At 42.7% G+C, this 270,192-nt stretch overlaps 4 protein-coding genes and 1 long non-coding RNA gene across 13 annotated transcripts; 3 read left to right on the forward strand and 2 right to left on the reverse strand.

Moving 5' to 3' along the window:
• The first annotated feature begins 60,777 nt into the window (after positions 1-60,777).
• On the forward strand, positions 60,778-65,169 carry LOC140070432 (uncharacterized). The gene is made up of 3 exons (XR_011848928.1): positions 60,778-60,868; positions 62,476-62,550; positions 64,903-65,169. It is a non-coding gene; the product is annotated as an uncharacterized lncRNA (long non-coding RNA).
• Positions 65,170-80,388: 15,219 nt separating this feature from the next.
• On the forward strand, positions 80,389-103,493 carry POC5 (POC5 centriolar protein). 7 transcript variants are annotated; one of them, XM_072138198.1, is made up of 13 exons: positions 80,390-80,599; positions 82,904-82,987; positions 85,336-85,480; positions 87,353-87,490; positions 87,922-88,118; positions 88,661-88,837; positions 96,629-96,733; positions 97,916-98,095; positions 99,302-99,464; positions 100,618-100,763; positions 101,128-101,241; positions 101,525-101,704; positions 102,969-103,493. In XM_072138198.1, exons 1-13 carry the CDS (start codon positions 80,507-80,509, stop codon positions 103,110-103,112), a joined length of 1,866 nt encoding a protein of 621 aa, XP_071994299.1. In that variant the 5' UTR covers positions 80,390-80,506; the 3' UTR covers positions 103,113-103,493. The 7 variants fall into 7 exon arrangements, with proteins under 7 accessions (XP_071994325.1, XP_071994299.1, XP_071994309.1 ...); XM_072138208.1 differs by having other exon boundaries at positions 80,391-80,599; positions 87,377-87,490; XM_072138250.1 differs by having other exon boundaries at positions 80,418-80,599; positions 85,401-85,480.
• Positions 103,494-108,668: 5,175 nt separating this feature from the next.
• ANKDD1B (ankyrin repeat and death domain containing 1B) lies at positions 108,669-143,166 on the reverse strand. Its single transcript, XM_072117085.1, has 15 exons — positions 142,728-143,166; positions 139,023-139,126; positions 137,246-137,344; positions 135,415-135,513; positions 134,619-134,723; positions 131,404-131,502; positions 128,984-129,082; positions 127,813-127,911; positions 126,353-126,451; positions 124,434-124,532; positions 122,444-122,542; positions 120,904-120,999; positions 119,333-119,525; positions 116,824-116,955; positions 108,669-109,643 (listed from the first exon to the last, which is right to left on the reverse strand). The coding sequence occupies exons 1-15, from the start codon at positions 142,888-142,890 to the stop codon at positions 109,585-109,587; spliced, it is 1,644 nt and encodes a 547-aa protein (XP_071973186.1). The 5' UTR covers positions 142,891-143,166; the 3' UTR covers positions 108,669-109,584.
• A 7,596-nt stretch (positions 143,167-150,762) lies between these two features.
• On the reverse strand, positions 150,763-202,482 carry POLK (DNA polymerase kappa). Of its 2 annotated transcripts, none has more exons than XM_072138261.1 (15): positions 202,338-202,482; positions 179,511-179,677; positions 174,755-174,874; positions 172,033-172,185; positions 170,999-171,130; positions 170,396-170,561; positions 168,787-169,017; positions 166,524-166,648; positions 165,377-165,543; positions 163,263-163,295; positions 161,723-161,819; positions 159,058-159,229; positions 156,615-157,520; positions 154,345-154,396; positions 150,763-152,006 (listed from the first exon to the last, which is right to left on the reverse strand). In XM_072138261.1, exons 2-15 carry the CDS (start codon positions 179,646-179,648, stop codon positions 151,922-151,924), a joined length of 2,577 nt encoding a protein of 858 aa, XP_071994362.1. In that variant the 5' UTR covers positions 179,649-179,677; positions 202,338-202,482; the 3' UTR covers positions 150,763-151,921. The 2 variants fall into 2 exon arrangements, with proteins under 2 accessions (XP_071994362.1, XP_071994370.1); XM_072138269.1 differs by lacking the exon at positions 202,338-202,482 and adding an exon at positions 201,969-202,102.
• Positions 202,483-205,565: 3,083 nt separating this feature from the next.
• CERT1 (ceramide transporter 1) lies at positions 205,566-255,496 on the forward strand. 2 transcript variants are annotated; one of them, XM_072138282.1, is made up of 18 exons: positions 205,566-205,898; positions 210,761-210,895; positions 222,148-222,264; positions 241,553-241,660; positions 241,933-242,071; positions 243,532-243,615; positions 243,810-243,967; positions 244,782-244,874; positions 245,217-245,300; positions 245,834-245,926; positions 246,760-246,816; positions 248,290-248,385; positions 248,464-248,596; positions 248,708-248,778; positions 249,222-249,350; positions 250,501-250,627; positions 251,188-251,325; positions 252,583-255,496. In XM_072138282.1, exons 1-17 carry the CDS (start codon positions 205,803-205,805, stop codon positions 251,313-251,315), a joined length of 1,848 nt encoding a protein of 615 aa, XP_071994383.1. In that variant the 5' UTR covers positions 205,566-205,802; the 3' UTR covers positions 251,316-251,325; positions 252,583-255,496. The 2 variants fall into 2 exon arrangements, with proteins under 2 accessions (XP_071994383.1, XP_071994392.1); XM_072138291.1 differs by lacking the exon at positions 246,760-246,816 and having other exon boundaries at positions 205,571-205,898.
• Positions 255,497-270,192: the final 14,696 nt, after the last annotated feature.

Raw genomic sequence — 270,192 nt, forward strand, 5'->3', positions numbered from 1 at the left:
AGGGCACATACCGCATAGGTAACTAAAATAGGGGCAGTGTTTAAAGGGGTTTTCCCATGAAAAACATTTTTTCACAAAGCATAAAATGGTAATAACTGTCTCCTTACTGACTGCTGGGACTCCTTGAAATCTTGAAATCCAGGATTCTTACATTATCTTTGTGAATGGATCAGTAATGCACATGTATGGACACCACTCAATACATTCAATGACCAGTACTATACACTTAGAACCAATAAAGTGAATTGAATGGTGGTCATGTATTCATGCTTCCACCCACAGGAGACTCAATGACCCTTGTTTTTATGATCCCCAGGGGTCCCATCAGTCAAAGCCAGGGTGATTAGACATTTATCCCATATGTCGTGGCTATAGGTTAGGTTTTGTTCAAGTGAAACACTTTTTGCAGGTTTTCCAACCTTTTTGGGAAAAAAAACTGTTCATCATCACATTTTATATGCTATAGTACTCCCGTGCCAATAGTTCTGTGATTCCTCACAGTGACTACATGTACATGCCACTAATAATGGCTGATAGAGGAGCATAGGAGCACAGGTATGGGAGCTGCAGAGCTGGTGAATGCTCGATTTGGGGGTAATTTTTATTTTTTAAATCCCTTTAAGATGTCTATGCTCCTAAGGGCAACCATATGCATATGTCTATCTATCTATCTTAACTACATTTTAGTTAAAAGTATATTTTATCGTTCGAATTTTATCGTTCCTATCCTAACCAGTGAGGTTTCCAGTGCTCAAACTTCCATTAATCAAAGACTTGCCAGCCGGTGGATAGGTAATAGGTTGAAAAACTAAATTCTTTGACATTGTCTCAATAATTGGGGTTTCTATTACTCGACTATATTTATTTAACACCAATATACCACTATGCTCTACAGCTGTTTGTTCCATTTCCTAATACATTTCCTGGTTCAAACAGAATTGGTAGTTAAACAGGCCTCCTCATCATGCAGTTCCCATTTTGAACTATAGTGAGACGAAGACAATAGCGAAAAATTGACCGCACCATTGTGAGGCTTGAAGCAAGATGTTTTCAGATGGAAGTGGACACTTAAAGACACATAGATAATGGGAGAGTTACAGAAAGACATAGCAGTCAAATCTCCTCAATAATGACCACTTTGTTATGAACAATGTCCTGCGGAACCAGATGTTGAATGTCAAACAACTTCAGGCACATTCAAGGAGAGGCGACTAGCATCAAGAGTAACATCAGGCCAATCAGAACAATCCAAAAAAAGTGTGTAGAGTGGCACCGTGTACAGAAAAAAGTTCGGGTGCAGATCTCCTCAAGGGGTCCGACACCACCCCCCATGTTCAAAAGCAGAACTCCAGAAATTCAGCCTATCAGAACTGTTTTCTTTAGCATGGTTTGCACGCCGGACTACTTGCCTGCACCAACATGCACAGGCATCGTCATCTTCCGTGAGCCAGGAAACATCTATGCAGGGTACAAGGGACCATTGGGCCTCAGTGCTGTTCTCTGAAGAAGGCTGATTCATGCTGCACAAATGTTGGAGACGTCAAGGAGAGCTCTGTGCATCAGCCACAGTTGTCACCTTTGGGGTTGTTACAATGCGGGCAGGTCAATAGAGAACTATTCAATACAGAACTGGCCTGCACTTGTGAATCATACATGTCTAGATAAGAGATCACGATCAAGATGCTCAGGCTTTGAAACACATACATCTTTTTATTGCATCTGCACTACTACCAGACTGTACACCTTCAATACCTTCAGAAGTGTCCTGAATGTGCCGGGCTTCCATGTTTGATTGTCGCTGTTGATATGTTGGCTCCAGATTGCTGCATGCATGGAGTATGGAAGCAGAAGAAAACTTTGGGTGATCCAATTTACCCCTATTTTATGAATATTTATAACTTGTGAAATGGTAAATTGTGACAAGCTCATACTGCTTGAATAATATTATTAATCCTGTCTCTTTGCCTCTGCAAGAACAATACCTAATTTTATCTTAATGGACAACAATTCATCACCTTCTATGGGGTGACATTGAAAGAATATGGGATCAGCTGAGGTTTGTACCTCTGTACCCCAGAACCTCAGTCACCTGAGGCTAATGACCTAGATATATAATGCAAAAGGCCACATACATACACATACATCTACATCTATAGCTATATATGTAGGCAGCATGTTATAGAGCAGGTGGAGCTGAGCAGATTGTAAATTCTATCCTATCTGCAGGGCTCATGTTATAGAACTGAAGGAGCTGAGCAGATTGTACATACTGTCCTATCTGCAGGCCTCATGTTGTAGAACTGAAGGTACTGAGCAGATAGAACACTATGTGCAATCTGTAGGTCACATGTTATTAAGCAGGAGGAGCTGAGCAGATTGAATACTTTTTTTAAAGGGAATTTTCAATCAGACATAATGGGGGTCATTTACTAAGGGCCCGATTCGCGTTTGCCCGACGTGTTACCCGAATATTTTAGATTTGCGCCGATTGTACCTGAATTGCCCCGGGATTTTGGCGCACACGATCGGATTGTGGCGCATCGGCGCTGGCATGCACGCAACAGAAATCGGGGGGGCGTGGCCGAACGAAAACCTGACGTATTCGGAAAAAACACCGCATTTAAAAACCGAAATTGTGTCGCTTGGGACGCGCTTACCTTCACCTGGTCCAGCTTGGTGTATTCCGGCGCGTTCAGTTGATTTTCAGCGCAGCAGCGCCACCTGGTGGACGGCGGAGGAACTACCTTCATAAATCCCGTCCGGACCCGAATCCTGTTCAGAGTACGCGCCGCTGGATCGCGAATGGGCCGGGTAAGTAAATCTGCCCCAATAATGCTTTTTTAAATCATTATTTCTTTACCCTTTTATTACTACACTGTACTATGCCCATGACATGCATGGATGAATAAAATTGTACAGAAAAGTATACATTGTTATACAAGATATTGCCAATATATATTGTATCCTTCAACATGTTGAAGTGATCCTTGCATATTGATAATAGTCATTTATTGTATTCTTAGTATTAGTATTTTAGGAATATCCATTGTGGATCGAAATGTTACACTAAATTGCTAGTAAAAGAAATAAAACTCTACATTGATTAAATATATTAAACAGAGTGGCAGATTTTTCTTAAATGATTGCTGATAGGATGGTATCCTGTCCGAGCACCTAATATATACCATATAGAGTGACGTGTATTTTTCCTTGCCTATGAGTGTATACATTTGTATATCAGTGTATTATGTGTGTTTTATGGCTGGACACAAACGCAGACAGTGATCCCTAGCATGTGCTCCACAATCTGTCCCTTTCTACTTATTGGGTCCCCCCTAAAGGGAGGCTAATAATTGGGCATCATTCCCCTTTCGATACCAGAGTATTACATAGCAGGGTACACTAATAGTTTGACCAGCAAGGAAAATGGCTGCACACTGACCTTAAATCAGAGTTCCCCAGGTGAAAGAGAGGCAGAACTCTGAAAGTGTGCAAGCCTTAACCATAACTGGTCCAGAGAAGAGGCGGCAGCTTTCCAGCTGTCCAGCAGTAGAGCGTAGTTCAGACTGAAAAGCCCAGAGAAATTCAGCAGAAGATGTGAGATGGCTGTAATAGTACCCCTCTTTTCTTGCAAGGTGCCACTGGACCCTAGTTAGGGCCACCAGGTTTGGAAGGGTTTTGGTGATGATAGATCCTGAGGAGATGCGGGGCATGAAGGTCTTTGCCAGAGACCAATGTACGCTACAAAGGGCCTTATCCCTTACAATGCACCAAGTACTGAACAGATTTCTGTACCCTGTGAGAATAAATGATGATGCATTATGGATACGAAGGGTAGGAGGTAACTGCAATCTAAAGGACACAGGATTGATAATCACAGTTATCACATATGGACTATCATTGCTATGGGCAAATTTCCCAGATGGAACCAGGTGCAGGTTCTTGGTAGATAAAAAACCTTCTCAGTCAGGACCAGAGGACCATCTTTTGTTAGCCTGTAGACGTTTTCTGTCCTGGGCTTTAACCAGATTCAAGAGTGTCGGGGCCCATACAAAGCTCAGTTGTTGGCATGTCGATTCAACAGAATGGTTTTGCGGGTCAGTGTCTTTACTAGATGAGTATATTACCAGGGATGGAGGAGACCCTCTGGTGAGCATCGAGGAACCTTTGACCTAGCACACACTATGCAAGCAGTAACAAATCTTTGAACATCACGTGACCAGTAAGGCCACCAATAGGACCTAGACAGTAGATACTTGGTTCCAGCAATGCAATTCCTGCAAGCACTGAGCACTGAGCAAATGTATTTCTTCAAGTTACACAAAGACGAAGATTAGGTGGAACAAATAATTTTCCATCAGGAACGTTTTCAGGAGCTGAACCCTGAGCACTAGAGATAGATGTGACAAAATCCTGATGAATGACAACAACAACAACACCGAGGGGGAAGATTTTCTCAGAAGCCACCTCTCGGCCATTGCTGGAAAAACTGCATCAGCAGGGCAGGACATCAGCCTTAAACTTTTTAGTGCCAGGATGATAAGTAATAACAAAATCAAAACAAGTTAAAAACAAAGCTCATCGAGCCTGCCTAGGAAATAATATCTTAGCATTATCCAGATTCAGCAGATTCTTATTGTCAGTAATTACTGTAATTTGGTGTTTGGCCCCTTCTAGGAAGTGTCTCCATTCATCGAACACCCATTTTATGGCCAGGAGTTCTCGGTTTACCACATCATAATTGGGAGGAAAACTTCCTTGAGAAAAAAGCCACATGGTATAGGTTGGTAAGGGAGTCAGGACCATGGAAAAATAGTTAGAAAAAATCATTGTAGGGCTTTCAAATTAGAGGGACATTCGAAGTTTTCAATAGCGGTGTCCCTGATTGGATCCCTAGAAAAGGACTCCGGAGTGATGATGTAACCCAGGAAGGATATTTTTTGGACTCCAAACTGACACTCAGACAGTTTATCAAATAATTGATTCAAACAGAGCCTAGCTAATACGTTTCTAACATGTTGAATGTGCCTGGCCCAAGCAGGAGAAAAAATAAGGATATCATCCAAATAAACAACGACAACATACTGACCCAATAAATCCCGGAACATATCATTAACAAAGTGTTGGAATAGAGCAGGAGCATTGCACAAACCAAATGGCATCACAAGATATTCAAAATGTCCCTCAGGAGTATTAAACGCAGTCTTCCATTCATCTCCCTCCCTGATCCAAATCATATTGTAGGCCCCAGGGAGATCAATCTTGGAGAACCAACAGTCTCCCATTATCCGATTGAACAAGTCGAGGGATCAACGGGAGAGGGTATTGGGTTTTTACAGTTATGTTATTGAGCTCACAATAGTCAATACGTGGTCTCAAAGGTTGGACATAAACACAGACAGTGAGCCCTAGCACTGAGCCCTGCAACTTGTCCCTTCCTACTTATTGGGTCCCCCCCTAAATAGAGGACAAGCAGACAGCAGTACGTAGAGCGTAGTTCAGACTGGCAACTGAAAAGCACCAAGAAATTCAGTGCCTTCTCAGTCCAACAGCAGAAGACACAGCTGCAATAGTGTTGATATATGAGTGTATAATGTGTGTATATAAGTGTATAACAGTATAATGTGTGTATAAAAGTGTATACATGTGTATAACAGTGTAACGTGGGTGTGTATATATATATATATATATATATATATATATATATATATATATGATATTTGTATATTAGTGTATACATATGTATAACAGTGTATACGAGCTTGTCTATATGAGCATATGCATGTATATAAGCCATCCCTCGGAGTTCCCGAAAGTGGATTGTCCGTCCGGAATGCACTCTGACGCAATTCACTCATTGGGGCAGATTTATCAAGCAGTCTGAAAGTCAGAATATTTCCAATTGCCCATGGCAACCAATCACAGCTCCCCTTTAAAATATTCATGAGCACTGGTGAAATGAAAGCTGAGCTGTGATTGGTTGCCATGGGCAACTGGAAATATTCTGACTTTCAGACTGCTTGATAAATCTGCCCCATTGTGTACCCAATACCACGCATGTCGCTCCCCAACCAGGTCTGCCAGAGTTCACCATCTTCTTCCCGGTGGATGTAAGTGCTTGGCTTGCGACACAATTTTGAAGTTAAATCCCACGGTTTGTCCGAATCTGTCGGATCGTCCGACGGCCCACCCCGATTTGTGTCTACAAAATCTGATTGCGTGCACCAAAAACCCCTTTTAAATCCGTGTCCCATCAGTGCAAAATGGAAATCGTCGGGATGTCCAACAAATGTGCAGTCGGTGGGGCCCTTAGTAAATAAGCCCCAATGTGTGTTGTATGAGTGCATAAATGTATGTTTATATGAGTATATGCAAGTGTGTATTAGAGCATATAAATGTGTCTGTATAAATGTGAAAAACACATAAAAAATAACATATATAAATGTATCACGTTGCTGTGAAACTTTAGGATAAGTTTGGAAGCTTGTTTAAAGGGGTTTTCAGCTACAGAATCTTAGATATTTCAGTAGGATAGGTAATCATTATGAGGCGGGTGTGATGTGACGCTGGGATAGACTGAAGCTGCCCATAGTATAATGGAGGCTTAGCGCTACTACAGGCTCCGGTCTTATGTGCCCTGTGTGTAGTGAAGCAGCTGCCAGTCCTGTTCTCACCTGACCGGCAGAGGTGCCATCACCTCTCCATCCATCTCATACTGATAATCTATACTGCAGAAAGGCTGGGTATTATTTTGTGGATGGAAAACTTCACTCCATTTTAAGATTTTTTAGCAACATGTACAAGTATAAGGGGGATTAGTAGGACAGCGACGTAGCAGGTACACATGTAATACATTTATGTACAGTGGCATATACCATACTCAAGGGGAATAGGGCCCATTCAGATTCTGCTATGGAGCCCATCCTCTACCTGTTCAGATTACCACATTATTCTTACCCGAGACTATGAGGTAGGTATTTTTATTTGAGGCAATTACAAGAAGCCTCTCAAAATCAACAATTTGCTAAGCTGTTTAAATATACATAAAACACATATCCAGTACGATTAATAATTATACAGAAAACAAATTCATTTTAGTACCAGGATTCTGATATTACCAGATCTTTCTATATGAAAATAACATAATTTTCCTTACACAGTCTCTGTCCTCTTGAAAAGGAAGAAAATTTGTCTGCATAAATGGGAGGCAATTTATGGCAGGTAGGCGCCGTAGAAAAATGTTTTTCTTTCTGCTCTTCAGAATAGTTTGCTTGGTCTTAGTACATGAGCAGAATGCATATAGTGGGAAAATGCCCTTGTTGTCTGAGTTTCAGGTTTTTATAAAGCTAGAGAACATAGACCAGATAGATGGATATGCAGTAATATCAGTAATCCCAGACATGATATAGTATATATCAATATAAAGTTAACAGTGACTAATATACTGTATTATATTAATTTGGGTGAGTGGCATCTTGCAAGCTATTTTTTGTGAGATGGTGGCAGGGCAATTGCTAAATCATTTCCTCTACTGGCTGGACCACAAAAAAGTTAGAAGTACCACTTCCCACCAGAGATATTTACTATACTATTTACTGTGCCTCCAGAAATTATTAAAATCTATACAGTACCTATGTCTGAATTGAAAACACAAATGTATACAGTGCCTACACCCAGGCCTGTAACTACAGCGGTAGCAGCCGTAGCAGCCGCTATGGGGCCAGCAGTGTCAGGGGGCCCCATCATCCGACCTGGCACAATAAAGAATGGAGGATGCGCACCATTATATCTATATTGTACTGCACATTGCCCAGCATACTATGTATATAACATACACTCACCGGCCACTTTATTAGGTACACAATGCTAGTAACGGGTTGGACCCCCTTTTGCCTTCAGAACTGCCTCAATTCTTCGTGGCATAGATTCAACAAGGTGCTGGAAGCATTCCTCAGAGATTTTGGTCCATATTGACATGATGGCATCACACAGTTGCCGCAGATTTGTCGGCTGCACATCCATGATGCGAATCTCCAGTTCCACCACATCCCAAAGATGCTCTATTGGATTGAGATCTGGTGACTGTGGAGGCCATGTGAGTACAGTGAACTCATTGTCATGTTCAAGAAACCAGTCTGAGATGATTCCAGCTTTATGACATGGCGCATTATCCTGCTGAAAGTAGCCATCAGATGTTGGGTACATTGTGGTCATAAAGGGATGGACATGGTCAGCAACAATACTCAGGTAGGCTGTGGCGTTGCAACAATGCTCAATTGGTACCAAGGGGCCCAAAGAGTGCCAAGAAAATATTCCCCACACCATGACACCACCACCACCAGCCTGAACCGTTGATACAAGGCAGGATGGATCCATGCTTTCATGTTGTTGATGGCAAATTCTGACCCTACCATCCGAATGTCGCAGCAGAAATCGAGACTCATCAGACCAGGCAACGTTTTTCCAATCTTCTACTGTCCAATTTTGATGAGCTTGTGCAAATTGTAGCCTCAGTTTCCTGTTCTTAGCTGAAAGGAGTGGCACCCGGTGTGGTCTTCTGCTGCTTTAGCCCATCTGCCACAAAGTTCGACGTACTGTGCGTTCAGAGATGCTCTTCTGCCTACCTTGGTTGTAACGGGTGGCGATTTGAGTCACTGTTGCCTTTCTATCAGCTCGAACCAGTCTGCCCATTCTCCTCTGACCTCTGGCATCAACAAGGCATTTCCGCCCACAGAACTGCCGCTCACTGGATGTTTTTTCTTTTTCGGACCATTCTCTGTAAACCCTAGAGATGGTTGTGCGTGAAAATCCCAGTAGATCAGCAGTTTCTGAAATACTCAGACCAGCCCTTCTGGCACCAACAACCATGCCACGTTCAAAGGCACTCAAATCACCTTTCTTCCCCATACTGATGCTCGGTTTGAACTGCAGGAGATTGTCTTGACCTTGTCTACATGTCTAAATGCAGTGAGTTGCCGCCATGTGATTGGCTGATTAGAAATTAAGTGTTAACGAGCAGTTGGAAAGGAATACCCCTTTAAATGTGGTATTCCCGTTGGACAATATATTCAAACCTGCAGAAATTGCTTGGATGAGAAACAATTTCAATTGTAATACAACCTCTTATATCAGAGATTCAGGGATCAGGGTTAACCGAAAAAATGCCTATATAGGGCATATACACATGCAGAGAGCACAGGAATAAAGGATCTCTTACATGAGACACTACAACAACAAACAGAACAAAAAATCAGATGCATAGGAACATATGATGCATATGCAGATAACACCCATAGGATTTTGAGTAGATGTTGGCCAATCCTTACATCAGATTTAACCAAAAAAATTGACAGACAATCCTTTAATTACCTTTCGAAGAGAGAGAAGAATTTGAAGAACAATTTGGTTCATAGCCATTTTACATCTTTGGACACTATCAACAAAACATGGTTAAAATTGGCTCAATTGACAATTAATGGCTCATATCCAGGTGGCACACGTTCCTTTAGCAAATTTTTAATCCCTGTAAAAAAAATTGTTCATGAATCCATATAATGGTTAAGAGTTTTTTATTTTAAATTTCTTTAATTGTACGAGTGAAGGTGTTGTGTGCGTAGCTCAATGCAGTTGTTCAAAAATCTACATGGGGAAAAATATTCAATTACATTGTAGAATTTCTGGACATGCCAATGATCACAAATAAAGACACCCCAATACCCCGCCACATAAGGCTACATCACAATAGGGACGGCAATGTCCTAAAATTTTGGGCAGTTAGGGCAAAGGTGAAAGGTGACATTAATCAGAAATCACAACAGTTGGAAATTAGACGGATTCACTATCTTAAGACTCTCAGTCCCATAGGCCTTAATAAAGGTTTCACTTTTGTTGTTTTTTTTATAATATACTAGTTTTAGCCCCCAGCATTGCCTAGAATAGTAAATAACAAGTAAAGTCCTCCTTAATAAGGAGGGGTGCAGCGCCCCCAAAGGTCCTGGCTTGATCCTCTTGTAGATAAATAAAGTAGAAAGCGGGCAGCACTCCATGGTTCCAATTTTAAAATAAAAGGTGAACTTTATTGAACAAGTGGCGTCATTTCAGTGTGTATAATCTGCCTCTGTCTGTCTCTCTGTATCTCTCTCTGTCTGTCTTTGTCGCTCTCTGTCTGTCTCTGCCTGTGTTTCTCTGCCTGTCTGTCTCTGTCTGTCTGTATCTCTCTGTCTGTCTCTCTGTCTGTGTCGCTCTATGTCTGTCTCTCTGTCTGTCTCTGTCTGTATCTCTCTGTCTGTCTCTCTCTGTCTGTCTCTCTGTCTCACTGTCTGTGTCGCTCTATGTCTGTCTCTATGTCTGTCTCTGTCTGTCTCTCTCTGTCTGTCTCTCCATATTAATGACCTGTGGCAAAATAAAAGCTGAGCCGTGATTGGTTGCTAACTGCCACAGCAGCCAGCAGACAATGGCTTCTGTATATGGTGGCTAATAAGTGTATTTTGGAAAACGCAGATTGAAAACCTAGTCTATGATGTTCCCTGATTCACAGGGAGCAGCTGTGTAGAATTTGGTGACTGTAAACTCGACGGTGCAGATTCCTTGAGTGGACTTACATACACAGACACTCAGCTTTATATATTAGATTTCCTTCTACATGTCCATCTGCCAAAGCCCTCATTTATTTACTGTCATTTATCTTGCCATAAATAACTAAAATTAACACAACTATGATAAGTTTGACAATTATCTGAACTAAAAATTTTAATTGTAACAGTACATTGTTATATAATTATAATAATTATAATTAAGTTATAGTTATACATTCTAATATATCAGCTGACTATAGTGGAGGCATCAGATGACAGCGCCTTCGATCAGCTAATTTAGGATCCTAAGGTAATGTAGATAATGTTTGTCTCTTATATACTTTCTATTGAAGTATCTACCAATACGCTAAAAATAGGCATTTATGCCACTAGCGTATTGGTCATGCAACCTTTTAAAGGGGTATTCCCACAAAGACAAGTTTCTGAAATATACTCCGGATAACAAAATAACACATTATCTAATTCAATGTTTTTAACAAAAATACAGCATTTTACAGATATAAGTCCAACCTGTCTCTATCAGTCCTGGTGTACACAAGGTCGGTTGCCCCTAGACACGACCCTATAACTTCTGACTTAGGGTCGGGGTAGCCATCATGGATTTCTGTGTGACAGCCGTGAAGTTGAGTTTCTCTCTCTCTGCTCCCTGCACTCTACTGATAACCAGACACTGACTTCCTGCCAGCAGCAGCATGAGGTGTGTAAAGCTACAGACAGATAAGTTCTTTATCAAGGGAGGCACAGTAGATCTTGTGTGTTGTGGAATAGCTGAGATGTAGCAGAGCTGTGTAAATGCGTGCAATGTGCATCTCATGGATCTCATCATCTCTGATCGCTCTCTTTTTATGTGTCAGATACTAGTACAATGTTCAGAATGTAAATAAAAGTGTATATAAACCTGTACCCTGATAATCTAATCACATTTTCAGCTCGCCGAACTAGATGGATCATGAAGTGTCTGCTTAGAGACCGCGCCCACACTCTGGAATCATACACTGACCATCACTGAGTGATAAGAGATAAAACATCAATAAAACTGAGTAAAATTGTGAAGTAAAGGGTTAAAAATATTCTTTATTTTGTTAACATCACTAGGGGATTGAAATTTGAGAATTTTCCTTCATGGGAAAACCCCTTTAATGATGAAGCCAGGTGACTGGCAAAACATTTCGGGGGCTAATTTAGTGTTTGTTTTAATAGCAGACTTTGCCTAGAGTATATTATCCTTGATCTAGACATTGATTAGGATTGATATTACAGCAATGTGCGAAACTTACCATAGACAGGGTACACCTACTGAGCACTGGAAATTTAGTGACTCTTTCAAAATATTGAATAACAAATAAACTAAAAAAAAGAACAATTGTAGTGAATATTGAACTGTTATAGATCTAAGTGTTTTAATAAGTGTCATTGAATATTTGATACATAGTAGCTTACATAGTAGTCTGAGCAGAAAACAGACTAGAACAAGTGTATGAAGTGTATGAATTAATAAAACGCTATTGAGCATGTAGTATATGGCAGCCAATAACAACCCGACCATGTACAGATTTCAAATGTGTTAATATACTAACATTTATTAGCCACAGACCTTAGTGTCATTATCAGTGAAGTCCTGTATCAGAATATAGGTGTACAATGGTTATTCCTTGGATTATCACCTTATAGGAATAATGATATTCAAAAAAATAGTGAGGCGTCTTATAGTTTTATTTTTGGTTTAGCACGTTCATATTAGTCTTAATAAAGTGTTAAAACTGAAGTTTTAGAAATGTCCAGATATGGGCTCTATTGACCACTGATGGTGTGTTTTTTTTGTAAATCAGATAGAGTTCTGGACCCAGAGCCTTGCAAGGAACTCCCTTAAATAAACTTCAGCAGGAGCTCATTGCAAGGTAGTCTAGGTTTCCAACCAATGGGCAACTCAGGTTGTAGGGAAGGATACAATAATGATTACGTTGCAAACTTTAAAGGGAACTTGTCAGCAAAAATTTACCTAAATCAACCACCACAAGTATGTTGTCAAGCAGCTGGCATACTTTCAAGATCATGTTGTTTAATGACCCAGGGTGGTGGCATCATCCAGAAAATCCACTTTGAAGTAAGATGGAAATTGGTTGTATAAAGGCAAAGAGGCAGAACTTTTAACACTGAAGTTAAAGGGGTTATCCGGGTTTAAAAATCTTTTTATGGCCGGGCTGGGGAGGGATAGTTAAACATAATAAACATGGACTTACCTCCTCCGGCGCCGCCGATGTCCCGCGCCGCAGTCACTTCGATCCGTGGGGCACGGAAGCCGCGCACAGGGAGCTTCCGGTCCGCGTTGTGGACGGCTCTTCCCATCCGTCCCTATCTCTCAGCGTTGTAAGCGCTGGGAGATGGTGCGCATGGGAGCATCCGGCCGGCCGGAAACTCTCTGTGCGCCAGTGTAATGAAACCGGCGCACGGAGAAGACGGGCCGCGGCACGGGACATCGGCATCACCGGAGGAGGTAAGTACATCTTTATTATGTTTAAATAGCCCTCCCCAGCCCGGCCATAAAAAAATGTTTAAACCCGGATAACCCCTTTAAAGGAAACCTACCACCACAAATCTACCTATAAAGGTAGATCGGGTGGTAGGTGAATCAATGGGACGTGAGGATAGCCCTTTTAAGGGCTAATCCTCACGTCCCCGCACTGTTTTATAAACTTTTATTACTTATATATGTTAATTTACTTATGCGGCTACCGGGGCGTGGAGTAGCCGCATCTGAGGTTACACGAGGCGGCTACTCCACGCCCCGGTAGCCACATTACCCCTCCTACTCACCATGTTCGGCGCGCAGCTGCTCGTAGCTGCGCGCCCTCGTCCGCCGATCCTGCCGTCTGCGCATGCGCAGAACAGCAGGCCCGCGCCTGCGCAGCCCCGGCTTCAGAGCAGTGATAAAAGTTTATAAAGTAATAAAAGTTTATAAAAGTTTATAAAACAGTGCGGGGACGTGAGGATTAGCCCTTAAAAGGGCTATCCTCACGTCCCATTGATTCACCTACCACCCGATCTACCTTTATAGGTAGATTTGTGGTGGTAGGTGCCCTTTAAGCTCTCTCTTCCTCAGAAAGCCCCCTCCGCTGTAATTGATGGTCCTGCATCCAGAGTCATCACTAACCGTATCTCTATGATGTCAATCACAGAGGAGGAGGCGTTCAGAGCTCCTTGCCTTGACCTAAGTGTTGAACTCTCCTTCTCCTTGACTATCTACAACTAATTTACAGCTCATTTCAAAGTTGATTTTCTGGATGATGTTACCACACTGGATCATGAAAGAAACAAAAACTAAATGGTGTTACGCTCCTTGTGAATATTTTGGTAGAGGTTTATTAGGTTAAATGCTGATGACAGGTTCCCTTTAAAGGACATCTACCACCAGGATAAAGAATTGTAAACCAAGCACACTGACATACTGGTGAGCGCCCTCTCTGGCAGGTTCTGCGTTTCTTTTCGCTTCTTCGGACCTTGTTTTTGCAATACAAATGTTTCACTAATTATGCAAATGGGCCTCAGGGGCTCCAGACACTATCAATGTCAATGGAGCTTGGAGCCCCGAAGGCCCATCTGCATAGTTTTTAAAACCTCTTTTTCTTAAAAACAAAGGCATACAAAGCTACAAAATGAGCAGCTTCTGCCAGAGGGGGAACACACCAGTATGTCAGTGTGCTTGGTTTACAATCCTTCATCCTGGTGGTAGATTTCCTTTAACCCTTTCCTTCAAGCAGATGTACAATACATGTGGGAGAGAATCTTGTTTTACAACTTCTTCCAAGGTATTCACAGCCTATCCAATGTATAGTTTCCCATCAAGGTAGTACGTGGAGCTATCTACGAAAAGCTCAGGATCTGAATTAGTTATTAGTGTCTGTCGCATTATCAAGCTCTTTATTTTCTATTTTAAATACATCCAGAATTATGTCAGCACTCTTTTCTGTTAGAAGTGCACAGGCTCTTTTGTTTGTATGATCTGAAGGTTACAGAAATGTAAGGTTTAATTTATTAACAATTAATGTTAATGATACTTCCTATATTTTCTCTATACAAAAATGTAATAAAATGATTTATGACACTTTATAAGGATTTAATAGTCAACAATCTAATGGGATATGGAATATGGAATCTCATGATAGTGACAAGCACATGTGCTGTGTTATAATGTGTGTTTAACCCGTGACAAACATTGTCAGGAAGTGTTTCCAGTTCCGCATTTACAGCATTTGATTTAACAGAACGTAGTAATTTGTGTGCCAACATTTTACAAATTAAATTGAGGACTACACAAGTCGTCAGGGTAATGAAGGGTGAAATTAATTTTTCATGTCTTGTAAAGAATGGCAATGTAGAGTCTTTCACTGCTATTCTTCTGAGACATCACTAAATATTAGGCGCTTTAAGTGTCAGTTCACACTTCAGTTTTCCCCTTTTCTTTGAAGATACTGGTATTTTTGGCAACAACAAAAGTGCATTCTGCAGCAATGTCTTTGTTGACAAAATTACTACATTTCACAATGCAAACCGGTCAGACCCTTTTATAAACAGATAGAATCCAAAAACATTGATTGGGATGAATATACAATACAATACAACTTTATTGATCCCCTGGGTAGGAAATTATTTTGTACATAGTTTTCTGGCGATTGTTACAGTTGAAGACAGTTATAATGATACAAATACATGAATACTACGAGAGGCTCGTTCTTACATGTTGCTAGTTCATTGGTTGCATACAAACATAGTCACAGGACGTTGCGATACAGCACAATACAGGTTACATGAACACATTACATATGGGGAAGCAGTTACTGTACAAAAATATACCAGTCACAATAACACATAGACGCAGACTAGACACACATGTGTAGGGGACATGAGGAGTACCGGTGCAGCGCAAACAGTGTTGTGGTGAACTAGTGGTGTACTGCTGCTGGTATTGGTTTGGCAGAAGAGACACAATCCGTAGCTCCACTTTTGCCAGGTACCGGCGCTTAAGCTGCCGGGTTGTGGCTGCCACTGGAGCTTTGGTGCAGTGTCCTCCTGACTTGCAGTAAGGCTCTGGTTGTGATCACTACTGGTGCTCTTAGCTGCCACGACCCGGTTCCGGTGCTCTGTTGCAACCAGATATGCAACATGGAGCCGCTGCTGCTGATCATCCGCTTAGTGGGGAGTGTTAGACCAAGTGGGTGCCGCAGGGTGAGTGGGGGCTGAGGGTCAAAAGCCGGAGCTAATGCACAGACAGCCACCTGCAGCAGCACCATCTTGGCAGTGCATCTTTTCCTTAATGCCACTAAAAGTACACAGGATTCAGAGGGGGAAGAGGCGATGGTGGAAAGAGGTAATGGTGCTTTTCAACATTTTGAAAGACAAGAATTAGACATGTTCTTACAGATTAAGTCCATTAGTTCCCTTCTGGTCCAATTCTGGTACACATAAAAATAGCTGTACAGACCAAGGTCAGGTATGACCTGTAGTCCGTTATTTATACAACTAGGACAAATTAGTAACAACTACCAGGTGTTAACCATTTCACGACCCGTGACGTAATAGCACGTCAGGGTCGGCCGCGGGTGAATGGAGATGGCTCACAGGCTGAGCCCGCTCCATAGCCGATAAGTCTTTGCTGCATATCACAGCAAAGATTACCAGTAACACCCGCGATCGGTGCTAGCACAGAAAATCCCCATATTCTGCCATACAGTAGTATGGCAGTATATGGTAGGATCAATTGGACAACCTAGGGTTAAAGTACTCTAGGAAAACTAAAAATTCAAATCACCCCCCTTTCCCTAGAACTGATATAAATATAAATTAACAGTGAAAATTACAAACACATTAGGTATCGCCGCATCCGAATATGCCCGATCTATCAAAATATAATAACGGTTTTTCACTGCATTTAACCCCGTAACTCCAAAGTCGAAAATGGCAATGGCAAATTTACCATTTTGAAAAATATTAAAAAATGAATAATAAGTGATCAAAAGGTCGTACAGTCCTAAAAATGGTAGCATTGAAAACTTTATCAGATGTTGCAAAAAATGACACCAGCCACAGCTCTGTACATACAAAAGTATGAAAAAGTTATTAGCGCCAGAAGATGGCAAAATTAAAAAAAAAACATTTTTAATTTTTGTGAATGTATGAAAACATTATAAAACCTATACAAATTTAGTATCCCTGTAATCGCACCGACCCAAAGAATAAAGTAGACATGTCATTTGGGGCGCACAGTGAAAGCTGCAAAATCCAAGCCCACAAGAAATCGGGGCAAATGCGTTTTTTCACCATTTCTTGGTCGTCGTCCCCCCCCAGTAACACAACACAACATTGGTGCTGGCATTCAAGTTTTTGTGCCACTTGTCCCACGATTTTAACAATAGTCATTGCTCCTTATGATGTCAGGGAGTATTATCATCAGAGTGTGACGATCGTCCACAAAATTCCGCTAGCGACTTGACCGGCACCGATCACAGGCATTAACTGCGGGGAGGCAGGGGAAGGTTGAGCAAACCCAGGGCACCCAAACCTGCAAAGTTGTGTAGGAACCCCAGTCAACACTAGTCACCAGCAATTTTGATCTGTAAGAGAATATAACATTTTCCTTCTTTTATGTAAATGATAGGATTCTATAATAAATTGTTGAAGGTCCATCAAGTTTAACCCATAATCCTACAGTGGTGATCTGACAGATGCTAATTGGCCTGAAAAACTTATTTCCCAACACTATAATTTGCAGTCAGAATAAATTCCTGAATCCAATCAAGAAAAATTTAGTTCATAGTTAATATGATGTTTTTACTTTCAATAATGGAAATGAATTCTCATGTCAGTGTTTTTACTGTAAGGAATCCCTGTTGGCTCTGTTTATTACTTTACAGAGCTAAATATCATCTGCAAGTATCATCTTCTCTGTGAACCACAAGCCCCTGATTTTTTTTCTTTCCTAGTCACCCAGGCCTACCATTTACACATTGGGGGTAATTTACTTACCCGGTCCTATCGCGATCCAGCGGCACGTTCTCCGACGAGGATTCGGGTCTTCCGGTGATTCACTAAGGTCGTGCGCCCGGTGTCCACCAGGTCCGTCGGAGTTCACCTTCTATTTCGTGGTGTATGTAAGCACGTGTCAAGCGACACAATTTTTTTTAAAATACCGCGTTTCTTCCGAATCTGTCGAGTTTTCCGACGCCCACGTCCCCCCAATTTCCGCCGCATGCAACCTGGCGCCAATGAGCCGAAATCCGATCGCGTGCGCCAGCCCTTAGTAAATGAGCCCCATTGAGTAAAATGTTTGGTACAAAAGGGATAAAAAGAACAAAATGCAGTGAAACAGCAAGAATGGAAATAACCTCCTTGGTGCCCCTAGATCCTTATATACAGAACAGAAATAAAGCATCTAAGCAAATGCTTCTAAGTAGTATAATAAAATAACAAAAAAGGATGAATACTTGTTAAGCCATAACAACATCATCAATAAGACAATAAAAATCCTAGTCCAATTGCCAGCTACACGTAGGTCTAACACACACACTAAATACAGGACCGGACTTGCTCCTTCATCTGCAGCCACCAAAAATAATTTACAATGTGTTTGTCCAAGTCATAAACAATCCCATAAGGCCATAAAAGGAGATAATTGGCCTTTTTTCCCTGTGATGTTTAGATGAAAGAAAATATTTTGACCTTGATATAAATTTTTATATATATCTTAGCCAATCTGGGACTAGCATGAAGATCAAGGTTACCTTCTAAGCCATCAAAGTAGTTGCATCAACTCATCTCCTACATCCCAGTAATCTACAGCACATTATTCTGCTTAAATCTAATTTGTAGAAGCTGCTAACTGTTCCATTAAAATCCCTAAGATAATTACATTTTAATGTACAAATGTTCCCAATGATATGGAAGCAACACAAAACACTATGTGGCTTTCTTATTTAGACACATCTTCATGCTAAAAGTAAGATACTCCACATTTTGTCCTCTGAACAGAACATTCATAGTGAGGATTCACAGAACATAAAAGTGAGAGCTGGTTACTTGCGCTACTTCTAGTTGTACGTGTGTTGCACCTCCTGCTCGCGTGATGTCAGGAAACACCTTTCAGACACTGGTAAGAATTATTGGAATATATCAGCAGTACGTCTTCTTTTTTTGGAGAGGAAATGTGCTCGGGGCGGCAGATGTCCTCGGACAGTCCGAGCCATTTTAGGGGAGGCACCAGGTGAATAATCATTCACCTTGCAGCTCACTATATTGTGACAGCCGCGGGCGCCACAGCGTGCTGGTCCGGTAGAAGGAAAACTAGGGGAATCCCAAACATTTTTTTTCCAATTTATGTTTCCCCCCCATATTGTTCTTTCTCCAGCCAGATACAACCAGCAGCAGCCTAGCAGTACCAGGGCAGGACGAGCCGATCTGATTGGCCCTTCCATGCCCAGCGAAACCAGCCTGCTGCCGCCCCAGGGCTGGACCATCAGTGTAGATGGTCTGTTCCTGCAGGTACCCCGCTTTTCCCGACACCCCTGGGTGCTAGCCTTTTCAAGCAAGCACTAAGCCCCAGCCTTAGTAGTGGTCGCCGTCTATAATATAGTGAATATTACCAAGTCCTCATGGTGATAAAAATAAATAAAAACTCCCCCACACCCCTGATTTAGCATTTTATTAGATGTTATAAAATCCTCTTGTAAAATAATCCAGAAGTGTCCAGGAGCCTGAAAAAGAATAAAAACACATTAATATGCATAACATAAATAAGTCAGTTATAATACTACTTACCAGTCCTTCCTCCTTGGAAGCAGCAAGAACCGGAACTTAAAGAGGACAAACCTTCGAGGAGCTGCTTACTAAAGTAAGCAGCTCCTAGCGCTACCCCAGATGTAACAATGTTAAATCGCTAGCTTTATCGCAACCTCCCGATGAAGCTAGCAAACACTGCAGTACATAGCCCTCCGAACACCGGACCAAGCTTACAGCGGTCTAGTGTATTCATGAGAGGATGGTCTGAGGAGGCCTGGCAGTCACCGCCGGCCTATGTGGGAGGGGTCGGTCCGGGGAGAAGTAAAAGAGAGGGGAGCATCTCGGATCACCCCCTCATGAATACCCTGAACCGCTGTACAGCTAAGCAGCTCCTAGAGGGATTTTTACGGGGGACAGGTCCTCTTTAAAAATGTACAATGCTGTCCCTGCTCTCTCTATTTTTATGTGCCAACTAGTGGCCAAATAGTTTAATTGGATCTAGATCTGTACAACCAAATATAGCAGAGTTTAAACTATTGTTGCAGTTGAATATTGTGGTATATATCAATTTTAATGCTTTTTTTTTTAAAATCATTTGTTTTTGCCACAAAGTTGCATGAAGGTGGTCCCGGCTGCTATGGGGGGCTACGTCATTTTAATTTTCACCTCAGGCAGCAAAAAGTCTACAATCGGCCCTGAATGTGCAGGTGTATTTTCGTATTAGTCCCTATAATATATTAAAGGATTAATACACATATGAATTCTCTGCTGAATATCTGCTAGGTAAAAGACGTCAAGCCAATAACACTGAGGGCCACAATGGTTGCCTTAAAGGGAGGGACCAATAGTACTTAAGACTTTACAAAGGTAGCGCTCTCCTATCAATCGTTCCTAATTTCTCTTTTGTTGCTTTATACCCAACCAACCATGACATGTAAGGACAGCATGTCAGCTTCATAAGCTAGCTCTAATACAGGTCCAGCCATGGCTGTTGTGGTCCTCCATCCAAAAAACTAAATCAGGTTATATATGCAGCAGGCCATGTGGCCACATAAAATCTGATGGTAAACCAGATTCAGCCCAACGACCTTCTGTATGACATGTGTGTGCTAGGGGTTTAAGTAAGTACAATGGTTGTAAGTGCATGTCATTTTGTAAGAGGTCTGGATTGGTCCATACATCTCTACATACATGGAGGTGTTTGCCGCTAACACTGATCGCAGTTGTTAAAAGTGTTTAAAGATAGATGAATCTATCTTGGATTTTAAAAGACATCTACCACCAGGATGAAGGAATGTAAACCAAGCACTCTGACATACTGGTGTGTGCCCCCCTGACAGGATATGCTCTTCTTTAAGCCTCTTATTCTCTGGTTTTTAAGAAAAAAAAGGCAAATTAAATGTAAAAAATTATGCAAATGAACCTGAGGGGTTCCAAGCTCCATTAATACCAATGGAGCCCAGAGCACTTCAGGCTTGTTTGCAAAATTTTAAAAGCCTTTTTGTATTCAGTATGTCAGTGTGCTTAGTTTACAATCCTTCATCCTGGTGGTAGATGTCCTTTAATGGTGCCTCGCATGATGTCAATCATTTGTTATGACAGCTGAGACCCTACCCGACCATGGTTTTCATAGCAGAATCTGTAATAGGAGTCATGGCCTAATACAGATCCAGTAAATTTCTGACATACTGAAATACTGTAGTATTGAAGGATATTGTATTAGTGATAACAACCCCTATGGTTCAATTACCCTAGGGCAGTGGTGGCAAACCTGTGGCACGGGTGCCAGGGTGGCAACTAGAGACCTCCCTGTGAGCACACAGGCTGTCTCCCAGGCATAGAGTTTGACAGACATGGTATCTTCTTTTAAAGTGACCCCTTTTTTGGCAGCCAGGGACTGTAGGAAAAGTAAGAAGATGTGGTCAGGGTTGGTTTGGAGTTATTAGAGAACTTGCTCCAGGCCACCACCATTCTTTCTGTTCAAGGGGCCCCACCTTTTGCCATGTTGACACTTTGGGAAAAGTTAGGGGTCTTTGGGTCACATTTTGGGCTCTGAATCTCAAAAAGGTTCACCATCACTGCCCTAATGGCCTAAATAAACATTAAAATTAAAAAGTTTTAATAAAAATTCAAAATGAATAGTAGAAAAAAGCCTACCATTTCAAATCACCCCCTTTCCCTAGAAGGAAATAAAAATAAATAAAACCTTCTATGACCTTTTAAAACCAATCTATGAAAATATAAAAATGATGATTCCCTGTGGTGAACCATGTAATTGAGAAAAATATCATAATGTCCAAATCAGCACTTTTTTGGCCATTTCACTGCACAAAAAAATTTGAATAAAAAGTTGTCAAAAGGTCATAGAGTCTGCAATTTGATAGCAATGAAAAGGTCAGCTTGTCCTATAAAAAATGACACCTTACACAGGTTTATACTCGTGTAAAAAAGCTAAAGGGGTTGTACGGTCGGAGACATTGCCAAGCACCTTTTAGATAGTGATAGTAGGGAGTTTTAGAAATAATGTAATATAAAGTTATAAGGTTACTAGGTGTTTATAGTCACTCATCTCCAGAGGAACGACAAGTTTACAGTCCCCAGCGCTGGCCGCGCATGCGTGGGAAACAGTGTGCGATCCACCGCGCACATGTGCTGCACACAGTGTAATTCTCCATACAGCCTACTTCCTTGTATGGACAGTGCCCACCTCCTCTATGATACAAGCCCACAGTACAAGCAGCCAATTGCTGCTGTGCTGTGAATTCTGTGCACAAGCACACTCTGGTTGGTGGGAGCAAAGCATCATGGGAATTGAAGTCCCAATGCATAGTGCGGCAGGCATCTTGCTTTATCAGTTCCTGCCTGCAGCAATAAAGAGGTAATTTTTTGTAAAATTACCACGACATATTAGTTGAAGTTATTGTATTTTTAGCTATAGGGGGTATTTTTATCACACCCATGAGTTTATTTTGGAGGTCCAAGGATCGTACAACCCCTTTAATGGCGTAAGAAAATGGTGAAACAACAAAAAAAATTGGACCAAACCTACATCAATTTGGTATCTACCTGATCTAACTGACCCAAAGAATAAAAGTGAAAGGTAGTTTGGATCTCACAGTGAAAGCGTTTTTGTGTCGCATTTGGACTATTTTTCAGCTTTATAGCGTGCAATATTAAATACCTGCAGATAAGAAGCCCTCATACAACTCTATTTATGGAAAAAAATGTTAAAAATTGTGGCTTTTGTTAAGTGGGGAGTGAAAACCGGAAACACAAAAACTACAAAGGGTTAAAGTGTTAAGGGGTTAATAATCTTTATGTTTTCTCACCTTTATGCTTTGATTAAAGGCCATTTATAGGTTCAAAACACATAAGCGGTGATGTTCAGATGACGGATTCTATTTGTCCATTCTGGATGAAAAATTGTAGTTGGATCCAGGTAGAACATGTAGAGACCGGGATCGGGTCAAAGCCAAGGAAGGTCGTAGTAGAGGTGAGTATTTACCCTAAAAAAGGGAGTATAAATCTAACAATTTCCTAATGCATCCTCCATAAATCAAATAGGCTGGACCATGGTCCCGGAGCATATCCAGTCATATTTCTAAAATAGATTCAATGCAGCCTTTAACCCTTTAATAACCCGGCCTGGAAAGGTGAAAAGGCTTTTATGACCAAAGATATTCAGCATATTGAAGGATATATAAGATGTATACACATTGACAAGCGGGGCAACTATGGTGATATTTTGTGTTTGTGTTGTTGGGTATATTTTTAATTTTTTTTCTTCATTTGGAAACTATTCATTTAGTCTTTTATCCATGTTGGTGTGGTTTTTGTACATATTATGCCCCACCTGAGGTCATCATAGACGACAGCAGCATATTTACACCTTATACTTTTTATATTCTTTATATTTTTTTTAGGTTTTCCAAAGTATGGAGGGCATCTATAAGAGCCCCAATTACATAATGAAAAAATAATGTTGGAAGAAGTCATCAGCAGAGATGTACAAGGTCTAATAAAACCTAGAAACTTTCCTAAACTTGTGTGACACCCACCCATCATGTGACCACCGGATCCAACAGAGGCAGCAAGAAGATGCAAATGATCCCCTTTGTATTATTAGCAAATAGTGTGATGGGTGGAGAAATAGGCTAAATTGAACATAGGGTAATAAAAACATATCACCCTTCTGTCCTTGGTCCCAAAACGCATCAACACAATAGTGGCTCCGCCTTGACTATTTCTATGGGATGCCCACTCTCCTATGTGAGAAGGACATGGGAAGCAAGACATTGCTAGGAATAGTGAGATTTTAGCCCTGGTGATTTGTGCAAATGCAACCATAATCTTTATCTGGGCTGTTAGTAGCAGCAGGACTGTGAAAATTAATTCATATTCCAAGATTGTAGATGGATTCAGGACACTCCGATGTGAGATCTCTTCTATGTACTTTTGTACAGCCCATCGCCCCTGAGTATCTGCTGTAGTATTCAAACAGAAGGAAGGAAATGTCCTGCAGTACTCTCAAGAGATCTGAATTGAAGCCTGCCAGAGCAGGAGGGACTCTCCTACAGTACACTCAAGAGATCTGAACATCCCAGTGGACCCTGTTTTAACATGTAAATTGGAATTTTAGCACATAAACCTGTTGAGCATTGAGAGTTTGGGATGTTTTATTTATTTTTTTGCATTCACATTTAATAGAGATTTATTGGTTACTTCTAAGGGTCTTCTATGTGGAATTAACACTTGCGTTTTCAAATGCATCACAAGAGTTACATTGCTGTCAACATGGTGTATGCAAAATACATGCATTAATGCAATGATAACACTTGTTTGTTAGCCTGATGTTAACATGGATGTTTAACATCGTGTTAACAAATGCATTTTGTAAACACCATGTTGTCAGCAATATAATTAGGCAAATTTCCTCTTCTCAGCTGTTATGATGTGTTTGAAAACACATGTGTTAATACCACGTGTGACCACAGCGTCATATGTCGCCATCTCCCTGGGGTGTGACTGGGGTAGTTAAAAAAGAAGGCCACAGCCTCAAATCCAAAATTGATAGTTGCAACTGCTAGGACAGGAAAAACTAGACATGTAACAAAGAAGAAAAAAAAACATGATCAGACATAAGGCGCAAAAAAGAGCTGCCAAATGTCTCAATTATACACCAAAGAAAAAAATTAAGATACATGTCCCCCATAGAAGTATGGATACACAGATCTCCAGGGCTAATACCCAATACTATCTGCAGCTTTAAATGGTCAAAACTACTGATAGGTTCCCTCTAACCACAGGCTCAAAAGTTTTCACTGCAGAATATTTCACAAAAATGTCTCTGTTCTGCTGCTTCATGGCCAATTTACAGTCCTGGCATCTCTGCAGTGTCTCTGGCTAAAATTGTATTATACATTCTCGTAATATCTGCTGGAGCTGTAAGACTAGATATGGCTTCTGTAGCAATGAGAGCAGTGAATCTGGCACTTCTCACTGTGTATAATCAGGTTACAGAAAGTCTGCAATGTTCTGTATTTTGGGTTTGGTAAATGGAGTAGTAAGTACACCATGGCCGCTGTTCTCAGTATCAGAAACTATGGGAGAGCAAGGTCAAATGAAGGTTAATTAGCTCCTTTGCATTAAGCAGATATATGGAGCTCCTGAAATACTTCCAGCGTATTAAAGTGAATGGCAGACCTGGCACAGATCACTGCATCGAGATGTACTAATCAATACTCAATCACAATGGGGAAAGAAAATTCACCAGAAAGACTTAATTAGGAGACTATGACGAAGGAAGGAAAACTGGGTCTGCAAAGCGGAACAAATTATTCCAGCAAACAAAATTAGAAGTACTTTGTTAAGAATCTCCCTAATGCTAATGGATTCCGAAACAGCGGAATGAACAACTCTAAAACAGATAGGAGGCGATGATGTAGGATCAGAAACAGAGGCAGCTCCAGATTATCCAGGAGAAAAAATTTGCAGACACTAGAAGGTCGTCAATTAAATTACATATTTTGCCTTAATGTATTATGTCGGTGGACGGTGCTTGGTTACCATGTGACGTCTGAGTCATCCAGAATTATAGATACGTAATGTAATTATTTTGCATTGCAATGAGATTCATTAGTAATTAAATTGCTGATTCAGTGGCGGCATCTGTACTACAACTGTAATGTTTTCATAGAATGTATCATAGAGTTTTTAATACAATATTTAGACCTTGTGAAACATTTTGCGGGCCGCAAGCTATGGTCCTGTCCTATATCTTGTGGTGAGAGCATTTGGCACGTTCCAGGTCCGGTGATGAATGGTTCCTCGTGGTGCATGCAGCATACCAGGAATGTGCCCAATAGAAGTCAATGGGGCCATGGGTTAGCCACTCTTTGTGCGGCTAGCTCCTGGCCAAAGCACACATATGTACCCATGAGGCCTTAGTAAGAAGACATTAAAAGGAATTCTATCATCAAAATTTATCATGACACTAACTCATAGATCAAGGTACCGTGACGGTGGGAATCTCCTTATATTTGTTATCCATGGCCTCTTTTTTTCTCAAATTAACTTTTAAAATTATGCTAATAAGAAAGGCACTGGTGGGTGCTGCCAGAGCCGCTCCATGCTGTAGCTTCAGAGGTTATTACACTGTGCAAGAGCAGTGTAGCAGCCTGTGAAGCTGCATTCCCCTAGAACCCTTCTGGCTCATTATCATCATTTTAAAAGTTGATTTGAGAAGGAAGGAGGCCATAGCTAACAAATATAAAAAGATTACCACAGTCACAGTGCCGGGATCTATGAGTAAATGTCCCTGATTTATCATGATGGATTTTAATAAAGTCGGCAGGAGGTCGGTCAGGTCAAAAATCCCACCAAAGCCAGTAATAGTGCCTTAAATAAGAGGAGAAATGTTCCTATGTGACTGAAACCAGCGACTTAGCAATAACCATTTGATTATGCAAATCAGCGTTCAAGTGCAATGGGGGTGGGTCAAATTTGCCTACAGAAAGCCATGACACAAGAATCTCAAAGCTAAAGGCACAGCATTGGACAGTCTTTCTAGAGGGGACCCAGAGCACTTGCAGCTACAGTATTTGTAGACAAATTCGGTAAATAAGGTCTGTCTGCCGGGCATATACATAAAAAATGATGTATCAACTTGCTGCCATACAGTCTGTGCTCCTATATTTCAAATAGTAGAGCACTAAATACTAGATATTTCTCCTTTAATCCTCTTATCTCCTTTCATCCTGTTCTTTTATTGCAAATAAAAACGTGAAATATATAAAGAGCTGGATCTCTGTGTCCTTGGAGCTCAGCCATGTCTCCTCTACAGTCCTGGATTTGGCTGAGAGACAACTGGTTGCAGCAGGCGACCACCCCGACTGCTTTGGCTGTATTCATTGTCATATACAATATTGTATACAGTACAGTGGCCAATATTTATTTTAGCACCAGTTTTCTTTCGGAATTTGCACTAGAAAGAACATGCAAACTGCTTGCACGTGTTTTTAAGAAGTGCACTATGCCCAATGTGCCACAAATTTTAGGCATTCCGGTGCTTAGTGGGAGTTTGCAACTCATTTATCATGCAGTGTCCAATAGAACTTTTTGGCAAGCTCAATGTTACAAAAAATGTGGCGCACGCTTCAATTCATGAATCTGGTGCACCCTGCACACTCTACAGGCAAACTGCACATAGTACAGACTGCACTACTTTTGATAAAAGTGGGCCAGTATATATTGACTTTGCACTTCAATCTGAAAACCCTAAATGGGAATGAGCTGCAGCAGGACCCTATAACTTGGGGAAGACACAATCACTCAAAAGAGGATGCAAAACTGACCCACACACTTCAGCCCCTACTTTCAGCTTATTGGCTTGGAGGCTAGGGGACAGGTTGATCTTATTTCGATTAGGAGATTGATGTATTAATCTCAGAAAACTTAATTAGAGAGGACCTGTCACCATACCTCCTAATATTTCTGGAAGGGAAAGAGGGACAAAATGGGGCACTCGATTCCCCCTAAGCCACACCCCAATCAAATGCTGGCCACACCCCAAATTTTTACCATAATATCATAATAATAATCAACGTCTCAATAATAAAAATAATATTTAATATATACGAACTCAGACCTCACAGCTCCACTTGCCCATAGAGTAACAAAGCCTCTACCCACTAGGCTATGGGCTTACTGATTTCTGTCAGTGGATCTTTGGTAACTAAGAGCTGTTACCTGTTACTGTTACACTGTGACACAGACTTAATGCCCTGGTATAGAGAGAGGGATCTTCTCAGAGATGGCAGGTGGAGCTGTGAGGTCTGAGTTTGAATCCCAGGCTGGGCAGAAATTTATTTAATTCATTAAAATAAGAGTTTGTGTCTGGGGAATCCCTAGGAGATGTAGTGACCATATATGGACAGATGGTGATGTCTCCCTGATGACATGGTCCCTGCTCTCCGCTAACCAGACACATCTCTCAAAAGGATTCCCTGCCCGATGTCTGTAGTAGCCATTTAGCACTATGAGTTCTGGCTTTGAAAATATTTACTATGCGGACACAGAGTCGGTACAACCCCAGCCAGTGCGGGACTTGGAGGGAATATCCGGGACTATCTCCCAGCTGCCCGTGACGCGGGGCAGGGGCAAAAAATTGGGACTGTCCCAGCAAATCTGGGACGCTTGGGAGCTGTGGTGTCACCCTAAAAAGCCACTCTAGATGCTGCTTACTAAAGTAAACAGCTCCTAGCGCTACCCCATTTGTAGCATTGATAAACTGCTAGCTTTATCAGAACCCTCCGATAAACCTAGCAGACACTGCAGGGCCATAGCATTGGAAGACCGGACCAAGCTCACATAGGCCATAGGCCGGCGATGACTTACTGGCTTCATGTGGCCTCCCCGGATTGCCCTCTCATGAATAGCTCACAGCAGTCTGGTGTTAAGAGGGTATGGCACTGCAGTGTTCGCTAGCTTTATCAGAGGATTCCGATAAAGGAAGCAGTTTAACACTGCTACATCTTTAGTAAGCAGCTCCTAGTGCTTTTTTTTAGGGTGACAGGTCCTATATGCTGTTACTCATGTCATATGACTAAAAGCGTGTAGATCGAAATGCGTTGGAGTTTTTTATTGTTTGCTAATGCTCAGACCTATGCATTGCTCTTTCCATTAAAGCCCTTAACTTTAGTGGTGACATGACATTAGAAGGCAAAAGTCCAGAGCTAAGATTACCAGTGGACCTGTTGGGGAATGGAATGAGTTCAATTGTGACTAACACTGCATAAATCAGTAGTATCAGTAAGTACAAGATACTATGAAAATATAAGCCCCGATGTGTCAGGTTCCCCTTTCTTACATGACCATAGGTACATTAGTACTAACCAGCACTACATAAAGGAGTTCCACGTTGAGTCTTAGCCAAACATATGTCCTTTATTGGATAAAATGCATGATACAGCATGAGGAGATGTGTTAGTCATAACATTGGTTATGAGCATGACTAAGACGCTCAGCGTCATAACACGTTAACCGTACTGTCTCCTCGTGTTGTATCATGCATTTTATCCAATAAAGGGCATATGTTTGGTTAAGACTCAACGTGGAACTCCTGTATGTAGTGCTGGTTCGTACTATTTTGGATATTGCTACCAGACGGCTGTGGATCGTTTCCCGTGCACAAGAAGGAGCTCATGAGTTGCGGTGCCGAATTAAGGTCCCATGGTGGGGTGAGCTGGCAGTTTTCTTGTCTACATTGTGTAGTTCAATATGTATATGCATCTTGGGTATTCTAATAGTATGGTATAAAGATCCTCCTCAGCAGGAAGTGGTTACGACCTAAAGAGGAAGTAGTTCTGTCCTTTATTGCCGACATATAACATTATATACAAACTACTTTGGGGAGGGGGACTTCAGTTAGTAAGGAGTGACTACATAGATGATTGGTTGTCTCATCATCACATGGTCATCGCAAAGTCACATAGCACTGTAGAATCATTTCCCCATAGTCCATATATGGCTGTGATAGTTCCGATCATGCACAGTGGATCTGTAACGTTGGTAGCAGAACTTCTCTGTAATTTCCAGGAACTGGCTGGGTACAAGACATCCATCTATTCCAGGAAGTGTGCTGCCAGTATAAGGCACATACTGGGGGACCATCCACAGGCAGGCACCATCTTAGTTCCAGCATTTAGCAAGCTTGCAAAATAAAAGTGTTATTTATAAATCACACAGTAATACTTCACATGTGTAATATCAGACCGGTGACTCTTTCTTCGCTTACGTTGACTCCTCTTTCCTTCCCTTCTAATCTGTTTTTTCATTTTGAAATCTATTTTGACTTCCATCTAGTTTGCGAAGTACAGTCACTAACTGAGCTGTCATATTACAGCTCTCTGGAAAAGCGGGGTGATTCACAGCAGCTAGGTCTTCACCCAGCAACAATCAGAGGATTGAAAATCCACACACGAAGACTGAAGAGATAAGATAAAATAATAGAAAGGAAAAAAGTGGCACTAACTTCTGCTGTCTTCCTGCTTGGAGAGTTTAGGCATAGGTTCTTACTTATTCAGTCATCAAAGCATTGGATCTTCAGTGGTGCAACAATCCCACAGCACAACCAGTATTCATGAAAACAGAAGGATCCACAAAAAATCTTTATTCTCGTGGCAACATCAGACTGCAACATCCCCCACCGGGGCCTAGCCCTTGAGGTGAGGCCTAGAGACAGCCGGGGCCCGCGGTACCGGAGTGGCTGGCGGTTGCGGCCTAAGCACGCTATTGTCACGGTGCTTGGTACGGGGAACCGGAGGGCTGTCCTACAGCCTGGCAGGTCTCCAGCAGGGTGGTGTTGGCAAGAAAAGATGAGGGAGCGGCTGCTATAGCGGATCTCCCTGGGGCAACCCCTTAATGTCCCGAGTGTGAGTCTCTGGGTGATGGACAGGGTGCCGGTGATGATGGTAGTTGTAGTAGCAGGGACCAGACGGAGACAGAAGTTGAAGAAAACAACTTACAGTTCGTTTATTGCAACCGGCAGGAACTGCAGAAAACGTGTCTTTAACAGGTGGAGTACTGGAGAGGTATTTGGAGGGAGCCACAGGATGTAGTTCACCAGCCTGGATGTGAGGGCAGGCTGGGAGGCAGCTGTGTCCTTAGAGGAGGCTTCAGCTCGGTCCTGGATCTCTTCAGGTATCACCCTTGAAGGTAGGAATGATACCCCTTTCCTCACTACACTACCTCTAGTCTTATCTTCCACTTCAGGCAGGGGCTAGGCTCTTCCTGCACTGGTCTGGTATGCTAGAGTCTCTGAGCTGCTGCTCAGCTAACTACTCTCTGCTTACGTCCTGCAGACCCAGAGGGCCTGACTAGGACCGGTCTCTCTCCTGAGAGAGATTTCTCTCTTTCCCCCTCGTGGGAGAGACTCCTCTAGAACATTCTGGGCTAGGGGGTTTTATTACCTCCCTTTGGTCAGGTGGTGGCTGCTCCTCCAATTACCTCTCAGTGCACAGTGACAGGATGTAACACAGACATTGGTCAATAGCATCTTGCATTATACAAAATACTTAACCTCTGCCTTGCCAGGCAGGATTAACCACTGCAATTTCCCCTTGATCCTATAAGGACCATGTAGTGTAATGTGATGTTACCTACAGGTGGGACGTATTCGCAAGCACTACCTCGCCATTGCATCGGCGAGGGTGTTGCATACCCCGGGGGCAATTGAAAGAGCCGCCCTCGGCTCGACTACAGATGTTTTGGGGCACAGAGGGGGCTAAGGGCACTTCTAGGAAGTGCAGGCTATGTGAGGTGTAGGGACAAACCGCCCATGGTCCTGGAGACAGGCACCTGGGTTGGTGTCGGACTAAGACAAAAATATGTAAGAGCTGTATGACAGTTGGTCGCTGACGCCATTAAACCGAACTGTACAGTAGGAAAGGTGTGGTGTCATGTCCTGTAATCCACTCCTTGCACCAAGGCCTGTATATTTGTTTGATCAACGCTTCTTCCCTGGCGGCAATTATATGGTGTCTATCTGCATTGCATGAGCATATGCGACACAAGTACCTCCTGACTGACAACCTTACCCATGTATGAGTGGCATCCAGGTGCTATCTGTGTAACACCCCCGGTCCCCTAAAGACCCGCAGTTTACGGACTACCCCCATGTGCAAACCTCAGTTTGAGGGATCAGGTAGCGGTCAGTGTTTTACATAAAAGACGGTCCGACACAGCCACACTACAACCTGAAAAGCCTATGAAAGGGTTAATGCATACTACTGGCATATATTGACAGTGTGCAAATATTTTTGTAAACTCACATTGGCTTAGCAGCCCAATGGGTACACATCTTATAACATTACAAACGTTACAGATAGATAGGCTACTCAGAGTAGCATGGTAGCAAATGTCTCTTTTCCTGCAAAGGAAAGGCATAAAAGTGCAAGCAGAATGTCCGTACCTAAAAAGGAAGGCATTAAGTGCAAAATGATAATAAATTACATTGCAACTTTTCCTGGAGGTTGGCAAAAGTCTCTCAGAAGGTCTCTACTGACAAAGTCCATCTTCTGGGTACAGCCCTTGATGTGGGGAAAAGTGCAATGAAGAAGCAAAGGGTCTCCTCTTTTTGTAGAGGGACAGAGTCCTTTGAAGAAACTCTCTGCTGTGGCAGAGGAAGGGGTGCTATCATAGCACAGGACAATATATAATCTCTTGACTGAGATAAATAAGGGTAAGAGTCTCAGGAAAGTCTCTGGCTCTATAGGGTAAGGCAGAAATAAATATACATATGTACACAGTACCTGAAGAAGGCTTTCAGCCCATCAGGGGTTAATCTTGCTGCTCAAGAGCAATGGCTGCAGGCATGGGAGCAGGAACTGCAGCATGGACATCATCAGCCTGGGTGAAGAAAGCAGTGTTGAGATCTGTCACCTGAAGACATCTGGTGGTAGACACTGGAACTGCTGACATGGAACACCCGGAAGCTGGAGCTGGAACAGCAGGGAGGTCACCTGCGGCGGCAGGCATCTCAGCAAAGGAAGGAGACAGGCACTTCTCTGGCTGACCTTCTGTAGCTGGGGGCGCTGTGGAGCGCATGATGATGACCGCAGGAGCTGTAACTTCTTCACTGCTGACAGCTGAAGGATTGTTGTTCCTGGACTGACATGTAGCTCTTGGGGGCGCTGTTGCGCTGGCGGTGGTGACCTCTGTAGCTGGCATGGCGTTCTCACCGGACAGCCTGGGCCTCTTAGCAGGTGGTCCTGGATACTCCGCAGGACGATCAGCAGCATTAGATAAGGGGTCAGGCCCCTTTAAGAGAGTCCCTTTTGTAGCCGGGCCTCCTATGGGGAGATGTTGGCCCTCTGCAGGGAGGCCGGACTGTACCCCAGCCGGGGCTAAGGGAGATATAGTAACAGTCACTGTGATGTAGGCCCTGGGGGCCATGGTACTCACATTTGCGGTGGTCCTCAGGTCCGTCATCGGAGGAGGCAGCCGCTGTGGAGAATCCGCCATTGGAGACTGCGTACGGGAGACAGCAGTAAGCGGTGCAGCAGAGGAAGGGGCCCGAGGCTCGTGGGCAAGCCATGCGACACTTGGTTCTTCATCGCGGAGGCTGTGCGGCATGTCGGCAGGACAGGAGACAACACGTGGAGAAATCCAAGATGGCCGATTAACCTCTCTGATGCTGGATGGCGGCTGCGCTGACTCTGAGGTACCTCGTGGGCTCTCACTGGCGTTGCAGCGCGGGAGAGTTTCGCACCAGAGGGCGGAGCTAGAGTCTTTCCCGCCAGGAGCTGTGGCGGGCTGAATTTTCTGCTGCGCCACAGCGCGCTGAGGCAGGATTCGCGCCATGCGCAGGGGGCGGAGCTTAGCGATGTCTCTGGGTTTCCCACCAGTGAAAGTTTTGGCGGGCTGGAATTACTTGCTGCGCCACAGTTTCTGAGGTAAAAATCTTCAGGCGCAGCAGCGCCGGATGTAGCAGAGCTGGTACAGTTCTTGCAGGGATTAACCTCTTGAGTGCTGGAGCGGCGCTCGACAGCACGTGGCAGCAGTATAACACAGTTCAATCCAGAAACACACAATTACTTGGGCCTAAACCCGGATGGCAGCAGGGTTAGGCAGCACAGTCTTTTTCTCTTTTAAAGTACAGTCTTTAGTGCCAGGATAAGGCACAGAAGTAAATATCCTGTGATTCGTGACGCCACTTGCAACATCCCCCACCGGGGCCTAGCCCTTGAGGTGAGGCCTAGAGACAGCCGGGGCCCGCGGTACCGGAGTGGCTGGCGGTTGCGGCCTAAGCACGCTATTGTCACGGTGCTTGGTACGGGGAACCGGAGGGCTGTCCTACAGCCTGGCAGGTCTCCAGCAGGGTGGTGTTGGCAAGAAATGATGAGGGAGCGGCTGCTATAGCGGATCTCCCTGGGGCAACCCCTTACTGTCCCGAGTGTGAGTCTCTGGGTGATGGACAGGGTGCCGGTGATGATGGTAGTTGTAGTAGCAGGGACCAGACGGAGACAGAAGTTGAAGAAAACAACTTACAGTTCGTTTATTGCAACCGGCAGGAACTGCAGAAAACGTGTCTTTAACAGGTGGAGTACTGGAGAGGTATTTGGAGGGAGCCACAGGATGTAGTTCACCAGCCTGGATGTGAGGGCAGGCTGGGAGGCAGCTGTGTCCTTAGAGGAGGCTTCAGCTCGGTCCTGGATCTCTTCAGGTATCACCCTTGAAGGTAGGAATGATACCCCTTTCCTCACTACACTACCTCTAGTCTTATCTTCCACTTCAGGCAGGGGCTAGGCTCTTCCTGCACTGGTCTGGTATGCTAGAGTCTCTGAGCTGCTGCTCAGCTAACTACTCTCTGCTTACGTCCTGCAGACCCAGAGGGCCTGACTAGGACCGGTCTCTCTCCTGAGAGAGATTTCTCTCTTTCCCCCTCGTGGGAGAGACTCCTCTAGAACATTCTGGGCTAGGGGGTTTTATTACCTCCCTTTGGTCAGGTGGTGGCTGCTCCTCCAATTACCTCTCAGTGCACAGTGACAGGATGTAACACAGACATTGGTCAATAGCATCTTGCATTATACAAAATACTTAACCTCTGCCTTGCCAGGCAGGATTAACCACTGCAATTTCCCCTTGATCCTATAAGGACCATGTAGTGTAATGTGATGTTACCTACAGGTGGGACGTATTCGCAAGCACTACCTCGCCATTGCATCGGCGAGGGTGTTGCAAGACATAAACACGGAAGCTGGGGTTGAAGAGATAAGAGTCGCTGGTGATGCTCAGACAAGTGCAATGATCATAGCTGCTTTAAAATGAAGATTATGGTGCAGATTTACTTACCCGGTCCTGTCGAGATCCTGCGGTGCATTGTCCGACGACGATTCGGGTCTGCCGCAATTCACTAACATCGTGCGCCAGAGATCCTGCATCCGTCGCTTCTGCACCGAGGTCCGCCGAGGTTCACCTGCTTCTTGACGGTGCTTGTAAGTGCTTGTCTTGCGACACAATTCTAAATGTTAAATCCTGCACGTAATCCGAATCAGTCGGGTTGTCCGACGGCCCGCCCCCCCATTTCTGTTGCGTGCAAGCCAGCGCCAATGCGCCAAAATCTGATCACGTGCACCAAAATCCCGGGGCAATTCGGCGCAAAACAGAAATTGTCGAGAAACCCGACGAAAATGCGTCCGGTGGACCCTTAGTAAATGAGCCCCTATATGTCACATCGTGATAAAAATTATTCTATTCCTCATATTTACAAACTGGACCAGCGATTTTGCTGAAAAGTTTTTTGAAACTTAAGGTAGATATCTTAATTTACTCCAGCACTTTCCTTCATTCAGGCAGCATTGAGAAGATTTAGTTGCTATAGACTTTTGGATAGGACCACGATGGCTTCGGTCATGTTCTACTTTTACTGTGGAAGTCGCTGAGCATTCATGGAGGGAAAATCTTTGCAGATATTACACCATTAGTCATGGCTATGATCAGATCGAAGGCCACAGTCATATCGACGTCATGATACCCAGGCAGCTAGGAACAACGTCTACGTTTTTCTGCAATCTTTTCAATGAAGTTCATCCATTAGCTGATTACACGCTTTCTAAATAACGTGCGGCCTTTCTTTTTCTGGGGATTAACCTCCTCACCACTGTAATGGTATTGCTGATACGATGAGTTGCAATTTCCAGCAAACCATTTTGCCAAAGTGATCTTCACAGGTTGGACATTTTCCAGTATAATAAAGGAGAATTTCGCTTTGATTAATTATATAACCGGTTTGTTTAACTCCCTCGCTGTAGAAAACTAGATGATCTGGATTTTTACATGCAAATTTTTATTTATGATTTATAAGACTTACCACTCTATAAAGACAACCCCTCCAAAACCCACACATAGGACATTCTCGATGTCTTTATACATGTTCCACCAATGCCTCTATCCATGGGACTAGAGCCAGCATTCATCTAAAAAAATACTTTTAATGATGTCCTCTGTTGCAGTCATGGAGGTGGAGAGTTGCAGTATACAGTCTGTATACCACACCTCCTCACTGACGCTGACACTGATAACCCAGCCCCTCATGAAAGAAAAAGACATGAGATTCTCGGTAAAACAATTCCTAAAGGCAGATTGAAGACTATTTCTCTTCACATAGCCAGGTCTCTGTCAGTCCCAAACCTTTATGAGGGGGTGGTTAATAATGTAGCAGTGCTGAGTCACATCCACTGTCTGTGTCTCTCACTTGCTCAATGTTTAAGCAAAGGGATTGTGTACAACTCCCTACTGCCCTGGCATGGGAAAGTAAAGGGAGCTATATAAGTCTGTAGTTGAATACTGGCAGACGGTCCCTAAGTACTAGTTTTGTCCCGGAAGCATGTTTGCAGCAGTGAGACCTGTCAATCAGGCACAGAGACCCAGTGCAGTGACATATCTGCATATGCATTGGACTCACGTCAGATAAGTTGCATATAAGTTTACAAACAGATTTTTTTTAACATTGTAGCCAAGGAAAGAAGCCATTACAATATTAAGGGCAATGTTTTTTAATTACAGTTTTTAATAAAGTATTTCTTTTTGGTGGACTAATTTGCATTGTAGCTTCTTTACCTGTTTGACACCAAAACATGACATAATGATAAAGATCTTGACAATAACATTAAAATTAGATGGAAATATCCTTAAAAAATTGTATAGTGTTGCTTTGCATAGAGCATCATGGTTCTCCATGCATCTGTGTCACAACAATTGCTACACCACTATACAGAGGTAACGAGGAAGAAAACAAAGGTGCCAAGAAGTTTGGACCAATGCAGAAAGATGAGAAGGCTCCCTACTCATATACTACATACAGATGTGACTAAAATTCTGCATCATAGGGGGAAAATGTTATGAAATAATTAACAATAACATATATACTAACGGCATAAAGCCCAGCTGTCCCAGATAGTGTGGGGCAGACTTAGATTTTAGGGTCTATCATACAGTCCCAGGCTATATTCTGCTTCCTCTTAATGCAAATGAGCTATATGATGTGGTGATACAGGGAGCCATCAGCTCCCTGCACCACCCTTGAGCCTCTGCTTCTGCTGTGAGTAGCAGAGGCCACCAGCTCTGATATGATGGTATCATCACATGGTCTCAACAGCCACAAATCAGAATACAGAAAAGAAAAGGAGAGTTGTAGGAGGAAATGGAAGGTCGATTACCGTATTTTTCGGACTATAAGGCGCGCAAAAAATCCTTTGATTTTCTCAGAAATCAAAGGTGCACCTTATAGTCCAGTGCGCCTTGTATATGAACCATACTTACAGACAACAGCTGCCTTGAACTGTGCACAGGTCTGCCACCTGCTGGTCATTCATCCTTACAATCAGGTGCGCCTTATAGTGCGCCTTACATATAACCTAGACGTTTTAGCAGGCATTTATTGATGGTGCGCCTTATACTCCGGTGCGCCTTATAGTCTGAAAAATACTGTATCTGTTTTTTTATTTTCTCTTTCAGAGCAAAAAAGGAAAGAATGGGGATTGGGGAGGCATTGTGCACATAAGTAATACAAATGTGACCATTAAAGATGTGTAGTGTAGGGGTGCTACAGAAAATGGGGCATTATACAGTGTGAGGGGTTTAGAAGGCGGCATTATACATTACTGAAACAATTATACTGTATGGGCAGTATTATACTTTGTCGGCACTATAGGTTGTGTTTAGGGCTACGGCAAGGGTAAGGCCTATGTACTTAGAATATTCTGTGGCCCTAGCCCACTACTTCTGCCCCTCTTTGGTGTTTTATCACATACGTCTTTTCTGTTTGTCATACATAGGCATCATATAAGTAAGTGAAAAAAGAGACACTTTTCAAGTAAAAATGAAAAGGTTTCTTACATTCACTTGTTTAATTGATATATGCAAAGTTTATCAAAAAGGTGGTTACAATTTCTCATAACGAAATCATGTTTTTATTAAAATCTGATCATCTGTGACCACACATCTAATGGATATTAACCCAAGATATATATTCAGATTTTTTTTTCCTGCTCAAGACTATGTTCCCATTTTCTAAAATTCCATACAGATGATTGGGACCGTTACAAAAATCTTTAACACGTAATTATTCTGTATTTAACAATTTTTGATAAACAAAGGTTTAGATTTCAGGGTTGGGTGCAGTTTAAGAAATTATGATTTTACACGATATCTAATGAGATAGAACAGGGAAGTTGGCGAAATAACCTATTACTGTGTATCCTAAACCTCCAGAGTAAGAGTCTCTGAAACGCACTGAAAGTTACTCATGAAAACCCATCTATAAGAAGGCAGAGCAGTGGTATGGATCACAGTGAATTTGCTGTTAATTATGTTAGTCCTGCAGGCAAAACCAGATTATCTAGCTAATGATGTGTTCAATGGTTTAATAAAAGAATTAAACAATTAAATGTAGGCTGTCAGGACTGCAGAAACTACCCAGCTCCTGACTATCAGCAAGGAGGAGGAACACTTACATAACCTGTACTCTATATAATCACCAAAAATCTTTACATACGCTTTACATGTTAATGTAAGTTCAAATAGGGGAATTAAATTCAAGCTATGTCTTACATGAGGATCTGTGGTAAGATCCAAGATTTATGCTTGCACTGCTGTCACACATGTGATGCAGATCTAGATGAGGATTAGCCCCATTTTCAAGCAATAACTTATCCAGGCAATTACAGGGGCATAACTAGGAGATGCAGGGCCCCATAGCAGACTTCTGAATGGGGCCCCCTTCTTGCTTTAAAATATGCATATTGCTCTCACATAGATACACACACATTGAAATACCTATATACAGAAACATACAGTTTTTCACTCTTACACACATATAGAGGATATGTACATCACATATACACACATACAGTGCTATATACAGGCTCACAGCATATATACACACATAGAGTGCTATATACAGACGTACAGCATATATACAAACATACAGTGCTATATACAGACGTAGAGCATATACACACATACAGTATATACACACCTTTCATCATATACATATACAGCATATATACACACACATATATATGTTATATAAATATCATAGTGTACAATGTGCAGAATGATATGTATATGATGGTGCACATCCTCCATTCTTTACGGTCAGGTCGGATGATGGGGCCCCCTGACACTGTGGGCCCCATAGCAGCTGCTATGGCTGCTACCACTGTAGTTATGCCCCTGCAGGCAAAATAATCAGCGAGGGGTATGAGCATTTTTAATTAATCACAAGAAAAAAAATCTGCATAGATTTTTCCATGAAATCAAGGAGTCCCTTCTTCCTGCTAGATGTTTGCTTTCACCTGGCAGCTGCTGGTATAGGAGTGGAAAAGTAGGGTAGTCAGACAAGCCGATGGAAGAAACCGAAAACAAATAGTGCTCATAGGGCAACCTCTTTTATGCCATAGAAATTTTACACCGGGGTCTTATTTTCCACTTCCAACTATTATTAAAAAGTCCTTTAAAAATATTGAAAAATGTTAAATCTTTTGAGGCATAACAGAGCCTCCTCCTCTTATGTATTGATTGCAAAAAGAGGCACTTTTAAGCCTTGAAACGTATAACATTTTATCAATATTTTGAAAGGAATTTTTAATAAAAGTTGGGAGTGGACTGTAATCTACCATGTGATTGGCAGCACAATAAAGAATTTTTTTTAACTGAATTTTTCACCCACAATAAGCAGAAGAAATGGCAGAGAGGTAATGTAGTAAAACACAGTACAGGTAGTCCCCGGGTTACGTACAAGATAGGGTCTGGAGGTTTGTTCTTAAGTTGAATTTGTATGTAAGTCGGAACTGTATATTTTATCATTGTAGATCCAGACAAAAAATTTTTGGCCCCAGTGACAATTGGAGTTTAAACAATTTTTGCTGCAATGGGACCAAGAATTATCAATAAAGCTTCATTACAGACACCTTACAGCTGATCATTGCAATCTGGGACTATAGTAAAGCATTCAGAAAGCTTCACCAGAAGTCAGAGGGGTCTGTCTGTAACTATGGGTTGTCTGTAAGTCGGGTGTCCTTAAGTAGGGGACCGCCTGTATACATGCTCATCCAGGGATTTGGATTTTGTACAGTTTTGTTCTTTTAGCTCATTAAAAACATCAGCAATTTTATGCAGGCGTAAAATTCTGGAGGAGGACTGGGAAGAGATTTTTTAAAAAAACAACCTGCACTCACCTCCTCCGTCGCTCCCATTGTGTCCTGTGCTGCCTCCTCACCGTGCACAGCTTATGGCTGTCCGAGAAGCCCATCCATCCCTATTCCCAGTGCTGTATCAGGCGCTGAGATATGGAGACGGGTGAGCATGGCCGTCCACCTCGGCCAACCAGAAGGTAACCTCAGCAGAGCTTCTGTGCCCCTGTAAACAAACACGGGCACAGACTGGCGAGAGTCCAGCACAGGACACTAGGAGCAACGCAGGTGAGTACAGGTATGTTTTTTTTTTTTTTTAATTCCTCCCCAGCCCACCTCCAAAATTTTAGAAACAATCAGACAACCCCTTTAACAGAATATTTAAGAGATTTTAAGCATAATCTAGCTCTCAGACTAGCCCTGAGAACAAGGAATGGACACTATCCTATGTAAAGGTCATCCATATCATAGTTATAGATTATTTATTTATTTAATATGCCTTAGCTAGCAACATGGCATAAGCTGGTACTGCTTGGTGTGTGCAGCCCTGGGTTGGTGAACGTGATAAAAAGGAAACTGCATGTGATGGTCTATTAGAGGTGAAAATCCAGATAGATTCCAAACTAATTGACTCCAATTCTCTACCACGTCTTACAAAAAGTTTCTTTATTCCATGCTGTCATTGTTAGTGACTGCCAATAGACCGGGCGGTTCAGCTAAAGTGGCCACAGTAGACCAATTACATTTACTTGGCTTTTCTTGCATGTCTGAATAGAAAGCTTTATTTCATCTATTTTAATTCATTTCACTGACTTTTTCTGTACCCAAAAATAAAATGCAAATCCACTCAACAAGTGGCTGAGATGAGAAATGAAAAACACTGCATGGGGCTTTGTATTCACACAAGGTGGGTAATTGCTCTATTAAACTTTTGCTAAATCTTCCAAGCGCAATCCTGTTATAGAGGAATTGAAAGGCAGATAGGTCTGTGACAAACACATTTCCTGGGGTATGATAAATGTGGTTTTTGAGCAAAGGTGAAGTAAGGATTTCTGTCATGTGACATCTTCACTTAGATACAAAGTATAAAGTTTGCATTGACCTTTTGAACACAAACTGCAAACATTTGCTTCTTAAAAACCCAATAACTCCTCTATAAGCTGTTCTGTGAGAACATTTTTAAAGAAAGATCACCAAAAACACCTATTCCACATATGGAAAAGGCAAAATACACCAGCTATGCCTACATTGGTTTAGGGCAGTGATGGCGAACCTTTTAGAGACAGAGTGCCCAAACTACAACCAAAATCCACTTATTTACTGTGAAGTGCCAACGTGACATTTTAACCAGTAACTTATTACTACGTGTTCTTCCACATCTTTTAATCGAATCAGCCCCTGAGGCCACCAATACAATTGAAACAAAGAAGGTCTCTCTGTAGAGGAAGATTGGTGGGTCCAGCAGGATGATCTCCAAAGATGACGCAGTTCTGTCAACACCACCTTACTTTCCCTGCCGTTCCAAACAGCCAATGAAGTGTCGCTTTTAAATAGCGCTGAGAGCGTCATCTCATAAGTTGCCTGGGACCGCAGGAAGATTTGGTCCTGTTTGGTGAACTCTGTCCTGTGGTGATGGCCAGAGTGCCCACAGAAAGGGCTCTGAATGCCACCTCTGGCACCCGTGCCATAGGTTCGCCACCACTGGTTTAGGGGTTAATAAGAACAACATTATAGGAAGGGCAAAAGACCATATATGCCCCATTGCCCTTCATACATTTCGTGTTATTATCCATGCAGAGGTGGGAATGAAAATCAACACTTGTACCTGTTACTTCTTGATGAACAATGGATCAAGCTTGTTAAAATACAACATACATAGGGGCACATTTACTTACCTGATCCACGGAGTTCACCGAAAGTGCATTGTCCCACGATAATGAACTGTGCCGCGATTCACTAAGATCGTGCGCCCGTTATCCTGCATGTGTCGCTTCCCGCTCAGGTCCGACAGAGTTCACCTTGTTCTTCCTGGTGCATGTAAGTGCATTGTCTTGGGACACAATTTGAAAGTTAAATCCCGCACTCAGTCTGAATCAGTCGGATCGTCCAGCAGTGCGGCCCCCGATTTGTAACGCATGGAAGCCAGCGCAGCTGCTCCAAAATCTGCTCGCGTGTGACACAATCCCAGCACAGACCACTGTTAAATACCTGTCAAAGCCATGTAAATCCCGAAAACGGTGCAAAGTACGACGAAAGTGCGATCCGCGACCTTTAGTAAATAAGCCCCAGAATGTTTTTTTCTACAACAGTCATACATTTATGGCTACCCACATACCTTATTTTAGTAACTGTTTACATTCCTCCTAAAACAATTATTCTAGACCCTCTTCATGGTCTAAATCAATGTTAATGTAATGGGGAAACTAGGTATAGAAAAAAACAGCTTATTCTGAACCTACCAATCTCACCCTACCTACTTACTCGAACCACCCTAGGTGGTGGCCCGAAAATTATTGATGGGCCCTCCCTATGCCAAAGTTCAAAACACAGAGACAAAGACAAAGTGAACCCAAACAGATAAATAAAGTACAAAATCACAAGACAGTAGAATAGTCTGATCAAGAGCCAAAGGTCAGGATTCCAGGAAAACAATGACCAGAGTTACTAGCAATGTATGAAGCTAACTGAGAGAAACTCTATAGCTAGCACCCTAGGGAGGGTGGACACGGCGTGGGCAGTTCAGAGCAGGTGAGTAGTATGAGAAGCAGTCAATTGCAACTGGTTAACTAATGATGAACCAGAGCTTATGCTGCAGGAAAGAGATGAGTATTGTAGTACACAGTGAGAGGTGTGTAACTTGCAGTAATATCCAGTGAACAACCCTCTGAATACGAGAATGGAGTAAAAACCACTGCGGTGCATATTTTCCTAAAGCTTATGTTACTTGACTATATTATAACTAACTGCTACATGTGACAATAAAAAAGTTAATGTTTTCCTTGAGGAGCTATGTCATTAATCTCAGGACAAAGAACAAGGTTGAAGGATTTACAATGCTTAAACTGTAAGACTTAAAAGAAGATCAAAGAGTTCTACAGCGGTTTCTGGCCCTCTGGTTTTTGGCCCACTTTGCAACTATAACATAGTTACACCAATGTAAAACTATGATATTATAATAGGACTTTGCCCCTTCTTTAGAAATTGCAATAATAATGTAAGTCTGGTATTATCAGACCAAATGGTATCTCCCCAACAGGGCTGATTGCTTAACGCCAAACATTTTTTGGTGGCATAGAAATTGGGGTAGCCTAACATTTTTTGTATTGGTAAGAACTCTAATACAGAGATCCAAAGTGCTCACTTATCTTTACATTTCAATCCCATCAATTTGTGTCTAAATATGGCTGCCACAAGTGGGAGCTAACTATACAAAGATTTATACAGCTACCATTGATTTCAATAGGAAATATGTATCCAATAAGTACCAGTTCAAGGATATTCATTGCTTTTCCTGAACTGCTCTGCATAGGCTTATGGTTATTATAAATGACTACTGTGATGTCCACTTATACTGTACTGTGCTATTATGACCACAGACTTCTGCATTACTGACCCCAGTGGGTCTTTGGTTAGTTTAAATCCTACAATAAATCAGATTTGGTTATTTCCTGCAGCTATTATCACCATGTTGTGTGTCTTTTATCAAAGCTGCTCTGGTCTTTATGGACTATTATTCTCCTAGGCAGCACATCCGCTTCCGTATACATGGCCTGGGTGATATTATATGTAATAATGTTTAGTGGGTCTATTATACTGATAAGAGACTATTGTATGACCAGCACAAACCAGCCATTAGATATTTGAAGTGACTTTTACATGGCGCATAGGATGATGCTGGATATTGTATGTGTAAGATAAATTGAGGTCATTACATGCCTTTTATACAGACATATGCATTGCCTTTGAAGCCACTCTTCTCATTTCCAAATATTAAGCCTTTGAATCCTAGACCTGAGATGCTCTATGTTAACTGTAATTATGGTCATTTATTCAACAGAAAAATGATAGACCTTACATTGTCCGTTCAGCAATGTAGAAATATCCCTATGTTATTAGAATTAAAATGGCCCCTAATCATGCACAGTTTGATACCTATGATATAAAGGTAATTTGGGTGCAATCAGGCAACATATCATTGTGGCTTTGTCAGCCTCCACTTATTCCACAAATTACTACTTTTCAAAAAGTCAAGCACTTATTATTTCTACTGTTATTCAAATTGAATACGACGCTCCCCACTGTGCCCCCGAGCAGCCGGGCTTATTCACCGCAGCCGTGTACAATACAAAAACATTTGCCGGCACTGAATAAGGACACTAGACAATGACGCTTGATAACTTTCCAGCCTGAACCTCTGCGAAATGTCACCATCAGCCCGCTGTATACTCAGGGACAATGCTCATCATTATACACTCCGTCAGATGTGTTTGCCGTACATCTAGTAGGACGCTGCCGCTTACACCTTTTATGCTGAACTTTAAAAAGTTTATTGCAAGATTTTTTTGTATGGGAAAGCAATACAAATACTTCTGCAGAGTCTACACATTATGCAAAGTGTGCGGCTCTGGAAAGAAAATATTACGGGATTTTATAACCAGTCTTACCTAATGGTGTAATTATAATTAAAGCGGGGAATAATAAAATAGAGAAATAAGTCATACTCAGCTATTAAATCTCCCTTCATTCTAGTCAGAGCTGTTACCAGAGCAAAAGCTGCGCCATGTGTATTATTTACTGGTCTGGCCATTTGGGTAAAAAACAAAACATGAGCCAAAGGGCTCAAGAGCCTGGGGATCGATAGAGTGGTCTGAACCCTCTTGAAGTGGTTGTTCATTATTATGAGTTATCCTCTATCCATAGGCTAAATGGCTGATCATGCCAGTCCCAGTGATAGGGCACATGTGCACATGAGCAGGGGTGTAACTAGGAGAGGAAGGGTCACATAGCAGATTTCTGAATGGGCCCCCCCTATACCACCCCAGAAAATATTATACATGTTTGTATATAGTCACACATTTATATACTCTTACACATATACACTACTTAAGGACACCCGACTTACATACAACTAATAGTTACTCCCCTTGAAGAAGCCTTCAGCGAAACACGTGTCGGGGTCGTACAGTGCATGTTTCCAATTGTGGTATGGTAATTATATCTCAGGCCCTACTACCTTTCTGTTTGCATATGTATATGTGCCGCTCATTGGTGTCTGTAGGCTTACCTACTTTGTATTACCTTTCTTTTCCATGTTAATTTTTGCCCTATTTCATTTTCCACATGCATTGTATTTTAGTTTTTAATTCTTTCCATTTTTGTGCCGATACATTTGTAAATTCGTTTGTGTTTAATAAAGACTATATTTTCCCTATATATAGTATTTGAATATGTTTTCTGAATGTGTTTTGACTTTTTAATATATGGTATCTAGAGTGGGGATAAGTGTACTGTACCAAGTGTATTGCCCAGATCCCCTTTCTCTACACTATATTTGTAATAACTAATAGTTACAGACAGATCCCTCTGACCTCAGGTGAAGCTCTCTGGATGCGTTACTATAGTCCCAGACTGTAATGATCAGCTGTAAGGTGTCTGTAATGAAGCTTTATTGGTAATCCTTGGTCCCATTACAGCAAAAAATGTTTAAACTCCAATTGTCACTGGGACCAAAATTCATGCTGTGTACTGTGGAGGATGTGCACTGTTATAGACATATTATGCTGTATAATGCAATCCTCCATTCTTTAGTGTGTTAGGTCGGATGCTGTGGCCCCCTGACACTCCAGGCCCCATAGCAGCTATGGGGCCTGGAGTAGCTATGGCTGCTACCACTGTTGTTACGCCAATGCAAATGAGCCTTGCTTATCTATTTAGCTACTTCCATCAGTGTCATAAACATTTAGTGAAGTGGCAGTGTATATGCTCAACTCCCACTCCATTCATTTGGGTTCCAACAGACCCCACACTCTCTTAATCCATGGGGATCCCACCCCTCAGACATAATCCATGTCTACAGTCATCCCTGTTGATCATTGTGTATTTGTCCTGCCTTACCACTGCAAGGTTATAAATAGCAATGGAAGGAGATCTATGAGGAGGGTGTAAATTTCTACATTTTCTTTTATTTAACCAAATGAAACATTCCTGCCAATGCAAAGGGTTAACAGGTGTTGCGAAGGCACATCCTCCTCCATACAAAGGGTTAATCGGTGAGAGTGAGCAACTCACTGAGGGCCTCCAGCATGGGATCATGGTAATGCAGCTGTAAGTCTCTGCCTGTGAAGCAATGTTAACCACGTTAACCAATCAGTGCTTATGTTAGTATTGTAATATCAGGATCAATATTGATCCCCTATGCTGCACACTCCCCAAGGAGTTTATATAAACCTTGGATGTGGAAAGTTCTGGTCTCTTTCCCTTCCAGGGAGAGCCCAGAGAGCGCTGAAGCACAGCACACCTGAGCAGCCATGAGGCCCTTGCAGACCTCCAGCACCACAAATCTCAACCTTGCTACTGAAGCAGCCAACCCTCCTCCAGCCTGAAGCCACCTTACCAGGCTGTGAGACCATCATCCTGAGGAATCAGATCCGACCAGCTATCTCCTTCCAGCTGCTGTTCGCTGTTCCAGTAAAGAACAGTAAGTTATTTTGCACCAACGTGCCTCCAAGTGATCCCTGAATTCGGCTGTTCACCATCACGGGCTCATCCATTCTCCATCATCAGGGATCCATATCTACAAATCGGGGATGCCCCAGGGAGAAACCTATTGTATCAGCCTCTCCCTCCATTTCCTTGCACACACCATCCGCTGGAGACCTGCTGGAGACCTGCCAGGCTGTGGACAAGGCCTCTGTTCCCGTATACCAAACACCATGACTATCATGTGCCTAAGGCCTCAACAGCCAGCCACTCAGGCTTCTTCCAGGCCCCAGTTGCCCCATTGCACGAATATTTTCAAAATTTTTACTGCCAAGGATATACACTCACCGGCCACTTTATTAGGTACACCATGATAATAACGGGTTGGACCCCCTTTTGCCTTCAGAACTGCCTCAATTCTTCGTGGCAACAAGGTGCTGGAAGCATTCCTCAGAGATTTTGGTCCATATTGACATGATGGCATCACACAGTTGCCACAGATTTGTCGGCTGCACATCCATGATGCGAATCTCCCGTTCCACCACATCCCAAAGACGCTCTATTGGATTGAGATCTGGTGACTGTGGAGGCCATTTGAGTACAGTGACCTCATTGTCATGTTCAAGAAACCAGTCTGAGATGATTCCAGCTTTATGACATGGCGCATTATCCTGCTGAAAGTAGCCATCAGATGTTGGGTACATTGTGGTCATAAAGGGATGGACATGGTCAGCAACAATACTCAGGTAGGCTGTGGCATTGCAACGATGCTCAATTGGTACCAAAGGGCCCAAAGAGTGCCAAGAAAATATTCCCCACACCATGACACCACCACCACCAGCCTGAACCGTTGATACAAGGCAGGATGGATCCATGCTTTCATGTTGTTGACGCCAAATTCTGACCCTACCATCCGAATGTCGCAGCAGAAATCGAGACTCATCAGTACAGGCAACGTTTTTCCAATCTTCTACTGTCCAATTTCGATGAGCTTGTGCAAATTGTAGCCTCAGTTTCCTGTTCTTAGCTGAAAGGAGTGGCACCCGGTGTGGTCTTCTGCTGCTGTAGCCCATCTGCCTCAAAGTTCGACGTACTGTGCGTTCAGAGATGCTCTTCTGCCTACCTTGGTTGTAACGGGTGGCGATTTGAGTCACTGTTGCCTTTCTATCAGCTCGAACCAGTCTGCCCATTCTCCTCTGACCTCTGGCATCAACAAGGAATTTCTGCCCACAGAACTGCCGCTCACTGGATGTTTTTTCTTTTTCAGACCATTCTCTGTAAACCCTAGAGATGGTTGTGTGTGAAAATCCCAGTAGATCAGCAGTTTCTGAAACTGCACCAACAACCATGCCAACAACCAGTTCTGGCACCAACAACCATGCCACGTTCAAAGGCACTCAAATCACCTTTCTTCCCCATACTGATGCTCGGTTTGAACTGCAGGAGATTGTCTTGACCATGTCTACATGTCTAAATGCACTGAGTTGCCGCCACGTGATTGGCTGATTAGAAATTAAATGTTAACGAGCAGTTGGACAGGTGTACCTAATAAAGTGGCCGATGAGTGTATGTATTACATCATGAACTAAACATTTTCTATAATCCATTTAGAACAAACTGAGCTACCAAAGAATCCCAGCCCATTCATTAAGTCGGTTTTATATCCCACCCATCTATCCAACTACTACCCTACCTTACATAATACAAATTACATAAAGCAAATTTTATAAAATCTCAGACAATCACACAAGTAGTCAGCAGTTATGCTGTAACGAACAGCCGCTTGTGGATCTACTGTGGTATCCAAACAACTTGGCTTTGGGCCACACACTACGTTCCTGTACCTCCCAGGTTTTCACTCTCTCACCCCTATACAGGGACTTTGCTGAGGATAGCAGCTGGCTCACTGGGCACAAAGACATTGGTGCATGACACTGAGGGATAAGCCAGGTGAATAGTCAGTTATTGTCTATAGTCAGTGCAGACGGCAAGGAAGCTGAATCCGATAACAGACAGAGGGTCAGTGCAGGCAGCACAGGTTCAGAAACAAGCAGAGATCAAGGAGTATAACAGATCAGGATTGTGGTCGGAGAACAGATCGGGAATCAAACACAGGAAATCCAAAGCAACATACAGTATCTTTCCCTCTAAATAATTTTCACTTTTGATTTCCTTTAATTTTAGAAGTGTGGATGATCCATATGTCACCATATCCTGACTAGAAGTAGGAAGAAATTCTTGAGACTTCCGATCTCATAAAAAAAACCCTTTTGGCAAAAAGTCATCGCCTTTCCATTCACCCTTTCTATTTTAAGATCTTCGTGCTATGCTAAATATACATCATTCAATGAGAATAATAATTAATGGCTAACAATGTGCTAGAGTCCTAATTGTAATTATCCGGTATTGTTTTATCGTACCAGAGACTTTAAGTGGATATTGGCTTTATTAGCGGTAATTGTCGCTGAAATGTAGCCATGTTTTAGATGCTAAATTAAGAGCTAGTAAATGAGGATAACATTACAGACACAAATTAAGTCACTGTAATTATGATCATTACTTTGGCGCAACTTTCTTACTGTTTGGAAAAAAAAGTCACATTACACTGCAGATAAGTATTATAGGACAGGCACTCCATGCTGGGTAACACTTTACAAATGATCTACAAAGAAAATTAAAGCAAACCAGGAGAAGGGAAGTAATTGCACTAAAGGAAAGTAGGAAATGGGAAGTAACTGAACTAAAGGAAATCAGTAGAAACAAAGTCAGTGCACTAAAGGAAAAAGGGAGAAAAAAGGTAAATGCAATGAAGGCAAGCTGAAAAGGGAAGAATATGTACTAAAGGAAACCAGGAGAAGGGAGCTATCTGTAATAAAGGAACGTGGGAGAAGGGAAGTAACTGAACTAAAGGAAATTGGGAGAAGGGAGGTAACTGCACTAAAGGAAAGATGGAAAAGGGAGGGAGGGAAGAAGGGAGAAGGGAACTAGAGGAAAGCAGGGAATGGAAGCAACTGTACTAAAGGAAAGTGGAAGAAGGAAAGTAACCGAACTAAAGGAAATTGGGAGTAACTGCACTAAAGGAAAGCAGGGAAGGGAAGCAACAGTACTAAAGGAAGACAGGAAAAGAGAAGTAACTGCACTAAAGGAAATCAGGAGAAGCTAAGTCAATGCACTAAAAGGAAAAGGTAGAAAAAAGGTAAATACAATGAAGGAAACCAGAAAAGGGAAGTAACTGCAGTAAAGGAAACCAGGAGAAGGGATCTATCTGTACTAAAGGGAAGCAGAAGAAGGAAAGTAACTGAACTAAAGAAAATTGGGAGGAGCTTGGTAACTGCATTAAAGGAAAGATGGAGAAAGGAGGTAAATAAATTAAAGGAAAGCAGGAGAAGGGAAGCAACTGTACTAAAGGACGGTAGGAGAAGGGAAGTAACTGCACTAGAGGAAAGCAGGGAAAGGAAGTAACTACACTAAAGGAAACCAGGAAAAGAGAAGTGACAGCACTAAAGGAAAGTGAGAGACAGGAAGACACTGGAGAGCAGGAGAGTGGAAGTAACTGCACTAAAGGAAAGCAGAAAAAGGGAAGGAACTCCACTAAAGAAAAGCAGGGAATAGGAAGTAACTTCCCTAAAGGAAATTTAGGAAAAGTAAGAAGCTTCCCTAAAAGAAAGTGTGAGAAATTAAATAACTGTACTAAAGGATGTCAGGAGAGGGAAGTAACTGTCCTAAGGGGAAGTAACTGCACTAAAGGAAAGTGGGAGAAGGGAAGCAACTGCACTGATGGGAAGCAAGAAAAGAGACTAAACTACACTACAGGAAAATAAGAATGGGGATGTAACCCACTTAAGGTAAGTGGGAAGGGAAGTAACTGTACTAAAATAAAGCAAGAGAAGTAACTACACTAAAGCACAATAGGAGATGGGAAAAAAATGCACTAAAGAAAAGCAGGAAAGTACAGGCGGTTCCCTACTTAAGAACAGCGACTTACAGACGACCCCTAGTTACAAACGGACCTCTGGATGTTGGTTATTTACTGTACTTTAACCTTAGGCTACAATAAACAGCTATAACAGTTAGTAAAGGCGTCTGCAATTAAGTTTTATTATTAATCCCGGTTCTTATGACAATCCAACATTTTTAAAATCCAATTGTCACAAAGACCAAAAAAAAAATTGTTACAATTATGAAATATACAGTTCCGACTTACATAGAAATTCAACTTAACTACAGAACCTATCTTGTACGTAACCTGGGGACTGCCTGTAATTGCAGTATAAAGATAGTTAGGAAAGGAAACTGTATTTTCACTTTTCAAATCCATTGTCCTGTTGGTCTCAATACACTATAACGCATAAATGAAGGAACAATATAACTTTAAAGGGGTTATCCGGGTTTAAATTTTTTTTTATGGCCGGGCTGGGGAGGGCTAGTTAAACATAATAAACATGGACTTACCCCCTCCGGCGCCGCCGATGTCCCGCGCCGCGGTCACTTCGATCCGTGCCCCTGTAAACAAACAGGGGCACGGAAGCAGCGCACAGGGAGCTTCCGGTCCGCGATGTGGACGGCTCCTCCCATGCGTCCCTATCTCTCAGCGTTGTAAGCGCTGGGAGATGGTGCGCATGGGAGCATCCGGACGACCGGAAGCTCCCTGTGCGCCGGTGTAATGAAACCGGCGCACAGAGAAGACCGGCCGCGGCGCGGGACATCGGCAGCACCGGAGGAGGTAAGTAGATGTTTATTATGTTTAAATAGCCCTCCCCAGCCCGGACATAAAAAATTTTTTAAACCCGGATAACCCCTTTAAGTTAATGCAGAATTAAAATATTTTCAATGCTCTGGAGAAGCTCCCGGACTCTAAAGCTAAATGTGTAACTGACTTTACCTATTGAACTGCAGCTGCTGCATAAATACCACTAAAATCACGTATAACTAGAAGTGTAACTACTATACTGGCATCCCTAGCACTCATAAGTACTACATGTCCCTGTAGTGTCCTATGCGAATGGAGCATTGATGCACATGACTTACCATGATTTTACTAAAAGGATATTCTTTTTTCTACTTTGTCATTTCATGGTTTTAATATTGCTACACGCCATTCATAAACCCTTCCAGTAAACCTATTCCAGATATCATGTAGATGCTATTGCTGCTGACTGTTACCCGTGACAACATTTTTGTCTTGGCTCAGGAAGGGGTTAATGTGTTGTCATTTTAACCTGAACTTATTCAGTATAAATAATATAATAATTCAGTATATTCCTGCCATACAGACTTGCTTAGCACAAGCCTCATCGGCCATTAGTTCTGAGCTGGCAATGTGCTCGGCACACACCAGGACTTTACATTAACATATTCTGAATATGTATGAATTATATTTGCTGAATCACATCTTCCTGCAGCAGGGTATCACAATATATGATCATATTAATAGTCACTGTATGCATTCCCGAGGACGGATGGTACTCTTTCTTGGGAACGATCAATGATCACAGGTTATATTTCAGAAGCTGGTGATTTTATTCATAGTGACAGGAGCTATTCATCATTTCCGCAGGTAGATTCTGCTCATGTGACTCACATCTAGAGGTTTAGATTTTCCTTCTACTAATAGATAGTTGGATTTCTCTTCTTCCTTCATGGTTCCTTTATAATTCCGCAATTAATAAAAGTAAACAATATAAAATTGTTTGTGGCAAGATTATTCGAGAGATGTTTAGACCAATCTTACCCTAAGTAATCATCAACAATTCTTTCTCAATTAAAGGAAATCTACCATTTGTTTTTAATACATTGTGAACCAAACATACCTTGAGAATGCTGCAGCTACACTGATGCAGAAACAAATCTTGTTCATCCCTGATCGGAGTGGTTTTACTAAAAAATGTATCAATTAATACATTTTAGGTCCTTGGGAAAGCTGGGTTGCATGCAGTTTGCTGTGCATAAACACATTACAAGGAGCTTCCTGATATGTCCAGACAGAACTAATAAACTTGGATGACTCATACACAGCAGCTGGAGGAGGGGGGGGGGCAGCGATTGATTACTTCTACCTGTCAGGGACATCACAGTGGGGCAGATTTATCAAGCTGTCTGAAAGTCAGAATATTTCTAGTTGCCCATGGCAACCAATCACAGCTCCCCTTTAAAATATTCAGGGATTAAACAAGATATGTTTCTGCATCAGTGTAGCTATAGCATTCTCAAGGTATGTTTGGTTCACAATGCATTTAAGCAAATGGTAGATTTCCTTTAATAACCGACAGTCAAGACTGTACTGTTGGGGTGCTGGTTGGTGGACCCCCAGCAATCTATTATTCATTTCTTATTCTATGGATTTATTATCAGAATTTGTAGCCCAGGATTCTGTTTTATCATGATTAACACCACAATTTTTTTTGTCTATGAATATGGTCACCGATAATACAAGCTGCCAACAGTGTTAAAAGTTACATTGAATACATTGAATAAAAACTAGAAAAATTAAGTACAAAATACACAAAACTAGAATGAACTGGCACAAGTGGCAGGAGGTCCCTGACTGCTAGGACTCTTGATCTATATGGGAGGCAAGAAGGAAACATTCAGAAGACAGTCACATGATAAGAGTTGTCTGACCTACTAGGTCAGTCAGTGACCACAGAACTGATCAGACACAGGCAGAAGTGTCATGTAGTAGCTTATAGGTGATGAACTTCCAGGCCCAAAGCTTCAGCGTCACTTCTCCCGTCCATCACTTCACTCGCTGCAGAATTTTTCCCCGAATGTCTTCCTCTCCATGCAGCACATCCCCACACTGTAAACCTAAAAATACCACAGTCACTAACAGTAAAGTATACCAGGATGACAGCTATGTCCCACACTTTGCTTCTAAGTAATATGTACCCCTCAAAACAAAACTCACAATATTAAAATATACACTAATTATAACTTACACACTGAATAAATATAATTTACACACTATTTAAAAAAAATGTCTACAATATTAAATAATGTGTACTGAATAATTAGCACCAAGTGGAGTGAAACCACAGGCTATAGCTAAAGATAAATAAAAAGTTACTTTCCCCCCCCCCCCCCCCTTCCAGAGCTCCTGTGGCCGCTGCTTCTCCTAGCTCTTTTGTCTGTGTTCTTGCAGGTATCTCTCCTTGTTATGAATAGCACCCTTATCTTAAATGATTTAGGTATGAAATTTACCGACCTGCTATATGCTCCTTCCTGCATCAGAGCAGCGACAGTGAAGAAGGCACAGCTGCTGCGGGAAAGGTAAGTAGCAGATTTTTATTACATTTTACAGAAAAAACTAAAGACGTAATGGAAACTGTGCTAGAAGCGCTTCCCCTTCCTACTTTGAGATTACAGGAAGTGCAGGGGGAGGGGGAGACTGAGATGTACTGCTGCACAGTGTAACAACAGGTTGTGAAGCTAGAGCAAAGAGGGCTTCTGTAACATTTCTATAACCCTTCAGGCTCATTAGTATAATTTTAAAAGTTGAGATTAGAAGGAAGGAGGCCATGGATAACAAATATAAGAATATCACCACAGTTACGGTGCCTGGACCTATGAGTAAGTGTCCCTGGTTTATCATGGTTTTGATGGTGGATTTCCTTTAAAGACTGTATTTTTAGAATACTGAAGGAATGGATGGAGTATCTTGCCCATATTTATTATTCAAAGACTGAAGCCTACACTGCAGACCCATCTGTCTTTTTATTATCTCTATAATAATCTGTCTCCACTTAGAAGTCCCAGGCAAAAATACACATAAAATTTTGAATAAGCAAAGAGACAGATATGTCCAAGTCTAGCAGCTATGCAACAATAGCTATGCCTATACAGCTGCCCCTGGCACGGCCCGAGATTCATCTCCCCAGTATTTATATTCGAGGGACATTAACCATAACTTTGTGGCGGATCATAAGAAAAAACAAGATTTCAAGGTTATCAGCAAAGCAGTTGGGAAGCTAAATATGTGATTCTAAAAGAAGCCATTAGACGCCGCATGATGTGGGTGCTCTAATGCTTAACACATCTTAGTCTACATTTCATGGGATCATATTAGTGACATCTCTAGCATGACCTTAGCAGAAAACATCAAAGTATCCATAAGCCGCAATCCCTCTTCTTTCAGCTAGATTCCATTCACGCGCCAGAGATAAAAGAGAATCCATAGGAAATATATTCCGGCCTCTATTTTCTGCGCCAATTCTGGTTAACATCATAAATCTATCTAAGTCATAGAAACCGCTTCTCATATGTGAAATTATATTACAGACGTGAGATGTGATGGATGCTGCCATAGTGCAGATAAGACTGAACCGGCGCTAAGCTGACACATTCTCGCTTAATCTTTTTTTTTTCTAAAAACCAGAATTCTGCTCCTTGATGTCTGTGAACATCTATCTGTATACGTTCTGGGAGCAGCCCCCGGCCTCATTACTGAGCTGGGAATATGAAGCTTTGACTAAAGAAGTAAATGATGCTATGGAACATGTCAGCAGGATGGATATTTGTGCAGACAGGCTGTACTGTTTACTGCCCAGGCTTGTTTTACTCATACATTAGATTAATGGAAAATCAAAGCGGACCTGTCAGACCACTGGCAGGCATGTGTAGTCATCAAATATCATTTTTAAAACATCTTTTATTAGGCCTCATGCAGATGGTTGTGTATAGTGGCCGTGAACGCGTTGCACAAATTGCATCCAGCTCACAGCCGCCATTATTGTTATCATTATTATGCACTATTATTACTATAATGCACATTGGGGCACATTTACTTACCCGGTCCCTCGGAGTTCCCGAAAGTGCATTGTCCGTCTGGAATTCACTCTGCTGCGATTCACTTAGATTGTGCTCCCGATTTCCTGCATGTGTCGCTTCCCCGCTCAGGTCCGCCGGAGTTCACCATCTTCCTCTCGGTGCATGTAAGTGCTTGGCTTGCGACACAGTTTTAAAGTTAAATCTCACAGTTTGTCCGAATCCGTGGGATCGTCCGACGGACCGCCCCCTGATTTGTGTCACATGAAAGCCAGCAAGATTGCGCCAAAACCCCTTTTAAATCCCTGTCCCAGCAGCGCAAAATGGAAATCTTCAGGATGTCTGCGGGGCCCTTAGTAAATGAGCGCCATTATGCGTTATGTGGTGAGCACACGGCAAATTTTAGAGCAGATCCTAGTCCTGGCCTGATTTGCTCGGCTCTTGTGGAGATGGGAGGGTTGAAGAGCGCCCACCAGAGGCAGATTTCTACTGCTGCTAGACAACATGAGTTGTTTTCCTCCATGTGCTCTCCATTTATGTAACTGATGGCACACTGACATATTTAAAGGCCTATTCCCACAAAGATAAGCATCTTAAATACAATATAACAATAAGATAACAAAATAACATATTCTCTAATTCACTGTTATTAACAAAAATACAGCATTTCACAGATATATTTCCACCCTGTCTCATCAGTCCTAGTGCTGTACACAATTTCAGCTGCCCCGGTTTCCGAACCATTACTTTCTGACTTTAGGGTTGGCAGACATCACATAGTGAGGTGAGCTACAAGCTACAGGCAGATAAGTTGTTTTTCCGGGTGAGGATGAGGGAGCCACATCAGATCTAACAGTGTGTTATGGCAGAGCAGAGATGTAGCAGAGCTAAGAATGTCATTGGGGTAAATGTAGTTTTTTGTCCTACTTAATCATTGCAATGTATCTTAAGTTTTTTTCCCTTTGTGATACATGTAATGTGTTGCCTGTTTAGTCTCACTTTTGCGACTTTTAATTGACCCATGAACATGAACAAGTTTCTCATGGATTCACTTGGAAAACTTAAAGCAGGTCCTAATATTGCCAGTGTTTGCAGACGAGGCCTTTCCATGAGTCTTAGGGAACATGAATAATTTGAATGCCATACAGGTGTCATCCATGTGCTGTCTGTATTTATAGACAATTATGCGACCCTTTAAGAAGTTGGAACATCATTTGCCAATGTTCCGTTTCTTGTTTTTTTTTTCCAGATCCGCAAAAAACAGATGACCTATGGATGACACATAGACCATTTTGTGGACATATTGCTAGGCAAAGGTTAACACACTGATGATACCAGGACAACAAAAGCAGACAATGGGGCTCATTTACTAAGGGTCCGTCGGACGCATTTTCATCGGGTTTCCCTACGATTTCCGTTTTGCGCTGAATTGCCCATGGATTTTGGTGCACGCGATTGGATTTTGGCGCACCGGCATCAGCTTGCACGCGACAGAAATTGGGGGAGAGGCCGTCGGACAACCCGACAGATTCGGACAATGCGCAGGATTTAACATTTAGAATTGTATCGCAAAACACGCACTTACAAGCACCGGAAAGAAGCAGGTGAACTCCAGCAGACCTCGGCGCAGAAGCGACAGATGCAGGAACTGGTACGCACGGTGCTAGTGAATCGGCCGGACCAGAATCCTCATAGGACAACGCACCGCGGGATCACGACAGGACCGGGTAAGTAAATCTACCCCATTGTTTGTTGCCTCGAAACAGCACACTTCTGTCTGAATGTATCTAGAAGCAGATCAAAGCAGCAATAAAGTGAACAGCAGAAAGGCAAGTACATAGAACACCAGAGTGGAAGACATCAAAAACCTTTAAAAACTAAAAATATTGTAAATCCATAATTTGTTTAGGGATGACCATACTCAATGGGGCACATTTACTTACCTGCCCCGTCGCGATCCCCGAGGTGCGTTATCCGACGAGGATTCGGATCTGCCGCGATTCACTAAGATCGTGCGTCCAATTTCCTGCATGTTTCGCTTCCCCGCTCAGGGCCACCGGAGTTCACCATCTTCTTCCCGGTGCATATAAGTGCATGGCTTGTGACACAATTTTGATGTTAAATCCCGCGCTTAGTCCAAATTAGTCAGGTTGTCCGACGGTCACGCCCCCCCGATTTGTATCGCATGAATGTGTGCGCCAAAAACCCCAGTTAAATGTGGCGCAAAATGAAAAAAGTCAGGAAACCCAAGGAAAAGCAGTCCGCGGACCCTTAGTAAGTGTGCCCCAATATTTAAACATTTAGGCTAACCCTGACACACTGAAAGAGAAATACATAAAACACATACTTGAGAAGACATGGATCTTTCATAAATTATTTTTATAGCAATATAGTTGTTTTACTACAGCCTCCTCTCTAAATCATGTAGTCTCAATGCCTTCCAGCAGATCTATTGAATGACCCAGGCTTCAGGAAGTAGAAGGATTCCTGCAGAGCAGCAACAGAACATGTGAAGTTTCCCTATTTACTAACTATTTACTAACGCGTTTTCCAGACGTGTTACCCGAATATTTCCGATTTGCGCCGTTCTTCCCTGTATTGCCCCGGGATTTTGGCGCACGCTATCGGATTGTGGCGCATCGGCGCCGGCATGCGCGCAACGGAAATCGGGGGGCGTGGCCGAACGAAAACCCGATGTATTCAGAAAAACCGCCGCATTTAAAAACGGAAAATGTGTCGCATAGCTTGCACTTACCTTCACTCAGCCGGCCTCGGTGTATTCCAGTGCGTTCCGATGCTCTTCTGTGCAGCAGCGCCACCTGGTGGACGGCGGAGGAACTGCCTTAGTGAATCCCGGCCGGATCCGAATCCACCGCAGAGAAGGCGCCGCTGGATTGCGAATGGGCCGGGTAAGTAAATCTGCCCCGTTGTTTCCTTTCAGCACTACTTAAATACCTACCCATACCCATGTAGTCAGTAAATGAAAGCATATTAGTTCTCATCCAGTTGGAAAAAGACGTTTCTATATTACCAAAGCTTCAATAGAAGTCAATATCCCGCCCTGAACTCAAGTCTCATCCGTATGGAAAATCCATCTGCCTACAGTGTTGAGGTTTTTGCACCTCATCAAAAAAGTGCAGGCTACTGCAGGCACAGGAAGACATCTCTAATGTAGAACCGGTGCAGCACAGTATTTGTTGGCGATTTCTCCTTGTTGAGACTGCTAGATGGTATGGTGAATTTTGTTGCCAAGACAATGCCCCAGTACAGGCAGTCCCCGGGTTAAATACAAGATAGGTTTCTTGGGATTGTGCTTAAAGGGAACCTACCACCCCGATTCTACCTATAAAGGTAGAACGGGTGGTAGGTGGATGAATGGGACGTGAGGATAGCCCTTTTTTGGGCTAATCCTCACGTCCCGGCTATCTTTTAGAAAAGTTTAATGTAGGCATATGCAAATTTTTTTATGTGGCTCCTGGGGCATGGAGTAGCCGGACATGAGGCTACTAGTAGCGGCTACTCCACGCCCCAGAAGCCACGTTACTCCGCTTACCATTTAATCTTCGGTGCGCAGCCTTCGTCCGAGTCCCCCGGCATCTGCGGCCTTCTGCGCATGCGCAGTAGCTCCGGCCTCAGAGCCAGGGCCGCACAGCCGAAGGCCTGCGTTTTTCACACTCACGTCCCATTCATCCACCTACCACTCGTTCTATCTTTATAGGTAGAATCGGGGTGGTAGGTGCCCTTTAAGTTTAATTTGAATGTAAGTCGGAACTGTATATTTTATAATTGTAGATCCAGACAAAGTTTTTTTGGATTTTCTAAATTTTTTGCTGTATTTGGACCAAGGATTATCAATAAAGCTTCATTACAGACACCTTACAGCTGATCATTGCAGTCTGGGACTAAAGTAACATCCAGTTATACTTTATAGCAAAGTTATACTTTAAAGCAAACATGTTACCAGGATTGTCATTTTTAGCTGGGGACAGGTCCCAATGGCCAATGCTATGTTGATTTTAAAAAATAAATTTTGAATCATTTCAGTACTTTGCAAAATTTAATTTCACATTTCCTGGCTTGTGGGGCTGCTGGATCAGTGTAGGGGAGAGGAGACTGAAGCACACAGAATGTTGCAGCTCTACCTACCCCCCCCACCTGGGAGTCATCACACATTGGTAATGTGAAATGAAGTTCTATAAAGTACTGAAAGCATTCAGAATGCTGACAAAGGATTTTTTAAAAATCAGCATAGTAGAGGAATTGGAACCCGTCATCAGCTAACAATGACATTCCTGGTGACATGTTTGCTTTAAAGATGAAATTTAAGTTTACGTTTTCTATGTATAAAATATTATATATCTATATCACATCCATAGCCAGCTCAGTGTCAATTTATTTGCAGGAATGTGATCCACAAAATCTCCCTTGAAGGACTAACTTTGATATTCACTCTCCATCAATCTGTCATGAGCAAAATTGGAGAAAGAGCCAAGTGCAGAAGCAGAGAGAGTCCCTCCACATCTATTACAAATCCCGGCACTGCAGGTCACAGGGGTCACAGATTGAAAATCACTTTTTTTTTTCTTAAAGCTGACATGCTTGACTGCGTTGCGATGTGTGACATTTGATTAATTAATAATGCGGTCTTATTACAAATACGTTTCAATTAGCATTTTATATTCCCTGGCTTTCCTACACTTCAGTCTCCGCTATTAAAATTTTATAATGAAGAATGTAGTTCCTGTTTAATCCCGTTACGATGAAGCGCGGTGTTAAAAGCTTTTACATGGTTGGTTAAACCCGACCTCTCTGATATTTCAATCCGAAAAAAAGGTGACACGCTGCAGTTTGCACTTTGCTCAGAAATGTTATATGGCATCTGACAATGACACTACATTAGCGTGAAGCTGAAATCATCCCCTTTTAACTAATCTTTCATTGACCCCCTGGCATTTACAGTAGGTTCCATAAAGCTCAGTTCAAACACAAACATGGAGGTCATGCCAGCAATATCCCAGAACTGGTAGAACAAAACTTGTAGTCATGTACAGCATTATAACAGCACAATATTATTTTACAAGCTGATGATATCATGGAGCCGCTGCCATTAATCATGGTTGGCGTCAAAGATGTAGCTTTTTGGATCTGATGCAAAATCGGTCCAAGGGTCCTGTATTAGTCATATTCCATTTATAATGATTCCATTTTCTTAGGTCATAGAGGATCCATTGAGCTCCATTAGACACAAGGCACAGATATAACGACAACCTTTGAAACAGCATTGTCTGGCATATCTATTATACGAGATACAAGAGAAGTTTGTGCAAATGTTGACTTTAAGACTGTAAGGTTATAATTGTAATAGAATATTCAAATATCAATTGCAATACAATACATAGAAAAACAAAGCTTAAAAGGGTGGCTGGACCATTGGTTTCCTAGCTGTTTTCATGGATAGCCAAGCAGTCTCTGTATTTTGATCTATAAAGCTACATACCCTGGGTCGGCTCCAGGTTTCAGTAGGCCACTGGGCGACAGAGCCTCGGTAGTCCCCTTTACAGTGAACTCACGTGGCGGCATTAAAAATTCTGAAAATAAACCAGTCTCCTGTTTCCTAAAATATTCTGTAGTTTATGATACAGCCCCCCCCCATGGTTCTTTTATATAAAGCCCCACCCCTTTAGGGGTTTCCCCCACACTTGCCCGGGTATGCCCAGTGCTGTTGCCGGCCCTGTACTGTTGCACATAATCTCCATGTTCTAGCCCATGATGTAAGGATACAGGGGGGAGAGTGGATTCCCAATGTATTTTTACAATGGAGCAATAGGGCATGTTCTACTGGAAACTTTGTCCTGTTTCTCTCCCCAGAAAACTGGAAGGGGAGTGAACATTGACAGTAGCCAGTGACTAGCTGTTGCCAATGTTCAGGGTGTTTCTCTGTTTTTAATTGGATAATTACATCACTGGGGACCACTCCTTGCATGAGGCCCACATAGGCTTTAATGGCCTCCCCTAAGTGTCTTCTCATCATTTGTTTCTCATAGAATGCAAACTTTTACTGGGCAGATGGAGGCAAAAAGCATGCCTCATTCTGCCATAATTCTGATTTAGGAAAACGGGTTCCTAACTCGTCTAAAGTAATACACAAATAATAAATAATAGTTATAGTAATAAATAAAAATAATTGTTGGAAATAGTGATGGTCACAGCTTTATTTAGGTCTTGAAATACAATATGTAAAATATGCAACTAACCCCCTTATGTCACCTCTACCTCCATCTACACATAATAGCCAATAGCCACACAATTTAGTCATCTTCATTGAGCCAATATTAAGAATACATTGGTTTTCATCAAAAATACCTGGCGCTCACTTATTTGCATTGGGATCACTGTTAATAACCCAAAACATTTTCCCTACATCAAACAAAATGTCTTATTACATTTTACTTTACTTTACTTTTATATCACAGATTGTCTTTCTAGTCTGACTTGTGGAGGACAAAGGACCCACCTTTGACATCCCTAATGTCACCAGACAACCCCTTTAACTGCACTAAGACTTTATTTTCCAGGTTACGAGCTTGAAGATAGTGAGAGAAATGGTTTGTTTCGATAGTTACAGAAAACATTTAGTTATAAATGTAATACAACATAACTAAAGTGAAGTCTTCTGTGGTCAAGGCCGGAGACTCTGATCTCCAGCGAGGCTTGTGATATCCTCTCCATGCTTCATGCTCCATGCTTACTATCTGCCTCGGGTTATCATTGCTCTTACACCAGTCTCTTCATAAGTGATTGTTACTGCACCTGGATCTTATCTGGTGATTATATCCTTATTATCTATTATGTTAAGGAATCGTTTTATATGTGGTAATATGTTCACCTTTATACTATTGTCAGAAAATGATCCCGACCGATCACCGCTTTACTAAATTGCATTGTTTTCTTAGCAGAAGCGTAATGAAATCATCATGCACGGCACGTCTTCATCTGTACAAGCAACGCAGCAAGGAGGAGCATTGTGACTTGTATGCTTCATTAAATAGATAAGCCTCTTATATCTCTGTGTTATGCACATGTGTCACACAGACACTAAAAGTGTGGGTGGGAGTCTCCGGGCCTCGAAAGCAAACGGCACTTGTAAATACATTATAAAAAGACAATAGTTTACACAAAGGGCCACTGTGGGAATGAAAGGAATCTCTATATGGATATTGCTAGGAATGTACAGAACCTGTTATTATAATTATAAGCGGAGAATAGTATTAATATGACATTTTGAGGTCTTTTCATTATTACACTGAAATTATTGCATTATTACATATTACAGCTCCCAAATCAAACCACTGGTAGAAGCACTTTGTTGGGCACTTAATAAGTTTGCAGGCATTTTTTTTGTTGTTTCCTAGAGATTTGCCATTTTAGAGAAAATGATACTTTTGTGATCCTGTAAATGAGATTATAGATGTTTCAGGGGAAAACCGCCGCATTTAAAAACCGAAAATGTGTCGCTTGGGAAGCGCTTACCTTCACCTGGTCCAGCTCGGTGTATTCCGGTGCGTTCAGATGATTTTCAGCGCAGCAGCGCCACCTGGTGGACGGCGGAGGAACTACCTTCATAAATCCCGTCCGGACACGAATCCTGTTCAGAGAACGCGCCGCTGGATCGCGAATGGGCCGGGTAAGTAAATCTGCCCCGTTGTGTTTATATTTTTAATGTGTTTATATGTTATAAAATAGTCTGTATTTGGAAGTCCATTATGACACAAGAAGGCCGCAGTAACATGTTGCATTTACATTGTGTAAATATTGCAGGCATTTATCATACCTTGTATGCCAATTTTCTGGTGTACATGGCATGAAAAATATCTCCCAAACTTACGCTGCATTTTTTTTTTAATGCGTGTGATGGGAAAGAGCAAAGGGTGGGGCTAAGGACAGGGTGGGGCAGGGACGCCTCGGCTAGCTTAATTTACTATTGCGTGCAAAGGAATAATGGAGTTTCTTGGTATATCTGATGAAATTTCTACAACTACTGTATGCACTGTGCTGATTGTTTGTAGTTTGCAGTAATTTTTGTAGAAAATGCTTCACAGCTTGGAGAGGAGACAAATCTGCAGTAGAATCAGCATTAAAGGACATTCTACCACCAGGATGAAGGAATGTAAACCAAGTACACTAACATACTGGTGTGTCTCCCCTATGGCAGAATCTGCACTTCATTTAGCTTCTTATGCCCTGTTTTTTTTTAAAAAAAAAAGGTTTTTAAAATTATACAAATGAAACTGAGGGGCTTGGGGTTCCATAGATGTTAATGGAGCCTGGAGCCCTCGAGGCTAATTTGCATAAATGTTTAAGCCTTTTTATCTTAAAAACAAGGGCATAAGATCCTAAAAGAAGAGCAGGTCCTGCCAGAGGAGGCACATACCAATATGTCAGTGTGCTTGGTTTACAATCCTTCATCCTGGTGGTAGATGTCCTTTAAATCTGCATATTTTGCTTGTAGACTCACTGCACATTCTTCTGGACTGTCCTGTGGATCAGGCGCAGATTAGTTCCCACCTTTACAAGGCACAAGAGCTTTATATACTCTATTGCAGTGATGGCGAACCTTTTGGAGACAAAGTGCCCAAACTACAACCAAAATCCACTTATTTACCATGAAGTGCCAACATGGCATTTGAAGCAGTAACTTATTGCTACTGCTTCCACATCTTTCAATCGTATCGGCCCCCTGAGGCAACCAATACAGTTGAAAGAAGGAGGACAAATTCAGACTCTCATTGTAGCTTCTCTGCAGGGTCTCTCAGCACCGTCTCACTTTTCCTGCAGTTCCAAACAGACAATGAAGTGTCCCTTTAAAATAGCGCTGAGAGCAGCAGCTCTTCCTGGGACTGCAGAAAGTTATGGTAGATTTGGTCCTATTTGCTGAATTCTGTCCTGGGCAATGGTCTGAGTGCCCACAGAAATGGCTCTGAGTGCCACCTCTGGCACCCGTGCCATAGGTTCGCCATCACTGCTCTATTGCTTTAAGTGGGATAAAACAGTCGTCGGCAGTCTTTGTTTTCTTCTCATCTACTAACATTATCACTGCAATATTTTCTACCTTCCCCAAGCTCAGAATAATTTCTGTTCCTTTCCTTTAGGCTACCTCGTAACTACCTATTGTATTTCATGTCATGGGAAATCCTGGCAGACATATTAAATGCTGTTTGAAGTTTGGAACAGCTTGTTTATTTTGTTAGTTTTTTTGCTATACTAAAGCTATTACTGTTGTGTTATGTGGAGGTTATTTCATTATTGTCTAGAGGTATAAGAGGATACATATTATAACTGCTCTCAGCCTCTCCTACCATATTTCTCTTCTGTCACAATTCCAGGGCTTCTCAAATGCATTAACGCAGCAGAAATGCAATGAGTGGTGTCTAATACTTATTCCTGGGATCCAGCAAGGAGAGAGGAAAAAAAAATCGGATTGCGGAGTATAAAACATTTCACCGTGGCAATCTGTGTAATATGCTATAAAAGACTTGGCCGAGTTTCAAAGAAGACATTAAGAAGATATACTTCATCTATACTTCAGTCAGGGCGAATGCTGGAAAGTGTCCAGGACTCGGAGCTGGGGTAATAATAATTATGATCTGAAGATTGCCACATTGCTACTAGGAGCAAGGTTAATTATTGTGTAGAAATAAACAATGCAAAATACTTGAAAAAAAAAGCGAAATCTGGGAGCGAATTTTAATATTGTCAATGTTTTATGACTTTTCTTTCTCTCATCCTATCTGGAGATCTGCTGTAGTTGTAAATTATGAGATAGCATCCTTTTCATCTGAGTAGCTTGCAGTAAAATCCATTATCTTCCTTTTGTTTGAATTCAGTTCACATCAGCTTCTCATGGACTATAAAGAGGTTCAATCTGTTCCAGAACAGTAATCACAATCCATTAAACTCCGTTCCCTGTAGCCTTTGTTCCCAGTTACATGTGATACTGTAATTCTGAACAAGCAGGCAAGAAACTGTAGGTTATAGCAAGCGCAGGGATCTGTACCTGTGTGCCTGCAGTGCGGTGCGAGACACGTAATAGCGTTTCATAGAATCATTATTAATTGCATATTACAGAAAAAAATTACACAGCAGATAACTGCACTGCATCAGTAGCATACTTATATCCAAAGCCATGATTATGGATACATAGGATGAATCCTCAATATAAAGATTTGTGGGAGTCCAGGATACGGCATACCCGTAGATGAGATGTTTTTACGGTGGCTTAGTGGTTAGCATTACAGCCTTGCAGCGCTGGGGACCTGGGTTCAAGTCCCAGGGTCAACATCTGCAAAGAGTTTGCATGGGTTTTCTCCGGGTCCTCCGGTTTCCTCCCACACTCCATATACTGGTAGGTTGTTTAGATTGTGATCCCCATTGAAGACAGGAACCGATTTGGCAAGCTCTGTGTTTATTATGATTATTATTAACAGATTATAATCAAAGAATGAGACAGGAGACAAACAGTGGCCAGACCTAATCATTACAGGTTGGCTCCCATTCAGATACATGGGATGTGATCTGCAGTAACCTGGTCTGACCACTAAAGTGAACACAGAGCTGTTTGCCTCCTGTTACATTCTCTGTTTACCAGCTGCGGAGAACTGCTGATTGGTGTGGGTCAAACATCCAGCAACCCCCCACAAATCTTGGTCATAGATTTTGTGTATATGTTATTAATAGTATTTTTAGCCAGAAAAATCCCTTTAATATTCACATACACCGTATTTTCATCATAAGAAGCAGTTATATTCTAATACTTAAGCTGTAATGGCTAAGATTCATTTATTTTATTATGCTATGAAATCGCCGGACTCGGGCCTACATTAGTCACATTCTTCAAGAAAAGAGCCATTCTTCACATCAACTGTATTCTATCTAAGGGCTTATTCACATGGCCGTCTGCGGGGACGTACATGCGGCCGCAAATTTGCGGCCGCATGTACGTCCCCATAGACGGCAATAGCGACACATGTCATGTGATAGATTGCCTCGTTATAATATTATAATTTATGTTTGCAAAACATTAGCTTGTACCCAATTGGATCAGCCAGTAAAGTGGTGAAGAAGTCGGGAAGAAAAAACTAAACATGGCAAAAACCATTATAGACTAGAATTACTTTAGGGGGGAAATATATTAACAAAAGTAAAACATTTTTTGATTGGAAAGGCTGGTTTATATGGATTAGCTATCAGTAAGTAAGGTTTTACACTGGCATCTCATGTATGACAAACATTGCAGACAATAACTTTTCCATAGCAACCAACCAAAAAAAGTGTCTATTTTCTTGGGAGATAAATAACAGCTGCAATTAATTTCCAAGACAAGGTACATTTGGATATTTCCATAGTCATAGAAAGATTTATAATTCTGAAGCCAAACATTTCATTTATTTATGACCTCCAGTACAGACAATATTTTAATTTGAGAATCTGAGCTTAATATCAAAAAATGAATTGTCTCTGAAAACCAAATCCACGGAATAAGAACCCACAGACATTCTGCGGGCATCTCCATGTTACATATATCACAAGTAACAAGCGCAGTCTACAAATGTCACTTCGCTGTCTGCGTTGATTGACTGCTTTCTTCTTTTCTGTGATCCGTTACAACTGATGATTCAGGCACAAGCTCATTTCATAAAGGAATATGTCTGTCACGTCTTAAGAGTCTAACTTTATGTTTCCAGGAAACACAGAAGGCTATTTATGGGATTTGTTTTAAAAAGTACAATAAAACCGCTTGTTATAGATCCCTTTTGTTAAGTCACCAATATACAATTGATAATGGACAGATTGTCAGGATTCGGGGTGCATGGATCCACTGGACCACCGCTGGAGGTGGTACTAGCCAACATCTGGGACGAGAGTCTAAGTGGCACCTGGTCTTCACCAGTGCCCGCCGCAAAGCAGGTTGTACTTGCTGCGGGGGACATTTATCAGATGCAATGTCAAGTTCAATCCGGGGTAAGAAATGGGAGGTCCAGGCAGATAGGAACAGGAACACGGGACATGTAACATGCACCTGCAGCGTTAAATAAAGGACAAGCTTTTTTGCACAAATACCTTTGTGGTCCTAATGAGTTCCGCAAACCGTTACTTTTCACTGCAAACAAATTAAATTAATCCATTTAGGATGTAGGCAGTTTGTACGTTAAAGGGGTTTTCCCACAAAGAAAAGTTAGGCCCTATCCAGGGGACCCCTCGTCGCTCCTTCAGATCAATGAAGCAGACGGCCGCGCATGACCATTCTGCTCCATTAATCGCCAAACACATACAAAGTAATTGGTGCATTTTGTATTTTTTTCTCAAATGTACCATTTTAGTGCCAAATTTGTTTTGCCCAACTCATGCCTCTGGGGGCAAACATGCCAAAAATCATTATGTGGGTTCTCCCAGGTACAGCCATGTATGTGGAAATAATCTACAGGCAGGGCAGGCAGCAGGGCTCAGAAGGGAAGGACCGAAATTTAACTGTTAGAGCTCCATTTTGGCTAGATTGGTTTCGGGGTGCTGTGTTAGCAGAGTCCCTGAGGTACCAGTTCAATAGAAACCCCTGAGATGTGACACCATTTTGGAAACTACACCTCTTAAAGACTTTATCTAGGGTTATAGTGAACACTTTAACCACCAAGATGCTGGCCCAAATGTAATACAAAGAGAATGGTGCAGAGTAAAAATTGCACTTTTCTCTCAGATCCGCCATTTTAGTGCAAATTGTATTTGCGCAACTAATGTAACTTTAGACAAACACAGCAAAAATCATTATGTGGGCAATATCCCATAAGTGTCAATAATCTACAGGCTGGGCACAGAGCAGGGCTCAGAATGGAAGGACTAAAATTTGGATCCATTCCACTGAATTGGTTTTGGGGTGCCCATATAATAGCAACCCCCCCCCCCAGGAGTGACATTTTGGAAACTACACCCCTCAAAGAATTTATCTATGGGTTGTAATGAGCATTTTACTCCCCCCCCCTCCCCCTACATTCCTAAATATAATACATAGTGAATGGTGCAGAGTAAAAATATGCCATTTTAGTGCCAAATGTATTTTGCCCAACTCATGCTAGTGGAAGCAAGCACCTCAAAAATCATTATGCAGTTCGGTAATACCCCACATGGCAGGGCTCAGAAGGAAGAACTGGCATTTGGAGCACAGATATTTTACATAATTTTTTGGCAGCATGAAGCAATGCCGTCAGGGAGCAGTACAGTAGAAACCCCTATTTTGGAAACTACACCCCTCAATTAATGGAAAAGGGATGTCATGAGCATTTTAACCCCACAGGTGGTGACCTAAAGATAATGCATAATGGATAGCTCATAGTAAAAAATAGCATTTTTCATCAATATAGCAATTTACTTCCAAATATCTTGTGACCAGCTCATGATCCTGGAGACAAACACCCCAAAATCATTATGGTTCTCCCTAGCACGGCAATGCCCCATATGTAGCAATAATCTACAGGCTGGGCACATGACAGGGCTCAGAAGGGAAGGTGCGGCATGTGGCATCATATAGCTATATATCCAGGGAAGTGTAATATATCCAAAAACAATTTTATACATAGTCCAGGTTTATAGGGGCATGTGTCGCATTGATAAATGTTGACCTTTTTATAACTTACCTTACACTTTTTTGAGTCCTTCCTTTGTCTGCCGTTTGAGAACTTCTCCTGGAAGGTGCTGCCCTGGTACAATATGTGTTGTGGCCTCACTTCCAGAAGTACTGGCACTCCCCCCTTCCTGGTCTCCAAAAAGCAAATGTTTAATTACCACTCTTGAAATTCCAGGAAAGTTCCCCTTTGGCCTGCACATTGATATAACATGTAAGAATTATATGGTGCTATTTGAATTCTTCCTGTACAGCTTCTTGTACCGTACCCTCGATTTCCTCGTGGCGTTGTATGGCTGAAGCACCTGGTCCGACAAGTCCACACCTCCTATGTACTGGTTATAATCCAGTATGCAGTCAGGTTTGGGGGTTTTTGTACTGGTACCTCGTACTGGGACATAGGGGCATGTGTGCCCATGCATTGTTGTTAATACAAGGACCTCTCTGTTAACACACAATACAGAGTCGCTGCATAGTGCTCGGCTCTCTTGCCTATTAAGTTTTTCCGAAAGCAGAGACTTCGGGAGACCGCCCTGATTTCTTCTTACAGTTCTGCATGCCTCAGTATTTCTGGAAGGCACATTAGTATAATAAATGTCCAGGTAGAGGGGATAGCCCTTGTACAGGAGTGGGTGCACTAAATCCCAAACTACTTTTTCAGTAATACCGAGGAAGGGGGGCATTCTGTGGGCACTATTCTGGAGTTCTCCCCTTTATTTTTTTTAAAAGATTTTATTTATGAATTTTCCATTTTTAAAATTCAACAATAACACCTTAAAACATTAGACTACGGCGCAGCGTAGTGATACTTGAGGATAGCAGGACAGCATAGTCAGATATTGCAATCGGTCAAATAGCATTCTAATATCAGAAATAGATGACCATATCAGTACATATACAGCATGTAAACGCCGCAGTTGGAACTTAATGAACAAACATTCAAGCACCCATTCATGCAGACATACAAAGACATAACACTAACTACACAACACTCCACCCTCTTCACCAGGGGTTCGAGCCAGACAAAAGGATACGTTTATGATATCTACTTTACACCGCAGTGTTAGAGTTCATGTTCCATCTAGACCAAATAAGTTCAAATTTTTGAGGGCATTGTCTATTATTGTATACCGAGTAATACATAGGGATAACCTTGTTGACCAGCGATATCCATTTCTGCAGGGGAGGGGGGTCACGATCCTTCCAGGACATAATCACCACCTTACGAGCATAGTACAGAACGAGTCTAAAGAAGATCCTGTCATAATGGCCACCAATGACCTCATTTATTATTCCCAAAAGGCAAACCTTGGGGTTAGCTATATGGGGAAAGCCAAAGTGATTGCTGAGGAATGTTAGCACTTCTGTCCAAAAGGCACTGACCCTGGGGCATGCCCACACACAATGTAAGAAAGAACCACAGGCTACCTGACATCTGAAGCAGTTATCATCCTGTCTAGCCCCCATACGATTAAGTCTTACCGGTGTGTAATAAATTCTGTGGAGGAATTTTGTTTGTACTAGGAAATCCCTTGCGCTCACCACTGAGTCAAAGTAGGAGTGCTCAACTTCCCCCCATTCCTCTTCTGAGAGGTCTGGGATATCCTCCCTCCAGCGCACATGAGCCCGATCAAATGGTCTAACTCCTTGTGCTTGCAGAACATTGTACACTTGTGTGAGAGTTTTTGATAGATCAGGGGTTCCTAGCAGAGTTTCCAGTTTAGTGAATTCTGTGGACAATGTAGTGGACCCAAACTGGGCCTTAAAGGCGTGTCTCAGTTGGGAGTAGTGGAAGGACGCCATGGGGGGTAGGGAAAATTTCTCTCTCAGTTCACGAAGGGAGAGTAGCTCAGAGTTTGAGGATAACAATTGGCCGATGAACTTGACACCTGCCGCCCCCCACATCGTCCACCCAGGCAAGGAGAGAAGGTGTGGGAACCAAGGGTTTAACCAGATGGGAGATCTGGGAGACACCGGAGGGGGAGAGGAGGGGCTGACTAGCGATTGAGCTCTTCGCCAGCATACAGCTACGGTACGCAAGGGAATTGGGATTAAGGCCGGGGATTTGTACCTATATAGAAGGTTCGTGAGCGCTTCATATGACCCCATCAGAGACCCAGCCAAAGCAGTGGCTGCATTCCCCCTATCTATGTCGATCCACCACTGTGCGTAGACAAGTTGGGATGCTAAATAGTAAAAGTATAGGTCAGGAGCCGCTAATCCACCTCGAGATCTAGGCGCCTGTAGCACGGCCAGACTGAACCGTGGGCTGGTTCCTTGCCAGTAGAATGTTCTTAAAATACTGTCTATACGTTTAAATATTAGTTTGGGGAGTAGCACCGGGCAGGAGTGAAGTAGATATAAGAATTTTGGTAGATAAATCATTTTAAAAATATTAATGCGACCATATAGGGATAAGGGTAATGTGGACCATGCTTGCAACCGTTTCTCTGTGTCTGTTATCAGGGGATCAATATTTAATGCAACATAATCCTGGACCCTACGAGACACCCTGACCCCAAGATATCTAAAGCTAGATACTACCTGCAGGGGGATAGATAGATTAAGACTGACATTTCCCGATAAGGGGAAGAGGACTGACTTATCCCAATTTACCCGTAGGCCTGAGATGGAACCAAATCTGTCAATTAGGGAAAGAAGGGACACCAGAGAGGCGCCAATGTCTCCAAGGTATACTAAGGTGTCGTCCGCGTATAGAGAAACTTTCTCCGTGATCGACCCTCTCACCAATCCAACTATATCATCGGAGAGGCGAATGGCTATAGCAAGGGGTTCAATGGCCAATGCAAAAAGTAACGGGGACAACGGGCAACCCTGCCTGGTGCCCCGGCCCATGGGGAAGGGGGCAGACACATTCAGGTTAGTTCTGACCCTGGCTTTCGGACCCTGATATAGAAGCTGGACAAGGGCCAGAAATCTGGGGCCTATTCTCATTTTAGCCAGTACGGCCCATAAATATGGCCATTCGACAGAGTCGAAGGCCTTGCAATTGTCAAGTGATAGAACAAAGCCAGGATCAGGAGAACCCACCGCTGCTTCTATGTTTAGGAACAATCTCTGAATATTAATATCCGTTCCCCTGCCGGGCATAAAGCCCGTCTGATCCGGGTGCACCAGTGACAAAATCACCTTATTTAGTCTTGTTGACAAGATTTTGGCCAGGATTTTTACATCGGTGTTAAGGAGAGAAATAGGTCGATAGGAGTCAGGGAGAGAAGGGTCTTTCCCGGGCTTCGGGAGGACTAATATTAAGGCTTCTCTCAGAGAGGGAGGCAACGAGCCATGCTCCAGGGCTGTGTTAAAAACATCAAGCAGCTTAGGGGCTAAAAATTCACATTTACTCCTATACCATTCTCCCCCCAACCCGTCTAAACCAGGTGTCTTACCTGATGGAAGAGACTGGATAGCTGACTCCACCTCCTCTGCTGAGATAGGGGAGTCTAATTCTAGTGATTGAGCAGGGGTTAAGCGCCACAGAGGAAGGTCATCCAAAAAGGCATCTATTTCAGCAGCCGTGGTAGATATGCTAGGACTGTACAGGGAAGAATAAAATTCTTTAAACACTTTATTTATGGAGGTAGGATCATGTACCAAGGCCCCATTCGCATCTGCTATAAAGGGGACCGACGCACACGGTCGTTCTGCCCTGGAGAGGTATGCAAGTAATTTACCATTTTTGTCCCCAAATTCAAAAACTGAGGCTTCAGAAGCCAAAAGGCGTTTACTAGAGCGTTCCTTGGCCAGAGCAAGATGTTCCCGCTGTACCTGCGCCCAAGCCCTCTTATTGTCCCCGCTGGGATTCTCTATGTATCTCTTTTCAGCAACCTGTAGTCTAGAGGTCAACCCTCTTTCTTTATCGCCCATGACCCTCCTATGCCCTGCCACCCCAGAGATGATCGCCCCCCTCGTAGAGGACTTGTATGCGTCCCATAGAAGCAATAGATCTGGATGGTTATGATGGGTTTCCCAAAATTCATTATGATCTGTCTGCATTTTCATCTGCACTGCAGGATTAGAAAGCCATGCAGGGTGCAGGCGCCAAATTCGGGAATCACAGGGAGGACCAATCAGTAGATTGAGAACCAAAGCGGAGTGGTCCGAGATACTACGGGGGCAGTGGAAGATAGAGTCAACCATGGGGAGCACGTCAGGAGAGCCTAATGCCAGGTCTATTCGAGAAAAGGTCCTATGCACTGAGGAGTAGAAGGTATACTCTTTCCCCAAAGGATATTTCCCCCTCCAGAGATCTATCAGGTTAAGGGACATAATCCATTCATTTAATCGAGTTGATGCTGGGTCTACACCACTAGTGCGATCCAGAGATGGATCGGGCACCGCATTAAAATCCCCTATACATATTAATGGACCCGGGGGCATGGGTACCAATTTATCTGTCAGTGCTTGTAGTGGACCAGTATCAAAAGGAGGAGGGACGTACACTGAAGCAATGTTGAAGGAGGACCCCCATAAGGAGCAATGCAGTATGACAAAGCGGCCAAAATGGTCGATGGCCACCTGTGACACCTCTATTGGGAGGGATTTAGATACAAGTATAGAGACTCCTCTTGCATACACTGAGTATGAGGAGTGGTAACCCCTAGCAACCCAGGCACGTTTCAGTGATAGAATTTTTTGTCCTGTAAGGTGTGTCTCCTGTATACAGACTATATGAGGAGACTGTTTTTTAATGGTATCCAAAATTATAGCTCTTTTAAATTTAGAATTTAGCCCTCTAACGTTCCAGCTTATTACCTTAATTGACGCCATAAGAGTAAGGAGGGATATGGATCTGGCTGGATAGTTGGAGAAATGGAACCTGCAAAGAGAGATGGAGGGGACATAGACACATACAACCAATCACACACACATTCACACAGCTTTACCACAAAAAACACATAATAAAGCATTAACATTAACATGAGTAAACCTGTATCCCAACTATACATTAGAGATAACCCCCTGTCTAACACTCTAACAATTGAAGTGCAGACCTATACCCTCGAACTATCTAACTACCAGGAACTATGGTCCCTAACTAGGATAAACCCAAAACTGCTTATCCCGGGAACCTGACCCCTATAGTAAGGGGATTAGGAAGTAAATGATGGATAGCACCGATCACTTAAATACAGTATAGAGGGAGCACCCCAATAATATACTAGAGGGGGTGTAGGCACCCATCTTGAAGTATTATATGACATAACCGCTTAGCTATATTAGCACTGGGACCCCAGTTATGACATGCAAGTTCTCTTGACTAAAAGAGAAGGACTTTGAGTACCTTCCAGCCCAAGGTCAGGGAGGAGGGGCCGCCCTAGCACTTCCAGGAGCCCTAGGGGCTGAGTCCACCCAGTGCATGGCTTCGGACGGGGAGGTGAAAAAACGGGTCCTCTGACCATCTATCACACGGAGACGTGCAGGGAAAAACATCGAGTATTTGTACCCCTTATCCCTAAGACGACTACGAACCTCATTGAAGTGGGTGCGCTGCTTCCTCACCGCAGCAGAAAAATCAGGGTAAAATGCTATTCTGTTATTACCCAAGAGAATCTCCCCTTTGCCTCTAACCGCACGCAGAATTGCGTCCCTATCCCTAAAGTGTAGCAGTCTAACTAGGAAAGGCCTGGGATTTCCCCCCGGAGGGCCAGGGCGGGTTGGGACTCTATGGGCCCTTTCTACCGTGAAAAACGGCGAGAAAGTCTCTGCAGGAAGCAAGTCCTTCATCCATTTTTCAAAAAAAGCGACCGGATCGGGACCCTCAGCTTTCTCGGGGAGACCAACAACTCTTATATTGTTGCGCCTTAAGCGGTTCTCAAAATCATCCGCCCTGTCTGCAGCGGCAGCCATCTGACGTTGTAAATCAGTAATCTGAACGGGCATTGGTCTCTGGACATCTTCAACATCAGAAATGCGGCGCTCCGTCTCGGTTATCCGCTCCTTGGCTTTATGGACGTCATGTCTCAGGATGACAAAGTCCTGACGGAGTTCATCAACTTTGTTAACTAGCTTAGATTGGCAGGAGTTAATGGCTGCTAACACCTCAGCAAATTTCTTGTCTAGCACCTCAGATGGATCCATAGGAATGTCCTCCGGGTCGTCAGGTTGCAATGGGCTCTGAGATCCATCAAACATGGAGGGTGAGGGACCAGGAGACCCTTGAGGAGAGCTAGGCTGAGCACGTGAAAACCTGCCCAGCTTCCTTGCCGCATTAGATTGTATTTGTGCTAAAACAGCTTGTGAGGTGGAGCACGCCTGGTTATCCAGAGGGTCCAGAGAATGGTACAGGGGGTCTCCAGGAACTGATTCGTCATCGGATGGCGGCGCAGAGGCTCCTGATGGCGCCTTACTTTGTTTAGCTGTTCTCCTCCTGTTGCCCATTTTACTATCTGTGTGAATTACAAGCATACAGCACCAGTAACCCAGTAAGCTTTCAAGGAGGGTTGAATTGAATCAGACAATCACTAAGGATTCACCAGGGTAGACGGCAGAAGGACTAAAACCGAGCTCTATGTAGTATAGTGGAAGTAGAAGTAACCCCTTCAGTGCCAGATAGCAATGTGAGCAGGGGGGGGGTCAGGAAAGTCACTTCTGCACTGACACGGGTGGGCTATGTCAGGAGAGGCTCTGTGGCCAGGGGAGCAGACAGGCAGCCTACCTCTCAGCCGCAGTTGCTCCGTGGAGACAGGACCCCGAGGCAGTGGTTCCTGGGCTGTCCCTCAGATTCTCTGACGGGGGCAGCGCCTGGAAGGCAGGAGTGGGAAGTGTGCCCTCTTCACTATGGCGCCGGCACACCACGTGCCGCACACCCCTCATCGCAGCGGCCGCCCTCAGTCTCTGTCCGGAGGACCGACTCCACGCCTGCCGCCGACACCGGGACCCGGGAGGAGGATTAATTGTGCAGGCAGCGCCCGGAGAGCAGGAGGAGGAGGCGCGCCAGATCTACAATGGCGCCGGCGCCCCACGTGCTGCGTGCGCCACACCACTGCGGCCTCCCTCGATCCCGAGCAGGGGGCCCGACACCTCACCAGATACCGGCACCCGGTCCCGGAACACAGCGGTGCAAGGCACCAACAGCGGCAGGTTCGGCTACACCGGCTCCTCGGCTTCAGTGGCGGCGCCCGGTCTCCGCTTCTGACCCTCCGACTCGGCTGGGGTTCCAAATGGCCGGCTCCACTCCGTCCTCCTAGTGCCAGGTAAGTCCGCGCCGGGTGTCCAGCTGATTATAATCACGGATGGCTATCCAAATATCAGGATGGAGGTCAGGATCCCGGGAGCTCGCCGGTATGCGTCCTCCTAGCTCGGCATTCGGCCACACTGAGTTCTCCCCTTTATATACCCTAAACTTGTATTTGTACCCAAATGTACTCTCACACACCTTATACAACTTCACACCATACCTTGACCTCTTATTGGGCAGGTACTGGCAGAAGTGAAATCTTTTAAATTGTACCAGTGACTTGCCTATGGACACATGTTTTCCGTCTGAATATCCGTGCACAAACTTGCCACTAAAATGGTCTAGGATGGACCTGACATTAGATAACCAATCATAGCTGGGGTCATCTCTGGGTGGGCACTGTGTCTTACCATAATGTGAAAATAGCTTCAAAGCCCATTCTACTTGTGGCCATGGGGAACATCGGGTGTAGAACAAAATGTCTGTGCTCCAATAGTCCCTGATTGTTGGCTTCTTTGCTAGCCCCATAATCAACACAATTGGAAAAACCTCTACGTGGAGGACAAATTGAAGCTGTCTACATACATTTATCGTCATTGCATATGGTGTTCCTCCATAGTATTGCACAATAGTATGGTGTACCTCCATCGAATCTAAACTGGCACTTACATACATATCCTGCACAGAAAACTGTCAGACATCAACCACAGTTTTTATGATCAAAAAGCATCAAAAGTTTTATTATGTTATAAAATACAAGACAAAAAATTGTTTGAACAAATACACTGTACTAGAGGGACACACAACAACATCAGGGTAGGGCTAGTGGAAACCGGAAGATTGCAGTCACAGAACCTAACATCACATGTCATGTCTATGCTACCTTTTTAACAACATATTCGTTACACCAAAGGTCTAATGCTAATAGGCATATGTAAATTGTCCCATCCAATGTTCTATACTTCAAATGGTGAATTCTTATGTTTCCTTTAATAAAGAATAAGTAACAATCACATTTATGGACAACATAGGAAGTGAAAAAAATCACAAGTAATGAGGTGTTTAGAGCATATCCTCCTTTGCTATATCATCCCATGCCTTTAAAGTGCCAAAAGTTATCAATGTTATTCCACAAAATAGTGGAAGACAATAGGGTACATTTACTTACCCGTCCACGGAGTTCACCAAAAGTGCACTGTCTGACGATCCTGCAAGTGTCGTTCCCCGTTCAGGTCCACCGGAGTTCACCTTCTTCTTCCTGGTGTATGTAAGTGCATTGTCTTGCAACACAATTTGAATCTTAAATCTTGAGCTTAGTCTGAATTAGTTGGAACGTCTGACAGCCGTCTCCCAATTTGCGTTGGATAAAAGCCAGCGCAGCTGCGCCCAAAAACTATGGCATGCGGTACACAACCCCCGCGCAGACACCTGTTAAATACCTGTCCAAATGACAAACAGTCCGGCGAAAGTGCGATCTGCAACCCTTAGTAAATAAGCCCCAATATGTTGGGGAAGATGAGCGGGGGCTCACAATAAGAGAGGGAGATGAGAGGAGGCAACAATATTAGGGAGACATGAGGAAGTCATAGTTCACTTTTAATAAGAGGTCCTGTCTAAACACATAACGCCATGTTCACATGATGCTCTTGAATTGCATTTCAAGCACATCTGGAGTTACTCCTCCCCACATGCATACACTTGTTTGTTATCCCTGCCTCAGGGTAAGGGACAGCTGACATCAATGGTGAAGGGAGGGGTTATAAATGAGCAGAAAGGATGGGGCTGAGAGCTGAGGAGTGATTGAGTAGCACAGACATGACAAGTGTTTGTTTTTTTTAAAATGCATCCAAACCAAATCCCCCTCCCCACGAATCAGCCCTGGATTCTGGCAGGATGTCAAGTAAGTTACATTTTATTGTAATGAAAATTCTTAGAGAAGGCACAAAGGTACCTATGCTATGCAGGTGTAATGGGCTTCGTGCAACCTGTCTTTAGTGAACATGAAGTCCTTGGTGACAGGTTCCCTTTAAATGAAACTCTGTAATATATAAATATAAATGAGAATATTTTGAACATTTTGACAGTGTTCTATTTGAAAAACAGACATTTTATGGCTTCTCATGTCAACATAGATGACAAGGTGATAACTCTGCAGCAACAACAACTGGCAGCAAAACAATAAGTGACCAAGACATCAATCTGTGATAAATAAAAGTGATGTATAATAACAATGGGAAAAGAAGCACATGAATTATTAATTTCATTCATTGCAATATCTAACTTTAAAAAATGAACCGATGACAAGCGATAGGCACAACCTTTTATTATCTAAATACACACAAGGGACTATTACATTTAAAATAAAATGTACAGATGTATGTACAAGTGCAAAGACCGCACCACTAAATGTTCCACACTGTGGCCCGAAATGTAAAAGTGCCACACTAAATGCCCCATAAGGTAATAGTACTACACACAGAACTATCTGAAAACATAGGGCCACATATAGTGCTCACTAAATTAAAGCGTAACTGTAAAGTTATAATGATTTTACAAAATTATTAAATGTGATTCCCCCTTTGAAAACAAACAAACAAGCAGCAGCTCCTTCCCTCCCATGAAACCGACTGATAAACTATAAACAAAGTACAGACTCCAGGGCTTGTCAGCTCATGGAGAGGAGGCAGCCATTGCAGCACTGAGGTAATCTGAGGGCTAAAGCAAAGAAACTGCTGCATAAAGGTAACAAAGATAATATGCAAAATTATTTTACATTCCAAGAGCTATCGATTTGTGGGGAAAAAAAACTTTTACAGTTACTCTTTAACCTTTTAGTAATGACCAGTCCACCAGGCCGTTACATATGCATTTATTGCGGATTTCTACTGCATTTTTTCTGTTTCTGTGTCAAATCCCAGAAAAATTCCAATAAAACATTTTTTTGCGGATTGGTTACATATTTTATTTGAAGTCCCCAACACACTGGATACATTGCCTGTCCGGGCTACTCAGCGTACAACTCTACGCCAGGCAGGGCACCTTAACCTGCGAGCTCTCTGTCATTAATGTTCCCTGACTATAGTAATTGTACAGGTGCAGCACAGGAACACCCCCATGCTGGCCCACTCTGGCGACGTCCACGCCCACTTTGCGTGGATGTGGCATCATGAGGTAAATAACCATAATTACTGGCTTTGGTTTTATTGCAGGACTTGTACGCCAGAAAACATACGTACAAGCCCTGATTAACCAACCCTATAGGCTTTCATGTAAAATAATGCACACAAAACAAACACTGTAAGGCCGTGGTCACACGAACCGCTAGGCGTCCATTCATAACACAACGCTAGCGCACCGGGGGCGGTCCTCAGCTGTCGGGCCGAGCACCTGCCACAACCCCCAAATACCCCACCCCCGTGCGCTAGCGTTGTGTTATGAACGGACGTCTAGCGGTACGCAGTACACGTGACCGCAGCCTTAGGGTGCATTCACACGTTCAGTTTTTCAGATGCAATTTTTGACGCCAAAAGCAGATGTGGATGAATACAGATGAGAACATATCATTGAGAGGTGCTGCTCCTTCTCTGTTTTCACGCCACTCCTGGTCTGGACATCAAAAACGGCGTGAAAAACTGAACGTGTGAACGCACCCAACGCACCAGAAAAGTGTCATGCTTCTTTTATTTTTCTTCACGTATGGGATACACATGGCTGGCAATGTCTGGGGACTGGGTGAGCTTTGCTCTACAATGAATATGATGTAGATAGTGACAGCATCGCAGCCTGCAGGGTGTTATTATGTACACACAGCTATGCGGGCCGTGAGCCTGTAAGTGCAGTGCACTGGATGATGCGCCTCGAGCCTGTGTGTTATTATATACAATGCAGTGCTAATATCTGCATCGTTATCGCCAGTTTTCTCCAATATTACGACATTGGCCGTAAAGCGTCACAATGCCTCTAAGCTCATTTCACTGCAGGCATCTGCCTAACCGTCTCCTTACTCCCAGCCAATCACGGCTCTTGTACTAGGCGTTCTTCACATCCGCCTGAGAGTCGGGCGGCGATAGGTGGAGTCCCCGTGACTGTTAGCAGGGAGCCGCAGGCTGTGGCAGGGTGTATGCTGTTACCATGGCGGCGCTTTACTTCCGCTCCTCGGTTTCCGGCCGTTACCTCCTCAGTGCAACAGCAGCTGTCAGCGCCAAGTTTGAAGGTGAGTGAGAGTTGTCAGTGGTGCAGCGCAGGTCGTGGCCTCCTTGTGTGGTTATATAGAGCAGCTCCCTGTGTTATGTGCAGTATATCTCTATATAAGGGTCTGATAACTCTCTGCCTATACAGATAAAGCTTTGGTTATTCAAAATTGCATGGTCAACTTTAACCCTTCCTCGCCTGCACAGATCAGATCCTATAGTCCAGGCAATAACATTGTCCATAAGTCACTTGTCCACTCAGCCAATCACTGGCCTCTGCGCTCATTTGCGATTCATGTGATTGGCTGAGAGGTCACTTAAATGATGGACATTGTCATTTACTGCTGGACTAGACCCGACCCTGCAGTGCTGGACCTGGATGTCCTATAGTAGGTGAGTAAGCTTACAGTCATTACATACTGTGCAGAATATCCCTTTAAACTGAACCTTGGACCTGCTAGGTGTATGAGTAATCCACAGGGGGCTCCACTGATCACAGTGCATGGCGTACGGGCTGTAAACACGGGAAATATAGGACGTGTCCTAACTTCCTGTGTACCGGGCGCACCGTATCGCTGCCGTCTATTTGGGGCGTATGTACTGCACAAGCTTGCATTCATACATACCCCCCCCCCCTGTGGTCGTGTGAATGCGACCTTAATCTCAATATTTATTTTAGTTTGGAATGAGCTTCAATTGCTAGTTTTCACTCAAAAAATCTAGGACGATCCAGCAATTTCCCAGTCTGTATAAAGGTGCTAAGGACCCTTCAGACTTGGAACTTCGCACCTTATGGTGGCATACAGTGCTTAACAAACCCATCCTATTTGCCATCCTACCCCTTTGTCATTCTTGTGCGATGCTCGTCTGGTCTTCTACTGTCCCCAATATTCTGGCATTGAGCAAACATTAAGGGAAACCTACTACTATGGATCTAACTGTTAAAGGGAACCGGTCACCAAAGACCACAATTTTACTAAAGACGGGTTGCAGAAGCCCATCAGACCTGCGGTGCAAATCTGCCTTTTCTAAGCATTTGCATTACAGTATAATTGTGTGTTATAACTTACCTCGTACACTGACAAAATCCCATTGGTTGGGCTTTGGTTTTCTATGCATTTCAAAAACTCCTCAGATCTTTGTGCTCCTGTACATCTCTTCCCACCCCAACGATGTCATCTCTCCTGGCTGTGACCTCTGTGAAGGAGGAGGAGCTGTACAGGAGCAAAAAGGTGGGGGCTGAGAGCTGGGGAGTGAGCAGCACAGACAAGTCACCTGTTGTTTTTTTGAAATGCATCCAAACCAAAGCCCAGCCCCTTTGACTACCCCAGGATTTTGTCAGGGTGCAAGGTAAATTATGACATACAATTATACTGTAATGCAAATGCTTGGAGAAAGCAGAGGCATTTTTGCACCACAGGTGTAGTAAGCATCTGCAACCTTTCTTTAGTGAAAATGAGGTCCCTGGTAACAGGTTCCCTTTAAGGTAGATCTGTTGGTAGGTGCATCTAATGGATGTAAGGATAGCCCTTTTTAGGGCTAATCCTTTAGTCCTCACAATCTTTTAGAAAGTTTAATGGCCTTGATATGCAAATTTTCTAACAAGGCTACTGGGGCGTGGAGTAGCCCGAGCTGAGGCTGCACAGCTCGGCTACTCCACGCCCCAGTAGCCTCTTTGATCCACCTACCCAGACATCCTCAACTCCTTGTAGCTGCGCACACTTGTCCGTGAAGCCGGAGTTCTGCGCACGCTCAGTAGCTCCAGCTTCGGAGCCGAGATTGCGCATGCGCAGAACTCCGGCTTCGTGGACGAGCGCGCTCAGCTCCTGGTAGCTGCGCACTGAAGATGTCTGGGTAGGAGGATTAAAGAGGTCATGTGATGTCACCCTGGTGCACACCTTGTTATATCCCTGATCATGTAATGTCACACAGGTGCACAGCTTGTTATATCACAGAGTAATCGGAGCTGTGTGGTATAACGAGCTGTATGACATTACATAACAAGGGATATAACAAGTCGTGCACCTGGGTGACAGCACATGACTATGTGCAGGTTTTATCAACACGATGGAGACGGGAAGCTTCCTATAGAATGGCAGCAAGCAGAGATACAGAAAGTATATAGGAAAATTGTATAACTTAGTAGGCTTTAGTGGGCGCAGAGCTGTCAACGTGACGTCACAGGTGAACTATTGTATACCAACGATGGTATATCGGCAGTATTTTCCCAGCCTATGCAGGTAACAGATATCTGGAACCAGTCTCCTCCTTCATCAGCATACTGCCTTGTATCACAGGAGTTGTTATGAGTTTGATGTTTTGTGCAGATGTCATCAGATGAGGAGAGCACCAGAAGCCCCGTCGTTCCTAAAGATTCAGATCACGGCAGCTCAGTGTCTTCAGATTTCCAGGTAATACGTTAGAAAATATTTGTTTTTCATTGATCATTTCCAGGTATGAGGAATAAAACACTCTCATTATATGTTGTAGAGCACAATATTTATCTGTCCAAGAACCACATTGTCAGACTGCACAACTACAGGGGATGCAGTAGTAACCAGCACCGTAGATGCGCCAACACCACAGTGCAACATTTGTATAATAACTAATAGACCCCCAGGGCATGCTGCAAATATAGTGAACATACAAACGATTATAATAATAATGGAAATCGTCTGAAGTAGATAAAAATAAATGAGACCTCACTAGGCGCTAATAATAGAAGAGACCCCCCAGATCAGATGTTTGTAATACCATGCTGCAGTGGAGATGTTTGAGCTTGTGTCAGGACCCAGTGTATTCAGTGCACCTGTGGTCCCCTCTTGTTCCGGGCGCTGCACTGTCCTTGGTCCTAATGGTGGCACATAAAGCAGCGTAGTGCTGGAGTGGACCTGGGAGTGGTGAGTACTTGTCAGTTCTACTCTCTGCTACACGCCCACCTGCACCAATGAGCGCTGCCATCATTGATGTCAGAGCCAGTTGGTATCTGCAGGCAGCAGGGTGTGTGCCACTTGCTGTGGCTCCCTATTATAGGGTCTATATAGTATTAAATAGGCCATTCTGGGATCAAAATATTTTTGCTCATGATCAGTAGATGGTATATAGAAATATACCTGATGTAAAGCAGCAAGAAGTGGGGATCAACATTAAGGGTCCCCCACGAATCCTAAAAGTATACAGGCTTAGTTCCTGCTGGAGCCACAGCGATCACATGGTCCAGGAAGTTCAGAGACTGACAAGTAATGACAACAGGAAGCCCCCTACCTCCCACCTTGTGTGACAGTACGTGACCTGTTTGGCTATTTTTGTTAGTTAAGCTAAGAAGGGAGAGGCTGCTTCCTGCTACTTGAGGCTGTGCAATGGGTCACAGTTTACCTGAAACCCTCCATATTTCCAAGACCACTTGGTCCCGTCAACAGTCATGTACTTTCAGCACACAATTGGTTATAATTGCTTTCATTTATATTTTAATTACACTGCTTACAGATTTTTTTTCCATTAGATATTCCCAGTGAGGATTAAATAGCACCAGGAATCTAGATGTTTCTGCGGATATCCTCCAGCAGATGATGGCACAGCACAGGCACTGCCACTGTAATGTACTGGTGCTATATTACCTGTATGTTCATGGTGGAGAAAGGAGTTAAAATGTTTTTTTTTTTGTCTACAAAAAGAAATCAAAACCTATTGATTATATTTGTCTGAAGTCAATAAGTGACTAAAATTGGTCACAGTATAGACTAAAACTCTGTACAGTGAATGTCACGTACAGCTGAAACCAGAGGTGTCTAATACACTATGAAAAAATACACATTTGAATGTTTTTCTCTCTATCTGACATGGAATCAGAATAAATCTTTTGTTTAAAGACAATTAGGATTGGCAAACTTCTATATATGTGCCAAATGCCAGAATAATGAGAAAGTATAGTCATAGTAACAGCATACAAAGTGTTAGGTATTGGCCCTGGAGATCTATATAACTGTACCTTTTGTGTGTGATATTAGTACCAGCAGTACTGTGAAAAATACATTTACAGGACATGATTGTAGCTGGACTTGGAGCTCTGGATTAGTCCCTGACACTCTTGTGTTTTTTGATGTCTGCATTCAAACTGCTCCACCGCCCAGCTCCCTTCTGCTGTGATATCTAACTAGAAGCCTGCTACATTATAGGGGAGTGGCTGTGTTATGTTCAGCGAAGAGATATACTAGTGCATGACAGTGCTTCAGGTCCAGCCACAATCCTGGAATATACATCCATTTCTTTCAGTCCTGCTGCTACTTAAAACTCACACACAGAAAGGTTACATGGATCTCCAGGGACCTAACATTCTCTGCAGCTTTGTATGTTCACAACTGCTAGTAGACACCTTTGAAGGAAATTGGGCCAGTGATTCTGAAGAACCTCTGGGTGGTTTTGTGTTTCTAGAGTCCTTGATTGATGTTCTTTTTGATTTTTACATTCAGGTTTCATTTGTAAAGAGTGAAAATTGTTGCGTCCGTGAAAGTGTTAAATGCTCAAACCTGAGGAACTCTATGACCTGTGTAGTGTTTCTATATGTTGTATATATACAGCTTCTGTGTTTTCATCTTTTTAGAAGGCGCTTTGCTTTACTTGTCTAATGTATATGAACATGTTCTTGATGGAAGGGGGAATCCTCCATTTGTGCTGAGCCTCTCGTCCTAGAACTGACATCCATCTCCCGGTTTCATTACACGGTTAAGCAGCTCCTATTATTCCGACTCTTTTGTGACAGGATGAATATGACGAGCTCCTCCGCTATGCTGTGGTAACTCCTAAGTTTGGGCCTCATTTCCTCAGGGAGCATCAACTGACTGCTGAGCAAACCACAAGTGACAGGTTTTCAAGTACCAGGGAAGCCGGGCAAGAGCAGATCCCAGGTAATATCCGTGTGCACAGCTGCAGGAACCCGCTTCTACACATAAATATCCGAGAGAATCTGGCCGCCTTATTTCTGCAAAATAATAAAAATGGAGTATTTTAAGTTCTGTGCAGATATTTAGCAAGTGATGAATCTTGGGAAACTTTAACTCTGAATACTAAACAACCATACATGGGGCTTCTGTTTAATAGATTTTCTAGAATTATAATAATGTACTGATCTTCCTGTATCAACATATTATAGTATATTCAGCTAAGTTGGGCCCAGTTCACACCTGTTGGACCTCTTTTTGCCTTCTGTCAGTCAAACAATAATAACTGAAGTCTAATGTTATCCATTAAAACTGGTTTGTGGATATTTTATAAGAAATCTACGGGCAAAATAAATCCTGAAAAGCCTGGAAACTTATTCATGGATTATTCTATTATTCTTCCTTCCTAGTAAAATCAGCTTTTATGCTAATGAGCCTTAAAGGAAACCTACCATTTCAAATGGTAGGTTTAAGCTGTAAACACCGAGCACCAGCTCAGGGTGAGCTGGTGAGCTGGGTGAGTTAGTTTTAACACTAACGAAACTAAGCACTGGCACCAGCTCACCCTGAGCTGGTGCTCGGTGTTTACAGCTTAAACCTACCATTTGAAATGGTAGGTTTCCTTTAAGGGCTCCTGGGAGTGCTACCAGAGCCCCTCTGTGCTGTAGCTTGACAGGCTGTTACACTGCCCGCCCCTCCCTTTTTCCCCTCAGCACCTACTCCCCTCCATTGGTCTAATCTCGCTGCAAAAGATGGAGTTTCAGCACACACTGGAAAGGAGTGAAGTGCCCCTTGCAAAGTGTAGCAGCCTGTGAATCTGCAGCAAAGAGTGGCTCTGGTAACGCCGTAATTTTAAAAAGATGATTTTAGTAGGAAGGGTGATAACAAATATAAGATTACGGGGCCTGGGTTTACGGGTTCTTGGTTTATCATGCAGGACTTTGGTAGATTTCCTTTAATGGATGAGTTAGACTTTGGACTTTTATTATCTTCAGTTGCTAAACTGATAAAAATGAAAGTCTAACTCATCCATCAATGCAGGTGTGAGCTGGACCTTAACTATAACCTTTTATTTTGATAAGAATATCCCACCAATTTTTAATCTGTGAATTTCCCTATGGCCTCGTGCACACCTGCATCATTATCTTCCATCACAAAAATGATAATGTTTCCATTAAAATGTCCTTTGTTGACAATGGGTTTTAATGGCTCTCATTATTTTCGCCATCAAGCTTCCGTTATTTCAGTTGGGAAAAAATTAGTCTTGCAGTTTCTGTTTCATTTTCAGCTCAGATTACAGAAGTTACACAATGCAGAACTGTTTTCTCCATCTGAAATAATGGAAACGGAACGGAATGGAAGTGGTGCAAACAGGCAACAATGGAAACCATTAGAAGTCCATGGACGTCTTCCTTTGTTATCATTTTCGTGACAAAGTTAATATCCTGGTGCCAAGCACAGGTGTGAACTGGAATCTATAATCCGATTTCCTGATTATTAACGCAGCGTGATTAGAAATGTAGGTTTGCTCCTGTACTTTAAGTGTAAAATCAACTTTATTTTATGAAGTGCAAAGGCTCCATGCTGTGGATGGCAGGGAGAAGTGCTCCAAGGGGTGAATAACAGCCCGAGCCCCTTTTAGCCTGGAGAGGCTCTGGTAAGGCAACCAGGAGGCTTTGCACTGCAGAGCTCCTAATCAACCTGTATTTCTAATCACGTTAAGGGTTAATAATAAGGAAATATAATGATGGATTTCCTTTAAATGAATGGAATTTGTCATGATTTGTGCTTTTGAGATTTTTTTAAAATAGTTTGTAAATCTTGTCTTAGCTGTTTAAGCCAATATTGAAATCTTTTTACTAGAGAGAAGACAATCTTCATTAGAAGACGATCCAAGAGGTTCAGACAGAGAAAGTCTAAGAGGAAATTCTCCGGCTGACATTGCGGACCAACATACACTGACAGAACACCATAGAGGTAATACTATTAGAAATGTGCAGAAGATAATAACTTGGTTTAGTGATCTCTGCATTATGAACATGTAGTATGGACATGGGCTATCCTTTGTTTCGGCTGCTAGCACATGACCCCATTTACTTCTAGGGGCTCATGTTCACGGCTTCCACCACCCCATGCGTGGGCCGCCTGCAAATTATACAGCAGTCCTTAATCCTGTTTGTGTTTGTGGCTCGGACAGTCTTTTTTTTTTTTTTTTTTTTTTCATAGTCGACGTTGCACACACCAATGACAATGGGACTGCAAAAACGGGACCTTTGCCTTGTTTCGCGGGTTTAGGACAGCACATGTTTGTATGCAGAAAGCCTAAAGCTGGCACATTTTATATGTACATGCCTAGTACTGCAATGGATGAAGTGATATTTAGACATTTTCGTCATTCATATTGGCAGAATCTCTGTTCCAGAGGACTCTTGCATCCGGCATGGAGGCCTTTTCTCCTGTTCATACAGATGAACTGTCTCTCCGAGGCTCATCCTCTTCTGCTAGATCCCAGGCAGAACAGATCCAAGTGACAGAGCTACCTGTCTCTTCTGAGAACATGCAGCAGGTTGAAGACTTGCTAGATGTATGGAGTGGAAACTTAAAGGTCAGTACTTTGATGACCTTTGGTGGTTCTATTATATGTGTGTATGGGCAACTTCATATCATTGATGTGAATTTGCATTGGGCTACTTTCACATTGCAGCGCTCTAGAGAGGAGGGGGGGGTTGAGTGCTGCTCTCCCCTTCCCTCTCCATAGGGACGCCTATAAACACTGAGAGCATGCTCTATCTTTTCCCCATACACTGTACGGTGCCACACATGGCACCACACAGCCGATGGGTGCCGTAGGCGTCTATTTGGACGTATATCGGCCGGATATATTTCACAACTACACCAGTGTGAAAGGGGCCTTAGTCTGTAATGACTGCACTGTTTACATAGCTTTTAATGTAAGAGCATAACTACAACTTTACTCTGTTGAAGCTATTTTTTATCTAGGTGTGTTAGCTTAGTACAGACTCATTTTCTAGTTTTGGGCATGTTTATCAAATGGAGTACAGTACCCTACTATTATATACTCCAAGAACCTTGTTTTTCTGCTTGCAATTGTAAAATGTACCTTATTTATTTATTTTTTGCTTTTAGACCAATGTTTTGGCCGAATTGGCCAAATGGAGACTGACAATAGTCGAGAAGCATCAGCTGGAGATGAAAAGGCAGAATGAAAAGCATACAGAGCATATTACTCACATGAGCAACCAGATAGACGGGCTGCAAGCTCTGATACACACCTATGAAACTTCCATACACAGAAAAGATGAGGTAATTCATAATATTATTTCATCTTTGTTATGAGATTTGTTTAAAGATATGTTTCCACAGGAACCAAACATGAATTTCACATCCTGTAAAAAAAAATTATATATAATATATATTTCAGAAAATTATCTATTTGCTGCAGATTGTTAGTGAATTTCATCACATTGAAATCTAGCTTAAAAATTTGTGTTTAACACCTTGCCGACCGAGGACGAACTATATCGTCCTCGCGCAGCAAGGGGTGTATGGAGAGAGCTCACGAGCTGAGCTCTCAACATACACCGCAGGTAACGGCTGTATAAAACGGCCAACACCCGCCTGTCACTGCTGCGGCACCTAACTTACCTTTACATGGGGGGCCCCCATCTTGGATGCCCGATCGCCGCCCCCTGGAATGTCATCGGAGGGCGGCGATCGGTTGCTATGGCAGCCTAGAGTCTCATTGAGACTCATAGGCTTGCCAGGTGAAATGATTCCTAATAGCCACCAGAGGGCAGGCTATTAAAAATCATTGTAAAATAGCTATATACTGCAATACAGTAGTGTTGCAGTATATAGTATTAGCAATCGGACCCTGCAGGGTTAAATTACCCTGGAGGATCTAAAATAATGGTAAAAAAAAAAATTAAAAAAAATATGAAAAAATAGTAAAAAAAAGTAAAAGTTTAAATCACCCCCTTTCCCTAGAACTGATATAAATATAAATAAACAGTAAAAATCATAAACACATTAGGTATCTTCGCGTCCCAAAATTCCAGATCTATCAAAGTATATTAGCGATTTTCCCAGGGTTTAACCCCGGAATGGAAATTGGCGCCCAAAGTCGAAAATGCCACTTTTTTGCCATTTTGAAAAATATAAAAAATTCTATAAAAAGTGATCAAAAGCCCATAGAGTCCTAAAAATAAAAGCATTAAAAAGTCGCAAAAAATGACACCATCCACAGCTCCGAGCACCGAAGTATGAAAAAGTTATTAGTGCCAGAACATGGCAAAATGAAGAATTTTTCTTTTTGTACAGAAGGTTTTGATTTTTTTAAATGTGTGAAAATATTATAAAACCTGTACAAATTTGGTATCCTCGTGATCGTACCGAACCAAAGAATAAAATAGACATGTGATTTGGGGCGCTCAGTGAAAGCTGTAAAATCCAAGCCCACAAGAAAATGGCGCAAATGCGTTTTTTCATCATTTTCACTGCATTCTGAATTTTTTTCCCGCTTCCCAGTATACGGCATGGAATAATAAATACCATCACTATGAAGTGCAATTTGTTACACAGAAAACAAGCCCAAATAGAGCTCTGTACATGGAAAAATAAAAAAGTTACAGATTTTTGAAGGTCGGGAGTGAAAAATGAAAATGTAAAAACGAAAAAGGGCCACGTCCCTAAGGGGTTAAACTACATGAATTCTACAATAAACGCCAGAACCAAAATAATTTTTTTACTGAACCAAGATGATTTCAACCGCACTTGTTGCCATGAAAATGCACAGCTTCTGTGCAATAGATAATTCCCGGAGATGGCTTGGGGGGGGGGGGGGGGATAGAAGGATTGACTTGTCTGATGTGTGACAAAGGGGAGGGGGATGGATGGATGGGGAGGGAAGAAGCAGGAGTGAGCAGTATTAGACTGAGCTGTCTTCTATGAGACACGGTGAAGGTTATAGCTGAGCTGCAGGACTTGGTGGAGCTTGGAGAGGAGGGGAAGTAGACTGTCTGAATCTTTGGGTGCAGTCACACATTGCGTTTCTATTGTGTTTCGAAACACAATTTAACTTTGTGTTTAGGTAAAGACAATGCTAACACAGTGCAATGAGGCAGATCTTGTCTCCAGAGCTGTTGAATTGCGTTTCTCTTTATAACTATAATAGGCAGAAAACACAAAATGTTAAAACGCAGACTTGCCTAATGTTGGATATTTTATTTGTATACAGTACACATCTAAACTGATATTATTGGAGAGACATACTTACATGGATGGAACAAGGGTGTGATGGCTTGCTGGTGTCTCATTTATCTTTGTCCTGACGTAGCACTGGTGATTAATGTCTTCACAATGTGATCCGTCTCTGGATGAGTACATTTGCAGTCAATGACTAGAACGTTCTCTTAGACAACTTCCTTTGTGTTCATGAAATATCTAGAAAATAAAAACCTGCTTAACGCCATCAGTATGTGATTCTCTCATACAAATGCAGGGAATCCTTTTGCTGAATTATTGCAAGTTTTGCTGAAAGTTTTATGGATAGTAATTTGCTTATGATCAGACGATGCAGCCCCCGTATTAGGATACATGGACCTGACCGTGGTGAGCTGCAAAGAGCAGTCGCCTGGTCCAATGCTAGCATCCAGTGTGTATGTGAGGTCCGTTCACACGTTGATGACGATGGAAATGCCATAGGACCTGCCCTCCGAGTTTTGCGGCTCGGGCATTTGGCTCATACACTGGTTTGTGTATAGAGCTATAGAGTGGGAAGAAATCGGGCTCAGACCCACAAGTGATAACCATTCTTGTGTAGACAGTGCAGTTGCTTTAGCTTTTAACATTTTAATAGAACATGGTGTACAAGCAAAAAGACAAAGTCCTTATCCATTACACTACTTGGGTTCTTGCGGTCACAAGTCTTATACTATTGCCTGAGCAAATATGGAAATGCACAAACACGTATACAAACTCTTTGCAAATGTTGACCATGGGACTTGAACCTAGGTCCCAAGCTGCATGGCTGTAACGCTAACCACTAAGCCTAACTCCTTAGTTTACAATTTTACTCACTTTTATTGCTGTTTTAGCTCCTATCCCTCAGTGATGGTCAGTGTAATATTCTATGGAGTGGGTGGGGACTCTCTGAGCAGACACTTCATGATCCCTCTGTGCCCTGAGATGCTGTGTGCTGACAATGTGCTTAGATTATCAGGCTACAGGTTTGTATACAGTGTCATTTAGGTTCTGAACATCTATTGTATCTGAGACTTAGAGAAAAAAAAAGGAGATGAGAACCATGAGATGCATACAACACAAAATTTCATTTTCAGCTCTGCTATCTCGGCAACAACATATGCTGTCACTTCTGCTGTGCCTCCCTCTACCTCCCCTAGATAAAGAACTTATCTGTCTGTAGCTTGTAGCTTTACTTTCCTCACACTGTTTGCAGGCAGGAAGTCTCTGTGTGAGTGTGAGCTCGTTTTGGAATGCAAGAGTGGGCGCTGAAGGCAGAGAACAGCTCATTGCAGCATTGGACAGGAGAACAATCTGACCCTAAAGTCACAAGATAAACGGTCGGATCCCGGGCAACCAAAATAGTGTACAACAGGGCTGATAGAGACAGGTTGGAATTATATCTGTGAAATTCTGTATTTTTGTTTATAGCAGTAAATTAGGGAATGTCTTATTTTGTTATCCTGAGTATATTTAGAATTCTTGTCTTTGTGGGAATACCCCCTTTGGAGGAAATCCAGGATGATAAATCAGGGGCACATACTCATAGATTCAGGCCCAGTGACTGTGGTAATCTTCTTCTATTTGTTATCCATAGCATAACTATAAAAGTTATCAATTTCTATAGTTATACTAATGAGTCTGAAAGGGCTTCTGGGGGTGTTACCACAGCCACTCTGTGCTGCAGCTTCACAGTCATAGTACCTGGATCTATGAGTTGGCGCCCCTGGTAGATTTGATGGTAGATTTTCTTTAATACTGACAATCTCAAGAGCCATACAGTGGCATCCATTCCTCGTGGTAGTTGAATACGGTGGTATGGAACGGTGAAGTCTGCTATGCCTTATGCTGGTAGTGGAAGACTGGTCAGGTTCAGCCTGTACATATAGAGTTTATTAAGTGTATTAGCTGTATTTTTGGATATAGTCATCAGTAGAAAATGTGCATTTCGCAGACCTCTCCTTTGTATGTTGCTGATCCCCTGCTATGAATGTGTCCTGCTCATTAGCTTAGTAATCTAATATTCAGCATCTGGTTTATATCACTGAGGATACATTTTACATGGATGGACAATGCCTGCCGTGCTTACTATAACATTTCAGCATTTGCGGTGTCGCTCATCTGCTTCCACGTTTTTTCCAATACAATTAAGAATATTTTAAGAAGAGCTGATAATTATTTCTTGTATTATATTATTATTCTTGTGTCATAATTATGATTTTTATTGAATATTAACATTTAAAAGTGCGTTACCCACCATCCCACGTTGTCACACCGTCATGCTACATGCGACACATTGGCGCTAGCTGTGCTGTGTTTTGCATATACTTGTAAACCACCTCACATGTCTCTTGATGTAATGATCATTTAATGTACTTGGATGTGGCTGATCACATACACACTAATGTGTGCTCTATGTAAAGATAAATCTGCATTTGCGTGCGGCTCCCGCTGGCTGCGTGGGAACACGAGCAACGTGCGCCGCGGCACAAGGACTACCGGGGTGATTGGTTGGCTGAGTCATGTTCCCGCAGCCTGTAATTATACCGTCGCTGTAGTCATTTCACAGTATTGTCGTTTTTTGGGTTTTTTTTTCGTTTTCCCAATCAGTCCCTCATAATTATAATTACTCAATAACCACAATGTAATGACGCTACTGATTAACTCCACTGCCGGCTGCCTCTGGAGTGGCCAGCCGTTCCCACAGCTTTAGGAAGGCAGGACTGCCACTTTGTTATGACGCTGGGGTGTTCTTTTAAAAGGGGTGCTATATACCTCTATGGGGGGCCGTGATCTAGACACAAATTATGCAGCCAGATCACAGCCCCTATTTTGGTAGAGTGCATGAGGCCTAAGCGTTTTTTTCCTTTAATATAGGCCCCTGGGGGTATAAAAATAACAAGGCACACTCACTTCCCTCTGGTGCTCCGATGCAGTGCAGCACCTTCCATCAATTCTGCTCTGTAGACTATCACCATGAACCTCTGTATACAAAGACTGACTGTGAATGGAGGCTCCTACACTACAAGGGAGATTTATTAGTCTTCTGCAAGAAATTGCTATTATTTTGGCGACTTTGCCAGCGGCTGTGCCCAGTCATACCCACATGGCTGAGTGGGTGGACGGGTACAAGGTGTTCCTGCCAGTGCACTTTTTAGAAATGTGCACCATTGAATGTTCACAGGTTTTGACTAGAAACTACTCCCGCCAGACCGGACCCGGTGTAGGTTTTCTGCCAGCGTAGCATGAGGTCTAAGTCTCCTGAAGGCATTATCGTGCCCAGGCAGTCTGTGCATCAAATACCCCAGCAAAACAAAGTTTGTTGGTGGCTTTCATGCTGATTTTCACAAGCACATAAAAGCAAAAGCTGTAGAAACATGACATTAATCTATTTTTTTGCATCGCACAATTTCCATACAATAACAAAACTATCACATTCACTTTAATGCTTCTGTATTTTTCACAGAAAAATCTGTAACATGCTCAGATATCATAACTTGTATTCTCTCTTTGTATAACTTCAGGTCCTAGGCTTCCATTAAAGGTTGTGTTCACCTTCAGAAAATAATTGTTTGTGTGCTGAAAAGTTGTACAATTTTCCAATATACTTTCTATATGAGTTCTTCATGGTGTTTTAGATCTCTGCTTGCTGTCAGTCTATAGGACTCTTCATTGTTTACTTCCAGTAGATCAAAACCAATCCCTGGTCAATTGATGTGACACAGAAAAGACAAACCATACACTAAGCTGTCTACTGCTGCTCAACGCCCAATTTTGGAAAACTATTTAATCCACAAAATCGTCAAATTTTGAGAAAAGTTTTTCTTGTGTCGGTAAACAAGATAAGAATAAGTCACCATCCAGTCCCCTCCGCTGTGCTTTTCCTTTCTTTTCCACCTGTATTCCAGATCCTCTGCGTTCCTTCTATTGAAAAGAATAGATTTACATAGCGTAGCCCATCCATATTTAATTTATTGTACTCCCATTTTAGCAGTTTAGAAATGGCATTTAAAGGGAACCTGTCACAAGGGACCTCATTTTTACTAAAGACAGGTTTCAAATGCCCATTAAACCTGCAGAATCCTGCACCTTGACAGAATCCTCTGTTTACTCCCATGTGACTTGTCTGTGCTGCAGACTCCTCAGCTCTGAGCCCCGACCTATGTGCGCCTGTACAGCTCCTCCCTCCTCCTTCACAGTGCTCACAGCCTGGTCAGCTGAAATCAGCAGGGGAGGGAGGAGGTGTACAGGAGAACAAAGGTGGGGGCTGAGAGCTGAGGAGTGAGGAACACAGACAAGTCACATGTTTTGTTTTTTTTAATGTATCCAATCCAAAGCCCAACCCCTGGGGCTACACAGAGGATTCTGAAAGGGTGCAGGGTAATGTTGTAATGTAAATTCTTAGAGAAAGCAGAAAGACGTATTTACAATAATGGGCTTCTGCAACCCGTCTTTAGTGAAAATGAGGTTCCTGGTGACAGGTTCCGCAGTTCCTGCTCCACCGCACGGCTATTCCACGCCCCAGTAGCCTCTCAAGTAAATTTGACATTATATATATATATATATATATATATATATATATATATATATATATATATATATATATATATATATATATATATATATATATATATATATATATATATATATATATAATTTGATTTTTAGAAATTTCTGGGCCACTTAAAGTTTAAAAAAAAAAGGACATGACTGCCATGTATTACAGGAACCTGCCACCTTTTAAAATCCCTTATCGCCTCCAAGGCTTCTTCCGGTGCATGTCTCGTTATTTTACCGAGAGTAATCAGAGCTGTGTGTTATAATGTGCCGTGCACCTGTGTGACATCACACTACCAGGAGAGGGAGGGAGAGACAGCAATCCAAATCCTGCACGTTAGTTCATATAGTTTGGTGCTCGCAGCCGGGGATTCTGGTACATGAATCTGTAGTCCGGGACATCAAATGGAGGGAGCCACAGCAGGCCAAGTTTTCCAAAGTATAAAGGCTTTATTTACATAAAAGGCATGCATGCATGCATGCTTGAGAAAGATTCATTGTTAATCGAAATGTTGCGTACTTTATGCCTTTTATGTAAATAAAGCCTTTATACTTTGGAAAACTTGGCGTGCTGTGGCTCCCTCCATTTGATCACACTACCAGGGGTATAATGTGCCGTGCACCAGTGTGACCTCACATGATCAGGGACCAGTTTTTATCCTCAGGAAGTAAATTGTGAAGCTTCTTGTTGAATTACAGCAAGCAGAGATCTAGAAAGCTGTGAGGAATTGATACAGAAAGTATATATTTCCTTACACAAACAAAATATCAATTATTTTGTGAAAGTGGACATCCCATGATGCTGTGCTGAATATGTAGTTGTGCTTTGCAGCTGCAGTTCTTGCGAGCAGGGTGTCACATCGCCCTGTAATTCTATGCCTCCTGCCTCCAGATATTCCGGCTTCCTGTGAGACTATGCTGTGATGGGGATTTTGTTGAATCTCATTGTGATCACAAAATTTAGCATATCAAAAAGAACAGGGGATGTTGCCACTGGGTAGATACATGAGGGAATAGAAAGGTTTAACATCAGGGTGTCCTAGTTTGGGAGTTTTGGATCACTTATAGATATTGTATCTTTTACTACTACATTTATTGTCCTCTTCATGGAGTAATAGATATCAATCTGACTGTGACACAAATGAGTTCAGACTTCCTTTATTCGTGCCAGTAATAAATCCTTTGTATGTAGTTCATGGTTTTGCTCCCTTATATATATGTGATTCATTCATATCTAGCAATCACATGTTTTATTAGAAACTCTGACATCACCAGATACGCTGTTCTTACCCCTAGGTGATTTCTAACCTGACCCGTGCTCTGGAGAAGCAGAAAGAAAAGACTGAACTGATGCGAACATTTTCCCACTGGCGACTTCAGCAGATGGAGGCCAGACAAGAGGTGAATGGTTCTAAGAATAGCGATGCTGTGTATGATGTGTGTAATGCTCACTGGTCCCGTTCTAAGCTTAGGATATAGGATAGATTGTAGGATTACTAGAAGTATTGCAATAATCTAAGGTAAGTAGGAAATAAAACGGCTGGGGAAGCAAAATGTCCAACATTGCCATAACAGATGGAGCTAGTGGTGGGGCACATGCTTTAGAGGCTAGCAGCCCAGACCATCCATTCCAGTATATAAGAAAGATAGACACTTCACAAAATCCAGTAGAACTGATTGGGTAACCTTATTAACCAGTTGTTAATAACCCAAAATATTCAGCTTCTCATTGGGGAAGCAGGGACCTCTTGTATCATTTATCACTATGTTGCACGGAGTCCGGCCCCTGACACTGCAGTTTGTGGTCACAGATTGACCACGGTCATCTGAAACCGCATAAGTGCCCATTATAATATAATAATAATAATCTTTATTTATATAGCGCCATCATATTCCGTAGCGCTTTACAAATCATAGGGGACATACACAAATATAATATTACACTACAGAGTACAAACCGTCATATGGAACAATATCAGTGAGGGCCCTGCTCACAAGAGCTTACAGTCTAGTAGGATGAGGAGGTGACACAAGAGCTTACAGTCTAGTAGGATGAGGGGGTGACACAAGAGCTTACAGTCTAGTAGGATGAGGGGATGACACAAGAGCTTACAGTCTAGTAGGATGAGGGGATGACACAAGAGCTTACAGTCTAGTAGGATGAGGGGGTGACACAAGAGCTTACAGTCTAGTAGGATGAGGGGGTGACACAAGAGCTTACAGTCTAGTAGGATGAGGGGATGACACAAGAGCTTACAGTCTAGTAGGATGAGGGGGTGACACAAGAGCTTACAGTCTAGTAGGATGAGGGGGTGACACAAGAGCTTACAGTCTAGTAGGATGAGGGGGTGACACAAGAGCTTACTGTCTATGAGGATTAGGGGGTGACACAAGAGCTTACATTCTAGTAGGATGAGGGGGTGACACAAGAGCTTACATTCTAGTAGGATGAGGGGGTGACACAAGAGCTTACAGTCTAGGAATAGATGGACCCAAGTACGTTAGGTTGGCTGATCCGACTCTATACATCATTTGGTGCAGTGCATGAGAATTGTTGTCCTACTCAGATATGTATGCTCTTAGGATTATGTGTGCAGTCTGGCTGACAAACATTACAGGAGATTGTTATTGAAAAACACATGGAGGACATGGCGTTCAGTAATGGAGTCTAACTGGAAGGACAAAGTGGAACGTGCGTGCCGGGCCAGGGCTGAAGACGTTTGTGTTGAGTTGTCACGCGATTATGAGTCTAAAGCTGTTCAGGTACATTTGTTCATGATCATGTTATTTTCTGTAAATGTAAAATCTGCAGTGTATGACATAACCAGCAAAGCAATACATTGGGGCAGATTTACTTACCCGGTCCGTTCGCAATCCAGCGGCGCATTCTCTGCGGTGGATTCGGGTCCGGCCGGGATTCACTAAGGTAGTTCCTCCGCCATCCACCAGGTGGCGCTGCTGCGCTGAAGTTCCCCGGAGGCGCGCTGGAATGCCCTGAAATTCACTGGCCTATACCTGGTGAAGGTAAGTGTAATTTTCGTGACACATTTTTTGTTTTAAATGTGGCGGTTTTTCCGAATCCGTCGGGTTTTCGTTCGCCCACGCCCCCGATTTCCGTCGCGCGCATGCCAGCGCCGATGCGCCACAATCCGATCGTGTGTGCCAAAATCCCGGGGCAATTCAGGGAAAATCGGCGCAAATTGGAAATATTAGGGTAACACGTCGGGAAAACACGAATCGGGCCCTTAGTAAATGACCCCCATTGTGTAAAAGTTTACAGAATTTGCACTATGATGTGTTGTAATTTTTATACTGTGAATTTTCACCCTAGGCCATGCATGTAAATTTTGCATAAAAATGTATCTGCAAGTTTGCAACAGATTTATTTTCTACTGCAATTTACATACATAATATATACATACTTACATCTCACACTCGACCCCCTCACTGGATGCCATCCGCATAGTGGAGCTGGATAGCAACAGTGAGCAGCCCTCAATATATTAAGGCACCCACACACCGTGCGTATTATGCACTTCACAGGGGAAAAGAGGGCACTGAGCTCATTTGATTTTGTCGCTTATAACACTGCATTTGTATTACATCGGTAGAATCTATAGGCAGACATCGGGGCCCTTCATTAGACCACACTCTGCCATACGATGTCATTTGCACCCCAATATTGGCACTGTGACAGAGGGAGCCCCCTTACTCTGAACCAACTTGGTTACCACAAAGAGGAACTTGGGCACCTAAAGGGTTAAACACTCCCAATCCGTTTTGCTGTTCCTGGTGCTAAACCAGTTGTGTACTCCCTGCTTTACGACTCTGTGAAGTGCCACCAAAAAGAAGGGCAACAAATCGGAAGAAGCCTCTTCAGTAGTCGCTATAAGGCAATGCAGCAGTCGGAAAGGGTTTTTTGGGTTATTTTTGCCATGACATTTACCAATTCTTTCCTTCTGTTTGCAGCTGAGCGGGGCTCTGGAAGAAGCTAGAGCAGAAATCTCAAGGCTACATGCAGAGAGGGGGCAGTTTGAGGGATCTATGAAAAAAGCATTCATGCGTGGCGTCTGTGCACTGAATATGGAGGCCATGTCCATGTTTCAAGGGCGAGAGAGTCGAGCAGAAAATGGTGGGTAACAAGTCTTTAATGGGAACCTGTCAGCAGACATTGACCTAATAAACCACTAGCAGTATGTTGTCAAGCAGCTGAACACCTTCCAGATGATGTTTCTTTCATGGCCTGGTGAGGTGATATCATCCAGAAAGATTTCCCAAAATCTGGTGCATGATACCCATCACAGCAGCGGAGGCGTTCTAAAGTGGAGAGATCTGGAGTACTAAACGCTCCGCTTCAATGACATTATGCAACCATTTTACATCTCACTTCAAACATTATTTTTTTGGATGATGCCACTGGGCCATGAAAGAAACATAGCAGAGACTCCTTGCATCATTTATCACGAGGATGTCAGTGAATTGGTTACTGTACAGTCCTTGGATCACAGACTGACCACACTAGTGTGAAGGGGCCCTTAAGTTATATTCACGCTACAGAAATACTGGGTTAAAATCCGCTGTCAGATATTTTGATGCAGATTTTGCCCCATATTCTGAGCTATTTTTTCCACATTTTTTCCCGAAGGTGTATGTGAACAAGACCTTAGGTCGGCAGCAGTGCTATGTCAGTGCTGCTGTTTGGCTGACAGACAGGGAGTCCTTGTATCATATTTTACTATGAGGCAAGGATTCGCATCCACGGCACTGTGCCCGGTCCATGAGAACCATCCATCACACAGTCCCATTTCCACAAACCAAGCACGTTCAGGTTCAGTCGGCCTTAGTCACATTGCAATTTTACTACAATTTCAGAACTAGAATTCAATGTGAGAACAGAAGCCCCGCAGCTTGAGAAACAGATTTGAGAATTAGCCATTGTGGTGCTGCAAGACCTGAATATATTAAGTTATGACTTGTGAATATGGGCATTTTTTTCCTATAATAATTAGAATAGCAGACTCTTATAACATTGATTTTTGTCTGTGTCTGTATAAAGTCACTTTGACCACTAGGTGGCACTGTAACACAGACAACTCGGTTATTGCCATCACCGACATGTTAGGTACACAGTAAGTGTATGCACAGGGCGATATGTAATAATCACAAGTCTGTGAGTAATATCTGATGAATATTCAGCTTTATCCTGTTCTCCTTTACACTGCATCATTTAATTTTTAATTCAGTTTTGCAATGCAGCGAAAACTTCAGTAATTGTATCTTGGCAGGGGATCATCCACCCAGGAGAGAAGACCCCGGCTACAGCCCCTCAGTGACATTTCAGCAGGTGCCAACCACTTCTGTTCCTATGAGCTCCTCGCAACACGATGTCCCCTCCTCCAGCCACGCTCATACCACCCCAGCAGAGCAGAATGTGAGTAGTATGGAATTACACTGTACATTATATACAAGGGAATAGCTGACAATGTGGTACTTTATACCTATTTTATATGGTACTGCTCAGTTCTCGGCTATCTCCAGCATGTCCTTAGAGAATGAATGGGGTGAAGAGGTCCATGCTTGACCTACCACTGTCTTCAGATGGACGATTGGGACCCCCTTTTTCTAACCAGTTTGGCCCTCAATCAGTATGTTATCCTCTAATGTAACAGCTGGATCTTGGGGTAGCCCCTTAGAGCTATACTGTTACCTACAGCACAGGCCACTAACTTCTGTATATGTTGGCCATAGATTAGTGTATTGTATTTTGACGACTCTTCAATATTCATCTCCTGTAGTTTCGACCACAGTTTGTTCCTTCGAACATTTCTGAATCCAGAGATGATGTGAGCATTCCTATGGTAATATCCGCTACCACCTCCGGATCCAGCATGGTATCTACACAGAAACTGGTAATCACACACTGATGATTTCAGTCTATGTATGTACTTTTCCACTTCAGTGGCCAAAACCGTAACTAACTTGATAAACGGTCATCAGGCTGTTCTCTTGCTGGCTTGTAAAACTACCTCCTCTTTATCAAATGTTTTCTTCTTTTTATGTATGGACTTTATGCTGGTCACCATAGTCCCCATGCTGCAGCCAGTATCGGCACTTCTTGGGTTTGCTGGTCACACCCACGTTTTCATGCCTCGTCCTTACCACGTGTGTAAATCTCCTCTCTTATATTTCTAGCCTATGAGTAGAGTTATAACATCAGGTCAGCAAAAGGCTGGAAAGACCATCACCGCCCGTGTTACAGCTCGCTCAGATCTGGCCCAGAAGATGGCCAGGGCTGGAGGAAGCCTCTCTTCTATGGGAGTTTCACCACCGATGAGTTCTATAGTAGTGGAAAAGCATCATCCGATTACTCAGGTAACTTCATACATCACATTCCCTGATGGAACCAATCCGTAAAGTATTCCAAGGCAGCAATGTCATGGTTGTCCTTAATCCTTAATGCTACCTTTCCCTGGTTCTTGCCACCTTTTGTATATTTGCATTTTACCAACTCCAGATCTTTACATCCCAATTCTGGCACAGTTGTTCTATTATGTTCTCGAGTAATCGGTGCTGTTACGTTTTGCTTTGAATATGTTAATGAGTTCGTAATGTCAAGTGGGTTTTTTTGAGCTGGAGCACACAGCTAGAATGTACAGAAATGATAGCTAAGGGATAGAAGAAAATTTCTAATTGGAATCCGTGGAGCTCTGGTACGCAAAGAGGTGGAGGTGGTGACAGGTTCCACTTAAAGGAAACCTACCACTTGCGATGGTGCTTCTAAGCCGCAAATACCGTGCACCAGCTCAGGGGGTGAGCTGGTGCCGGAGCATATCTTCCTTATGCTCTTAAACAGGTAAACGCTTTATTAATCCTTATATAGGAAGTAGCTTCACCACACCACACCACGGTACGCGCTCGGCGCACCATGCGCGTGACCACTTCCTATTCAGAAGCATGCACGATTGCGCGCATGGTGCGGCGAGCGTGTACCGCAGTGCGGTGCAGCTACTTCCTGTATAAAGATCTGTTTAAGAGCATAAGGAAGATATGCTCCGCCACCAGCTCACCCTTCTCTGCACCGTTCTGTACCCGGGGAAAAGATAGAACATATCCTATCTTTCCCAGTAATACGGCGTCGTGTTTCTCTATGGAGAAGGGCAGCGAGCAGCGCTCACACCCTCCTCCTCTCCCTGGCGCCGCCATGTGCCCACTGTGCTACAGTACGGCGGGCGGACGTTTGTGCGAATTTAGCCTTGGAGAATATTTCCATTGATGATTCAGCTCTCTGAGGAGATTAGACCATCCCGGGACTGTCTGTAAAGATTTGTATCGTTAGACAATTTATCAAGTTCCTTTATCTCTTGGCTGTGGATACAAGACAGAAAGCTTTTTTACACAGAGGGAAAGAAGGACACAGGAACAGATTTACTATTATCACCTGCACTAATTTATGCCATCTATTGGAAAGTTTAAGAATGTAGGTAGGTTTAGTAACAAGGAATTTAGTATAACAAACCTGTTATGAAAGTGGCCTTGTATGACGTTGGTATAGAATAGAGACAGTGCTACGTCTTATGTTTTTAACATATGTTATGTTTCTTGTCTTCACTATATGGATTGTCTCTTTATTTTACAGCAAACCATTTCTCAAGCCATTGCTGCAAAATACCCTCGTTCAGCATTGCACAGCGCCAGCTCCATGAGTGGCAGGGGGGCCGGGCAGGGCGCCAGAACATCCCACCTCCACTCTGGTGTTCATTCAATCAAAGTCGTTGAGTGACCGGAGGAAGTTCATGAGAAGGACACAACGTTTCATTCTGCAATATTCTTAATTCTGGATGTGGCTCCTCTACCTCTGAATGGGTGGTACCTATTACAGATAATTTCAGACATAAAGGAGTCGGCTTCCTCCTGATTGATGTGCCAGTGTCTTATACTTGTTTCTATTGAGTGCCTTATGTGTGTGCTGCGGGTTGTATAGTATTTATCAGGTCTAATTTATGAAGTCTTTCTATGAATATTTTTCTCTGGTGCTGAATGGGGCCCATATTGACCTTTTATGATGTCACATAAATGAAGTGTGTGGATGGTTTTATCTACAGCTGCTGGATATTTTTATATTTTACAATTTTGTAATAAAAAAAATTCTGTTTTTATTTTATTACGTGTCTCAATTAACAGGCGCGGAAACTAAAGGATAAATGATGGGAATGCAAGAATAAGTATTGTTCAAAATGAATATGGATAATCCCTCTAACCCGTGTAAAGAGAGCTTGTTTTCTACGCAACAAATTGTCCTTCCTGGTGACGTTATGTAGCCCCCTTTAAGAAGACTGCTAATATCCAAGTACAGGCATATGAAGCTCTATGTACAGATGGGAAATATTGTGTCAATTATTTTACACTGTGCCTTGTGTAATGCAGGTCATGTGACCAGAGTGACATCATCACAGGTCCTTTAGCCTTCTAACAATGGCACACTGTACACCATGTATGTGATCACATAAAATCACAGCAGCCTCCATGGAGGATGGAGAGGAGTAGAAGTCCATGGAGGCTGCTGTGACTTCATGTGGTCAGATATGTGCATGGGGTACAGTTTGCTATTGTCAAGAGGCTAAAGGACCTGAGATGTCACATGACATTAACTGAATAGTAAGGAGGCATAAGGCATGGGGAGGAGTTGATGGGAGGGGCCAGCTGAGCAGAACACCTCTGATGCCAGGTAATATAAGATAAAAGGTGATTTATGGTGATGTAAGCTAAATCATTTTTCGCTAAAAGAATAGTCAGTCAGTTATTAGAGCTCTATAGGAACCTGTCTCTGGCTGTATATGTGCAAATGTGGTGACGGGTTCCCTTTAAGGAGGCAGCTAGGCTTTTTTTTTTTTTTTTGAGAATCTGAAATGCTTCGCTTTATATGGTTATAGCTTTTGAACACTTTACACTTACCAAAGGGATTTTTTTCGTAACATTTTATTCTTCACGTTAGAGGTAAACTTTTTCTGATAAGTTTTTTTCTTTCTTTTCAAAATGATCTTTCTTCAGACCATTTTACAGATTACTGAGTATTAGCCGCGACCCCTAATTTTAACACCAAAAACTAGGAAAACCTATTGATCTGAGTATAAGCCTAGTATATAGCATGCCAACTCATGCCCACAGTATATAGACAGAAGCCCCTTGCTCCCAGTATATAAACAGCCAACTCGTGCCCCTAGTATACAGCCAGTCCTTTGTCTCTCGGTATATAGCTGCAGCCTCTTCTGAAATCACCCCCCATCCCAGTACATAGCCTGTAGCCCCTGCCCCCCCCCCCCAATATGTAACCCGTAGGAAAAACAAAATGTCTACTAGCCTTCTGACACCCCTCCCGCCAGGTCCTCTTCTTTCCATAGATGTCTAGCCTCGGCTCCGTGCCTCGCACGTTGTGTCGCAAGCAGCATGACTTCCACTGCTTGTTGACATAATGTATGCTGACGCACACACTAGAATGTCAGCCGACTTGGGGTTTTCAATACATTTTTTTTGTGCTGAAAAACTCGGCCTATACTTGAGTGTATATGGTAGTAGTTACTAAATAACATTTCCTGTATTTCTGCTTTATGTTTTGATAATTTTTAAAATGTCTGGATAATTTTGATGTCGAATGGCTTACAGATCGAACATCGGTTTTCCGTACTTTCCAGAAGATTTCAGAATTTACTTTTTTAGGGGTAAATATTGTTTGTAGTGAGATTTGAAATATAATATTAAATTTAACTACCGCATATACTCGTGTATAAGGTGAGTTTTTCAGCACAAAAAATTAGCTGAAAATCCTCACCTCGGCTTATACACAAGTCAATACAGAGCCCAGCACTTAAAAAAAAAAAAAAAAACTTTTATACTTTCCCTCTGGCTTCTGCGTCTATCTTATTCGGTCACAGCCTGCATGGCGCGGCCATGCTTTCTCCCGGCCGGCGCATAGTATGACGTCAGCAGCGTCCGTGCCCTGCAGGCTGTTACCGAAGAAAGAAGACAGGCGCGGAAGCCAGAAGAGGAGCCGCGCTGTGCATCGTGGCCGCCGGAGGGTGAGGTATATGTTTTGTTTGTTTTTTGGTTGGGCTGGCTGTATACTACAGGGGGCAGGCTGGCTATATACTAGGGGGGGGGGGGGGGGTCTGTAACCGATGCATTTCCCACCTCGGCTTATACTCAAGTCAATAGGTTTTCCCAGATTTTGGTGGCAAAATCAGGGGTCTCAGCTTATACTCGGGTTGGCTTAGACTTGAGTATATACAGTATATATCAGTGAACCTTTTAGAGATCGAGTGCCTGAACTACAACCAAAATCCACTTATTTACCAGGAAGTGCCAACATGGAATTTCAAGCAGAAACTTCTAACCAGTAACATTGCTACCAGTTCTTCTACATCATTTAATTGTATTGGCTATCCTAAGGCCACCAATACAGTTGAAAAGAGTGGGCAAATAAAATCAGACCATCATTGTAGCTTCTCTCCAGGAAGAATGGTGGGTCCAGCAGGAGGACCTGTACAGACAATGCAGTTCTGTCAACACCACCTCACTTTTCCCACTGTTTCAAACAGCCAATGAAATGTCGCTTTAAAATGGCGCTGAGAGCAGCATCCCTTAAGTTGCTTGGGACTGTAAGAAGATTTGGTGGATTTGGTCCTGTTTGGTGAAATTGGAGCGATTGGCTTGAGTGCCCACAGAAAGGGCTCTGAGTGCCACCTCTGGCACCAGTGCCATAGGTTCGCCACCACTGGTATACACTCTATACACTTTATTAGGTGCACCTGTCCAACTGCTTGTTAACACTTAATTTCTAAGCAGCCAATCACATGGCAGCAACTACATTTAGGCATGTAGACCTGGTCAAGACAATCTCCTGCAGTTCAAACCGAGCATCAGTATGGGGAAGAAAGGTGATTTGAGGGCCTTTGAACGTGGCATGGTTGTTGGTGCCAGAAGGGCTGGTCTGAGTATTTCAGAAACTGCTGATCTACTGGGATTTTCACACACAACCATCTCTAGGGTTTACAGAGAATGGTCCGAAAAAGAAAAAACATCCAGTGAGCGGCAGTTCTGTGGGCGGAAATACCTTGTTGATGCCTGAGGTCAGAGGAGAATGGGCAGACTGGTTCTAGCTCATAGAAAGGCAACAGTGACTCAAATCGCCACCCGTTACAACCAAGGTAGGCAGAAGAGCATCTCTGAATGCACAGTACATCGAACTTTTGAGGCAGCAGAAGACCACACCGGGTGCCACTCCTTTCAGCTAAGAACAGGAAACTGAGGCTACAATTTGCACAAGCTCAGACGCCACAGCCTACCTGAGTATTGTTGCTGACCATGTCCATCCCTTTATGAGCGCAATGTACCCTGTAACATCTGATGGCTACTTTCAGCAGGATAATGCGCCATGTCATAAAGCTGGAATCATCTGACTGGTTTCTTGAACATGACAATGAGTTCACTGGACTCAAATGGCCTCACAGTCACCAGATCTCAATCCAATAGAGCAGGGGTCGGGAACCTATGGCTCGCGAGCCAGATATGGCTCTTTTGATGGCCGCATCTGGCTCGCAGCCGGGGCTCCTATCCAGGGGCTTAACTACAGCTGCAGCAACTGCTAATATGCCTGCCAAGACCAGGCTGTTGTGCCCCCGGCTGTAGTTATGCCCCTGGATGTATTCGGCAGAGCAGCGCAGGGTCCGCGGGGTTAATTCGGGGGCGGCGCCTCCCTCTCCTTCCCTGCAGCAGTCTCCTCCGTGTGTGAGAGGGAGGGGAGGAGACTGTCTGCCTGCAGCCAATCCCGGGGCTGGATGTAGCAGCGCGGGAGATTCATACAGGAGACCAGAGAGCTGCACACTCCGGAGACATGAAGGAGAAGGAGTCAGCAGCCCGGAATCAGCCAGAGCTAAGTGCTCCCTCCCCCCAGTGTCTCCTCACACTCTGCCTTAACCCCTTGGTGTCCTGTGTGCAGGAGCAGCTAAGAAGCTCCTAAGTGTCCCTTACAGACCCATCTGCATCATCCCCTCATATCTTCCCCCACCACTGCATTTCTACATTAATGTGAGGTTATGCAGCAGCTTAGACACGTTGGCGTCTGTATAGGGATGTTCTGCAACAGTTGGCTCGTGTATGGGGATGTTCTGCATTGGTTGGCGTCTGTATAGGGAAGTTCTGCTGCGGTTGGCGTCTGTATAGGGAAGTTCTGCTGCGGTTGGCGTCTGTATAGGGAAGTTCTGCTGCGGTTGGCGTCTGTATAGGGATGTTCTGCATTGGTTGGCTAATGTATGGGGATGTTCTGTAGCGGTTGGCGTCTGTATAGGGATGTTCTGCATTGGTTGGCGTCTGTATAGGGATGTTCTGCTGCGGTTGGCGTCTGTATAGGGATGTTCTGCATTGGTTGGCGTCTGTATAGGGATGTTCTGTAGCGGTTGGCGTCTGTATAGGGATGTTCTGCAGCGGCTGTCGTCTGTGTGGGGATGTTCTGCAGCGGTTGGCGTCTGTATAGGGATGTTCTGCAGCGGTTGGCGTCTGTATGGGGATGTTCTGCATTGGTTGGCGTCTGTATGGGGATGTTCTGCATTGGTTGGCGTCTGTATGGGGATGTTCTGCATTGGTTGGCGTCTGTATGGGGATGTTCTGCAGCGGTTGGCGTCTGTATGGGGATGTTCTGCATTGGTTGGCGTCTGTATGGGGATGTTCTGCAGCGGTTGGCGTCTGTATGGGGATGTTCTGCAGCGGTTGGCTCATGTATAGGGACAAGCTCGAATGTAAATTATCTATTTTTTATTTTACAGGGAATTATCATTGTTTTGGTCCAGTGGGAGCTTAGTACGGGAGGGGGGGGGGGGGACACTCCTTGCTGTACTAATGACTGCTGGAGCCATTGTCCCTTTAAGCATATTGTACGGCTCTCGCAGAATTATATTTTAAAATATGTGGCGCTTATGGCTCTCTCAGCCAAAAAGGTTCCTGACCCCTGCAATAGAGCATCTTTGGGATGTGGTGGAACGGGAGATTCGCATCATGGATGTGCAGCCGACAAATCTGCGGCAACTGTGTGATGCCATCATGTCAATATGGACCAAAATCTCTGAGGAATGCTTCCAGCACCTTGTTGTATCTATGCCACGAAGAATTGAGGCAGTTCTGAAGGCAAAAGGGGGTCGAACCCGTTACTAGCATGGTGTACCAAATAAAGTGGCCGGTGAGTGTATATCGTCACCGGCCTTCGGATTCCATTCAAAGAGATAAAAAAAACACAATATAAAGGTACTGTAAATGTATAATTGTGCAGAATGTCATAAAAATAGTCACGTAAATGTTAATGGATTTAATAAGGTGCATTATATACATAAATAAGTACAAAAGGACAGATGCGGTGTAAAAGGGCGATCGGGGAGGCCTTAAAGGGTATTGTCTCAGGGATCCATGTCAAATGATACAATTTCTTTTCTTTCAGAAATGCATTGTTCTCTACTACACTTGGACCTTGGTATGATGGCTCTTGGCCACGCTTCTGCAGTTCAGCCCCAGCCAGTGTGACCTGAGGTATAGTAGTTCACTGCCAGGCCATGTGTCTTAGTAGATGCACACGGTAACTCAGCACGTGGTACAGAAAGATGCCCCCCAGACATTCTTGTGTATTACATGCAGATTCCACATTTCATCTGCAAAGAATTCGTCTATTTTCTTCGTTCACGCGTTTCGGTTGGATTGCTATGAGAAACGCAATACGACCGTAACAGGGAGGAGCTTGGCCCAGTCACACATGTGTTTCAACTAAAACAAATGTGATGTAAACAAAGCAAAACACGTGGTAGTTGTTGAAGCACATATGTAAATCCCCCATTCAGATTGGATTGCGTTTCTAAACACAATCGACTGTAACGTGAACGCAGTCCAAGGCCGGTGTTACACAAATCTGCAGGATTTACCAATCCAAATATGGAACTGCTGAACTGACATCCCGAGAGAAGTTCAGTGGTTTATGTTCAGATTGGTGTAAATCTAGAAGACACATGGAGGGAGATTGTCCAAAAAAAAAGCCGACCCATAGATTCCCCAGGTAACAAAGTATATGGCTTCCCACATCCACACAGGGCATAGCGTTCTATACATTAGGGAATATGTAAACAATATGTAAAATCTGCTGTTCCTTTTATCGTCCTCATCGTGTATAATGTCACAGGATGTCACTGATTTGAGACTTTACTTTGTAGCTTCATCCAGTATTAGGAAATGGTGCACTTCTTGGGCTCCACACCATCAGTGCTCTGTACCCGAAATTTTTCTGTAATGAAGGAAAACATTAAAGGGTTGAGCTAAAGACATTTAAGCTGCTCAAAGTAAGATATAACTACAAATAAAGGGAAGTACTCTTGCACAGTGTAACAGCCTGTGAAGCTGCAGTACGGAGTGCCTCTGGAAACACCCCCAGAAGTCTTCTGGCTTATTAGCTAATTATAAAAGGTGATCTTAGAAGGAAGAAGACCATGGATAACAAATATAAGAAGATTTTCACAGTATGAGTAATGGATCTAAGAGTAAGTGTCCCTGGTTTATCATGGATTTTGGTGAATGATTTCCTTTCATTCAGAATGAATATTTTCTACAATATATCAGCTGTTCGTATGTTATTCTGTGGACTCAGATTATTTTTTTTAAATACTTAGCTATTATCTTGTTCTTATTTTTTCTGTTTTACATTAAAAGAGTCTTTGATGTTGTACATGAACCTTTCAATAAGTTCCAAATAACCTTTCATCACAGTTTTTATAGTTTGCCCATAGAACTACATGAAAACCTGGGTGAGAATCCATTCCCCCGGTGGAGGCCGGAGCCTCTTAGTATAACCGGCGTGCAGTACGCTGGCAGGAGGAAAATAAAGTCTGATGCTCAATGCGCCAGTCTTAGAAACTTCCCTCATTGTGTACAGCCTGTACTATAGTCCACAGCTGCATTTACTGTTTTACTGATGATAGAAATCTGCAGAATTATTAATAGATCTGGTCTGTAATACAGTTCACGATGAGTGGACTCAAATTTCCCATTCGGGTTTTGGTGCCTCACTTGTGACTCGATTGCCAATCCAGCAAGTTGACGCTACTAGCCAGGGATCTGATTGGCCAGGCTATGGGCATCAATTTTCCAGATTGGCTGTTAGGCCGCCAATCCGGTAATATGTCTGAGAGGTACCGGAACCCTGAACCCCAAAGGAAACTTCCAGTCTGCTCAGTTGTATTCACTGTGTAATGCCAGGTATTCTTTCTATGTAGATTAGTTAGGAGGAACCTCTCATCATGACTGCTTTATTCTACCTTAGAAGACACTTATGATTCTTGGCTTTGGGCACATGTTCGGTATGAAGTCGATGCTGAGGAGCATAAATCTTCTGAAAAAGGTTTATTTGCTCCAAACTCGGTGGCCGATTCACTATATGGTTAAGTTCACATTTGCGGTGAACATTTCCTATAATAGAACAATAGATGGAAGGCAAGCTGAGGACAGATCCCTAACATGACCATGAGAACCAGACTATCACCGATTATGATGGGGTCCTGTCAGGTTTCTGTGATGTTGTCATTTTACTGGATGAAAAGGTGCAGCTTTCTTTGCTTAAAGGGCATCTACCACCAGGATGAAGGATGGTAAACCAAGTACACTGACATACTGGGTGTGCTCCCTCTGGCAGGATATGCTCTTCTTTAACCCCTTATCACCGACACTAGTTTTCAGCTCAATGACCAGACTCGATTTTTCAAATCTGACATGTCTCACGATAATTGGTTATAACTTCGGAACGCTTTAACATATCCTGGTGATTTTGAGAATGTTTTCTCGTGACACATTGTACTTCATGTTAGTTATAAAATTTAAGTGATAAGTTTTGCGTTTCGTTCTGAAAAAAAGTGAAAATTTGGCAAAAGTTTGTAAAAATTCTTCATTTTCCAAGTTTGAAATGTTCTGGTTTCCAGACAGGAAGTAAAACTACCCAAAAAGTTTGATAATTAACATTTACAGAATATCTGCTTTATGTTGGGATGATATTTTATGCTTCCGGTCATTTTTCTAGGATGTTATGAGGCGCAGAACTTTAGGTGCGATTTTTCTTATTTTCATGAAAATTGCCATAACTCACATTTTGAGGGACAACTCAGCTTCCAAGTGACTTTGAGAGGCCTAAATAATAGTAAAACCTCATAAATTACCCCACTATAGAAACTTCACCCCTCAACATATGTAAAACAACTTCTATTAAGTCCATTAACCCTTTAAGTGTTTCACATGGGTTAAAAAATATGGACCTGCGATTTAGAAACTATGGAATTTTTTTGGAAATACATTCATTTAGGCCAAAACTGACATTTTCAGAATAAATTAAATGATGAAACGCACTGCAACGCTTGATGCCCAATTCCTCCCGAGTGTACTGATACCACATATGTGGTGGTGACTGCTGTACGGGCGCACGGCCAAGTATAGAATGAATGGAGGCGCCATGTACAGCAGATTTGTATTGTCACATTGTACGACCTATAAATTTTTATTTTTTTTGGTAATGCGATCATATGAGGGCTTATTTTTTATGGGATGAGATACAATGTATAAATAATTTATTTTGGGAGTCTATAGCTTATTCATGAGATTTTATTAACTATTTCAAGTTAATTCCCCCCCCCTCCCCCCCCGCTCACCGTAACGTAAAAATAATATTTTATCTTTATTCTCTGGTTCACTACGATTGCGGTGATACCTCATTTATATAATTTTTCTTATTTTGCTCAATTTTCCTGAGCAAAACCAATATTGGAGAAAATCGCATTGTTTTTACTATTGACAACTTTTCAGGGCCATAACTTCTGTATTTTTCTGTTGTCAGATCTGGTCGAGGGCTTATTTTTTGCGAAAACAGTTGTTCTTTTCAGTCGTATCATATTAGGGAACGTAACTTTTTTTGATCACTTTTTAGAACATTTTTTGTGATGGTGTTTGATGAAAAATTGTATATTATGGGAAGTTTTTCGAGTTTTTTTTTTACGTAGTTCACCGAGCGGGTTCAATATTGATTTAGATTTATTGTACAGATTAATACGGACGCGGTGATACCAAATATGTACGTGTTTTGTGTTTTATATACTTTATTTGCATTTTATGTGTTACTGGGGAGATTATGGGACTTTTATTTTATTTATTTATTTAATTATATTATAAAAAGATTTAATTTTTTTTTTTACTTTTTTACATTTTCTACTTCTTGGCTTTTCTACTTCTTGGCTTGATCGCTTATTCAAGCCTTTACACTGCAATACACTTGTATTGCAGTGTATAGTGAAAGTAACTGAGCATGCTGCGCATGCTCAGTTACTTACAGCCGGGTCCTGCCAGGAAGGCAGGACCCGGTGAGAAGAGGAGCCGACAGCCCCGGGTCACTCGTCGGAACCCGGGGCAGCGGCAGGAGGGATCGGATCCCCCGGTAAGCACACCGGGGGGGTCCGATCCACGGGGGACACACTTGCACGCCGCGGTCATGCTTGACCGCGGCGTGCAAGGGGTTAAACACCCGGGATCGGAGTTTTTCCGATCCCGGGTGTTAGTGCCGGGTCTGGGCTGTGATATCACAGCCCGACACCGGCACCAGCGAGACCCGGTGTCCCGAAAACTTCTTCTGATGCGCCGCCGTAGAAAGGCGTCGCATCAGAAGAAGTACCCTTAATGACCGCCGTAAAAACCCGATAGGGCGGTCATTAATGGGTTAAACTTCCTATGCCATGGTTTTTAAGAAAAAAAGGCTTTAAAAGTATGCAAAATGAGCCTATGGCGCCTGGAGCCCCTCGGGCTCATTTGCATAATTTTAAAAGCCTTTTTTTTCCTAAAGAAAAAAAAGGGCATTAGAAGCTAAAAGAGGAGCAGATCCTGTCAGAGGGGGCACATACCAATATGTCAGTGTGCTTGGTTTACTATACTTCATCCTGGTGGTAGATTTCCTTTAACCTCTTAACGCTCAGCGTCCGATATATCGGACGCTGAGCTCAGTGACTTAGCGCTCAGCGTCCGATATATCGGACGCTGAGCCGATGCCGGTTCAGCTCAAGATTTGAGCCGAACCAGCATCAGGAAAGACGGGGTGCCGGCTGTGACTGATAGCCGGCACCCCAGTGTAACACCCGCGATCGGAGTTGACTCCGATCGCGGGTGATTAACCCGTTAAATGCCGCGGTCATCGCGATCGCGGCATCTAACATGCAATTGGGGTGTCTTTCCCCCATGATCCCCCCCCCGAATCATTTTCGGGGGGCACCGATCATTGCTACGGTATCACTGGGGTCCGATCTGGACCCCAGTGTTACCTGCAGGAACTGCCGGTAAGATGGCGTCTGTGACGTCATCTTACTGGCAGAGTGCCACCCTATGCAAGTGCATAGGCTGACACTGATAATGTCCTGCAATACATAAGTATTGCAGGGTATTATTATGAACAAGCAATCAGATGATTGCTTGTTCATTTCCCATGGTGGAAAAAGTGAAAAAGAAAAAAAAAAAATTATTCAATAAAAAAATAAAGTAATAAATCACCAAAAATGCCCAAAAGCCCCAAAACATATAAAGAGACATGTAACTAAAAAAAAAGTCTAAATCATAACACAAACCCCACATATATAGTATCACTGCGTCCGTAACAACCCGTAGAATAAAAATAAATAATTATTAAACCCGCACGATGAACGCCGTAAAAGAAAACTGTTATAAACCCTCCAAAAATTATGATTTTTACCTATACAATCCCACAAAAAATGCTATAAAAAGTGATCAAAAAAACATATGTACTCTAGAATGATACTGTTGCAAAGTACAACGTGTCCCGCAAAAAACAAGCCATTAACCAGCTCCGTAGCCAAAAACGTAACAATGTTATGCCACTTGGAAGATGGCAATACAAAAATGATAGATTTTTCCCCACAATAGGGTTTTATTTTACAAATTTAGTAAAACGCAAGAAAATATATTCGTGTCTGGTATCCCCGTTATCGTATCGACCCATAGAATGAAGATAACATGACTATTAGTCTATACGGTGAACACCACAAAAAAAAAAGTAAAAAAACCAGTAGAGAATTGATGCTTTTCTACTCCTGCTCTCAAAAAGAAGTTCCTAAATTTTCAACAATAGGTGATACCAACCCCAAAATGGTAACATTGGAAAAAGCATCTCATCCCGCAAAAAAAATGCCATCACATGACCCTAATAGCGCAAAAGCGAAAATTTTACAGCCTTCAAAAGAGGCCAATGAGGAAAGTAAAATCCTGGCAGCTGCAGGGCGCTCCTTCCCTTCTGCGCCTCACTGTGTGCCCATAAAACAAGTAACAGCCACATGTGGGGGGTCTCTGCACTCGGGAGAAATTGTAGAACAAATTGTATGGTGGGTTTTGTATTTTTATCTTTTGGAAATGTGTAAATTTTAGGGCTAAATGAACCTATAACCGGCACAATTTGACTATTCTAAATTTCGCCTCCATTTTGATGTAATTACTATGAAGATCTCAAGGGGTTAACAATCTTCGTAAAATCTGTTTCTGATAGCTTGAGGGGTGCAGATTTGAAATTGGGTTGGTTATATGGGGGGTTTTGATGCTAAATATGTAAATTTTCATTCAAAACTGTATTCATCCCCAAAATAGTCAATTCTGAAAATCCGGAAAAGCGATATTCGATTTGTAAGCCGCGTGACATCAAAATAAATTATCCAGACATTTCAAGAATGGTGAAAATGTAAAGTAGACAAATGGGAAATGTTATTCGGCAACTTATTTAGGTGGTACATCTATCTGCCTGAAAACGCAATGATTTCAAATTTCAAAAATGGCAAATTTTTCAGAAAATTCATCATATTTTCTTTTTTTTTGTAAATAAACGCAAAACTTATCAGCCAAAATTTACCACTAAAATGAAGTACAACATGTGGGGAAAAAACAATCTCAGAATCGTTTTGATAAGTAACAGAGTTCAAAAGTTATAACCATATAAAGCGACGCATGTCAGAATCCAAAAAATGGGACTGAGCCTTAAGCTGTAAAATGGCTGCGTCCTTAAGGGGTTAAACACATGGCCATTGTCGTTTTGTAAATAACAAAATGTGCAGTAAACACAGTGGCAAGGACGTGATTCGGAGCATCATAGTGATATACAGAGTTACTTAAAGACTATGATGCTCATAGTTCTGTCCTCAAGTCTCTCTGCGGTCTGTGTAATGCTGCTACTGCATAGTCAGCGGTTCATGGCCGTGTGTTTTAGCCCTTAGGCTCATACTAAGCATTGAAAGTGGAAAGGTTTTATTACCTTCCAGTATATTGTATGTTTAAATCCATATCCGTTCCTAAGTTTCACGCACTTACAACAATTGTATCCAGTCTAGGGAGTCCTCGAGGCAGTCATGACTTCACACTGATGGATTCAATTTACACTGACGATTGTAGCAAACCCTCAGGACAGGAGAGATTTGTGCTGCCGATTCTGGCTGATAGCTGCAGACTATTCCATTGGAATGGGGCGTTCCATTGGAATGGGGGGTTGGGGAGTATGAAAACCCCATGCACAAAAAACTATACACAAGTACAAAGTCATTTCAAAAAATGTCTTGGTATTGTTAAAACCTGCAGAGATTCTTGTTAAATGATGTATTTCCAGGGATCCAGGCCTGGAGTCAGCTTTATAACCTTCTGATTTCTTATACTATATTTTAACCTTTCACTAGGAAGAGTAATGGGCTTTAAATACACTACTTAAAAGAAATCCACCATCAAAATCCATCCTGATAAACCAGGGACACTTACTCATAGATCCAGGCACCGTGACTGTGCTAATTTTCTTATATTTGTTATCTGTGGCCTCCTTCCTTCTAAAATCAACTTTTACAATTATGCTATTGAGCTAGGACGGTTCTCAATTGTGTTTCCAGTGCCCCTCAGTCCTGTGGCTTCACAGGCCGTTACTTGGTGGGGGAGCACTTCCCCCTCCCATTGTGTGTGATTACAGTAGAGGAAGGGGGAAGTTCTTATGGAACGGGGTGAGGGCGAGGCAGTATGGAGGGGGTTCTGGTAAAGCCCGTCAAGCCCCTTCAAGCTCATTGTCATAATTTTAAAAGTTGATATTGAGAAGGAAGGAGGCCGCAGTCAAGGTGCCTGGATCGATGAGTAAGTGTCCCTGGTTTATCATACTTGATTTTGATGGTAGATTTTCTTTTAAATAGCAAGCAGGAGCAGATTTTGGATATTAATGGGGTCAGATCTGTCGGCTTATAATTACTTATTCCAGTAGACTCTTAATTGGCTTTGGGTGTTTATGTGGAGCGGCAGCGTGTTGTCAGCCAAGCGTGACGCCTGGAAATCTGTAACTATTTTAGATGAAAATGGGTTTTGGAACAATTAATTGTAAATCAGAAGGAGGTGGAACCTTCATAGTGATATGTCATTACCCGCCATCTGTAGATGCCCCATCTCCACCAGTTGCTCGTATAAAGACTTAATTGGGTTTTCCTTTTTCAGTAAGCTGCCATGTAGCCATATGAGTAACATCCGGTGCCCGTGCTCCTTGTAGCTAAATTTATCTGTTATGCAAAGAAAAAGAAATATTTATTACATCAGTTTAACTGATTTTAGGATCTGTAAGGTAAGAACATTGTAAAAAAGACTAACTTAACAATCACTTCTAAATGCTATGGACACCTTTGTGCCAGAAAATGAATAAAAGCCTCTAAAACTAGATTCCTGCTGTAAAATAGGATGAACCTTACTTTTTTTCAGGGAGATTTTCTAGTCCTGCATTGATAAATAATCATTTCCAAAATTACAGCTTCTTCTACATTCAGAGTCTTGGCTATGGTATGGAGGTGATGCACAGGCGGTCTCCTACTTAAGAACACCCGTCTTACAGAGGACCACTGGATTTTGGTCATTTAGCCCTGAGCTACAATAAACATCTATAACAGTTATCAGGTGTCTGTAATGAAGCTTTATTGTTCATTCTGGTTCTTATGACAATCCAACATTTTTAAAAATCCAATTGTCACAGAGATAAAAAAATAAAAAACTTCTGAAGCTACAATTATAAAAAAATACAGTTCCAAATTCAACTTAAGAACAAACATACAGAACCTATCCTGTACGTAACCCAGGGACTGTCTGTATGATCAAACCTATTTGAGCCTTATTTGCTCCATTTAAACTGCTTAACTACTATGCCAATAAATATCCATTTTAAATATTTTTAGGAGATTCTGCCTTCTCCTCTGTGTTATTCCCACATTCAAAGACCAAGAGGGATATTTATCACAAGAATGTGAGGCAGGATTTTGTCTTCTAAATCTACCCCTTTGTCTTTTATCTAAAGACAATACTATACATTTGAAGGAGAGTATTACACATGAAGGGCAAGAGATTGAGCTGTATCACACTGAGCCGTCTGCTGTGAGATGGGAAGGGGCGTGGCTGAGCTTCAGGGCTTCACAGAGCTTGTAATTGAGGCTTGAGCTCTAAATCTTAGGGGGTTTTCACATTGGCATTGGTGCTCAGCTTCCGTTGCTCATCAGTTGTGTGTTTTGTCTCCGTGATGTTGAAGGTTTAACATTGCTTTGAAAAAAAACATTACACCTGTTATTTCAGCCTCAGCAGTGAAAAAAACGGATGTTTCATCCTTTTTTTTTTCTTTGCAGACCTATAGACTTCTATTGCCTCTAGTGATCCGCATCCGTGAAAAAAAATTAGGACAGGTTTCATAAATTTTTCCATTTACAACATTTTCATTGACAACAAAGGGGCACTTTTACTAAGGGCGGTGCACAAGTTTTCTGGTGGATTTTGCACTTTCTTACTAGTGGAAATTGCTTGCACAGTTATTTAAGAAGTGTCCACACCACAATTGTGTCGCACGTAACCATTTTGTGGTACAGCTGCACTAGGCATCATGCAACACAAATTAGGGGGAGTTCTCAGTAGGACCGTGCGCCATATTTAACATGCAAGTCCGGCAGAATTTTGTTGCATACCCCATATTGGTCTTTGAATGTGGGAATAACACAGAGGAGAAGGCAGAATCTCCTAAAAATATTTAAAATGGATATTTATTGGCATAGTAGTTATGCAGTGTAAATGGAGCAAATAAGGCTCAAACAGGTTTGATAATACAGACAGTCCCATGTTAAAGATAGTCCAGAAAAAAAGTTGTGCACTCTGTCGGGCCATTTCAGGGAGCCCCAGATTCATGAAGAATAGGCGCCAGACATCATGAATCTGGCGCCCCCTGCATTATACACAGGCAAGTTACACTAAGGCTACATTCACACTGACGTATGGGGGACGTATATACGGCCGACATACGTCCCCCATAGACGGCAATGGGGGCACGGCGCCCTACGTGAGTGGTACGGTGCCGCACACGTGCGGCACCGTACCGCTCCGTACCCCGGAAAAAGATAAGACAAGTCCTATCTTTGTCAGTAGTACGGCGCCGTGCGCTATAACTTCCTATGGAGAGGGGCGGGGGTGAGCAGCGCTCACCTCCTCCTCTCCCCGTGCACTGCCGTTGCCCGCTACGATACGGTACGGGCGGGCAACAGCAGTGTGAATGTAGCCTTAGTGCAGTTTGCACTAGTCTTAGTTAATGCGCCCCAATGCCTTTAAAAGGCATCCATGGAAATCACTGAACCACGGACGTGAAAAACAAGGCCAATGTGAATTGAGCTGTATATGACCAGCCATGCAAACTGCTTGGCACAAAGGGTTCAAAAATAATCTTATTACTATTTCTAAATACTCAGTAATAGTTTTATATTTGATATCCTTTGTTAACACTGACCAAATATCATTATAATAACTTAGAAATTATATAATTAGAACAATTGTCCCCTATTATGGTCAGAAAAAGCCGTTGATTTGCTCCAACTACGTCCCATGTGTCCCCGGCCTTAATGCGTCATCATTTCTTACCTGTCCACTGCATCTCAATAGCATTTATTTGCTGCTCTGAGAAATCCCACAGCTGAGCCAACGTCTTCCATTCTTCAGGCTTCAGCTGCTGATACGCTAAATTCCAGAGAGCTGAGCGGATCTGGCTGGTGTTTGATGAGTGATCTTGTTTAAATGTCACAGGCTCATCTAGGTAAAAGTCTTCTGTAAGTCTCTAAGGAAAAAAAACATAGAAAACTGCTCAAAGGAGTGAGGAATCCCAGCAACAAACAAAAGAACTACCCAAGAATACAAAAAATAAAGACTTCTGAATAGAAGGCAAAGAGCCGTCTCCTTGTGGTATCTGTCTCTGGAAACACTTGGGGACAATTGGGTGGAGCATGTGTCCTGCCTCTCCAAGCACATCGGCAAGCACAGGGCTCGGTTATTTCTGCTCAGAAATTTCTGACACTGCCATACAACTGAATGGAGCTGCAGGACGCATGCGCCATCCTTTAGTGCTCGGTGGAGGTCCCAGCATTCAGTCCTAACCAATCAACTCCTGTAGCTCTGATGACCTTCACTACCCCTCAAGATGTGCGCTAGTCAGAGGAGCATGGTCTCTTAAAGGGGTTTGGCTTTGCAAGAAAGGAGCAATTGCATCAATAATGTACTTTTTTTTTTTGTCAAAATTACTGCACCTAATAGGAGATGAAAAGCTACACTAGACAGTCTTCCGCTATGCTGGATGTATTCTACAGCATCAGACACAGTGATCAGTTCGGTACAGTTTAAGGCCTCATTCACGTGACCGTATGCACACCAGGGCTGGAAAGCAGACGTAGCACACGGCAGGGTGCAGAAGAGGAGAGTGAGCGCTCCTCACTCCTCCCCTCTCCATAGAAAGCTGCCCAGCTTGGTCAAGGTCAATTACCGGGTGCCATGGACTTCTATGGCGGTCTTGATCTGGCTGCAAATTGCGCGGTCGGATCACAGGCCCCCATACTGTGGTTGGGCATGAGGCATTAGACAGTCCTCCCAACTTGACACTTTGTCGGACATATGCCCAAGTATATACGTGTTCCTGCCCGCTAGACAAGTCAGATATCATATTACCATGTTGTATAATTACTTAAAGGAAATCGACCATTGTTTAATGCATTGTGAGCCAAACATACCTTGAGATTGCTGTAGCTACACTGCTTCAGAAACAGATCTCGTTTAGTCCCTGAATTGAGTGGTTTTGATAAAAAAAAACTATTATAAAATTATGATAATGAGGCTCTGTCGCTCCTGTGGCTGGCTCAGCACTTCTCTTACCCTAATTATGCACTGCTCTGGAGAATGATCTAATCTCTGTGTTGTCCCTGACAGGCAGAAGTAATCAATCATGTAATGTGTTTATGAACGGCAGCCAGCAGCAAGGTACTGAATTTTATAAAAATTTTTTAGCAAAACCATTTGGTTTTCATGGATTTAACAAGTTATGTTTCTGCATCAGTGAAGCTACAGCATTCTCAAGGTATGATTCACAATGAATACAAACAAATGGAAGATTTCCTTTACTTCCCCCCAGTCAGAGTCAGATAGTCTGCATATTGAACATATATTACCTTTAGCCACTTAAAATATCTTTCAGCTTTGATAATCATATCCGCAATGAGGGTGTGATTACTTCTTGCTGCCGCATCAAGAGCTGTTTTACCTTGCTGCAAACCCAGACATAACAGTTATTAAAACGCCATAATAAATAAATAAAAATAATATTTAATATCTATATATATATTACGGTAATATATATAATTATTTGTGGGCAGACGCAAGTTAGTTCTGTAAATATGTGCCCGGAGCTCTGACCTGTATATAACCCATGGTGTAATGTGAACCATGTATATGACTGAATAACATGCCCTCAGTCTCACCCCACCCGGTTTTAGGGCACCCTGTCCTTCTCTGTGTTACTCATAGTAAAACTTTTATCTCAAGCTATAAACTGTAGCTATTTTAGATGCATTTTAGAGATTGCATTAGTTTCATGTAGGAAGTTCCAGCTCTTCGGGTTTTGTTATGTGTCATAAGATCCCTTCTCTTGTGTCACTTTGAGTGAGTTTGAAGTGTTTTTTATTAACACAACCAAAATATTGATAACTTAACCTTAGAATAGATAATTATTATCAGATCTTTGTGGGAACCATCATCCATATGATCGGTTGATTAAAGATGTGGAGGGAGCTTCCACGTCACATCATCAGTTTCATGCTCCGATTGCATGGGGCGTTACCAGAGTCACTCAATATTGCAGATTCGCTGGCTGTTACAATGAGCAAAACATGTCTCACCCAACCCCCTGCTTTTCCTCCTCCCTCTGGCTGTGTAAACTTGAAGCAGCAGGATGTGCAGAGGGAGGGCAGACCCTGCTCTGGTTATTGTAATGGACAGTGAAGCTACAGCAAGGGGCTCTGTAAACTCCCACCAGAGCACTTCTGGCTCATTAGCAAAATTTTGATTTTAGAAGAATGGAGGCTAGGATAACAAATCTAAGAAGGTTACCATAGTCACAGTGACTGCATCTATGAGTAAGTTTCCCTGGTTTATTGTGCTTTATATTGATAGTAGATTTCCTTTAAATCGTATTAAAGTCAACAGTTAATGGAGGTGCTGAGTGACCCCCACTCATCTAATAATAACTTATTTAGGAAAAAAACTTTTATGTACTGGAGTTTTTTTTACCATTGCAGAGCATGAAATCTTCTTTATGAACGGATTTACTGTGTTTCATAGGAATCAATAAAGAAATGAGTGACAAGAATTATTGTCACACTGAATAGGGGAGAGATTAGTATTCCTGAATATGACAGTAGGATTTTTAGGGACAAAAACTTTTCTACAGCACTATTAAAAGTGCATATATTATTTGGGCATATTTTAGGTATTATGCTGTGATAATTATTGTCAGTGTAATGACAATAGACGGGGATGGCATTACAGTGTGTAATCGTACATAATAATGGTGGGATTATTTCATTCCACTGATTAAACATATTAAGGAACCATATTATATGGTTGTTGGATCGTGTCATGATCGAAAATTTGGACAGAGAAGAGAAGTTTCATATTTCATAGTTCTAAAAAAAACCAAAAACATACTATTACCTTATCTGCAATCGTGAGATCACAATTAGCTTTAAGTAGCTTTTCCACTAGATCCGTGTTCTTGAGCTCAGCGGCTAAATGCAAAGGAGTCTGTCGCCTCTATAATGAACAAAGGGAGAAAGATGTCATCCAAATGTCTCCATGCCAGGGTTACCCATTTGTAACCCTGCCAATACAGGTATGCCAATATTCTCTAAAGAGAGCAGACAATGGGGCTCATTTACTAAGGGTCGCGGTGCGCACTTTGGTTGGACAGTGCACGTTCTTCATGGCTAAAACAGCTTGCACAGGTATTTAAGAAGTGTCTGTGCTGCGATTGTGGCGCACACAACCCTTTTGTGGCGCAGCTGGGTTGGCTTCCATGCGTCAGAAATCGGTGGGCGTGCCATTGGATGATCCAACTGATTCGGACTGAGAGCGGGATTTAACTTTCAAAATCAAGCACTTACATGCACCAGGAAGAAGAAGGTGAACTCTGTTGGACCTGAGCGGGGAAGCGACACATTCATGATTTCTGGCACACAATCCTAACGAATCCCCACACGCAGCATTATACACGGACAATGCACTTTCAGTGAACTCCGGTGAATGTGCACCAATATTTTTACCTGACTATAAAGTTCTAAACTCAAATCTCACAGACTAGAAATCTTCTTCACTCGGGAGTCTGTGCTCTCCATTGCTCTGGCTGCAGCCAAGAGTTTCTGTGAATCAGTTTTACATTTTGTTGTAGTCTGTACTTTTGAAGAACATAAAAATTTTATTTTACCATAAATCTCAATATTAGACCTGGCTTCCATGTGACACAATTTGGGGGGGCGTGCCGTCTGATGGTTCGACTTATTCTGACTGAGCGCAGGATTTAACTTTTAAATTGTGTCGCAAGCCCAAGCACTTAGATGCACAACTAAAAAGATGGTGAACTCCAGGATATCAGGCGCACAATCTTAGTAAATCGCAGCACGCAGCATTATCGGCGGACAATGCACTTTCGGTGAACTCCAGTGGCCAGGTAAGTAAAAGTGCCCCAATGTCCCGTCTGCAGACAGCATGTTATGGAGCAGGAGGAGCTGGGCAGATTACTCATAGGGGGTCATTTACTAAGGGCCCGATTCGCGTTTTATTCGACGTGTTACCCGAATATTTCCGATTTGCGCTGATTTTCCCTGAATTGCCCCGGGATTTTGGCGCACGCGATCGGATTGTGGCGCATCGGCGCCAGCATGTGCCCGATGGAAATCGGGGGGCGTGGCCGAACCGACGTATTCGGAAAAACCGCCGCATTTAAGAACGGAAAATGTGTCGCTCGGGGCGCGCTTACCTGCACTCAGCCGCCCTCGGTGAATTCTGGCGCGTTCAGATGCTTTTCAGCGCAGCAGCGCCACCTGGTGGACGGCGGACCTTATTAAATCCTGGCCGGACCCGAATCCAGCGCAGAGAATGCGCCGCTGGATCGCGAATGGACCGGGTAAGTAAATCTGCCCCATACTGTCCTGTCTGCGGAGTGTGCAGAGTGCGGCCCGGTCTTCATTAATCTGGTGGCCCCTGCACTGCACCATTTATTTTTTTTGCTGCAGACTCCGACTAAGTGCTAAAAAGCCTCATTAAGTGCACTTTTTTTTTTGGCTTGTCGGACATGGCCATAACCGTGTGTGGGGACACAAGTTTGCGGATGGAAATACGTACCAACACGGCCGGTGTGAAAGGGGCCTTAGACCTACAGTATATAAACATAGAGTAAATAGCCGAAGCCACTTCACAAAGCCAGCAGTCCTCCTCTGTGCTCTCTATTTATAGTTGGCCGATCGGTGCGGGTGCTGGGTACTGGGTGCCAGACGTGGATAGGCCATGAAGGTTCATTCCTGACCCACCCCTTTAAATATAGCAAGGGTTTTTTTGGTCTTACTAATGTAATTTAGTAAATGAAAAAATTTATTAAGGATTTTAAACATGAACAACCAGTTTTTCTTTGAATAAACGCAGTCCTTACCTTATTGGTGGCATTAATATCATATCCAGCCTCCATGAGAACATCCACTATTTCCATGTGATTATTGACAATGGCTAAATGGAGGGGGTTTTTCTTATCCTGAAAGTGACATGAAGCATGGAGAGATGAAATTAGTGAAACCTTCGAGACAAGATTTTCTGTAATAGATTATAACATCCCTTTAATAGTTTTTTATTAGCGCACATCATACACGGGTCATCTATTACAAGCCATTATAGACCAAATAAAGAATGTGATATTCAAGACTTTGCACCCCCTTATTGATATATATGTAATACAAGAGCCCCCTCATTAGTATATACAAAAGAACACTATGCCATCCACTACACTGCTACTGTAAAATACACCTATACTGCTACAGTATACAGCGCCTACACTGCTACTATAATACACCTATACTGCTACTGTATACAGCGCCTACACTGCTACTGTAATACACCTATACTGCTACTGTATACAGCGCCTACACTGCTACTGTAATACACCTATACTGCTACTGTATACAGCGCCTACACTGCTACTGTAATACAGCGTGTACACTGCTAGAGTAATACAGCGCCTACACTGCTACTGTAATACAGCCACTACACTGCTACTATTATACACCTATACTGCTACTGTAATACAGCCGCTACACTACTACTGTAATACACCTACATTGCTACTGTAATACATCCACTATACTGCCACTGTAATATACCTACTACACTGCTACTGTAATACATCCACTACAGCATCAATGTAATAAATCTGCTAAACCACCTGGTCTGATAGCTAAAAGCCAATACATCTAGGAGGAGAGTAAGTGATGCGCTGGCTATTCATATTAACAGGTTCATGACCGTCCCGGTCGGGTAGCCGGTAAATCTTTACTGCTTTACTACTGTAGTATGGCAGTATATGGTAGAATCTATCAGACAACCTAGGGTTAAAGTATATCCCAAAGAAAATCGTGCCCAAAGTCAAAAATGGCACTTTTTTGCAATTAAAAAAAAATTCAATAAAAAGTGATCAAAAGTTCGTAAAGTCTTAAAAATAATATAATTGAAAACATCATCAAAAGTCACAAAAAATGACACCACCCACAGCTCCGTACACCAAAGTATGAAAAAGTTATTAGCGCAAGAAGAAGAAAAAAACATTTTGTAGAGGAGGATTTAATTTTTGTAAATGTATGAAAACATTATAAAACCTTTACAAATTTGGTCTCCCCGTAATCGTACCGACCCAAAGAATAAAGTAGACATGTCATTTGGGGCGTGAAGTGAAAGCTGTAAAATCCAAGCCCACAAGAAAACGGCGCAAATGGTTTTTTCACCATTTTCACTGCATTTGGATTTTTTTTCCCGCTTCCGAGTACATGGCAGGGAATATTCAATGCCACCATTATGAAGTGCAATTAGTTTCACAGAAAACAAGCCGTCACACAGCTCTTTACGTGTAAAAATAAAAAATGATAGATTTTTGAAGGTGGGGAGTGAAAAATGGTGGGTCCTGAACCGGTTAAAGTCTTATGTACACGGATGCTTTGAGTCCCATGCAGCAGGATCACTGCCCCCATTGAGGTCTATGGCATCCATGACCGAGCTAGGCGGACGTAGTGCATAATATAGGACATATATTTTGCTGTATTGCGGCGTTTGCTCAGCTTTCAATGACGAACATACATCCACGTACATGAGGCAGATTTCAGATCACTGTGTTCAGTGTTATTTCCCAGACACAACGCCGTGCTGGGTCCTAGACCCTCATAGTCCTACAGAATGTGACCCAACAAAGTGTCACAGTTATCATTCTCAATCACAAGGTTTTTGTATCACATTCTAATTTTTCTCCAATTCATAGCTTTCTTGTTGCACGTAAGTACAATGTACACAATGAGATAAATAGTTACTCACATTAGGGATCGGTGTCATATCAAACTCGTTATTAAGGAGGAAGTTGACCAGGGATAAGTAACCTTGCTCTGCTGCTATATGTAACGCTGTGTAACCTTCCTGGAGATGGTATAAAGTATAAATTATGAAATATACACTGGATACCGTATGCAAGGAAAATGGAATAAAATGAATGAAATAAATAGATTGCTACAATTGTATTGTTTAGATAATATATATAAATGGATTGTGGCACAAATAATGCATTTAAAGGAAACCTGTCACCAGGAGACCCATTTTTAGCACTCCCCCAGTCCCCACATAGCATAGTACATACACTGCCAAAGTGTTTTTGTATAAAAAATAGGTTTTACAGAAAAAAACATATGTTATATTGTACCTTTCATTAGCATCTGCTGTGTGGCTAGGCAGTTGCCAATTTGGAGGGGCTGGAAAGGAGCAGTTTCCCCAAATATATGAATAACTCCCCTCACTCGGGATTGGCTGTAGAAGAGCAGGGGGCGTCGCTAAGCCAAGTGATGGGTGTTTTCATATATTTGAAAAGGTCACATGGAGGAGCTGTTCCCCAAGGGTGGGGGGGAACTGCTCCTTTCCAGCCCCTCCCAATTGGCAACTGCCTAGTCACACAGCAGATGCTAATGAAAGGTACAATATAACATATCTTTTTTTCTGTAAATCCTATTTTTAATACAAAAACACTTTGGCAGTGTATGTACTATGCTCTGTGGGGACTGGGGGAGTGCTAAAAATGGGTCTCCTGGTGACAGGTTCCCTTTAAGCTTAGGGCCAAAATGTTAGATTTGGACCTGACAGACCCCATATTATAAAAATAGCTTCCATCACATAGTGAGGTAGCTTGTATTACTTTAACACATAATAAGGCTGGGTACACATCACGTTATTTGCCATATGTTATAAGGGCACGACGAGCGGATTACAACATGTTCTTACAACGTATGGCACAGATGTATCCCACTTCATGTTTACACAGTGGGATACGTCACTCAGGGACCCCCTGTAGGACTGTACATCAGCAGCAGATGGGGATTGGCTTCTGCCGATGTACGGGGTGTTTCCCCAGCTCCTGCTGCGCTCCATGCAATATGCTGCATCCGCTCTCTATAGGCTCCTATTGCCTCTGCTGAGTCCGCAGAGCGTTTTTACATCCTACCTTTTTTGCCGGACAGGATGTATTGTGGTCAGACGGAAAAACTAGGCCTCCTTCTGCCACTACATCAGTGTATGGGCTGCCTGGAACTTTCCCGACACATACGCTGAGTGTACACAAACAGATGTGAACCCCACCTAAATAGTAATAAATCCCCACCACCACCACCACCCCCTGTTCTCACTAATTTTACATCTCCAAATAGAGAACAGTTACGGATCAATGTAAAAACAACTTCCAGGAGACAAAGGCTGGAGACCCCTGCTCTAAATATATCCTTAATAATACGTACCAGGTTCATAGTATTGATATCACTTCCATCTTGCACTAAAAGATCAGCACAAGCCACATGTCCTCCTTCAGCAGCCAAAAAAAATGGTGTGGCCCCTTTCTTGGATAACATACAAAGCAGACGGGTTATAAAACATATCAGAACCATGTATTATGTTATTATTACTCTAAAACAACTTCACAGGTTTTACATTAACCCTCCTTCAATGGACCCCAGTGTCCTGCAAGTTTTCACTCTAGATAAAGGGAACCTATTCATACTGTGAACCATGGGCATCATTAAATGTTGGTCATTGGTAAAAAAATAATATCCATAGCTCTTAAATGCACATGGACAGGGAGAGAACTTTACTTATCTATCTGTCTATTGGTAGAGATCAGTGCTCCTAGCCCAAGCAGGAAGGACAGAAGCCTCACAGATGACTCATCTCTAGTCTTTTGGCTTATGTTTTCTATAAAACCCGTCAGCATTTCAGAGGAAAACATTGCTCATATCACCGGTTGTAACCGGTCGTAACACAAATCTTATAACAAATTCTCTATAAAGTAGAAACATACACTGGGAACCTAACAGAGACGTAACCTAAAGGCATTGTCCTAAGTGTGACTGTGATTCCCTATCCATAGGATGATCAGTCAGACCATTTCTGATCATGTGGACAGTCAAACTTGGGACAACCCTTTTAAAGCTGGTGACCCTATGTAAAATCGGCAGCAGGCCTCCAAGTATAATGTGAAGCCCAAGCCTTCACCAATGAAATCTGTGTACAATACACATGAACACAAGAGCCATTGCAGGACCATTAAAGGTCCTCCAAAGGTTTTGAAACTTGAAAGCAGGTAGAAGGGAACATCCACCATTCCCAAAAAAGCTGATCATAATACCATATGTAGGAGGTGACTCCAAACTTGTAGGGGATATAATATTCATACAATACAGGGCCCATGGCAGGCTTCATCTGCCCCTGTGTATAGTACTGGTCTCCAATAAGTCGGAGGGCTCAGTTACAACCACACTGCACACATGTAGCCAGTGCTTCCAAGAGTTATGTCATTTTTGGACAATAAAGATTATTACTAGGCACTTTCTGCATGACTATAACAGTCTGTTATTAGCTAATGTATAAAGTGATGATGTCTCATTTTTAGACCCCTGTGACGGTCATATATACCTTATTTGGACTGTCCTTTTCCTTGAAATGTTCCAAAAGAATGGCTACCACTCTGTCATGGCCATTGGCAGCAGCCAGATGTAAGGCTGTGTTACCTTCCTGTGGCAAACGTGAAAAGACATAATCAATGGCTTATTTACCTGATTACAAGCTATGATCCTTCTAATTATAGAAAATGTATCAAAATCCAACCGAATTGTAATTGTGTATTAGTAAAATAATATGCCAATACTCTCCCTGATGTGTAATTACACCTGCCGCTGGCACAACGACTACAAACTACATACAAATGAGCGGATCTCAGCAGAGGGATGTATGTATGTAATGTTTCTAGATAAGTTATTAATTCTGACTGAATCTTTAGTGTTATTCTCAATGGAGCACAGCAGCTGAGCAGATAGCTGAGCCCACAGAATGTAATCACTATTGTTTCATAGAGGAAGAAGCCCATATATTTGCTTCTCTCTTGCAACAAGTCTAAAAGATTACATATATGTGTTTAGAAAACATGAACAGTTTCTTTGTAAAACTGTGGCACGTGTCCACAGGTCATATGTGGTATTGCATCTTAACTTAAAGGACATCTACCACCAGGATGAAGGGCACTGACATACTGGGGTGTGTCCCCTCTCACAGGATCTGCTCTTCTTTCAGCTTCTTATACCCTGGTTTTGAAAAAAAAAAATATATATATATGCAAATGAGCCTAAGGGGCTCTGAGATCCATGGAGCCTGGAGCCCCTCAGGCTCATTTGCATAGTTTTTAAAGCCTTTTTTCTGAAAAAAAAGGGCATAATAAGCTCAAAGAAGAGTGTATCCTAACAGAGGAGGGCACGCTCCAGTATGTCAGTGTGCTTGGTTTACAATCCTTCATCCTGGTGGTAGATGCCCTTTAAGTTTACATTTATGGCTCTAAGCTGAAATAACAGGGAAAACCCATGGATAGTGATGGCAGCCACATTTTTCTAGTCCTGATCAATTGTTCTAAAATGTTCAAGAAATACTGGTGTAGACCTCCCTAGTTGCTGGTGAGGGGCAGCTCCAGCAGGAAGTTCTGATAAGTGATCACACTCTGTCCTTGTCACATCCTCTGATCACAGAGGTAAATTACATGCAAGTAATGCGGAGAAGAACCCAGAAGACTTTTGCCTGGATTTAGCAAGATAAAATGCTGCTGGCGGCATTTAAAAGACGGCGGCACGGCGATCAGTTGCCATGAGAGCCTCAGGTCTTTGTCAGACCCCAGGCTGTCTGGTTTCTGAAGATTCGTTACAATGAGCCAGTGGCTCATTGTAATGAATACTGTGCAAATACTATACTATACTATAGTATTGCGGTATATGGCAAGGATGAGACGATCTAGGGTTAATGTACCCTTGAGGGTCTAAAAGTAGTTTCAAAAAAGTTTCAGAGATAATTTAAAAAAAGTAAAAAACTTAAAAGTTCTAGTCACCCCCCTTTCCCTAGAACTTACATAAAACGTAATAAACAGTAGAAATCACAGACACAATAGGTATCATCGCGTCACAAAATTCCCAATCTATCAAAATATAAAAAAGGTTATTGCCAGGGGCGACTTTTACACCATTTTACATCACATAAAAAATGGAATAAAAAGTGACCAAATGTTGCACAGTCCTCAACGTGGTAGCAATGAAAACGTCGGCCCGTTTCGCAAATGACACATCCCACAGCTCCGTACTCCAAAGTATGAAAAAGTTATTAGCGTCAAAAGATGGCGAAACATTTTTTTTCCTTTTTCCTACACATTTGTTTAATTTTTGAAAATGTATTTAAACGCAATAACATAAATTAAGTAGCACCATGATCGTACCGAACAAAAGAATAAAGTAGATGTGTTGTTTGGAGCGCAAAGTGAAAGTCGTAAAAACTGAGCCCACGAGAATGTGACGCGAATCTCTTCTTTTTCCAATTTTTACACATTTAGAATTTTTTTCCAGCTTCCCAGTACACAGCATGAAATAATAAATAATGCAACGGAGAAGTAAAATTTGTTACGCACAAAATAAGCCCTCACACAGCTCTGTACACGGAAAAATGAAAAAGTTATGGATATTTGAAGGTAGAGAGCAGGAAATGAGCGGAAAAAAAACTAAGTCCTTAAGGGGTTAACAATATTATTGACTCTAAATTAGGAAGGCAAATCATACTTCATCTGAGCGATACTTTTAATTATGTTTTGGTTGGCGAAGTCCCAGTAGAATACATTTAAGAGCCCCGGTGAATCCATAAATGTTGTAACAAAACTGAAGATAATGTATCTTTATAGCAGTTTATAAAAGCTGAAGACCTACAGGACTGGTGGTAAACAGAAACGAAAGAATCCAGAAAAACTTGTTATATGATTCCATCATCCTGTCACCATGACGTAGGTGAGGTCGTATAGATCTATATTATACCTTGTCCTCTTCAGATGTGAATAGTCCTAGAGAAAGTAGATTGATGATCATATTGATATGTCCATTCTCAGCCGCTAGATGAAACGGTTCTTTACCTTTCTGGAAAAAAAGATAAAGAAAAGTTTAATTGCAATTCAGAATAACTCGCCAAAAAGACGGCCTGAAATTGGAATCTTTCCACCACTAAACCCTTAACAAAATCAATGCTGCACATAGAAATGTCACTGTGTACCTATCCGTAGAACAAGGCATATGGTATGACACTGGCTGTGATATGACACTAGCTGTGACCACAGTCACTTAAAGGGCACCTACCACCACGAATCTACCTATAAAGGTAGATCGGGTGGTAGGTGGATGTATGGGACGTGAGGATAGCCCTTTTTAGAGCTAATCCTCACGTCCCCGCTAGCCTAGCATAAACTTTATTGCCCTAATATGTTAATTTAATTAAGCGGCTACCGGGGCGTGGAGTAGCCGGACACGAGGCTACACGGCGCGGCTACTCCACGCCCCAGTAGCTGCTTTCCCCCGCCTACCCTGTGATCTTCGGCGCGCAGCTCCTGGCAGCTGCGCGCCCTCGTCCGAGAAGCCGGAGTTCTGCGCATGCGCAGTAACTCCGGCCAAGATGCGCGATCTCGGGAACGAGGCCGGAGTTACTGCGCATGCGCAGAACTCCGGCTTCTCGGACGAGGGCGCGCAGCTGCCAGGAGCTGCGCGCCGAAGATCACAGGGTAGGCGGGGGAAAGCAGCTACTGGGGCGTGGAGTAGCCGCGCCGTGTAGCCTCGTGTCCGGCTACTCCACGCCCCGGTAGCCGCTTAATTAAATTAACATATTAGGGCAATAAAGTTTATGCTAGGCTAGCGGGGACGTGAGGATTAGCTCTAAAAAGGGCTATCCTCACGTCCCATACATCCACCTACCACCCGATCTACCTTTATAGGTAGATTCGTGGTGGTAGGTGCCCTTTAATGATGAACAATATAATTAAAATGATGAGAAATGTAATTAAAGTTGTCTTTATATGTAGTAGCCAAATTCACTACATGCAAATGAAGAGCTTAAGAAAGATAGCAAAAGGAATCGGTCAGCAGTTCTGAACATATAATAATAATAATTCCTTTATTTATATAGCGCACAGATTCTGCAGTGCTGCACAGAGCTTGTCACATCAGTCCCTGTCCCCAATGGGGGCTCACTATCTAATCAGCCTACCAGTATGTTTTGGAGTGTGGTAGGAAACCGGAGGACCCAGAGGAGACCCAAACATACAAACTCCTTGCAGGTGACCGAGGACCTCAGCACTGCAAGACTGTATTGCTAACCACTGAGCCACCGTGCTGCCCGTAAAGCTGCAGATACTCTTACAGTTTGGCCTTGGAGATTTATGTTACCAAATCTTCAGCGTTGGAAGGACCATCAAAGGATCGGATAATTCTCCGGTGGACCCTGACGCTTACCAGTCATGTAACTGCTGGTCACAGTCTGCTCAGAGCATAGGCCTAGTCAGTGCAGGTGCAGGTGACCGAGGACCTCAGCGCTGCTAGACTGTATTGCTAACCACTGAGCCACCGTGCTGCCCATAAAGCTACAGATACTCTTACGGTTTGGCCTTGAAGATTTATGTTACCAAACCTTCAGCGTTGGAAGGACCATCAAAGGATCGGATAATTCTCCGGTGGACGCTGAGGCTTACTAGTCTTGTAACTTCTGGTCACAGTCTGCTCAGAGCATAGGCCTAGTCAGTGATTTGGGGCAGTTGGATGCTATTTCTACCAGGTGTCTGGATACTTAGCCACAGGTCTTTGCCCTTAGGTAAAGGTAAGTTAAGTTGGGTAAAGGTTCGGTAAGTTAAAACACACAATTATATTGTAATGAAAATGCTGAGAGAAGCCAGAAAGACATCTTTGCACTGCAGGTGTGATGGGCTCCTGAAACCTGTCTTTAGTGAAAATGAGGTCCCTGGTGACAGGTTCCCTTTAGGTGGCCCTGGAAACAATTAAAAGTTTCCTCCTGTTGTTCGACAATTGTCAGATTTCTATCCACTGGAAGTAAACATAGAAGCTTTATGTAGCAGGACAGTAAGCAGAGATCTGGAAAACCACGAGAAGTATATTGGAAAATGTGAATATAAATACCTTACACAAACAATAACAATTATTTGCTGAAAGTGGTCAACCCCTTTAATAAAATCTGATGACGTCACATAAATTATACTGCACAGAAGTCAGAATAGAACGGACCACCTAACACTGGAATCACACAGGAAAGCAGCCCCATGATATGACAATGTACTTAACCTCACACCCACATGGATAATCTACTCAATAAACCACAAGATATTATTACCACCCAGCAGCAGCAGCAGCCAGACACACCTCGCAGAACCAATATTGGGAGACTTCTGCGCTCAGCCCACCTAATTCTTACTATAGAAATGTATGGTGTTTACAAGAAGGGAGGCTGATAATACTATATAACAATCCAAACATTAGCAGAATAATCTGATTCTAGATGTGTAGGATCTGCCCCGGGTGGGATGTTGTAAGACTGCCCGCATCACTTTAATGCATTAAAAACTCTACTACTGTATTTGAATGGGTTTTACTGTGTTATGTAAATAGTCACAGGCTAAACACTGCTACATCTGAACATTAACAAAATTACAGGGAAATCTTGAGTTACGTGTTGTATTATCATTCTGCAAAATAAGTGTAAGGGAAGCTGAATTCTCTCACCATCCAAGCTGTAAGGCTTGTGCCACACGCACCGCTTTATCTGCGTTTGAAAACGCAAACACAGACAAAGCCGCTCCTACCGGGGCGGGCCGCGGCCCGATCGCATCGGCGTTTCTATGGAAACGCCTGCAATAGGGAACGAGCCGTCGGTGTTTTGCGTTAATTTAATGCAAAACACGGCGGCTCGTTAGGTGCGGTTTTGTCTGCGTTTGCGTTTTCAAACGCACACAAAGCGGTGCGTGTGGCACCGGCCTTAGGGGTTTACATGTCTACCTATTTGGTGACAGCTTCCCAAAAAAACTGGCAGGATTTTCAATACAAATGTCTGAACTGATGTGAGGAACACAAAATATAGTCAGATATTATGCAATGTTGATAATATTTTAGCATTTCTATAGAAAACCAGTTTGCATTGGTGGATAAACAGTTGCAATATTAAAGTAGCTAAGCTATAACACAGGTTACAGGACGCTCACCATGTCCTTGATGTTTAGGTCTTTCAGCTGCAGCTCCTTCAGCAGGTAATCCACTATGTCATTCTTATCATTCTGGGCAGCAAAATGCAGAACATTCATTCCATCCTGCCAAAAAAAGAGGTTTTACTTAAAGGGAACCTGTTGCCACATTTGCACATATACAGCTGGTAACATGTTCCTATAGAGCCCTATTAACTGAATGCCACCTTTCTTTTAGCTAAAAATTGTTTCCTTCACATCCCCATAAATCAGTTCACGTCATGTGACCAGGGTGATGTCATTAAAGTTCCTGTGCCCTTTACATTTGCAAAAATGTACCCTATATATGTATCTGATGACATGAAGTCACAGCAGCCTCCATGGATTTCTACTCCTCTCCATCCTCCATGGAGGCTGCTGTGATTTCATGTCATCAGATACATACAGTACAGTATAGTAAGCAGCCTTACACCATGGGTCTGTTCTGTACAGCCCAAGAATGCACAGGTTTATGTAGAAAGCATATAGGAAGCTAATAATGAAGTAAATGGAAGCGTTCAACCAGTTCCCTTAATGGAGTGTCCTACCCGTCACGCTCCCATTAGTATAGCCAAAAATGCAGACTATGCTATTTATTTTTCTATAAATAGAAGAATGATGCAGGGAGTTCATTTCCTTATATGAAATTCTATGAGAACTGATAGAAAAGGGCTTCCATTTACTAACACTATTTAGCTTCTATTCTGATTTTCAATAAGGGAGGTTTAATATTGAGAAAAACTAAATCCGCATACATATAGGGCTAAGTACTACACACCTGGTTTGTGGCTTTCTGACTCGCTCCTGCTTTGATCAGCATCTGAACCACAGATAGGTCCGCTGACCACGCGGCCAGGTGAAGAACAGTGAGGCCATGCTGGAAGAGGAACAATTTGGTCAAAGAGGGTTTATGGAAATTCACCACAACAATTATATCCAGTATAGTAATAGAGGTAATGAGAAAATGGCAAATAGGTTCTATTTGTGTTTTTTTTTTTTTAAATGATCTATACTAACCATAGAAAACCATTATATTGGATATCAAGAGTGAGATGCAAGACATTTTATAGCTATGGCAAGTATAAAAGTATCATATAGGAAACCTAATAGCTTCTGTGCGGCCCTTGGTGCCTAGTTCTAGTTTGTCCGAGTACTTGTGTTATAAGGAGCATGGGTGTAATTTATAGATCACACTGCCATAGGCACGCGCCTTTATATATGCCCCAATTATTAGGATTTGCTAATTTCTTACTTATTATAACAATTGAAGTTAATCGACTATAATCCCATAGATAACATCCCACACTAATGACTATTACTGCATGTCGTCCCTATTCCTGTAGAATTTGACCCCCTTTTGCCCCACTGCTGTTACCCGTTACACCCTCACTTCTGTAAATTTACCACTTGTGCCCCCACTCTTATATACAATGACCCCCGTGCCTTTACTCCTTTAAATCAGGACACCCCTCTGAGCCGACTCTTATAGACCATTAACAATCTCATCCCGTAAATAATCCCGCAATACGGGGATACAAGGCTTTTTTTAATACAAGGTTTTTGAATTCTTTTAAAGGCATTAAGACATAACTAATCTATCTTAATGTGGTATCTCTGCGATCGTAATGACTCAGTGAATAAAGGGGAGATTTTGTCTTGACTGCACACTGGCAGCTGTAAAAATAAATCCATTCAGAATATGGCACAACTGGGTTTTATTTGCTTTTTCCCACCACATTTTGCATTTTTTTCCAGCTTCCCAGTACATGGCACAGAATATTAAATGTGGCCACTAGAAAGTACAATTTGTTTTGCAGATAAGCCTTGGCTTGTGGAAGGAGCGGAGTGGAAAACGTTAACACGAAAAATGTAAGATACTTGGTCGTGATGGAGTTAAAGGAAATTTACCACCAGGATCAAGCGCAGTGACATAATGGTGTGTGCCCCCTGGCAGATTCTGCTGCTCTTTAAGCTTCCTATGCCCTTGTTTTTGAGCAAAAGAGGCTTTACAATTATGCAAAGGACACATATGAGGGTCTCTCCGCCTCATTTGCAAAATTTTAGAAGCTTGTTTTTGCAAAAACCAGGGCATGAGAAGCTAAAAGAGAACAGGAGCTCTTTCCCAGTTCCCCCATTACTGGAGGTCTGTTCTCATGGTGGGGGGAGTCCCTGCAGTCAGCTTGTTATCCCCTATGCCAGTGATGGCGAACCTTTTAGAGATCAAGTGCCCAAACTACAACCAAAATCCACGTATTTACCATGAAGTGCCAACATGGCATTTTAAGCAGTAACTTATTGCCACTCATCTTTCAATCGTATCGACCCCCCTGAAGCCACCAATACAGTTAAAAGAAGCAGGACAAATTCAGACTCAGCAGCATCTCTTAAGTTGCCTGGGAGTGCAGGTGGATTTGGTCCTATTTGGTGAACTCTGTCCTGTAGCGATGGTCTGAGTGCCCACCACTGCCCTATGCCATCAATATGTAATACCAGACATGAAAGTAAGTGGAGCTGTTTCCAAAGGCGGGAAAAGCAATTGTCATCCCTATACAATTCCTTTAAATTGTAATCCAGCACAGATTGCTGTCATATTATATTTGTCGTCTTACATTATCCACAATATCAACTCGTGCTTTATGGTTGAGGAGAAAAGATATGGCTTGATAATGGCCTCCTGCTACCGCAAAATGTAGAGCCGTGCGATTGAGCTAAGGAAAAGAAGAAAGATTTTTATTTCACTGACATTGTTATATCACCATTCACATTAAGCTTCTTTTATAGAGACATGTCTATGTTGCCTATAGCAACCAATCAGACCTCAGCTTTCAATTTATAAACTGCTCTGATAAAGTGAAAGCTTTACTGTGATTGGTAGCTGTCAGTAATACAGACAGACTGTAGTTTTTTTTCTCAGTGTTCTAAGAAAATAATGCAAAATCTGCATCTTTTCCGAGGGATTTTTTTTTTGTATGACCATAAAGAGGTTATAAATAGTGATGGATCTGCAACATCCTCCACCGGGGCCTAGTCTTTTCTTGGGGCCTGGAGACAGCCGGGGCCCAGAATACCGGAGTAGCTGGCGGTTGCGGCTGATGTCATGGTGCTTGGTATGGGGACCGGAGGGCTGTCCTACAGCTTGGCAGGTCTCCAGCAGGTGGTGTGTGCAAGAAAATATGGAGGGAGAGGCTGATGTACTGGTTCTCCCTGGGGCAACCCCTGAGTGTCTATAGTATGAGTCCCTGGCTAATGGATGGAGAGCCCGTGGTGGTGATACAGCCATTTCCAGGGATCAGACGGAGGCAGCGTTGTGCAAAATAAGTTGTGGTTCTTTATTAGAACGACTGCAGGCAACGGGCCAAACAATTTTGTTACAGATACCGGATAACAGGATGATTCTGGATTACTGGAGTGGTCTTGGAGAGTGATCCTCAGGAGTTGGTTCACCAGGCTGGTAGAAGATGCAGGCTGGGATGTAGCTGTGTCCACTACTGGATGCTGCAGCTTTGTCCTGGGTGGTAGTTCTATGTGTAGCACTGAAGGTGTGCTACACACTGGGGAAGATTTACTTACCCGGTCCATTCACGATCCAGCGACGCGTTCTCTGCTGTGGATTCGGGTCCGGCCGGGATTTATTAAGGTAGTTCCTCCGCCGTCCACCAGGTGGCGCTGCTGCGCTGAAGAGCATCGGAACGCAATGGAATACACCGAGCCGGGCTGAGTGAAGGTAAGTGCAATTTTCGCAACACATTTTTTTTTTAAATACGCCGGTTTTTCCGAATCCGTCGGGTTTTCGTTCGGCCACGCCCCCCGATTTCCGTCGCGTGCATGCCGGCGCCGATGCACCACAATCCGATCGCATGTGCCAAAATCCCGGGGCAATTCAGGGAAAATCGGCGCAAATCAGAAATATTCGGGTAACACGTCGGGAAACCGCGAATCGGGCCCTTAGTAAATGACCCCCACTGTCTCTCTGGTCACTGACAGATCTGTGCTCTCTAGGGAGAGCTGGTGGTAAATAAACTGCTCCTGTGTCAGCAGCTGGGGTCTAAGAGAGCTTGCCCCTCCCTGTCCAGGGGTTTTGTTAAACCCTGGTCAGGTGGTGGCTCACTCTCCAATCACACTCCAGTTCACATAAAGGAATATCATTGGACGACAATCTTACAATACTTAACCCTTGCAGTACCTACAGCTGTTGGTGACTAACACTGACTGTATTCTCCCTGAGGCGAGTTGTGCAGGCTCACCTGCTGGGAGGATACAGATGGAGGGCCCCATTCGCAATACCCCTCTGCCTATACATTGGCAGGGGTGTTGCAGATCCATAATAGATTCAGACTTTACAGACATTTGTAGCCATGGCTATCCCAGCGATAGTATCATACATACCACATTCCTAGCATTGATGTTGACTTTCTTTTCCTTGAGTAAGGTCATTGCGTCCACGTCATTTTTTTTGGCTGCTCGATGAAACTCCATCTCATTTTTTAATACTGAAAAGACATAATATCAGGGTCCCAATTACAGAAGCATTTGCACTCAAATGTCAACATTTGCTTCTTCCTGAGTAGTGAGAATTATATTGCCGTATATACTCGTGTATAAGCTGAGTTTTTCAGCACAAAAAATGTGCTGAAAACCTCACCTCGGCTTATACACGAGTCACTGAAGAAAAATAAACTTAATACTCACCCTCCGGTGTCCGCGATGTTCATCGTGGCTCCTGGCGGCTCCTCTTCTATCTTCTCTTTGCAATAGCCAGCAGAGTCGAGTCCATGCGATCTGCCAGCCGGCGCACAGTATGATGCAGCGGTGTCGACGAACATCAGTTTGTTTGGCAAACTGTGGGGGGCTGGCTGTATACTATCTGGGGCAGGCTGTATACTATCTGGGGCAGGCTGCATACTGCGTGGGACTGGCTGTACACTATGTGGAGCAGGCTGTATACTACGGGGGGCAGGCTTTATGCTACATGGGGGCTGGCTGTATACTACATGGGGGCTGGCTGTATACTACATGGGGGCTGGCTGTAAACTACATGGGGGCTGGCTGTAAACTACCTGGGGGCTGGTTGTATACTACATGGGGGCTGGCTGTAAACTACATGGCGGCTGACTGTATACTACAGGGGGTTGGCTGGCTGTATACTACTGGGGGCTGGCTGGCTGTATACTACATGGGGCTGGCTGTGTACTACTGACCAATGCATTTCCCACCCTTGGCTTATAATCGAGTCAATAGGTTTTCCCAGTTTTTGGTGGTAAAATTAGGGGTCTCGGCTTATACTCGGGTCGGCTTATACTCGAGTATATACGGGTAAGTCAGAATTCATCAGGTCAATTATAAAGGTACAACTTTTGATCGTCATCAGTTAGAAATAAAGTCGCTATAAAGTGACTGAATGGTAACATCACAATACTGTTGTTAGATTAAAAATGAACATTATGGCAATTCACTGATCTACAGATACTTTTAATGACTATTAATGTCTTCTTTTCTATGAGATCCATCCTGTGCCCCCTTGTTATATAACACTGTGCTCCCCACTCTCATATTAGCAGTGATCCTACCTGCTATGGACCCCTTCAATATACTAGGAAACCTGTTGATACCCATGGCCTCCTTCATTCTAAAATAAACTTTTAAAATGATGCCAATGAGCCAGAAGGGCTCTGGGGGATGTTACCAGAGTTTCTTCATGAAACAGCTTCACAGGCTGTCTCATGCACCCCCTGTGCCCTCCGAACTTCAACCAACCTCTGCCTGATATAATATATATTAGCACATAAAGAAAGGGGGACATGCTCCTGCACAGTGTAACAGCTTGTGAATCTGAAACATGGAGGGCCTCTGGTAACACCCCCAAAGCCCTACATCCCTTTTGATGCTTGAGTTCGATGGTAGATTTGCTTTAAAAAAAATTCTATTTGCAGCAAGTGTATGTCCAAGGCACATTCTCTAATACCTAATGCAAACACAGAACTGGATAAATGAACAGATAAGGTTTAGTACGGAACAAGTGCAGGATTAGTATGTCCTGTTATACCACTTAGCGTCCTGTTGTAAAGTGACATTTTTTGTTCTGTATCAGACTAGAAAAAGTTGTCCCTTTAAAACAAGATAGATTAGGTTTACCATCCGATAGCTACAATGTCTTTTGTAATTTATCAGGGCTTGTACACCAGTCTGCTTATGTACAAGCCCTGAAATTATGTCAATTCCTTGCGAACCATGAGAAATTGGGAAATTTTCTCCTATTATGCCAGTTCCCAAAAAGTGGGTGTGAAGGGAGGCGTGACCAGTGACGGAGTGGGCGGGCATGGGCCGTTCCCACTACAGGCTGGCACAGAATTGTACACTGGCGCATCTGGTGTGGCGGAGAGGCAGTATCTCTCTGGATCTTGTGCTAAGATTCAAGATAGGTTCTGCAGGTTTGTTCTTAAGTTGAATTTGTTTGTAAGTCGGAACTGCATACTTTATCATTGTAACCCCCCAGTCAAAATTTTTTGGTCTCTGTGACAATTGGATTTTAAAAATGTTGGGTTTTTATAAGAACCAGGATTAACAATAAATCTTAATTGCAGACACCAGTGATAACTGTTATAGCTGATTATTGTAGCCTAGGACTAAAGTACAGTAAATTACCAATATCCAGAGGTCCGTTTGTAATTAGGGGTCATCTGTAAGTCGGATGTTCTTAAGTAGGGGACCGCCTGTTTAGACTTTAAATATTATATGGTATTACAACCAGTCCCCGGGTTACATACAAGAAAATTAATGTTATTGTTTGTATTATAAAAAGTTATACAATTTTCCAATATACTTTCTGCATCAATTCCTCACAGTCTCCTAGATCTCTGCTTCCTGTCCTTCCATAGAAAGCTCCTATGTTTACTACTAGTTTGAGGAACTCGGAGAGAGGACACGCTACAGCTCACACTACGGCCCTCTGACTTCACCGAACCTAGTTCCTGGCCGGCAGCAGGAGGGGCCTGAATATATTAAAGTCTGGGGAAGCCGAGAAGTGCCTGGGCGTCGTCTGCCTGAGAACTTCCGGCACTTTTACAAAGTTATTATTTCGGCAATAAAAACAAAGAAATATGTGTAAAGTACAGTCCCCCCATCCCCTCGATCAGTGGTGGCGAACCTATGGCACGGGTGTCAGAGGGCTTCCTCCTGCAGTCACAGGCAGCCCAAGACGTGCCATGTTCAGCGCCATTTTAAACCAACATCCTTGGCTGCCAGGGCTACAGGATTAACAAGAAAGTGTGGACAGAGATTATTATTGGAGTGCCTGCTCTGGGAACCCTGATTGTTCCTCTTCAGGGGACCCTGAATCCAAGTTCTCCATCATCTTTCTATTGTATTTGTGAACTCAGGACACCAATACGATTGAAACCTGTGATAGAGCAGGGATCAATAAGTTACTGCTTATATTGTCATGTTGGCACTTTGCAACATATAAGTGGCTATTGGTTGTACTTTGGGCACTTATCTCCAAAAGGTTCGCCATCACTTCCCTAGATATAACAAGCAGCCCATTTAGGAAACTATCCTTTAAGGTTTATTCCATTTGTACATCACATAAGGTCAGAACCCCCTTTGTGCCAGAAACATATTAAAAATAACAATATTCTACAAATTGTGGTAAACTCTGACCCTTTGGATGTAGAGGGATATAGGGAGCACTGTATATAAGGGGACTTGTAATGTGGTGTCTGAAGAAGTAGGGATCATGTGAAGTGTGGGGAACACATCAAAATATAATGGCCAGCAATATCTATAGTCCTGGTCCCAATGAGAGATTCAGTAGTTCCCCTTTAGACCAGGCCAACCCTGATCATACCCCAGAAACATGTAATATTTGTGGATAGATTTTGTACAAATATATTTACATCTACTTCTATTTTTCATGTGGATGCATTTAGAAGTGAAAATCGCATCAAACGTACAGACCACAAACATTCCATATCTACACAAGTCAATACGATATATTGATTTTGTTGTTCCATGGCAGTGCTAAGGACTAAGCTAAATATAAACTTACTTCATCCATTTTGATTCAGCTCACAATAATTATATGCAATGACTTACATATTTCATGATCCTCTGTCGGCTCCGGATGGGCGTTCTTATTCCGCACGGTCTGTACCAGTCCATTGACAGTACCAAGCATCTTCTGGGCTCCATTTCTTCCCATATCAACCAACATTGCTTTTGTGCCTTCTTTCTTCCTCTCATTTTCTTCTTCCCTCATGTCTGTTTTTGAGATTTTTCCCTCATTCAATGCACTAGATGATATATTGTTCTACGTTGCACCCGTAGAATCCCTTATAGAACAATCACCAAGTCTTTCCTTGGACTTTTACATGTGTGCATTCAGCTCTGTGCAGTCTGATGTGTTCCTGCCACTTGAAGACTTGGGCTGGGTTGTGAATCAGGTCTCTCCTGTATGTCACTGTCACTAAAGGGAGTCCCTTACAGGTGTAGCACAACCGGCCCTGGGTGACTCATATGTAAAGGCACTCAGAACATAGAAAGTTATAAAGTGCACGCCAAACAAACAGTTATAAGGCTAAGAAGTAAACTGGAAGGTCAAACAGAGACTAACAAAAGAGAGAACATAGTTAGAGGGAGACATATGCTTTATCCCAATACTTGGAAATATTTCCTTTTTTATGCCTGTATCTAGAGGCAGGAGCATTTTAGTAGACATGGGCAACGACAGGGGGAATTTTGAAACATCAATGAAGGATCAGCTCTTCTTTTATTTTCTTATGCACTTGTTTTACAAATTATGCAAATAAACCTGAGGGGATCCATAGCTGTGTACTGAGCCTGAAGCCCCTCGGGTTCATTTGCATAATTTTAAAAGCCTTTTTTTGTAAAACAAGTGCATACGAAAATAAAAGCAGAGCGGATCCCATCAGAGGGGACACACACCAGTATATAATTGTGCTTTCTTTCCAATCCTTCCTCCTGGTGGTATATTTCCTTTAAAGGAAATCTACCATTTGATTTCATGCATTATGAAGCAAACATACCTTGAGAATGCTGTAGCTACACTAATGCAGGATCATATCTTGGTTAATCCCTGAGCTGAGTGGTTTTACTGAAAAATGGAGGTTAGTCAAGCATGACTAAGATGACTAATCAACCTAAAATGGATTACTCATACACAGTAGCTGGGGGATGGTGCAGCAATTGATTATTCTGTCTGCCAGGAAGAACAGTGATTGCATCATCTTCTCCTGCCACCAGAAGCGCAAGTGCAGAAAGAGCCATAGAAGGGGCAGAGCTTCATTATCATAATGTTTTATCATCCCTCTGCACAGGGATTAACCAAGATATGATCCTACATCAGTGTAACTACAGCATTCTCAAGGTATATTTGCATCATAATGCATCAAATCAAATGGTAGGTTTCCTTTAATAGTATTGTATTGAGTGTTCAAATATTCTAAAGAACCTCAAATAATAGTAAATAAAAAGTAAAATTTAAATCTTCCCCTTTCCCAAAATGCAAATGTAAATAAACAAACAGATCAAATTAAACATATACTTACGTAATCCTGCATCCCAAAATGCCTGGTCTATAAAAATAAAAATTATCCCATATGGTGAACATTCCAATGGAAAAAAAACTCCATATATCCGAATTGCCTCTTATCTGCCATTTTGCAAACCATAAAATTTAAATAAAAAGTGATAACAATTGGTATCAATGAAAACAGCTGCACATCCCTCAAAAAATGACACCTTACACCGTTCAGTGAACTGAAGTATCAAAAAAGTTATGGATGATTAAGGATGATTATGGCAACATGTTTACATTTTTTAAAGGTATTAAGGCATAATTAAACTTTATAAATTTGGAATCTCCGTGATCGTAGGGACCTAAGCAATAAAGAGGGGGTGTCATCTGGGATGCACAGTGAAAGCAGTGAAAAAACACTAGAAAATGCCACAGCTTCCTTGTTTTGTTATTTCTACCACATTTGGCTTCCCTGTATAAGGCACAGAATATTAAACAATGCCACTAGAAAATACAATTGATCACAAAGATAACAAGCCGCACACAGCTCTGTAAGCTGAGCCCATCTGAGCTGCAGTTACTTTACATAGACTGTTTGGATTTCAGTGTCAGTGGAAAACAGAAGCAAATGATGAGTAGGGATCCCAAGTGACCTATCAATATCAGTAAGGTAAAATCCGGTTACACCATTTTCAGATCACTAATCATTAAGGGGCATCTTAATGAAGTGAGCAAATATAAAAATAAAATAATAAAATTAGTTATAGATCAGGGGTAAACTTTACTGTTAGGCTACATGCCCATGTTGGGCGAGCATGTGGCCCTCTGCAGAAAAGTGGGTGGGGGGGGAGCGGTCCTAGCCCCTCCCCTCTGCATAGAAAGCCAAACAGCCACAACCCGCCAGAACATAGTACATGTCACAGGTCATGTCCGCCAGGTCACAGTACTGTGGATAAATCACCCTATGTCATAGACCTGTGTGAATGTAGCCTTAAAGAAGTGGATATACTTTCATTTCATTCCTCAGTGTTCCTCATACAGAGGGAACAGCAGGAATTTGGGAGACAGCTAAAGGCATCAACAACATAAACTAAATACATTACATTGCACGAGAGACTCCAACAAGTTGTACTGGTGTAACAAGAAGATCTAAAATTCCTGAGGGTTTACTAATCTGAACTGTCATAGCTGTGCACATTCCCTGCAGCCAAACCCAGTTCTATATCGACTTTATGGGGGACATTTATCATACACCTATGCGTCCTGCACCAGTGTATGATATAAGCCCCGCCCCTCTGCCGCAGCGGATACATCAGGAGGCTCCAGTCACCCAATGTATCTAGCAGGGGGCTGCTCTGGTGTAAAATTCCATCAACCGTTCAGGGCTAAAAGGTCGCAGGCGATAGTGCCCAAGTGCGGTGCAAGAACGCCCAACCGGCATGTAGGGGGTGTAAAGGGGGAAATAACTGCGATTCCTGATGGGTCGAAAGCTCTGATAAATGTCCCCTATATGTTCCAACTAAGGTTATAGCCTCTCATCAAAGAACTACATATTTTTAATGCAGATGTTAAAAATAATACATTGTAAATCCTGTTGTTTTTAGCACCGTTTTAGAAACTCATCTTTCCTGTCTTTGGGCATGATATTCAATGCTTTCTGTGCTTGTGATGCATTTAGATTATGCGGTGCATGTGATGAATTTTGGTGCAGGGTCCGTGTTTTTGGTGCACAAATCAGGCTAAAATTTTCACTGGGATGGAAGAAAGTGGAGCAAGAACCCAAAAGGGATTAGAAGTGTCTCCACATTCATGAAGGAGAACTAGAACTCCATAGACCAGATTTTTGCAGCTCTAAGGCTGCATTCACACCGCCGTTACGCGCGGTACTGTAGCACGGCGGACACATGGCGGTGTCGGGGGGGGGGGGGGCGGAGTAGCGCTGCTCACCCCCCTCCCTCTCCATAGAGGAACAGGATCCACGGCACGACATGTCCTATCTTTTCACGGGGTTCGGAGTGGTACGGTGCCGCACGTAGGGCGCCGTGCGTCCATTGCCGTCGATGGGGGACGTATATAGCCCACATATACGTAGCCCGCATATACGTCCCCCATACGGCAGTGTGAATGCAGCCTAAGTGTGCTGCAAAAATTGCACGGAAAACAGCATTAGGAAAAGTAATCGATATTGTAACACCTACAATTCATAAATAGGGCACAATAGGCTTAGCAAAGGAAACAAAGTTTTCTGTCAGAAAGTCAATGATGAATGTCCCCCTATGTGACTTATTGCCCGTCCTTCCCTCCGAATAGAGATTCTAATTAGGTAGAATTGGAAGTAAGTAGATGATCTTCTGTCCATCTTCCTAGTAAGACAGAATTCATTAAAGATCAAAGTAAAGAGCAGATTAGGTAAGAGGGAGGATGATAAGAGCCAAAATGTAGAAGGTAACATCACAATAGGTGGGAATATACAAGGGAATTGAAGGAAACCTAACATCTCCGATCTACCTATTAAGGTAGATCCGGTGGCAGGTTCTTCTAATAAATGCCATTGCAGCCCTTTTTAGGGCTAATGTTTCACTGGCCGATAAGTTTTTAAATCTTTTCTTGCCCTAATATGAAAATTAGCCGGAGCTGAGGCTACATGCCGTGGCTACTCCGCGCCCCAGTAGCGTCTTTCGGTCCTCCTACTATATCTTCTGCACGCAGCTACTGGCAGGTGCGCAGACTTTTCCGTGCTGAGCTTGCGGCTGCCGTTGTTGGGTTCCAAAGCCGGAGTTACAGTGCATGCGCAGTAGCTCAGACTTCGGAGCCGAGTACACGCAGCTGCTGGCTCTGCATACATGGTTTATGCAGGGTGCGGACCAGTGCGTGCAGCCACCAGGAGCTGAGCGCTGAACATCTCTGGGTAGGTGGATCGAATAAGGCTACTGGGACATGCAGTAGCTGCGCCATGTAGCTTCAGCTCCACCTTCCCTACTCCCGAGTAGCCTCTTTAAAAAATTTGCATATTAGGCAAACTTATCGGCCAGTGAAAGATTAACCCTGAAAAGGGCTCCAATTGCATTTATTAGAGAAACCTGCCACCGGATCTAACTTAATAGGTAGATCTGAGATGAAAGGTTTCCTTTATACCCCACTGCACCCATGACCCAGGGGACACAATATCAAAAATAATAATTTATTAATAAAAATTTAAGTGACAGACACTTAAAAATTTATCAGATTAAGAGACAGCTGTTCTGCTGAACTCTTTGCCAGGTGATGATTCTCTGTTAGGCTGCAGCTGCAGCACACAATCCACGTGTCTACCCAGATCAACACTGTTACCTTATTAAATGTTGTCTGGCAGCTATTCTCCCACTTAGCCATTAGGTTATTACACTGTGATGGGGCAGCAATAGCTTTGACGGTAATCACATCACCTCTTAGATCAATCATGATCACCATCCCCTTCGGCATCACATGTGGAAACACTAAAATTCAAGAAAAACAATCAAGAACTTTTTATCAAAGTCACATAGTGCTAAAAGTTAGAGACCATATTTGGTAAATTTTTACTTACATATTGGGGCTAGAGATGAGCAAACTTTTCAAAAATTAGATTTGGCAAAAAATTTAATGGTAAAATTATCGGTAAATGCAAATTTATTATAAATGAATCTACATGCAAAAAAAATTAAGAAAAACTATAGCAAAATGTTTTTTTTATTGGTTTATCACACTTGCTGATGTGTATACAGTATGTTTAATCTCTGTTTGAGAGGAATTAGAATACTGGCGGGCAACGGCAGTGTGAATGTAGCCTTATGCTGATTGCATGGTGAATATTTTGATGGAAGTTTTGTAAAAATAGAAGTTTTTTCTGCTATAAGTAGCAGCAGCTTATAGCCCAGTGTCAGTGGTATTAATTGATTGCATGGACTGTGGATTTGCGCGGTAAGAAGGTACCTCGCTCTTATAGCCTGACAAAGTTTGCCATATGGATTGAAACACATACTTATCATACTGTATTTTATGGACTCTAGACACGAAAGGACAGTCCAGACTCATGAAGGAGTAGGAAGAAGGAGCTACAGGGAAGATGGAACTGACATATGCAATGTGATACTAGCAGCTATGTGGACTAGAGGGATTTATTTAAGGAAGGTACTATTTCTAATCCATTACTTTGGGGTTGAGCACTAACTGAGCGGACACTTCATGATTCCTCTATGCTGTGTGCTGACAATGTGCTTAGATTAAATGGTAGTTTATCTACAGTACTTTATTATTTTGTCGAATTAGAGAATGGGGCAGATTTACTTACCGGGTCCATTCACGATCCAGTGGCGCGTTCTCTGCGGTGGATTCGGGTCCGGCCGGGATTTATTAAGGCAGTTCCTCCGCCGCCCACCAGGTGGCGCTGCTGCGCTGAAGAGCATCGGAACGCACTGGAATACACCGAGACGGGCTGAGTGAAGGTAAGTGCAAATTTCGCGACACATTTTTTTTTAAAAATGCGGCGGTTTTTCCGAATCCATCGGGTTTTCGTTCGGCCACGCCCCCGATTTCCGTTGCGTGCATGCCGGCGCCGATGCACCACAATCCGATCGCGTGCGCCCAAATCCCGGGGCAATTCAGGGGAAATCGGCGCAAATCGGAAATATTCGGGTAACATGTCGGGAAAACGCAAATCGGGCCCTTAGTAAATGCCCCCCAATGTGTTATTTTGTTATCTTGAGTACAGTATTTTAGACTCCTGTCTTCGTGGGAATAGCCTTTTAAATACCTTGATCTAAAGTGTATTTGCTATTTGCCTGTAGTCTGCGGCTCCTCCTGTAGGGCAGCAGTGCAGGCTTAGATATCCCATCAACCTGCAGCTTATTATTTTACAAAACAAACAATAATAAGTGGATCCATTTGGAAGTTTCTCTTCAATATGACAATTGATTAATATTTGACAAGTCACCAGTCCTTTCACTGGGATCGTGATGTGACTCTTTCTTTGATCCCTATAATATGGGAGTGAAATCTGTAGCAGCCTCCAATAATAATATTTATCCCCATAAAGAATGTGGGTATTGTTCCCGTGGACAAGCAATTCCTGATAATGAAAGTCACGTCTCGCTGCTTCACAGTCTCTCAATAATACTTATTTTTTCGTTAGACTTTGAAATATGCAGCGAGCAATTAATAACAGGTTCTTGTTAGGGAATTTTGCAGAAAAAACCCCATAGGTATTCAAGAAAACTGGGCTGTGGAAATGTGGCATCTTTTCTATATCTCGGATCACTGTCCAGCGCGTCGTACATGATTATAAGTATGGCGCAGAGCTCCCATGGATATTGCTTACAACATGTATAACTATGATGCATGGACTTCCATCCCAGACCAGTGTTCAGTTTGTGAAATGTGGTTCATGTGCTTTAGACCCAATTCAGGTAACAGGGCTGAGCTGTAATAACCAGAACAAATGTACAGGTGGTTCTTGACTTATAGGTAGATATGTGGTGGTAGGTTTCCTTTAAAGGTAGATCGGGTAGTAGGTACATCAATAGGACGTGAGGATAGCCCTTTTCAGGGCTATCCTCACGTCATATAGATGTACCTACCACCCGATCTACCTTTATCGATAGATATGTGGTGGTAGGTTCCCTTTAAGAACTCCTAGTTACAAAAAGACCTCTGTGACCTCTCTGGACACCCGTAATTAACTGAACTTTATCCCCTGACTACAGTGATATACTGTACGGTGTATGCAATGAAGCTTTATTGTTGATCCTTGTTCCCTTGTCAACCCAAAATTTTCTAAATCACATTGGACCAAAGTTGGGAGTCACACTTGAATGTAGAGGAGGTAGCAGGCAAAACCCTTTTGCCAGCGTGAATGTGTTAAAACGTCAGAATCAGGATTTTTTTCATCCCATTTAAATATCCACACACCAGTAAAATTTAAGTTTTATTTGGAAATGTAAAAAGATACAAGCCCATCCCATCACAAGGTACTGTATATTGCACAAAGACAAGTCACTGAAGCTCATTTTCTAAGGGTCTCGCTACTCTCTTTCATCGGACCTTTTTCAGGGATTGCACGGCTTGGACGGGTATTTAACAGTTGTCTGCGCTGGGATTGTGTCGCAAGACAATGCACTTACATGCACCATGAAAAAAAAAAGGTGAACTCCGGCGGACCTGAGCGGGGAAGCGACACATGCAGGATATTGGGAGCACGATCTTAGTGAAATCACGGCACAGTGCAATATCGCCGGACAATGCACTTTCAGAGAACTCCGTCGGACAGGTTAGTAAATGTGCCCTATTGCGTATTTTGACATCCAGATAATTGTTATTATTCTGGAGCTTTGGGAATTTAGTAAATTGATTTTTTGGGGGGTATTTGCTTGGAAATGTGGAAATTCCTGGTAAACAAAAATGTATGCATAATGCATCTTACAAATGATATTTCTCATGCAATAGTTTACAGCTGGAAGAAATATTAAAAAAAAAAAACAGGATAAAATAATCTACATAACAAAACAAATTGTGCAATATAAAAATATCAAATGACACCATTAAATTAAAACATTATTGTTTTATTTTATAAATTAGAAAGATAATAAATACACAGCGTTTAAAGTATTGCATAAAATTATTTCCACAAATAAATAATCTACGGAGGACTAGATTTGCTTCAGACAGGTACCTTGTGAAGTGCACCAGACAAAACAATCATAGCTTAAGTCTAATTCAAAAGGTGTCCAGGATTACTATTACAATGCTGTTTTCTTCATAAACACAGCACCCCATCTGTTCATGTGTGGTATTGCAGTTTACCCCCATTCACTTCAATAGAGCAGCACTGCAAAACCAGTCCATGTATCTGACCAAGTGCAGACTGGTTTCTGGAGGGTTGTTATATTAGTCTGTGAATTCCAACTTTGTGCAGGAAAAAAATATTGAAAGAACAAGAAAACAGAAAAAAAGATAATAGCAACAAGGATTCAACATATCTTCATCTAAAATAAATTTTAAAAAGAACTTATATTAAAAATATAGTATTTGCAAAGTTTCAGCAAACTTCATTTTCTATGCAAGAAATAAATTCTCAGCATTTAGAAAATCTGTTCCATTCAATGCACAAATCCCCCATTACTGGAATAGACAGGTATGCTCTAATATCTTACATCAGAGCCCAATCTATACCAGTTTAGATGGCCTTGTACCTGAGCTTCTATGGAGATAAAAATATTTCTTTATTCCTTCATAGGGTTATCTACTGACTTTCAAAAAAAAGAATAAAAAATAATCTGACTACGTTGAGGAAAATCACTTAATACTACATATAAGAATATTCCTTTTCTTTTCCTTAATTATTAAATAACATCACAAAAACGTTTACATATTTAAATAACTTATACAGGACAAAAAGCCAAATAAATAATCATAATATAAGGAAAGTGGACTGGTTTTGGATTGCAATGTCCTAAGTGTCCATGCATCGGTGGTCCTGGAACTTGTCGGAATCGGTTTGGTGCAATCCATTACAGTCCTATGGATGTCAAAACGGATCAGAACGACATGGTTGCCAAAACAGATCACCAAAATATGGCTTCTCCTCTGCTAGTGGAATAATCTCATCCTGAGGTAGGTAAACCACATGGGTAACTACATGGTGGAAGAGAAGTCTTTTCTTAAAGTGTCATAGTAAAATAATCCAATGCAAATGTAATTGTGCTGGAAACATGTCCCATTGTTTAGAAATATGAAAATATTATTTAAAAAAGGCATCTATGGTGAGACTGGAGCGCTGCGTCTTGGCTTTCTTAGAAGCTGGGTTCTGCTGTGCAGCTCCTGGTCTAGATGGAGTAAAAAAAAAAACATAAAATATAAGGTTACTAGAAACATCCAAGGAGATCAAACATAAAGGAGAACTGTCCGAAGAAATGCATATCTCCACTAATAATAATAATTCTTTATTTATATAGCGCCTGCAGATTACGCATTGCTGAGCAAAGTCCCCATGGGGCTCACAATCTAAACAACCTACCAGTATGTTTTTGGAGTGTGGGAGGAAACCGGAGAACCTGGAAGAAACCCACGCAAACACGAAGAGAACATACAAACTCTTTGCAGGTGTTGACCTGGGTGGGACTTGAACCCAGGACCCCAGCGCTGCTAGGCAGATGTGCTACCCACTCAGCCACCGTGCTGCCTGTCATGATTACTAAAACTGGTATAAATTCACAGCAAACAGGATCCACCAGTAAATTCCATCCTTGGGGCCCAACACTGTACAGCTATATGTTAATATTAACAATTCCCAAATGCCTAAAACATTGCTGACACTATTTTTTTTTCACTAGTAGTATGTTGAGAAAAGTGCAGAAATCTTCTATGATGTTAAATACTTTTGTGTAAAAACTACAAAAGTGCTTAAGGAGTGATACCTTGATTGGCTAACCAGAAAACATATAATTGTTTCAAGCTTTCAGGGTGCTGTCACACGTCGCGTTTACCGCATGCGTTTAAAAACGCATTGCAATAGCTGGAGAGTGATTTGCCTAATTAAACAGCTGCTAACACCTGTGTTTACAAAACGCAACCGTTAACGCATTGTTAACGCATGCGTTAACATCGCGGTTAACGCATGCGGTTGTTAACGCATTGTTAACGCATGCATTAACATCGCGGTTAACGCATGCGTTTTGTAAACACAAGTGTTAAGAGGTGTTTAATTAGGCAAATCACTCTCCAGCTATTCCAATGCGTTTTTTTAACGCATGCGGTAAACGCGACGTGTGACCGCACCCTCAGGGCGCACAGACCCCTTCATCAGGCAAGGACTTCAACTGTATTCTTGCCTGATACAGGGGCCTGTGTGCCCTGAAAGCTTAAAATTATTTTTTTTTATGGTTAGCCAATAAAGGTATAAATTCTAACATTTGATTTCATGTATTATGAACCAAACATACCTTGAGAATGCTGTAGCTACACTGATGCAGGATCATATCTTGGTTAATCCCTGAGCTGAGTGGTTTTGCTCCTTTGCCTGTGCTCAGTGCTTTTCCTAGCACATTGGGGCACATTTACTAAGGGTCCGCAGCCGCGAATCCGTCGGGTTTTTCCCGAATATTTCCGCTTTGCGCTGTATTTCACGGGATTGTGGCGCACGCGATCGATTTTTGGCGCAATCGCGCCGACTTTCGCGCGACAGAAATCGGGGGGAGTGGCCACCGGACAACCCGAAGGATTCGGAAAAACCACAGAATTTAAAAAGCCATTTGTGTCGCAAGATCAAGCACTCACATACACCAGAAAAAAGCAGGTGAACTTCGGCGGACCTCGGCGCAGCAGCGACACCTAGTGAATATCGGCGCACGGACCTTAGTGAATCCCGGCAGAACCCGAATCAGCGTCAGAGAACCCGCCGCTGGATCGCGACTGGACCGGGTAAGTAAATGTGCCCCATTAAGTATGCACTGCTGCACAGGATGATGCAATCCCTGTTTTGTGCCTGAAGGCAGAATAATCAATTGCTGCACCATCCCCCAGCTGAAGTGCATGAGTGATCCAACTCCGGTTGATTAGTCATGTCTTGACTAAGCTCCATGTGTAATGACAAGCTCTGTGTGTAATGTTTTTATATAGGCAGCCAGCCTCACCCAGCTTTCCCAAGATCCTGAATTTTATAATTGTTTATTCAGCAAAACCACAACTCAGGTATAAAACGAGATATGATTTTGCCTTAGTGTAGCTACAGCATTCTCAAGGTATGTTTGGTTCGTAATGCATCAAATCAAATGGTAGGTTGCCTTTAAGCACTTTTGTAGTTTTTACACAAAAGTATTTAACATCATAGAAGATTTTTGATTAGCCCTTACCATAGACATGGTGCTAGGACGCCTGTCAGCAACCTGCTGACTAGCACTTGATTTCAATTAAGGGCAGGAATACATACCCACAATGCTTCTAATCTATTGATATTACTGTATGAATGCATTGAATGGTTGAGATGCTCTATATTGAATATTTTTATGTAAATTGTCATGTATAATTCATACAGGGGCTGGGGGCCCAGTTATTATTGGGGATTCACCTGTGAAATTTTCTCTGATGGTGATAACATGAAGAAAAGTTCTGGAGGCTGTTATGTATAGTATAGCACAGAGAAGACTAAATCATGTAGAAACCTACCGTTTGCTTCGTGCATTGGATTTATTGCCAGCGTTTCCCCTGACTGCCATCCCTGGTTTAAGAAAAAAAAAAAAAGGTATAAGAAATAAAGAAACAGTCCTAAAATTAGCTCATTGCTACCAATCACAGCACATTTTTCACATCCTAAAGCCACTGCAAAAATTTTTGCTGTAATTGGTTCCTGGTAATTGTTTAGTTAGTTTCTTTTTTTAAAGTAAATTTTGTAAATCTTCCTCAGGAGATATTGAATATTGTACATTACAAATACTGGGGGAGATTTATCAGAAGTGTCTGAGAGCAGACGTGTTCTATTTGCCCACGATAACCAATCAGAGCTCAGCTTTCATTTTCCCACAGCTGTTTATAAAGTTAAAGCTGAGCTGTGATTGGTTTCCATGGGCAACTAAATAGTAAAAAAAATACCTCAGAAACTTCTGATAAATGTCACGTACTGTATCCATTTCGGTGATTTGTACATGGCCACAGCATATATTTGTATATGTAAGACAACATACGTAAACTACACAGAGAATGTCTGTTCTTATGGCTGCCAGCTGTAAAATCTAATAGCTGCGCAGTAAACGTCTAGCGGCTAGTAAAAGTTTTATTTGAAGAGAGAAGTCTTGGCAGGATCTGCTATTTTTCCCTAGGACTTTTGTCTGTGTGCCGGGCAGCGTGCCATGTTTACAGATTGCACTGGTAATGGTGCGTTCACCTAAAGAAGGAAGGTGCAGCCAAAGGTCCCGGCCAGTTCCCAAGACATTCGGGATCTGCACACACACACACCCTATTATAGCTGATGGCCGGGCAAGGAAAAACCACTAATAATAGACGGGTAACATGGACCAGAGAGATTACATGGAAGTTTATGGATTACGGAAGCACATACACTATAATAAATTGTTAATAATGCCAGGAAGAAGGTTGAAAGCCATTCTATATCTGGGAACATGTTACATTGCTGCATGGGATCACAATACTGATTTCGGATACAGATTTCTTTGTCAAGGGCTTGACTTAAAGGGGTTTTCCCACAAAACTAAGTTAGGGCCTAACTTGCTGATCAATGGGGGTCTCAGTGACGAGACCACCAGAGATGGTGAAAACAAGGGCTCCGTCAGACTATTTCTGTCAGCTCCATAGAGATTAATGGAGCAGAATGGTCATGCACGGCTGTCTGCTGCATTAATCTGACGGAGCGAAGAGGGGTCAACCGGACCCCTCATTCACGCGATCTTTGGGGGTATCAGCACTGAGAGCCCAACAGCAGTAGACCTAACTTTAGTTAGTGGGGAAAACCCATTAAGTACCCTCATCCTCTAATACAGTGCTATAAATCATTCACAACAATTTTCCTGAGGGGTGAGGGAGGTTGATGTTAAATCAATTGTCCACTTTTAGCCAATAAGTCATAATGAAAAGTTACAATGAAATGAAAATTAAAAAGTTATACAGTTTTCCAATATACTTTCTGTATGAATTCCTCACAGTTTTGTAGATCTCTGCTTGCTGTGCTGCTATAGGAGGCTGGTATGTTTACTTCCTGTAGGTAGAAGTCTGTCCGTGGTTATGTGATGTCACACAGATGCATAAGGCGTTATTATCACACAGATCCGATTACTCTCTGTGATAGTAACCGTTCCTGCACCTGCGAGTGCATCACTTGACCATGGACAGATTTCTATCCACTGGAAGTAAACATAAAAGCATCACAGCAAGCGGAGATCTAAAAAACCATGAGGAATTGATATGGAAAGTACAGGCAGTCCCCGGGTTACATATAAGATAGGGTCCAATGGTTTGTAATTAAGTTGAATTTGCGTGTAAGTCGAAACTGTATATTTTATAATTGTAGTTCCAAACAAAAAAATTTTTTTTGCCCCAGTGACAATTGGATTTTCAAAATTTTAGCTGTAATGGAACCAAGGATTATCAATAAAACCTCATCACAGACACCTTACAGCTGAGCATTGAAGCCTGGGACTAAAGTAACATCCAGAGACTTCACCAGAGGTCACAGTTGGCAGAGGGGTCTGTCTGTAACTAGGGGTCGTCTGTAAGGGGAGTAGGGGACTGCCTGTATATTGAAAAACTACATAACTTTTCATTACACAAACCATATCAATTATTGGCTAAAAGTGGAAAACCCCTTTAATGATCTGCTTATAAATACAGCTGGACTCACACTTTGAGACTATTGAATGCTGAGCCGTAGCTCTCCATAATTTTATAATTGATAATATAAAGTATGTCCTCTGTCTAGCGCTTACCATTTTGTGGGTCATTTCTGACTGGATGTTTTGGATCCAGGTTGGTGTTTTGTCCTTTGAGCTCTTCCAAAATACCGTTATTGAGGCACACATCGACATGTCTATTAAACACGGCAAGATCTGAAGTATCTTGCTGGATGTTACACACCGGGCAGATGAAGATGGCTCCTTCACTACATGTTGCTGTACATGGTGATGATGCACATTTACTCTCATCCGTGGTTTTACCCCCTACATCCCCCTCTATTTCAGCATTTTCCATAGAGTTCTCACAAATAATTTTGTCTCTGCAGGAGTCGCTCTTTACTCGTTGGTCATGGAGCGTGTGCATTGTGTTATTATCAATAACAAAGTCATCCATGTCGTCAGATGGCGCCAGCGTCACCATTTTGTTTTTAAGATTCTTTATACGAACATCTTTTCCGACGCCTTTGTTACTTTTTTTGGCTTTATCACTACAGTTTTCAAATACATCTTCACATTTGCTTAGGATTTCACCGTTACCGGAAGTCGGCGATTTGCTCAAACACTGGTCAATATGTCTATTGAACGCTTCTAGATTCCAGTCGCTCTTTTTCATCATGCAAATAGGACATGTAAAATCAGGATCCTGGCAAATTTGGTCTACTTCAGTGATGTCCGGTTGCGGCTCGGATGATGAATGTGTCACATTTTGCTCCTTGCTGGTGACTGCATTACTTGTAGACCCTTGCTCCAGCCCTTGTAGTCTTGCCGCACGTTTCTGATTGAAGAAGCTTTCCCTCTGAGGCGCCGGATTCTGTGTCGCTTTGGGGTCTGCTGTTCCTGAGCACATAGTCTTCACAGCTTTATTTGAGCCCAGGAAACTAGTGATACTTTTCTGATGTTTTTTGTCATCTTCACAGAGAAATCCAGAAATTCTTACACCTTAAAAATGCAAGAATAGTAGAAAGAAATGTCAACACGGAATATTAGAATATAATTTACGGAAAAATGTCTAACTTCTTGTTTGGGCTCTTGTCCTGCCTGCTAAACTGTTTAGTCAACTGCTCAGATCTGCCTTCAGAGAGGAGCAGAGGACTGAAATAGCACAGAGATCTTGGTTGAGATAGTAAGAGATCTGTCTCAATACACATCAATACTCCTACATGCTAAATCCTGCAGGAATAATACTAAAATGGCTAAATATGTTCTCTTACGTAGCATGTCACCATGTTTATGCATCCACTCTTTGACTTCTCTTCCATAGATATATATAGTAAAGTCTTTATCCACTGAAGACAGAGACAAGCAGTAACTTATACAGCTTAGCAGGCAGGAGAGGATCTAATACAAGGTGATAAAGGTATCATAGATTACAAAATATCTTATATTAACCTGAACTGTTCATTTACAAAAGAAACTCGTATCCCCATGTCTATGCATAAAGTGCTTGACTCCTCCTGCACAAAAAAATATAAAGGTAAAAGTCTTTCTCCACTGCAGACAAAGCAGTAACTTGAACAGTTTAGGAGGCAGGAAAGGACTAATAATAGGTGATAAAAGTATGATATATTATGTAAGTATTATATTACATAAGGTATTTTATGTTAACCTGAACTGTTAATTTTCCAAAAAAAAAGTTATATTTTTGGCGAAAGCTACAAAAATAAAGCTACGGTCAATATGAAAGTGCCCACCTAAGCCCCAAAGCTGCATCTGTGGGGTCATTTCCAGAATAGGGGTTGCAGGACTGTCCTTTGGTATATTTATAGTCTATTTATAGTCTATCCTATAGAGATTGTTTAGCCAAATTATGACAACATAAAAACACAGCCAGATACTTGTGTTCCAGTTATAACTATAGTTTTAAACTTTGTCTGGAGTAAAACTGATTTTACAAAAAAAATCTTAGGCTTATAAACGCATCCAATTTCTATGGAGACAATCAAAAACATAGAGCCTGCTATGCTAAGATCAGAAACCATCACAACACAATATCAGAGTAGATAAAGCTGGAAAATGTCCAACCCAAGGTTTTCTTCCCATAACAGCGGTGAGAAGAGTTGCAGAGGTGGAGTCTAATAGATTTACAGTCAGCCCTAGGCTGAAAAAGTACAAATCCACATATTGGGACTACATTTTTTCAAAATTATTGTATTTTTTAAAAAATTTCCATCAAGAAATTGTTTCCTCATGTCGACACTACGGGTCTCGCATAAAAATAGCGACAAGATTTTAAATACCCAACAACCCCATTAAGTAAATGTAGAAAGCGGAGACCTCAAACTGCAAAGTGTTACAAATGGGAGGATCTTATTGTATTCCTATTTTACATGCCTAGAGTATTAGGCCTCCAGATCCATATAAAACCAAGGGAATAGCAACACGTGAATTATATAAAATGTGCTTATTTTTTAATTTTTTCTTTAAACCAGCTCGGGTCATCCCAAATAACTTTCATTGTATTGAATTCTAGATTTACCCATCAGTCGGAGCCGTAGAGGTTCCGGTGAAGCCACATCGATTTCTGCCTTGAGAATGTCCTTGGCTACAGAAAAGATTTCCTCCTCTGTGGAGACGGCATAGGACACGGTGGATGCTCTGGTCTTGACTTCAAACTTCACATTTTTGAGTTTGAGTGTAACAGTTCTGCCCTACAATATAGGAAGCAGACGGCCGCTTAGAGACCTACAAAAGGTTCCAGTTTGTTGCTTTTGGCCAAAGAGTGAAAGTTCACGTACAGGTTAGGAAGTTACAGCCATAATGGAAACTGGAAGTTCCACCCATAGACTGAACTCTTATGGCTCCAAACAGATGCCACAATATTATTACTTAACTCTAATAAATGCTTAGAGAACCCTCAAAGTGCAAAGCAGGAAATTACTGGACATGTATAAAACAACTGAAAGAGGAAGCACCAAGACAAGTAAAACATAAACACAATCCTTGAGGAGAACTATTCCTCAAGTGTGGGAAGAAGCACAGCTAACAGTGTGAATCGAGGTAATAGAACGAAATAGAAAAAGGGGCAAACAAAGGGAACCCATCACCAGGTTTTATGCCATTAAACTATTTCCCCCTTAAGTAGGGTATAACATGTTATTTTTAGAAATCCCTCTTTTGTGTAAAATCTCACTTGTTCTATAAAAAAAATCTCTGCCAAATTTATGTGAAAATGAGCAGAGGAGAGTCATATTTTATTTCAGATGAGTCAAGTTTACAGGCTTCAGGTGGAGTGGTACTGTGAGCTACAGAACCGGAGATATAGACAGTTCCAGTTAAAAATGTCATCTGCGGATGGAGATCCAGTTCTTATAATATGACATAGTAGCATGTTTCTAGAACGGAAAATATGAGCCTCAAATATGTGACACTTCCCCTGCAGCCTCTAAACTTGACTCCTCTCAGGCAAAAGATGACTCTTCTCCACGCATGATTTTAGAGGAGATTTTTTTTAAATAGGTAAACAAATGAGATTTCACAAGAAAGAGGGAATACTAGAAAGTACATTACATACCCTACCTGAGGGGACTAGGAATTTAGTAGGGTAAAAGTCAGTTTCAAAACAGATTTTTTTCCGTGAACAGGATTTTCTTTACAAAGTCATCAAACAACAAATACAAACTAAAACCACTTAAGCTGTGATTACGACTACTATGTGTAAGCCATCTCTTCAAGACTTAGTAGATAATGATGCAGACTCTGCTCCTGTAGTCACAATCCTCTCACACTGCCTTCATGCACCAGCGCAGAGGCTGCTATAATCACAAAACTGCATAAGAGCCCAGTATACACCTGCGTCAGAGTTTTCTATTACAGGCTCCTTTTTAGCGACAGAATAAAACAAAACGGACGGTGAATAGAAGGTAAGGTTATTATATTAGCGATCTCTGTGTCTGATTACATTAGCAGGGAGAAAGTAAAGGGCTTCAGTTATTATAATTACATCCCACTCTTGCTGTGGTTAATAAGAAACCTTTATGCGAATCCCTGTAAAGACACTTTCATTTTACCCTTTCAGACCGTGTCTTCTGGTGCTAGGACCAAACATTTTGGTGAGGGTTGCGCTTGGTGTGTTTCAGTCTTACGGAAGTGAACAACGCCAAGTTTACATTATTCAGCCCATGTTTTGCAGTCATGTTTTTCTAACAAATATTGACTGACTGAGGTTTCCATATTTACCACCAAGTTCAAAAGAGAACTAACTCATCTGTAAATCGGACTGTAAGGTGCTCAGGGTGTACAAGCAGCACTGACGATCAGCACTGGCTCCTACATAATGCAGTTGGAAGCTGCTAGACTCCCTTTAATGCATCCAATCCTTTATGTGAAATCTTTAAAGGAAACCTACCACTTTAAGATGACCCTTCTGACCCATAAATACCTTTAGACAGCTCAGGAAGTGTTTGCTTCAGTATTCAAATCAACCTCCGGCGCTTCTGTGTGTCACACAGCGCGCACCACCATCCTTCTCCTCCCTACATGGACGCGACCGTTTGTCCAGTCAGCGCTGCTCCCGTCTATAATTTTGATGTGCCTGAGAGCCGGTAATGTCACCGAGCTCTCGGGCACACTAGCGCATGTGCACCACCTCCTCTTGTTGCGCCACAGCCGAGTTCCATTATGGCTGCACAAAGTACCGCCGAAGCCTCGTAGTATCGTGAGGCTTCGGGAAGGAGACAGTGGGGGTGAGTTGTCCTATGCAGCCGCAATGGAAACTGGCCGAGGCGCGACGAGAGCAGGTGGTGCGCATGCGCTAGTGTGCCTGAGAGCTCTGTGACGTGACCGGCTCTCGGGCAAGACAAAATTATAGATGAGAGCGGCGCTGACGTGACAAACTGTCGCTTCCATGTAGGGAGGAGAAGGATCGTGGTGCGCGCTGTGTGACACACACAGAAGCGCCGAAGGTCGATTTGGATACGGAAACAAACACTTTTTACATTAATACAGCGGTTTCTGCTTTTATTCAAGATATGTTCCCGCATCAGCTCATTCTGAGCTGTCTAAAGGTATTTATGGGTCAGAAGGGTCATTTTAAAGTGGTAGGTTTCTTTTAAGTACAACACAAAAAGAATTTGCTGGATTTGGTTGCATCCATATATATGTCATTTCATAGAACCAAACCTTTAAAAAATAGTTTCACAAACCTTTAATCCTTCCTTACTGAGGTCTTCTGCAAGATCCTTGCACAGCTCCCGGCACAGCTCATATTGTTCCTCAGCAGAGCTAATTTCACTGAATGTCCTGAAATTGATTACCATACAAATGAAAAGACAAATTATTATAGCAAATACACACTATATACAATGTTTATTGATGGAATCTATGATTAAATATATTGAACTTCAAGACCAGGTCTATATTTGTCCAAAGGTTATTTTCTCTTTTTGCTGTGCAATAGGTTCTGACAATCAGTTGTGTTTCTCTTGCTGCTCTCTCCCCCCTCTCACAGCATGAATTCTCATATTCAGGCCCATAAAAAGAGACAATACATTTGTTTCCTGTTGAAAGTCTTGGAGTATATGGTTCACTAAAGGGCATTGATTTAATGTAAAAATAGTTATATTTTAGTTCCATACAATTCAAATAATTCCCTATTTGACTGCTGAGAGTCATATCTGTCATGAGAATGGATCCAGTCACATAAGTTAGGTCTAATTAAAGAAAAAGGGCTAACTTGGTTATCGTGTGGGTCTTAGTGATGGACCCCATGAATTCCGAGAATGGGGTGTCTGTTGTACCCCAAATGAACAGGGCAGCCAGTCGCACATGCGCCTTACTTCTCTATTTAACTGTATGGCGTTGACAGAGAAAGCTGAGCACCCTTCTAAGCCATCTTCGTCTGTTGAATTGAGCAGTATTGTGGCATTACCAACCTGCCGCTCCCTCCTTTGGGGTGCAACGGATCAGCATTTTTATGATCCGTCACGAACACCCCCTCTAATCAGCAAGTTAGCCCCTATTCTGTGAATAGGGTTAATTTGTTGTAACTGGATAACCCCAGTAAATAAATGGGGCAACTAGTTGAACATGCAAAACCATGCTGTCTATGAGCCATCTGTAGCAGTCCTTCAATTCTGCAGCTCTGAGAGCAATAGCCCGATACATTATAGCTCTTCCACCACCACCCAACACATTTATATCTGTGGGATTGCCAGCCATTACCAGTAGAGATGAGCGAACTTGTAGTTTCAGTTTGGGTTCTGGACATATTGCCTGCAAAACAGCCAATCCAACATCAATTTGCCATATTGGCTGTTTAGCCACACTCCGGCAATGCGTTCAGGTCGCATGGCCAAACCGAATGCTGTACCCGATCTGAGACCACGGGTCGGTCATCTCTCATTACCAATTCCATCCATTAAAAAGGTAAACAGCACCCCCTTGCAACTGTACATATGTCTAACATGTGCATCCTTGACCACTTTCAATAGTTTAAAACACAAATACAGATTTCCAATCAAAAATTACAGATTGAAATTATAAATACATTTTTACAATCCTGCACACAGTAGTGTGTAAAGGCAGATTATTCTGCACAATGGGTGATATGACGGCACCTGTGATTAGTGGGTCACACATCCTTGAGTAATAACAAAGATCTGTCACGTACTATACCAAGAAACAGTCACTGATAAGAATACCAAAAAATCCGATACCACATGCTTCGCCATACGGAGTACACACCTTTCTGTGCTCATGCTTTTTCTTTCTCCGTCTCTAAAGGAAAAGGAAAATAAAATGTCAGCCCTCTCATTGCTCAAGATTTGATTGATCCAGTGACTCCATCCATTGTTATCTGGTTTTGAATTAATATATCATAACAGTTTTTGGAGCTCGAAATCCCACAGTGAGGAGAGAGCGGTCTGGGGCATGGGAGAAGAACATCATAAATCCTTACATATAACAGTAGTGTATGCAGCTTTCACCATCTGTGGGGGATCATTCTTCTAGATCAGTGGTGGCGAACCTATGACACGGGTGCCAGAGGCGGCACTCGGAGCCCTCTGTGTGGGCACCCAGGCCATCACCCCAGAATGAAGTTCAACAGACAGGACTCAAAGAATCTTCCTGGAGAATCTTCCTACAATGATAGGCGAATTTTCCCTCCTCCTTTCAACTGTGTTGGTGTCTTTAGGAGGCTGAACAATTGAAAATTGGAAATAAATTACTGCTTAAATTGCTGTGCTGGCACTTTGCAATAAATAACTGGCTTTTAGTTGAAGTTTGGGCACTCTGGCTCTAAAAGGTTAGCCATCACTGTTCTAGATTGTAAATCCTCACAAACATGAAGGTTTCCAACCCCCCCATAAAGGTGGTGGTAGTGCATATACATGACCACTACTCCATCTACTTCTATCGGTGGAGTGGTGGCCAGGCACGTGCCCCTCTGCTTGTTCGTATAGAGGATGCTGGGACCCTCAAGATCAGTGGGGACCCTAATTGCTGGGAGAGCATCTATCTCCAGAGGATAGGAGATTCTGGAAAACACTTTTAAGAAACAATTCCTTAAAATAAAATATTATTTCATTCGATATTCCCTATAGTTATACCGGTAAAAAGAAACTGGAAATCTGAAGAGAATTGCATCCCCTGATAAAATGTAACTCAAAAGGAACCTGTCAGAGGAATTTGGATACTAAACGAACCACAGGTCTATATGCACTGCTGGTTTAGTGTCTCAAAACTCTCCATATAAGCGATGACAGAGGCTGCATTAAAAAAAAACCTAAAAAGGGGTTATCCTGCTTCAGCAAATAATTTAAATTGTGTCATGAAAAGATAGTAAGGCAGCACGGTGGCTGAGTGGGTAGCACTCAGTCCTGGGTTCTAGTCCCACCCAGGTCACCATCTGCAAAGAGTTTGTATGTTCTCTCCATGTTTGTGTGGGTTTCCTCCAGGTCCTCCAGTTTCCTCCCACACTCCAAAACATACTGGTAGGTTGTTTAGATTGTGATCCCCATTGGGGACAGGGACCCCAATATATAAACACTTATTATATACAATTTTCCAATATACTTTCTGTATTGATTCCTCATGGTTTTCTAGGTCTCTGCTTGCTGTCATTAAACAGAAAGCTTCATGTGGATAAAAACTGGTCCCTGGTCATATGATGTCACACAGATGCACGGCTTGTTATAACCCTGGTCGTGTGATGTCACACAGATGCACGGCTCGTTATATTCCTGGTCATGTGATGTCACACAGGTGCATGGCTTGTTATATCCCTGGTCATGTAATGTCACACAGGTGCACGGCATGTTATATCCTTGGTCATGTGATGTCACACGGGTGCACGGCTTGTTATATCCCTGGTCATGTGATGTCACACAGGTGCACGGCTCCTTATATCCCTGGTCATATGATGTCACACAGGTACACGACACGTTATATCCCTGGTCATGTGATGTCACACAGATGCACGGCTCGTTATATTCCTGGTCATGTGATGTCACACAGGTGCACGGCTTGTTATATCCCTGATCATGTAATGTCACACAGGTGCACGGCTTGTTATATCCCTGGTCATGTGATGTCAAACTGGTGCATGGCTTGTTATATCCCTGGTCATGTGATGTCACACAGGTGCACGGTTCATTATATCCCTGGTCATGCGATGTCACACAGGTGCAAGGCTCCTTATATCCCTGGTCATAGTAGATAGTACTATGTACCTTTGGGTCTATAGGGCAGCCATGGTGCGTAAAAGTAAGGTCGCCATTCAGATCTCCAAAGGATAGGACACTTGTGTGGAACATGATAATAGAGTGTGTATGAACAAGAGTTAATACCGCACTCACCTTTCTATGCGTGTGGATCCCAGGCCCAGGGAAATATGGAGAAAGTTATGCCAGGAAGTATCGGAGAACAATAGTGAGAGCAGCGCCCTCTGCTGGTAAAGGTCAGTACACGTTGTAATTCCAAGTGCTCGTAACATTTTTTCCGTGACTTTTCCTATGCCTGGAACCTGCAGTAATAACACAATTGTCAGTATACAGATGGCTGGCAGAGCTACATAGGGTGTAGCTCACTTACTGCTGACAAGAACAGTATCTTCCAAAAAAAACGGATTTGCTAAAGCCTACTGTGTTTTCATACCAGGCCGGATGAATAATTTTGGTGTTGTTACTATTACAACACATGCCAGGAATACATGATGGGTTGCGGTCAGAAAACTGTGTGTGGGGATCTTATAATATCTGTCATATCAGTTAATCCACCTTTCACCCACTCCAATAGAAGTGAAGACAAACAGGGATCCCGCAGTGAAATTTCCCTGGATGAAGAATGTTGATGACTTGGCATAACAAAATATTAAAAGAAAAAAAAAAAGTGAAGCGAACCTCCTACATATCATGAGGCCTCCACGCTGCCAGGAGAACTTGGGTTTTGGCCCCCATCTAAGAAAAGCCAGATGTGCTGCCATAGATCAAGTCAATCCGACAGACCGCTCACAACACTACATGAGAAATATGCTGGAAGTATTATATGTTCAGTACTAGATATGCGACTGAGGTGGTCTTTGTTATGTAGGGCGTCCGCACCCACCGTGTTCCACCAGCTTCTCTCTCCTGGTGGCCACCAGGTCTATCAATATACAAGAAACTTCTCCCACGGAAGTCAAAACATTTGTCTGTCCCTTTTTAGAGGATATTAGCGCTGGAACGCCTGTAGGGGACTGGCATTCCAAACAGCAGTCTTAATAATAATAATTCATTTATATAGCGCACAAAGATTACGCAGCCCTGCACAGAGCTTGCCAAATTGTTCCCTGTCCCCAATGGGGCTCACAATCTAATCAACCTACCAGTATGTTTTGGAGTGTGGGAGGAAACCAGAGGACCCCGAGGAAACCCACGCAAACACAGTCTTAATGAATTCCCCCCTATGTGTGACATACTGAGCAATCATGTTCATACATGGTCTTCTCCCCCCACGGCATCGTACCTTCCTGATCGGCAAGTCTTTGATGAAGTCCATTACTGCCTGTCTCTCATGCAGGATTATATACTGCCCATTAGGTTTGTTTTTGTCGCTGCAAACTTTGGCCAGCATCATGTTTGGAGCAATGCCTGAAAATAGAAAATCGTTAGGAAATGACCTTTATATCTTACTCGTCCAATGTTTAAATCAATGGCTCAGAAGGCATTAAAGATGAGTAACACAAATGTTTTTAAAGTCGCCAAATATTAAACTCGGCCAACGATCTAGTAATAGCTTAACAATTGCAGTGTATAAAGCGCTGGGGTTGTTTATCCGGATCCGTCTGTTCAAAAAATGTTAAACAACAAATGGAAAATTTGGTGTAAACAGAGATCTGGCAATTATTGCAGAGATTGACGAACCACTAAGAAACTAGGACACAATGGGGCACATTTACTTACCCGTTCCAGGTGCGTTCCCGCGGCGCATTGTCCAACGAGGATTTGGGCCTTCCGGGATTCACTAAGGTCGTGCGCACAATTTCGTTTTTTAAATTCCGCAGTTTTTCCAAATCCATCGGGTTGTCCGACGGCCACGCCCCCCGATTTCTGTCGCATGAAAGCTGGCACAGATGCGCCACATTCCGATCTCGTGCGCCAAAATCCCAGGGAAATTCAACGCAAAACGGAAATATTTGGGAAACCCCACGAAAGTGCGCCGTTCGGACCCTTAGTAAATGAGCCCCAATATGCTGTATACTTGGTGCACAGTAATATAAGACTCGTCTACCCCGCTGTGGGGGCAACCAATTTAGAAAGCTTCCTAACCAGTCTTCTGTTGGGATCTACAGAAATGCAAAAGCATTTTGGTCACTGCTAAAATTCTTTGTAACAAGACCAATATCAGAACCAGTCCAGGAGGTGGAAGTTCTGGAAGAACTGGTTTGGTATAGAGTTATGGCTCTGTGGAGATAGGACTACAGGATGATGCATGGTCTATGACAATCCATTATATGGAACCAATAATCTCCAGTTCTGTGATGTACAGAGATTCACTGATAAAACCCTAGTGATAAATATCAGATATTTCCGCAGTGTTTATATACAGCAAAAGTCAATTGTGCTATAAAGAAAACACAGAACAAGCCCTTGTACAAAATTATTTATTACTGCTGTAGTGCTTAGTGGCACATACCCATATTCTGTTTCAATGTAATCCTCTAAAGGGTTTTATGCTTTCAACAATCGCTACTCGATAAGCTGAGTACAGTGTTCCCTACTGGGATCTCCACTGCTCAACTCTACAGGAGACTAACCACAAGGGATATTAATCATTGCACATTTAAAGAAACCCCGTCACCACGATAATACAGCAGAATGTTATAGAGCAGGAGGAGCTGAGCAGATTGTAGAGAAGGTCTCATCTGCTATAGAGCAGGAGGAGCTGGGCAGATTCTATACGTCATCCTAGCTGCAGACAGCATGTTACATAACCGGTGGAGCGAGGAAGATTTTAGATAGAGCCTTATCTGAAGGCAATATGTTCTAGAGCAGAAGGAGCTGAGTGGATTATACATAGTGTCCTATCTGGAAGCACCATGTTATATAGTAGGAGGAGCTGAGCAGATTGTAGTGTCCTATCTGCAGGCAGCAGGTCATACAGCAGGAGGAGCTGAGCAGAATGTACATAGTATCTGCAGAAAGCAGGGGGAGCTAAGAACATTATATTTAGAGTCCTATCAGCAGGCAGCGTGTTATAGAGCAGGAGGAGCTGAGCAGTGACTGTGTGCTAAGGGAAATCAGCAAGGGAATGTGATGGACCAGGACCAGATGAGACCAATGAGTAGATGTACATATTTACATATTTTTAGCAGCATTCTGAGCCTTTTGCAAATAAAATGTATCAGTGTGGAAATCCCTTTGAGTCTTCTCCCTCTGCAGAGGATTGAATCCTGATTGGTTGTGCACACCACAGCCAGGTAAGTAGAGTCTATTCTTCCTATACAGCATTATTATGTTGTCAGATGTAGCATAGGGGAGAATGGACATGCTGCTCGGCTAGTTTTACATGTGAGCATCCAGGCATGATGTCCAGATTCATCACAAAAGAAACAAACTCAGCTGAAACCTCTAACAACATGAAAATGAACTAAAGAGCGAAGACTTTTTCCACCGACATGGAAAGAAACTTAGCTCAGGACAGTAGAAAGAAGTCTAGAGTATTATTGTCAGTCTCATCATGGTTATGTTCAGTGAAAGAGGAGGCAATGAAAGTTATTAACCCTTACCAGCACTGGCAGTCAGGGTGGTTTTCTGTTCTATACGAAATCGCATTTCCCTTACAGCTTCCTCTGCTGATGTTCCAAAGACAAACACATTTTCCTGTGGCCGTTCTTGATTTTCACACTTGAGATCTTGCCTGGAGAAGTCATGACATTGGTCTGGCAAAAATGTAGGACTGTCTTCAAAAAGAACCGGTGATGTGCACGTTTCTTCTGGTTCACACTTGGCCTTCACTTCTAGACACACCAGCAGTTGAGAAATATTTTTAAGAAATGGCAAAATTGGTAGCATCAGAGTCATCCAAATTATACACAAAATATTAAAATTTCAAAATGCCACCCAAACCTGGTGACCAATTTAAAGGACATTATCATGAGGATGAAGGATTGTACACCAAGCACACTGACATACTGGTGTGTGTCCACTCTGGCAGGATCTGCGCTTCCTTAGCTTCTTATGCCATGGTTTGTACAAAAAAAAAAAAAAAATGATAATGCAATTGAGTTTGAGGCTCCGAGGTGTTAATAGAGCCTGGAGCCCCTCAGTGTCATTTGCATAATTTTTAAAGCCTTTTGCTTTTGATTTACAATCCCTATCTCTGGTGGTAGATGTCCTATAACCCCTTCATAACTGCCATATGGCTATATACGTCCCATTTGCAAATGCCCTGTTCAAAAAGGACCTCTATATAATGCCATGACAGTGGGCAACTTCAAACAGCTATATCTCCTGAGCCCTGGCACCTAGAAACACAATTTTGTCATTTTAAACAAGAGAATCTCCCCTTTCAAATGTATTGTATAAGGACAATTCACAGAACCAGAGATATCCACCCTTAAAGTAGTACTAATAAATAATGGTTTTTATGTACAACTTTCCATTTCCGATTGTAACTTTAAGAATCGATATACATACCGATTCATTTGCAATTCTATGATATTAAAAAGGGAAGACTCTCCTGTGTTTGCATTACTATGTGCAAGGGTTCAGGAAATATAGGTGTTTGAAGTCCCCCCCCCCCCCCAGTCAGTCAGCTGAAGGCAGAATATAGAAGGAGCTTCAGGAAAGACTTTCACTTTGCAGAAGTACCTGCACCCTCTGAATCTGTAGCTGAACCTGGGAAAGGGGTGATGGAATAATGCTGTACATATTAAAAAAAAATATTATTATTTTTTCACATTTGTAGTCAATTATTGGCTAATTTTATAAAGAATAAAATTTGTAATTAATAAAACTAGCCTATCAAGGAAAAGACTCACATGTCATGAAAAAAAAAACCACTGTAAAATTGTTATTATATATAAAGGTTTTCCAGAGTTATTGCCATTTAAAGAAGCGCTTAGCAGAACGTTGGAAAACTGATCTGGTCATTCGGACAATTTCAACTCCATCTCCAAGTGCACTGGGGGAAATCGGCCACACGGATTTAGCGGCTTTAGTCCATACTTACATACTGGCGTGTGCCCTCTGAAACAGGATCTGTTCCTCATTTTGCTGTTAATGGCTTATATTTTTTTAAATAGGACTTTTAAAAAATATGCAAGTGAGCCTCAGGGGCTCCGGTGTATTTAGTGTATTTCAGTGGTTCAAGAAAATAACTATTTGACATTATACCTGCTGGAGGGTCTCCATTTTCAGCGTGTCCATTTTTAACAGTAAATGTTCTCCGATCCTCAGGCCGAGTCAGTCGTTCTTCTAAATGATCAGTGATATCCAGATAAGCCTCATCAAGGCTCAAGGGTAAAAAGTTGGGATCATACTCAGAAAATATTTCCCGAATCTGAAAGAAAAAAATAAAAAATGATATATTTATTTATATATATATATATATTTATATACTTTTATATGGTGTTCACAATCATGTTGTTCTAAAACTATTACAAGTCATGCGTGTAGGTATCAGGGTACACTGGGAGTTGCAATTCAGCAAACTTTTTTAAATTATAAACATATTTAATATAAATATAAATATAATATAAATAAAATAGATATAAAAAATAAAAAAAAACTGGAAAAGGCTCAAGTACTAAGGCAAAACTAACATATGTGGCTGTACTCTGGATTAGGACATTGAATTGTAACCTCCGTTCTTTTTAGGGATGACCAGACAAAAGGTCTGTTAACGAGTCAGGGGGTTATATGGACATAATATGAATAGGATTTAGTGCCATCTTATACCTTTAAAAGGTACAATGTTTTTCCCATTGCAGAACATACCTCTTTACTTACTGCCCGATACTTGTCAAAATTCACTGGGACAATCTGTAAATTCGGACACAACTTCTTTGCAATGAATCCTGGCATAGCTGCACGTACACCAAACCTTCTTGCGACATAGTTTGAGGTGGACTTGACGAAAAAAAAAAATTGAGAGAAGAGGCAAAAAGGAATAGTCATATATCATATAAGATTACAGGCACTCCAACCCACCATCCACTCCCAAGGACGCCATCATGGGGGGGTGTAGTGGGACTATGTTCAAGGGCGCCCCAATTTTCCAATAAAAAGGGGGGCTCACAGTACCCAGAAATTACCCCAGCAAAAAAATAAAAAATCGATACTCCGCTTCTTCTCCCCAGCTCCGTCTTCTCCTCTGCCGACCTGGGGGCATCACTATGACACGCCAGTGTCTCGGACGTGTCCCGTCATAGTATATGCACTGTGCGGGCCATTATGCTATGATGTCACACGGCTGCGACACCGCCACGTCATGGAGTATGCGCCCGGACCGTAAGAGGAGAAGATGGAGCAGCTGGGCCGGGTAGAAGGGGAGCTGAAAGGGAGTATATGTAAAGGAGGGGGGGAGTTATGTAAAGGGTGGCCATCTACTGTGATATGGGGGTGGGGGGGCGACTGTGGACTGGGGAGGGGGGGCTGTCTATGGACCGAGTGAGCACGTGCAGGGGCTGTCTATATACTGAGTGCAGAAGCCATCTATATTCTGAGTGGGCATGTGCAGTAGAGTAGGGTCCGGTCAAAAGAGTCTAGCTTGTCATGGCTTTAAAATGTTTTGGTCAAAAACAAAATTGTATATACAATGTTATGTATCAATGTGGGAATAGTCGCTGGTGGGGGCTACAAAAATTTTCTAGTCAGGGGCCCCAAATTTCCTAGTGGCGGTCCTGTCCACCTTCCTCATCATACTCCAACCCCCATCACAAGATAAGATGCAACCAGCAATACATTCATTCTGTTTATTCATTCATTAATGGCTATGTAGAACAACAATGTAATAGATGCCATAGACTCACCAGCATACTCATGGAACCCACAGCCATCGGTTTGTCCTTCAGTTCAGGATTGTCTCTCATTTCCACTGCTGCGTAAAATGCATCCATGTCAACATGTACAATAGCCCGGCTCAAGTCCCGACTCCGCTCAAGTTCTAGAGTCATTTTCTCCACCTATTCATTGAGAGAAGAAAAAAAAACGGTCAAGTGATACATTTTTTGGGGGGGAACTTAGATTTGTAAGACCTACTTAGTGTCTGCTTGGTAGCTCCCCTATGGCTTCTTTCCACCCAGCTCAGCCTCGTAGACAGGTCTCTCCCCGGTTAATACGTCTCCAACAGGAGAAGTAGCAGTACTAGCAAATACCCAACAAATATCCAGACCTCACCAAGATTTTTGACATCGCCTGAGAATGTATATTTCAGAATCCAGATAAGAGGTCTAGGATTACATGTAGATACAAACCACATCATAGCAATCCATGTACTTTATCAATGCTGATAAGGTAATAAATACATTAATTTGTATATTTATATATTAATAAACCTAAACAAATCTACATATTGGACTTTGTTGAACCTTCTGGGTGCTACAAGGTTCAGACTTGTTTTCGAGAACTTCTTCACGCTGGTATTACTGATTGTATGAATTCCAGCTTTGTCTTATGATTTTCACAACTCATAAAACTCTTGATCCAAGCATGACCAGAACCTATGACTGGCTTACAGCACACTCCTCACACGAACAATGGAAGATCTATTTGGTGGCTGGCGGTCAAGTGCTGTTAAACCTTGACCTTCAAGATTTTCAGCAAGCCGGGCAAAACAAAAACACCAGATAGATTGAGGTTTGTGACAGAGTACAATCTGTGTAACCAAGTGTGACAGAGCAGTGTGTGGAGAAGGACTTTGTTGCTTTCAAGATAACAAAATGTGAAATAAAAGTAAAAAGTAAAAAAACATGCAACAAAATAAAATCAAGTTACAAAGTACAAGGGCTTGAATACAGCGTTCCAAATGGGAGATAAGAATTGATGACAACATAAGGCGACAAAAAGTCTATTGGTTGAGAGTAATAATAATTTATTTTTTTAAGGTATATTGTTGAACTATAAGCGCCAGTTCACATCTCACATCAATCAGTTTTTTATATCAGTTATTGTTAGCCAGTAAATAGCGCACTACCCCCTTCCCCTTCGGTAGTCCACCGGACACGGTTGCAGATGTATCACATCACATTCGGCTACATACTTTAGAAAATATGGGTGACCCTATTAGGGGATTGTATTTACCCTTATTCGTGCCCAGTCTTTAAAGGAAATCCATTCGCCCCAACCAGGGACACTTACTCATAGATCAAGGCACTAGACTGTGTGAATCGTATTAGATTTGTTATCCATGGCCTCCTTCCTACTAAAATCAACTTTCACAATTATCCCTATGAACCAGAAGGGCTACTTGGGTGTTACCAAAGACCCTCCATGTTGTAGCTTCACAGGATGTTACACTTTGCAGGAAGTGCTTGTGGAGTTGGGGTTGAGGGTAGTGCTCCTACACAGTGTGAAGCTACAGCACAAAGGGGCTCTGGTAACACCTGCCTAGACAACCTTTATGGCTCATTAGCATCATTAAAAAAAAAATGTGCAATATACTTTCTGTATCAATTCCTCACAGTTTTCTAGATCTCTGCTTGCTGTCCTGCTAGAGAAAGCTTCTATGTTTTCTTCCAGTAGACAGAATTCTGACCATGGTCACACAGGTGCACGGCTCATTAGTATCAGAGAGTAATCAGAGCTGTGTGATATAACGAGCCGTGCACCTGTGTGACCATGGTCAGATTTCTATCCACTGGAATTAAACAATGAAGCTTCCTATAGAAAACCACGAGGAATTGATACAGAAAGTATATTGGAAAATTGTAAAACTTTCAATTATTCAAACAATATCCACTACTTGTTGAAATGGGAATACCCCTTTAAATTTCCAATAAAATGAGTAAGCATCAGGCTAAAACCGCTCTTTCATTTCTATAATTTAGGCTACATTCACAAAAACGTATGGGGGATGTATATATGTGTATATACGTCCCCCATACACTTCTATGGCCTCACGGCGCCGTACGGGAATGACCATGTACCGTTCATCTGGGCTCATCCCCTGCTCCTCTCCCTGATGTATGCCGGCCATACTCGTGTGTATGTAGCCTTATTTTCACATACAGGGAAAAAAGGGGCATGCCCTATATCAGTGATGGCGAACCTTTTACCGGCCGAGTGCCCAAAACCCCCCTTATTTATTGAGAGGTGCCAACCAAGCAGTGACCTATTGCTCCCTGTTCTTCAACAACATTCAATAACATAGGCCTCCTGCGGACAGCAACACAGTAGAAAGATGGAAAATTTGCAGCAGGAGGTCCTCCAAAGATAATTCAGCCCTGTCTACTCATTCTCCCTCTTCCTGCAGTCCCAAGTAGCGAAGTCAGTATCAAAGTTTGACTGAAAGCAGCATCTTTTAAGTTGCTTGGAACTGCAGGAAGATTCTTTGAGTCTTGTCTGGTGAGCTGGGGCGATGGCCCGGGTGCCCACAGATAGGGCTCTGAGTGCCACCTCTGGCACCCGTGCCATAGGTTCGCCATCACTGCCCTATATTGTAGCAGAATTACCATCAAAAATTGATATATTGATTATATATATATATATATATAATTTTTTTCTCTCTTTTTTTTCTCTCGTGTAGCACTGTACCTGGACTTGAGCCATCTTTAATTGTGAACTGGTCAACTGATTTTTCTGCTGCAACATTTTCTCAATACGCTGATTAACTTGTTGATCTTTCTTAAGTTCATTGTCATAAAACTTCGAACCCTGTAATAAATAAATTAATGTAAGTCATCATTTGAGCATACGGTTCTCTTTTTACACAACTTAGAACTTACAGAGATTTTACACATTAACGGGAACCTGTCAGCGGTTTTAAACATATAAAGCTGTAGACAGTAGCCCTGAAAATCCATGTAATACCAGTGTTTTGTTAGTAGCAGCAGAACTGTGAAAAATGCATTTAGATTCCTGGAGTGTAGCTTGTCTTGTATGACTGTGTTGCACTGCAGACTGAGATCTCACAGCACAGTCCCTGCCCTCTGCTCTGAGTAAGAGCTGTAGTAGGCTTCTGGATATTCCAGCAGAGGGGAGGAGCTGTGAAGCAGTGATCAAAGAACACAACAAATGCATGATCAGATAAGCGTTTATATGAATGAAGATTAAGAAGTAAAAAAATCAAGATCATCAGGAATAGGAATTAAGGTTTGTTACCAACAATTAAGAATCTTTCAATCGATTACGTATTCCTGTGCAGATCCTTATGGAAAAGAAGGCTGTAAATGATTCAATTCTCATATTTCTGCCCCCTAGGGATGCTTACACAATAAAGATATTTTCTAAACCCTTACGTTATAATTTTACTCAGTTTTATTGCTGTTTTAGCTTTTATCACTCTTCATCTAGGTTGGTCAGTGCAAAATCCCAGAGTGTGGGTGGGGACTCTCCAAAGCAGACACTTCCTGATTCATCTGTGCTATGAGATGCTGTGAGCTGACAATATGGTTAGATTATCAGGGTACCGGGTTTATATACACTTTAGTTTAGCTTCTGAACATTCACTAGCATTTGACACAGAGAGAGATGAGGCAGATCAGAAATGAGTGAGGATGAGATCCAGGGGCGCACCTGCCATGAGGCGAGTTGAGAATCTCGCCTCAGGCGGCGCGCCACCTGCTGGACGAGGGGCGGCATTGTGCGCCCGGCCGTCCATGCTACCACCCGCCAGTCTGCCTATGCTGCCGCTGGAACCCCCACCCGTGCTGCCGCCAACCGGACCTTGCTGCCGCCCGCCGGCCTGTCCTGCCGTCCACCTGACCACCATCCCAGGCTGACACCCCCTCTGCTCTGTTCCGCTCCGCTCCCCCCCTCTCCTCCACTCTGCTCCGTTCCGCTCCCTCTGTCCCGTTCATATCCGCTCTCCCCCTCCTCTGCTCCGCCCCCCCTCTCCTCCACTCTGCTCCGCTCCGCTCCTTCTGTCCTTTCATCTCCGCTTCCTCCACTCTGCTCCGTTCCGCTCCCTCTGTCCCGTTCATATCCGCTCTCCCCCTCCTCCGCTCGGCTCCCCCTTCTCCTCCACTCTGCTCCGCTCCTTCTGTCCCTTTCATCTCCGCTTCCTCCGCTATGCTCCGCTCCGTCCTCCCCCCCTCCTCCGCTCCGTCCTCCCCCTCTCCTCCGCTCTGCTCCGCTCCTGGCCTCCTCCGCTCCGCTCCCCCCCTCCTCCACTCTGCTCCGCTCCTTCTGTCCCTTTCATCTTCGCTTCCTCCGCTATGCTCCGCTCCGTCCCCCCCCCCTCCTCCGCTCCGTCCTCCCCCTCTCCTCCACTCTGCTCCGCTCCCGGCCTCCTCCGTTCGGCTCCCCCCCTCCTCCGCTCGGCTCCCCCTTCTCCTCCACTCTGCTCCCCCTTCTCCTCCACTCTGCTCCCCCTTCTCCTCCACTCTGCTCCCCCTTCTCCTCCACTCTGCTCCCCCTTCTCCTCCACTCTGCTCCCCCTTCTCCTCCACTCTGCTCCCCCTTCTCCTCCACTCTGCTCCCCCTTCTCCTCCACTCTGCTCCGCTCCTTCTGTCCCTTTCATCTTCGCTTCCTCCGCTATGCTCCGCTCCGTCCTCCCCCCCTCCTCCGCTCAGTCCTCCCCCCCTCCTCCGCTCAGTCCTCCCCCTCTCCTCCACTCTGCTCCGCTCCCGGCCTCCTCCGCTCCGCTCCCCCCCTCCTCTGCTCGGATCCCCCCCCCCCCTTGTACGCCCAAGCCCCCCCCTCCCCCGCTCCTGGAGAACCTTCCTGGAAAATAAAAGAAAATAAAGTAAGTTTATCTGTTTATATGTATGTGATGTGTGTATGTAATGTATATATATATATATATATATATATATATATATATATATATATATATATATATATATATATATATATATGTATATGTATGTGATGTGTCCATGTATGTGTGTATATGTATGTGTATATGTATGTCGTGTGTATGTAATGTATATATGTATGTGTATGTTTGTGTACATGTATGTGATTTGTGTATGTAATGTATATATGTATGTGTATATGTTTGTGTACATGTATGTGATTTGTGTATGTAATGTGTACATGTATGTGATTTGTGTATGTAATGTGTATATGTATGTGATTTGTATGTGTATATGTATGTGATGTGTATGTGTATATGTACGTGTTTACATGTGTATATATGTATTCCGTATGCATTTTATACTACATGGTGGCACGTTGTATGCGGTTTATTCTACATGGCGATACGCTACATGCATTTTATACTATGTGGCGATATGCTGTATGTATTTTATACTACATGGCGATATGCTGTATGCATTATATACTACATGGCGATATGCTGTATGCATTATATAGTACATGGCGATATTCTGTATGCATGTTATACTACATGGCGATATGCTGTATACATTTTATACTACATGGTGGTACGCTGTATGTATTTTACACTACATGGCAATATTCTGTATGTATTTTTTACTACATGCCGTATACGCTGTATGCATTTTACACTACATAGCAATATGATGTATGTATTTTATACTACATGGGGGGGGTGCTGTATGCATTTTATACTACATGGGGGGACGCTGTATGTATTTTATACCACATGGCAATATTCTGTATGCATTTTATACTATATGGTGGTACGCTCTATGCATTTAATACTACATGGCGGTATGCTGTATGCATTTTATACTACATGGTGGTATGCTGTATGCATTTTATACTACATGGCGGCATGCTGTATGCATTAAATAGTACAGGGCGGTACTCTGTATGCATTTTATACTACATGGCGGCATGCTGTATGCATTAAATACTACAGGGCGGTACTCTGTATGCATTTTTGCATTGCTTTATTTTCACACCAAACCAATATGATGGATCTGGTCCTGACACTCCCTGAAATATTACATATATGGGCGGGGGGGGGGGGGGCGTCTCTCTATGGCTCGCCTCAGGCAGCAGACAGGCTTGGTACACCCCTGATGAGATCCATACAACACATGTCATTCTCAGCTCCGCTTTAACAGCCATAACATAGACATATCTCTTCTATATGCCTCCCTAACCTCTCCCTGGATAAAGAACTTATCTGCCTGTAGCTTGTAGCTTTATTCTCCTCGTGCTGCTCCTTTTCGGCAGGAAGTCTGTATGAGAGCTTAACTTGGAATGGAAGGGTGGGGGCAGGGAGCAAAGAGTAGCTTCAGACAGGAGAACAATGGGTCAGATTTACTTACCTGGTACCATCCCCCTGATTTCTGTCAAGTACAAGCCGGCGCAAAACCGAAATCGTCGGGAAACCCGACCAAAATGCTTCCAACGGACCCTTAGTAAATGAGCCCCAATGTGTCATGCCGACCTTGGACTTCTGATATTTGGTCGGATCTGACTGAAATTGTGTACACAATGTCTGATAGAGACAGGTTGGACTTACATCTGTGAAATGCTGTATTTATGTAACAAAAACCTATAATGCTATAAATAAATGAATACAACAACTTTCAATGTCATTAATCAAAAAATTAAGCGTAAATAGTTTGAATATATGATTCACAAAATGTTATGGGCTTTCTAAAATAAGTGGAGTTATCTCCAAAATGGCCACCATCCACAACTCCCATGATCCCTCAGTTCTCAGTTACAGCTCCTCCCTCTTATGTTCTGATCCCAGTAATGATCTAACAGACTGTCCTGCTCTGTTACCATAGTAATGATGTGTGTAACTGCCATCACTGCACATTACCTCACTGAGATGTCATCTCACCACAATACCGGCCATACTGGATGCACTGCATGCAACCGGCTATAGCCAAACATAGAGGTGATCACATGACCTGCCCGGGCAGGTGCAGGACATGTAATGACACAGCACCCATCTTCTGTCCTGTGTCTGCTCCACAGGGTCAAAATCAATGGAATAACTAAAGGGCCTGTAGTATTTTAATTTCTCACTGCAGTGTATGTCCACGCATTTCTCTGCTAACGGAAGCAAAATAAGAACTTATTACATATTAGCTTATATTTTAATGACCCATTAGAATATGAATTACGCTTATTCCTGGAAAACCCCTTTAAGGCTAATGCATATCTTTGCTGGTCCTTTACTCCCCTCTTCTGTGGAAGTTCTTATTAACATAGAATCAAAAAGGTTCTAAAAGGTTTCCAGCCATTTGTCCTCCCGTGACCATAGTAAGATCGAAGAGCACAGATAATATGAACCTTAAAGAAAGTAATATAAAATAAAATATAAAATTCTTAAAGTACCGTGGAGAATTCGATTAAAACTTGCATATTTACTGAGACAACCAATTACTGCATACCATCACATGGTGATAAACATTTGCTCTCTAGGATAATGTAAAACGTTCCATATTCACTCACTTTTGTGGCTTCCATTATGATCTTATTGATCTTCTCTTTATCCAGCCCTTCCATTCCTGCCTTGTTGTCATTAAGGCCCATTCTGTACTGAAAGCCCTCATTGCTCGGAGCAATCTCTTTTTCTTCCGGCTGATCCATTCTATGAATTCCAGTCTGTGGGTTACCACCTGTGACAACAGCAATACAAATTAACACTTTCCTCACATCAGTTAGGTTTTCAATGTCGCAAGAGAAAATATGTTGAGTTGGACATAAAACAAATAATGTAAAACATAGTAGATGTGGCCATTTTGTAGAATCCTAAAATGTGCCGATACCACAAAATAAAGGAACACTCTATAGGCACCGATTTCAGATTTCACAGAAAGAATACTTATAGATAATAGAATTATCAGAAAATAATAAAGATTAAAAAATTTTTTAAATAAACCATAAGCAGAAAAAAGAAACCTATGCTTCAGATTGAGGAGATTGTGCCAGCATTTTTACCAGCACAGTTTCCCATCATGGAAATACCTCAGACATGACGGGTTATGTTGAGCGGCAGACGGTATGTCCGGGATATTCCAGGAGCAGACGAGTTGCATGGGATGGCAATTCAGGGACCAGTTATTGGCTTCCCCTCATCATCATTGTTCCTCTGCTTGTGTGTGTGGCAAAGACCACCAGGTGCAATGTGATGTAATTGCACCAGCATCAGATCTGTGCATATTCGAGGCAGAGAAGGAAGCAGGGGAAAAGAAGTAAGTGAGGGAAGGAGGGACCACAACATGAGGGGGAAGAAGAGGGGCCACAATGCGAGAAGAGGTGTGGGACCACAGTGTGAGGGGCAGAAGGAAAGGGGTCACAATGTGAGGGGGAGAAGGGTCACAATGTGAGAAGGAAGAGGCGTGGGACCACAGTGTGAGGGGGAGAGAGATCACAATGGGGCACATTTACTTACCCGGCCCATTCGCGATCCAGCGGCGCGTTCTCTGCACAGGATTCGGGTCCGGCTGGGATTTAAGATGGTAGTTCCTCCGCCGTCCACCAGGTGGCGCTGCAGCGCCGAAAATAATCTTAACGCCCCGGAATGCACCATCCCATAGAAGGTGAAGGTGAGCGCTCCCCAAGCGACACATTTTCGGTTTTTAAATGCGGCGGTTTTTCCGAATACGTTGGGTTTTCGTTCGGCCACGCCCCCCGATTTCTGTCGCGCGCATGCCGGCCCCGATGCGCCACAATCCGATCGCGTGCGCCAAAAACCCGGGGCAATTCATGTACAAGCGGCGCAAATCGGAAATATTCGGGTAACACGTCGGGAAAACGCGAATCGGGCCCTTAGTAAATGACCCCCATTGTGAGAAGGAGGAGGTGAGCGACGCCACCAGGCGTCAGAATGTGAGCCAAAGGGATTGGTTAAACCTGTAATGGGGGGGGGGGGGGGGTTTGAAGTACAGGTAAAAATCAGCTATTATAAGTGGAAGAGGGAGGATAAATGAAGCTCACTAAGCAGGGAACTAAAATTATATGTGACATTATATGCGAGGTGCAATATAAATAGAGGGCTACAAAAAGGGTGGATATTATGATGGGGGACATTATATGTGAGGGTTATACGGGAAAGATGGCCAGTATGTGTTGCTGGGTTTCATTACTGAAAGCCGACTACAGTATTGAATCTAATGCGGTGTCCGCCCCCTGGCCGGTTAAATGTTTTTGATTAAAACCTGGACAACCCCTTTAAGGATCTGTGGCCATTTTAGTTTTGATAAACTCCCCTGGCAGTGTCCCTTTAAATGTGTGGACGAACTGTGCAACTATATTTTTCTATTACTTCTAGAATACGAAGATGGTTTTCAATTACAGATACATTAAAAGCCTGATCCAGAATGCAGTATAATAGTTTGTGCACCATTATCCCCCCCACATCACAGCCCCAAGGACATATGTTTCTCATTACTGATCCTGCAAAGCCGGTCCCAGCACTTCAGGTTTTACAGCCTCTGCTGGCTGATAGGTATCACAATTAAATCCTGTTTAATATTTTACCCATTTCTATCTACATCAAATAAACATTTAGATTATTTTGTTTTCCCATTCTCTATTTATCCCAGCTGAAAAAATAGGTGGAAGAAAAACCACGATGAATATATTTTTGAAAAATATGTTTGATACAGTTGAGTTTAATTATAAGGACCATCAACTAATATTTTAAGGCCTCTGTCTGCAAGGATGGCAGCAGACACTGGATCTTTGCTAGAGGTAATTGGAGCCATGTAGAGTACAGTGGGGGACATTTACTATGGCGTTTCCGCCAGTTTTGTGGCGCTCTCACCACATGTTCTGCTCTCAGACCTATTTATTAGCTGTCGGGGACAGAAAAAATGACTTTTTCCGTCTGCTCCGACTCTTCCCCGAAAAGGGGTGTGGCTTTGGCGGAGTGGAAACTCAGACAGAATTAATATGTGTCACAGCCATTTTTGGGCGCTGTAAACTGGCGGAAAGTAGACCAAAAGAAAACTGGTCTAGCAGGGACTGTTGGACACATTTCTGGTGCTCGGGACAGAAAATGGTCTCGGGGACAGAAAATGGTCTCGGGGACAGAAACGTCTCTGCAAAGCTACACAATATTACATGTGTATCTTCTTTCCCAGAGCAGGTCGGTAACAAAGCCAATGCAGACACCGACACTTTAAGTAAATGTCCCCCAATGTGTACGAAAATGTATGGTAGTGGATCTCGTTGTCAAACATGTAGAGCAAATGGTAAAGATCTGGAGAGTTAAAAGTCAACATATATAGGTGTAATTGATTTGCAAAGATGGATAGAGAACAAACGTCTGTCAGCCATTGTTGTCTGAGGTTTCATGCCTGATGCACAACATTCATCCGTTCACTGTCGCTCACTTACTGACTCAGTATAGAAGGTAACCCTGTGCCATTTTGTCTTCCCACCAAGATTGTGCATATTTATGGTCATAAAGATGTGTAGAGCCATGTAACTTTTTTCCAATATACTAATTACATTTTGCTTTCTAGATCTCTGCTTGCTGTCATTCAATATGAGGTGCCATTGTTTATTTTCAGTGGAAAATACCAGTCCAAGTGATATCATACAGGTGCACAGCCCGTTATATCCCCAGTCATTTGATGTCACACAGGTGCACGGCTCGTTATATCCCTGGTCATGTGATGTCACACAAGTGCACACCCATTATATCCCTGATCATGTGACTTCACAGGTGCACGGCTCGTTATATCAATGGTCATGTGATGTCACACAGCCGCAAGGATCGTTATAACACACAGTTCTGATTACTAACGAGTTGTGCACCTGTGTGACATCACATGACGACGGACCGTTTTTTATCCACAGGAAGTAAACAATGAATGTTGAATGACAGCAAGTAGAGATTTTAAAAAAATGTGAGGATTTGATACAGAAAGTATATTGGAAAATTGTATAAAACTTTTCATTACACAAACAATATCAATTATTTTCTGAAAGTTGACAACCCGATAGGATTGAATGTTTATATTAAAATTTTGGGGTCCTGATGTTACCAGTTATATAGATATTGGATATTAGAAATGTAAAACTATTTTAATAATTATTCTAGTGATGGAACAAAACAATATTCCATTTAAACATCTGTTAGCCATCAATGACTAATGAACAAAGAAAAAAAGAGAAACGGGAGGTTTCCTTTGCAGGATTTATCTAGAACTAAAGTTACAAGAAGTTCTTACGGTGAATAAAAGTTATTCGGAACACAAACTTCTAAATCTAAGCATTCAGAAGACGAGAGTTCCATATTGTTTCTCTCCAGGCTGTATTCATGTGTCTATCAGAAGAATTCCCCGAGCTCGAGTCAATCTGATTGCTCTTTGAATTGGGAAAGAGATTTGTTTGAAACACGTCTCGGCACTGCAGGGAACCAAGTCTTAGCAGCGGAGTTACATGTCAAGAACAATTTCGACACACTTCATCCTCCACACAACATGCACATTTCAAGAGCAAACCGTCAGCAAACCCAAAATATCCAGAGTCTTAACAATCAAATCCTATCGTCACTGTCAGGTTTTATGTAGAAAACTTTCTTCTTAATGCTAGTGCACGGCTTTTAGTCTCCGAAAAATATGCAAGTGGAAATATGACAGAAAATTGATGAGTAAATGTAGTTAAATAGTGAGAAGTGAGGTAGGATCTAAGAAGTGAGAAAGTGGTGTCTATATTTTTGTGGCAGCACCTGTAACCCCTTCTGGTGCTTGTACAGAACCAAATACACTATCGATTACCATAGAGGATCTTGTCTATTTGGCAGAACCAAAACAATCCATACTTACATCAGACATCCCCCATTGGTGCGTTCCCAACACATGTCATATCCCTAGAAGCTAAGCACTTCCCGATCCCGTGTTGACGTCTCAAACTAATACATTACAAGTTATAACTGCACATACCAATTTTGCTCAGTTCCTCCTGCTCTATAACATGCTGCCACTAGGTGGGATCATGCCATGTACACTCTACTCAACTCAGTATGCTCTTTAACATGTTGCCTGCAGATAGGACACTATGTACAATCTGCCCAGCTCCGCCTTCTCTATAACATGCTGCCTGCAGATTGGACACTGCTCAGTTTTCTCCTGCTCTATATCATGCTCTGCGTAGATAGGACACTATGTAAAATCTGTTCTGCTCTTCATGCTTTATATAATAATAATAATAATAATTTCTTTATTTATATAGCACCAACATATTCCGCATCGCTACACAGAGCTTGCCATGGGGCTCACAAACTTATCAACCTACCAGTATGTTTGGGAGTGTAGGAGGAAACCGGAGGACCCGGAGGAAACCCACGCAAACACGGAGAGAACATACAAATATATCATTGCTATGTGCAGATTGTACATAGTGTTCCATCAACTCTGCTCCATCTCCGCAATATGCTGCCTGCAGATAGGACATTATCCAATCTGCTCAGTGACTACTGATCCATCACATGTTGCCTGTGAATGTGACTGTATTTTTTATATTCCTTTAAATGTAAATAACCCGTTGTCCTCATAGTTAAAATAGACGGCATAAGAAGAGACGATTCCTTGATGTGCTGCTGGATAACATTTTCGGATTGTGAAGTAGATAAACATTTTTCATTTCCTGATGTCACAATTGCTTTTGGTGTAAAGATAAAAGGGAAATTTTATTGGCATCAATAAGACCAAGAGAAAAAATGCTAAACGAAAATGATAAAATGTGACTGGTTGCTCTGGTCAACAAATATTTTTTTCTTTTAGATAATTTCAAAAACCTAGTGCATTTCCAGAGAAAATCATCCATGATATACAACCAAATGGCTAGATCTCCCATGTCCTAAAGGCAGTCAGGTGGGCACCAAATTCCACATTGTTTAATATTTTCAGAATGAATCTGATGCCATAAGCCAGTGGTGGCGAACCTATGGCACGGGTGCCAGAGGCGGCACTCAGAGCCCTTTTTGTGGGCACCCGGGCCATCACCGCAGCACACCACACAGGACTCAAAGAATCTTCCTGCTGTGTACAGAGGGAAACTGGAAAGAAGCTAAAATGATGAAAATCTTCCATCTTTCTACTGTGTTGCTGTCCTCAGGAGGCCAATATGATTGAAAGTTGTTGAACAGGGAGCAATAAGTTACTGCTTTAATTTTTGGTTGGCACCTCGCGATAAATAAGCAGGGTTTTGGGATGCAGTTTGGGCACTCGGCCTCTAAAAGGTTCGCCATCACTGCCATAAGCACTTAGTCTGTTTAGGAGGGGGTTATCCTACATAGTGTCCAATCTATGGGTAGCATGTTATAGAGCAGGCGGAGCTGAGCAGATTGTACATAGTCTCTTATGTGCAGGCAGCATGTTATAGAGCAGGAGGAGCTAAGCAGATTATACTGCCTGCACAGAGGACATTGGGGGTCATTTACTAAGGGCCCGATTCGCGGTTTCCCGACGTGTTACCCGAATATTTCCGATTTGCGCCGATTTTCCCTGAATTGCCCCGGGATTTTGGCGCACGCAATCCGATTTTGGCACATCGGCGCCGGCATGCATGCGACGGGGCGTGGCCGAACGAAAACCCGACGGATTCGGAAAATCGCATTAAAAAAAAAAAAATTGTCACGAAAATTGCACTGAAATTTCAGGAATAGGCCGGTGAATTTCAGGGCATTCCAGCGGACTTCAGCGCAGCAGCGCCACCTGGTGGACGGCGGAGGAACTGCCTTAATAAATCCCAGCCGGACCCGAATCCACCGCACAGAATGCTCCGCTGGATCGCGAATGGACCGGGTAAGTAAATCTGCCCCATTATGTATGTTCTAGAGCAGGCAGAGCTGAGCAGACATGGGGGCACATTTACTAAGGGTCCGAACAACGCATTTTCGTCGGGTTTTGCTATTTTTTTTTCAGATTTGCCTTGAATTGACCCGGCTTTTTGGCGCACGCGATCGGATTGTGGCGCATCGGCGACACAAATCAGGGGGGCATCGACGTCAGACAACCCGACTGATTCAGACAAATTGCGGAATTTAAAATGCAAATTGTGTCACAAGAACTCTGGCGGGCCTCATTGGGGGAAGCGACACATGCAGGAAATTGGACGCACGATCTTAGTGAATCGCGGCAGACCCGAATCCTCGTCAGACATTCCGGATCGGCGGCGTCAACGGGACCGGTAAGTCAATGAGCTCCATATTCTCCTATCTGCAGACAGCATGTTATAAATCAGTACGGGTCTAAGTAGTTGAACTATGTTTACATGTTTTCCCATGTCAATAGATGCCCATAGGGGTGCTGCTCCATTCAATAGAAAAAAAAGTTTTAATATAATTAGTATTTATTTAAATCCTTTCCTGTTCGTCACTGTTTAAAGGGGTATTCCCACAAAGACAAGTTTTTAAATATACTCATGATAACAAAATAACACATTCTGTAATTCACTGTAGTTAAGAAAAATACAGAATTTTACAGATATAACTCCAACCTGTCTCTAGAAGTTCTGGTATACACAATTTTTGTTGCCCTTTTTGTTGCCCCTGAACACCAACCTGGATATCCTAACTTTATGGTCGGCAAACATCTTGTTCTCCTGTCTGACACTGATCTGAGATCCTCTCGGCCTCATTTCTTTTTCTATGTGTCAGATACTAGTAGAATGTTCAGAAGCTGAACCCTGATAATCTAATCACATTGTCAGCACACAGCACTAGAGGAAATATGATGTGTCTGCTTAGAGTCCCACCCACACTCTGGAATCTTACACTGACCATGACTGAGTTATAATAGCTCAAACAGCAATAGAATCATGTAAAATTCTATATTAAGGGGGTTAAAAAATATTTTTATTGTGTACACATCCTTAGGGGATTGAAATTTGAGAATTTTCTCTCATGGGCAAACCCCTTTAACCCCTTAGCGCTCTGCGCCGTAGCTGTACTGCGCTGAGTCCCGCGAATAGCGCTCAGCGCAGTACAGCTACTGCGCAGAGACGATGCCGGTTCAGCGCTGTATAGCAGCCGAATCGGCATCGTTAGCCGCGGGATTTTAACGGTAATCTACCGTTGACATCCCCGGCTAACACCCGCGGTCGGAGTGGGCTCCGATCGCGGGTGTTTAACCCGTTAAATGCCGCGGTCAACGCGACCGTGGCATTTAACATGCCTTCTGGGGGTCTTTACCCCACGATCGCCCCCCCCCCCCCCGCACCGTTTTTGGGGGGGCCGATCGCTGTTTTGGCACCTCTGGGGTCCGATCAGGACCCCAGAGAAGCCTGGAGGGTTTACCTTTAAGATGGCGTCTGTGACATCATCTTAAAGGCAAAGTGTCAGCCTATGCATCTGCATAGGCTGGCACTGATAATACCCTGCAATACATTAGTATTGCAGAGTATTATCAAGAACAAGCAATCAGATGATTGCTTGTTCATATCCCATGGTGGATCATGTAAAAAAATGTAAAAAAAAATGTTTTTCAATAAAAAATTACTTTATAAATCACTAAAAATGCCCATAAGCCCCAAAACATATAAAGAGACATATAACACTCAAAAAAGTCTAAATCATAACACAAACCCCACATATATAGTATCACCGCGTCCGTAACAATCCATAGAATAAAACTAAATAACTATTGAACCCATATGATGAACGCCGTAAAAAAAAACCGTTAAAAACCCGCCAAAAATTATGATTTCTACCTATTATATCCCACTAAAAATGCAATAAAAAGTGATCAACAAAACATATGTACTCCAGAATGATATTGTTGCAAAGAACAACATGTCCCGCAAAAAACAAGCCATCGACCAGCTCTGTAGCCAAAAACGTAACAATGTTATGCCACTTGGAAGACAGCGATGCAAAAATGATAGATTTTTCCCCACATTAGGGTTTTATTTGGCAAATTTAGTAAAACATAAGAAAAAATATTCATGTCTGGTATCCCCGTAATCGTATCGACCCATAGAATAAAGATAACAGAATTATTAGGCTATACGGGGAACACGAAAAAAAAAAAAGTAAAAAATCCAGTACAGAATTGATGCTTTTCTACTCATGACCTCAAAAAAAGTTCCAAAATTTTCAACAATAGGTGATACCAACCCCAAAATGGTAACACTGGAAAAAGCATCTCATCGCGCAAAAAAAATGCCGTCACATGGCCCAAATAACGGAAAAGCAAAAATTTTATAGCCTTCAAATGGGGCCAATGAGGAAACTAAAATCCTGGCAGCTGCAGGGTGCTCCTTCCCTTCTGCGCCTCACTGTGCGCCCATAAAACAAGTAACGTCCACATGTGGGGGGGTCGCTGCACTCAGGAGAAATTGTAGAACAAATTTTATGGTGAGTTTTCTCTTTTTATCTTTTGGAAATGTGTAAATTTTAGGGCTAAATGAACGTATAACCGACAAAATTTGACCATTCTAAATTTCACCGCCATTTTGATTCAATTACTATGAAGATCTCAAGGGGTTAACAATCTTTGTAAATGCTGTTTCTGATAGTTTGAGGGGTGCAGATTTGAAAATGGGTTGGTTATATAGGGGGTTTTGTTGCTAAATATGTAAAATTTGATTTCAAACAGTATTTATCCCCAAAATAGTCAATTCCGAAAATACGGAAAATCGCTATTCGATTTGTAGGCCGCGTGACGTCAAAATAAATTATCCAAACATTTCAAAAATTATGAAAATGTAAAGTAGACAAATGGGAAATGTTATTCTGCAAGTTATTTAGGTGGTAAATTTATCTGCCTGAAAACGCGGTGATTTTGAATTTCGAAAATGGCAAATTTTTCTAAAAATTCATCATTTTTTTTTCTTTTTTTTGTAAATAAACGCAAAACTTATCAGCCAAAATTTACCACTAAAATGAAGTACAACATGTGGGGAAAAAACAAACAAACAATCTCAGAATCGCTTTGATAAGTAACAGTGTTCAAAAGTTATTACCACAGGAAGAGACACTGGTCAAATTTCAAAAACAGTTGCGAGCCTTAACCTGCAAACAGGCTGCCTCCTTAAGGGGTTAAAGGAAATCTACTATCAAAATCAAATCATGGAAAAACGAGGGAGACTTACACATAGATCCAGGCACCGTGACGGAGGTAATCTTTTTATATGGCATCCTTCGTACTCAAATCAAGTTTTAAAATTATGCTAATGGGACAGAAGCACTCTGTAGGGCATTACAAAAGCCCCTCCCTCAGCACTTCCCTCTCCCTGATGTAAACCAACTGCAGCGGAGGAGGTTTCTGCACATAGTGGGAGAGAGAAGTGCTATTTGAACACTGTAACAGCCTGTGACAACCCTGAGAGCCATTTAGGGTCATTCGAAAAATTTTAAAAATCAATTTAGAAGGAAGGAGGACATAGATACCAAATATAAGATCACTACTGTAGTCACAGTGCCTGTATCTATGAGCAAGTGTCCCCGGATTATCATGGTAGATTTTTTTTTTAACAGCCTTCTGAAGAAGCCTACATACATACATGGTGATTGATCAACTTGTAAGACCACCCACATGACTCAAAAGCCCATAATGAGCAGAGATTTCAATGATCAAGGACCGTTTTAATTTGATAATTTAGATAATTGTTATTTCATGTGGCCATATACCTCAAAGTATTTGTTTAATAGGAAACTCCTACAGCTAACCACCCCCTACTACTACATATACATGCATGCTCAACCAAGTATGAATGTATTCTAAATAGAGAGAGGGGAATAAGCTGCAAGCAGACACCTCCGGTTGCAGATTGAACATGTTGTATATTCTCAATATGGACAATATAAGACTTCAGACACCCCCATGCTCATTAGATGGTGGGCAGATTTGGCTTATGTGCTATGAATGTGTATGACCACCTTCACAGGATCCCTAATCCTTTTTACATGTGTAGACAGCATGACATTAATAGAAGAGAGGTGGATTAAAACTAAATGCTCAATTTTAAGCTCAGGATTTAGACAGTGCGGTGCCAACATCGACCAAGCTAATATATAACGAATAGATAATACTTCATGAAAAGCAGAAGCATCATTTCCTAAATGTCCCGGCTATTTATATACTTGCAGGTTATCTTAATTTAGCGTTATCCATGATAACAATCAGATAATCCGATTTATTCCAATCATCCTAATCGGGTTTACAATTAGCAAACATGTAGAGAGGAAAAAAAAGATAATAAATAATAACCGGACCACGTCCATATCAGGCCCAGAAAATCAGAGCTGTAAAGACTCTTCGGATATAGGACAAAGCAGATGATAGATGAAAGGCCAAGGATAACCCGAGCAGTACCGTATACTTTCCCAGTTTCATGGCTTGTGTATAAATCCAAAGGTAAGGCTTTCCTCACACGGCTCATTATCTTGGAGGTGTAATAGTTTTTCAAGAGAAAAACGTCCCCAGACTCTTCTATGGGCTCATGCACAAGGTCTTTGTTTCCATGGCCCCGTGTATGCACCGACTGCCCGTGCCAAAAAAGTCAGAGCAGGTCCTATCCATGTCCAAGTTTATGGGTTGAGTGGTCTTTTATAGTCCATAGGGGCCCATTGTAGTTTGGGGCCCATTGTAGGGACACTTACTCGTAGATCCATACACTGTGACTGTGGTCTTCTTATATTTGTTATCCATGACTTGTTATCGAGAACCTCTACAGCACGTTGGGGCTCTGGTAACACCTCCCGGGGCCATTGTTGCTCATTAGAATAATTTAAAAAGTTGATATGAGAAGGAAAGAGGCCACAGATAACAGATATAAGAAGATTACCACAGTCACGGTGTCTGGATCTATGAGTAAGTGTCCTGGTTTATCATGATGGATTTTGATGGTAGATTTCCTTTAAAGGGGTTTGCCAATGAAAGAAAATTCTCACATTTCAATCCCCTAGGGATGTCTACACAATAAAACTAATTTTTATAGAATTAATGAAATACTTTTTTGATTGGCTATTTTTATCAGCTACCTAAAATACAGGTGGTCCCCGACTTACATACGACCCCTAGTTACAAACAGACTTCTGGATATTGGTAATTTATTGTGCTTTAGTCCTAGGCTACAATAATCAGCTGTAACAGTTATCACAGGTGTCTGTAATGAAGATTTATTGTTAATTCTGGTTCTTATGACAATCCAACATTTTCCAAAATCCAATTGTCACAGAGACCAAAAAAGTTCTGGCTGGGATTACAATGATAAAATATACAGTTGCGACTTACATACAAATTCAACTTAAGAACAAACCTCCAGACCCTATCTTGTATGTAACCCGGGGACTGCCTGTACAAGAATAGGGAGAGGGATGTAAGACTACACAGACATCTGTATTCGGGTTTCTGCAATAAACTCACACAATTTTCTTTTTTAAGGACATCTACAATCATTAGATGCCCAACTAGTGCATAAAGAAACGGGGATCTAATGCTGGACATCTACTATCAGTCAAACTCGTGGTACATGTCCATTAACAAATACACTAACCAATAGTAGGGCTAGATTCAGATCAGGTTGTAAGGGTACACTATTTGGTTCAGTTCTTCTGAGAAAACTGTGATGTGATCCGGCTCTCCTCTTAAAGAAAACTAAATTGGTTGAGGACACATTTATTAAGCATGTTGAATCAATGTCCCGTTTATGCCACGTGTGAACGAAGTTCCTCCTACTCTGCACTTATTACCTGTATTAGCTGTAGCTGTTTGAACTTATGTCCTGTATAAAAGACACCTGTCCACACGCTCAATCACACTCCAACCTCTCCACGGGCAAGACCAAAGAGCCAAGTGTCTAAGGACACCACGTACAAAACAACATCCCAAAAGTGAAGGATGGGGTGGAAACATCACACTTTAGAGGTGGCTTTATGAGAAAGGGACATGACTACTGCACTGTATTCAAAGACGAATGGGGCCGTGTACCGGTTGGAGTTTCGGATGAAAATTTCAGTGGTCGTGTTTGGGTCTTCCAGTCTTGACAAAACAGAAAGCCAGGGCCACTATGTAGCGGCTCCTTATGAAGCATTTCAAGGTCCTGGAGTGGTCTAGCCAGTCTCCAAAATCTTTGGAGGGAGCTGAAACTTAATGTTGCCCAGGGACGGCTTAGAAACCTGGAAAATCTGGAGAAGATCTGTATGGAGGACTGGGCTAAAATCCCTGCTGCAGCGTGTGCAAACTTGGTGATGAAATACAGTAAAATGTTTGACCTCTGTAAATTGTTTCTGTAGCAAATGTTCCGTTCTTACTTTCTATGGGATCAAATAATTATTTAATGCAATAAAATGCTAATTACCGTATTTTTCGGACTATAAGGCGCACAATAAATCCTTTGATTTTCTTAGAAATCAAAGGTGAGCCTTATATCTTAACCATACTTACAGACAACAGCTGCCTTGAACTGTGCACAGGTCTGCCACCTGCTGGTCATTCACCCTTATAATCAGGTGCGCCTTATAATCAGGTGCGCCTTATATATGAACCTAGATGTTTTAGCAGGCATGTATTGATGGTGCGCCTTATAACCTGAAAAATATGGTATTCAAAAATCATACAATGTGGTTTTCTGGATCTTTTCTTTAGATTCTGTGTCTCAAAGTTGAAGTGTACTTACAATAACAATTACAGAACTCTACATTTTATTTTTAGGTGGGAACAACTGCAAAATCGGCTTTGGATCAAATACTTATTTTCTCCACTGTAATTCCTTTTTCACTTGAAAATGTATTTAGTAATACTGATAACTTTGAAAATGACACCACTGCCCTACCTAAAGCCATACACAACCTGTACCACTGAGGGAGCTGTCTCGTCTGAGAAGATCTCCTGCAAAGAGCTCATATGATATTGAGCAGCTTTAAACTTTTTTTTTCATAATTTTTCTTTTTGTTGCTGCTAAAGCATGAACTTTATTAGTCGTCAATGCAAATAGAAAAAAAACTTAGGCCCATTAACCACCTGGGTTCTAGGTATTGTCAGGTCATTCTTTTAATTACATATATAAAAGATACTGTATATATATATATATATGTAGATTACCAATAACCCGCAGAGACCTGTCCTGAGACTCTTGCCACAAAGCCTGTTCTTGTCTCATTACAGTAATAGGTTATTTCTCAGCTTCCATTAACCTCACACAAAACCCATTTCACACCATCGTAATTATGTCTTTCAGCCATTAAAAGATAAAATCTTCCCGAGTGCTCGGCTCAAGTAGATGGCTCTAGTAGGTTTCAGCTTCTAGTAACATATTAGGTCAGTATTGTAGGAACATCTTGAAAGTATATATAGTACTGAAGACACAATAGGGATTTTAAGTATTAGGCACATTTCAGAACCTGGATAAATTACCGGAAAGGATAAAGAATTCATTATTTACCGTATTTTTCGGACTATAAAGCACACCGGATTATAAGGCGCACCATCAAATGCCTGCTAAAATGTCTAGGTTCATATATAAGGCGCACCTGATTATAAGGATGAATAACCAGCAGGTGGCAGACCTGTGCGCAGTTCAAGGCAGCTGTTGTCTATAAGTATGGTTCATATATACTGAAAAATATGATATCTATTTTTGTCAATGGCCAAAATGGTTTATCGCTCAAAAAAAATCGGAGTCTATCAAGGATTAGAAGAGGGGCTCTCAAATATTGGATTTTCTATATGACATTTATGTACCCAAACTCAAGCACTGCCAGGTGAGACTTGCAGAAAGTGAGTACCTGAGCATGGATATTTCCTATACGATGACCTTTCACCAAATTACAACAATGTCTAATTTACGTTCTAGAGATCAAAAGTTTCCACTGCCGGAAAATTAGAATTTGTAAAATTCTAATTTATTCCATTTATTGTATTAAATGGAATTTTAAATGTTCTAATTTTCAGGCAGCAGTAATTTCCTATGTTATGAGAAGGGACCTGGGGAGTCCAGTAAGTGCTGAGACAGGAAAAGTGGATGCAGATACTTTTTAGGTTTTAGCCCATTCTGAGCCTGTTTAAGAAAAAATGTTTTTTTCTTTCCCCCCCAGAAATTCCCCTCTATGAGAGGATTGGTAGAAACACTACGATTCTGAACAGGGACCTATATGCTGGTCCCAAATCCAAAATACTTGACTTGCATGTAATTCAGAGGGATAGGCGAGATCTCAACTTCTAAAATACAACATACATTATTTATAAAAAATTTATAAAATTTAATTTTATAAAATTTATATATATATATTTATATATTTTTATATACAGGCAGTCCCCGGGTTACATACATGATAGGGTCTGTAGGTTTGTTCTTAAGTTGAATTTGTATGTAAGTCGGAACTGTATATTTTATCATTGTAATCCCAGCCAGAACTTTTTTGTCTCTGTGACAATTGGATTTTAAAAATGTTGGGTTGTCATAAGAACCAGGATTAACAATAAAGCTTCAATATAGACACCTGTGATAACTGTTACAGCTGATTATTGTAGCCTAGGACTAAAGCACAATAAATTACCAATATCCAGAGGTCCGTTTGTAACTAGGGGTCGTATGCAAGTCGAGTGTTCTTAAAGGGCACCTACCACCACGAATCTACCTATAAAGGTAGATCGGGTGGTAGGTGGATGTATGGGACGTGAGGATAGCCCTTTTTAGAGCTAATCCTCACGTCCCCGCTAGCGTCACATAAACTTTATTGCCCTAATATGTTAATTTAATTAAGCGGCTACCGGGGCGTGGAGTAGCCGGACACGAGGCTACACGGCGCGGCTACTCCACGCCCCAGTAGCTGCTTTCCCCCGCCTACCCTGTGATCTTCGGCGCGCAGCTCCTGGCAGCTGCGCGCCCTCGTCCGAGAAGCCGGAGTTCTGCGCATGCGCAGTAACTCCGGCCTCGTTCCCGAGATCGCGCATCTTGGTCGGAGTTACTGCGCATGCGCAGAACTCCGGCTTCTCGGACGAGGGCGCGCAGCTGCCAGGAGCTGCGCGCCGAAGATCACAGGGTAGGCGGGGGAAAGCAGCTACTGGGGCGTGGAGTAGCCGCGCCGTGTAGCCTCGTGTCCGGCTACTCCACGCCCCGGTAGCCGCTTAATTAAATTAACATATTAGGGCAATAAAGTTTATGTGACGCTAGCGGGGACGTGAGGATTAGCTCTAAAAAGGGCTATCCTCACGTCCCATACATCCACCTACCACCCGATCTACCTTTATAGGTAGATTCGTGGTGGTAGGTTCCCTTTAAGTAGAGGACCGCCTGTAATTTAATTTTATAAAATTTATAAAAAATTTCAGCCATAATTTTTTTCACATTTTCTGTAGCCTATTATCTTATACATTTTGATAATGTATACCTTGATCTTCTAGTCTGCTACAAACAATATATGTTGTATTTTATTTTTTTTGCAATTATCCTTGAGAAACCAGAGTGAGCATCTACTTGATGTTCCAATTAACTCTCTGTAATTTATATTTCAATGGCCATAGCACAATTCTTCATTTTATTCCCTGAATAATATCCTTTTAATCTGATCTCCAGCTTGATAATGACAGCAATGCAAGGTAATAATACCGCATAGATAAGAATCCTTCCAGGGCTATTCAGAGACAGATTGATATAAAGCTTTTATAGATAGGGCCTTGTTGGCTATAGAATGCTAAATCACTGTGGGTCTCCTGTGGTGGGTCTAACCCCTCATGTGGATATAACAGACAAATGAATTTCTATGGGTCGCCATCCCTGCTTATGTGTATGGCTTAGACAGTATTGGGTCATCATCGTCCCATTTATGGCCTTCACAGGACGGTGACCCAGGGCAAACAAACGGAAATGGAATCCATAGTTTGTGGCTTGTGATATTCCTGCAATTCGAGATTGTAGATAATTCTCCATTTAAGAGGGTATTCCTGTAAATAACATTCATAAGAAATAAGTGGTAAGGGAGAGGAACACAATACGGGGGGGGGGGGGGGATAACAGAGAGATAACAGGATGTAAAGTCGGAGTGGCAGGTCTGTTCTACAGATACTGGAAAACTGTACAGTTCGGCGAGACTGACCTGCTCTTGGCTTCCCCAGGAATTTTCACTGCAATGTTCAACAGGGAGAAGCAACGTTCTAAGCGTCAGTCTTACAATTCCCTCTGGCATCTCAGATCTACTACTGAATGATGTCAGAAATCGCCTCAAAAATCTGCTGTGTGCACACAGTTACTTTGATAAGTAAAAAGTCCAATTAAAGTTACTGTAAAAAAATAAAAAATAAAAAATTCTGCATGGAGAACATATGGTTCCTTACTGACACACACCTAAGCATGGATAGGAAGAGCCAAAGGTACGGAAAAATAGAAGACACCTGGCAACCAAATCTTATGTTACTAAGCAACACTCGAAAGACTCCATAATTAATCATTATAATAGAAACTCCTGTTTTTACAAGTGTTTCCCTTTAACTTCAAAGTCAACTCAGATTCCAGATCAACAGTGGAATGCTGCAGGTGTCTACAGAAATAGCCTAAAGTGGTCCCGACACATGTAAAGGAAAAGGCACAAAAGGTTACCAAAGAACGCATGGGAACTAAAGACATATGACAAAAATAGGGTTCCTGTGTCAGTACACAAAAACAAAGCCATAAAATATAGAGTTGACGAAAAGCCAACCTGAGCAGGAGATTTAAACAATCCTTTCGTGGCAAGTGCTGCCCTACGCGTTTCAGTAAACAGACATATCCTATCTTTCAATGCCAGGAAAGTGCCTGTACTCCGACAGGAGTTGCTCTTGACTCTGTGAACTCTGGCCCCGGAGGCTTTTGTGGAACAAGAGATGAAATATTAAAACACAAACATGACAAAGTTTATCTCACAAACTCAAACAAAAGTTAGGAAACCATGAAGTGGATCCAACTGTCAGGTTAACAAAACATGAGAACCTGGATATACAGCAGATCATGCCAAGGCTCACCGAGGCTCATCGGATAGAGAGGGAATCTTTCAGGCATTATACAATAGGTATATGTGGAACACCCCTGCCGATGCAAAGGTTTATTAGGTGTTGCAAACTTATCCTTCACTGTGTCAAGAAGTGTTTAGCATGGGGAACTTGGTAAATGCAGCTGTACGTCTCTGCCTGGGAGGCTAAGTGTTAAATGTATGATCCAATTATATGCTTTGTACTTGCTGTAAGGAAGGAGTAAGCTGGTTGGACAAGTGCTTGCTACCTGACAAATGTTATAACCCCTTGACGGTGGGAGAAGATGGTCAGTCTTTTGGCACGTCTTTACCAGGAGGTCTTTGACCAGAGGAGTCTATCTAAGCCCAGGAAGTAGAGGTGTCTCAGGCAAGCTGCCTGACACCTTGGTCAGTCCGGAGACTAGGCTCAGAACCGAGGTCCACATGTTACATCCCTACCAGCCCAGCCTGACGCTACTTTTCCAGGCTGCGTGCACACCTTCCTGAGGACCTGCTCCAACCGGCTACCTCTAACCAGATGAACCTTTAATGTTGTTAAGATCGTTGCCTACCTTTTGATGTTCTAATAAAGAACTGTAAGAGTGATCCCTGGATCCAGCTGTACAGCATCACGGGCACCTCATCCTGCATTCGCCAGGGATCCCTATCTACACACTGGGGTTGCGCCAGGGACAGAGCCTACTCTGTCAGCCCCTCATTCCATTTTCTTGGACACACCACCTGCTGGAGGCCTGCCAGGCTGTAGATGAGGCCTCCGCTCATGATACCAAGTCCCGTGATCACATTGCCAGCCACTCTGGTATTCAGAACCCCGGCTTCCTCCAGCCACCCGGAAAAGGTCAGGTCCTGGTGGGGAGGATGTTGCATATGTTGGGATGTTACACTGAGCTACAATTGATTATAGGATAGGTAAAGAAATGGATCATACTAAGTTCAAACTTGCATTGGGGAGCTTCCATCATCCCCGTCTGTTACTTATAGTGAAGAAACAAGGGAAACTACCTTTCTTTGCGCTGAAATCTATGGGAAACTGAATTCTCAGGAGGCAAATAACAGACCCGAGGTCCATTGCTTTTAGCATGAGTGCCATCTGCATGTTAGGTCCGCTTACAGGCCAATGAGACCTGAATTCAGGGACCTGTAAGCATTCTGAAGTTCGGCACAGGAGCATTTTGCGGTATGGAGAGCGTTACTTTGACAGTGATCTCTCCACCCCTATGACTTTATACAACCATTTTACATATCACTTCAAATTTGATTTTCTACATGATGATGGGCATTGGGCCGTGAAAGAAACAAGATCTGGAAGGAGTTTATTTGCTTGACAGCAAACAAAGGATCAATGTCTGCTGACAGGTTCCCTGTATAATTATATTACAACATTTACTGTAATCAACAGTCTTATTCATTTCTGGAATTTAAAAAAACAGCTTTAGTAACTCTCAAATGTTGGTCCGCACAGAATACAAACCCATCACTGCCATTCACCTTTATAGAGACTTGCTGGAAAATGTCTTTAAGATGGGGAAACATGGCAGCATGGGAAAAGCACAAGCCAACATGATATTAAAAGGTAAATCGTTTGCGACTTTAATCATTACAAAATATGGCTGCAAAGTTTCTATTTTAAAACATCTAGTAAAGTTGCAGTAACGTAAATTTGTCAATGATACTCTTAGTGCTACTTTTTCTAGAACGCGGTCAATAACGTCTTTTTAAGCTTGCAAAAATCTCGATGGTAGATCTATATTCACTCAGTTAGAAGTCTACAGTTTACTGGAAAAAGACGTCTGAACAAGTCCTGAATCCAATAATATCAGAATGAAGCAAGAAATCAATGATTAATGGAAGATCACAAGACCCTTCTAAAGCAGTGACTTGTGTCATTTCAATTAGCAACTTTTTGCTATTTTGATCCTTAAAGCTAACCTGTTATTTTTAGCTGGTGACAGGTTCCAGTAGCCTATGATATGCTGATTAAAACCAAAATGCTTTGTTAGCATTATGAATCATTTGATTACTTTATACAAGTTTAATTCACATTATCAATATGTGGGGAGAGAGCTGCACGAGTGTGGAGGAGAGGAGACCGACACAGGGACATACAGACTGCAGCCAGGTAATGTGAAACAAAATTTTATAAAATTACTGAAATAATTTAGAATGTCGACATAGGTATCTTAAAAATTTACATAGGCTATTGGAACCTGTCAACAGCTAAAAATGACTTTAAAGTGACAATCTTATATACAAGGCAAGAAATACTATGATTAGACAATGTATGACATTTTGAATTGTATTTGTAGTTAAAGTGACAATGTTTTTACCTATTAGAGGATTTTCTCCTGTGCTGGGGCGGTTAATTTAGTGGTGAAAATGCTGGTGACAATTTCCTATTAGGATACAGACCACATAGAGAGGGCTTCACATGAATCAGTAAGCTGCTCTCAGATGGTTCAATTAAACCATGTACAGGCAGTCCCCTACTTAAGAACACCCGACTTACAGAGAACCCCTAGTTACAAACGGACCTCTGGTAATTTACTGTACTTTAGCCTTAGGCCCCTTTCACACTTGCGTTTTTCACGCGCGTTTTCTGCGCGTGCTTTTGACGTGCAGAACTTGCATTGCACTCTGACCCATTGTAACCAATGGGTCTTTTCAGACTTGCATTTTTTTTCACGCACACACGCGCGTTTTTTTTAATGCGCGTTTAAATCTCGACATGCTCTACTTTTGCAAGTCATGCGTGTGAAAAACGCACCATACAAGTCTATGGAGATGCATAAAAAACGCATTGCAATCTGAGACACTTGCAAGTCCAATGCAAGTGCAATGCGTTTTTCACGCATCAATTGCCATAGAAAAGATAGAGCTCAGTCCTGAGTCCAGTTCGCGTGAAAAACGCATTGAAATTGCATTGCAATTGCATCAAAAACGCATGTGAAAAACTGAGACACTGAACAAACTCTGACTGAAAACTGATTGCACTTTGATGCAAAATGTGCGTTTTTCACTGACCAAACCCTGATCGCACCCTGATCAGACTCTGACGTGAAATGCAACACGAGTGTGGAAGGGGCCTTAGACTACAATAAACAGCTGTAACAGTTATCAAAAATGTCTGCAATGAAGATTTTTTGTTAATCCTGATTCTTATGACAATCCAACATTTTTGAAATCCAATTGTCACAGAGACCAAAAAAAAATTTGTCTGGGGCTACAATTATAAAATATATAGTTCCGACTTACATACAAATTCAACTTAAGAACAGACCTACAGAACCTACCTTGTACGTAACCCGGGGACTGCCTTATTTTCTTTTCTGATGCTCTATGGCAGTGATGGCGAACCTTTTAGTGACCGAGTGCCCAAACTAAAACCAAGACCCGCTTATTTATCGCAAAGTGCCAACACAGAAATTTCATTTGTGATTTATACTCCCTTCTGTCACAGCTTTCATTGATACCAGCACCCTGAGGACACCAATAAAGCAGAAAATAGAAGAAATTTGGATGATCATTGTAGCTTCCCTCCAGGGTCCCATAAACAGGAAGAATTGTCAGGGCCGGAGCAGGAGCTATGATGATAATCCAGATCTGTCCACACCTTTACACTCCTCCAGTAGTCCCAGGTAGAGCTGTCACTTTAAAATAGCTCTGTGCACAGCAAGTCCTGGGCTGCCTGGGACTGCAGGAAGATACCTGGAGTCATCTCTGGTAATGGCCTGAGTGCCCACAGAAAGGGCTCTGAGTGCCACCTCTGGCACCAGTGCCATAGGTTAGCCACCACTGCTCTATGGGAAACTGTCAAATGCGACTACAGGTGGTAACATTTTAGGCGCGTTATGTATTTTTATTTTATAAAGGTTTACGTAAAAGCTGCATTACAAGAACATTTCACTCTTTTATAAATATAACTTCGGCCTCCCACCCATCAAAGCACAATCTGGAGGCAATTATGGTGACTTAAGTATCACCTCCACCTGTGTCTACCCTCCCTCAAATGGCTCACGTAGCTCTATATTCTGTTTTGTAAGGAAGCTGTGCTCAGTCAATGTTTCAAAATCAGGAGCGCATGCAAGGACCCTCAGAGAGGGAAAAGCTGCACCACTTTTTTCAGTAAAAAAAATGGGAACGTCAAGATGCAGGGTCTATGTATCATCTATGCGTACACAAGCAATTTTACTCCCTCAAAAAAGCACAGTGTGTATAGATACGCATGGGGATTTTCTCCTCCTGTCAGTCTACAGGCTGTCCAATCACTGCTGCAGCATCATGGCCAGATGTAAGGTCATGTGACGGCGGAAGTATTCAGGTCACATGACCTGACACAGCCGTGGTCTGGACACTGAGTACAGCAGCACGAATGATCCAGTACTGTGACAGGAGGCCGTTATCATCAGTCCTCTGCACAGCGCTCACACTGGGTGCTAAGGGGGTGAGAAACATGCAGGGAGGATACCATGTGCACCCTCTCTGCATGTCCTTATACATATCACTATACCTATATAAAAGAACAGCAGGGAACACATATATAATGGACTCTCTGCTAACTGTTGCAGTAGTGGAATAATTAAAATGAATAAAAATAAATAAATTTTAAAAAAAATTCCAGAAACTAAAGAGTTCTCCCCCATCAACATCACGGTTCCGATCTTGTGGGGAGGGGGGGACTACAGTCAATCATAGACTGGAGTGGGGGAGGGGTGGTATCAGCCATAGTCGGGTCTGGGGGAGGGAGACGTTGGCCATATTCGGGTTTAGGGCGATGCAACACATCGTTTTGAAACCAGTTTAGGTCCGTTTTTAAGCAGTCCGTTAAAAAAAAGTGTTACCAATTATCTTAATTAAAACTGGTCAAAAACAGATGCTTAAAAACGGACCAAAAATGGGTTCAAAACACCATGTGTGGCTGCGATATGGAGGAAACAAAACGCAAAACTTTCATGTTCTAAAATTTAGCAGACCTAAAAACTGCAAAATTACAAAATAGAAAAACAAACCGGATTTTTTGTAGTAATGCAAATCTGTTCCCTACATATGAACGCAGTTTCTGCACAAAACATGGATTTTGCAAACCCCATTCAAATGATGTGTGATCCTTTAATTCCCAGAATGCACCGAGCTTCGCAATCTATCAGGGCATGCTGGGAGTTGTAGTGTCAGACTAGCAGTAAAGCATGGTTATGTGACAGCTCTAAAGTATCCATCACTGATAGTGTGAATAGGGAGCAGGGACAAGTCTGGACATCTCTGCATGCAGAGCACTGTGCAGTAGTAGCAATGACCCGGCTGGTGGACCTCTGTCTCATAATGACTCCCCCCGCGCTTGCTGTACATGGTAGAGTCCAACTAGTTATTAGATCACTTACCGTAGTGTTCAACACTTCAAATATACGACACCACTTTTATGTTTCCCTCCATTCAGCCTGGAGCTTCCTCCTCTATACAATACTTCAGCCCCTTCTCTTCCCGGAAGATTGCGGCCCCTCCCACACAGGAGTCTGTGGTGGCCATCTTTGATAAGGGAACTAGGCATGGAGAAGTAGAATAAGTGTTCATATCAGAGAGGGTAATATCGATGAATAGCTGGCAGCTGATTTCTAGTTTGCTTCCCTTGTTATAGAGAACACAGTACTGTAAATAAGAGGCTATATTTATTTTTTCTGTGAGGACAGATCTGCTGGAGCTTTAGTAATGTTATCAGGAGCAGATCTGCAGTTCTCATGCAGCTACTACACAATGGATGGAGACTTTTGCTTTTGACTTTGTCTATTGGTTACATAACTCAGAGGTAGCCTGAAACGGTTGATCGGTGAGGGGTTGGGGTATCGGGCCCCCACCTATAAAATATTATGAGGATAGATCTAGATTAGTAATCAGAGAATCCTTGTAGAATCAAAATTGATTGAGTGGAGATAAGAATCAGAATAAAACTGCCTTATTCTTATCTCCTCCATCACCTGCCATGGGGGTCAGATGTTCTGACTGCATTTATACACAGTTATTAACTGGATGCAGAATTCTGTATATTTTATAGAGCACTGGTGGCGAACCTATGGCACGGGTGCCAGAGGTGGCACACTAAGCCCTCTCAGTGGGCACTCAGCACAGAATTCACCAGGCAGGAGATCCTCCTGCAGGCCCAGGGCCTGACACACTCAGCGTTATTTTAAAGTGAAGCATCTGGGTTTACCTGAGATTGTAGGAAAATAAGGTGTGGACATGCGCGGATTATCATTGGCACCATTGAAGCTCCTGCTCTTTGCGCCACAATTTTTCCTGGTTAGGGGGTTGTCAAGGGAACTCCAACGACAATCTAAATATTCCCTCCTTCTGTCAAAGATATTGGTGTCCTCGGGACCGCTGAAAGCTGCAGCACGGAGCGAGAAGAGTTTAATAAGTTAATGCTAGAACTGCTGTGTTGGCACTTTGCAATAAATCAGTGGGTCTGGGTTGCAGTTTGGGCACTCGGTCTCTAAAAGGTTCGCCATTACTGCTATAGAGTGAACCCACGCTATTCAGTAAGAAAGTCACTTGAAAGGGAAGTGAGCTGCAGTACTTAGATGTGGCCACTACACGTTGAATGGTGCTGTATACATCTAGCTGTCTATTGTGCAGTTCCTGTGGCTACAGCATATACACACCAAATACAGCATAAACATACATACAATAAATACTCACCAATCACCATATATACAAACAGTATATACACACAGCAGATACACAACCAATACTGCAGATGCTGGGGCCCCCTGACACTGTGGGCGCCATAGTAGCTGCTACGGCTGCTACCCTAGTTACGCCCCTTGGAAGGCCCCAGGCTGCATCTCTATTTGCATATATCAGGCACAGATAGAGTTTTGGACAAGGGTGAAGTAGTGAGTGGTTGCCACCTTGCATCACCATGAAGCCTCTACCCCTGCTGTTTGTGTCAAAGGCTGACAGGGGGCACTAGGAAGCTATAGAAAAGGGAGCTTTTTAAATGGGGCCAGCGGAAAAGGGGGCATTATGAGGAGGGTGTCCCCAAAAATGGAGAGTATGTCCATTTTACAGAGAAATATCAGTGCTCTGGATGTGGACTCCCAGGGTATGAGCTGAAGATAATACACGACCCGTGACCCAGCAGAACTTGGAACCAGGCACATGACCTGAAACAGGAAGGTCTGCAGAGATGCAGGAACCAGGACACAGAGAGGGATAGGTATGAGTTCTTTTTATTCTCACCCCACTATATTCCTGAAAGACTCCTGTTGCATTTTTGGCGCATTCCACTGGCTTTGATTACATGCTACATTGCGTTTTAGCAGTTGCCGTGGTAACGCAACGTAACCTTAACATGTAATCAAAGCTGAAGCCAGAGGAATGCGTCAAAAACGCCACGCACGACGCAACGCATCATATGAATGCGCCCTAAGCCTCTTAGGCCCGGTTGTCACCGCACCCTCTGCATCCCCTCAAATTACACCTCAAGGGAGGGCTCACAGGCTGAACCCTGTCCGTACAAGGTTCACACACCAGCTGCTAATTCCAATCTGTGCCAGCATATGGGTGCTTCCATATGTGCTCCTGTGACCAAATTTGCCAGCCACTTTGTCAATTAAAAGTAAAAATTAAAAGTAAAAAATAACCAAAAATATTTTAATGAATAGCGACCAAAAGTTTATACAGTCCACAAAATGTTATAGGTAAAAATGTTATTTTATCTTACCCACAAAAAAAATGAAACTTGACACTGAGGGTGCGTTTACACGTTGCGCTTTGGTTGCGTTTTAAAACAGCTGCTATAACGTTTGTGTTTACAAAAGGCATTGTAAACACGATGTTAACGCGTGCGTTAACATAGCGTTAATAAATGTAAATAGTAATGTAATTAGGCAAATCACCTCTCCTCAGCTGTTGTTATGCGTTTTAAAATGCTATGAAAACGCAACCAAAGCGCAACATGTGAACGCGCCCTGAGGTATAAAAACTTTATAGGTGACAGAATATGACGACCAAAGACTTTATTTCTTTGCAAAGTTTTTGAATTGTGCTGGACATAAATACACTGTATCATTGGGGTATCTCCATGATCGTACTGACCCAAACGTTAAGGGGGGAGATGTCGTTTTGACTGTAGTATTAAAACAAACCCCGAAAAAAAATGTCGCTACCGTGTTTTTTTATTAATTCCAATAAACTAGTAAATTTTTAGTACATTGTATGGATTCACCCATATGTCTAATTTGTCCCACAAAAAACAGGCCCTCATACAGCTTGTGGAAGGAGGGAATGAAACATGCAGATTTTTTTTTTTTTTAAACCTGGTCGTGAAGGGGTTAAAAGATATGTGACTAGCAGAATACAAGACTTTTCTCTCATGTATATTTTATTACATTCTCCAATGTCCATTATTGTTACTGGCAGAGGAGCACAACCAGGAAGAATGACACAGCAAGGAACACTATAGCAACGGTGACGTCACAAGGCGCCGCCACTGCCTGACATAGCCGCTCAGCAAGTTCGCCTTCGTTAGCGACGTCATTGTAAGTGGGCGGGGTCAGGCTCCGCTGTCACTTTAAGCACCGCCCTGCTTAATGGGAGGAGTCGAATCTGAACTTACACGTCTTCCCCGCCCACCGGCCACGCCTTCACATCGGTCCGTGACGTCAAGGGAAGAATATGGCGGCGCTTGGAGCTTGGTAGTTAGCTGCTCGGATCTGTCGTATGTTTATTTACATCCGGAGCTGTACGGAGCGGCATCACCTCGGAGCGGCTGCGGAAGGACGGACGCCTGGCGGAGAGCTCCGTGTACGCTCCTCACCCGCCAAGTGCGAAGACTGGAGCAGCCGCTCATGTCGGATAATCAGAGCTGGAACTCCTCAGGATCGGAGGAAGACCTGGAGACCGAGTCCGGCCCGCTCGGGGAGCTTGGCGGGGTCCTGTCTAAGGTGAGCGTCACGCAGGGATGGCCGCGACCTTCACCGTGCCGGGGACATCGCTACGATTCCATCGTATCAATCGCGATCGCAGAATCCTGCTGATTGTAGCCTGTCATGTGTGTGTGGTATTACACAGCTCCTACACCCCGGACACAAGGCGGACTCCTTGTATAGGATGATCATGCAGGCATTCTGTCACTTGTAGTCCTCCTCGCCTTATAATCCTCTATCGTTTCATCATATAGAAACGATTGGACCTACTGAAGTGCAGCAGCCTGATCTTTAATTTGTTGGTATCTGATCTGTTCCAATTAATTTTAGGCTGCCTCCTTCTGTATCTGTATCGCCTATTTTCATACCCCTTCCCTCCATTGGACTTAATGATTGGACATACAGAAGACCAGATGCCCAATCCTCAGGCTGGGGTGTGAGATAATGCACCCTCAGTACTCTCATTTTATGTATCCCATGAGTGGGCAATATGGGAAACCTCCGCAAAAGGGGCAGCTACTGCCAAGATTGACCCCCAATATGTGTGTCCACTAATATTATGTCCCAAAACTGCAACTCCCAGCATGCCCTGCTTCTTTGTGACTGTCAGGGATTTTGTTACACACCTAGATATATAGTCTAGTCATCCTCTCCTGGAAACCTATGTGATCGGGGAGGTGTGTAATAAGAGATTTATGTCTGGAGGGAGGGGGTGCAGGGTTTTGAAGTATTGCAGGAGAACCATAGGTGGGGGACCTAACCTTGGAGACTGGAAGTCTGTCTCATTGGATCAGATCCAAAGTTGCTGGGAGCAACTGTGTTAACCTCCTCTAAAATGGAGGGATCTGTGAGAGGCCATGAGATTTTTCTGTTTCTCATAGATGTGGATTTTTTTTTTTTTTTTAATACCTAACGCCAATATACTTATACCTTGTGTCACCTCCCCCATCCCCATAGACTGTAAGCTCTTGGGTCACCCTCTCCTCCTCATAGACTGTAAGCTCTTGTGTCACCCCCCCCCCCTTCCTCATAGACTGTAAGCTCTTGTGGCACCCCCCCCGCTTCTTCATAGACTGTAAGCTCTTGTGTCACCCCCCCCCTCTTCCTCGTAGACTGTAAGCTCTTGTGTCACCAACTCATCCTCATAGACTGTAAGCTCTTGTGGCACCCCCCCCCTTCTTCATAGACTGTAAGCTCTTGTGGCACCCCCCCCCCTTCCTCATAGACTGTAAGCGCTCGTGTCACCCCCCTCTTCCTCAGACTGTAAGCTCTTGTGTCACCCCCCCTCTTCCTCATAGACTGTAAGCTCTTGTGTCACCCCCCCCCCTCTTCCTCATAGACTGTATGCTCTTGTGTCACCCCCCCCTTCCTCATAGACTGTAAGCGCTTGTGTCACCCCCCCCCTTCCTCATAGACTGTAAGAAGTCTGTTGGATTTGACATATCTTGTGTATGTGCCCCAGACCTGCCCTGTCTTGTATTCCACCGCTTATAGATATCTTTCATATTCTCTCGTATTTCACACATTATTATAGATTTTACATTCTTTCGTTAGGTTTGGTTCATGTGTTTTTCAGAAGATGGCCCCCCCCCCCCTAAGTTTTAGCAGCCGCCACATAAGTCTGGCCCGGTTATCAGCTGTACATATTTTTATAATAAATATCACATTTCATTGTATGTCCATCAATAGCCAGATCACTTCCCCTGTTACCTGGTTGTCTAAGTTATTTGAAGGGGTAATTAATAACTGCATTTTCCAGATATAAGAACCATAAGATTATAATAGCTTGATTCCCTCTACCGATACCGGTCTAAGAATCAGACTGGGTAGAGCAGAGCGATGATGTTCAGGGTTCAGCAGCTCCAATCCGTAACTTGATCTAAATTTGGGGCTGCTGTTCTGCAGGGAAGCAGGGACTCCTTATATAATATATCACTGATACTCAGAGTCCTGACCTTTGCACTTTGGTTGGTCCATGAATCAGACTGTGTTTTGGGTAATGCAGAGGACAGGACTCCTCGTAGTGATATAGGATGTAAGTAGTTCAGCCGCTTCGAATCTTAACTCTGTTTGCAGGGGAGCAGGGACTCCTTGAATCGTCTATCACTATGATGCTCTCTATGTCCTGTCCTCTGCACTGTGGTGAGTCCATGAATTGTGTTCTGGGCAGTGCAGAGGATGGGACTCCCTCAGTGAAAAGATATAAAGAGCTCAGCGCCTCTGACATGTGACTTGATTTCAGTTTCCAGGGAAGCAGGGACTCTTTGTATCATATATCACTGTGGTTGGTCTGTGGCATCCGTCCAGTGCACGATCCCTTATTCCCGTAGCGGCCATGACTGTCTATTTCAGCCCTAACCTATTGATAGACGCTTTACTTTGTCCAGAATCGGACCTAGTGGAGCGCTCCATAGAGCGGGACACAGTCAGTAATATATTCATAGGAAGGGAGCAGGAAAGCCCTCGCTATTTGTCATAATGTGGCATTCGGATAATAAATCTTCATCCACGCGGGATATATACATTACATAGAAACTGTGTTGTGGGATTTGTTGTGAAAGGCGCACGTGTTACTTTTTCCTTACCCGCTACACATGTAGATGAGCTGGGGATTGTATCAAAATTAGTTTTATTTGTTTAAAACTTAATAAGATTCTGATTGTCTGCATAAATGTGTGTCCGCCTATCCCTTGCAGATGCGGAAGGGTGATAAGGCCCTGTACACACCTTACATTCCCTGTTACTCCCCACCAGTAATCTCTGTGTGTGTTTGAGCAGCAGATGTGATAGTCGGGGCCGCCCCTCCTTCTACATTTGGTAATAATCAGATGTCCTAATAGAAGTGTTTGGAATTTCTCAAGTCCCCTTGGGTGTGTCCGCTTCCACGCCTGCCTGCGGATCTCATCCTGTGACTATGGAGCAGGCACTTTCCTGCCTGCCTGCGGATCTCGTCCTGTGACTATGGAGCAGGCACTTTCCTGCCTGCCTGCGGATCTCGTCCTGTGACTATGGAGCAGGCACTTCATGCTGGCAGCGGAGCAGGGATAATGTTTGTGAATGGAGGCTCTTCTTCCTCTGCCCGCATTGTGCCAGGCTTGTTCCTGTGACCTTTGCACAGCGAGCTGGAAAATAAATAATTGACAGCATTAATTCTCCTTTCAGCGCTGGCTGGCGGGTCATGTGAGCGATAACAAGCCGGGTAGAGGAGAGCGTCACTCATGTCCGACGTGAGGGCCACCAGGATGTGTTCACTTCCTTCCTCGCCAGCGCTGTCATACACTGTACCCGATCACTTGACCCTTCACCGTATCCTGAGCCCCCGCAGTTATCGCACTCATTGAGGGGCTTTTAGGTTTTCTGATTTCTTTGCAGCGTTTCATTTTACTGTAGGGTCACAAATCTTTCTGGTAGGACTCCTTGCTGATAAGAAGTCTAGTAAACAACCTCTGACCCCTGGTACCTGGAACATTTCAGCTTCTTACTCATTGCAGGCGTCTAGAGCCGCCACATTCACTGGATTTTTGTCTGCATATCCTACAAGTCCATGGGGACGGCCCGGGGTAAAGGGTTTCAGACAGGTTATGTTATATTCCACCCAAAATAATTGGCGGCAGGTGTGTGGCAGATGTGTAGATTTTCTGCTCCGTAAAAATGACTTTACTCAAAGTCACTTGGGACAATCTTGTCTCATGTTCATATTGTAGCAGAAAAGTGTGACTTTCCCTGTCTATGCTTTCCACCTAAGGATGAAATGGATAATTAAAAGCTACCTTAACTCTTTGCTGGCCTAGACGCAAACCTGAAATGGGCTAGTGGTAAGAGACATGCACCCTTGGCACACTTACTCCATGCCAGACTTAAAGGGGTTGCTACCAAATTTTCAAGTTAACCTCTATCCACAGAATAGGGGATAACAAGGTGATCAGTTCGGGTCCTAAACATGGAAACCCCACTGTTAACGTTAATGGGACCCCCACCAATGCGTAGAACGGGGATCCTGTTCTCACTAATGGGTGTAGCACGGGTCCTAGCTGTACACAGCCGAAATAGTAATTCCCGACACACCCATACTATTCAGTGAGACACATGCTCATCCTGATGTTTGTTGGGGGTCCCAATTCCTGTCAGTCGGACCCTCACTGATCCGCTTCTTATACCGCTATCCTGTGGGTAGGGCTTTACTCGAAAGCTAGAAATAACCCCTTGAATACAAACCTCATGGATCCTTTTATTTTTAGAACTACCAATACACACTCTTGTTTGCCAACTTTTGGGCATCCTCTGTAGCTTATTAGATATATGGTTGTAAGTTTGTAGAGTTTTCTGATAAACTAATGGAAAGTAATAAAGTAACAAAATGCCTACCTGTGCCCCTCGCTTCCCCGCTCCCCGTCATCTACCCAAGTGGTACAACAACCTCTGGGCACCCCTGCAGAAGCCTGGTACATAGTTTTTTTTTTTTTTTTTCCCTGAAAAAAGCAATACTGTACATAGTAAACTACGTGCTACACCCCCAGCTACCACTATGACTCCCTTTAACCCCTTCCTCTCCGCATGCTCTCTTTTCATAATTTCACTGTATCATTTCCGGAAGCCTTTGTTTCCAAACTGGGTTTTAGCAACCTTCCTGTGTATTATGTCATTGCTATAACGTGACCGAGCTTGTAAGTGATAACTTGCTCAACAGCTTTGAATACAGGAATTACCAGATCTTTTGGGTAACTCGCCTCTCGTGTCCCCCTCTGACCTGTCAGGGAACTCGTCCTCCTAATCTGTGTAGATCTGTATACGTGTCGCAACCGGTTTAGAACATTTCTTAGTGTTTTTGTTTGTCTTGTTCCTGAAATAATACATTTTTTTTATCTTAATTATTTCTCTAGTGGACCAACTACATACATGGCTGGCAGGATCGATGGGTGATCCTAAAAAACAATACCTTGAGCTACTACAAGTCCGAGGATGAGACGGAATATGGATGCAGGGGCTCGATATGCCTCAGCAAGGCGGTTATCACGGTAAGTTACTTGTATGAATCTATGGATTTTTTTGCCTGTGTTCACTCTTTTCTGATATACCGTATATACTCAAGTATAAGCCAAGTTTTTCAGCACAAAAAATGTGCTGAAAAACCTCACCTCGGCTTATACTCGAGTCTATAAAAAAAAAAATTAGCACTGTACTCACTCACTTGGGAAAAGAGGTCATGAACATGAGAACAGAACATGTCAAGCAAATAGCACATCATACATGAATGACAGTTCGATTACAAAGCTTTTGACATTTCTTTTGGCGATCTGTACGTTCATATACCTTTTTCCTCCATTTTCCTATATTCCTCTATCCTTTACGACCTCAAGGTGCATTACACACCATTAAGTTTCATATTACACGTTTTGTAGGGAATTTTCTTTTTAAAGAAAAAAGAAGAAAGTGCCGACATCTTTTTTTGCTTAAATAGGGGAAGCACTAACAAAAAGATGAAATGGACTCCAATGAAATCAATAGACGTTTAAAGGATCTGTTCGACTTTGTTATAGTTTTTGTATGGTAGATAATAATGGAGGTTGGAAGGAAAAATGGTCCAGGTCCAACCTACGTTCAGAGGCTAGTAATGCCATTACAACTGAAAGGGATGTGTGGGGCTGCAGTCTCCATTGCACTTTAGGAATATGACCTTGTAACCCCCCCAGCTGTATTTTTTTTTATATTAAACACACTGGGGAAGGTTTAACAGGACTTGTACCCAGTTCTCGGCGTACAAGCCCTGAAATAATCGCAATGCGATTCTTATCCCTTTACACCAGCTCCACGGCAAGGGGTCATGGTTGTCAGTGTAGTGCATCGGTGTGGGGTGTTCCTGCACTGCCCTGAATCTACACCAGAAGCCTCCGGAGGCCGGATCCTCGTCATTTGTCCAGTGGTGCATCGGGGATGGAGCATTCATCATACACTGCCGCATGAATGGTAAACGTCCCCCACTGCCATCGTGTCTCCTATCGGGTAACTACAAAAGAGGTGTCCCCGGTTTTCTATGTAATATTTGGACTTTAGACCTTATTAAATGCAGTCGAAATGCAGTCCACACTAGGTCTGTGGATCCAACTGAGAAGCTTCATTTAAAGTACAGGGAATAATAATAATAATTCCTTTATATAGCTCTGCACAGAGCTTGCCAAATCTGTCATTGTCCCCAATTGGGCTCACAATCTAATCAACCTGTGAGTGTGTTTTTGGAGTGCAGGAGGAAACCAGAGGACCTGGAGGAAACCCACGCAAACACAGAGAGAACATACAAATTCTTTGCAGATGTTGACCCTGGGACTCGAACCTAGGTCCCCAGCGCTGCAAGGCTGTAATGCTAACCACTAAGCTTCCATGCCACTCTCATGGAATTGGACCTGTGGACAGGACAGGCTGTTCAGATGCAAACCCCTTGGCAAATCTTCATGCATGTAAGACTCCTCTATATCATTTTGGATCGCGGTGGTCCCTTCTTCTTGTGTTCACACGTTGCGTTTGTTGTGTTTTCGTTGTGTGACATTTTCCATAGGGTGCTTTTTGCATTGATACTTTTGAAAACGCAACAAAAATCCAGCACGTGAAAACAGCCTAATAGAAATGGACCCCTTTTTCTGTTCCAGGCCGTGACCTCGTGGTCTGTGGTTGGTTGCTGTGGGTAACGTTTTCTCCGTGATACGCGATGTCATAACACATAATGTGTGACTGTGTACATTACAGTTGACCCTATTCACATGGGGATCGCGGGGAAGCTTGTTCTTGAGGATTAGTCAGAGCCTTTTTCCCGGGTACATTTAATTGAAAACGTATTAAATGTACGGAGGGAATGTAAATCTCTGCCGCCCGGTCGCTGGCGAATAAAAGAATAAAGTGTTTGGTTTGTCGAGCAGCTGTTACACGCTCTTGTCTCGGATTCTTAGCTCTGTTCTCTTTCAAGACCGTTTGAGTAAAGCAAATAATGTCCTCCCCCTTCAGCCGTCTCCAGCGCTCCCGGGGCCTGGAATTGGCATGACTATTGTGTTCACGGGTTTAATATGCGCTGGCAGCTATCTCTTTATCTACTAACAGAGTGGGTGGACACGGGCTTGTTTGACTGCTCGCATATACAGTGATGTCTCTCTATGGCACCTCGGCCTGACCTTGTGCAGAGCTCTGCCATTCATCTAGTCCACCAGCCTAAAGCCGCTGTCATAAGAGCCAAGGAGTGGAGCTGTCAGCACTTACTCCCCATGTCCCTGCAAACTGCTCTCCTAACCGGAACGTTCTCCTAAGTCACACAATAACAAATCTGAATGGAAATTATTTTAGGGACTGGTAGCAACTTTATGGGCCAATACAAATGTGACACCGGTATGAACCCACTAGTGTAACTGTACTAGGATGTCTATGTGGTTGTGTTCTGTGTTGTTTATTGGACCAGCAGGTGTTTGAAAGCCCCAAACAATTTTGGAAGCTTCAATATACACATTTAAGGGGTTAATTTTGGGTCCTTGCTTTTCAAATGTGAACATTTACCTTGGGCCCCATGCACATCACAGATCATGGGCTCCATAGATGTCTACGGCACCTGGTCAAGGCGCTGTGAGCTCGGCTTTCAATGTAGATGGATCAAACTGCGATCCGTGATTGAGCTACTTGGCTCTAAGCACCACTCTCGGGCCACCAACATTCCCCTGGCTGTAGCACACGGTTGTGAGCAGAAGGCCTTACATTGGTGGGTTTGGATCATATCCATCTAATATGTATGACCATGAGGGCTTCAGTTTTTACTATAGGTTGTTGGATATTAATGTCACCTACATGTAGGGTGGAGCAGAGTTCATTCGTCTGGAGCTCGTGGTCTGAAGGTTCGTCCCCATGCAGGAAAACACTTGGCTCTCGAGGAGACCATGCTAAAAGAATTATTTGGATTGTGGAGGGTCACATGAGGAGCAGCTGACTTTGATCACAACTGGATTTCCTCTTGTGTAATGAAGATAAGAACCAGAAGGATTTCCATTCACTTGTGAAATTCCTCGGATTTTTGGAATATTTCTGTGTTTGTGTTGTGCAGCGCTGGTTTTGGGTAACGGGACAATGAAGCCCTTGTAGTAGTATTGGAGCCCCTATGAATCGTGCATGGCATGTTCCAAATTCTGCACCAGTTGTTGTTCCTAAAAAATAAGCCCTGTACTATGTAACAATGCATAATATGACCATATGGTTGTCTTCCTAAATGAGTCATTGATAAATATTTTTCTTGTTTTTGAACCTTTTTTTTTTTTTTTTTTTTTTTTAATGCTTGGGGTGGCCATCTTGCCTGAGCTGCTAATGACTGCATTTACTGATCTGCTTTACGGCTGCCTGAGAGAGCGGGAATGATTTGTGATCTATTGGTTTATGGGAAACTTAATTTTAGTGACCAGAGCCAGGCAGCTGCTAATTAAGCAAATAAAATTATGGGATGTATCGAGAGAGGAATAGATTCTCATGATAAAGACATAGTTTTGCCCTTATACAAATCCCTGGTCAGACCACACATGGAATATTGTGTATAAAAAGGACACCGTAGAACTGAAACGGGTGCAGAGGGGAGCAACCAAGATTATTAGGGGGATGGGGGAGCAAGAATACGACAGCTAACAAAATTTGGGATTATTCAGCTTAGACAAAAGACGACTGAGGGGAGACCTCATTACAATGTACAAATACCTGAACGGACAGTACAAGGATCTCTCCAAAGATCTTTTTATACCTAGGCCTGTGACCAGGACAAGGGGGCATCCTCTACGGCTAGAGGAGAGGCGATTATACCATCACCATAGACAGGGGGCATCCTCTACACCTAGAGGAGAGGCTATTCTACCATCACCATAGACGGGGGCATCCTCTACACCTAGAGGAGAGGCTATTCTACCATCACCATAGACAGGGGCATCCTCTATGCCTATTGGAGAGGTGGTTATACCATCACCATAGACTGGGAGCATCATCTACACCTAGAGTAAAGGTCATTCTACCATATTAATAGACAGAGGGCATCATCTACCCCTCAAGGAGAGGTGGTTCTACAATCGCCATAGACGGGGACATCCTCTACACCTAGAGGAGAGGCGGATATACCCTGCTAGCTGCTGGCAGGAAGTACCTGTGTCTGAGCTGGTTTTGTAATGCAGCCGGGAGTGGCTGGAGGCAGAGAGCACTGCAGTGTGCAGACAGAAGAAGCTATTCATGAAAAAGTCAACCATCGTCAGATTATTTAGGGTCGTATCCAGGGTCGACCTAAATTGTAAATGGCAGGACTGATAGAGACAGGTTGGAATTATATCTGCGATATGTTATATTTTTGCTAATAACAGTGAATTAGTGTGTATTATTTTGTTATCCCAGTATATTTAATAATCTTGTCTTTGTGGGAATAGCCCTTTAAGTTGCTAGGAATGGGACTCCCGTTCTCGGGATTGGTGTTTTTTTTTTTTTTGTTTTTTTTTTTTTTTTTTTTTCTTGCATGTCAAAAAGCATTTTATTTATTTTTTGACGCATGGGACGGAATTTCCTTCGCTGCCATTTCTGCTGCGTGTGACTTCACCATAGAGACACATCTTCCAGGCCTTAGCAATGAAGCTACAGTGTTACCCACACTCCCCCCTGTATTACACATCCAGAGCAGAAGTTGGCACCCTCACCTTTATGTCCTGATGGGGTGCCTGGAAGTGTCTTCATCATGAGGTCCTATGTGCACATATTCCCCAAGCTCTGGCGTTGCATTACTCAGAGCCATGCGTACATTTCCGAGCTTGTAAAAGGCATATGGCTGCTCCATTTTTGGAAACGCTAAGTTACATAATTAATGTCATGTGTTGGATACACAGTCAGTGCAACATCTACGCGAATACATGGCGCTGAGACGGCTTAGAAAAGAACAACCATTTGTTTGCTCAATTTTTTTTTTTTTTTCTTCAGCATTTGCCCTAAATATGTAAAAATCTATGTATCAAATATACATGGCAGACGCTGTGTTCGCTTGGGGTTTTGGGTCTTTATTTTCTGCTTGAAGCTTCAGTATGTTATGTTGGCACCGCACGGGTGAAATGAGACCTTGAAGAGTTTTTGTTATTCTTGGCCCCCATGGGTGTGTGGGTGTAATGAGCTGTAGACTGTACAGTATGTGATCCCTGTAATATATAACATGTCGCGTACATATTTCACAGTCTTTAACTGTGTGGTGTTATGTATGTGAGAAACCATCACCTCCCATGACAGGTCTGTGTTAGTAAATTCAGGATTGTACCATTCCTACTAGATCATAAACTGATAATCAGATGTTAATATTCCCTTTTTATGTACTTTGGCCTTGTAACGCCCAGTTGTCAATGAGTTTATATGTATATGAGGGGGAGTAACTGCAGAAAAATAAAATAAGGTCCAAAAGAGATGATCCAAAGTAGCCATGGTCAGTTTTTTGGGAGCACCTTGCTCTGGATTCATGATAAAGGCACTGTAGTATAACAGGCAGTCCCCGGGTTACGTACAAGATAGGGTATATTTTATAATTGTAGATCCATACAAAAAAAAATTTGGCCCCAGTGACAATTGGAGTTTAAACATTTTTTGCTGTAATGGGACCAAGGATTATCAATAAAGCTTCATTACAGACACCTTACAGCTGATCACTGCAGTCTGAGACTATAGTAAAGCATTCAGAAGGCTTCACCAGAGGTCAGAGGTGTCTGTCTGTAACGACGGGTTGTCTGTAAGTCGGGTGTCCTAAAGTAGGGGACCGCCTGTATTGTAAGCTGTCCTCCAAGGTACAGGCCTGTGACACGCTGTAAAGTGACTGGCTGGAGCAGAAGGCTCCCTGCTTTGCCTTGGCAGCAACTGGCTGGAGCAGGAGGCAGCAACAAAAGCTAAAACTATCCATCTTTATACAGATAATTGCTGGATTTCTGCTTTTGGAGGTATTTAAGACCAGAGAAAGTCTTTTTAACCTCTTATGTTCTTTAAATGTCTCAAAACTCCCTTCTAGGTTAAAAAGGGGTTTACCCAGCAGAAGTATTTCTGACCTATCTTGGTATTGGACAACCCCTTTTAAGTTCTACTTTTTAAGACGGTTACCAGGTTATAAATTGCTATACTAGTTTTGTGATGAAGTTGTCACTCTGCAGTCAGCCCCACTGGGAATCGGTCGGGAACTGTTGTCACTGGTCTATTTTAGGAGAAGAGTCAGAGATTAGGTATTACCGGTTGCGCTTTAGTCTGTAAAATTGTAATGATTTCCTGTAGAAATGAAGGGAGACGGCCATGGAGAACACAGTGTTGTCATCCACGACCTAATTTATGTCGTGTACCAAAGCTGAGAGGAAGAGATTAGAAGAACTGGATGGAGGAACATTCTGCCTTTGATGTAATCGCTCCTCTTGAGCCGCTTTTTTTCCCTCTTCCTCTTCAGCTAGTGTGCATTATTATGGCCACTAATGTACAGCTGCAACTTTAACCAATTCTTGGGTTTGGATCCAGGTGTTTCTGAAAGGAAACAACCAACCATTACGATGCACGGACTTCTCTTCTTTATCCATAAAACTCTGTAAATTCTGCAAAACTCATCTTTTTAATTTATGCAAATTAGTGCTGGGCTTTCCTGTGCACGTCACGTAGGGCACCCGGCATCCTGCCCCTATCTATAATATACCCGCCTCTCTTGGATATAGCAGTTCCGGAGAGCAAATGACAACACCCAGTTCTTGTGAACGCCATGACATGCGCGGCCGACTCGCTCAACGCACAGCCACGATCATGACTGTTGTGGAGGGGCATTGGAAGAACCTACCAGTCCCAGGTTTTGTAGAACCTGGCCTTTAAGGGAGTCTACCATAACCACAAGTTCAACAATGTCCTGGCAGAATGTGGTTGAGAAATGCAGCTGTAATTTCCAACGCATCTTAAAATTTCTGTCTATTATGTTGTTTGTGAGAGATTCCCAAATTTTCTAATTTAAATTTTTATTACGTTTTGAAGACGGTAAAAGGATCGGGGGAAAAGGGAGGGGAAATGCAAGGAGAAGGGAATCATGGATACAACAATTGTACCCAATATGGGGGGGGGTTTACAAATAAAGGTATCAACCAATTCCACTTTGGAGAGAAAATACACAACAATAGAAATTCAATAAATCATCATGCAGTAATACTGTAATTATGCAGAATATCCTTACAAGCCCACCGTTTTTAATCGTTTACCTAAAATGACTCCGGATTAGATGGGGAACAAGGAGATGGAAGTGGAAGGTCAGAAGGAGTAGAAAGGGAAATGTAGAAGGAAAGGGGAAGGAAAAGATTGAAAAAGGGGTGAAAGAAAGGAAAGAGCCATACCTCCCCTCTGCCTGGTGTTCAGAGCTCGTAAGTTCACCATCCTACGGCCAATCCGGAACTGTACTTGTCAATTCCAGATAACGTGGAGAGGTCACAAAGATCAACCAATGAAACCAAGTCTTCTGAAAGCGAGCAGCTCTCTTAGGGTCTGTGTTCAAGAGGCTCTCCATCGGCCGCAGCTCCCCGAACTGATGCAAGAGAGATTCTCATTTTAATCCATATGCTAATGAGGTACGATAGTTGGTGCACCAATGTTGTGTGTATATGAAGAGGTAGTCCGCCAGTGATTTTGTGGCACCTTACCCACCGTAATTACTACCAATGTAGCCCTGGGCCTAAGAGAGTGCAGCTCCCCATGTGCTCGCTGTCCTGTGATATTACTAAAATATATCTGTCAGCAATGTGTACATTTTACATCTGTCATCCCGAAAGGGAAAAAGAGCCCGATGCTGACACGGCAGCCTGGAAAATTCCTTGCACAGCGCGGACGTGGCTGAGACACGGCTAAATATTAAACTAGTTTTTAAGTAGGCGACACGTGTCTCGGTGTTTTTATGATTTATGTTTCTATAGGAAGTTGGCTATTCTATATAATGCAGTGACAAGTTCTATGCTGGGGGTTGTACCTTCACCAGTTATTTTAGGACCCGTTGATGTGATCTAGAGGTCCCCTGACGTGTATAGTGGCACCCAGTGTATCGTCTGCAAGTCAGTGACAAGGCTACTGGAGATTCTCAGAATTAGAGACCCAAGGGAACTTAAAAAAAAAAAAAGGTGTTCCTTAAAGAAATATTACAGTACAAGGGAAGGGGTTACTCTCTCAAAAGGGATTCCTAATGTATAGGGGGATTACGAGCTAATTGGTGAATGTCTGACTGCTTGGACCTCCAACCATCATAAGAACTGGACACCCAGAAATCCAGAGTGTGGGATTCTTATTCTCCGTAATGGGTAGAGCGGTAATATCACCATGTGTACGTTAATTAGTTTCGGAAATTGGCAAGGACATTGCTCTGATTATCTTCTGCACTCAGTGTCCATGTCAGCCCTGGAGATACCAGAGCGCTGTGCTCAGCAGTTTGACACTCCCATGTTTATTAAATGGAGTGGCAGGACACATGGTCGCCAGCTGCTACATAGCTTTTAGTGAGGACCAGACCCCAATTTCCCCTTTTTGTGGGGGTAGGCACATTCTCTCAGCCGGTGGAACCTCACTGATCGGCCTGTTTATCCTCTGCATAAAAGGCCGCCTATAGTCGCACAACGCAGTGCTCTATAGTCAGAGGTCATCCGATGAGGACACCCCCCTTCCCCCCTCTTAAAATGCTGAGATTAGAGCAGGTTCCTTTCCTCTGCACCGAGCAGTGCAGTATATTTTCTAATATCGATCTGCGGTCCTGTTGAGCGGAACCGTGGATAATTAAAGGGAATATAGTCACCGATTGCTTCCAGCCGAGAGCTGTGAGATTCTATTAGTGCTGGAGAGTCCCAGTGTAATACACAACTAAGCATCAATAATTCCCTTTATCATTTCTTTTCTGTAATCTACGGTATGTGATCCTATAAGAGGCCTGCAATGGTCTAGGTCACCGCATAGTATAAGGGAACACATGTAAAATTTTGAGTAATAATACAGTAAAATTCTAAACAATGGGGCAGATTAATCAAGCTGTCAGTAAGTTCAGACCGCTTGATAAATCTGCCCTAATGTGTCGCTGTATATATTACATTGATGCCGCACAGGTTTAAAAACCCACAACTTTTCGTTAGTGGATTTATTGTAAGGTTTAAAGGAACGTTGCTTGTAATTCGGACTCTGATGCAGAACAGTCGGCCCCATGTTGATGTATGGTAATGTTGGATGTGTGTGTAATCCCATCGGCTGGTGAGAATGTTTGTGTTAGTAGTTTAGACGTGGCGGCGTTCCTTCTTGTGTAATCCTGCCATTACTGATGCCAAGCCTCTAATAGCCTGACACCGAGCCCTGGTTGGGACTTCAAAGAACGGCTCGCTGCCAGCATTGTCAACAGCACCAGCATTCATTTAGGCTTGTCAGCTGCACCCTTCTGCGCTAACTAGTGAATATTAAAGAGGACCTGTCACCCTAAAAACCGGTACCAGGAGCTAAGCAGCTCCTAGTACTAAAACAAACGTGGCAGTGTTACAATGTTAGCGTTATCGGAAACTAACACCGATGCGCTGTACACTACAAACGCTTCTCTAAGTGGTCCGGCATATTCATGAGGGGGCAGGATTAGGGGTTGCATGATGCGTGGCAGTTACCGCCGGCCTGTGGAGTGAGTGGGGCGGTCCAGGGAAGAGGGCGTGCCTCGGACCGCGCCCACTCATTGATAATGCCGGACCGCTTTGAGAGTCGTCCGGCATTTGTAGAGTACAGCGCAGCAGTGTTAATTAGCATTATCGGAAGTTTAGTACTTTAGTAAGCAGCTCTGCGTTTTTCAGAGTGACCGGTCCTCTTTAAATGGAACCTGGCTGCTCCTCATTCACTTATAAACCAAAAATATGGCCTTTTTAGTTGAGATCTCCTGCGTCATAAACATGTAATTCTTGAAAAATTCTATGAGCCGAGTGCAAAGATATCTATATTTTTTTTTTTTTAGTATAAAATGGCATTTTGTTGCTCAATGGGTGTGGCCTCTCGGTGCACTCTTTCTCTGCTCCTCCCACAGGGAGAGAGCATCTATACCCATAGTGCACCACAAGGCTCATTTGCATATACATATTAATGAAGGCTTCTCTGCATTCAGTCAATCTTTGGTGGAAATTAATAAATGGAGTCCGACTTATTTGTGCACAGGTCCAACTTGTGTGGTGCAGTCAAATTGCTCAATATAGTAGCAAATGTTTTGCCAGTTTCTTTGCCACAGATGGAGGGTTTTTGTATCCTTTGCTGCCATAACCCGTTTCTCCATGGCTAAAGTGAGGTTTAATGCATTTTTTTAATGAAAACAGAGTGATTGGAGATGAGAACCTGCAGTGCTTTTATTGCAGTGTTATTCACACGAACGTTGGGGGGACATGTATACGGCCAGGAGCTTGTGGCAGTATATACACCCCCCCATAGGCTGGCACTGGGTGCACGGAGCGGCACCGCACCGCTCCGTACCCCGGGAAAAGATAGGACATGTCCTATCTTTCCCCATATTACTGCGCCTTGTGCCATGTATATCTGTGGGGAGGGGAGAGGTCACCCCTCCTCTCCAGCGCAGCGCACTTGCACCCACCGTGCTACGACGGGCATACGTTAATATGAATGTAGCCTTAGATGGACCAGTGACCAGTGGGGTCCACAACCATTTGCTATTGAGGGCAGCGTTGGTGCTCAAGCATAGGCAGTAACTGCTGTGGGTGTTGTTCCTCTCACCAGTATAAGCCGCTGCCCGGGGATGTCTCTACTTTTATCCGAAAAGTACTGTGTAATTTTACTGTTCTGAAACCCCACATATAAAGCGGACAAGTACTACTTGTGGTGACTGGCAACATGTATGTGATTGTATCGTAGCCACTTAAAACAAGGCTCCGTACGCTACCAAAATACAATCCAACTACCCGGAGTTCTGAAGAAATCAGCAGATGTCATTCAATTTTTTGCTTCTGTGATCCAACAATTTAGCTAAACATTGCTTTTTACTGTGACAGAGGTCGGGAGCCATTGATCTCCCACCAGCCAGTGTTTTCACATCAGTGTTTTTGTGTTTGATTTGCATCAGAATTTATAATCCAAAATTGGGAGCTAATCGAAAACTCGCACTGATCTCTCCATTTTCTCGATGTAGTCCCCTGTGCTTGCTCATATATGTAGAGGAGGATACAGACATGATCCATTATTAAAAAATTTTGAATTATTAATAGCTATTTTTGTTTCTCATTTTGTTTTTCAGCCCCATGAGTTTGATGAATGCCGTTTTGATATCAGTGTTAATGACAGCGTCTGGTACCTCCGTGCCCAGGACCCGTACCACCGGCAGCGCTGGATAGATGCCATCGAGCAGCACAAGGTAAGACCAATAAATCTGCTCTATAATACACATAAAAATGTGTCCGCTACTTGCTAAAACCACCCATAGTTGACCTGAATAAAATATTTTGGCTTCAGGTGCTCATTGACCCATGTCCACTGTATAATCTCCACCTCCTACAAAAGGTAAAGGACCTGTGTTGACCTTGTGGTCATATAACCATGAGAACACAAGTTCCCCCACCCCACACAGTTTTTTTGTGCGTCTGTTTTATTATAGTAAGTCCGCTGGCAGAGGAGGTGTAGGAAGTGGTGGGGGTAGTAATGTTGGTCAATGGTTCTGCACTTTTGTTTGGGGCCCCTGGGAAGGTATATCGGGCTCGGCCATCTCTATGGAGAGGTTTGTGTAAAGTGCTGAGGTGAGAAGACAAATCTTGGCATCCAAGTAGCTTCTCTGTTCTCTACGATGGAAACTAAAGCTGGCCATACATATAGACGTACATTGGACAAAGCCACTTTGTACAGCAGTAGGAGAGAAGGGTTAAGGTATCTTGGATTTCTTCCTGCCGGTTGTCTTGTTCTTGAGGAGATAAGCCAGATAAGAGGATTCTGGAGCCTCCTCGTTCCGAATATTTGTGCCTTCGTAGGGCTAGACGTATGGCTGACCTACGCTGCAATATTACCTGGAGTAAAGAACTAAAATGTACGATTTGAGAACTCCGGATTACAGACAGAATAAAGTCTGTTTGGCTCCAGTTGTGTAAATGAGCTGCAATTTCTGTCATATCCTGTGCCCTAAGGTGGCAGTGTTTTTCTATTTTCGTACAGACCTATAGTGACCCCCCCGATTTATCTCAGGGTTAGTATAAAATAAAGAGTCGTGCTTGGTATTGTCTCGAGGACCTGTTCCCTCCCTTGTGTTTTGCTACGTGGAGGAAATGTTAGTGACTGTTCCTCTACATGGGGCCCATTGTATTGTGCGTGTCCTGGGCTTGTCTCTATAGAATGGCTATGAAGGCATGCATGAGGCCCTGAAAGGCTTGACCTGTTGACTATAGAGCAGGGGATAACGCATGTTTTGTCAAGTATTGTACTTGATGGCGTATTAACACTCCAGAAGATAAATGGGATTTTGTGTGCTAGTGATAGCTGTTGTCAGGCATGAAAGGAGGCGGCGGTGGCTTCCTGTGCCTGCTGCGCCGCCACTGAATGCTCACGTACTGGATACAAGATGTTTCACGCCGCAATCCCCAATCCCCCCCTTCTTCTTCTGGAGGCAGCGTAAGATCCTTGTGGACTCTGATTTCTATTCATGAGCATCGTGTAAACTTGTATCTAAAAAGAGCAGCCTTGGCTCCCGTCCCAAGGCTCTGCAAACTGGATGAGCAGGATAGTCTGGTGGGGATTAGACGCTAGCGACATGAGGAAATCCGTGCCTCGCTATGTAGAATAGCGTTTATAAGCAGATGGCCTTGCCGATTCGCTGTCCTCGAAAGGGTCCGTGTCCCTTCAGACAGGGACAGAGGCATATAAAAGATCTGCCTTGTGTAAGCGAGATTTATTGGGGTCTTTTTATAGGAAGATATTCCAGCTCTGTAGTCTTCTGGTCAGAGAATATGTCATTACGGTAAATATATTCCATTTTGATAGATTGAATAAAGGTGCAGCCTAATCAAACAATAAGCCTACATTGTTGATCCAAGGCTTAAATGGACCTTTAATGGGACTGAAACACACAATACTGTTGGATCTGTGAATCCTGGACTGAACAATACGCTGGGGCTTCAGGCATCTCGCCCATATATGATGGAAGGGGTCCCTGCTTCCCTTTGGAAAGACATAGCTGAACTATATTCAAGACGACAGATTTTAAGAGCGCTCAATATCATTAAGGTGCAGTCCTGGCACACAGTTTTGTCTGTGAAATCCAGCCAGTTTACAGTCTGGGATTAAAGGGATGAGCACGTTCATGGACAGGTAGATTTAGCCTGACAGCAGTCGCCCCACGGTGACCAAAAAAGACCCACTAAACTCTAGATTGCAGGTTAAATCCCTTGAGTGGGTCCTTGCAGAACTTCCATTTAAGTACAGGCCCAAAAACTGAGGGAGTATGCGTTTTTATTGTTTCTCTCTGTATATTTTATAATTGTAGATCCAGACAAAAAAAAAATTGGCCCCAGTGACAATTGGAGTTTAAACATTTTTTGCTGTAATGGGACCAAGGATTATCAATAAAGCTTCAATACAGACACCTTACAGCTGATCATTGCAGCCTGGGACTATAATAAAGCATCCAGAGAGCTTCACCAGAGGTCAGAGGGGTCTGTCTGTAACTATGGGTTGTATGTAAGTCGGGTGTCCTTAAGAAGGGGCTGCCTGTAGTTACACACACTTGAGTACAGCACTGCTACACACAGCTCAGCTACATCTCTCTCCTATCTAGTACCTGCATCGCTTCATCTTACTTTGACCCGCAGCATTGAATGGTACCTTTAGACTGATGAAGCATGTGATCAGTCACCCGCTTCTGACATCACTCTAGGTCCTTGTCCTCCGTTACTCCTGAGCCAGGAGAGGGACAGCAGAGGATCTCCTCTCTGAGAACTAGGAAGATCTGGCAGTTCTGGATCCTTCTGATCTTCAGACTACTACAGACTACTTTTTTTATTATTTTTTTTTTTTTTTTTAGCAAGACTTTTCTTGGTAAAACGTGCATTTTCTAATCTAACAAACATGGTACTTTTAAAGCCCCCAGTCTGCCGGGTCTTGAATCCCACCACAAGTAAAACTAGTACCATGTAGGGCACTTTGGTGACAGAACACTATAGAGAGAATGACATGGTTATACAGATGAGCTCCGCTTTGCACTGTGGGCGCCTATTTCTATTTTTGTGCACCTGATTTTGTTAGGAGATGCCTCTGTATAAGGCGGTGATGCTGGGCTGCATAGACGTCTACCACAAGGATCTGTGCTGTCATGACATCTATTGCTGTTTCAGTTCCCGTGTCCCACCTTGTCCTTACACGGTCCCTTCTCTAAACAAACACATGAGAATTATTGATCTGTAATGTGCGCTGTCATCCTGCACCACACACAGCGGAGATTCCTGTAATGGAACAAATGCAATGGATACACTACAGATCTGCAGGTTGTGATGGCCCAGAGTCTCGGGCGATGAATACACAGTGTAGTGTTACCTCCATTACACGCACATCCTTGTATCCACGCCGGGCCCGGCCATTATGTACTTGGGTTTCCTGCGCTCTATGTAGGGGGTAGAGTACACAGGGCAGGCTGCGGCTTGTCTTTAGGACGTTAAACACAGGTTTGACCTAAACAGTCAGCAACTTACTTCCAACTAGATGGCCAAAGTTCATAACTGGAGGCACATTGACCCTTGTAGTGTGTTACATAATGTCGCCTCTTTATACTTCTATTCCTATTGTCTTATATGTGTAGGTTATACAGCACCAACATGATATATACAGGCAGTCCCCGGGTTACATACAAGATAGGGTCTGTAGGTTTGTTCTTAAGTTGAGTTTGTATGTAAGTCGGAACTGTATATTTTATCATTGTCACCCCAGCCAGAACTTTTTTGGTCTCTGTAACAATTGGATTTTAAAAATGTTGGGTTGTCATAAGAATCAGGAATAACACTAAAGCTTCATTACAGACTCCTGTGATAACTGTTACAGCTGATTATTGTAGACTAGGAATAAAGTACAATAAATAACCAATATCCAGAGGTCCGTTTGTAACTAGGGGTCGTATGTTAGTTGAGTGTTCTTAAGTAGGGGACCGTCTGTACTGTATACTATTAGTTTTATCTACATTTATTTTAATGTGCTACGTCATCCATGTCCTTATACTCAATGGGCTGTGGCACAGATTTAACAAACATAACACCATATGACGTGTGTGGGGTCCTCTATGGGTCATCTGTTCTCCAAAGCTAAGAAAGACAATCCACCAGATGCTTAACAGCTCCATTCTCTCTGCAGTGGTCAGAACAAGTTACTGCAGCTCAGTTTGAATAATAGGTAAGCTGCACTGACGCTATTCAGCCACCACACAGAGGACGGCGCTGTCTGCTTCCATTTTATTCCTCTGTATAATCTGCTGCTTACAATATTTTCTTCATGGAGTTCTGGGTGTTAGACCACCATTAATATCACTGTTCTGAGATTAAAATACGCAGCAATGAATTTTTTTGTTTCTGTTCTCTGAAGCAAAGTAATGCCAGTGATAAGCATCTGTCATAATCTTATCATAATTGTTTCTAATGCGCGTGACCATATTATCTAAAATGCTTGCGATTATCCAGCGGTTATTCCAGGGAGAATGCGGGTTCATATCCTGATCCGACCCTGCCAGCTTCCCTAATGTAGGAACATGACACCAAGTCCTCCTGTGCTGCCCCCGATGGGGGACAAAGCATCTTTCTTTGGGGCAAAACCAGCAGCAAGAGAAGGTGGGACAAGGTTGTAAAACTTTGAGGAAGGAACTTTTTGCCGCCTCCATCAATGATGGCATCCCTTACTAGATGTCCCTCCAGGACAGTGGACCCCAGGAGGCCCTGTGTTGGTGTAGACGGCCCGGGACTGCTCACTGTAGAGAGATTCATTCAGCTGGTTGCTTAAAGGGTTTGGCCACTTTACCTCATGATTTTTGTAATGTGTGGGGGTAGGATGTCCGGTAATTTGCCAATATACATCTATTAATAGTTCTGGACCTCTTCCTTGATATGTAAAGTAAAGCCCCTGCTTCAGAAATGTCTTTTTTACCTCATAATTTGCTGTTCCTGTCCATAAAATGGCTGGAGATGGAGGTTCATGTGATGTAACTGTCCATGACTAATCCACCCTTCAGGATCCTAAGCTTGTACTCATGACAACGATCATAAGGTCCTGGAAGGATGATTGGTCATGGACAGTTAGGATAACAGGACCCTCCTGTTTGATGCCATTTTAGGTACAGGAATGGCATCTGATGAGGTAAAAGACCTTTCTGAACCAGGGGCTTCACTTTACACATCAAGAAAGTGGTGCAAAACTATTTATAGATGTATATTGGTGAATTTGTTCCCTTTAAAGGGTCTGGTCACTATACCTCATGTGTTTTGTAGACTTCTTAGGGTCCCAATTTACTAACACGTTGTTACGTGGTCACTATAAAACCAAAAATGTATACTTGCCTAGAGATGATGCCATAGTATATAGTACATCACAGCACGGAGGCTTAGTGGTTAACATAACAGCCTTGCAGCGCTGAGTACCTCGGAGTCAACATCTGCAAAGAGTTTGTATTTTTCTCTCCATGTTTGCGTGGGTTTTCTCCGGGTTCTCCGGTTTCCTCCCACACTCCAAAAACATACTGAAAGGTTGATTAGATTGTGGGCCCAATTGGGGACAGGGACTGATTACGCAGCGCTGCACACAGCTTGTCAAATCTGTGTGCACTATATAAATAAAGGAATTATTATTCATCAGTAAAGCTGGGGTGTACTACACTGAAGTATTTTGCAGTATTTTACTGCACATCCGGACAGAGATGATATTCGGTGATTTGGGACACTAAACCATAAGCACCTGTGGGACATTTAGTGATCCAAATCTTCCTGACAGGTTCCCTTTGAGTGCTCAGAAAAGATGGGGGCTAGCCACTGGAAAGACTTTCTCTGTGGTTAGCGAAGTCTTTTTATTGTGTGGTACCTTTTGTTATTCCTGGGTAGTTGGGAAACAATTTACAGATGTTGTGTTAACCGATTTAACATTATGCTAATCTCCCTAATCTGTGTAATCTGCTACAGACACTAAACATAATCCCTGCCAGCCACTTCTGCTGAGGCTGCCGATTTACAGGTTTAGTATGAAGCCAATTGTGACATCCACGACACAGGACTTGGTGACCGGTCTTCTTTACATAAAACCTCCTTGTACAGAAAGGGTGGAAAATTCACTCAAAATTTTAGCGCAGGGGGTGTTGTAGAAGTGTGGGATCCCAGCGCATGTCATGGCATAGAAATGAGTCGGCCACAATACAATGCCAGGGGGAGTCCTGGCTTTTTCCATGAATTAGCTGTAGGATTTCCCATTCCGATGAGTTAAGTACATTCCTGTGCCGCTAGTCACATCTCTCCGCAGTCTCGGTGCATTGTTGTTGGGTTATGTTATGTGGGTGACTAATACATAGTGTGTGTAATGTAAGGCGAGCACTTCCTGTGATCCGGGTAGGATTCACCATCCTGTGACTCGGACACCGGTCATGTGCCTCTGAGTCTGAGCTTTCTCTAGGTCCACGTGCTGCTGTTTTTGTTAAACGGCGTCATCAGCGGCCAAAGGTTAAGCTCAGGCTCCTTTTACCACCCATCTCGCCTGGTTCACAGTAAAGTCACCTGTTTTATATGGACATTCAGTCTAAAACGTATCTTATATCGCACCATTAACAAGTCCTTACAGTACACCACAGTTTCTATATATATACGCACACGCACCTGGGCTTATTCAGCGTTTTTCACATCATGAAGTGTTTTCAATGTTGGTAACCCTGTATTTTCTATGGTCGTATTTGGACAACAGTTTTTATTTTCTCTGCCCATATATGAGTTCATTCAGATGGAGATGTCCACAAAAAAATGCAGATGTGTGATATCGGTGTTTTTTTTTCTTTTTTGTATGTCGTCCGTTTTTGGCATCCAAAAAAAAAATTTAACGGATTTCTAATCTACCGTATTTGCTGCTCTTAACGTTTTGAGATAAAAGCTACTGCATACTGATGTCATCCATGTGCCATCTGTTTTTTTTCTCTTCTTCTTTAGAAGCCATTAATAATTAATAATAATTCATTTATATAGGGCACAGAGATTACGCAGCCATACACAGAGCTTACCAAATCAGTCCCTGTCCCCAATGGACTCGCAATCTAATCAACCTACCAGTATGTTTTGGAGTGTGGGAGGAAACCGGAGGAAACGCACGCAAGCACGGAGAGAACATACAAACTCTTTGCAGATGTTGACCCTGGGACTTGAACCCATGTCCCCAGTGCTGAATGGCTATAATGCTAACCGCTAACCCTTGCTGCCCCATGCATTGACTTCTATGGATGTCCGTGGCCCGAATGTGAGGAAATGTATAATTTTTTTTTTTTTTTTTTTTTACTCCCTATTCTCGCATTCAGCAGAAAAAAAACAAATCAATGGATATACAGATATATGGGTCCGTTTGCTGCATTTTTTTCTCATTGATGGGGTTCATTCACACGGCGTTACTCAAAAACAGTACTTCTTTTTTACACATTCAGACCATGGACTTCAATAGAAGTCAATGGGTCCTCAAAATAACGGAATAACATTCAAGTGCTGTCCGCTTTTTTGTGGGTCAGTTTTTTTTCTTAGATGTTGCTAATAAACAAGCTTTTTTCCATGTATCCATGTGGAGGATTTGGAAAACAGAGCGGCTCTTATTTGTGCCCGTGTTTTCAGACTTTTCCATAGAAGGGGCTGTACTCTACCATGTGACCCTTCAAAACTTTGGGACAAGCTACTGACTTTATTCCTTTACAAAGCGGGGGAATTAAACAGATGATTCAGGCAGCAGTTCTGCGTACATACTAAGGGTATCGCTTGTGTGGTCCTATGGGCACTATTGTATAGCCTCCTAAATGTGAGCCTCATTACAGGTCATGAAATGCTATCACATAACAGCAAATGTGAATGCTATAGACACACCAGGTATAGGACAGGTACCGGCACCGATCTGTCATGGGCCCCACTTTATAAAAACTTTTATGTTTTATGACTAATGTGTTACTAACGGTTTTATATCCAAAGTTATTGGCGCATTTTATTGCAAGAAATCACACGTTTCTTCGCACTGTATCTGGGTCAGACACAAACATTAAGAACCTCTGATCTTCTGAGCCGTTTTTTGGTGTGAGATCTCTCAGGCGCTAGTTTCTGTACTACATATATTACCAGACTCGTGCGTCATCCTCCATCTGACTGTAATCGGCTTTCCTCCTGAGCGTCTGATCCTGACTGACTTCCTTCTCCAGGATAGACCCTATAATGCTCCAGCACTAATGAGCGGCCTGCTAGCGTGTTATGTCCTGGATCAGTCACGAGGACTAGTAACCTATAGGACATAGGTGGCAGAAATATACCAGGTGATCGCACTATCCTCTTACATTCCTTTTATTCCAGCATGTTATAATCCAGAAATTCTCATAATCCATCCATTATTCCAATGATGGAAGTACAGTATCCAGTTGCAAATTTTTTGTGTGTGTAACTGGGACCTGCCTTTGATCAGAAGGGACACGTTTTGCTTCTTTTGAAGCGACCGTGGTGCAGATTTATCAAGTGTCAGAAGGTAAAATGGTGCAAAGTACTACTAGATCATCTTATACTACGCCAGAATCCGCATCTTTGATAAATGAGGTGGAGTACTAGTCTGTCTAGTTGTACTTTGCGCCTCCTCTTTGGCATTGTTGGTTCCAGAAAACTTTGCCAAAACTTGGGTTCATTAGCAAAAATGTTGACTTTTCCCTGTTATATTTCGTCCATATTAGCCATTAGACTTTGTTTACCTCTTCACATATGGCAGATGCCTTTTTGGTCCAAGGAATCCACCTTTAGGCACAGCAGCAGTAGTGTAATCCAGACAATCCTATGATCAGTATGCGCAAAAATACCATTTTCTGTAAAAAAAAATTATATAGCGCTTCTCCAAGGATTGGCCAAAGGTCATCGGGATGGTCCTGGGCTCCTTGGTTGATGGCTGTAGAACTAGTGTTGGCACTTTTTTTTTTTTTTTTTTGTGCCTAGTTGTGTCTGAGCATCATTGTTTTCTCTGCCCCTTCTTATTTACCGGTGGGGGGGGGGGGGGGGGGTGTTGTGTCTATGCTATCTGTGCATTAATTTGGGTCATTTTTGGACAACTTAGTTTTTTAAATCCCAGTATATATCCTAACATGTGATGCTACATGATGTAATGGAAATCATGAGGTCTACCATTAGGAAGCATTCAGAAAACTAATATGCTGCAAGAAAAAGCATTATACATGCGTGATCTGCCATTATGCAAGTCACTGAGAAAATCTTGTTGAGCAGCTGCTCTCCTGTAGTCACATGGGAGCTGATAGTAGACATCTCCTAGTGCCTAGGCCGGGGCATCCGCTTGGGAACGCTCAAGGAAAGTCACACGGGCGCCCAAGGAGAAGGAAATCATTCACCTGCAGGGTTACAGGGATCGAGGAAAATGCAACAAGCACCCATTGGTCTCCCAACCTGTAATATAACTGCAGGGAACCCTCCCCTCACATCCTACTATTATACATAGGGGGGTCTACCTCCACAGTATGGCAGGAAATCCTCTTCTATGGGGGCTGCGCTCATTATTATATATCCTTGTCCTATGGGACTTTATTTTAACCTGGTCCGCCTCCATGACTCCTTATGTTTTAATGTCCAACCAGAGAGCAGGATAATGATGGATATATAGGTTTCTATTATTTGGAAGCAGCAAGTAACTCTTGGACTCCTAAAAAACATTCTACATATTGAATCAGATCGCTCCATGCCTCTGTGTCTACAAACGGTAAATGCGCAGTATATGGAGTTTGCGGCGGTGATAACTCATTTGCGGTGGTTTCTTCCCCCGTTAGCTGAATAGTGAGAGGCATCATTAACAAGTAAATTGAGTGCAGCAGTTTCTCATCCTAGAAATTCTGCTTAAAACAAAATGATTCCAGTGCTACTATAAAAATCCATCATGATAAACCAGGGCCACTTACGGTGCCTGGATCTATGAGTGACTGTGGTAATCTTCTTATATTTGTTATCCATGGCCTCCTTCTTTCTAAAATCAACTTTTATAGTTCTGCTAATGAGCCAGAAAAGTTTTGGGAGGTGTTACCAGAGGCTCTCTGTGCTGTAACTTCACAGGCTGTTATACTGTGCTGGTGTCCTCACCAGGGATGTTTTTTTTTTTTTTTTTTTAATATAAAATTTGAAGGTCCAGTATTGGTGTATAGGATAAGTATATCCACAGCCGTTATGTATTGGCCATCACTGATCACAGAAGTGATCTGCCATTACTGGATCATTGTGTGCTGGTATCATAGTAATGTCCCATCTATGAAATCCTTGTGACTGCAGCAGAAACAAGTAGAAGCACTTCCTCTGTTACAAAACAAGTGGGTTCTTGTGCTACGGGTCAGATGTGTTTATTAGTCTTTGCCCCTTATAGTAATGTAAGTGCTTGGGGTGTGCAGCGTGTACAAGTGTTACCATTGGGCTTTGACCGATAGTAACCTTCAGTGTGTTAATGTTGGCCGTATCACTGGCGCCACCTAGTGTTATACTGGATGTATTACTAGTTGTGTTATGTGATTTGACCTGAAATCATGCGTAATTAATGTATTAAAATTGTTAGAGAATATATTATAGCGAATATATAGCTTAAATTTAATTTTTTTTTTTTGTATATTAAAGATTTCTTGTGCAATACTTTCCATTAGGCTCCTCTTTAATGGTTTACTAATGTACTTACCAGGGTTTTTCTGACTACAGCTGGTAACTAAAATCACTGTATATCTGGAGGGATGATTTACAAGTTAAAACTAAACTTTTAATTCCAATTTTTTTTTTTCTGGAATGAAAAGTTATTTTTAGCTCCTAAATAATGTAGATATACAGGGATTTCGGTGCTTTTATAAAGGAGACGTAACTAATGCACCACAACTTAGTTCAGTGAAATTGTTACTACATCTGGTAAGTAGGAGTCCTCATCAGGGATGTGTCTTTATATAATAATTGGTATAGGATCAGTATCGCGTGGAGCTGTTAAATATGCAGCAGTTATGTATTGGCCATCATAAGAGGCACTGGTAGGTACCATCTCTGTACATATTAGTCAGTGGTGGGTTGGTGGAGTCCTTTAAGATGCTTTGCTAGGGGCAGCACGGTGGCTGAGTGGGAAACACTTCTCCCTTGCAGCGCTGGAGTCCTGGGTTCTAGTCCCACCCAGGTCAACATCTGCAAAGAGTTTGTATGTTCTCTCTCTGTTTGTGTGTGGGGTTCTCTGGTTTCCTCCCACACTGGTAGGATGATTAGATTGTGAGCCCATTAGGGACATGGACCAATTTGTCATGCTTTGTGCAGCGCTGCGTAATCTGTGTGCGCTATATAAATAAAGGAATTATTATTTATTATTATTATTATTTGCAGTAAACCTGCAGAGTTACGACCACTAGACGAGTCCTGGGAGTCGTGCCTCTAAAACTTCTCAGTCTCTGCTCCAGAGCAACAAACTTTCAGGCTTTGAACTATTGTAACTTCTGGCATAAATGATGGTAAATGTGCGATTCTACGGACGACTTTCACCATCTACTTGGTAATAGAGCACTTATACAGGGTGCTTTCCCTATCACGCCTTACCTTTTTTTGTTTGTTTTTTTTATTTTCATTTCTGCTGACATCTGCCTTTATATAGTAGATGGTAGGTCTGCCCCATAGTCACCTTTTATGTGTGTGGCCATCTTTACAAGAAGCATTAGTCTGGCTCCTCATATTCCCAGGAATGGAAGGGAGGTTTCTGGCTTCCCCTGTACATCTTATGGCATTTCTAGCACTCTGTTATCTGGCGTAAACTAAGTCCTCTAACACAGTGTTCTCCAACCACTAGTCTGCCCGACCGGGGAAATGAGACAATAGAAGCTGGGCACACAGGGAGTTATGGTGGGACATGCAAACATACATTTTCGCCTATGAAACTGTGACTCCAGACCACATCCCCCCCCCACCCACTGGTCCCTGGAGAAAATGTGTTTACAGCCAGTCCCTGGGCAAAAGTAAGGTTGGGGACCACTGATCTTATAGATGCCAATTGGAACGTATGGAAACCGCAATATGCTCCCCGCACCGTACCGTTACCATACGGGTAGAATACCGACACCTTCATTTCAATTGGCAATACGTCCATCCATTTATGACTGTATTATCCACCGTACTGTGTGTAAGATGTCTATCAACCAGCCATCATTTACAAGTGCACGTACATATATAGGGCATTTCCTATATTTCTCCATGCATCGTCCGGTGAGACAATGGAGCAGATTTATCAACCTGGCCGAAAGTCGGAATATTTCTAGTTGCCCATGGCAACCAATCACAGTTCAGCTTTTACCAGTGCTCATGAATATTTTAAAGGGGGGCTGTGATTGGTTGGCATGGGGCAACTAAGAATATTCAGACTTTAAGACGGCTTGATAAATCTGCCCCAATGTGTGCTTATAAGCACCATGACCAGTACCGTAGGCGTTAATGTGGACCCATATTCGGCCCCATTAAGGTTCACCCTTGCTGTGATTGGTTGTGGTGCAATGTCAGATGCTAAATTTAAGACACTTTTGGTAAATCTACCCCGTTGTTTAATTTGCCATTTTTGTCCTCAATCCAGCATCTGTGCAGCAGATCTGCTGCAGAATCTACCATGTCAGAAATGTTATTCTACTACGAATCCTTTGGATGATGAATACCACTGTATAGAATATATCACAAACCTCTGTCAGATGTATACATATTCAGCATATACATCTAACCGTATGCTTAAAGGTAATGTATACAGAGCCTAATCCACCCAGAGGTGATGGGCCTCTCGTCCTTCATCCAACTCTGACACTTTCTGGTTTACACACATTATATGGGATAACTATACAAATGTATATACAGAGGCAATAATCTGATCTATAATTCATACTGCGGTACAGATTCCATAGCTATGTGAGCAGGTTCTGGGTGGGGACAGGCTGGAGAATGTGTGGTCGGCTGGGCCCCATCTGTTATCCTGGGTGTGTTCTATTCACTGACTGCCAACAACAGCACAGATGTTGGAGCGTATTGCTCTGTGTCGTCCAGCGCGTCGCTGACTGTGCCGGGTTTCTGGCCGCAGATGTGTATCCAGTTACGTTGTCTGGTCCCTAATCCTGGTCTTGTGCACTGAGGACCCATTTGCAATTCATTGGAAGTACAGAGCTTGATCATAAATGGCGCCTTTTTTTTTTTTTTTGTATAGTTTGATTTTAAAAAAACATGTAAAAAATTTCTATAAAATATAATTATTATATGGTATACAATGCTATATCCGGAGCACAACACACAGCGCTGCACAGAGCTTGACAAATCAGTCCCTGTCCTCACAATCTAATCGGCCTACCAGTATGTTTTTGAGTGTGGGAGGAAACCGGAGGACCCCAGGGAAAAACACGGAGAGAACATACAATCTTTTTGCAAACGTTGACCTGGATGGGATTTGAACCCAGGACCCCAGCGCTGCAAGGCTGTAGTGCTAACCACTTGGCCACCATGCTGCTACTTTTATGTAGGAGCGGCTGCTCAACGGAGGCCACTTGTGATATGGCTTTCACGCCACAAAAATAGTAATGGTGTACTTGGATTTGTATCTGACGATTTATGATCTCTATCTGGTAGCACCCACTACATGTATGTTACCACTACTAGTCGGAGTATCTTCTGTAGGCTTGTAAGATGCAAAGTCTTACAACCCTTTATTACAGAGGAAAGGGCTAATATTAGATGTTCCTATGTGACACTTCTGCCTATAGATTTGTCTTCCCATATAATGGATGTTAGCAGTAAGGGGCTGATGCCAGTCAATAGATGTTGATGCAAAGCTATAAATAGCCCGTTGATCCATTAGTGGAGGCCATGGTACAGTAGGTGGTTCAATGCGTATGTCGCGGTGGTATTTACCGTAAGTACTGCATTCAGTAACGTCTCGGCCCGCTTATATAGCTCTTATGTGTTCCCTAAAATACAATTTTGGATTGTGGGAGGAAACTGGAGGACCCAGAGGAAACCCACACAAACAGAGAGCATGCAAACACATGTAATTGTCATTTATATGAGTATAGATCAGGTCAGGGAATCTGAAATCCTTGGTCACTTTACTTGTCGTTGGTGTTTCCATAGTATAAAGGAGCTGTCACCGCTCCTGACTGCTCTATACTAGTAAATGTTTGTATTTCCCATGTAATAATTCTGCAGGATCTTTTGTTGCATATCGGTGAGACGTTCCTGGAAATAACATTGTCCATAGTTATTGGTCTGTGTCTGACATATGACAAGAGGTTATACCCAGTAGTCCATGGACTTGTACAACGGGGTACGGGACAAGTATCACAGGGACTTTTAATCCAGGTCCTGCATCAGAAATGCAACTTTCTTTAGAAAATCAATGGTTGAATCCAAAAAACTTTTTTTTTAATTTGCATGCAAACCAGCATTTCATCTAGCACCTACTTACAGGGATGAGATTGCCCTGTGCCTGCTATACCATTGGGCAGGGGAGGGTGCACTGTACTTTGTGGCCACGCCTATTGTGCACCGTAATTCTAATTCGCTCACTATTCATATAGCTAATTCCTGTTTGTGTAACTGAAGAGCGTAAAGAAAATCTGCCATCAAAATCAGGCTGGATAAAGCAGAGACATTTTACTCCATGGACTGTGACTGGTAATCTCTCTAGACTTATCCATGGCCTCCTTCCTTCTAAAATCAACTATTAAAGTTATGCTAAAGAGCCTAAGGGGCTCCCCTAGCCCCTGTGTGATCTGGCTTTACAGAATGTTACACTGTTCCCCCTGCTTCATCTGCACGTGAGCAGTAAGCAGGAAGTGTACTGCTGAAGAAGCAGGGAGGAGGGGGAACCCCTGTCTCATTAGCATTATTTTAAATGTTGATTTTTAGAAGAAGGCAGGCCCCGGATGACAAATATAAGAATATTACCTGGATCTATGAGACCTTCCCGTGTAGCTCATACATGTTTCCCAGAACCTAAATCCCTGTAAGATATTCTCGTGTTGGGCACGATCTCCCTTCTGCAGCGCTGTACTGATCAGTGTCACTCCTGGTATAAGGTAGAAGTGATGTGCATTGTGTTACGGAGCAGCCTTGGGTCTCTGAAGATGAACAGATCTTTCTGTAAGATTGCGTGCAGTGCTTCGGGGTTGTGTCTATGGAAGGTTGGAATATCTTCTGCGCGGCCTGTCCTATACTTTATAATGATTTATGGGGCTCGGTCCTGAAGCCGTCTAATGTATATATGACTGTAGTGCGCCCTCTGCTGGAAGTCGCAGGATACAGTGGAGATGGATGACGATTGCTCCATTTCTCTACACTTGACAGAACATGGTAATATCTGGGCATCACTTGTAGCCAGAATGAAGTCAAACTATTAAGTGTTATACATGAACTTAACCCAAACGACAGCCATATATGTAAGGGGCCCTATAGAAAACCTGAATGCAGAGAAATGTATGTGAATGGATATTTCTATGCATCATGTGCGTGGCCACAGAGTAGGCTGTACCCGCTGCTCCCCACCTCCCAGTGCTTCCCATTGGCAGTGTTATATATTTTTTTTGATTGATGGCACACGGACGCATTAATTTTAATGGTGATTTACACGTGCATGTGTTGTATGCTGATCCGTGTGGAGGCGAACATGTTGTATGCTGATCCGTGTGGAGGTGAACATGTTTTATGCTGATCCGTGTGGAGGTGAACATGTTGTATGCTGATCCGTGTGGAGGTGAACATGTTTTATGCTGATCCGTGTGGAGGTGAACATGTTGTATGCTGATCCGTGTGGAGGTGAACATGTTGTATGCTGATCCGTGTGGAGGCGAACATGTTGTATGCTGATCCGTGTGGAGGTGAACATGTTGTATGCTGATCCGTGTGGAGGTGAACATGTTGTATGCTGATCCGCGTGGAGGTGAACATGTTGTATGCTGATCCGTGTGGAGGTGAACATGTTGTATGCTGATCCGCGTGGAGGTGAACATGTTGTATGCTGATCCGCGTGGAGGTGAACATGTTGTATGCTGATCCGTGTGGAGGTGAACATGTTGTATGCTGATCCGTGTGGAGGCTGTAGAAACTTCGGAGCAGGTTTCTTTTCTGGACGAGTTTGTGACTTGAGCCTTCCAACACATGTCAAAGGGAACATGAATTAATCCAGATGTCATCCAAGTGCGTCCATTTTTGGCCAATGATTTCATATTTCAAGAGGTTGGGAGAAGCTAGTGACATCATCTTTAAGTCCCTGACTTACAGATGACCCCTAGTACAGACGGACCTCTGACCTCTCTGGATGCTTACTCTAGTCCCAGGCAGCAAGGTGTCTGTAATGAAGCTTTATTAATAATCCTTGGTCCCATTACAGCACAAAAATTTGAAAATCCCATCGTCACAGGGACAAAATTTTTTTTTTTGTCTGGAGTTAAAATAAAATACACCTGTTCTGACTTGCATACAAATGAAGCACAAACCTAAACTACCTATCTTGTACATAACCCGGGGAACTCCTGTATATACATCCTTTTTCTGCATTTAGGCCACAGGTGTTCAAAAAAACAAGCATAGTTATAACCCTGGACACTTCATCTATTAGTGTGAGCCGGGACCAGGGAATAGGTTAAGTAAAATGTCACATGAGATCTGCTGGACATTGGTCCTATAACCTTTAGGTGCATAAACATTGCTGAGGTCCCCACCGCTCTGCTCCTCCTGATACACAATGACGTCATAGCTGCCGCCAGTCCCGGTTATGGTTACCTCTGGCAGCCAAATTATTATTACTGCTGTTCAGACTATTTCCCTAAATATGCCACCCCAATTTTTGGTGAAATCTTGCTTTTTACCCTTGTATATTCTCTGTATGACTCCTTCAGCAGGATGAAAGGTCTCCACATCCTGCATAGTAATCTTGTAGGGATAGAGGAGATGTCACTTATCATAAAAGCACTTAAGTGCATGTGTATTTATAGGAAGGGGCTGAAGATCAATAGAGGTTACTGCTGGGGAATGCCAGTATCGCTGACATATTCTGCGGCAGTGTATGGAGCCGCTCATTGTTCACATCTGTAAATAAAATACATCGATCAGGATCCAATTCCCTTTCATTGACGCTGGAGAAAATGCAACTAAAGTTTGAATGGATTTTCCCATGAGCCTCTTCGGCCATTAGTGTTATTATTATTAACCCATCGCCGCTCGCCTGGTCCTCCCCCCTCGGCATCAGAAGAGGCTGGGTGGGGCGTAAGTGCATCGTCTCTTCTTCCTCATCTCTCTGGAAAGACAACCGGAGGAGGAAAGCCGGAACATGGAACCTGCACGGATGTCAAAAGTGCTGGAGAAGGTGACGCAGTGCAGCAGGGTGTAGAGCGGTAACCAAAATTGTACTGAGTGTCCGCACATTGCGCTGTCATAGACATTGGGCAGTGGCCAGGTAACTGCTGGCGATGTACGAGCTGTATTGGGAACCAGTAGTTGTGCCCTCTAGTTGCCTCTTCTACCCTTCTGGCACTGATGGGGTTAAGCAGTTTTTGGCTGGGCATGGGTGTGTGCTGTTCTCTATTGATCCGCTCCTTTCTGAGTGCTTTTCCGATGGGAATAACTAATGGTCAGCTTCCCATCCATCATCCATCCGCTCACATCTTTCACTGCTGCAGTGTTTGTTATCATGATGGTTTTTCTGATTTTTCCATTATTTTGTGTATTTTATAGTTGGCTTTTGCTTGCTGTGTGTATGTGTGTGTTATATTTTCTAGTCTCTTAGCAATGTCCAGTTCTATTAATGGACTGGAACAAATCATGTACAAGGATTCACAGATTTAGCCAATATTATGGATCGTGCATGAAAAATTCTTCTAGGATAACCCTGGAAAAAGTCACACGCTATCCAAAAATGGAAGTGCCTGTTTTTCTTTTTAAGGGCTTGGTGCGATATGTTTGACCCTCCAACCTCTTCCCTTCCTCATGCACAGAAGTTGCATGAAACCGACCCCATTTTCCACCCGAAGTCATCAGTTGTTGCATCACTCCGTCGCATCTACTATCAAAAAGTGAGCAGAGTAATAGAACATATAATTATATCATGTCTTATGTTAATTCGCCCAAAGTGATCTTCTTTATTAACTCCCAACCTTCACACCCCCCCCCCCCAATTGTATTTGCTCCCAGCTTCTCAAGTGTTAACGGTAGTTTTGTGGAAGTGGAAAAATCTGCTGCTAATCCCCAGCTGCTTATTACTTGTAATGTGGCCGTTTCTTGATATGATCTGGATTTCTTGCATATAATTACATATTACTATATATTACTATATTAAAAACCTACATAAGGAATTTGAATGCAATATATTTTTATAATCCAACTCGCAGATCATGTCCCACGCCGGGAAAATGTTCTAGTATTTCCACTCTGGGCACATTTACTTGTAATGAGCTGAATACTTCTTCCCTGTAGGACACGCAGCGCCTGTAGTGCAGCCCGTGACATGTTGCCGATCCTTGTTGTGTGTAGTAATGGTTGACGTGAGGTTAGTAGGAGGAGGATGATGGTGGTGAGCGATGGACGCAGAGACCTCTGCAGCACTTACCTCACTGTCTTATAATAGAAGTGACATCAGCCGCGTGTCCCTTTAGTGCTGAGTAAGGGACCGGCTGTGTCCTCACTATTATATTATTAATATGGGCTGTGTTTTATGTCCCTTCTTAGCTGTCGCTGTGCAATGACTTTCCATAGACCTTGCTCGGCTCGTATTCCGGGTTCTGGGGCCTTGTTGATCGATCCCTTCCATGGCCACCAATAACCAACATGATGATCACTTTCACCTCGTTGACTCTTTCCTTCTTGATTGTCTCGTCACTTCGGTATTAGTTTTATTGGGAATAGAGAACGGCTTGCGCCTGTGCAAAACTTCCGCCTTCCTCTGGGTCTCGACAAGGATTTTGACCCGCCTGTAGCATGAACCCAACGACCTGTTCAGTTTTTTAAAGGAGTTGTCCAAGATTAAAAGGGACATGACTGACTCCTTAGTGCCACACCTGACCACTGGTTATGTGTGGTATTGCAGCTCAGCCTGACTAACTTCATTCTATCTGAGAATCTGCCATACCTGATGCCAGCCATTGACTGGTGCGGTGCTGTTTTTGTAAGGGGTAATTTACTATGTCTTAACATGTTAAAATATGAGTCTCTGAGTATGTTGATGGGGTACGTGCTGTGTATGGTCGTACTCACGTCTTATTACTATTGCGGTCATCTGCCCTTTTATTATAAAGTAGAGGTCTATGGAGGCCTGATGTCGGGGTATCGCCACAATAGGAATCCTTGCAAATCAATTCAAGGAGATAGACCTTGACCCCCAAATTTGATGCATCTTTAAGAGCTACTGTGATGGGTGCTATACTTCATTATGTAACCTGGTAATTAACCCTTCAGTGTCTTCTCTTTCAGTCTGAATCTGGCTATGGATCGGAGTCCAGCCTACGGAGACATGGCTCCATGGTGTCCCTGGTTTCGGGAGCGAGTGGTTATTCTGCAACTTCCACCTCATCTTTTAAGGTTTGCTTTTTTTTTCTTTTTTTTTTTTTCTTTTTTTTGTTCATGGATTTTTGTTTACCAGAAGACTAAAATTAGACTAACAAAAAATCTGTCAGAAACTGAGCCCCTGTCACAGCCAAGTGAGATCTGTGACCCCTATTATAGTCGGTGCTATTCCGTGGACTCTGTTAGTTGTATTTTTGCACCTACTAGTGGAGCAGAACAATGGAAGCCCTAGCGGCCATTGCGTAGAGTACAATTTGTATATTCACTAACCAATTCTTCCCTTACAGAAAGGGCACAGTCTGCGTGAAAAACTTGCTGAGATGGAGACGTTCCGGGACATCCTGTGCAGACAGGTGGACACGCTGCAGAAATATTTTGATGCTTGTGCAGATGCCGTGTGTAAAGACGAGCTGGAACGGGATAAAGGTAAAGTGCGCAGTATATAACGTGGCTCTTACCAGTAATAACAAGGACCCGGACTAGGGGATATCTTAGTAGTCGGTGCTTTTGATTCCTGTTTTATTTGGTAGATACCGTGTTCTTTCTGCACTGATCTGCATAGGGGGTTAACAATGTAATAGCAATATAGTTTCGGACGACCCCTCTTAGGCTTTCTGCACACGTTGCTAAATCTGCAGTGCAGTCTATTGCATTGTCGTAAAAAAGTCTTTCAGCTGCAGATTTTTATATATTTTTTTAATGTAGCAAAGAAATGACTTATTGCTGTAGATGCTTGAGTGGAAATTAATCTTTGAAATGCAAAAGTTGAGCTCCTCCATCCCCCTAGGCTGGTCTCTGCTTGCTTGCAATATCTGCCGTTACCCAGGGCCTCATGCACTCTACTGTACCGTATGTGCGGCCAATTCATGGCCCATATAGAGGCTTGTGGAGCATGAGCGCAGTGAGGCAAGCACACAGTGTCTCGCTGAACTGTGACCGTGCCGGTCCATAGTGCCCCACATGATGGAGCATGACCGATGCCTGCCCTTGACAATGCCCGTCTGTTGGGCTCCCTATGGAGATTAGAAGTATGATGAGCGCTCGCTCCTCCCTTCTCCATCCAACCATTTACTTCGCCCTGGTCCTGTCCAAATTGAAGGGCATAGCCATCTGCATGAGTGCTTGGGTTTTCTGGTCTCTTCTCCATTTTTAAAGTGATGCCCAATCTTAAGGATAGTTTACCAGCATCAGATTGCTGGGGGTCCTGTGCCCAAACACCACACTCCCAGGTATTACACTGATCATCTGTTCCTACATTTTACAGATGCCATTGGCTCCATCTACTCTATAGATGACCCAGGGGGGGGTGTTATATCAGAGCCTCTGTGTACATGGAATGGAGTTGCACCGCCTGTCCCTAACCCTGCACAGATATGCTGTATGGAGCCTTCTAGTATATAGGTTATTGCATCTAAGAGGCCAAAACAGCTGATTGCTGCATGTCCCCTTGGTCTGATACTGATGAACTGTGATGAGGATAGGTAAACGGTATTAATAATAAATTAGGAGCCAGAAAACCTCTGATAAATACCAGCAGATCATGCGTTAAATGTAGGACAGAGTGACCAGAGTATTTACACAGGCTTCTTATAGGTCGCACTTGTGCTTTGACTTTACAGTGACGGATTTCAGCTATTGTTTTATTCTTCTATTGTAGTATATATGGTAAGGGCCGGCTCAGTGCAAGCTCCTGGTAGTGCCGTCTCATAGAGCACAAGGGCTGAGTGTAATGTACACAGTGTGTGCGCCGGGGGGGGCTCTGCTATTCCACACACTGCACTCTGCTATTCCACACTCATGGCTGTCACCTGTCTTACCAGTCTGTGTACACGACCTGATATCCTCTGGGTCCTTCATTTTATATCCATCTGCTTCTTCTTGTTCAGTTGTTGAAGACGACGAAGAAGATTTCTTGCAAAACCACGCGGACGGCGAGTACATTCACAGCAGTAATGGCAACCGGGAGAAAGGTGCGTAGCAATGTGTGGCTTGTGCTCCGCATACTTGTATGTGTAATGACATGTACGTGACTTGTCATGTGACTGCTCTCCAATAACTAGAAGCTTCTCCAGTATAATTACCCTCTCCAACGTCTGTCCTGTATCGTTATGTGGCTTAAAACTTATCTGAGTAATGTATAACCGGGATTCTTCTTACATCTCAGTGTTCCCACATGTGACACCAAAGGGCATCAACGGGATTGATTTTAAAGGGGAAGCGATTACTTTCAAGGCGACTACGGCCGGGATATTGGCTACTCTCTCGCATTGCATTGACCTCATGGTAAAGCGGGAGGACAGCTGGCAGAAAAGACTTGATAAGGTAACAGTGATCAGTGGTTATCTGTGTAGATCAGGATTGTGAACTGATGGGAATATTTCAGGCACTGTGGATACATGGAGTTTGCAAAATTGATTTAATCCGCCTTAGTTTTATGGAAATATTGCATGTGGAATCCATGAATTTAAGCAGATCTAATATTTAGCAGACTCAATTTCTGTGATGATATTTTTAACTTTGAGGATATAATAAATGTATGTATTTTGGACATATTTCGTATTTGCTTGACATGTTAATATTTATTCCAAGTCTCTTGCTTTTAACCACGATAAAGGGAACCTGTCACATCAACATGCAGTCTGTTCTGCTGGTACCCTTTATAGAGCAGGAGGAGCTATGCAGATTGTACTTGGTACCTGCTCTATAACATACTGCCTGCAGATTGTCCATAATGTCCTATCTGCTCAGCTCCTCCTGCTCTATAACATGCTGCCTGTAGATGGAACACTCAGGTCCTCCTGCTCTATACAGCACACATGTACAGCTCCACATTTGTTGCCTGTAGATCTGATGAATTCACATTCTAGCGATTGCTGTGGGTTCTCGATGCAGAATTTACCATCAGTTGTGCGACTTGCAAGTTAAAAAAGAAATAACTTATTTGCTATATTTGTTGTTTAGCATCTTGGGACCAGTTCATATTGCAGTGTTGTGACCCAAAAGCAGATATTGATAAATGATGTAAAAAAAAAAAAAAAAAATTATGAAAAAAGGAAGATATTAAGTTGTCTTACTTGTTTTCTTTACTTGTCTCCACCATATTATCTCATCTTATCTTTGTCCTTTTTTTTTTTAGGAGGTGGAGAAGAGGAGACGTGTAGAAGAAGCATACAAGAATGCAATGACAGAATTAAAGAAAAAATCCCACTTTGGTGGACCGGACTATGAAGTAGGTTTATTGCCACTAACTCGGTGGTTTAACCCCTTTTACGACTGCTATATAATCTATTCATTAACTCGTTTCAAGTATAGCATTGCAAACAAGCTAACAGCCTCTCTTGGCAGAAAAATATAATAATCGTGATTAAGGTTCAGCACTGCAGTTTTGTGGGGAAACAGGGACTCCTTGTATCATATACCTATGCTTGGAGTCCCATCATCTGCACTGTGGATGGTACACTGCATGAGTCCCAGAATAACCACGCTCTTCTGATGTAAAGAACGCTTCGCCGAATAAACAGCAAGTGACAATTATGTGGCCGAAAAATAATGATCTCTCTCCTCGTTACAGGAGGGGCCCAACAGTCTGATCAACGAAGAAGAGTTCTTTGATGCTGTAGAAGCTGCTTTGGACAGACAGGACAAAATTGAGCAGGTATATGTACTTCCCTTACTAGAACCTTATACCCCTATATGTTATATGGTCTAGAGCAGTGATGGCTAACCTATGGCACTGGTGCCAGAGGTGGCACTCAGAGCCCTTTCTGTGGGCACTCAGGCCATCACCAGAGATGACTCCAGGTATCTTCCTGCAGTCCCAGACAGCCTAGGACTTGCTGCGCACAGAGCTATTTTAAAGTGACAGCTGTACCTGGGACTATTTTCTGCTTTATTGCTGTCCTCAGGTGCTGGTATCAATGAAAACTGTGACAGAGAAGGAAGTATAAATCACAAATTAAATTTCTGTGTTGGCACTTTGTGATAAATAAGAGGGTCTTTGTTGTAGTTTGGGCACTCGGTCTGTAAAGGGTTTGCCATCACTGGTCTAGAGGCTATAACAGTCCATTACATGTCATCACAGGAAACTAAACACTTTTTGCTTTTTGGGTAATTTCCAAAGACTAAAATATTGCTTTACAGCATTTAATACTGTCACCAAAAGTCAAATAATCATTTTTATTTTCCTAGTGTCAGTCAGAAAAGACGAGATCGCACTTATCTTCCTCTTTACCGGCCAATGATGCCTTCCTTGGTGTAGAAACGCACAGATTTGTTCAGGCGGTAAGTCTCGGCACCACTCCTGCTCGTACAAGGTGTTGGGTAGTTTTCCAAAATTGCTCTTTAACCCGTCCAAGCACAGTGCAAATTTTATTTTTGGAGAACATCTGTCTGGGGATGGGTGTCAGACTGTTCCTTTAGGCTGGGTTCACATCACCTTATTTGCCATACGTTGTAAGGGATTCCGATGTGTCCTTACAAGGTAAGGGATATATCCCACTGTATGGTTATATAGTGAGTTATGTTTCCCGGGACCCACTACCCCTTCAATCCCTGAAAGCTGGGGGAGCTTAGTGCACATCAGCAGCAGCCACCGATTGGCTGCTACCGATGTACTGCGTGTATTCCCAGCTGGGACACGGTCCAGCATGCCTTGCAGAGGGATACAATATGCTGCCTCAACTTCCCATAAGCTTCTAGTGCTAGCGCTGAGTGCATACGTCGCTCAGTGGGAGGACGCAGGATGGAAAGATGTAGCTTCCTGGCTTTTTTTGCCGGATAAGACGTGTAGTGGTCAGACGGAGACGAGAACTATGCTTCAGTCTGCCACTTTATGTGAATGGGTACACACGAAGCTTTCCTGACGTGTACGTTGGGCGCACACAATAAACATGATGTGAACCCAGCCTTAGGCAATTTCTTACATCTCCCCCCACTGCTTACGGATTAGACTGTGTAAACATTGATTCCATCACATAGAAACCATCTAGAATACATTTAGGATCTCCACTTCTTACCCTCCTACTTTGACCATGTGTATATAGAAATTATTGGATCCGATTCTTTCCGGCAATCCTCACTCTTTTGTCACTTGTTTTCTTCCCTCCCTGTGATAGTCCCCTTTTTGTACTGTCCCTGTCAGTCCTTCTGATGAGCACAGATTCAGCGCCCAGGTACTGTGTGTGCGTGCACTTGTTTATATTGCATGTGTGTGCGTCTTTAAATCCTAAAAAGTTATTTAATTGTTTAACCTTTTAGGTACTCTACTGGAGCCACTAACATAGAACTAATAAACTTCTAGATTTAAAGGGTCTGCACTAACTGTGGTTGGGGGATAACTTACCACAAAACATACCACAAAACCATTAAGTGGGCTCCCAGGCAAGTTATGTCAATTTTCGAGAATGCCAGAGGCCCGTTCCTCCTTGTTGTGCCATTCAGTTTGGCTATATTGGTGTTTTGTATATCGTCAGTTATGGTGCGGCCACACGTGGCACTTGTATGGGGTTTACAAATGCAATGCAACCACCTGGGAGTGGAACTCGGCCCGATCGCATCTGCTCTTTCTTTGAAATGCACATAATCAGTAACCAGCACCCAGTGTTTTGCATTATTGAAATTCACCGGCTTACGGTTATCGTTCATATGCATTTCGATTGCAAACGGATATGCAATTGAGCTGATAGAAATGCCACGTGTGACTACACCCTCAGTCCTGAGTCTGAATGATTTCCAATGCCAGTCCTCAATCTAGTGTAATCGCTAACAATTTTCAGTCTTCAATCACCGCAACTACTCAAACGTATGTAAGCAGATGTATCAAACAGATTTAAAGGGCAGACCAGTGCATTACAAAGGTATAGAGGGGCTTATCCCGATCCCCCACTCGAAACTCCCCCTTCACAAGACCTGTCCTCCTTTTAGCAGTCTATCCTCCTCTTTCATGCCCTGGGTTTTCCAGCAGAGCAAATCTTTTGTAGGACACAGATACCTAATTTGCTGCTGACATGGAGGCGGAGCTAAGATACCTAGCACTGATTGGCTGAGGCTCAATGCTAGATTTTACTTCACTCCTGCACAGCTCTGCCGCCCTCTCTTGTATCCCAGAGAGCTTATAGTTTGGTAAAAACGAGCCAGCACCCGCGGAGTATGGAAGCGCCTGCACAGATAGTACTGGCAGCCTCCATGTATCCGTACATATGCAGAGACAGGTGGAGGGCCCACTCCTATTACTAGAGACACAACATTCAACTGTCTTCATCCTAGGAAAATAGAGTTCAGAGCTGGGAGTGGGCCCTTCAAATTTCTGGGGCCCTAGAGCCACCTGGTAGCTACGCATCTGCTTTGCTGGTTTTTGAACAAAGTTAGGCTGGCTGCACATGGACCCATGTTGGCATGATCCCACGGAGTGCACACCTTGCACAAAACGGAAGGCCTTTTCAATATACAGAAATATGATGCAAGGACTCCCTGTCTGCCGGCATTGCCTTCTGTATGATGCATTGATTCCTACCCTATTCAAGGTGTGTAGTCAGTGGGATTTGGCCAAAATACAGTCCCATTTCCAGTCCTAATCTGTTGGGGGGGGGGGTTGCTGATGTTGGCTAGATATTGATCATAGACTTGATCATATTCTGTGTGTTTAGGTGGATGAGATGGTACAGAACCACATGACTTACTCTCTGCAAGACGTGGGTGGAGATGCCAACTGGCAACTTGTAGTAGAAGAAGGAGAAATGAAGGTAGGGCACAGATGTGTCTACAGGTAAATGCACATACTACATCCTCGTGCTGCTGTATGACTGATATGATATGTGCAGGTTTACAGAAGGGAAGTGGAGGAAAACGGCATCGTTCTTGACCCCCTGAAGGCAACCCATTCCGTGAAAGGAGTCACGGGACATGAAGTGTGTCAGCATTTTTGGAATGTCGATGTGCGCAACGACTGGGAGAGTAAGAAAGATTTTTTATTTTTTTTTGTGCCAAATTATATGATATTTTTTTTAATTTATATTTTACCCCCTTTTCTTGTAGTTTGCTAATTTGGTATTCATTTCCCAACAGCGACCATTGAAAACTTTCATGTTGTAGAGAAGCTGTCTCCAAATTCTATCATCGTGTACCAGACGCACAAGGTGGGACATTGATCTCTGTTTCTGCTCAGGTTTAAAGATGACCTGTCACCAAGTACAAAATGCAAATGAATATGGCTCCCAGGTCCAACGTTGTTCTGGTTCTTCCTGTCTCAGGCCTGCGACAGAAGTTCTGTGGTGCCATGGGATTTGCATCATCTGATGAGCCTCCTCCAACCACAACACCAGAGGTGAAGTTCTGTGTCTAAGGAGGCCACTCATTGGATGAAGCCTTTCCTGTAAACCACCAGAACTTTGAGTTAGTTTCAGGGCCCGAATGGGAAGTATAGGAGCCAGATGATAATATAGAGTTTTTGGGGTTTTTTTGTGTTTTTTTTTTAAACTTTACCCCAACTCTCATATTGATGGACAACCCCTTAAATCAGTCATATGCACACAGTACGGTTGTAGCATCTATACATTACTTGCTTTCTGATTGGTTGCAGAGAGTGTGGCCCGCATCTCAGCGCGACGTCCTGTACTTATCCGCAATCCGTATGATACCAGCTGCTAGCGAGAATGAAACAGACACTTGGATTGTGTGCAACTTCTCCGTGGACCATGACAGTGCTCCTGTAAGTATATTCCTGCCTTTTCCCTATATTAGGAAAGGCACGTGTGAAATACGGTCACAATGCATTGCACATAAATGACCTAACTACACTAGAAAAGGTAGAACACCAGCAATAATATATATAGAAGCTAAAACCTGACCTTTTATTAAGGATGCATTAAAAAGTACCTACATGGGAACCACATACACCACATAAAACACGATGCTCAGAAGAAAACACTACAAATAGTGAATTACCCACCAATCAGCAACAAGTCTGATTAGAATAGCGACCACCAGCCGACCATCAGTTTTTGCCTTACCAGATAAGCCTGGTTTGTGGTCACCAATATTATGCCGGTAGCCCTGAAGCCAGGGTAGAAGATTTCCCCCCTTGTACTGAACCCTAACAGACACCCTGCAAGTGTGGGGGAATGTGGGGTGCCTATACTGCTGGTACTACAAGGTATTGCCCTTCTAAGTGTGGGAGTCATGACATTGGGTGGGGGCAGTAAGTTGTAAGGTACAGCAAAAACTCTTGGCTGGCTGGTGGCTGCTATTGTAATCAGACTTATTGCTGATTGGTGAGTAATTTCCTATTTGTTGTGTTTTCTTATAAGCATTGTGTTTTATGTGTATGTGTACCTATACAAGTACTATTTTTTGATGCACGCTTCATAAAGGTCTTGTTTTAGCTTCTATATATTATTGCGGGTGTTATGCTTTTCCTTGTAGTAGAGCATTAGTATCTGTGCACATTGTTGTTAGGGCTCCCATTTGTGTATATATACTAATAAATATTTTTGCCTTCTATTGTCTTATACTGGATGCATCAGTTCACTGGTAATTTTTGAAGCAGCAATGATTCATAATATCCTTAATACTCTAATACACCCCATAAGCCGTAGAATATATAGTAGATCATGGGTATAGTACAGGGAATGTCACTGTTCATGCCCCTTTAAGGATCCATTCACATGAACATATTTAACATCCGAGTCAAAAATAGAATTCACGTGCACATGGAACACATTCGTCATTTCACAGGAAAATGAAATCTCAACAGGGTCCCCATTGACAGACGGAAACAAACCAATAATGAAGAGCCCGCAGTGTAACATGTTTTATTGTGCTTCTCATAATATAACTTCTGTATACTGTTCCTTTTTTAGCTTAACCGATGTGTTCGTGCCAAAATCAACATCGCCATGATCTGTCAGACACTGGTTAGTCCACCAGAGGGCAACAAAGAGATCAGCAGAGACAACATTCAATGCAGAATTACATATGTTGCAAATGGTAAGGACCTTCTAGCCTGTATACTAGGTGCTAATGATAAGGACCCTCTAGCCTGTATACTAGGTGCTAATGATAAGGACCTTCTTGCCTGTATACTAGGTGCTAATGATAAGGACCCTCTAGCCTGTATACTAGGTGCTAATGATAAGGACCTTCTAGCCTGTATACAAGGTGCTAATGATAAGGACCTTCTAGCCTGTATACCAGGTGCTAATGATAAGGACCTTCTAGCCTGTATACCAGGTGCTAATGATAAGGACCTTCTAGCCTATATACTAGGTGCTAATGATAAGGACCTTCTAGCCTATATACTAGGTGCTAATGATAAGGACCTTCTAGCCTATATACTAGGTGCTAATGATAAGGACCTTCTAGCCTATATACTAGGTGCTAATGATAAGGACCTTCTAGCCTATATACTAGGTGCTAATGATAAGGACCCTCTAGCCTGTATACCAGGTGCTAATGATAAGGAACCTCTAGCCTGTATACCAGGTGCTAATGGAGGAGTAATGTGCACATGCTTTATTATTTTGACTGTTCGGTTTTCTTTCCCATAGTGAACCCTGGAGGGTGGGCTCCCGCCTCTGTACTCCGAGCAGTGGCCAAACGGGAATACCCCAAATTTCTTAAAAGGTTTACCACATATGTGCAGGAGAAGACCTCAGGCAAATCTATACTTTTCTAACAATCGTCAGGTAAGAGGTTCTTTGCTGCATAGTGAGGGTCCAGACTGCTGCTGCCTAGGGCCATGGGCCATGAGAAAAAAGTGGTTTGCTTCCCTGTGTGATTTTAGTAAAAAAAAAAAAAAGAGAGAATTTGCAAGATTTCGTTTTTCTTGAAACCTAAAAGTTCAAATAACCCCTTTCCCTAGAACCTATATAAAAATAAAAATGTGTTGGGTATTGCCATGTCCCAAAATCCCCCCCACCACCAGAAAATGGTGGTGCTTTTCTGTTGCGTTCACAGCAGCGAATGGATTTTTTTCTCCTGCTTCCCAATAAATGGCATGGAATATTAAATACCACTAATAGGAAGTAAAATTTGCTACACAAAAAACAAGCCCTTATTGCCCTGTAGAATCATTTCAGTCCAATTTTCTCATGTCTAGCAATGGCACTTTCCTTATATGAGCCCCTCTTGTCCCTGTAGCTGCTTGTAGCACATTGCACCTGTCAGCTTTCTCTTCCTCGCCCTCCTCTTCTTCCTCGCCCTCCTCTTCTTCCTTGCCCTGCTTCTTTCAGCAGACCGGCTGGAGGCTGGCACATTTCATACAGCTGTAACTTCTGTACTATGGGATCTAAAAACACTGTTCTGGTGTCATTTTAAAGAGTGGAATCTTCCTGTCAATATTGCACAAGGAATGTGTTTATAGGGGGTACAGATTTTCTGAACTGTGAAGACTAGAACAGTTCTGGTATCATTTTAAAAAAAAAAACTATTCCTTTATTATTGCAAGTAAATAGTCTTTCCAGAACTCAAGATATCTATTGTTAAAGTTGGTCAGGAATACAATTTTCATATAGGACACCTTAACCTAACTGTAACTTTAAAGGAAATCTGCCATCAAAATGATGCATAATAAACCAGGAGCCAGGCACAGGGACTGTGGTAATATTCTTATATGTGTTATCCATGGCCTGCCTTCTTGTAAAGTCAACTTGTATAATTATGCTAATCAGCCAGGAGTACCACAGTCGCCGTATCTGGCTTTATCACAAAATGTTCTTGGTTTATCGTGCTTGATTTAACCGTAAAGATCTCCAGTTCTCTGGCACCAAGCAACACAATGCTTGTGCCGTATTAAAGTTCAGAATCTTTTCTTTAAAATGACATCAGAACTGTTCACATGGCTTTATCTTCTGAACCTTGTAGCCTAGAAGGTGCTGAACATTTCCCTGATAAACAAGCACATAATGTTGCCTCTGTATTAACGCCCCTATTTTATCCGTCAGTGAGATGAGATGAGGACGTATGAACATTCCATGATGGATCGAGCCTTGATTTACATCTTTTAAGATGGAGTTTGTGATCTAAAGCCTTTTTACATGAGGAGACTGAACATCGAACACTATTGGACTTCTGCAAATTCTGGATTCTTGTATAAATTCTAATCGCTCTCTGAGGAACATGATTATTCTTTTCGGTTTGCTTGCTTTGCTTCGGAGGGTCACGGAGGCTTTCATCTTCTACAACCAGAAACTGCTCCCCTGCCATAGGCCTGTAAAGATACTGAAGCCATAGCTGTCCAGTGTGTGGGCACGGCCTGGGTCAGGTACACACACAAGCTCTTATCACGGTTGTTAGAAGCCACTTGTCGGGTGGATGGGTTTGGGGGAGGGGTGGTTTGTTTTTGCTTTATTTTTATTTTGTTTCCTTTTTTTTGGGCTAGTCTGTGGCTAGCGGCTGCGATGGTAATAACTGAGGGCTGTTTTAAGCTTCGGCTTTGCCTTTCTTTGTGTAACTTCAATGAAGACCTATGGGAGTCTGATGGAGTTTTACAATAACACACAAAAAAAATTCTAAGAAAGCTTTATTTTTTTTTCCAGAAATCTATATATATATATTTCTATTTGTATTTTTAGTTGTGTTAATAACTTTTTGAGCAAAGAAAAAAAAAACAAAAAAAACAACAAAGTTTTTTGTTCTGTAACCCGATCCAGAAATTTCATGATCACTCCTTCCTTTTGGCCGGATGGGAATCTACGTGACTTGGGTCCTCTCTCTTGTTGGGGGTGTGCAGGCCATTAGGTTTTTTTGTTTCGATGCTGTGTTGTTTGCTGTCGCTCGGATCTCTGCTGTGACTTGAAGCGTCTTACGTCGTACCTCTAGTGGTAGTATGTATCCGTCGTCTACACACGATGGAGGCCGCCATGTTGGTGGAGGAATCACGTTAACACCTCACGATTTGATAGTCTTTTCCTAGTGAACTGCTTGGCTCGGATGTCCGAGTGCTCGCCTCCATCAGTGTATAGGCAATGGGTACGTTATCGGTGCCAGGGGTCACCACCATCGCTGGCAAGCCTTTCCACGCCCAGAAACTGTTTTCATATGACAATTATTGTTCTATGTAAATTGTTCCGAAGTATTTCATATCGTTTGGCATATTGTATCATATGTTTTTTACATACCCTTTTTCGGAGTAGATCGCGGGCCTGTTGAGCTGTACACAACACATGGCTATATATCTATATGTCCCTCTGGATAAGTGCAATACACACAACCTATTTCTTCTCGGTTTGCTGCACAGTTAAAGGGGTGAGCTGTGAATTTTATCCATCACTCGTTTTAAGTTTTGTTTGTGAATCCCTGTCCAGTGACAATCTTCAGTGGGATTTGGTTAGGGGCTCAGTTACACGGTTATGGGGGTGTTCTACTTTATGGCAAACATTGGGGGAAACATTTATGAAACTTTTAAAGGAAAATTGTCTTTGTTACGTATGGCAACCAATCTCGCTGCAATGGATTGATGCTGAAAATCCTCTATGGATTACAGTAATTTTGAAATCTCTGATTCTAAACCTATTCTCGTACTCTAAAATTGATCTAATTCAATCTGGGGAGGGGAGAAATTCCATTATATCCCATGTAAAGTGAAGCCTAAAACGGATCACAGGTTTCAATCCAAACCAGTTGCCCCTCGAGTGCGTTTGTTCTGATAAACTCACTCTGTGCGTTTTTGGGATTTACCAGACCGAACCTAGAATGTCTGAAGTGATCCAACTGTTCAGTGATTTTAGGTTCGGTCCGATAAATCCTGTAAGCGCATGGAGCGAGTTTGATGGGTGAAAAAAAACAACTTTCTTTTTGGGGCTAATGGGTTTGATAGTGTTTAAAATTGCTCTGTGATTGGTTGCTATCGTATTAGACTGTTCCATAATTGCGTGTAACTTTGCCCTCATTCCTAAAGTATTGTTCACAAGTCACTAAGTGAGCTGCTTCCTGAGCCTTGTTGCAGACAGTCATGGAAATCACATTGTCGCCAATATTTAGGTGCGCAGTCATCAAATTTTTTTTTTATATGCTTTCAAAAAGATACGTAAGGTTTTCAAATCGGATGTGTGATCTCCTTAGAAATAATAACAATCTATACCTTTGGCCCACAATCTGTCACCATCCATTATATGTTTACCCCATTCTTGTATTTAGGAGCGCGGTTAGGAATCCCAGTCATATCTGTCTTGTGCATCTGTTCTGATAGATTTCCAGTATATATATATTGGTGTCACCCAATGATTTTTTTATAAGCTAGGTTACAATGAATATATGGAAACAGATGTATATAATTGAAGTATTGTGTAAAAACTTTATAGACTACTCCCCCGCAGGCATTTTGTGCCTGGACGTTCCACGTGGGATGGTTTGTTACTTGCTTTTAATTGTATACAACGCACATAACTATATAAATCTATATCTCTATATTGCCTTACCACTAAAGCTGTGTGCAAGGAATGATCCTGAAGGAGAAGTGCCTACGTGGTAATGAGCAGGTGACAGCAAATCACAAGTCTAGACAAATATTTTTAACAACTATTGTTATTGTATTAAAAAAACATTTTTTTTAAAGGCCACTTATCCTAGTATGGGGGGAAAAATTACAATCTAGATCATGAATGTTGAACATGCAGGTTCTAGTTGGTCTATGTCGTGGACACTGGCGCCTCCAGTGATGGAGGAGCCTGCAGTGCATTCAGCCATAATACATTGCAAACCTGTCCAGCCCTTAAAGTGCTGAATTTGAAAGCTTTATTTTACAAAGGCTTATGGGACGTTTACAAAATAATATATAAATCTTAATATCATTAGTTGCATTTGCACTAAATGTGATGTACTTTTTGCTATTCTGTAAATAAATGTATTACACTAAGATACAGTTGTCTTGTTTTGTGTATTGTGAATGTAAACATGGTCTATATGGGGTATTTTTTTTGTCTGGTTTGAGAAAGGGGGTTTATTGCCACACGAATTGGGGGGAGGGGGGGGCAGGAGGATTGGCCAAAGGACACTTTCTGAACTAACTGTTGGAATGGAATGAAGCTTTACAATATTAAAGGGGTTATCAAAGTTTAGGAATAATTTAGGGCTGGGGCGGGCTATTTAAAAATAATAAACATGTACTTACTCCCTCCGACGCCCCTGATGTCCCGCGCCGTGGTCCGTCTGATCTGTGCGCCTGCACAGATCCGACACCATCTCCCAGTGGCCTACAATGCTAAAAGATGGGGACAGTTTGCCGCCCTGTGCGCAGCTTCTGTGCCTCTGTAAGCAAACGGGGTCACAATATGTAGAAACAGCTGGTGTCAAAGAACCACTGAAATATTTGAAATATAAAAGCTAAATTTTTATTGATATACTGTAAAACACACTTAAACACACCCAATGTGTGTTATATCTCTCCACTGACTAGAATAAGGTCACATGGTCTCCTATCAGCTGCCACAGGGTAAGGCTATTTGTAAACATGGACTGGCAAAGTGCAAACAAATGTGCAAATATCAAACAGATTATTGTAGCAAATAAGCCCCAACTTATCGTATCATATAGTACACAATATATAAGTAATTGGAATGCATATCGCCATGTTTCCATGTGGCTGATAGGATCTGACCCCACGCGTATCGCTGTTCCTTCACAGCTTCCTGTTTCCTGTAAGCAAACGGGGGGGGGGGCACGGATCAGACGGACCGCGGCGCCGGAGGAGGTAAGTACACGGTTATTATTTTTAAATAGCCTGCCCCGGCCTAAGTAACTTATTAAACCCATAGGTTACATTAAGACAGTTGACTATTGAAAGTAGGACGCATACTATTTTCATACAGATGCAATGATCCCTTTGCAATCAAATGGATGAAATTGTGAAAATGGGGATGGGGTTGGGGGTGACCATCACACTTGGTACAGCCTGTTTACTATCGAGCAGTACAGTGTCTCATTATGAATATGAATATTGCCAACAGGGGCAATGCCTGCATTCTCCCCAATAGATCATAGTATCATAGTTTATACGGTTGAAAAAAGACACATGTCCATCAGGTTCAACCAAGGAAGGGATCAGATGAGGAAGAGATTTAGGGGAAACAATTCTATACAGTACAGACCAAAAGTTTGGACATGCCTTCTTGTTCAAAGAGTTTTCTGTCTTTTCATGACTATAAAAAAAAATGTAGATTCACAATGAAGGCATCAAAACTATGATTTGGCACATATGGAATGGTTTGCTTTGATTACTGCTTTTTTACACTCTTGGCTTCTCTTGATGAGCTTCAAGAGGTAGTCACCAGAAATGGTCTCCCGAAAGTCTTGAAGGAATTCCCAGCGATGCTTAGCACTTCTTGGCTCTTTTGCCTTCACTCTGCGGTCCAGCTCACCCCAAACCATCTCGATTGGGTCTGGTTACTGTGGAGGCCAGGTCATCTGGCATAGCACTCCGTCACTCTCCTTCAAGTAGCCCTTACACAGCCGGGAGGTGTGTTTGGGGTTATTGTCCTGTTAAAAAATAAATATTACATCCCTATCTGAGAGTCCATACCACTTTTGATAATGACAAGATCCTTCTGGCTTTAGAGGCTGATTGACATTACATGATGTTATGTTATATTATGATCTACTAGTACACCCAGGTCCTTCTCAACAAGAAACTCTCCCACATTTACTCCCCCTCAGACAATATGGGGTTGGCTACTTTTCAATCTCTTCCATTAGACATTGTATATGTACCTGTACATTTTGCCTCCTTTGAGAGCTTCAGCCTTTCCTTATCTCGCCATGCTTTCATCTGCATATATACAGAACTTCCATTCTCACTCCTTCCGTCTGTCCCAATGGTATCACCCACTGTGTCCCTGTGTTCTCACTGTCCGTCCTCACTGACAGAAGAGGGAAGAGGAGGGGATGGAGCATAATGTCCACCTCTTGCTGCAGGTCCTCCTATTCCTCAGTGATCAAACATGTAAGCAAAGAATCACGGAGAGTCTGCACATGGCACAGAAGTAAGTATCCGGACTGCTGAATCACTTGATATGAACGTTCAGGGATTATTATCAAAGCAGTAAAGACACAAGGGCAACTTATGTAAAAAAAAAAAAAAAAAGTGGCCAACCTCTTTAAAGGGAACCTTTCAACAGATTTTTCACTAATAAATTTAAAGTATAAACCTGTTCGCCTATAACCACCATCTGCTTAACGCCTGTTTCTGGGGTTGTAATGCTGCGGGCGATATGGCATACATCTGGTGGCATTGCTCTCTGGAACAATATTAAAGCCCTTATCCAGTCCCTATTAGGTAATGCAACACCAGTGACCCTGCTGGTACTCTTGTTAGGTAATAGGCCGGCGAAGGTCAAAAACAAAGCTCATTGACTGATCCAATTCATAGCCCTGGCAACACATATAGCAGGGAATAGGAAATCACCTGATCTGTCTTTTACAGCAGTCAAAAATGGAATTCACTTACTGATGCTGTTTAACAGAATTGAGGCGACCAGGACTGATACCTTTCAGATATTTAAAGGGATATGGAATCCCTGGATCGTCTTGCAGGACTCCTCTACCCATGAAAGGGCTTTAGTATTATCACCCTAATGGTCTCTCAGTAATTTCATGGCTCTGATGCGTCCTCTACCATTAATACCCTCCTCACATTTACAGCAATCTTGTCATATAAAATGTTATTTTCTCACTTTCACCACCTTCCCCTTTACCTTATTGCTCAGTTGATACAGTAGTTGGTGATGTATCCAATAACACTTGTATATTTGTTCCCCCTGCGAGGGGCATATGTTTTGCCTGTCCTATTGTAAGGCATCTTTTCGCCTATTGAACGATAAAGTTTTTTGTTGAAACTAAAAACGTTCGCCTATCTCTGCATTAAGTAGAAATCAGCGCTTTTTTTGAACGTTTTGGTTTAATATTCTTTATGCAATAGTGTGCCTGCCCGCAGGGCTTTTCTAACCCTCCACACACCCGACCCTGCTTTACCCAGAAGTGTGATCTCCCAGGATCCTGCCCGCAGGGCTTTTCTAACCCTCCACACACCCGACCCTGCTTTACCCAGAAGTGTGATCTCCCAGGATCCAGGATCAGTAGCACCTCTCATCGTGACCAACACATCCCCTATGGATCTAGCAGTAGCGGTGTAGATGTGGGTGTTATTACACTCGTCTCCAACACCCCGCGATTGGGTCAGCTTTAATACCGGTGGCATGCAAGGGTCTTCTAAAGCTTATCGGACCCTCCAAACCCCCCCGCACCGCTCACCTGGGGGGGTTCTGTTGCTCCAATGGCAGTTCGGGGTCTGGCCAGTGCCCCAGGGCTGCGCAATGTTCATCCGGATGTGCAGCCTGCTCAACATGTTACATGACACAGTGTAATAATCTGTATTACAGATTAATAAAATCTTGAACAAGCAAAGCTAACAGGTCAGAAAAAATTTTACAAGGTTTTTTTTTTTTTTTTTTTTTTAAATAAGTCCCCTAAATACCACCATTCCCTACACGTATCTAATAAAGTACAAAAAAAAAAACACAAGATCACAAAATAAACACATATTTAGTATTGCCCCGTCCGTAACAATCTGTACAATAAATTGGAAGCTTTATTGGACCGGCTCAGTAATCCCGTAAAAACAAAACTAGAAGAAAAAAAATCCCTTCACAAAAATGTTCTGAAAAGTTATGTGCGCAATAATGGTACCACTGAAACTCAACACGAAAAAAATGCAGCGAATCCAGATCTGTCAACCAAAAAATATTAAAGTTAAGTCTCAAAACCTAATGCAACCACGGTCTGTCTTGACAAATTGAATAGACTTCTAGAAGAAGAGGTCCCATTAGAAGTTCTAACCAAAAAACAGAAGGATTATAGGTTGGTGCAGATTCCAGTTTCTCCAGTCTTTTACTCCCTGCCTGAGGCCCACAAGGGGGCGTTTCCTCCCCCACCGAGATCGATTGTGGCCGGTATTGTCAGTGCGGGTGAAAGACTGGGCGAGTCTTGACCATTTTCTCCAACCTCTAAATAGGGTCACTTCCTGTTTTTTAATGGACACAAAACACGTTACAGATTTTGAAACGGTTTTCCTGGCAAGAAGACTTTGGGTGGGGCACATTTGATGTGACCGCCCTTCATTCCTGATTCCTTTTTTGGGGGATAGACGTCTTCACAAGTACAGAACATACAGTGATAATCTAAAGGAGTTTCTTCTTTTGGACACTAAATTTCTATTAGAAAATTATTCTTTTCCTATTTGATGGGTCTTATTTGTAAGTGGAGGGGGCTCCAATGGGAGCCAAATTTTCCCCAAATTTTATGACTATCTGAATGAAAAGCAGATGAATCTGAGATTCACACATGATTTTGGTGGTAAGAATATAGTATTTTACTGAACTGCAGGTTGTAGATAAGGTTGAAACTATTCCATACAGGAAAAACATTTCAGGCAACTGAACCCTGAGCCACGTTGTGCCACCCACGACACGTGGGGAGCAATATCCCTTATGGAGAATTTGTACAGTTTGGACGCAACTGTACAGATGATACATACGGGTTTCTTAAGGGAAAAATATAACCTAAAAAAAGGATTAAAATTCAGGAAATACACATATTACGATATTGCCAGAGATGGGAATAGAATTACGGTAATAACGTTGAGCAATGTATGCTACTTAATAGCAATACAAATGAATAACAAAGGAACAAAAAAAAGAGTGGTTTCTCAACTCCGTACAGTAGGTAATATTAGAGAATTACCCAAATCACTCTGGTGAGGGATGGCCTTTGGTTTGGATGCATTCAACAAAAAACATGTGACATGTCTGTGCTGCAGACTCCTCAGCTCTCAGCCCCCACCTTTGTGCTCCTGTACAGCTCCTCCCTCCCCCATTGATGTCAGCTGACCAAGCTGTGACCTCTGTGAAGGAGCAGGAGGGAGGAGCTGTAGAGGTTCACAAAGGTGGGGGCTGAGAGCTGAGGAGTGAGCAGCACAGACAATTCACATGTTGTTTTTTGAAATGCGTCCAAGCCCAACCCCTGGTACTACACAGAGGATTTTGTCAGGGTTCAACATAAGTTATAACACACAATTATATGGTTATACAAATGGTTAGAGAAGGCGGAAAGACATCTATGCACTGCAGCTGTAATGGGCTTCTGTAACCTGTCTTCAGTGAAAATTAGGTCCCTGGTCACAGGTTCCCTTTAAGATGCTATGCATTGAAACGCGTAGATCGTTTGCCAGTTACTATGTTGCTAAAGTAAGCAGCTCCTGCTTAAACAAAAGCCGGAGTGTTAGAAGGATAGTGTTACCGGAAACCTCCTATAACGCTATCTAACAATGCGGCGAAAAAGTGGTCCAATGTATTCATGAGGGGGCGGTCCGAGGCACACCGCTCTCTCTCGCTCCATAGGCTGTGGAGCGTCATGTGGCAGTCACCGTGCCAACCCCGCCCCCTCATGAATACATCGGACCGCTTGGCGAGCGGTCTGTTGATTACATTGTACCCCTCTGCAGTGTTGGATAGTGTTACCGTAGGTTTCCGGTAATGCTATCACTCTAACACTGCAGCGTTTTTTCAAGCACTTTCGTCAGCCGCTCCTAGTGCCGAAATTTTAGGCACTAACTTTTACCTGTTATTCTTCTTCCGTTTCTATAATTTGTATACCAGTTCCCATCACTAGAGGGCGCCAAAGTAATCTACAAAACTAGAATAATCATAGCTGTAGATCTGCTACAGAAAAAGCTCTGGCCTATGATGGACGATATGTGGCAAGCTTTCTGATCCTATTTTTTATTGAAGTGCAATATTAATACAGTTAATAAGCTAAATTAGACTTTGGTGTCTTCCCGGGGAGGTCAGAACAAAATAGTTGCTAGTGTTAAAATCCTAAATAAAAGTAGTAATGTGTATTGTGAATGGCTGATCAGGGGCACCACAACTAGCAAATTCTACCTAATACAATAGGGATGGCCATCTGGACACCTCAGTGACCTAGTGCCTGTCTTGCAAGCAAGATGGAATTCAGGAGAAATTTCAGAGAGAAAAGCAGGTGTGACAAGGAGGAAAAGTGTAAAAAGAGGCACTTTTGGCTGATATATTCCATAATTTCTTGTGAACACCTAATTGATGAATGAATCATCTAATTAAAGGGAACCCGTCACCAGAAGGGCAGAAGCCCATTACACCTGCAGTGCACATCTGCCTTTCTGCTTTCTCTAAGAATTTTAATTACGATATAATTGTGTTTTCCCTGACAGTATCCTGTTCTGAGTCCCAGGGTTTTTTTTGATTTGGATGCATTTAGAAAAAAACAACAAGACTTGTCTGTGCTACTCACTCACCCCTCAGCCCCCTCCTTTGTGCTCCTGTACAGCTCCTGCTCACCAGGCTATGACATCTGTTCCTGTGAAAGAGCACAAAGGTGGAGGCTGAGAGCTCTGAGGCACAGACAAGTCACATGTGTTTTTTTAAATGCATCCAAACCAAAGCCCAACCCCTGGGACTACACAGAGGATTCTGTCAGGGTGTAAGGTAAGTTAAAACACACAATTATATTGTAATGCAAGTGCTTAGAGAAGGCAGAAAGACATCTTTGCAATGCAGCTGTAATGGGCTCCTGCAACCTGTCTTTAGTGACAATGAGGTCCCTGTGACAGGTTCCCTTTCATAGTATCATAGTATATAAGGCTGGAAGGAGACGCAAGTCCATCAAGTCCAACCTTTAAGAATTAAATAAATGTTTTATTACCATAACCCGTGATATTTTTTCTCTCCAGAAAGGCATCCAGGCCTCTCTTGAACATGTAAATAGAGTCGGCCATAACAACCTCCTGCGGCAGAGAGTTCCATAGTCTCACTGCTCTTACAGCAAAGAACCTTTGTCTATGGTGATGGTAGAATCGCCTCTCCTCTAGGCGTAGAGGATGCCCCCTTGTCCTGGTCACAGGCCGAGGTATAAAAAGATCTTTGGCGAGATCCTTGTACTGTCCGTTCAGGTATTTGTACATTGTAATGAGGTCTCCCCTCAGTCGTCTTTTTTCTAAACTGAATAATCCCAAATTTTGTAATCTGTCAGTGTATTCTAATCCCCCCATTCCCCTAATAATCCTGGTTGCTCTCCTCTGCACCCGTTCCAGCTCTACTACATCCTTTTTATACACTGGTGCCCAAAACTGTACACAATATTCCATGTGTGGTCTGACCAGGGATTTGTATAAGGGCAGAACTATGTCTTTATCATGAGAATCTATTCCTCTCCTGATACATCCCATTATTTTATTTGCTTTAGCAGCAGCCGCCGGGCTCTGGTCACTAAAATTAAGTTTACCATCCACCAATACCCCCAAGTCCTTTTCAGCTACAGTTTTACTAAGTAATTGACCGTTTAGAACATAATTATACTTTTTGTTTCCATGGCCCAAGTGCATAACTTTACATTTATCTACATTAAACCTCATCAACCATTTCTCTGCCCATCCCTCAAGCTTCCACAAATCCCTCTGTAATGCTAAACTATCGACCTCAGTATTTATTACTTTACACAGCTTAGTATCATCTGCAAATATTGAAACTTGACTGTGTAAACCCACTACAAGGTCATTAATAAAAATATTAAAAAGAAGTGGCCCCAATACTGACCCCTGTGGCACTCCACTGGTAACATCAACCCAATCTGAGAATGTGCCATTAATGACCACCCTCTGTTTTCTATCACTAAGCCAATTACTTACCCAAATACCTTTAAAGAGGTATTCTCGTCTGGACATTCAAATGGAAGTTAATTTATCTGATATGTGTGTCCTTGGATACGGACACCTCTGATGCAGCGATTGCACAAAGAAACTAAAAGTTTTCCAGGAGTTACTGTATGTCCCACAGACGTCCTGTGTTAATGAACAATGAATCCAGGTGGTCAGGCTTAGTAGCGCATGTCTGGCCTCCACCGCCAGAGTGTGAGGGTGGTCGTATCTAAGGAAGCTATGTCTGAATCACAGAACCACAATCCCAGTGTGATCTAGAAAACTTACTAAATGTAGGCTGCATGTATGACCAGCAGAGGTAGTGTAGGCAGTGAGGTGGGCTTACACCGGGAGGTGAAGTCTTGCTTCAGACAATTTTAAGAATTCTTATGCATTAGATGTACTGTATTGTGATTTTGAAGATTATGTATATTATTTCTTTTTGCTGGCTGTTAAGAAGAGTATTGCTGATGGCAAAGGAACACTATCTTCATAAGCCGCTTACTGCTAATCCCTGGAAACATCTTTCTTATGTAACAATGTGCCTCTTATCTTTGTACTATGTACATTTATGTGCACTTTGTGTTCAGTAATGTACGCCCCAGAAGCTGGAAGGAGATAATAGAATTCACTCATAAATCCCTATAAATGGCTTCATTAGTTCTGGTAATGAAGTTTGGCAATATAGTATTTTCTTCTTTTATAATTAAAGAAAGAAATGTAATAAATGAAAAATTGAAATATGAGACTGAGAAACGGTGGTTATATATACAGGGCCACACTGCCCCCCCCCCCTCCCGATGCAGACACACTGACCCCCCCCCCCCCCTCCGGGAAAGAAAAAAAAATCACCTTTTCTGTTCCCAGTCCCCCGGCTGTGTGCACGCTTCCTTGTCTCTTAAGGGGTACACACTTGCCGGCTTTCGAAAATTTAAAGGGCCAGAGCACCATTAATTGGCGCTGGTAATTTCTCAGAATTCTATATTAACCTGCCTCTCCCTGCACACCCTGCCGGATCTTCATGCCTTGTGCCTTAGAGAAATCTTTGTCTCATGCCCTGCGCTGTTATTGTGTGTCCCGTTGTGACCCTGGTTCCATTCCTGACTACGCTCCTGACTATGCTGCCCATCCTGACCCCCTGGCTGTCCCAGACTACGATTCTGCTCAACCTCTATACCTTACCAGGGCTGTCACTGCGGACAAAGTCGCACCTGTGGAACGACCTGGTGGTACCACGTCGCAACAAGTCCAACCTACTTTGCGGCAGGCTCTGGCGAAAACTGGGTACCACTTAGATTCCGGTCCCAGGTGTCTCCTTACGTAATCGTCCGCTGCGGTCCAGCGGATCCACTACCCCTGGAGCCTGACAATTATCATTGTTTTTCTAGAACCTAGAGTCATATTCCTCCCTTCAGGCCCTGCACAAAGTAAAATTCAAAGAATCATTACTTCTTATTTTAACTTGTGGGTAATCCTTTAAGAAGCTATGCTGTGGTGTGGTGTACCTTAAAGGGAACCTGTCAGCAGAACATGAACTACTTCCACTACCAGTATGTTGTCAAACATCTTAAAGAGAATCTCTCACATAATTACGCCTCAATAAACCTCCACCACTGCCTTATATAAGCATAGACACTGGCCCACATTTATTAAAGTGTAAGCACAAGTTTTCTGTCTAACTTTGCCCTAGAAAGACATCTGCAGCCTGTGTGCATGTGTCTCTCTTCAATGCATTCTCAATCTACTCCACACCATCCAACCCTGCCTGCTCAATGCACGTGACAGGCAGTGGGGAGGGGACGGGGGGGGGGGGGGGACTGAGACACAGACACCCAGGCTGCAGCTGCCCTTTTTTCCCCAGGACTCACAACATGCTACTGACTGGGAGCTAGGTAATGTGAAATAAAGTTTTATAATGTACTGAAATGGTTCAGAATGCTGACAAAGCGATTTTAAATGCAACCTGTCACCAGCTAAAAAGGCTTTACTGGTAAAAGGTTCACTTTAAGCTATTCCTCCTCAGAACGCCTTATTGATGGTCCAGGGACATCACGTCCCACCTCCCTAAAAGTCTTGTGAATTATGTGTTTCACAGCAGAGGGGACATTCTAAGGTGGGTCTTGACTTCAGTGCTGAACTCTCCGCCTCCCTGACTTTATACAACCAATTTACACCTCACTTAAAAGTTGATTTTCTGGATGATGATCTGGCAGGACATGATCTGGAAGGTGTTAAGATACTTGCCAACATACTGGCGGTGGTTTATTTCTGCTGACAGGTTCCTTTTAATTTAATTCTTTTTACCCTCCAAACTTTATCACATTTAGAACTCTTTAGAAGTATTTAATAACCCAAATGAAAACAATAGAAATGGTTTCTGAGTATTCTCAGTATTGTAGAGTCTAAAGCCTCTAAGGTTGTAAATTGGCCTTAATCTTTTTTTAATTAAAATGAATTCAATGAAATATGTGCAGAAGTCATGTGTTACATAATATTTAATTATTATGAAATAGTTTATGATCTCATTTTGGTGTGTCTTATAAATAGACAATAACACAAAAAAGTCTCAATGTATCAGGTTAATTTATAATACAAAATAGTTTTTGCAGTTAATGGGAGTCTACCAGCAGTTAAAATTATAATGCAGATGGTCCCCTACTTAAGAACACCCGACTTACATACGACCCCTAGTTACAAACAGACCTCTAGATGTTGGTAATTTGCTGTACTTTAGTCCTAGGCTACAACGATCAGCTGTAACAGTTATCACATGTGTCTGTAATGAAGCTTTAGTGTTAATCCTGGTTCTTATGACAACCCAACATTTTTTAAAATCCAATTGTCACAGAGACCAAAAAAGAAATTGCCTGGGGTTACAATGATAAAGTATACAGTTCCAACTTATACATAGAAATTCAACTTAAGAACAAACCTGCAGGCGCTATCTTGTATGTATCCCGAGGACAGCCTGTAATAATAATAATAATAATAATAATCTTATTTTTTCCAACTTTTGTATTATTTTCAGATGAAAAAATAAATCATATTGTTTGGTGGGCACGCAGGCCTATAGAACATCTTTATAAACCAATTCAAGTAAATGACAGGTCTACAGACAGATACGTGGTATGACCTAAAGCTCTGACGCACCCCGTCCCTCCTATCCCGCAGGTGCCAGCTTGTATCTAAACAATCAACTGGGATCAAGTAGCTTAAGTGGTAACCCTATCACAAGGGATCGGGAGCCTACCCAAAGGTCCTGCTATATCTGCGCTCAGGTGCCATTCTGAGATAAGAAAAGGACTTACAAGCTCATCAATGTTGGCGTCTGTGAAAAATCTAACAATACAGGCAGTCTCCAGGTTACATACAAGATAAGTTCTGTAGGTTTGTTCTTAAGTTGAATATGTAGTCGGACCTGTATACTTTATCATTGTAACCCCAGCCATATTTTTTTTTGGTCTCTGTGAACCAAGATTAATAATAAATCTTAACTGCAGACGCCTTTGATAACTGTTATATCTGTATATTGTAGCCTAAGGCTAAAGTACAGTAACTTACCAACATCCAGAGGTCTGTTTGTAACTAGGGGTCGTATATAAGTTGCGTGTTCTTAAGTAAGGGACAGTCTGTATACTCAGGCCATTTTGTAAAAAACTTGTCATGGAATGTTGTTTCCTGCTTACCATATTTTTCGGACTATAAGGCGAACCGGATTATAAGACGCACCATCAATAAATGCCTGCTAATTATAAGGATTATAAGGCGCACCTGATTATAAGGATGAATGACCAGCATGTGGCAGACCTGTGCACAATTCAAGGCAGCTGTTGTCTGTAAGTACGGTTCATATATAAGGCGCATTGGATTATAAGGCGCACCTTTGATTTCTGAGAAAATCAAAGGATTTTTTGTGCGCCTTATAGTCCAAAAAATATGGTACTACTACACACATTCTAGCCGGATATATCCCAGCATGATATCAAATCAACATAATCTTTATTCATATAGTGCCATCTTATTCTGTAGTGCTTTACAAATCATAGGGAACATATAGCAAACAGTTATATGGAACAATCGGAGTGAGGGTCCTGCACACAAGAGCTTACAGTCTATGAGGATGAGGGGGTGACACAAGAGCTTACAGTCTATGAGGAAGGGGGGGGGATGACACAAGAGCTTACAGTCTATGAGGACGAAGGGGGTGACACAAGAGCTTACAGTCTATGAGGATGAGGGGGTGACACAAGAGCTTACAGTCTATGAGGGTGATGGGGACACAAGAGCTCACAGTCCATGAGGATGAGGGGTGACACAAGAGCTTACAGTCCATGAGGATGAGGGGGTGACACAAGAGCTTACAGTCTATGAGGATGAGGGGTGACACAAGAGCTTTCAGTCTATGAGGATGAGGGGGTGACACAAGAGCTTACAGTCTATGAGGATGAGGGGGTGACACAAGAGCTTACAGTCTATGAGGATGAGGGGTTGACACAGGAGCTTACAGTCTATGAGGATGAGGGGGTGACACAAGAGCTTACAGTCTATGAGGATGAGGGGTTGACACAAGAGCTTACAGTCTATGAGGATGAGGGGGTGACACAGGAGCTTACAGTCTATGAGGATGAGAGGGTGACACAAGAGCTTACAGTCTATGATGATGAAGAGGGCGACACAAGAGCTTACAGCCTATGAGGATGAGGGGGTGACACAAGAGCTTACAGCCTATGAGGATGAGGGGGTGACACAAGAGCTTACAGTCTATGAGGATGAGGGGGTGACACAAGAGCTTACAGTCTATGAGGATGAGGGGGTGACACAAGAGCTTACAGTCTATGAGGATGAGGGGGGCACAAGAGCTTACAGCCTATGAGGATGAGGGGGTGACACAAGAGCTTACATTCTATGAGGATGAGGGGGTGAGACAAGAGTTATAAGACCTTGTATAATGGTCCAGCCATTCTTTATAAGAGAACAGAATAAAATAATTTATTAAATAAAAATGCTGCTGCTTGAACCAGTCCTCATCTATGAACACACAAGGCCTAGGATTGGCCCTGGAGGTCTGTGTAACCATTCCTTTGTGTGTGTTCTGATCAACAGCAGGACAGTGAAAAATGCTATTGTATTGCAGGATGGTTTCTGGACTTGGAGCACTGGGAAAAGGACATAAGGAATTTAGGGGCCCCTGATTCACTCCCAAATCCCCCCCAATACACACACTAGGGATAAAGAATATGGTGCAGAAATTTTTTTTAAGTTCTAAGCCACTGCCTTTCCCCTGACTATTTCCCTACCCCTTAGCATTCCTACTTGGGGCCCTCAGAAAAATGCCTCCTTGACAATGCCTCCTTTGTATACCCACAATATAAAATCCCCCCATGGATCTGTAACATCCCCCACCGGGGCCTAGCACTTTCTTGGGGCCTGGAAACAGCCGGGGCCCAGAATACCGGAGTGGCTGGCGGTGGCGGCCTAGGTCACGCTGGGGTCATGGTGCTTGGTATGGGGACCGGAAGGCTGCCCCACAGCCTGGCAGGTTTTCAGCAGGTGGTGTGTGCAAGAAATATGGAGGGAGAGACTGATGTACTAGTTCTCCCTGGGGCAACCCCTTAGTGTCCGTAGTATATGTCTCTTGTAATGGATAGGGAGCCCTTGGTGGTGATACAGCCGTATCCAGGGATCAGACAGAGGCAGCGTAGCGCAAAATAACTCACGGTTCTTTATTGGAACAACTGCAAGCAACGGGACAAACGGTCTTGTCCGGATTGTTGGAGATTCGGGACCACTGGAGTGGTCATGGAGAGTGATCCTCAAGAGTAGATTCACCAGCCTGGTAGTAGATACAGGCTGGGATGGGGCTGTGTCCAGATGTGGAAGCTGCAGCCTTTGTCCTGGGTTTAGCTGTGTGTCTGTGCAAGCGATGCACAGACGCTCTCTCTTCCTCTCAGTGAGTGTTCTGGATGTGCTCTCTAGGAGAGCTGGGGCCTAAGAGCTCCTCATGTCGTGAGAGCATGTGCTCAGAAGCAAGGCTCAGGCCTAAGAGCTGCTCCTCTGTCAGGAGCTGGGGCCTGGGGGGATTTGCCCATTCATGTCCAGGGTTTTTTTTAAATCCTGGTCAGGTGGTGGCTCACTCTCCAATCACACTCCAGTGTACATAAAGCGATACAATTGGATAATAGTTCACATAACTTTAACCCTTGCTGTACAGGCAGGGTCCACCGCTGCTAACGCCTGATGTCCAGGTCTGGAACCTTACTGGAGGGTTTGCGACTCCCTCTCTCTGCTCCTAACCTGGAGAGGGCACTGTTCGCAACTACTGTATTGGCACGAGTGTTGCAGATCTTTTTATTTATGGCCCCCCAACACATATACATAATACCTTACCTTTTTGTAACCCCAATCCCTCACATTGTGGCCCCCTGCTCCTGGCTTCTCTCTATAATAAAAACACAATTACTTACCCCTCCTTGTTCCTCCGCTGCACTCATGCACCCAATTGCACGGCTTTGTGTAGCAATGCAGCTGGCAGGTGAGTGCTGTACTGATGAGGTCATTACATTGTGCCTGCTGCATGCGGCCACCGCACAATCATGATTCGGGGAGCGAGCCGATTCCTGCACATCAATGTATTCAAAGCCTGAAGAACACAGAGAAAAGTTGCAGCCTGTGACCTACCTCCCATGGTATAAAAACAGCGATGAAGGGAAACTGAGTCTCCGGGGGCCCCCTGTTTCGGCCTGTGGCTGGAGTCCCAGTATTCCCTCCCTTAAGATGGCTCTGACTTGGGGAGTCTTTTGACACTGCTATTCTTTGATCTCTGCATTCAAACTTC

Source organism: Engystomops pustulosus, chromosome 1 (assembly GCF_040894005.1).
Source record: "Engystomops pustulosus chromosome 1, aEngPut4.maternal, whole genome shotgun sequence".
In the NCBI taxonomy this organism is placed as follows: Eukaryota; Metazoa; Chordata; class Amphibia; order Anura; family Leptodactylidae; genus Engystomops; species Engystomops pustulosus.

Bases quoted from the DNA above. Each gene is read 5' to 3' on its own strand.
- POC5 (XM_072138198.1), top strand. From the start codon at position 80,507: ATGCTGTTACCATGGCGGCGCTTTACTTCCGCTCCTCGGTTTCCGGCC. The intron at 85,481-87,352 runs GTAATATCCGTG...TAGCTGTTTAAG, and splicing joins CGGGCAAGAGCAGATCCCAG to CCAATATTGAAATCTTTTTA. The intron at 99,465-100,617 runs GTGGGTAACAAG...GTATCTTGGCAG, and splicing joins AGAGAGTCGAGCAGAAAATG to GGGATCATCCACCCAGGAGA.
- ANKDD1B (XM_072117085.1), bottom strand. From the start codon at position 142,890: ATGAGGGAAGAAGAAAATGAGAGGAAGAAAGAAGGCACAAAAGCAATG. The intron at 131,503-134,618 runs GTGAGCGTCCTG...CTTTTTTTCCAG, and splicing joins ACCTAAACATCAAGGACATG to AAAGGTAAAGAACCGTTTCA. The intron at 119,526-120,903 runs GTAATATATGTT...TTTTTTCCTTAG, and splicing joins GATATTTTAAGTGGCTAAAG to AGACTTACAGAAGACTTTTA.
- POLK (XM_072138261.1), bottom strand. From the start codon at position 179,648: ATGGATCAGCCGGAAGAAAAAGAGATTGCTCCGAGCAATGAGGGCTTT. The intron at 174,875-179,510 runs GTGAGTGAATAT...TATTTATTACAG, and splicing joins TCATAATGGAAGCCACAAAA to GGTTCGAAGTTTTATGACAA. The intron at 171,131-172,032 runs GTGAGTCTATGG...TTTTTCGTCAAG, and splicing joins TGGGTTCCATGAGTATGCTG to TCCACCTCAAACTATGTCGC.
- CERT1 (XM_072138282.1), top strand. From the start codon at position 205,803: ATGTCGGATAATCAGAGCTGGAACTCCTCAGGATCGGAGGAAGACCTG. The intron at 205,899-210,760 runs GTGAGCGTCACG...TTATTTCTCTAG, and splicing joins TTGGCGGGGTCCTGTCTAAG to TGGACCAACTACATACATGG. The intron at 243,968-244,781 runs GTAACAGTGATC...TTTTTTTTTTAG, and splicing joins GGCAGAAAAGACTTGATAAG to GAGGTGGAGAAGAGGAGACG.